This window comes from Aulonocara stuartgranti (assembly GCF_965226115.1).
Source record: "Aulonocara stuartgranti genome assembly, chromosome: 7".
Taxonomy (NCBI): Eukaryota; Metazoa; Chordata; class Actinopteri; order Cichliformes; family Cichlidae; genus Aulonocara; species Aulonocara stuartgranti.
Window position 1 is genome coordinate 48677434 of NC_138945.1, and position 288358 is coordinate 48965791.

The window sequence follows — 288358 nt, forward strand, 5'->3', positions numbered from 1 at the left end:
CTACTCAACACCTATACTGACAGAGCAATCAAGTCTGAACTGTCTACCTAGGGCTTTTAAACACAACACATTTTATGTATCCACATTAACATGTATGTATATTCTTTAAGGTTATCAATGTTGCCAGCTTTTCAGTGAAGGACTTATATTACAATGAAATATGTCATGTTTAACTTGCACTAATATTTTGACAAAATGTCTCAAATCAAACTGATTTAGTCTTTTAACAAAACTGCAAAAATCCAGCAGTCTGTGGTAACAAAGCAAAGGCCAATAAAAAAACATTTATTTAGAATACACACAGTTTAAAACATTTCCTAAGCAATTTCAAATTCAACATTACATCGTAAAAACCCATGTCCCTGTTGCTGATAAGCACTAACTAACAGGATGTGACCAGTCAGCATTACCGCGCCTTCCAAATTGCTGAGTGTTCATTCTGCAGACTCTGTAGCGTTTGCTCAGCTAATGAGCGAACTGCTCCAAAAAATTTCTGCAATAAACCTGCATAAACTGACAACAGTAATGATGAGATGCTTCTTTTGCAAGACCCTGCTCAAGTGAAAAAAAGGGTAGATCACAACCTTCACTGTGCTGCACTTTGGCCATTTATGCCAACACGTTTCTCATTCTATTCTAACTGCAGCTGCAGACGTATGATGTTAGGAATATGCATGTGGTGAAATACTGTGTGAGGAAAGTCTTTTCAAGCTTTGCAATTGGTCAGATCTGCAGAACCATTCAGAAGAAATTCTAAAGAACCATATATGGGCTTTCACCACCATTTAGAATTTGCATCTCGTTAAGCCTCCCACTCAGATCTCCATATATGCTTCTCGTATTGGCGTCTGTTTCAAAGAGTTCAGAGTGTCCTCACTGCCCTGGTTTGGAGTGGACAGGTACTCTAACTCATACCCTCCGCTTCTGTTGACCGGGCGGACTTCACTTGATGTTTTCTTATGTTCCAGGATCTGCTGTAGCTGATGGCTGGCATATTCTGGCTTCTTGGTGAGAGGTCCTGCAGGAACTTCTATACCCAGGATGTCAGTGACCATGTAAGGGCGAAGCCAGCCGACCAGAGGGGTGCTGCCAGGGGTGTAGTGGGTCTGCCGATGGTAGAAGAGGAGACCATCCACCTGCAACCGGAAAACCAGAATTAAGGCAAACATGAAACACTGTTTGCATTTAAAGAATAACTGGAGATAAATAATTCACAGTCTGCTCTTACACTGAAGCTGTACTCTGCTGCCAGGGCTGCCTTTATTGATTCTGCTGTGCAGTCTGTGCTCTGGAGCCCCACAAACCGGAACTGTGGGACCAAACAAAAATCAGAGAACCACACTGCTAGCTCAAAACACAATTTGCCCTCTTGTCACATGTGAGAATTTGCCTTCCAGTGACGAATCTACTCAGTAAGCACTGAACCTGATTTAGCAGATTTGGCAGTTCCACACAAACACTTAAGAATGAATAGATGGACCTTGAACTCAAGCTCTCTCAGGCCTCCACAAACATCCATAACCTTAAAGATGTGTCACTTTAGGGCGCATTTAATACAAAAAATTGGGGGACTGATTTTATTTTTTCTCCTTGGCCTGAGGAGTTCCACATTTAAGTTTGGGATTTTATTAAAACCATATGTGGAAATAATGAGCAAGGCACAACAAACACAATGCAGACAATGTGTGACTGTGTAAACACGTTGCAGTGTCCCAATTAACAAACAATAAACTTGGACTTTAAAAAAATGGAGGCACAAGGAAAAAGGCTTTGATTTGTGTTGCTGGTACACACAGGGTTGCGTTTGGTGATCTCTGATAGGCTGTCGGTCTCCTGGACTTTGGACTGGAGCCAAAAGAAACGGAACTCGGTCTGTTGACGAGAAATCAAGCAGTGAAAACAAAAAACTGCTTTTCACCTTCTGAGCCAATGAACTGGACAACATGGCAACACAACCCCCCCAACATAAGGCACATCTGTGTCCCAGACTCTGCTACTTATGCAATTAGACAAGCATTCCTGGATTGCTGGAAGATTAGAAGACAATCTTACTGGGCAGTCGTAGACCGGGTGGCCTCTCCAGCACATGACGTCCAGAATGTAGTAAGTTCTGTCCACCTCGCTGTAAATGCAGTCCAAGATTGTGTAGTCTGCATGCAGCACATTACAAAAAGAAGCTTTAAACTCTTATTACAACTTCATTCTCAATCAATAAAATCAAATAAGAAGGTATAACTTCATATTACAAAGGATCAGATATTCACTGCTGTGAAAAAGTAGTTACTCTTTTCTTGATTTCTTGTTGATTATTTTGCATATTTGACAGACTTAAATGCTTCAGATCATCAAACTAAATATAATATCAGATAAAGATAACCTGAATAAATACAAAATGCAGCTTTTAAATAATGATTTCATTTATTAAGGGATTTAAGTTATCCAACCTACCTGACCATCTGTGACCCAGTAATTACCTCCTAATCCTATCAGCTTGTGCAACAACTGCAGCCAACTGTTTGCAATAACTCATAATAATAATTTTGTCTCACTCTTCAAAATTGTTTTCATTCAGTCACATTGGGGGTTCATAAGCATGAATGGTCTGTAAAGTCATGCCAAATCCATTCCAGACTTTGTCTAGGCCACTCCAAAACTTTCATTCAGTTTGTTATTCAGCCAGTCAGAGGTGGACTTGCTGGTGTATGGATCATTGTACAGCTGCATAATCCAACGATTTTTTAGACTCCACTAACTACAGCAAGTTGTTCAGGTCCTGAAGCAGCAAAGCAGCCCCAGAAGATCACACTACCACCACCATGTTTGAGTGTTGGTCTGATGTTCTCTTTATGAAATCCAGTGTTAGTTTTACACCAGATGTAACAGGACTCAAACCTTCAACTTTCATTCTGTCAGCCCACTGAATGTTTTCCCAAAGGTCTTGGGGGAATCACAAAGATGTTTTGGTCAGCAGTGGTTTTCTCCTTTGAACTGTTTGCTCTGGCTCTTTGTTACTGCTTTGTCAGGTTTTTAAACTTGTCTCTTTTCTGTAAATGCCCACTTGAAATCAGGTTTTCTCAGTAATTTCCGCTTTGGTAGTTTTAATCTGAGTAAAAATCTCTTCACAAGAAATGCAGTGCTGCCTAAACTAACGGAAATATCTGAAACTCACATTCCATAGTTTTCTTTTCTTAAATGATAACATCGTCTAATCAAATGGAAATCATCTGCACTTGTACTTCATACACAAAACTCCAGCCTGTCAACTACTTGCCTAATCCCATGTAGTGAGCTGTACCGATTGTCCCACTAATATAGGTGGAGTTGAAAAGGATGTGAAAAAGCTTTGTGATTATCACATAAAAAAAGCGCCTGGAAGCTGTTTCAATGTGGCTGAAATGAAATAAACTCACAGGTGAATGGGAGAACCTGCTGTTTGCCGATCACTTCCTCGTGTTGTTAAAATGCCTAAGTGGCCCATTATAGAGATCCAAATACACAGTCGGGCCCACCTACCTTTTCCCATAGCAGAGTTGTGTCTGTTCCCACCAGGCAGCAGGGAGGGGAAACGGTTCACACAATAGCCACTTTTGGTGTACGCTGCAGTGGAACCCTTTAGAAGAAAACCAGAAACAATACAGGAGGGAAGAAACCAGTGTTATCATTTCATTTACATGTCTCCACAATTCTGTCAATGTGAGCATTAAAGAGCAGGAGTTAGAAACGGCTTTAACAATGTTTATGTTCAACTGTTAAAAGGGAGAAAAATAACTAGAATGTATTTTCCCCTCATGGTTGTCCTTATTTTCTCCATACATCAAAGGCAGCTATCAGACAAGTGCAGTGCATTTAGAGCTCCGCATGTAAGGTCAGCTCATTGAAATCTAATCATAGGAGATAATTTACATTCACTGGCCACTTTATTAGGTTTACACTGAGCACAGCTACACTGCTTCAATCTGACTGGAAGGGAACAATAGCTCAAATTATGACTCGCTACAACCAAAATATGCAGAAGAGCATCTCTTCCGGTCAGCAGCCTTGAAGCAGAAGGGCTACAGCAGCAGAAGAAGTGTGATGAATCTCAATTTGTGCTGTCACATTCAGTCGATGGTGTAAGCACGAAAGCACAGATCCATCCTGCCTTGTATCAAGGGCTCAGGCTGCTGATGGTGGTGTAATAGTGTGGGGGATATTTGTGGCATCTGAGCATTGTTTGAGACACCACAGTTGACCCTTTATAACTACAGCGTAAAGGCAGGTCTGGCGGAAGTAGCAAGGTGACGTAAAAAAGCAGCGAGTGTATCATCACTAAATGTGTCACAATATTGCATTTCCTTGCAAAATGCCTATGATCAAATTAACTGCTTGCCTCTGTGCAATAAATGAGGCAAAGCTCTTTACATAAGTGGAGCAAGAACTTTTATGACTCATGTTGTCAGTTTTTAATTGTAATGTAGTTGCAATCAGTCATTTAACCTACAGAGAGGTAATCATATAGAGAAGGAGCTCAGTTTTCACAGCACAGTTTCACCAACAGTATGAGGACCACAGTCTTAATCAAGCGTGAATACTTAGTCTCATTCACTCTTCCTCAGGACATGGAAAACATCTTCATCTTAATCTCGTAACCTTTTTTTTTGTTTGTTTTTGGTGCTGATTCAGGGAATTCATTGACAGCGAGCTCGAGCCGTGATATAATGAACAAGGAACCAGATGACTGTAGATGCACAGTCATTATGATTTCCTCCATGGTTGCATCAGAGGGTGTGTGGTTTCAGTAACACTAGTACAACACCAGCTTCTGGGTGCAGTAAGAGGGAAAATGGGTGCAGTTCAGTTTCCTTGACATGACTACAATTTCAAGGAATCTCATCCAAGCATTTGACAGCCTTGCCATTACTCATGAACATCAACATCATCAGGTAAATTGCATATTTAAGGCTAAATCACATAAACAGCTGAGGAAAAAAAAAACAACCCTCAAGTGCACTTTTTCACAAGAGGCTACGATAGCTGCTTTCACTTCCCTAAATTGATGTCTTGGTGATGATATTGAAATTTCTACAGAGGATATAAGATCTTAAAGGGTTTGTCTGCGGTTGGGTTTTTGACTTTCTCGTTTCTCATGAATCAACAGAAGTCGTCCTGAGGATCACCGCTCCCCCTGCCTCCACGCAACTCGACTCCAATTTTACTCGTCAATTTGGAGTTCTGTCACAGCACGGTTCATTCTCGGAACACCTTCTATTCGACATACTTTTCCTCACTGCTGGTTAATGAACTGCATCTTATTTCAGATGATCTTTGCAAAACAAAATAATAAAGATGAAACACTTAGTGTGCTGTAATCACACTCCTGATTTTTTTCTTTTGTTTTAAAATCCTTTGTTGGTACAGCAGTGCACTCCTGCTCCCTCTTTAAAGCTCAAACTCACTATTTATTTGAGCTCTGACTAAATCATGCTGGTCGTCAACAAGACTTATCTAAAGGAAGAAAGGAGGTGTAAAAAGGCATCCACAGGTGAACCTGCAACCTGCTCTTCTCACTGCTCCTTTTTAGGGTTAAAAAGGCACATTTTAAAGTTCAGTTACCAAGTTTTCTAAACTTATTGAGCAATAGTTTTAATGTATATTGGTGATGCCAATATATACCACACTAATATTGTTTATGACTTCTGCTCTCCTTCTCCAATTTTTTACAGCCTTGGTACAGCCAGGATTATATGCACAGCAGCAAAAGAACACAAGGGAAGAAAGAAGGGACAGAAAGAAAAACTTTGGATATTAATAATGAATATCAGGTATTTTATCTCCTCTGCACCTCTGAAGCTCCCGCTTTCAAACTCGCCCTGCTTTTTTGTTATTGGCAATAAGGATTGGACTTGATAACAACTCAGTGATTCCAATTCTCTTATCGCTTCTCATTGGCTCGGTTCTGGCAGTCCCCACCATCGGTAAGCAGCATAAAAAAATTACATTCATGCAAATTAATTGCATACTGTTGGTCAAATGTTTGTGCATGTTTGTTAAAGATATTTCCCCTCTTTGGTGTGATCAGTGTTGGAGTCATTGCTCAAAAAAGTCATCATTAAACATATAACACAGAACGCCTTTCTTAAAAGTAGTCCAGTACATCATTTAACTACTCCCAGGAAAAACTAATTTATTATACTGCAGGTTGCATTACTTTCATGCTACTCTGTAAAATAGCTGAAACACCGTTTCATGATCATTATTTAACAATATAAACCTGAGGCTACAACCACACACACCAACACAAATCCCTAATGAGGACACATCTCTAAGATCTTTCTCTTAGCACAATACAAAGCTGACCACACAGAGTGAAGATGAAGAAAAAAGACATCGCTACAGTGACTTTGCTTTAGAAATGGGAACAGGTAGCAAGAGAGGCTGCAGCCTGACTGCTCATCTGCTCGTTACTGTTGAAGTTCAGGGTCTGGCTGCTGGGGTCGGCATTCGCTCAGCTTTCACTCTGGGTTCTTGGCTAGCTTAGCGTTAGCATGCTGTCTGTGCAGATGCTTGCAAAGAACCGAAGTTGTGTAAGCAGCATAATGCAGCTGTTTCTATCCTTGGTGCAGTGTGCACCTTTATCTTGTCCTTTTGTGCAATAAAAATAATATGTCTATATCCATGCCATGGACTGCGTTGCTATTTCCCTCTGACACATGAACTGAAATCAGCTGTGAGTGCAAGAACTGATAAGCAGGATCGATATGCAGACAAACAATTCCAAGGAATTGGACTACTGGGAAAGGGTTCTACAAGAATTGGTTCTCGATTCCCATCCCTAGTTGGCAAGTTAAATGAATGGCAATGCAAACACAACACAGTCAGCTCAACTTGGAAATTTGGTGATGATGGATGGATGACCTGTGCCGATGACCTACTTGAGCTCAAAATCAGCACGCTGCCACAAGTTTAAAGAGGAAAACCACCAAAAAACGCTCAAGAAGATCCCATCTGATTATTTTGTAGGTATTTTTTTTTTAGCTTTTAAACCAAATTCTTCGCTTTATTTTTTCACTTTCTAAATGGAGAAAAGTGGTATAAGCATGACACATATTAAAAACCTCCGTGTTGCTTTTTTTAATCATTTCTGGAGCACACAGTCATCTTTCTAATTTAATCTACTGATTCTAATCTATTGACTGTGACTCTTTATCGCAGCTCGAGGAAAATTCTCTCAAACTGTTTGCCACATTATTAAGATATTGGGCAGCGTACCTCTGACAAGGTGGCTCATTTCAAACACAGACACAATCCACATCGTCCTCTGCAATACCACGAAGGCAGCGTTGAAATAAAAAGCAACAGATGCAAAGTACAACAATCCTCTCCAAACACACTCACTTTAGCACTGCACTCAAACTGCAGGAAATACTGACTGCTGTTTTTCAAAGACTGATACGACTTTTGATCAGGACTGCAAGATGACAATCTGATGATTCAAAAATTCAGAAATCAGTAAGCCTTCTGTTTCAGTCATCGCTGTGAATAGTGACTACAAAAAAGGAATGTTTAAAGAGATGACTTTAAAGTTACTCGCTAGATTCTGAAATTCAGAAACAGGCATCAACGTGGAGGCAAAGAAAAGAGGAACGGCTCCTACCTTAGAGGCAACAATCAGAGATCTTTTGCCCACAGGAGAGACCACCATCAGCCAATCAGTGTCCAGCTCTGATGGTATATCCACTAGCCACTCTGATAGCATGAGCTGAGGAGGAAAAGGGACATGTCACCTTCATCAAAACTTTATTTAAGCCTACAAGAATGACAATGACAATGAACACAACAGTGTGAGTTATTACAGAGTTTCATGTTTGGTGACCAGGAGCCCCACTTTATAACAGACTGTCATGCCACATTTTAGCTAGCTTTAGTATTCAGAAGTTAGTACACCAAAAAAGACACTTTTCTTTCAGACTCAGAAACAAAAACTTTCCCACACAAACAAACTCTTTGTTCCATGCTTTGTTTGTTGGGATCTGCCTGCTCTATTCTCCAGACCGGAGTTGTAACTTTAGGACTCAAGCGCCCTCTGCTGGAAAAGACAGGAATTCAACAAAACTTCACACAGCAATGTCCATGCATCAAACACTGACCTGGTTTGCATAATGTTTTGGCAGCTTCCTCCTCTCGATCTCCATCTCCTCCTCTTCTGTGTTGCCATCTTGTGCTCGTTCTCCCTCCTCCTGTTTCTCCATTTCTTCCTCCCCATCACTGTCTGCCCCCGTCCAATCCCCATCAGCCAGACGCCGTGCATGGTTGACATAGTTTAACCTTTTACTAAAATAAGAAATGGAAAAAGAGTCACTGAGATGCTTTTGCATGGCGCAGTGTAAACATATAGTGTTTTACACCTGTTTAAGCTTATCTCCACTGGTTGCCAGTGAGGATTTGAATGGAGTTCAAGAAAAGCCGTTCATGGTTTGGCTCTTTCCTACATCTCTGACCTCTTACAACCCTATTCAGCTTCCAGGTCCCTCTGGTGAGCTGATCAGATGCTTCGAAGTGTCCCACGCTTCACATTTACCAAAACAAGCTTTATAAATAAATCTGAGTTGAGTTGGGGCTGTGATGGTATGGGGGATATTTGTTGACACGCTCCTTCCCCCTTAGTGCCAACTGATGCATGTAAAATGCCACAGCTTGTCTGAGTGTTCTTGATGAATATGTTCATCCCTTTATGGCCACAGTTTACTCATTTTCTGATGACACAGTGCAAGGTAACACATCATGTCATAAAGAATCATCTCAAACTGGTTTCTTGAGCATGACGAGTTCACTGTACTCAAATGACCTTCACAGTGGTGAAGAGGATTTGTCTCCTGGACAAAGCCGACACATCTGGAGCGACTGTGTGACAAAATCATGTTAGTGTAGAGCAAAATCTCCGAGGACTGTTTGCAGTACCGTGTTGAATCTGTGCCATGAGGAATTAAAGCAGTTCGGAATATCAAAGAGGGTCCAGGAAATATGTACCTAATAAACTGTCAGGTAAGACTATGTAGATGTTAAATAATGAGCTGGATGATTACCTTTTTTGCCAATCAAGAAAACGCTGCCGTCGCTCACTCTGCTCCAGCACACTGTACTTGCTTTTGTACTGGGCCAGCCGAGGGTGGGGGCAGGCTGTACTGTTGGGCTCCTTGGACACAGCAAAGCTGGCCGAGAGGGCTTGGGTCAGGTCATCCATGAGGGCACTGAAAATCAACACCCCAGTACTTATTTTATATTACAAGGAAGAGTGGTTAATAGGTCTGAGAAGTAAGACTACAGGCAACCCAGTGGCTTATCTGTTTTTGTGTGCTAGAGCTCTTGTACAGGTTAGCTTGAAAGATTAACAATATGTACTTCAACGTAGTCATTATATTCTAATGCTCAGTGTTTGTTGAGATGCACCAGTGTTTATGTGCTTTTAATTTACTGCAGATATCTTCTGACAGTTTGGTTGCGCATTTAAATTTAAGCCATATTGAATGATTCAGGCCTATCAGCATGTGTTCAAAGATAGTGTGATAAAGAGCGGAAAGAGTTTCGATGTCTCGATTTCCCTTGAAATAGGGACACATCTACCTATCTCTGAATGTTCATTTAAATTACAATGTTGGATTGTAGCAACTTATTAAAACTATATGAAATAATATGACTAGTGTCCCACTTTCGATTTATGGTCATGGTTGTTTTGCATTTGGCACATTATTTGGCCTCAACATAAAAGTAAAGTTAAAGTAAATTAAAACATTTTTCTACAGCACCTTTCAAGGCAAATATCAAAAAGTGCTTCATAACAAAATGCCAAAAATATAACAACATAAAGTTACCCATAAGCAAGTTTGTAAAGACGAATTTGTAGCTGCTTTTTAAAAATATCACCAGACCACAGATCTCAGTCCAACTCCCCACCACACAGTGGCAGATTTAGTTGACTTCACACATAACACTATATTTTTAACGTATTTATAATTAAAGTTTGAGGATTTCGTTTCTAAATTAAACTCTTATTTTTCCAAAGCCCATGGGTAATCGTTTTACATATTCATGATCTTAATAATGACGTGACTACTTATGAATACTTCTTCATAATCTGTACATCCTTAATAATTCATCAGCTAATTTCTACAAATTAAGTATGTCATGGCCGATTATTTGACCTTCATAAACCAGCGTTAGTAGCAATGTTAACATCTAGTCCAATTTGCCCCCCACGATCACCGAGAGCTTAGGATCATCCTGTATGTACTCTAAATCAAATATAGTCTATAGAAAGTGCGGGTACAAGTGACTTTGCTTGTACAACATTTACACACTTAACTAGGACAAACATGTGCTGATTGACGGGATGTTTTTTTAATTTAAGCTTAATATTGCACAGGTAATACCAATATAACCAAGCACCAAACGCCCTGGTCTAGTGGGGCATCTGTCTAGATTGTACTTCGCGGAAAAAGGCCAGAAAAGCCTCCTATTACGGACTACTACAACTGGCCAGTCACATAGCTTAGCTGCTAGCATTGCATCGCGCTAAACCTGCTAGCACGCTCTGGTTGCTAACTATGCAACCAGTTAGGAACTTTGACCCTAGCGCGTTTTGCAACAAAAACGTGCTTTCGTACAAACTATACACAAATACTGGACTCAAACGCAATGCAGTAAACTTTATGAGATGTTAGTTTTCACAAAGCTAGCGTAAACAGATACCTTGGACATTCAGGGAGGGTGCTGCCGAAACGTCACGCTGTCATCATTTTTGCCGGGTGGCGTTTTTCAGTTGGCCGACAAAAAAGCTCAACCTAACCCGGAGTTTGTTTTTTCACACGATAGAAATAATATCGGTCACTTATGTGGAACTATTACAAAAAACAAAACACTCTCAAAGTTATCCTAGCAAATTTGACGGTGCTAAACGTGTTAAATAAATAAAGTAGGGTAAAAACAACAACGTTTAAATGTAGAGGAGTTAAAAAGTATAAAGGAGGCCACATAAACATGTACTGTATATAAATTCAGTTTAAACGCAGCACTTAAATGAGACTATTACGGCTACATTGTTGCTCGGTTGGATAGTCTAACACCTTATGTCTAAGAATTTATTGAAGCTTTGAAATATATATCATATCAACGTTATTGTGGTAGCCAATAGGAAGTAGGTTTCCTAAATTATAAAGACTATATTTAATAGTAGTAAGCATCACTGCAATAACAATAATACACTAAATCGTAATTATCGCCAACATTAAGCTTAACTATAGTGTAAAGTATAATTTATTATTCTTTTTTATACTTTTTAAAATTTAAGTTGACTTTCTGAGTTAATAGTTTTTCTTTCATTATTTTCAGAAACCTGGTATTTATTTTCATTATTCAAGACAAAATATACAAGAATAAACAAAACAAACAAACTAAACTCGAAAATACAAAACTATAATATGCCTGGTAACCCACGACATAAATTGTGCTTGGATGTTGTAATCTTCACTGTATGTAATGCTCCTTCCCTCCTGGAGGGGGCGGCATCGAGCCTGTTCCGCCTCTTCCAAACAATATAAAGGAGCTGATGAAAAAAAAAGGCGAAGTTGCCTTCAATTGTCTGACCGCACGTCATGGAAAGAGTTACTTTGTTGCCGCTCGCAAAGGAATAAACTCCAAGAAATAGCAGCGGCTCGTGGCGTGTGCTGATACTTAGTGGGCGCGGATTGTTTTTGGCCGTTTTCTGCTTTTGCTGAAAAAGGATCGACTGAAGATGCGCAGGAACCTGTTTACAAAGGAACACGCAGCAAGTTTCAGTGTGAGGGAATGCGGCGTTTAAAAATGCACAGGGATACCATTACTCATCCATCTGTTTTTCCTTCACACCGGGCCACTTTATCCTGGAAGTAGTCCCATCACGGATGGTTTTAAAGCTCGGTAATGAGACACAATTGTACAATAAGTTAACAGCGAGGCTGAAGCCCACTTTGAGAGGATTTTAAAACGACCGTCGGCGCTTTTGGAGGAGCTCTTCGGTGAAAACACTTTTGGTTTTGAACCTGTTGTGTTTGTGATGAGAAAGGAGACACGGGGTCCTTCTGTATTGAGAGGCCTATTGTGTTACAGATCTTTTGTAGGTTAAAGTTCTTGTTAGACCTGCTAGTATAATGCAATAATAGATCAACAGCCTCAATGGGCTGAGTATACTAATTGTTACCCTAGGCCTGTTTCAGACTTTTTATTTTTGGCAGATAGAAGTAATAGTTTTATGCAACTTTTGACAAGCTCTGTGTTTATCTAGTGTCAGATCATTAAATTTACATAGGTCATATTGTGCTGTGGCACACACGATCGAACAGCTGCGATGCCATTTGATATGAGTTTAAATATTACAGTGAGCTAGTGTCAAATGTTTCCAATGTGGCATGCACCGAGACAGCAGCATCGATATAATCTAAGCACTATGTGCATGTAGAATTCTCTGGTTTCGCAGCCACGGGAGTAATCAAAGATGTCAGTGAAAGCCAAAGCCCTCTATACTTTTTTAAGCGAAAACAATGGGGAGATTAGCATCCAGGAGAATGAGGAACTGATTATCTTTGACGAGAACTCAGTGGACGGCTGGTTTCAGGGGGAGAACAGCCGAGGAGAGAGGGGTATCTTCCCTGCATCTTATGTGGAAATTATACGCAGTCGCTCCAACTCTAATGTTACCGACTGCTCCATAAGCCCAGCGGGCTCTTTAGGAAAGGACTTCTCCACTCCAAACACCTCGCTCCATTATCCACAGAATGATTATGATGATGACGATTATGACGACTGGGATGACTGGGATGACAGGTCCACTGTTGTGGATGATGCTGATCACACCAGGAATCCTGGAGCCAATGGACATGCCCCTGAGAACCCGATGACCAACAATCCCAATGTGCACTATCGACCCAAGCCGGCATCCAGACAAGATAGCATCACCAGTTCTAGGAAGGGCAGTATGGTGGGCAGGAACTTGAACAGATTTTCCAGCTTTGTCCGCTCAGGGGTAGAGGCATTTGTGTTGGGTGATGTCCCAATGATGGCAAAGATAGCTGAGACTTACTCCATTGACATGGGTCCCCTAGGGCCCCGGTGGAAGGAGAATCCAAAGCCTTTCTCCTGCTCCATTGAGGATCCCACCAAACAGACAAAGTTCAAGGGCATCAAGACCTACATTTCGTACCGGGTGACACCAAGTCATACAGGGCGTCCCGTCTACAGACGTTACAAACACTTTGACTGGCTGTACAACCGCCTGCTTCACAAGTTCACTGTGATCTCTGTGCCTCACCTGCCCGAGAAGCAGGCCACGGGGCGATTCGAGGAAGACTTCATTGAGAAGCGCAAGAGGCGACTGATACTGTGGATGAACCACATGACCAGTCACCCAGTCCTTTCCCAATATGAAGGCTTTGAGCACTTTCTCATGTGTGCTGATGACAAGCAGTGGAAATTGGGCAAGAGAAGGGCGGAGAAGGACGAGATGGTGGGCGCGCATTTCATGCTAACCCTTCAAATCCCCAAAGAGCACCAGGACCTTCAGGACGTCGAGGAACGAGTCGACAACTTCAAGGCCTTTGCCAGGAAGATGGACGACAGCGTTATGCAGCTGACACACGTCGCCTCGGAGCTGGTGCGCAAACACCTGGGTGGATTCAGGAAAGAGTTCCAGCGTCTTGGAAATGCCTTCCAGTCTATCAGCCACGCATTCACGTTGGACCCTCCCTATAGGTCAGATGGACTCAACAATGCCATCTCCCATACTGGCCGCACCTATGAGAACATTGGAGAGTTGTTTGCAGAGCAACCTAAGTATGACCTCTTCCACATGCTGGATAAGTTGTCGCTCTATCAAGGCCTGCTCGCCAACTTCCCCGACATCATTCATCTACAGAAAGGTGAGCCTGAGAAATTTAAACGTGTCAGAGAATTTTCTGATGAATCTGTGCACGAAAAAAAAGCAAAACAAATGCCACAGGAGTCAGAAATCGTAACGATAATTGCATCCATATGCTGGATGCAATTATTAATACGGTTGTTCAAACAAACAAAGCCACACACTGGGCCACATAATCAGCTTTTCTGACATGTCATTTACAATTTGAATTCATCAGAAAGCTGTGCTGAAGGGTAAAGGATTAATTGGTTCAAGATGTCATTTTGTTAACCTAAATTTTGTGACTTATCCATCAGTAATCAGAGAGCCTGCATCAGCTGCAACAAGAAAGCGTTTCATTTTGCTAACTGTTAGGAATAATAAACAAAGTGTCTGCTAATAGGAACATGGTGAGCTGATAGCTCACAATCATGTTTTGTTGCTCAAGCCGTGCAGTTTATTTTGTTATGGATGGCAGACGAGGGCAGGCCTTCCATAGCTCCCCTCCCCTCATGACAGACACAGACACATAGATACACAATACCTGAGCCCAAGATTAAATCATAGTGTTAGCCTGTTATATTTTTCACTTTTTTGACGGATGCAGTAATAAGAATCATTTTAGTAATTTTATGTGGAAAAATGCCAGATATTCTTCAGTTTGTTTCTTAATTGAGATGATTTACTGCTTTTTTTTCATCAGTGAAAAAATAAAAACAGATTCGTGTAATACTTTAATGGTACAACAGTCAGCCATGTTTACTTGGTTGTCATTGACAAGAAGTGGTCTTTGTAGTCAGTGTAGTCACTATAAGAGGCATGTTTATGGTAGGTTGTCAAGCTAGTATTACAGTATTTTGGTTCGTTCTCCAGGTTTTAACTAACAAATTAGTGCTGACACACACACACTTTTTTTTAATCTCTTAGTTAAGACATTGAATTGATATAACGCTTTCCCTAGCCTACCCTAACCATCAAAAATGAACGCCTAACCCTCAACCGTCGTTGTAATTTACCAGTCTTCAGGAATAGTTCTCCAGACTTCTTGAAGCATATTCAAAACAGTTCTTTGCATGTTGCCTACCTTTTGCTCTCAAACTACTTCAGTATAGCTGAGGTGTGTTTAGTGTGTTTGGGATTGTTGACATGCTGAAAAATGAATTAATTGCTAATTAGATGCTTTTAAATGGCGACTCAAACTCTAATGGTCCTTTGGTGTGTTTGCATTTCCTTTGGTTTTGACAAGATACCTAACACCACTGGCTAAAACACGGCTACAAACCATTACAGAGCCTCTGCCGTGTTTTACAGATGGCTCTCTATTATGTCTCTCTCTTTAATCAGAGATTTCAAATCTGGTTTCATCCCTCCATAAAACCTGTTCCCACGGACTTTCAGTTCAGTTCTAATTTGGCATACCTTTGCTTTTTCTCAATGTGTTCCTTCCTTAAAAATGGTTGGTGCACATACTATTTTTTCACAGTACTGTATGCACTAGTATATAGTTTTTAGTATATTATTGCTTCTGTTTGAAAATGTGAAATACACATTACCCTTTGCACAAGTTTTCAAAAACGATGCAGTTGGATATTAGCATAGAAATGTGCAACGAGTACATTTATTGACCTGAAATCATGAAACGCACCATTGTTTTGTAACTGTGCTGCTCCTTATTTGCATATGCAATTTTCTGTTTGAGATGCCCAATTTTTTTAATCCTACATGGAGTTCTGGTAAACTTGGAGCTTGTAAAGTTTTACGCTCGAGCAGAGCACAGATAAATCAGCATTCTGTGTCAGCTCTCAAATAAACAACACATCAACCGATTGGAGTTTGTTCAGGAGGAAGGAAGGGGCTGCTGCCAGTGAGGAAGGAGGAACGCTGTTGGTAAATGTTATTATCTCCCTTCAAACAGCTGGTGCGTATTATCGCAGAGGTCATTCGTGTTACAATACAGCTAGTTACACGAAAGCACTCCACCCAGGAACAAAAGAGAAAATGTGAGCCATCTGAATGAAATTAAAGGGCCAGTCCACCAAGACCCCCCCCCCCCCCAAAAACAAACAAACAAACAAACAAACAAACAAACAAACCACGGGGAATCTTTCAACCTCAGAGTATCAGGTCATGCAGATGGTTTCAGTGTTATGTATCGAGATTGGTCGGACTGATATTGAAATGTATAATCCATTCACCTCCACTATATGACATTATAGTAAACAGAATAAATAGTGTTTACCCCAAAGAATCAAAGTTGTTAGGCCTGGCGTTCATTTGCTCTTTTGATTCTATAAGTTCATGTGTAATACCTGAATGGGGGTGATTGACCATTTCAGGTAAGATGTTTTTGTTTAGCACTCAACATTAAGCCTGGATTATTTAAACCACACTGTTTCCAACAGATTCAGATTTTATTTGTGTTTGTGGCATCCGTGCATACCCATGTGTGTTCATCTACGTATGTACAGCTCCTGCAGGGTGAAGGCTTGCCTAAGTTTTTAAATAATACCTTTTGAAAAGGCAAATAATATCACTAAATGCTACATGACAATAATGAAACAATATAATGCTGCTTCTTTAGTGAGACTCTTGCGGAACAAATGCCAGTGTTACCATCCTGTTCTACAGCTGTAGATGCAGTAGTAAGTAGTACAGTAGTTCCTCTACTCTTTTGCAGGATCATTGAGCTCGTGTAGCAGCACATGTGCCAGTTCCCTAATGGGTAAAGTTCCTCTCCAGCTTTCAGCAGACCTTCGACTACCAGACATCTGAGTATGCACACTCAGGGGATAGGATCCTCTCTGTAGAAGAAGCTAATTTATAACATGACCACTACAACAGAAACCTGGCAACCAGCTTGCCTGTAGGCCGGGGCTAGCTGGTCAGCAGCGACTAACCTTTCAAAATAAAAGCGAGGAGCCTGTCAACTCGCAAATGGATTGTGGGTAGGTGTCGCTGACAAACAAAATTATGTTAAAATTATTTGCCTTGTATCCTTGGGCTGCTGCTGCTGATATAACTGGGCTGCCCACCCCAGTAAAGTCTGCGTGTGAGGAAACACTGATGTAATAAAAGCATGATGTTGGAATCTACATAAAAAATTTGATTTGGCAGCAGTGTCTACAAATAGTTCTCACCCCAACCAGGAGGTGATAAATACTGTAGGAAACTGTATTTTGTTCAGGCAGAGACCCTTTCCCCCCCTCTGCTGAGTCTTCCCTGTCGGTCCACATAACTCCCCTTGATAGGACTTGTGTTCTGCTGAACCAGATACAGCTGTGGCAACAGTCGGAACACAGAGATCTGAGGTCGACCTTTTCCGGTACACTCCTCCTTCATCCCTTATGGCTTTTTCTTTATTCCCTGCCTGCCTTCGCTGAGGTCTACAGGAGCTGATTTTTAACTGTGATCCATGTCAGGATGTGAACTCCAGGAATTTTAACTGGTGGTGGGCAAGCGAGCCACGCAGGTTGTGTGAGGTTTTGGGCAGTGTCAGGAAAATCTGAGGGTGTGCTCCATTTGTGTTTTCATCCAAATTGAACAGACATTCACTTTTGGTTTCTGCCTTGAAATCAGTCTGCAGCCAAAGCTGCCGCACATGCTTCAACTATGTTTCGCTATTCTCTTTACATCTTTTTCTCCTTGTCCCACATCTGCCCATATCAGAACTCTTTGACTGGGAAGTTTCCTTGGCTTAGATACAAGAGAAGGTAAATCTATCCTGGTTTCAAATGCTTGATCTCCTAACGGTGCATACGCTGTGCTTTGAACATCTGCCAAAACAAATCCCTTAGTTAGACCTTGATCTCATTTGAATACAATTGAAAGTCTTGATGTGAAGAGTAAATAACATTGCATTGTTGGACAATAAAGACCTTCTGAGGGTTTTGTGTGAGGCGGATCTAAGCACTCCCAGCTACAGTTGGGATGCCTTTTACAATCACTTGTTTGTTAGTCATCCTGGCCTCTGAAATTCACTTCGCTCCTTCACTTTGAATGATTGGAGTCATTGCGCTCCCTCAGCGTTCATCAGGTCTTAAATATTACATGTGTGATTTATTTATTTATTTTTTTGTCCAGTGTCTGTGAGAATTTGGGTAGAGATCATGTTCTGTAGATTCTGTACCTGGCGACAATCACTGCACTGATCTTACACAAAAGCCAGCTCTTCAGGGGTTGAATACGTATAAAAAGAAAACACAATAGAGTGAAACCAACGCGCTCCACAGCGAGGGTATCGGACCAGATGATCTGGTCACATGTTGTGTAAGATGAGATCAGGGGTGTTGGCTCTGCATGAAATCGGGATCTGCATCATCCGAGAATGACATGTAGAGCAAAGTAAGGCCACGATCACCGTTTAGTTGTAAAACTAAGCTGTTCAGTTTGTATTTTTATTTATTTTTTAAAGGAGTGGACTTTTTGTCTTTTTGCTACTTTAGCAGCTGCTTGTAGTTGGATAAAACCTGTGATCCACACCACATCATTATGCAGTTTGAGAATGAACTAGCTACCCTGGGACACCTTTAGCAGGCCAGACTTTTAATATGGACAAAAGGTTAGTTGTCCTCCATATGGCAACGCATAACAAAACCACATGCAGGCTCTTGCATGTGCATTTTTGAATAAAAAGATATTTTGCTTTCCAGCTCCGGGGAAATGTGTGTGCCAAATGCCCTGTTGATTTGAGCAGATAACACACAGCCATCTAACTTTTAGTTCTAGTACTTATAAGACAACCACACAGCTCTTTGGTTAATTTCCAAAGACTTGACCAGGAGCGCGTATGGCGTTAATATGATCTGACAAATCTGTCGAGGATTAACGTTCCATATGTTGGTGAAAGTCCAAAGCCAAAGGCAGCGTTTTCTGCAGGTGCACAAACAGCAGTCTGTGCAATTATCCTTGCATTTCGTTAGCATAGAGTGGACAAGTTATGGCAGTTGTAATTTGGCCGATTATAGTTCCCTTTTCTGACTGTAGTGACTCTGGAGAGCAAAGGTGTTTTGCTGCTGTTGGCTCACTCATAAATCTTGACAAAGGCTAGCGCCTTGGCTTCACACACAGCTTATCCACATGCTTCTGCATTCCTGTCTGTGCTGGCCCAGTGCAATGTTGTTTCACACTAAAGGAGATCACAGATGTCTCAGAGTCCTCAGTTTTTACCAGTGCCGCCTCCTTTCTTCTCTCAGAGAAGCACAAATTCTGTAGCCTTAGTCTAAAAAAAAAAGAAGGCACGAGTTACAAGTAAAATGAGCTTATATGGAAAAAATTGGCACAGTGTTTAACAGTACACAGCGTGACCGCTAACCGTGAGCGTAATGGCAATAAAGTTTGAGACCTCTCTGTCAAAAAGTGATAATTATGCTTTAAAGATATTCCATAATTCAGAATACCAAAGAGGGTGTGCTAGCGAGGCTGGCTTCTCAAGTTTAAACTTGGCGTGTTAGTGTGTAGCTACAAAGGCTGAGTCTTCTGCTTCGGCACATTGATCAGCATAAGTTTACTGCAAATGTGCCATAATCAAGTTTCAACTTGGCAGGCAGACACTAGTGTTAGAGTTATAAATTTAGAGTAAATGTTAATTACGACTGATCTAGAAATTGCACCAGTCGAATATCCCAGTAAGACTGGCCAGTGTCCCAGCGTGCACTCTACCAAGACACTGAAAAGCTCACCTAGATGCAACCATTTTATTGGCATCTGTACTTTTCCTGCTGTGGCACATGGAAAACGACACAACTGGTCACACTGTGAAGCATGGGTAAGAGCCGATTGAATTGTAGAGCTATAACATATGTGCAGTGTTTTCTGTTTTAATTTATTTATTTATTTTAAAGTCTGGTAAACTGTTGATGGTGCTGGGCAAGTTGCACAGGAACTGTAACAATACTTCCCCCCCCTCCTTAGTCGTAAGTTTTAATATTTGCTTATTGCTCTTTTTATGACCAGTTCCACTTCACTGGAGTAATAATTTACCCCACAAGCGGAGTCAACTTTTAGTCAAACTTCCACCCTTTAGACCTGACAGGCAGAAAAACTTCCTCATGTCTACTTCACTTAATTTTAGTTAAGTGAATTTAGTTCCCGTTGCTTAGCCAGAGTGTGCACATTGGTGGTAGCCTCACTATTAGCCTGTGTTGTTTATAACTTACTGCTGCTCTGCCATATCAGAGAGAGATAAATAAATGTTTTATTATTGCAACAGCTTAAACTTGAAAATAGGATGACAGTGTTCTTTATAGGGTTTCAAACTGGAAACAACCCATATGGAAAAGAAATAGTAAAAACTTATATGATTTACTCATGAAAGTGGCCACTTTCTCATTACTTTCATATATTGTTTTAGTAAGTATCCAAAGTTTCATTATATAATTTTTCAAGGGATCTTATATGTGTTTTCACTCTTGTATGCTTTTCATTCAAGTTTCACACAAGACAGATACAAACTTTATAAGATTTATATATATCTTTTCCATATGGGAAGGGGTGGCCCACTGTTATGTTGGCTAGTGTGAAATTGGCTTACTGTTCCCATTTACTATTTTTAATAAACTAAGAACAAGACAAAGGTTTTTATTTAATACTGGGGCTTTTCCATAGCATATTGTCAAGGATAACTGGTATACATTTTACTGTGATGTCACTGTATAGCTTTTTTTTTTTTAATTAAAAAAATACAAAAAATTATGCAAGCCCAGAAATGTTTGACATTGAGAGCTGTGTGTCATCCTCCAATAATGATTTAGTAAAACTGGAACTACTTCAACAATCTCCAGCACATCGCAATGCTTTCCAAAATATGCAAGAAAACTGTCCCCGCTAAAGGTGGAAATTCCAAACATGTTTAACCGCTTGAGTCATAAACATATTGTAAAGTACAATGAGGCTTTGATGGAAGAGTTGCTAGCAGTTAAGATGTATGACCCAAAAGCACACAAGTAACTCAACCGACATTGGCTGAAAGACTAGCTAGTACTCTAGCTAGTACTGTTGCTAGCAGCTAATGATATATGACCCAAAAGCACACAACCAAGCTTGGCTGAAAGACTAGCTAGAGCACTAGCTAGTTGCTCTCCAAATAGAAGAGCAAATAGAGTATTGTGTGTAATATTGTTTAATATTTAATGTGTAATATTGGGTGTCAGAAATATCATTATCACACATTTCTGTGATATTTTTTTTAGGCTTCTACCCGGTGCTGTTTTTACCTGTTCATCTGATATCACCTATGTCCATAAATCTAGTTAGGCTGAGTCATTGTTTGCACTGCTGTATCTGAAGCAGGCTAAACATGATTCGGTGCTCCCACTGGCAAATATAACCAATACTTTCTCTTCATGCTGGAAGTGCCCAATGACTCTCTGTGTCTCCTTCCTCTCCCTTTCTTTTTGCAGAGTTACCCATTTATGAATTTATCAAGCACTGCTATTCTGTTTGTACCACTGCCTAACCAGTGGTTACATTACAGAGGAGAGAGCACGCTACAACTCGAGTGGAACATGCAACTGTACAAAAATCTAAATTATACTGTATCTTTTTCCAAATTGTAACTTTTTTCCAAAAACTCCTGAAAATTAGAGCTACTTGGTAGCAACGATCCTTTAATCAAAGCCTTGAGTGCTCACTACTCTAAACGAGCATTTAAGGCACTTTTTAATAAAAGTCATTCTCCCAGTCACACACACATTCATACGGTGCTTCATTCTTTGACTTTGTGAACTTCCTAACTGTTATGAACACATTCCACTATGATGGATGTCTCAGAGACATTTTAGGGTTCAGTATCTTGCCCAAGGTCACTTTGACATGGAGACCTTAGGAGCTGGGGATTGAAATGCGGATTAGATGGCCAGCTCTGCCTCTGCCTGCCTGTCCTGGCTGCTTGGGTGGCTCACCTTGCCCTCTAAAAGCTCTGGTCTGTCTGTGTCTCTATCTCGGTATGTAAAATTAATCTGAAATAATAAATGTGATGTTTTAGGGTCTCTATGTGTTCGCAACAAACTCTTACTCAGTGTAGGTTGCATTCTGCTTTCTTGCCTTTATTTTGCTTGCATTGTCATGAATAAATGGAAACTAAAAGCCATTGCCATCTGTATTTGTTCATAGTTTGGCTGTTCTTGGAATAAGATACATCAGTTAGCTTGGAGAATGGTGTTTTTGCCCCGTCTATAAAGCTGCATTACAATATCTACATCCAATCCAGCTAAAGTACAGCTGACGTGCCACTAACTAACATGTAATCCTCTTTTTCTTCTTTATCTTTCTGTCTTTTATACAAGTTTTTAGTTCAAAGGTGTCATTCTTCATATAAGTCTCTTAATTTTCTGCTCCACTAATAGAGATCGGAAATTCCGTCAGCCCAAGTTAACTCGTCTAGATCTAGGTATTGGTTTGCCAATGTATTTTATTAGCCTACTGTTACTGTTTCAGTATACTCCACTTGGGAGAAAAACGAAAGGAAAAATGATTGACAAATGTTATAGCTTTATACTGTTTTACCTGATATCCTTCTACTTATGTGCACTAATTATGGATGACAGTAGGCTTCATTCTTTGATGATTTGGTCATTCTCTTACAGGCTGTCAAGTGGGAGATAAACTCCCTTTGTCTGTCTATTTCTCTGTTGTGGCTCGTTGTGTTTGCAGAGACACACCTAGGCCAACGCACATCTATGGCGCTAACACGTCTTGAGTGCACAGTCTTGCTGTTCGTTACATTTCACAACAGACACCTGCTTTGACCTCATTCTCCAAATATCAGCCAAAGTTCATGTGTGAAATCTACTACTGCATGTATGACAACAAAAGTATACAATCTGTGGCTTATTATATTGATTTCTTTTTCACATTCTGCAACTGATTACAACTTCGGGTGCTGGGGTGGCTGCAGCTCAGGAGGTAGAGCAGGTTGGTGGTTCAGCCTACGTCCACACTAATGCGTTTTTGTTTGAAAACGCATCGTTTTCTCTCCGTTTTGGCCTCCCGTCCACACTGAGATGGCGTTTTTCCCAAGGGAAAACGCAGTGTTTTGAAAACACTCTCGAAAATGCATACATTTCAAAACGGAGCTTTCCCGTCGCAGTGTGGACACTCGAAAACGCAGACTTTCGAAAACGCATTTTAGTCATGTGATGCAGTCATGTGACCAATTAAAGATAGCTGGGGGCATTATACAGCAGTTGTTTTGTTTGCTCTCAATTTTGACAGCCATATTACAGATTAATATCAGTTTTGTACATGCTCCAGATAGCTTTTCTTCAAATTATTTAATTCTCACTTGCTTTTGCAACTTTGTACTTTTGTGTTACTCGCAGCAACAACTCCACCTCATTGTTAGTCCATTTAAAAAAACTCGGTGCTTTTCTTCGACCTTTTGCCGCCGCGTTTCAATGAGTAAAGTAAATAAAGTAAATTTCGGCCGATTCAATGTGGACGTACAACTCTGTGAAAACGACTGAAAACGCTAGTGTGGTGGACGCAGAGGGTTTTCAGACTAAAATGCCGTTTTCAAATCTATCCAGGCTAGTGTGGATGTAGATACATCTATCAGAGTGTGAACATGCGTGAATGTTTGCCATAAATAGGGCTGCCACGATTAGTCGACTAGTCACGATTACGTCGACTATCAAAATCGTTTGAAGCTTTGTAAGATCCCAAAACACACAGGAATAAGTAGTAGGATTTAAGAGTGTAATAACGGACTGAAACAGAAGATGGCAGCACTGCATGTACAAGGATGCCAGCTGCCGTTAAACCCCGAAGAAGAAGGAACAGTGTCCGGTATCGTAGCTGTGTCCAAATTCAGGAAACGCATCCTCCTGTGTCCGCATTTGTAGACTCCGACAAATGCGTCCTTCATTTCCCCAGATTTGAAGGATGGGTCGGGTGTATACTTCGTGGCCCAACCCATCCCAGAATTCATGGCGCAGCTCTGCTCTGTTTCCAACAATGGCGGCAGCTAGTTAGTTTTAATATTACTCTTATTATTCTTTCTGGGTCACAAAATAAACGTTTAACATATTTTCAGGCGAGAATGTTGCTGTGTAAACTTGCTCAATAGCGAGCCGGGGTTCAAGGCTCACTAGAACCCGTGAGAGCACCGGACTCCCGACAAATCGTTTTCAAACCCACCGCCGTCTTTCGCTACTCAGGTTAAACATACATAAGTCACTTAGATAACTTAAAAATGTTATTGTTTGGCTTTTTTCAGTATTTTATTTGTTCCTGAGTAAATCGGTTTGGCTGAGATTAAAGTTATAGTTTTTACACAACTGAATAAACGTCAAGCAGACAACTGATTATCAGAAGTGTGAGATGCTTGAGAATATACTCCAGTGTCCTGTTATATTTTAGATAGCAAGGAGCAGACGGCTCAGTTTATTAAACTCCACCGAAGCAATCTGCAAATTTCATTAAAATTTAATAAACTATCATCTTGTCTTTATTTTTAGTTAGCACATACCTTAAACACCTTAAAGCTGTAAGCTAATGATAGTTATATAAGAGCAGATGCTGCTGGTGCAATAAGCTGTACGTTTTACGTCCAATGGATGCGTGATCTGATTAGTCGACTAATCGCAAAAATAATCGGTGACTAGTCGACTATCAAGATAATCGTTTGTGGCAGCCCTAGCCGGAAACACAGAAAACTTAAGCATAGAAAAAAGTGCTTGTATGACTGGGTGAATGAGGAATGGTGTAAAGCGCAGACAGCTTGTCAGCATGTTGCCGTCAGTCTGAATGAGTCTGTATCAATGTCGAGCAAAACCTGAGGGGGTTTGACTCAACTTGAACAGTATGCTGGTTATAACTCTATAGAGCTGGGGGGTTGATGAGCAGTAATGTGATAATTAAGTATGAATTTATGTTTAAGAGCAACAGATATGTGATTTTTGACCATTTATCACAGTTAATTGCTCAATTATAAGAAACAGATGGCAGATTGCAGACTGACTCCATCTTATCTCATTTTGCAGGAGAATAAATAACTGAAGTAAGATAACTTTGTCTTATTGGATAAAAGGACTGAACAGCTGTTGACAGCTTTTAACTTTGAGCACATAATTTGCTTTTGAGGTGATAAAATGCAATATATGATTTATATGATATTACAATACTCAACATGTCACAAAATGTAAAATTAACAAAAAGTATTGCAATATCATTGTATCGTGGGCTGTCTGATGATTCTCACCCAATAACTACCATAATCTGCTAGTTGATATTTTACTTAGTGTGACCTAAAACTATCAACTGAGCCCCTGAAGTCATCAAGAAAGTGTTCACTAAGGTCCCAAAGATGCCAAAGTTTGAGGGCCATTTGAAGCCTGAGGAGCTGACCCCTACTATCCTTTAAAAAGAATTTAGTTTTAAGACATTTCCAAAGTTAACAATGGACTGTGGTGGTTTCCAGGTTTTTGTTTTGTTACTATGTCTAAGCTTTAATTGGTGCTGACTAAGGTAGGCAGTCCACAAAGCAGGGATGAATTTATTTTGACCACGGGAACAACCTTAAAGTCATACTGGCCAGACATTCTTTATCAGAACTGCATGTCTTACTTTTTCTTTCTTTCTTGTAAATTTCAGCCATTGCAACACTTCCAATTAGACAAAAGTAAACACTCCATTTATTCCACAGAAGAAGAGCTGACACTATTATATATGAATTTGATGTCACAACCAGAAACACAACAGAATGCCTTAAAACCCAGAGGGATTTCAAGGCAACCCGACTCTTGTCTCACAAATCTTAGTAATAAATAGTTATACAAAGGAGCCGTGATGTCACAGTTAATGCTAAATGCTCATTAGTTTTGCATGATATGCGATGACAGCACTGATGCTGTTGTTGTCTGAACTTTTGTGAGGTAGTTTGAACAGCTAAGTTGTAACAAGGCCAGACATTTTGCTCCAGTTGGCAACTGGAAATGCCAAATATTTTCATCCTCGTCCAGTCCAACTTTTGATTTCATGTCGACATACAGATGTCGGAAACCCGACTTGAAAAGAATTGAAATAAATCCCTTTGAAGGGGAGCGTTGTGACTTAACACCCCACCCCCACCCAGCGAGAAGCATAAGTGTACATATCTTTCTTAATAAATGAGTACATCATGCTAGCATAAATGTTTGGCACGAGGGTAAATTTATAACTCTGTCTGTGTAAATATGAAATATATAGTAGTTTAAGATTAGAGTCTCTCTAAACATTAAAAAGAACAACAGCTGTTGAACACATCAGGGCATGGCTTCAATTAAGAGATTCAGTTTGTGCTTTGGAGCTGTTGGAAGTCTTTTGTTGTAGTTCTGCGAGTGTAAGTGTTGTTGTCATGGTTGAAAACTTATTATCCAGGGTGCAGAGGAATTTTGGACTATTACTCATTCTGTTTTATTTTAAAATTGTTCCTCATCCTCAAAGTACTGAAAAATTCGAGACGTTTGCTTTTTGTGTGTGTGTCCATGCATTGCATTGACTTTAAAGATAACATTTCTGAGATGGATAAAAGTTGGTTGTGAGCGCATTCCAGCTCAGGTCATTAACTCCAGCTCCGTTTTATCTGTGTATCTGATTGGCTGCTGTAAACACTATTACATTTTCTGCTAACTCAGCAGAGGTTTTTTTCTTCATGTTTGTCTATCCTCGAGGCTTTTAAGGCCAACTTTAAACGCTGGCAGATATCGCAGAGTCCTTTTGACCCCGTCATACATTCTTGAAGAAATGTCTCTTCTCTTTTTCTTCTCTATTTTCAGCTTTTCTGCACATGATGTTCCCTTCCTTTCCTGTTTTTTTCCCCCTCCCCCTCTGTTCCTGTACTCTCCTCCATTAAGATTAAATGTCAGTGTTTATCTTTGTCTTCAGATTTCTGTGCTTTATTACCTTGTTTGAATAAAAATCATAAGTGCTTCTACAGGCATGTTCTGGACTGAATCAGCTTAAAGGCTTTTAATAGCAACAGACTTGGAGCTGAATAGATAATAGTTGTTTTTTGTGATGTCATTGAAATATAGAGTTATGGTAAAACACATGAGCATAAGTATTCGTAGTAATTTGAGTCTGTATCCAGTTTTCTGTAATGCATCCATGATGAAACAAAATACAGCCCTGATAACAAAGTATTAGGGGTAGGGGGGGAAAAGAAAATGGCACAGTATACAGGAAGTGGCCCTAGCATATTGAAGACTTGCTAGCGCGCTAGGTTTTAGGCTGCTGAGCAGTTAACCAACTAGACACTTTCAGGTGTAACTATAGATGGTATAAAACATGGACGTAGATTCCTGGTTAGAAAGAAAAGCTAATGTGAAAGTGCCTTTTGACCTCCAGATGGCGATAGCTATGGTGACAAAAAGGCTTCCACATATATAGAAGTCTATGGGGAAATAGCTTTCTGTTTTGAACTTTGTAAACACTTAATGGGTTCAGTTTTATTTTATAAACTTTGGTCATATATTTCAAAATGGAGGATTACCTGTGGTATGCTGATTGGTGAAGGCATTTGTTAGCCAATGAATATGTGATTTCACAGTACAGCATTATATTGCGTTTTTGTTGTTGTTGTTGTTTTTTAAAACAAGATGGCGATGGTAAAAATGCTAATCTCTCAAGGCTAACGACTAACTAACAAACAAAGCTAACAAAGAGCAACTGTATTGATAGAGATGGTGGAGGCTAGCATAGCTCGCAGCAACTAGTAGAACACATAAACATTAAAGAAACTAAAACATAGTACACAGTACTACTGGTATATTTTCTTTTTTTCCAGGCAGTATGAAGACGGACATGTGTAGCTTCCAGTTCTGAAAAGTGAGATCAGTGAGGGAACGTCTTAACATCTGCATTCTAGTTAATGGCCACCAGAGGGCTGATCTTTGCGCTTGTAAAGAGACTTCTGGTGTCCTTGGCTCCTGATGACTTTATTGATTTATTGAGTATATTTTTTAAAAAAGGCCAAGAGTCACTTGTCACATGTGGTTTCAAAACCCATGGGTGGCAACCACAACGCAACTTTACAAATGAAAGGTGGCATGATTATATAAAAGAAAGGCCCCATCCTTCTATTCTAACATCTGTGGCCGTTCCTCGTCACAAGCATGTGATGACACTGTTTGTGTAATTACACAAGTTCCACAGTGCACTTTGTTTTTTCTTTTTTTGCCGTTTACATTCTCAAAGCTGAGAGGCCAACAAAGAACAAATATGTCATGAGTTCACTGCGGTGCTTGACACAGACGTCAGCCCTTTTACACACACACACACACACACACACACACACACACACACACACACACACACACACACACACACACACACAGAGCCCATTATTAATGGTCAGTGTTTTGTGGCGACAAGCCTCACTTGTCCTCAGTTTAGAAATATTTCTGTTTACCTCTGTCCAGTATGAATAACACAGACTAATCTTATTCAGGCACGTTAGTCCTTCCGGTGTTTGAAATCTTTGAAACAGTATTTCCAGATTTGTTTGTTTTACTGTTCGCCGAAGATTCATTTTGATTACGCAGACTCAGAATGGCTTTCTTGTTGGTATTTAAACTTTTAAGGCTTATAGACGACTACGCTAGTATCACATACAGTATTATACAAGTCCGTCAGTTCAGCGACTGCAGCACATTTTTATGGATTTTAAAATGTCATGTCGTCACCTGCAAGATATTTTTCCTTTTGCTTTTCAGAGAGAGAGAGTAATTTGCCAATTCTGAGTCCTAAAGGGAAAGTGGGGGTATGTGTTTTGTGGTTTTCATTGCAGTAGTGATGTCATTACATACTGGAGACTGCACATTTCACATATTAGCCCAGTACAGTTTAACTAACACACACGCACACATGCACACAGCTCTAGAGAACTGCAAAGAATTTCTTTAAAAAGGCGAGGTCAAATTAAACCTTACTTTTAATAGTTCTTGAGGAAGTGTTGATTTTGTAATAACAGGGTCATTTTTGTTCAGCTCACTGCCGCTCAACTTAGTGCTGGTAGGGTGGGGGGAAAAAAGCTAATTATTGTTTTAGAAAAGTGTTCACAACTCCATCAATTAGCTGCAAAAGCTGGCTATTCCACTGGTTTTCACACCCCACCTCTTATTCCTCTCCAGTGACTGCATAGTTGTGGTACATCTGTGACTGACAGTTTGTTACTTGGTGACTATTCAAGTGTTTGAAAATCATGGTCATCCAACATATATTCGATATAATGATATATATATCGGATGACGATATAAAAACGTCTATCGGTTCAGTTTACGCTATCGCTTGTTTCGTGGTGTCGCAAAATAAACTGTTTACGACAATATTTTTTCATCGTTTTGATGGTCACTGTAGTGGTTATATTAATTTCTTAAAAGTTCTCTCTTTCTCTTATATTTTATATAACCACACTACGGACGGACAAGCGCCTGTTTTTATGCGTTGTGGTTAGCAACAACGACGGTAAAACCCTTGCGTGACCGCTTGTTTATGTTCCAAATAAACCTTTCACAATAAAGCTCAAGATCCTGTTGAGACTTTTCAAAATAAACTGAATCACGTGAAAGAGCAGATTATTTACGGATGAGAAGTGCAAAAGAGCCGCCAGGTGCTAATAAATAAACCTTAGACTCAAACGTTAGAACAGGCTTTCCCCCGCAGCACGCCGTGTAATAAATACTCACAAAGAAAACGGCAGCCGTTACATTTTTAGACATACAGTAAGTTGTATCGTTTCATACATCGGTTAAAACACTCGACTCCAGCTATGATGCGCAGCTGAAAACACTTCCTGCAAGTCGAGATTCACAGAATTTACAGAAGATGTTACATTTTTGTGATTTATATCGTTATCGGGACGATAGAATTCTTATATTGGGATGTGAGATTTTGGTCATATCGCACAGCCCTAACATGGGTCACACGTTAGTGCACTGCTTAGTATTGGCGACAGGCCAAGTGTCACCTCTGTGTCACTCTGGATTCCTCTCACAGTCCAAAGACATGCATGTCAGGTTACCCAGCTATAGGTTTGAATATAAATGTGAATGGCTGCTTATCTCTATGTGTTATCCCTGTGATATAGCAACGTGTCCAGGGTGCACCCTGCCTTTTGCTCTGTGACATAGGGATGGGCCCCTTTCATCACTATTGTGCAGTCGAATGTTAATAATATAAAGCTTTCTATACTATTCCAAGAGTCACATACCTTTTATATAAAGCTTTTCTACTCAACTTGAGCACTCAAAGCGCTTTATACAACAAGCCTCATTCACCCATTCATGCACACGTTCACACAAACACTTTTTCCTGGTCAAAGTTCTTTCTGTCTGATATTTACATGCATTGACACTCTGGTGAATGCATCGGGAGCAACTTGGGATTCAGTATGTAGTTCAAGAATAGTTTGGTATGGAGACTGGAGCAGCTAGTGATCAAAACACCAGCCTTTCAATTGCTACATGACCTGAGGTACTGAGCTACACCCTAAAGATAACGAATTCTCAGGTCTAGTGTCGGTCCTGTGATGTGTGTTTGTGGCAGTAGTGAGAATGACTTCATTCCTAACTAGGGATACACCAACTCAGCTATTTCCACTTCCAATCCAACACCATTACCCTGGCTGTGGGTAAGTATCTCCCAGTGCTGAGGTTGTTGCTGTGGTGTGGCTAAGTAAACACGGAGCAGCATAGAACTGAACTGAATGAATCAGCTTATTGTCACCGATTGCATCGCTTATTGTGTCTGATCGACCTTTTTGGGTCAGTATTGGAACGATATCTGATCCATTATCAGACTGATGCAGCCCTACTTGTATTTTATCCCAAACCAAAATCTCTTCCCAAATCAAAACAAGTTGTTTTGATGCGTAAACCGAACCCTAACCAAAGAGGGTGTAAGTCGCTGGTTTCTCATGCTTTCTTTAAAATGTGTTTAATGCATCTGTTAGAATTTTATAAAAGCCATTCACATAGTATTTAGAGATCACAGTTACGATTCATGTGCAACAATTTACATAGTATAGTTCTACATTTCTCGCTACCCAGACAAGCTGATTCATTCTATATATGACAACACGTAGTGCAGCTGTGCAGCAAACCAATAAACTTTGTCTTTAGATTTATACACACTATCCATATCTGAAGAGGCTCCACTTCAGTTTAAAGATGACTACACTTCAGGATTTAACAGTAGGGCTGATTTAAATCTAATGTGATCGGAATCCAGATGACACAGAGTTAAAATTAGACACACTTGCCTAAAAAGTGCTGCGTTATAATGTCTGGATCATAAAGAAATCTGCAGTCTCTGGAGAAAAATACCAATGACAGTGCTTAATAAGGACACAGTAATAGTGAAGTATACAATCAAAACATGCTGTAAACACGGACTTTCCGCTCTCAGTGAAGACGTGCGTTTCCCGAATTTGCCCTGCAGTGACCCCAGGCTAAGTGAGAGGCTGTGGGAATGAGGAATGTAGCAATGTCTATTATCTCAACTGTCTTCACTCATTTCCTCTTCATTTTAAACCTCAAATGTATAATTGCATTTATCAAAAACTGTGCGACCTGACCGCACAGGCATTCACGCTATAAAATATTTTCCAAGACAATAGAAGTAGCGTGATGGCAGCAGCAGTGGATCACAGGAGGTTGCATAATCCTTTTTACTTGTGGCGATTCAGTCAAAGCTGTTGGAAGTGCTGCTACAATATGGACTACAAGCATTTAATCGCTTACATGAACGCAAACAAACCAACCATCTTCAGCTAGTTATTCTATTCACCCAAGTCCTTTTGCTAAGGAAGAATGATTTTTATGCTGCTGAATTTAAGTTTTCTTGTTGTCCGCTGCCTCTCGTTTTTGTTTCCTCCTCCTTTCTTTCACTCACTCTGTGTCCAAAGCCTTCTCCAACCTCTTGTAGAGCTCTAATATCTCTCCAACACACGCCCATTAATCTGTCACATGTGAAACACTGTGGTAGCTGGTCTGGTTAGGCAAGATAAACAAATCTAGCAACTTTCCAGACCACTGATTGTGTATCAGTGAGCATATGTAAAACAGGGAAACGGTACGACACTTGGAAACTAATTCAGTTTTACTTCTAGCCTGATGCACTTCTTCTTCATTTTGTTCGTGGATTTCGTGGCTTTAAATATTCTTGTGTTTAGCTGTAAGCAAGATTCTCTTTGTGGCGAGATTGTGCATCAGCTGTGCCAAGAATTTCAAGAGAGGAATTGTTTTTTGTTGCTTTGGAAAGCTAAGCAGCAGCATTTTACTATATAGTTTTGCATGAAGTCAGAGAGGACGTTTAGCTGCATGGAAGAGCACGTCAAGCTGTTGTGGGATTCTTTATGATTTCAGTCTCACTCACACACACAGAGCTATGAGTGCCTTTCCTTTATGTCCCGCAGACATGCTTTCTTGTGCTGCACATTTTCCTCTCATGTGGAAAACAGAATACATAAATGTAGGTCAGAGCTACAGACTGCAGTCCACATGCCTCTTCTGCTGGAACCGGCTCCAGCTGCTATTCATGCTTTCCCACACTTCTGCCAGGAGTTTCGAATGAAATGCCGTGTAGCATGACCTCAGATTTACAGTTAATGGATGAGTGTCAGGCAAGTACTTACAAAGCAGAACACCTAGCTTGTCCAGACTAGTCCTGCTTCCTGATTTTGAGCTCAGGCTTTTTGAGGCTGACGGTCTGATGGGAAATGCAGCAATGGCGACGTGCCATCCGACTGCCATGTTCGGCAATTGGAAAGTTACTTCATAGCAGTCTGGGTGAATGTGGTCCCGACTAGCAGTAGGCACACTGAAAGTAGACGTTTGGTATGCAGTGAAACAAGAAGTGATTGTGTGGTTTCCTCGGTGTGCTACCCTGTAAAGTGTATAGCTTACAGTAGTTAATGTCTGGGGAGAAGGTTCCAATGTTTATCTTGAGATATTAAAATCAGCATAGCGATATAGCATGTTGTACTATAATGGTGAGTAATAAAAGTCTGTGACTGTTTCTGTGCTGTATTTATCTTTTATTACAGCATATGGGGATTTTTTTGGTTTAAAAAAAAAAGACCACAGACAATTTAATTGGGAGGTGAAAGGGGTTGGCATTTAAGGATTAGATTTAGCAAATTAGACAAAAACATGGTGTTTAGCATGCAGTAGTGTTCTTTTATTTGCTTGGTTTATCATTTTAGATTTCTGCATCCTCCCAAAAACAATAGAGGTACTGGGAAATATGTTTCTTGTTTTAAATAAGTCACTCTGTATAATTCTGCTAGCACTTTCACATTTCACCCAGAGCAATAAAGTGATTCCTAAGAAACTATTGAGCTGTTTTCTGCAGACTCTCCAGAGCAGAGTTACTATAATGATTTTAGTGTATATGTGTGTATATATGTCTGCATGTTGTGCACCAAAAATGGTAATTCTTCACCCTCAATATACATAAAGCAATCATTTTGAGTAGAACACAACTAAAATAAAAAACAAAACAAAAGCCAAAAGGTTTATTTTATCCAACTCCTCTGCTTATCCAACTCAAGGTAACATTTTACATTGTACTTGTGCAACAAAATTACAAATTTACATGTAACTAATTCAGTTAAAGTCAGTTTTTTTTCTTTTTTTCAGACATCGTCACACATACAGCAATTATTAATATCTGTGTGTGTGTTTGTGTGGTGGTTTTTTTTCCATTTAAAATAAGATTTATTATAAATCCCCATTTTGATTGATCAGTCATATTGATCATCGCTCTAAATTGAATGTCAAGTTCAGCGTAATGAAAGCTTGTTATGTGGCGGTCACCAAAATTTCTCTCTTTAATGGAGTTTTGTTGGAGACGCTATTAAATACAGAGTAAAAGTGTTGCAAGCCTGGCAAAAAAAATGCCCACAGGGCATCATCTTTGAGGTTTTTGTGTCATTCGCTATTACGTCTGAATAAAAAATGCAGTTCTCAGAAGCTCGGAGAGTAAAATCAAAACAAACGTGCATTGCCCCACATGCCACCGAGTTAATGAGAACCTATTGGCATTTTTTTTTTCTTGACACAGGTGCCTTTGCCAAGGTGAAGGAGAGCCAGCGGATGAGTGATGAAGGGAAAATGGACCAGGATGAGGCTGACGGCATTAGGAAACGCTGCCGGACTGTGGGCTTTGCCCTCCAAGCGGAAATGAGCCACTTCCATCAGCGACGAGAGGTGGACTTCAAAGACATGATGCAGGCCTACCTCAGGGAGCAGATAGCCTTTTACCAGCGTGTTGTCCAGCAACTGGAGCGCACCCTGCGCATGTACGACTGTCTGTAAAGACACCGGACTGCTTTCTGGGTCAGGATGTCAAGAGAGAAAAGGGAATGCGCACACACAGAGTGGAAAAAGGAAAGGGAGATTCAAGTCTTGACTCTTTCATCAATGGTTCAGTTAAAAAAAAACAAAACAAAACATTTGCAGATGAATGACGCGTGGGTTTACTGGAAAGACATGCAAAGCCAGTCACTCTTTCACTTTGATAGATTCAAAGTTTATGTTTTATTATTATTTTTTGTGTGTTTTCTTTTTAAGACCTACTGTATCTTTTATTTCTGAAATACACAGCACACAGCATATTGTTTATTTGACATAATTTAAGGTGTTGGTTACATTAAAGTAAGAGTATAGGTTTCATATTCATAGTGGATCTATAGTAGAAACGGGTTCTGTTTTTAAAGTCGTCCCTTTTCTCTTGAGTGTTGTGTAGCGTGGCCTCCACCGGTGATTGATTGAAGTCACATCCAGTGTAAAATGTTTAAACTTTTAGCTGAACTTTCAACAACTTTCATTAAACTATCCAGAATGTCCTCATCAGTACTTCCTGGCCAAAGAAGTGCACTGTACGCTCAAGAGGAATTAGCCCTGTCGATTGCTCGCGTGGCTCAGGCGTTTCATACTTCACGTTAGTTACTTTAACGAAAAAGACAAATGGCTGTCTAAACTTTGCACCATGTGAAAAATGTACTGATAACGTGTAATTTTGTGAGTCCTTTTTTTGTTTTCTCCGTGACGTTTGTGCCTTTAAGGGGGACCGTTGTCTGTCGTCTGCAGTGTGGCTTGTGTTTTACGGGGCGAATTGTTGGAATGAGCTCAGTTACGAGACGAGTTTGCACATGTTCCTTTTTTTTATTATACTGTTAGGTCATCCTGGGTGTGTATGTGTTGTGTGGGTTAAGGAATGTAACGCTGTGCAGATCAATTCCCTGGTCCTTGATGGACAAAACAATGTTTCTTTATATGTAGCAGCAGGTGTATCTGTAAGTTTCATATGAAAAGTGTTCAGGTAGTTTAAGTGGAGCAACTTGTAATCATATAGTTAAAACGAGACCACATTCCTCCCGTGTATTACCCGAGTTTTGTGTTCATATTAAGCATTTTACAACACTGAATGCTCACAAAATGATACTTAGTCTCTTTCCTAAAGCCATAGCAAAGAAATGCATTAATTCACTTCCTTGGCATTAGTTGGATGAGGAGATTATTAGCACACTGGGCCTTACTGCACTCCCTCAGTTAAGAAATATGCAGTTTTAGCTTCTAAGCAAACTTCCAGCTGATTGGCTGTCCCTAATAAACAAGATTTTACCAGCAAGTGGGCGGGGCTTCTACACTCATAGACGATTAGTAGTGTGATACTTTTTTGGTGTCAATCAAAATACAGGGCCAATATATTTCCGATACCAAATACCTTTAACCCATAAAGGCATGAATTTGCAAATTTTGAATACATTTTAATTACCACTACCACTACTCTGATTACTGTGATTGTAACTACTTTCCACAGTAATTACTTGATACAACAAAACACATCCCTCATCCTTTCATGTATTTTGAAACTTTTTTTTGAGACCTGAAATGTTAATGTTCCTGTCTCTAAAGCGCTTTCGGGTCAACATCTGTTGTTTAAATGTGCTTTAGGCTATAAATAAAATAATCGGGAGCCTGGTAGCCTGGTTCTGTCCCATTGATGATTAAAATGGATGTATACATTCCCATAAATTAAAACTGTTGAAAAACTGATGTGGAAACATTCTAGTTACTGATTTTATTAGTTGTTTTGTTGTTACCTCTTGAACAGGTAGCCCATCAAATTGCCTCCTGTAAAACCAACTTGTCCTTAACCCTTGTTTTTGTACTTATTAAGCAAACCAGATGCAATGTGCTGAATATAGATTATTGCAGTGCTGGCAGATTTTCTTTTCTTTAGTAATAGCTAGGCTAGCTGTTTTCCTTCTTTTCCAGTCTTTGTGCTAAGCTAAACCAGATGCCAGCTAGAGCTTCTCACGTAACTGACTTGACCAGAGAGTGGAACTGATCCTCTCATTCGACCTACAAATCAAATACGTGTTTCTTATTTTCCCAACATAAAACCGTTACTTCAACAGCAAGTGGCTGTGAGGGCTAGAGGTCCACTTACTCATCTGGTTTAACAAGAGAACATTTTCATGGCAACTTGCGGTTTAGACGAGACTATCTTTAGCATTACCTCGAGGGAATGTTTTCTGACTCTGCTTTGGGATTGAACAGGGGTCGATCTAGCGGTGGTGTGTTTGGGTGACAAGTGGAATGAATTCATTTTTCGTGAAAATCTGCTGCAAATTTCAGTCTTTTAGAATCTTATGAGTGTCCTGTAACAAAAACAAAAAAACATGCTGACTCGGCATGCAGGTTTCCCGGCAAACGAATGCTCTGGTGTGTGTGTGTGTGTGTCTGTGTGTGTGTGTGTGACTCAGATACCGGTACTTTTCAGTCCACAACTGCAGCCTTCGACTGCCTGTTGTTGTCTAATTTTGAACAAATTTTTGCGTTTCATACGTAAATTGTATTTTCTTTTCTTTATTATTATTATTTTTTTAATTTCTGTCAGAATCTACACTCATGACAGACCAAAGATGTGTTAGATTTTTCTACTGGGGCACTCGGTTTTGTTGTGAAATGATAAATGCTCTCTGGTTTTCTTATTCAGTCTGTTTCAAATATTTGGAAAGACCAAAAAAAAAAAACAAAAAAAAACAAAGCAAAAGAGAAACATTCCACAAAGAAATGATCGTGGACACCAAAAGGTTGGTGCAGGATTTGGGGGATACAAAGACATGTAAGGCAAAAAAAAAAAGAAGACCTCTTTATGTTCCAAAGCTGCACGATAAGTTAAGTGAAAGACATTTCGCACAGATGACTGTTTCTTAATACGGATGTTTGACTTTGTGAGTTGTAGGAGCTCTGTGCTTTAGCTTCTTCCTCTGAAATACCAGATGGTGATTTTTCAGTAAGGAATGTGTCACTTGATTAAGGGGAAGAGGACGTATAAATCTTAATAAAAAGTCATGATGGTAATTGCTGTCTTGTTTTTGTCGTCCATTCAGAAGTCACGCCCTGCATTAACATTATTCTGCACGTATTTCATCTCCACTATTTAGCTGTTGTGTTTCTATTTATTCACAATGACCTCCTTTTTAAAGAAGCTGATAACTAAAGCCTGCATTGCTTGTCCTGTCTTCCTCCTCTCAGCCCCCAACCGGATGGCCGCCCCTCCCTGAGCCTGGTTCTGCTGGAGGCTTCTTCATGTTAAAAGGGTGTTTTTCTTTCCCACTGTTGCCAAGTGCTTGCTCATAGGGTGTGTTTTGATTGTTGGGATTTTTTCCATATTTTTATAGGCTCTTTTTTTATTGTGTCCACTCTGTGCGTCAGGATATTGGTGATAACAGGATATTATAACACATGCAAACAGTTTTCCCCCCTAAAGTAACCAAAACAAGCACTGCCGGGAGCTGTTATCCCAATTTTCCAGTTTGCGTAAACATACATAGACAGTGAGATGATAACAAAATAAATAAGACTCAAAGAAATGTATGAACATCCTGGCTAACCATGTGAAAAACTGGGGTTGGGGAATCTTTTGATTCAACAGCTGCTGAAGGTCTACTTACGGTGGGGATCCCCTTAACCTTTTGCATTTACACACATTCTGATGAACATTTTATGGAAAGTTTTCTTTAAAGAATGAGGCTGTCCCGTGGAGTTGATTCTCTGAGACATAGTAAATGCCAAACTATCGCCTAAAGAAGTATTACAATATGTTCAAGTGAACCCAGGCTTTTCTCTTTAATGTGTTCCAGATGTTTCGGAAGCGAGCATTTCATTTGGACAGCTCAAATCAACATGTTGGGTTGTTAAAGTGAAGGAGTTGTTGGCATTAATCTTAACAATCGTAAGCGCCCTCTTCTGTTTTAACCCCAACGGCAGGTGTCTTAATAGTGTCTTAATGACACTACTTTGTTAACCTTTAAGTTCCTCCGTGATGACATCCTGCAGAGTGATGCTAACAGATTGCAGATACACCTCTGGCTGTCAAAAGCAGAAAAAAAACATCCAGATGTTAAACCCAGCGCATGGCTTGGAGGCTAGTGTTTCAGGCTTGTGGGATGATGTCACCGTCATGATACGTACCAGGAATAGACATCATCCAGGTTCACTGAGAAACCTAAGACTGACAGAAGGATGAAAACCTAAGCGCGAGGCATTAATCACTGCTCTATAATTCAAGTCGTGAAAGTAAAAGCATCTTCAGAACAGTTGAGTGCATCTTCCACACTCCTGATGGTTACCGCAACGCATTAGCGAAGCAAAAAGGCCTCAATGGCAGTAAAATGACACCGTGGAAAAAGTTCCAAACCCTATTGCCAGAGCAGTGCTAACAGTGCACTTCTCCAACGTGACTCAGTTTATGTGAGTTAGGAAGTGGGGTGAAGGAGAGAGGAGGGGGTGAAAACAAATTCAACTTTGCTCTCTTTGAGGTTTTTTCCGTCAGATGCAGCTGAAGCCTGGATGAAGCCTGGATGAGCTAACCACCTCTTTCCAAGGAGAAGGAAACATTCGAAGTAGATCCAGCTTTTTTTTTTTTATCATAAAAATCTTAAAATGGTTGCAAACATAGCAGTGTTTCATTTTTCACATACCTGTTTCTACAGGTACATGCTTTTGGAATCATCAAGTCACCTTTACATTGCGGCTCATACGTTGTTGTTTTTTTTTCTTCTTTCTCTTAAAAATCCCAAAGCAGCTCGCTTGGCTCATCATTGGGAAAAGATTGGACCTCTTTAAGGTCCAGAGTGGTGCTGCAGGGGCACATGGTAAAAACGTTATGGCTTAAAGTGCCAGCAGATGTCTATTAAAAAAAGGGAAAAAAAAAAAGGGGGGGGGGATGCTGAGTGAAGGAAAGGTTTCAGCGTGCAGAGTCTGGGGAAGAAAACTTCTCCTCCAGCCCCACAGACAGCATACCTCAGAGGACACTGCATGCCCAGAGTTCTCATTTGTTTCCCTAAATGAAAAAATCAGTCAGAGCTGCAGAGCACAGAAGCTAATGTGTTTTATGTCCCAGCAACAGCACAACCAAACGTATATCACACGTTTAATAAAAAATAATACAAAATCCGAGGTCTCACAGTGAGCCGGGAGTGAGTTTCCCTGGAGCTTGCAATCGTGTGCACAGCGCATTTCAAAGGGATACACTGAGGATGCTGCTGCTTTTGTGAATGAGCTGTTTGGCTTCTGCAGCCACTGCGATGACATGGACTTGACCTCTACGGTGCACAAGGATTACAGCGTTCTCCTCCTCCTCGAGCATCTGAAGGAAACAAAGGCAACAGATGGTCGAATCAAAATACATGGTGGGTCTGGTAATCCCTCTTCCGGCTCCTCCCGCTTGCTGCTGGGGCCAACGTCACAACTGGGCCAAGAAAAAAACAGAAGAAGCCAACTTTAAAGGCAGATTTGTGGCTCCATGTATTTTCGTTTTGGGAGGCAAATCCTGGATTACAGATTTAACTTTATAGCCAGATAAGTTTGCTCACATTCAGTTCTGGAATTCAAATATAGAGACTTTTTTTCTGTTCAGACTGATTGATTTTAATGCAAAAATCTTTTTTTAAAAATTAAATATTGACAGTTAAATTGATACCTTGGGATCTCTTTAGGGTTGTCCCAAACCCCTACAGTAGGACCCAGCAGCTTAGCACTGCTGAGGATTTCAGTGTGTTTAACACGGCCACCTTAAATGTGGAATCACATCTTTAACAAGTTGGTTCGAAACGGCTCCAGAAACTATATTTGTAAACTGACACATGTGTGTGGGAGCCACGCTTCTCAGCAAATGATGACTTATGTATCGCGAGACTAAACAGTGTACAGATGTAGTCAGCAAAACTCGCCGTTTAAAGTCCTCCACTGTTTGACGCGTCAGCTAATAGTTTCATTAAGAGATGACGGTGAGATGTGTGCAGAGGCAGGTGTGGGTTGAGGCTGATGAAAATATGGTCACTGTAGTGTTTCTGAAACATATGGGAATTATTTTTGAAGTACTCGTCTTCTGGGAAATTCTCAGGATGCGTCAAAACAAAAGAGGACCTTAAAGGGTCACTCACTGATTTTACACAATCATTTCTGCTACTGTGGAACATAAGAGGGAACTTTATTTGTTCATTAGTGAGCATAAAAGTATCAATTAATGTAACAAAATGTTAATTACCTGCACTGACATATACTCACCGGACACTTTATTAGGTATACCTGTTCAACTGCACATTAACGCTAATATCTAATCAGCCAATCATATGGCAGCAACTGCATTTAAGCATGTAGACAGGGTGGAGATGACCTGCTGAACTGTTCAAAGACAGCATCAAATTGGGGCAGAAAAGTGATCTAACTAATGTGGTTATTGCTGGTGCCAGACTGGCTGGTCTGACTGTTTCAGAAATTGCTGAGATGGAATTTTGAGACGGGATCTGCTGGGAGTTTCTCACACAATCCCATCTCTAGGGTCTGAAAAAGAAAAAAAAATCCAGTGAGTGACAGTTTTCTGGTTGAAAATGCCTTGTTGATGTCAGAGGTCAGAGGAGAATGCAGAGACTGCTTTAAACTAATAGGAAGGCGACAGTAACTCAAATAGCGACTCGTTTCAACCAAGATGTGCAGCAGAGCGTCTCTGGTCACACACTGTGTCAAACCTGTTAAAGCTCTGGCTGGTCTGACGAGCCATGATTTCTGCTATGACCATCTACATGGTGGGTCAGAGTTTGGCATATAATACATGAAAAAAACTACTTTGTATCAAACATTCAGGCCGCTGGTGGTGGTGGATGGTTAACCACCACAGCCTACCTGAGAAGTGTTGCTGACCATGTCCGCCCCTCTATGACCACAGGGTACTTATCATCTGATGCCTGCTTCCAGCAGGACAACACACTGTGTCACAATATTAAAATCATCTCAAACTGGTTTCTTGAGCACCACAATGGACCTCCACTGGGCTCCACAATCTCCAGATCTCAAAGATTTGCATCATGGCAATCGGCAGCAACTGTGCAACACTATCAGGTTAATATGCACCAAAATCTCTGTGGAATTTCAGCATTTTGTTGAATCTATGCAATGAAAGCCTAAATAAAGGGTGTCCAACTTGGTACTGGCAAAGCGTACATAGTAAAGTGTCTGCTGTGTTTAGTTCATAGCATGGCTCTTTCTCAGGCTTAATCTTTACCTCTTTGTGCTAAATCTCTGTTTGCCTTTGGCTGCTGTTCTGTCTAGACCTTTGTCTTGTTATGTCTCTCTGTCTGCCCTCCTTCATCCCTCTGTCTTCTTGCCCTCCACTCAAATACTGATAAGGGGGTGGGGTGACCTAGACTTCAGCCTGACTGGTTCCAGATGCATCACTCAAACTCAAACTCAAAGGCCTACAGGCTGCCTCAATAATGTGTAATTGTTTTGTGTAATTTTAACTTTGTTTGTTCGTATGTATTTGTCTTGAAATGTGCTGCCTCTTGGCCAGGACTCCCTTGAAAAAGAGGTCTTTGATCTCAACGGGACATTCCTGGTTAAATAAAGGTTAAATAAAAAAAAAAAATCACTGTGAGAAATCAAAGTGTTTCTCAGATGGTGAACGCGCTTTCTTCTACCTGGTAAGCCCTGCAGATTAGACGTGTAGCTTTGCCACCTATAACAGATGTCAAGTCTCCTCAAGCCAGTAGAAATCGAAGTCTTTGTCTCTGTTGCTGCACAGAACGTTAGCCTTGAAAACTCCAGTTTGCTCCCCCCCACCCCCGCCTCTCTCTCACACACACATTATAGATACCAACACTGAGATTAGAGGTCACGTCTCCGTTGGCTTCCACATTTACTCTTCTGGTCCTTTTTTAATACTTCTTACTAAAACAGCATAGACTAAAGGCTGGTTGAGAAAGGACATTCCAGTGGGCTGGACTCAAAAAGCTTCTACATTCTTCTGGAAAGTCCCATTAAAATCTTTTGCCTTGGTTTATTTTTTTCTTCTTTTTTTCTATGTGTGTTTTTGGTAAGCCATCTGACCAGTCAACACAGCCTTACCCTCGGTGTGACAGCGGTAATGTCCCAAAAGACGGGGTTTATCATCCAAACCCAGTATCTTTTCTTACTGACAGACATTTTAATATTTGACTTACTTGTTAGTCCACTCAGCAGTGATACACATGAACAGTACGCTGGCAAAAAAATGGAAAACCAGAAATTCAACGAGTCAGACTGACGTACACAAAGAAGAAGTGATTCTGCGAGCCAGCATCATATTTCATCTGTACTAATGGTCTGTAAATGTGTGCTAATGTGACATCAGAATGCAGTTTGTGACTGGGTTTTGGCTTCTGAAAGACACGTGTAGTAAATACTCATTGCCATGTACATCTCAGTACTGTCACATTAAGCTTTATACACTGTGTAACATCTATTTGCTTTCATTTGTAGATGGCAGAAAAAAATGTCATTGACTAATCTTGTTAATCGAAATGTTTAATTGAGCTGTTTGTGTGTGCTGCAGCTTTAAAATGATAAGAACCTTGTTCCTTTCCACAAGCCCAAATAAGTAACACTTGCTTTAATGGCGTCACATGGGAAAGACCTGTTTCTCAAGACATGACAAAAGATCCAAAGATGATTAGATAGCAAGCGAGTCGGGCATGAGGTAGTTCAGGAAACCAGAGGGACTGCTTGGGAAACGACAACTCAGGCTTAGGTCAGACAAATACAGGGCACATAAAATGTTCTGAGATCGGGCAAAAACACGCTGTTGCATCCAGACTGCTCTCTCTCTAATTCAAACAAAATGTAGACACAGGACTGCTGTGTCATCACATGGAAACTGCAGTGATGGTAGTTCTAATTTGGGTACTTCTGTATCTGTTTAAACCTTAACTCGTTATTTTAAATCCAGCACCAGATATTTCCCTGAGCTCTAATTTAGAATTTGGCCTGTTATTCAAGTTCATGTGAAATGTGCAGCAGTTTCTTACTGCCAGAGAGCTAAACTGCTAAACTTCAAGCAACAGTAGTTTGTAATAGTGAAATAAAAACAACAGCAGTTTTTTAGGTATCTTTGACTTGTGACTGTTTTGTCTTGTTGACTCAATCTTGTGTGGTTTCCTAATGCACTCTTTGGTTTTAATGAGTGCTTTAAGTTGAGGTAGGTAGACTATTTTTTTTGGTCAGACTCAACTCCAGGGGCAGGCCTAAAGGGAGGGCCAGGGGTGGCCCTGTCCCACATGAAATTTGATTGGCTCATGTTGCCCCTCCTTTTAGTGATGTTGTCATGACAGTGAGGAGATTAGACATGGGTTCTTGTTCATGCCCCCCTTGATGTAGTGTTTAGTAATGTTACACGTGGTAAAAGCCTTTGTTTAACTGTAGTTGGAAATGAAAGCATTTGTGTGAGACACCCTTTCCTTTTTTGTTTTTACTTTATTTGTTATCTACTCCATCCATCCATTTTTTTCTCATGCTTATCCGACTCAACATTGGCAGAGCTTATACCAGCTGTCACATATAGCTAGGTTGCCAGCCTGTTGCAGGTTTAACACTCAAACACGCTCAAAAGCAAAAGACGTTCCATCAGAGAAAACTGAACAAAGCAACACAATATTGGTGCTCTTTATTTGGTGACTTTGTTGACTTGATTGCTCTCTTGAAACTGCCTGGAGTTCTTTAACTTGAACAATGTGTTTGGACCTTTCCCACACTTTTCGATATCTAGAGTGGGATGCATTTACTGGAGCTATATGGAAGCACATTTGTGTTTGGAGGATTTCATCTTGTGGAAAATTATCCTCATCACCTTCAACCTGAAGGCTTCTGAACAGCTGCAAGAGATTGCCCATCTAACAAGCTGTCAAAGCGATAAAAAGTTTCAGGATCCTGCAGGAGTGCCAGACTGATTTTTAAAATAATATTCAATTCAAAAAGTATGTTTAAAAAATGACTTCTTGTCAGCTTGAAAGTCATAGTTGCCTGATGAGGCCCCAGTGTAGGTGTTTGATCACATGCAACAGGGCAGTGTTTCTTATAGCAGTAATAGCATAGTGGTTTGGTGGTTAGCACTGTCACCTCACAGCAAGAAGGTCCTGGGTTGGAATCCAGGGTGTCATTCGGGTTCTCTTTAAATGATAATAATCCCATATAGAGCTATTCAAAACTATGTTTCTCACTGCCATTGTTTGTATTGACAACACATATCAATAAGGGGAGTGGCATATGGGGATTCCCAAATATCATAATATTTTATGACTTTGTTATGTACATTACACCAGCAGCTGATAACCATTTAAATACATACAGTAACAATAACATATACTGTAGCCAGATAAATACAAAAACAACAAATGTGCAAAGAATTAAAACATTAAAATTGATCCCACTGACAGGCAACAAGCTATAAAGGATTTGGATATTTTAGGCACCATAGTTTGCACCTAATGAGCCTCAGAAAAACTGAAATCAGTGCTGCTCATTAAGAATTATTTTCTATCCACTTATTCTTCTCTGCACTCTATAAGAATGATCTAAAGGGAAAATTGAGTTAACCAGCCGCCGCTTTCTTCTATCCGCAAACCCCCTCTGACTCAACGTCAGGTTAATGAGAATTATGTGTTTCCATCAAACAGGATGAAACACCCAGCCTACAGTTTAGCAATCTATAACTCTGTGTGGGCAGAAAAGCAAATAATCAACTCTTGTTTTCTGTACTTACACAAAACCAAACCTCTCTCTCGTCATACTGAAAAATGGCACAACTCACTGGGCTGTTACCACTCTTTGTTTTCAATTTCAAGGAGAGAAATTAAACGAAATGCCAAGTCACCTAATAATGGGGATGCCATTAAATCTGAGATTGTATTCCTTTTCCTAGGAAACCTTTGAATGTGCCATTAAAGTCTCTCCCTGTCAACCTTTCTCCCTCTGGATTTCCAGTCAGCCGGTAGAAGTTCCCTCTGGAGACAACAGTCATTTCCTCGGAACAGCCTGCATTCCTGAAACACTGCCCAATCCATGTAAACAACATTCCTGTTATGGGAAACAAAAACCACAAAAAAACATTATCTCATTGTCTGAACTAAGACTTCAACCATCCTCTTTTATTCTACAGATTATCTTATACACTAATCAGTTGCACGTGCTTTTGCCAACATTCTCCTGAAGTTGTCAGACAAGTTAGAGTGCAAAGACTGAAGTGATGTGCACACCACGTATAGCACAGATTCTCATAGAACTTCATTTTAAACATTAGATGACTAAACTGACAAAACTCCCACCATGGCAACAGAAATAAGTAGGCTAAAGGACACACTTAGTCTTTCCTGAAACTGTTGCAAGTTATCCTCAGTCTGAGCATTGGTGTTGCCGTTGATGAAAACTGAGTGCATTTTAGCGTAAAATGTTTTGAAATTCAAAAATTTCCTAATGATCTTGTTGCCTGTGATGCTTATCTAGCATTTCTATAAACTAATTTGAAAGTTAGCCGCAGCTTTCCAGAGAATTTGTGATTACACAGTGGACAGATGTGGGCAGACATTAATGTCTGCACCCACTGTATTTACAGGCGAGGGGAAACAAAGAGAGCGGCCTGGAAGAAAATGGAACGATTAGCTGGAATTCATGGCGAGACTGAGCCGACACACACAAATAAGCAAACAGACTTCACACAGGAGACATGTTGAGTGTGTATGAATTGCCGAGTCTGTATTACTGCATGCCTGATGTTTCTGGCATATAAAAGTAATTGCACTAACCTGACAGTGTCAAATTCACCAAAAAGCTTCTTTTTGCATATGAACACATTTGAAACCTGCAGAAACTACTGAAGGTAGGTCCTGAGAGGAATGTCTGTCTCTTCAGCTGCTGAGGGCTCCCAGAATAACTAGTCCCTACAGTTTCACACTAGAAATGAAATATATTTAGAATGGTTGTGATACTTTTGGACCATATGGAGTTAATACACATCATAAATCCTGGTTTAAATGCTTTGACTGTTTGTCCCTGTCCACCTGTGGCTGAGCAGGTACTGTGCAGCAGTTCTTATTTTCCAAAAATGACACAAAGTGAGAGGGAGTGAGAGCGCACACATTTTGATGGAACATGGTGGAAATTATTAAACATAATTTTCTGACTCATTTTGGGCCATTTTATTGCCAGGACAAACAGTTTTATATTACAGACATCCCCTCTCCAAGATATTTGTGCAACAATGGTGTAAAACAAAAGAGAAAATTATTAACTCGTAGATCATTACACAACTGTTAGAAAGCAATACAAATATCAGAAAGTTTTCCAAACATTTTGAAACAAAGAATTGAAAAACACTTGAAACGTATTTCCTTATATGACTTGATACGGACTTAGGTTTGAATTGTCTGATGTCATGTTTTATTTATTCTCATGTTGTAAGACGCTGCTGTCATTCTGTGTAAAACTTTCCAAAACAGTTCTTCTGTGCTGTAAAACAGAGGTACACATGCCCACAGGAACCCTGCATCTTGCCGTGTTCACTTCAATCCAGTTCTACTTATACTGTGCCAAATCAAAACAACAGTTTGCCTTAAGGTGGTCTATATTGTAATGTAATGAACCTAGAACACTACAGAGAATGCCCTTCCTGCTACAGCAGGAAGGAAAAAATCCCCTTTTAACAGGAAGAAAGCTCCGGCAGAACCAGAATCAGGGAGGGGTGGCCATCTGCCACGACTAGCTGAGGTGATGTTGGCCAGAGTGATATATTATATTGTATTGTCCAAGATAAGATTTTGATCTGGAATGCGAGCTGTGGATCTCTGCTTTTTTCTCTTCTTTTCATACTTTTAAGATATCCCACCACTGGCTTGCCCTATCTTCTTGTTTTGTTTTTTGGGATTGCACAGACTTTGTGCAATTTTATATTTAGGACCACATTTCAACTTGCCCCTACACCTGGAAGTGGTGGTTGGACAGAAATGTGATACTTTCCCAAACACTCTGATTGGTTGGCATCATTTAAGTTCACATGTACTGTCTTAAAAAAACTTTCTGTTGCCCTGGGGCAGTGCTGTGCTGTACAGGGTTAAAGTTTAAGGCTATGGCGTAACAATAGCCCTATTTCACAGTATTGAGATTTCCTGCAGTAGGACAAGCCAAGGTGGGGCAAATGTATTAATGATTACTCAAGTCGTCAAAGGAGCTTGCAAAGAAAAGCGTCTGGACTTCTTTAAGTTGCTTGAAGACGTTTCACCTCTCATCCGAGAAGCTTCTTCAGTTCTAAGGTCAAATGGTGGAGAGTCCAGATATAAACCTAGTGGGAGTATCCCCCCAAAGAGGGACAAAAGGACCCCCTGATGTTCCTCTAATCCCCTGAGCCAAGGTGTGAAACTGGGTGTGGGACCCAATCAGCCAGAGTTTCGGGTGTGTTCATTGTGAAACCTGGCCCCACCTTATCATGTGAATTCCTGAGATCAGGTGGCCCAGGATGTGAGTGGGCGTTAAGGCGTCTGGGAAGGGATCTCAAAACTGGGTTATAGATGGCAGAGAGTTGGTGTCGTAAACCCCCGCCTCTGTTCAAAGATGGTCGCTCACAGTGGACATAGATGGCTTCTTTCACTCCTCTTTCAAACCATCTGTCCTCTCTGTCCAAAATGTGAACATTGGCATCCTCGAAAGAGTGTCCTTTATCCTTACGATGCAGATGGACTGCTGAGTCTTGTCCTGTGGAGGTGGCTCTTCTGTGTTGTGCCATGCGCTTGTGAAGTGGCTGTTTGGTCTCTCCAATGTAGAGGTCTGGGCATTCCTCGCTGCACTGTACAGCATACACCACATTGTTAAGTTTGTGTTATGGCGTTTTGTCTTTCGGGTGAACCAGTTTCTGTCTGAGCGTGTTGCTGGGTCTGAAATGCACCGGGATGTCGTGCTTGGAGAAAACTCTCCTGAGTTTCTCTGATACACCGGCTACATAGGGGATGACAATGTTGTTGCGTCTGTCTTTCTTATCCTCCCTCGCTGGTGTCTGGTCTTCTTTTCTGTGCCTCTTTGCTGACTTTAAGAACGCCCATTTAGGATAGCTGCACGTTTTGAGTGCTTCCTTTACATGTGTGTGTTCCTTCTTTTTTCCTTCAGGCTTAGAGGGAACATGTTCTGCCCGGTGGTGTAGGGTCCTAATTACTCCAAGTTTGTGTTCCAGAGGGTGATGGGAGTCGAACAGGAGGTACTCTCCACCATTTGACCTTAGAACTGAAGAAGCTTCTCAGATGAGAGGTGAAACGTCTTCAAGTAACTTAAAGAAGTCCAGACACTTTTCTTTGCAAGCTCCTTTGACTACGATGACCTGGATGACTGAGAACCTTCACAGACAGATTACTCAAGTCCACTCAGCAGCTTTCTCAGTGAATCATAATAATCTAACAGACTCTGCATTACAAAATGGGATAGTCATTTTAATGTTAGCGATTGATCCACAGCTACACTTTTTCTTCTAAGCTAGACATGACTGCAGAAAAATATCAGACCAAGGAAGCTGCAGTTTTTGAATGCAGCTGATGAATTACACATTACTGTATTCAGTTTCATAGATATTGAAACTTCAAAGGCACAGCGTGTAAAATCTCACCGCTACATGTCACAAGATTGTTGATTGCAGTAAACTGAATTCAGTTTTCTTACCTCTCTCAGTTCAAGTGCATAACCCTAGCTACGTTAGCTGCTGTAGGACAAACAAGTCTGGCCACTGTTCTTCTTTGAGTATATTTTTGTTATATGAGTATATTTGATTATTTTTTTGAGTATATCTTGAACGTGTCTGCAGGTAAGTGCTGTGGTTTTCGCCCCTGTTAGCTGCTGTTAGCCTCAATTTGGTGCTTTTAGCTAACATTAAAAAACTTTCTTGGAAGTGGATTTAACATTGTTGTAATCAGAAACTATTTAGAAAGTGTGATTTTTAGGACACTTGAGCCTAACATTAGCTGGTGTAATTTTAACTTATAACCACATGTTGTTGTTGTTTAACTGGCTCACTGTCAGCTGTCCAGAGACAGGTTTGCATGTGTAATCTAGTGACAATAAGTAATTACAATAATATCTGGAATAAATGAGCATGTTTATGCATGTTTTCTCCTGGAGAGACCTATTTGTGGAATACGGTGAGCAGTGCTTTGTGTTTGAGTATCACTAACATTATTCTTGTGTTTTCGACTGTGCATCATTCACTGTAAATAAACTCACCAAACTGAACCTTCAGTGAGTCCACGTACAGTATCTGGTGGTTTCCATGACAGTGAATATTCTACCTTCGCTGTTTTTTGATTTTATCTTATAAAAAAAAAAAAAATAAAGGCATAGACCTCCATGAAAGTAAATGTCACTGCATGTAAATAAATATGAAAATACAATCCCCTCCCAAAAGACAAGCAAACAAGAAGACAGAAGACAGTTGTGTGGCTGTGCAAACACAACTGACTGCTGATAACTACTTCAAGGGAATGAGAGGCAGGTGTGTTTGCAGGTGAGGTTCAAGTGACTGCAGACGAGACCTTCATCGCATAGCAGGGATGGAGGCATGGACTCGTTTTTTTAATGATCTCATATAAGCCTAATGACAACAGGCATTTTTAATGTAGCAACTTCATCTCTGTACAACTAATGGGCTAGTACCAACATATCTGACTGCACTGAATCACAATGGTATGTGCTTGATCGTAACACTGAGTTCTGTAACTTTGAGTATTGTATGTATTTCAAATAGAGTGCAGGAAAGAAAAAATTGTTGACATCTAGAGGTTTAAGAACGGGCCAAAAGAAGAATTCAATTCAATTCAGTTTTATTTATAAAGCACCAAATCTCAACAACAGTCACCTCAAGGTGCTTTATAGAGTAAGGTAGACCTTACAATAATACAACCCCCCCCCCAAAAAAAAAAAAATCATCAAAAATCAAGCACTTTGGCAACAATGGGAAGGAAAAACTCCCTTTTAAAAGGAAGAAATCTCCAGCGGATTCAGGCTCGGGGATGGGTGTCCATCTGCCGAGAATGATAATAACAATAAAAAAAATCTATCCAGTTAATGAATCAGATCCTGCAGATATATTTTTGAGGCCCAAACCACTTAAGAATCTTGCCTTCACTTTCATTTTGAGTGTAAGATGAAAAACAAAACAAAACAAAGAACCACAGGCTTCTTTTAGACAGGCACTGGAATGATGATTTTAACAGTGACAGCCATCTATACACACACTTTAGCAAAGCTATCGCATACCAAACTTGCTCCTCGCTGGTCTCCCTCGGGACAGATAATCTGTTTGAGAAACAGAGCAAACGTCAACACTGAAAAACTAACACTAGGCTGTAGAAATGATACAGCCAAGCGTAACTAAAAGGTTTTATTCCAACAACACAGACGTCCACGCTTTGTGATTCACTGCTCTCTGATGTACAGTACTCATTGCTTGATGTTTCCACTTTAGTGTTATTGACCACACTGTTTTGGGAAGAGTGTTACTCAGTTGCTTGTTTTTAATGGTGAATATGTATTGTTGGAATGAAACACTGGAATGTTTTCATAGTCAACCCCTCCATCATTGAACACAAACTCTGAGAATGAAATACATCCAACTGGGACTGGTTAACTGGTATGAAAAAGTTTTGGGCATGAGTTTTTTCCCCCTGTTTTCTTAAATATTGCCGAGGGACAAGAAACACAATAGAGTGTTAGTATCTGAGATTTAATCTCCACCAAGGAGGTTATTTGTCTGGTTGCCTGTTTGCTAGAAGCAACCCTCAAAAACATTATGGATGAACTGGCATGAACGTTGTTAATGAAGGCGGGACTTTATTTTTAAATGAGCTTTTGATCTGGATCCCAGAATCTTTTAAGGACTCATTCACGCTGTGAGATTTGACATTTTGCAACATAGCTTCACAAATATCCTCTAGATGATATTGAACAGTGTGTGAGGACTTCATCCTTTGGGGTGTGGTGTGTGGTGGTCCCTGTACAAGTGTAGGAAGAGCCTGGCTCACATTCTCAGAAGTAATCCAGACTTATTCTTCTCAGACAGAGGCTACGTCCACACTAGCCCAGATAGATTTGAAAACTGCGTTTTCATCTGAAAATTCTCTGCGTCCACACTAACGTTTTTTTTAGTCGTTTTCACAGAGTTGCGCGTCCACATTGAAATGGCTGAAAACGCTTATGTTCCAGTACTGCGCATGCGTGAAACACAAGAAGATTCGACCTGCCTCATTTAGTCTGCCGCTTATTTACTCCGCTATCTTAGTTTAATTGGTCACATGACTGCATCATATGACTAACATATGTCATCGTTTTAGTCCACACTGCGACGTGACAGCACCATTTTCAAATGTATGCGTTTTCGAGAGCGTTTTGAAAACGCTGCGTTTTCCATGAGCGATTAGTGTGGACGGGAGGCCAAAACGGAGATAAAATGCATTAGTGTGGACGTAGCCAGAGTTTGTAGGGGCTGCCAAGTGCAGAGGGTCTGCTTTTTGCAAATGCTGTGTTTTTGCTGACTTCACCAAGTGATGACCTCCCGCTTGCACACTCTGCAAGTGTGAAACAGCTGGGATGAAAACTTAACACCACCTGAAGTTTTCTCTGCTGGAAAACCCCACTATGGGTTAGGAGTAGTAATGAGTTGTGCCCCAAGTGGAGGAGTTTACATAATTTTAAATCCTTGAAATCCTCACCTTAGGACACAGCTCATTTTTACGTATGAGGAAAGAAGGGAGTGCGAGATTAACAGACAGATTGATGCATAGTTTTAAGTAATGTGGACAGTGTACTATTCTGCTGTTGTGAAGCAAGAGCAAAGCTGTCTGTCTACCCACCTCACCCCTACGGCCATGAGGTCTTAGTAGTGACTGAAAGAAAAATACAGCATGAAAAGCACAGACAGTGACTGCCTGGACAGTGACTGTTATAACTTCGTTCCTCTCCAGGGTGACGAACCAACAAGAACACAACCAAAAGTGCCCCAGAGACCAGTTGTATGACATACTTTGCACTGCTTCCACCTGAAAACAGAGCTTACTGCAGGTAGATGGGCCATCCCCGGACAGCCAGCAGACTGCAAACACACTCTGCATGAATTCTGCTTTAGATTTAGGTTAAGTTAAGGAGCTCTGTCAGTTGGGAGGGGCTCAGAGTAGAGCTGTTCCTTCTTCACATCAAAACAAGTAAATTGAAGTGGCTTGGGCATCTGACTGCCTCCTGGATGTCTCCTAGGTGACATGTTTCGAGCATGTCTGACTGAGGAAGAGACCCTAGAACAGGTTGAGCATACGGTGGACAGATAATGTCTCCTGGTTGGTTTGGGACACCTTGGTGTCCCCCTAGAAGAGCAGGAAGAGGTGCCTCAGGGAAAGGAAGGTCTAGAGGTCTATGTTTAGAGTGCTGACCACATAACCCAGAGCAGGAATAGCGACAGAAAATGGAATAAAATGTTCACAAATAAATATCACATTCCCAAAACATGATCACAGACTTATCCTGATCCTTCTGGATTCACAGACTTAATACTCAATGGTAAACGGGGAAATTTCAGCTTCGGAGAAGACATGTTGCCTTGAACGGTTTATACTAGTGATCCCACTTTGAGTTCTTAAAAAGAATAAAAGTAAGAAAACGAACAAAAAGACCTCAGTAACTGCGACACTATCTAAGGACTTAACAGGACACTTAATAGTCGTTCGTCGTAGACCTCTAGTCCCTCAGTATCCGTTCAGTGTAACAGGCAGACTTTATAAAGTTTCTCAGTTACTCTTAGAGGTGAAATTCAAAGTGGGAAAATACAAATCCCAGAAAGAGTCTACATTAAGAGTGTGACCTACAACACAGGAGTGAATGAGCTGAGCCTGGTTATCTGGTAACCTCACGCTCTGTGCAAATGCTGGAGTTTAAGAATGGACCAAAGGGAAGACGATAAGAGGGGGAAAAAAGAGACAAAAACGCTAAATCTACCCTGGTTGCTCAGCCATGGAGGCATGCCAAGTTTGTTTTCCTGTAATGTTTGCAGCCCGTGATTTTTGTTGTCTTTGTCCTCCTCTGACTCAAGCATTCCTCAATGGTTTGAGACTAAACTGTGAACAGATAGTGCCAGAAATTAGCCACATCCCAGCAAATCTTCCTCACCAGCAATGAAAACACCCACTCACTTTGTAAACAAGTCACATTCCTGGTGTCTAAACTGTCAAGTGAACTCACAGGAGATGTGTTAGTATGATTCAGGCCTGTGCAAAGTGCACATTGTTTTCCTGTGCCAAAACAAAAACAACGCCATGGTAGAAGCGAGGACAGTACTGTTATGTATGCATTCATATTAGAGTGTAGGACACTGCATAGCTGTCATTGACTTTTTCTTGACATAGTCAAACAAGAAAAATGTTTGATCTTCTTTAAATCAAGTAAAGCTGCTGCACATGTACAACACCGCAAAGAAAATGCACTTTTTAAAGCATTTATTCTTCAGTGGATGATGTAAGTGCACCCTTGGTCTCAGAAACCAGGATTGCCCCCTGCAATTGAAATCATTTCACCTTTTCTGTTGCAAGTCGAGGTGACCATGGAATTTCACAAGCTTTCGTTTCTTCTTTTTGAGCCATTACTTTGAGGATTTTGCTACTGCTCACAATATGGCTTGAAGGTCGATGTTTGCTTCAACTGGTTTCACATCACCTTCACATCATCTGACAGAATGGCATTAAAAAAAATTATCCGTAAACGTTTCTCACATTCAAATGGGAAAAAACATGAACTACTAGTAGGGATGGGTATTGATAAGATTTTCATGATTCCAATTCCATTTTCGATTCTGTTTAACGATTCGATTCTTTATCGATTCTCTTATCGATTCTTTTTAAAAAAGGAGAACACTAAGGTCGATTAGCTTAGAACTTTGTTTTATATCTTCTCTTTGAACAAGATAGAAATTTAGGAGTAACATGGCCTTACAAACCCAACAGTGAGATCTTAAGAGATCCAGCCTACGGCTCTTCAATGGGGTGTCACAGGGTCCCCAGGAAAAAAAATTGTAAATGTAAAATAATAAAATAAATATTCTTCTGTAGCAATAACAAAGTATAACATAAATTATTCTGTAGCAATTGCACAAGAATATCCAGTAATGTCCCTGCCTACAATTAAACACATTCACTTACTGAAAATCGGGGCATCTGCTGTGGCAAGCCTTTGACCACAAACTTAGTCACTGCTCGGTGACATTCGTCTATCCTGGCCTGAAAGGAGACGCTACCGGTAGACTGCAGCGAGAACTGCCAGCATCTGAGCCAGCCAGACTCTGTCTCTCTCATCATGGTCACCTAAATGCACAGTAATGGCAGGTTTGTAATAAGCCAGATCGCGCTAACATAATATGCACTGTTAGTTGATTATTTACCTGCCGCATTAACGGGAGAGGACGTGCAAACGTTACCGCTGCTGCTGGGTTGAGATTCACGAGTCCGGAGCTGAATTAAAAACACGACATTCATTTAAGGTCATCGTGTGTTTTGTGAGCAAATGCTTTTGCATATTCGTAGTGTTTCCTCCCTTAAATGAAATATCTACTTTGCAAGTATTGAAAGTTGCCCTGTTGTCATCCGCTCTCGTAAAGTATAACCAAACTTTTGAGCGTTTGAGCCGCCGTGTTTCCTGCCAGGTAAATGACGCTCCGCAACGTGGTGACGTCATTCGGGGCGACTGGAATCGATAAGGGAATCGTTTGCAAAAATGGCAAACAATTCCAAGGAATTGAAACAGTGGGAACTGGTTCTCAACAAGAACCGGCTTTCGATACCCATCCCTAACTACTAGGCTGCACATTTAAAAGTTTGTTAAAGGTTTTTTTTTTCCAAGGCACACCTACAATACTGTCATGATCACTTGATCTGTTCTCAGACTTGTCAAAGCTGGAGCTAAAAAACAACATTTTACAGCTGTTTTCACAGGAGAACTCCCCTTGAAAACCTTTTATATTTTGCACTGGTTGCAAACATAAAGCTCATTGTTTGGCAAACAGATATTCAGTCCACACTCTCGACTGCTTTAGAATTTGATTAAAGAGCAAAGTTTTTCCACCCACTGGATGGTTCACATTGTTACGTGGTGGCCTGCGGAGCGACGCCGGTGATGAACAGCAGTGGAAGCAGACATTGCTGTTGAATTTCCAGAAGGGTTCTTGCTTAAAATAACTTCTCACTTGGGTCCTGCATACCACGTCTGGGCCTCCACCCTGCTCCTGCACCTTCAGGTCCACCTCAGGACCGCACTTCCTCGGGTTGAGTTACAGATTGGTGCGTTTCATTTCCAAAATCGACACAGAGTTTGCACAGTATTTCTCTTCTACAAACCCACCTTTGACTCAGAAGCAAACCGTAAAAATTTGTAGAACAACATCAGGTAAAAAATTTTTTTTTTGTTCTCTGGTGAGGTAAACCCCCCCCCCCCCCCCCAAATTGTTTTCCATTTTATTTTAATGAGTGTGTCTTAAAACTGATGCAATTTGTTTTTCTTGCTCCATGCAGTGACACAATAAACCCTGGAGGGAGAGCTCCACCCCACCCCAACAATCACACAACCCAAATCAGATAACCTGAGTGACTGGGAGCCACCCCGATGACTCCCTGTTGGGGTTTTGGCCTCTGTTCGTGATTTCTGGGGTGGGACGAGGAGGTGAGGTGGACTGAAGATAAAAGGAGGCTTGGTTGGAGCTCTCTAGTCTATCCCACTCCACTGTGGGGTATTACACACACATGTGCACACTCTCACACACAAAACAAAACAGAGATTTCCATGACAATAGTGTTCCAGCCAAAGGGAGTAACAAAGCAGGACGACCACAGTGCCTTTCTCACAGGCCAGGGTACTTGCTCAGTCCTGGCTTGGAGGAATCATCTGTTTTTCTGGTCAGGCCATAAGCCAGAGAAGCCATTTGAGTGACTTCAGAGGGAAGCTGCCCTGCTGGTGGGGCTGTGTAGTCAGCTGAGGAATGAACTGTATGGGATTAGAAAAGACTGGAGGTCAGTTGCTAAAAACATGTTTGCAATATAGAGTAGGTTGTCCTTCCTGTTATTAACTTATTAACTACATTATATCCAATAAGCTAACTGCTAACGTCTTGGAGCTAAAAAGATACTGAGCAACAAAAGGTAGAATTATTCTGTTTACATGGACAGTCAGGGATCATGAATTACAGCGGCTTTGCCAACACAACTGGACAATTCCAATGTGCTGTTCCCAGTTATTCCCAAATTTTGACAGTGAGTCCAAGGATTAATCCTTGGATGAAATTTCTTATAGCGGTCAGGGTGCTGTTGCCTAGCCTGTGGAGGTCTGTGTGGCCCTGCATGGAAAAGCCTCCCCAAACCACCTACTGGTCTTTATGAACAATGTTCCAGGCAACATAATGTTCTCCAGCTTCTCATGACAGATGCAAATCTGTCTCATGTGCTCAGCATGAACCTGCTCTCATCTATGAAAAGCACAGGGCACCAGTGGTGAACTTGCCAGTTATGGTATTCTTTGGGAAATGCCAATGCCAGTGTTCATCCTTGCAAAAAGGAAGAGATCCTGGTCCTGCTGATGGGTTAAAGACCTTCTACAGCCCTGTCCAGCTCTATCGGCATAATTGCCTGTCTCCTGGAATCTCCTGTGCTGTGCTACTGTGCTGGGAGATACAGCAAACCTTCTGGCAATGGCATGTATTGATGTGTCATGCTGGAGGATTTGGACTACCCGTGTAACCTCAGTAGGGTTCAGGTGTTACCTCACGCTACCAGTCGTGACACCGATCCTCGGTAAATGCAAAACCAGTGAAAAAGAGACAGAAAAGATGAGCAGGGAAAAATGTCATTCCTGTTTTGCTGCCCCTCTAGTTCACCCATTCTGAATTTTAACTAACCAGATCGATATCCCAGAAGTTAAAGTGATTTGATGCTTTAATGTGATTAAAAGTGTCCCTTTACTATTTTTGAACACAATATTAAATCTGTTACTATCTCCAAAATCTAACCTTTGCATGTTTTCTTGGGCAGGTCTCTCTTGAAATAGAGATTCTAACCTCAGTGATTTTTATTAAACCTGGATAAATAAACCACAATTAATAAAATAAATAATAAGTATATAATTAACAGACCAGGCTGTAACTAAAACTTTAGGGAATTATCATCATAGCAGAATGAGTGCCAATTTCTAATTGATATCATCCGCACTGTTTATTGTCACACGCTGGGCAGCACTAAGCAACATAAAACTATCATCTGTTATCTACCAGCTGTTTGTGTGTGAATGAAAGGCCTTTCTACTCTCAGGACCAACTGCTACAACAGGGTTGTGTTTCACTCCTCTGGCCCCGGCCCAGCATGTATCGGCCATACACGTGGCCCACGGGGACCACCTCAAAACCTCCTCTGACATCTGTGGGCAAGTGCAGAGTTGCTGTTTGTGTGTTCAGACTGAATCTTAGGCGATACTTTTACAATACGGACACATGTATTAAGTATCATTTATTTTAGTGCCGCATGCATGCAGTTCATTCCTTCCATTTATCATTATCATTCCAGGAGAGATAAATAAGCAATAAATCAAAATATGACACGTTTGGTGTTTACAACTGCATCAGTACTGCAGGAACTCCCAAAGGAATTTGAATCTTTGCAATAACTCAGTGACTTTCAGTTCCATGTGCCAGGGTCTAAATTAGGTTCTAATGACCTTAAACAGTCCCTGCTTGGGGCCAGTATAAGTACAGAACTTGGAGTTTGGCGGGCAGTGCTGAACACTTCTGATTGGTCAGGTACACATCTTTGTGTTTTTTCACCGCTTACTGGATTCAAGGGGAGCAGCTGCCTGTGAAAATGGCGGGTAAAACCAGCACGGACTAATTTTGACTAATCTTTGCAGGTCTTTGGACTTTTGGAAGGGAGGAGGATATGCAGACAATCATAGTTCTGCAGAACCCCTGCTTACAATTTCAGAGCACTGTGGATGGAAACACAGTGCATTTGTTTAATTTCTGTATCTGCAACCCTGAAGGGAACAAAAATGCTAATCTGACTGTTTAATCATGGCAACAGGGTATGAGCTGCAGAGTATTCATTCAGAAGAGGTCAAAACTCCAGCAGCACACCTGCCAACAGGGTTATAGCTAATCACATCCACATTTATACCATATCCTAGTTTAAATCCTGTCTGGGTTTTATGCTGACGCTGATCAAAGCCACAAAGCTAAATGTGTTGGTGGATGAAGCTGTTCTTTGTACTGTACTGGAAGTTTGGCCTCTTCAAAGGCCGACGTGTGTCACAACTTTCAGCACTGGAGTGGGAGATGTCATGGGAAGGTGGGAACAGCACGCCCTGAAAGGCATTCAGTATCAATACTGAATGCTGGTATTGGTATCGGATCTATACTGGTGCAAGAGGGTCGATACCTTACAGTACCTACCGATTAAGTTCAGTACTTAGCCCACTGAACCGTGTTAATTATTGTTATTCTTTTGGAAATAAAAAAAATATCCCTCAAACATGAACTATGAAAAATGTCCGGCCCTTTTTGTGTTGACTGACCCCAAATCAGCTTCTGCACATTTACATTTCAGGCCTCCAAAAAATTAATTAAAAACTGAAAGGTGTGTTTTGTTGTATTAACTAATTATTGTGGAAATTACAATGATTTATTAGTCAGTGAAATGTGTTCAGAATTTTCAAATGAATGAGGATTCATCTCATAAATCATGACACGCTGCTCGCTCCTATATAAGCTGCCTTTATTTGTTAGAAGTATCGGCAACACTGGCTCTGTATTCCTTGGTATCAGATTGATACCAGAATGAGCATTACCACATAGCACTAGCATCCAGTTTAGGTAAGTTCCTTTGTTGTGTGCTCTTTGCTGTGTGTCGACAACTGCTGGAGTCTGTAGATATTGTAACCTGAATAAAATCCAAAGCAAACAAAGTGACTCAGAGCCTGCGTATAAGAACTAAAGCCAATGTCAACACAGTCCAACTCAGTCCCTTATTGAAGGTTAACACACAACGTTATGCTGTTAAACTCAAAGAGGCTGGAAATAATGCTGACTTAACTAGTTGAAGCTTTCATTATGAATTCACTTTATCTACAAGTTTTTAATAAAAGACTGGTCAAGTTTTGGACAGAAAAGGAGAAGATCATTTCTCCTCAAACAAGCAATTTTGCCAAAAATTCAAGTCCATGTCTTTGCGTGTTTTTCAGATTTGGCAACTTTGACTGGAGGAAAAAGGGTGCGTGTGCGTGTGTTTGTTCTCCAACTCTGCATGCACAACAAAAATCTGATGTGTCACTTTTTCTAGCCCCGTGAAATCGCAGTTGAACTTCAAGCATTTCTTTTCTTTTTTTAATGGTATCTCAAGAATGGTAACGCCTTCCTCCCTCCATTCTTGTAGGGCTTTTGGGAGGGAGGAGGAGCCAGCTTGTTCCAAACCAAGCAATTCTTGGCTTACTTTCTTCAACCTGGTCAAAACTTAAAAAAAGGAGTCCTGCTTTAAGAAACATCTTTAGGTTAAGATTGTGAAGCAGGAAGAGGGGATCTTGTGGTTACAGAGAAACAGCCTCTGCTGGGATACAATCAGATCTGTGGGTGGTGTCCACTTAGCATCAGAAGAAGGAAATGATTTCTCCCACAAAGAGGGTTTGCATGTTTTGGCAGCAGTGCTGAGATCTACAACACCGCAACCTTTTTGGTGCCAGAACTAAAATTCCTTCTCCAACAAGTTTGTTATCAACACTACAGGGCAGCACATACCCCAGTTTGAACTTAGGGGTTGGCTCGACACACACACACCAATCCAGATTCCTTTTCATCATTTCCTTTTCAGTTTCTTCAAGTTTGTTTTCTAAACTTCTTTCGGTTTTGGGGAAGTTATTTAGCAGTCCTCATTTTTTTCTGTATTCCTTTAAAAAATACATTTATCTTGCCAGAGCGCGCGACTTGTCATGCGCGGCGCTCCTCTGAGTTATGACCTAAGCACACACATGTGGAGGGACAGCTGTGCCAGGTAGCTTATGAAACCTGCGTGACGTGAGCTCGAATCCGAGCTGCAGCGGACCAATGAGAAGCCGGGAGAAGACAGCAGAGCACATGAAACGTAAGGAGCTCGGAGAAAGCATGAATGCAAAGGCCATTCACTGGAAAGAGTGACGGATGGAGACAGAGCGGGATTTTGAATGTGAGCTCACAAATTCAGGAACACTTCAGCCCTCCACACTGGCCACCTGCACCCTAACGCCACCTGGTGGCCAAAAAGGGAAACATTTCAATTCAATTTTATTTATATGGGCCAAATCACAACAACATAAGGGATCAGTCAAGGAACTTCTCTCTGCGGTAATCTCGTTAAAAAGAAAGTCTCTTTGTAGAAATCACTTTGTTTATGCCTGTAAATATCAAAACAAGCACATGAGCAGCAATGCAGGATGATTTGATTTCACATTTGTAACTGGCAAACTACTTAGTGGGAAAGTGCAGACTTCCTCTATTCCAGCATGCAGCAGAGTCTGGTTGGCCAAAATGAAATTTAAACGGCTCACTTCTGAAATTCAGAAACATCTGTCATAAACATTTATGTTTATAGTTTTGCTTTATGGTTCAGCTTAGAGCCCAGTGATCCAGTAGTGTCCAAGAGTGTAATAAGCACTAACTTAATATTAATGTTAACTAAATATTAACTAAAGCATGGAAGAAGTGGGGTTACTGGTAACTGTATTTTGCAGTCTTGGCACTTATAAAAGTCAGACAGATTAACGAACACAGGTTTTGTTGCGCAAACATTTTATTTCCATTAGTACTGAGAAATAAAGTCCGAGACATACTGAGGCTTTAAAGGACATTTCTACTGTTCCAGAAACAAGTTTTCTCCTAATAGTGCTATTTATTGTTGTGAATGCACCTGCAGTTTACAGATAAGTTTCATCTCTGACAAAATACACATAGCCTGAATATGAATTGATGCGTGGGGAATGACAGAAATAATAAATAATGAATGAGGAGAGGAGGTGGTGATGAAACCTGCAGTAAGCAGGAAACAGAGGAGTGACGGGCACCTGCACAAACACACACACACACACGCACACGTCATATCTATATCATTTCAGTCTAGCTGAATGTAGTTACATGTACATACAGAATACCTTATGATGCAAAACATGATATACACTCTCCCCTTGCCACTTTATTGGTTATATCTGTGAAATCTATCCATGCCACTGCAACAGCTGTGCCTATTTTTTTCAGTGTTTTTTGACCTCAAAGTATTATGAAAGCATGGGACAAATATCACCCCACAGTATGTGTGTGAGAGCTTTGTAAAAGTGTAAAAGAATCAAAGGCTGAAGTCTTTTACTGGACTGGAATAAATCTCACAGTGTAAATAAAGTGGTCCACGGGTTTAGATTTCAAAATGTTAATAGGGCCCAAAACCGTACTCTAAATCACAATATTTACACATAAAACAGGAAAAGATGCTGCAGGAGGGAAACTAACTTTTCATTTACTCAGTACGCTACAAAAATAGACGATCAATAGAAGAAGAATACTCCATTGTATATTCAGTATATGACTAGAAAAACAAAGCTGTCATTGGTAGACAGCATGAGGAAAAATGTACAGCAAATAATCAAACAGTTTTAAGAAAATAAGTTGTTTAAGTCTTTTTTTTCTTCCTTTTTTTAGTGGATCAAAAGTTGTATCCAGTATTTTTATTGTGCACTTTCACTTCCTCTTGCTGTGTTTCATTTACCTTAAAAAAAATAAGCGTCACAGGTCAGAGTGACCAAAAAAATGCACATTAAAAAGAAGTTTCCAGTTTACAGTAGCACTCCTCTTAGTTTTAGCATACATATATATATTTATAGATAAAAGTTGAAAATAACTTCTATGTATTCCACTTACATATGGAATGCTTAAAAGCGAAACTAGCTTCCAAAGACCTCCTGTCAGCTACCTCTTTAATCAGCATAACCTAACAAGTGGATTGTTATATTTATTATTCCCAGTACAGTACCAAATACACACTGTGTTCTGTTGATCTTATGTGCTGCACAATAATGTTTAATATTTAGTATTTACTGTCATATTCCCATATATCATTGTGATGTTGTTTATTCTATTACTCTTGTTCTCTTCTGCTTGTTTTCTTTTTTCTTTCTCAGCAGGTGATCCAGGTGATTGATATATGCTTTTTTTTTTCTGCCCGTTCTGTTGGTTTTTGTCTTTTGCCCTTCTCCCCCGTCCCTCTTCTCAGCTGTTTCTCTTTCCCTCTTTCTTTCTCCCCTTCTTTCCCCCAGTCAAGTCTGTCCCGTATTCAGCAAGTGAAAATAAAATAAACAATAAAAGGTGAATCAAATGGACCATTACGGCAAGGCTGGGATGGTCAGTTTGGTAAAGTAAATCCGTTGGGCATCTTTCTTTGCCTTTAGACAATAATTCTGATGGCAAAAGAGCCAAACGGGACAGGCAGAAAAAAAAAAGAAAAAAAAAAAAAAAAAGTACCAAATATTATTATAGCCAATATTTTATTCATTTCATAATTGCAAACCCAGGAACTGGAAACATCTCATTCTGAGATGACCTCACACCCGCCTGTCGGCCAATGCGGATGTCTTAAAGTCCAGCATCACTGAAATAACGTCCTGCCTGCGGTCTGCAGACTGTGTAGTGTGTATTTATGCGGTCAGTGCTGTGCCAGTCCAGTAAATATTTACAAGTATTTTGGAAGCATTTAGAAACAATAACATATGGCAGATGATGGCGTGACTCAGAGCTAAATCCAGTTCATTTTGTGTGCGCTGTCACAAGGGTTTGATTATAAACGCCTTTTAAATAAGCGTCTTTTCTCTGTAAAATTAAAGTCAAATCAAATCACAATGAGATTAAAGTTCTGCATTTCAGGGAAACACGTGTATTCAGTCACTAGATGGAAAGCTTGGTACAGCTTTTTTATTTGTGTATTCAGTACAGCAAGTAGACCATTAGCTTAGCTTTGCCTAACGTAGCATAAAGACTAAAAATGAGATGAAACTCGAGACTTTAGCTTTAGTTCGTGCTTTGATCATTGACATGCGATGTAGCGAAATGGTATCAGTCTTTTTATCTGTCTTTTTCAGTAAGAAAGTGAATGAAGGCGTGTTGGCCTTTAAACTAGATTTAGCCCTGAGGTGCAAGGACCTTTAAACAATTAAAACAAAGAGGCAGTTTTCCATCTTCTTGAAAATATTACATTTCATTTCATATTCATCACCTAACACGTTTAGCTTTCCTGAACCAAGAAAATAAATCTGACCAAATCCGGGACTTGAAAATTTCTAACCGCTCACTGAATAATGTCAGCTTACGATAAATATGGAATACACAGACAGAGCACAACCTAAATACTTCTTTTCAAACATATGGCATGTTTATGTCTTAACGTGCGACCTGTGACAAAGAGGAATGGTAAAACTAAAATAAATAGACATGGCCCGAGCACCTGTAGATAAGAAACTGCCTGTTTCTTTGCCAATAAGTATTCAGTGTTTCATTGCCTGAGAATCTGTCCAGAGTTATGCTGAGTTGAGTAAAGGGCTTAAACAAAATTAGCCTCGTATAAACTGCTGCTTTTAATACTGAGAGGAATGATTGGAGGAGACTTCCCAATACTCCCTCTGTGTCCGATCTCAGAGTGCTTCAGACCCAGTACTGGTTCTTTTTCAAGGCCGGGTTTGTTGTCCGACAGTGCTGCAACAGCTCAGGGTCTGCGTCTTTGGAGTCCATCTTGGACATTGGGATGTTATTGGCTGGGTCAGTTTTGCGAAAGGTCTCTGTGGTGGCCACCTCGCCGTTTTTGGGCTTGGATGCTGCCGTCTGGACATTGTGCTTACCCGTCTTGTTTTTGCGAATCAGATAGTAGGCCAAGACAGCCGCCAGTAGCAAGAGAATGAGGATTACCATGATAGGGATGATAATAGGCCAGATGTTACTGCGCTTGGCAGCTTGTGGTCTTCCATATGAGCCAGATCCAGAAGCTGTAGTGGCATCTCCGTGGGGCCAGAGAGGGCTAACTGGAGTGACTTGAGGGATCCCAGGAAGATGATCAATGTCTTTGGAGGGAATCCTCAACAGAGTGACAGGGTAAATTCCAGAGGCATTGTAGGGACCGGTTTGGAAGGAAAGCACACATTCTGCAGGAGGGACCCCGTGAGCTTTGAGCAGGAAGCGAGCCTCATCCTGAGTGGCACCACTAGGTGATCCAGAAGAGCCATTTAAGATTTCCATAGCTACACGACCCTCATCCAGGTCCTTTTGGCTAAACGACTTCACTGAGTCACCTGCGTTTGGGCCTCCAGACTTTACAAACCGAGCACCTCTCGGTTGCTGGATGACAGTGAACGTTGGGGTAACTTTAGTCTTGTTGGCGAGGGAAGTTGCATCTAGAAGCTTTTTATCCAGTTGGACAAGCGCACCCTGGGGTAAGAGAGGATCCCTAGCAATGTTGGCCAGAGGTTGCACAGTGATGTTGAGGACAGAGGAAATGTTAGCAGCCCGGCTGCGGGCTGTAAATGAAACACTGTCTCGGGGTGAAGTGGACTTGACAAAGCGGACACTGACTCGGCCTTCCTTAATCAGTTTCTGGGTAAAAGCAGATGTAGGCTGCCGGTCTACCATGACAGCGGCGTACTTGGGAGCACTTGTGATTTTATAAAGGATGTCCTCCTCAATAGGGCCACCAGTGCTGACCTTCAACATCTCTTCAGTCACTAAGGTCTCATCGTTGCCCTGCTTCACCTTGATCTCAGGGGCTATGTCAAGAAGCAGGGTGTGGGCCAGTACGACGATGTGCAGCATGTATGCTTCGGTTTGGTGTTCTCCATCTGATACTACGAATTCCATGACGCTATCTACAAGGCTGTTGTCACTGTAGAAGCCCACCTCTCCACGATTGACCATCTCTTGTGTGAATTCAGAGATTGCCTCCATTGTGCCTGAGTCAACTAGTCGACCATTGCTAGGTGCTTTGGTCACCTTGAAGTGCACCTCATCTGGAGGACTGTCCTCATCATGAGTGTTAAGTTGTCTCTGGGTCAAGAGGGTCATGGAGCCTTGAAGAACCTCAAAGAGTGTTTCTGTAGTGACTAGTTCAGGGGGGTCTGAGCCCCTCCGTTTGATTGAGATGTTAAAGACTTCCTCCAGGACCACAGACTTAGCAGGTGAGGCCAAACTACGGCCCTCAGACTTAAGACGGGCTCTGAAAGCAAAGCTGTCAGACGAGTCTGCCAGATCATCATGGACATACTCCACCTTTCCTTGAATGACATCTTCTTGCATGAAGGACGGGGTATTACGGGGCAGGTCCTGACCATCCAGCATGATACGACCACGACCGGGGAAACGCTTAATTTCAAAAATGACATCCACTTCCCCTCGGTTTTCTTCTGGTAGGCTAGCCAGAAGGTTTGAAGCATCAAGAATTGAATCATCGATGGTTTTTCTGTGACCCTGCACAATATCCAGACCTAAGCAGAAAAAACACAAACGAAGAGAAATGTTAAATTTAATCCAGTTGTTTTTTCCCCCCCAAAGATACCTACTATCTATTTTTGTCTCTCCTGTTGATATTTAATTATGCAGGAGATTGAATCTGGAATACATTTGGAGAGACAGATGGAGCAGGGGGCTTGTTGTTTTGGCAGCAACAGAAGTACGGCTGACAGGTCCCTTTGTGACTTCAGACTCTTAATAGTAAATTACTGTAAAGAATAAGGAAGAGAATCTAAAATGAAGAACAAGCTGCAACTCACCAGCACACTCCCCAGAAATAGAACTTTTTTTCTTCCCTACTCAGTAACAAACGCGTGGTTGCTGGGTGAATTACAGTATGTTTCCAAAATGTCTGAGCACAGTTTTAATTTGAATTTTTTAACCAAAAACAAAACAACATATCCTAGAAATAGCATCTCTTTTTTGAAATGTATCACTAAACATTTATATGTAAAGTGTGAGAATGACAAACTGCATTCAAATCATCACTGATGCACATTATTTGAATCTTTGTGCTCTCTCCAAAGATATCAGCAATTACAGCATTGTGCTGTATTCACCAACATATTCAGTGACTCTTACAACACTTCGCAAAATGCCAGCTCCAGGATACAATAAAAAAGACAAAAACTATTTTAAAGTGCTGCAGGAACGCTCTGCACTCAAACACACAAAGTAACCCTTTTTACTTTTACAGCATACAACAATGTGTGGTAAGGATAAACTCAGCTAACTAACAGAAAAATACTTGAAATGTCTGTTTGAATAATGACTTCGCTGGAGTCTTCTAATGGTGCTTCACAGATGCAGACTCTCATCTCTGCTTCCTAACATCTGTGCACATGTATTCATAATATGTATGCTTTTGGTAAGTACCAGAGTGATCATTTAGGCAGGCTCTCATTTATCAGTGTGGCCTGTGAAAAAAAACATGCAATTTACTTAATTGAAAGTGTTGCATATGTCCCTCATTTCATCATTTACCTTTGTTCCTCCACAGCTGTGAGGAGATGTTGCTGTGAGCAGCATAATAAGACACGGTTATGGGCAGGATGTGATGGACGTCTGATGCTGACTGGGACAAGAGCTCGATGGTGTCCTTCACTGCCCAGAATGGTTTCTCGGGTAGCTGGTGCTCATAGTAGACAATTCCTGACTCCAGCTGTGCATCAGAGGAAGCGAAAACAGATGGTAAGTTGTTTCAAATAAAACCATTTCTTAATTTGGCGATCACTTCAAAGCAAGTTTTATTTTAGCAGATACTTTATTTATTTATTTCATTCCAACTAACTTTTGTAGAATCTGATAGAAATGTCGAGGATTCATTATCTGACATGTGGCTCACTGCAGTCAGTCACTTGTTTGCTTGACTAACTTTATAGGCAAAGACTGGTATTTTAGCTCGGTAAGATATTTTTATTCGGAGCAGTGGTTTGGCTCAGCTCAGCTGGATTGCCTGAAGTCACTGTTGCCTCTTCTCTCTCTCTCTCTCTCGCTCTCTCTCTCTCTCTCTCTCTCTCTCTCTCTCTCTCTCTCAAACAAACACAGAAAGGTGCACATATGAATTTCTGCATGCAGGAAAAAAGCAAACACACGCTGCCGAATAACTCAAATCATCAAATGCTTTCGGCTTGACGACGTGTTAGATTTTCTGTCACAGTCCAAAAGGAGCAGTTTTCGGGGAAAGAATTTGTTCTCATGCTCGTCCAAGCACGGTCAGATGTCAAGAGTGGAAATGAACAGATAGTCTTGATCCGACTGTTGCCAACACAGCTGCACGTGCGGCGCTGCTAAACTATCGACGCCGTGTGCCTCATAGTCCTAAACCAAAGCCATTAAAAGCTAAAATTAGCATCAGTAAAGTTTCAATATCCTTTATTTTTTGTAATCTGAATATTTGGTTATATAATAATAATAATGCTAGACAAATAAACATAAACGTGGTTATGGAACAGCGGAGCTCTTTGGAATCAAGAACCCCACCCTGATGAAGGGTGTTGCCAAATTGGTTTTAGCCACAAAAAGCCACAGAGATTTTATTATACTCAGAAATCCTTACTTTCTGCCCTTTCCATCTCTGCCCATTGCATGTAGACTTAACAGTCATAAAGGTACAGGCAGAGCAAAGCTGCACACACCTACTCTTCAAACAATATTAAAAGGATTAAAAGGATATCAAAGAAACAAAAACTCCTAATACCAGTGAGACATCACTAGCAACGATGCCCCCTGGTGGGAAAGAAATGTTCATGCTTCACACGTTGTCAGTTTGAAAGAAAAATACATTCAGATTCAACAAACTGCAGTTACAGACATGAACGTGGAACAAACAAAAAAGGGAGTTTAGACAGCATTAGACAGTAAAGCTCATCATTCATGACTTTCAGGGCTAATAACTTTTGAGTTGCTTTCCTTATGAAAATACAGTTATTGCTATCATCATGAATATGCTTCCTATTTAAGTAGTAGATTACAATTAATTTTACAAAAAATACATATACATTTACAAATCATTCCTTATCTGGATCTGTGAAGATGCTGATAGGGAACGTAGGAAGGAAAGGAATGTGGATTGCAAAGTTATCTTCATATTCATTCATAAATATCTAAAAAGAGCATTATTAAATGCTACGTCCAGTTGAACAGAATCAACTTTTTGGGAGAGCGTTATTAAATTCTCCCCAAAACAGTCCAAATAAACCTTTGGAGACAAAGTTAGATCGGGAATCCTGAGGTGGAGAAGAGGGATAGTAGATTTACTGGACAAAGGATGTTGAACAGACAGGAGGAAAAGAAGGATACCATTCATGGATGGAGTAAAGGAGGACAGAGGGCTGGTGTGGCAGAAGAGGTGTTCTCAAATCTTGTTTGAACATTTGCTAAAACTGGACAGCATTGTTGCTTGGTTAACAGCAACCGACACCACTAATTTGTTCCTTGGAGCCAAAGTACAAACTGAAACATTTAGTGCCAGCAATCAGAGGGCTGTACAAGAGGCTGGTTTTCAGGAAGCAAAAACAACACCGAAAAATCAGCACTATTGATTGTCTGAGAACATTTAATACAGCAAGAAGACATTTTCTATCATGTCAAAAAGGTATGGGCGTATGCAGAGGAAATAAAACTGTACATAAAACTGCACAAGTTGATCCTGTGCTGCCAGCTTGTGCTGATAGGATTAGCTGTCTTACACGCATGGAAGCAGTTTTATGTCTTATATCTCCCATGTGCGCTTGATGGTCTGTGCAACAGATGAGTGACGTGCCTTTTACAGCTGTCACTTCTTAGACACGCTGACCTGCTATTAATAGTGATGTTAAATCTCAAAGTAAAGAGGATTTACTCTGCAAAAAAGAACAGAAACACATATTTTCACTGAACCCCAAAACTCTAAAAGTAATTATTAAAAGGAGATAACATTAAAGGATCTAACGTACATTTTAGTTTCAATTTCATTTCATGGTTTATTATGTCGATCTATATCTCCCTGCTAACATAAAATCATTTACAACTTCTGATAAACAGAAAGAAATGTCTCCTAAAGGAAACATATGCCAGAAATGCACATTTCGCAGCTCCCGCAGAAAAAGCAATCACCTGTGATTGTGAGAATTGACTAATTTCCTCGTACTGGTTCCTGTCATTGGCCAGGATGAGTCTTCCCAAACGAGGCGGGCGGAAAAGCAAGTAGCTTATCTCATTTCCATCCCCACTGGTTACAGCCCCCACATTGGCGCTTGTGATGGGCTGCCTTGTTCCTGTGAAAAGACAAACACACACACATAGACAAGCGGTCCTCTGATGAGTGCTGATGACTCTACTGAATGTGGCCTCTTTGCAGTCTAGTTCAGCTTGTAAAATTACAGCCCCAAACTTTAGAGGTTACTTTAACTCATGCACAGGGCAGATGAGCTTCCTGATGCGGAGAGCATGAAATGTGTCAGATGGAGCCACGTTTTAAATACACTATTGTCTGATTGTTTCATCTGCTCAGAAGCACAAACAAAGGAGAAAGGTGCCATATTTCTGGATTTTAATGTTCACAAATCATCATGACTACTCCTGTAGCCTCTCTGCTCTGTGTATGTGTGCAGCTCAGTCTGCTGTTGGTTAAAACCAGACCTTATAGAAGGGGTGTCAAACATGAGGCCCGGGGGCCAGAATCGGTTCGACAAAGACTCCAATAAGGCCCACTGGACGAATGTGGAAAATGTGAAAGAGTATACATTTTGGACTCTTAACTGTATTGTCAGATGTTTTTAGAGCCAAGCGATTCATACTACACCAAAGTAATTAAGTAACAAAAAAACAATGCCATGACAGAAATGTTGCTGTTTTTTCAGTCTGCTATTGAACAATCGACAACTTTTTTTCTTACGATTCGAGCACAAATAACCTACTACAGCAGCATTTCTTTGTCATGTATAAAAAGTGTAAACTGTATTGTTGAAACTGCAATGTCTCATGGATTAAATGCACTGATGAACTTCTTTATACTGACAGAAAGGGGTGTTTCACTGGCTCGATCCACTTAAGATCAATCATATGTGGCCCATGATGTAAAATGAATTTAACACAGACAGGAAGGCAAAGGAAATGGAAATAGCATGGACCCAGCAAGCTGTTACTGGCTGAGGGATTCACACACACCCACACACTTCCTAAAGAGTGTAAGCCCAGAAGCATCCCAAACAGCAAAATATGAAAAAAGTAAGAAGATTACACCTCAGAAGTTCATAATTGAAAAATGTTGTTTTTTAGGAACATCCTGTGTATTACACGTTAAATAAGTTTTCCACACACTTTTATTCTGTGTGTTATAAGTCTGACTAACAACCAGTTCTTAAAATAAAGGTTGTCGACGTAACTATACTGTGTGCGTGACTGCGCATTCATCATCATGGTTATCTTTCTATCATTGTCATCTTCAGAAGGTTTTTTTTTTTTTTTTTTTGGCATCTTACCTGGAAATACCATGAGGTTCGCCTGCGTTACCATGGTGATGGTGTGTGGCCTGGCTGTGACGACAAATTTGTAGAGAGGAGACGTGTGCTCGCCGTCTGTCACTGTGAAACTGAAGCTGCCAGAATCCTCACCTGGAGCAGAACAGATTGCACAGTTTTAACGGGTCACTTGTTAAGTTCGAGCTTTGAATCTGCTTTTGTTTGTTTCTGCCCCTTTTTTGTCTCTCTGAAACTTTATTGTCTTTACACTTGAAAAGGCAGAACATTGTTTAAAGCTTGCTACACCTTTATTGCCTTGTTAGAACGTAAAAAAAAAACACCACGTATTTGTCACAATAAGGTACAAATAAATATTACATGTACTACTTATTTAATTATTTTTTTTACAACCTAGCCACAGTATATCTCTGGGGTTTAATTGGCCTATTGATCAATACCAGTGACATTCTGATTACATTACAAGTTTATTGAGATTTCTGCTTGGAGAAACATAAAGACCTGTGTTTCAGCTCGTCGTGTTAGCAACACTCTGAGGTAGACGCAAATAAAGGTCACAGAGTAATCAGCGTGTCAGCGGAGATACAGCGTGATCGAGCACTTAACCTCTAATTCTAATGATCTCACCCTCGTGGACGAAGACGACCTCGCCTTTGTTTACGTGAGCCTGCGTAAAATTTAGGATCTCATCATCAGGCGCCTCTTTCAGTGCAACCCTCCCATTGATCGGCATTTCAACGTTGTAAACCAGTTCCTCTGCGGGAGTGTCAGCGTCCTCAGTGCTCAGCATGCTGGAGGTGATATCAGCTTCCTCACCAGCAAAAACCTGTGAAATACCAAAGACAACAGGAGAGAGAAACACAGTTAAAGACACTTTAGGGGTTGGGGAAAAACATCAATACAGTATCATGATATTTTGTGCAGTATTTTTATTTAATATATGAAAATACATACATAAATAACAAATAAAAATAAGAGATGGATAGATGGATAGATAGATAGATAGATAGATAGACAGACAGACAGACAGACAGACAGACAGACAGACAGACAGACAGACAGACAGACAGATTGATTGATGGTAAGTACAAAAAGAAAACCCAGCCTATCCGTGAAACATAAAGCAGCCAGCTCCAAAGTAAGAATTTAAAAGGTTAATTATTTCTCCATGGCAGTCTGCACACGCCTGTTATCAGAAGATGGAACACAGCAGTGCAGACTGAATGACTCTCCCTAGGTGGAGGGCCCTTAATGGACTTCTAATGGTCGGATGGCTGAAAAGAGCATTAATTGAAAGAAATGGGCCAGATCTCTAGAAAGACATTCCTAAATAGCTGGAATCAGTTGGGAGAGTGTGCTTAGGGTGCCTTGCAGTGAGAAGTAAATATCGATCTAGAAAGCCACTCACCCTTCAATACCACACTCCCTCTTTTTACAGACCCGGGATAAAGACCAGAAAGCCTCTGGGCAGAGGAAAAGAGGACACTTCGGTGGTAGATGTTAATGTGGTAAGTGTCAGTCAGTGGGAGACAGAAAGCGACAGATCCTAACAAAGCACAGACTCAGTGACCAGAAACTGGTAATCGAACTGGGGAGGACACAATTATTGCCCTCTGAGGACAAAACAGAACATGTGATCACTGTTTAATACGTGAGGTCAAACCAGATATGCATTTCCTCCTAAAACGAAAATCATTCAGTAACGCAAGGATCACTTACTTTAACTGATTCAATGCTGTAATTGCAAATTTCAGTGCGCTAAACAGCGTCTCTTAATAAAAAAAATTATCCATAGTAGAAGGAGACTGGGCACATCTGACTGGACCTGGTTTTTCAAATCTGTCTGTCAGTGTCACATAAAGTCTCGGTATGAATTTCTGGGTGGAAGTGCAGATTAAGACACACTGACAAGAACACAGCCAAAGCCTGGAGAGCGTTTTGGTGAAAAAAAAAAAAAAAAAAAGACAAACTATCTCGATGGGATTCTTTTCTAATGAGGATACTACCAAAGGAGAAAAAAAAGAAATAGTTGCTCAGCTTCTGTGACCGATTTCTCTGTACAGATTAATGGTGGCTGTTTATCAGAAACCCTGTTGCTAATGGACGATGTCTAAAGAGAAAACTGATGCTACTCTTTCTGCTATTATCACAGCCATGGTACTAAAATCTTTTAGTAAAGTGTCTACACTGCTTTCACATCTTCTGTTTTTTCATGAGGATTCAAAAACACACCACCAAATATTGTAAGTAAGGCATGGCACACAAACAGTTTCAGGTCTTAAAGTGGGATTTAGTTTTACTCTAATAGCAGGTGAAACTCCTAAATTAATAGTTAAGTTTATGCTGTAGGCAATTCACACATTTAAAACCAATACTGCTTTATGGTAGGAAACACTCTTAATGAAATATAAAGGATTATTTGCAACAAGATGAAGGGCCTGTGAGAGTGTAACTGGGTGCAGTAGTGCTTTTAGCATGCTCACACTGAATGTGGCAGACTACAGATGTTTAGCAGGTCTTCTGGTATAATACTGACTGTGCATGCTTACTAGGTTTGGTCTCAGGGTTTATGTGTTTCTCAATGGAGGGTCCTTTATGGGCTCATTTTAGTTTGGGTAACTGTTTGGATTTGATTCGTTACAGAGTTTGAAAATGTTGATTCCTTTTTTTGACTTAACATACTAATAGTGAGCTGGATTACTATGAATAGTCCTGAGTTTTCATTTATGTCTTTACTTCATCTACATGATTTTTGTAAACAGTTTCTGTTTTATGATGTTTTGGGTCATGATTTTATTGTTATTCTAACATGAAATAGATTTATTTGTACTGTTCAGGTTGGTGTCTCGGTTTCAAAGAGTTACTGATACAAGTTTACAATTTACTCTTGTGGTAAATTTTAGCATATAGGAAAGCTATATGCTAACAATGCCATACCGCTGTATTTAAAACTAGGTTCTTTACTGCTGTTGTTTGTATTGACAACATGTAAGCCTATGGGGAATAATATATAAGGATTCTTTTATTATGACTTTGTTACAGTAACAGGTCATAACCATTTAAATACAGAACAATTTCAGTAGCTGTACAATCTCCCAAAGTGTTTTTCTTTTCTTCTGGAAAACAAAATTAAATTAATATTCCCTTAATATTCGTTACAAAACATTCTAATGAATTCTGCTAAATAAAGAAATGAATTCCATATATGCACTACATAATTATGTCAAGTATATGGGTCTTGTCTCTTTGTCTAATATATGTATTTTGGCAACTTCCTGTTTTTATTTTGAAAGTTTTTTTTTTTTTATCATGTTCTGGGTTAGTTTTGCTTCCTGTCCTCCCATTTGCTGGAATTTACATTAAAGGCTTCTGTTACTGATGTCAAGCTAGCTCATGTGTTCACTGGACAAATTAAAATAATATGACTGTCAATAGAATTTAAGCAGTCACAGGCAGAAAATCATCTTTAGTAAGATGTGTACAAAATAATTTGCCAATTGAATCTATTTTTCTCCATATTCTCCAGAAATGTGGCGCTGCTGCAAATATCAGGGAATAGATGTTGAGGGAAAACCTTAAGACTCATCAAGCAATCAACATCCCCAGGGCCGCATTATCTTCCATTTCCCTATTATAGACGCTTTCAGAGAAAGTTTAATCTTCAGTTCTGAAGCTTTTGTCTTTTTAAGTGCTTTATGTCACTTCTGGTTTTTCACATACCTCCAGAGTTCTGCAATGTAACAAATGTTTTATGAAGTCTATAATTTAGTTGCCTTTCAGTCCAGTGCTTATAACATCCCACTCAATTTGACACTCCATCAAAGCCCTTTCAAAGCCCAGACTGCATCAAGAGTTCAAAGCTGTGATCCATCATTATACACTTACTGCTTTTTCTGTTGCTAGATTTAGTCTTTGTTGCTCTCAAACGATAACGCTTAAAAAATGGTGATGAGCGCAAAGATAAGTAGGCTTTGAGTCAAAGATAAATCAAGAGTCCCATTCATAACAAAAGCCCTATGTCTATAGGTCTAATCTCAGTGTCGAGCGGCAGAAAAGACCAATATTTGTCGCTTGCATAATAAAAAACGCATTTAGAATATGCAGAAGTCTATTATTAACAAAGGAGACATAAGCAAGATATAAAAGAAGACTTATGTTTGCAACAGATAAAAAGGAAATAAGACGGGGGTCATTTCATGTGAAAGTTACCCATGTGTTGCGTATTTCTGCGCTGAAACATGTGCGTGTACAGTCAAACAGAATTAGCACCGACAAGTTCATGTGTAGTTCAAAAGACGTTTCGACACCTCAGTTAAAGAGAACCCAAATTTATTTGAATGGTAATGTTTTTGAAAGTCTAAGTTACACATAGTTATTGCTTCAAAGGCATCTATATGAGTATATGTCTACTCCTTGGAGAGCAGAGTTGGTTGTTTTGAAGCAAATATGTGGCAAAATTTGGAATAATGCCCAAACTGTCAGCTTGAATTTCATGAATTTTGAGCCAAAAAAAAATCTACTAAACATGTATCTCACACTGTGGCACCACTGGCACTGCTGGCTGAAGTCCCTGCTGAGACTAAGATTGTGACTGGACCTGGTGATTTTTTTTGGTCTTTTCACCATAGAGGCTGTGGACTAAGAAAAAGGAGGGACAATAAGCTTACATGTGTCAAGTTCCTTCATGAGCAAAAACATGTGTCGCTAGGTAGGTGCTAGGTAGAATCGACAGCTCTATCACATCAGCCTACAACAACAAACAGGAAAGCGTTTTATCCTCGCTGCTGCAGAAACCTGCAGAGATCTTGTGATATGGGGCTTTAGAGGAGCTCGTTCTCCTTGGGGCAATTTTCTTCTCGCGGCCTGCAAAAAAGCACAGTCTGATAGTTTGTCCAGGGGCACACCGATGGTGGGGGAGTGCAGACTAACCCAAACGTTCCCAGCCAAATCTGGACTCTATCAGAGAGGTTTGCAAGTGGATTGCCTTAAGGCAGAACACCCACTTTTCCTCTTTGCACCATGGATGAGACGGCTGCTCAGTGCATGCCCACCCCTCTATTTTAGCCCTATTCTCGCAGAAGCCTTTGGTGTACAGTATGCAGACATGACTCAGCTGAAAATAGCACCACCCACCTGGACAATTTCTCAGCTTTGAGCAGCACTGCAGACAAATTTGGTGTCCCATCGTTCAAGCTGAGGGGACAAGCTACTGGCAATTATCTGTGGGAATAATCATGTTAATGCTGAAAACTGTTTGCTCGACAGCAGCCTAACACATCCTCAAGAAAAGCTCTCAAGTCATCTAAAGCCCAGGATTTATTCACCTTTACAAAGAGATTGCTGTTAAATGCCAGCTCTTATAGGAACTAGGTTTAACTAAGGTTTTCCAGAGGCTGACATGAGAAGCGTTCCTGTTGGTCTCCAGCAGGATTTAGTACACAAACAGTTTTTTCCCTGTTTCCCATTCAAATGTTTTCTGGTGTTGTCCAAGAGCCATCAGATACTAATTAAATGCTGAAATGTGTACTGTACCTTTTTCACAAAAAGGCATATGTTTGCTAATGGCAAACAGAATTTACACTGTTAGAAGGCTGAGCGATGCTATTACAGAGCAATTCCCGGTCCTTTACACTAGATGGCCACATTAGCCCATTCTCAACCACAGCCAATCTAGGACAGGCAATCTGAAAATGGTCTCGCAAACTGATAGTTTATATAACAATCAATGCATTTAGCACCTAGGAGGACGGGCCGCAAATTCAATCTGATTGGAGATAATGGCTGGCATTTCATTTTGAGGGAGTAATGAAGTAGCTGCCATAGGCAAATGACTTTGTTTGCCAGTGACTCAACATCATCCTCTAAACGTCTGAGACTCTGAGGGGCGCCAGATGTTTGCAGCTGCATCCAAAACTGCCTAGGCATCATGTTTAAGTACAAATCCACCAGTGTGTTCGTAATTCTATACTCGGGAGCTAAAGTTGACAGCGGGAATAATGCTATTTAATTTCGATTTCTCCTCCCCTTGTCCAGCCCATTCCTCTCAGAGATACAGGTTAACTACATGCCCTCGCTCCTACTTTGTGTCGTAATGAGAGATTAAACAAAAGTACTTAGCGAGGGTAATGAGGCTATCACTCAAAGTCAAAGTAATCTTGTAAAATGTGAGAGATGCAAAAGCAAAATAGATTGGCAGGCTGTGTTTCTGCACAGAAACACAGCAAAGTCAGGCGGAAGCAGACAAAGACAGACAGGGTTTAAATTCTAATCAAGACCAGCTGTATCCTGCAACACCAGGCCAAATGTGATCAGACTGAGCAGAACCCGATCACGGTCGTGTTAGTCATCATGTCTACAGAGGTCACTACACACACACAGAACACACACACACTTCCTGCTCTAAATCAATCCAAGTGCCACTGGGCCAGCCCCTTGCTCTGTGCGGGTTAGACATCCACATATTATTATGTTACATTCTGCAGCCGCAGCAGAGGAGTCGCAGGGATTGGATGCTGGCCTCACTCTGCCAGAAAGCCGCGGTCTCATCGACCATCTTGGTTTTCCAAAAATACGGGTTGCCAGGGAGACGAGGAGCCACAGGCAGAGCGGGGAGGGCTGAATGACACAGTTGGTTTCCAGTTCTGTGAGCTGATTACTGTCAACTTTTTCCGACTGCGTGACTACTCCTGCTGTAGAATCTACGTTATTCATCCCCCTAAACGTTTCTTTCATGACTGACGTAAATCAGTTTAAAAGCTTGCCACAAACTCATTATAAGCCTTCAGCAGAGTCATTCAAATATACACCTTTCTTCTTACAACATAAAGTTCTAAGAATTCAGTGCGGAGGTGTTTCGTTCTTTGACAGTCTGCCACTACCAACTTATGAAACATTATCCAAATCGCCGGGGAGAAGCAAATATGCACGTCCATCAAACTTCTGTGTCGTTATGCTGTAATTTCACTTGGAACCCAAGCACAACTTACCCCTCAGAAAAGTGACAGTACAGGATCAAAATGGAAAATCTAGACACATACTCAGAAATGTATACCTGAAATTCCGCCTGATGCTTTATAGTGGGCACAGTGGTGAATCACTGCCCTTCTATTGTAACGTGACTTTGCACAACTTACATTCTGAATTTTCACTTTATTAAAAAAGCAAATACTCTTAGGGAGACGGTGCATGTCTGAGATCTGTATAGTTCAGACTCGATGTACAAATTCCATGCATTCGTTTGCCTTACTGCGTGGAGAACATTTTATATGCAGGTCATACAAGATTCATGATTTTGGACTGTTACTGCGGCTGAAACTATAGTGTATGGATGTGAGAACTGTCAGCAAAGCATACACATTTCATTCAGAGAAGATTAATCTATCAGCTTCTATAGACAGATTGATCTGTCTGTTATTTTGTTGGAAAATCAAACTAAATGAAGACTAAAGCACAAAGCACTATGGGGTAATTCTGCTAAATTGACCGCCTTTCAGCACGCCAGAATCTCATCAACCGTTATAAAGCCATTAATCTGTCATTCTTTCATATTTTGCGCGGCTTGAGCATCAGACCAGTGTTTGAAGCAGGTGGTAATGCCTGTAGCCTGTCAATCACGCATGCACGAGTCAAACTAGGTCTCTCTTCCTGCATACTGCAGCAGAGAGACCAAATACATACACTTTCATCTAATAACTTGCTCCAATAATGTTTGAAATACTGCAATAAACATGTGCTCTTTTCTCTTTCACAGGGAATGAAAGCTGGTGGTCAGCTTGAATTGATATCGGGTAAAATGTACAACACTTTATAAGCATAAGGGAGTTTCAATATGTTAACTTTTCTGGCTTGATGAGCATGTGGGAGAATTGGTCACCTATCACACGTTCATAAGAGCAAAGTATTACCTCTGTTCCGGTGTTGCGCGTCAGTTTCGGGGGCTCGTCGTTGACAGGTATGACAGTAACCGAGATGGTGAAAGGGAGGCTCCTGCGGTCAATGTCATAAGCAGAGAGCGAGAGTGTAAAATTGTCCTCGGTGCTCTCTGTGCTGTCGTGCATGTAGTAGACTTCTCCACGTCTCATCTGCAAGAGACCAAAAGGATGCCAGTTGTTATATAGATCTCATCATGATTCATGAGTGGCAGAACACATAATAAAAGGTTAGATGAACTTCAAAGGTGGGATTCAATTTTACAGTGTGATTGTGTCTCTTAGCATCTGTACACAGTGGAAACCAGGGAGCCGTAACTTCTCTATAAACCTGGTTAAATCTTTTAGGAGGAATTCAAGATCATGACCTGCACACAGCATTATTCAAAAGTCTTGAGCCATTCCTCAAAGTGATCTTGAACAATAGCTTTCTCAAGGTATTTCAAAGACCTTAGCTACTGGCTCCAAACTTTGAACCAAAAATGTATCACTCCATATAATCTATTGCCACTCATTGTCAGACCAGTACTTATAGCTGTGCATTGTCAGAGGAATGCTTTTTCTTCTTTTTTGTTTTTGTTTGTTAAGCCACTTAACACCTATCATTTAATTATAACAAAATGCAGCTAACTCAAGGTGACAGGTCAACATATGACAGACAACAAAGAACCATTCTTAAGGAAGAGACACAGAGAAAAGGACAAGGAATGCAAAATTAGACAAGTACTGGAGTAAAAATCAGTGGCAACAGATTTGATGGAGTGATGAATTCAAATTTTTGGTTCCAATTGCTGGTATTGCTTCAGCAATTATCTCAGTATTTTCCTGACTGAAGTTTGGTCCATTTACAGCATCCTGCCATGCGATTGCATTTGTCCCTAACCACCAGGAACCCTCATGTTAACTTTTATTGAATGGAAAAAAGTTAGCTTTCATCCTCCAGCTTCAATGTGTTTGCATTATGCTAACCATAGCTGCGTAGCTAGCCACCATGTGGCACATCATTATATCAGCTAGCCCAAATTCAGTAACCATACAAACGTCACTGCTGTTTTCTGTCTTCATTTATGTCAGAAGTGATAGCAGAGCTGTACGTTTAAATTTTTCAGAAATCCCTCAATAAGAACATGCTATATTATTTAATCTTAATTTTTGGGGGGAGACTTCCCGCAAACCACTAGAGGGAGCCCACGTACCACCAGTGGTGCGCATACCACAGTTTGAAAATGACTGCGATACAGAAAATGACAGAAAATGTCTGATTGGCAACAACTTCATTCTTCATCATGACAGTGATCCCAAACACACTGGCAATGCAACAAATGATACCTGGAGAGAAAAACAGCAGTGTGGGATCATCTTTTTCAGAGAACAAAATTCAGAAACATCCAAAGAAGAGGTTTGAATGTCCTTCAAGAAATCTGGAGAACTATTCCTGACTACTGGTTAAATAAATTATAAGAAAGCTTGCTTGAGGGAGTTCAGATTGTGAATAATGGTAGTCATATCAAATACTGACTTTCAAGCTTACTGAAAACACTGTTTTTGCTTTGTATACTGCATTTCCATTTGTGTTTGCGCATTTCAACAAAATCGCTGCAGCTATTTCCCATTTTCGTAGAAAAATAAAACAAAATGAGGGTCGGCTCAAGAGTTTTGCGCAGGGCTGTAGTTTGAAACGTGGATGGATTCAACGTGTTCGTCACATATGAAGCACAATATGCTTATTCTTCACAGCAAGTGAGACAGTAAAACTACATCCACAATACTGTATTATTACAGTCAAGTGTAACGAAATCAAGGCACTGATAAGGGTAGTCCACCAAATTGAGCTTGGAACAATTTGCAACTGCACTTTGTTACAATGCTCTTTGTAACTTTTAAAAGCAGTCTACAAATAGGCTCTTTTGCTTTCTTGCCTGGAGTTACTGTAGATGAGAAGATAAATACTATTCTCTGGTCTGGGTCATAAATCAATTGGTTAAATATGCCAAATTTGCCAGGAGACAGTTTCCCCAGCTCAGCATAAAGATCGGTCTTTTGCATTGATTAAATAAACAACTTACCGTATGTAAGCGGGCAGTAGAGTTGCTGGTAAGTGGAGTTTTTGATAGACTTTTTTTTAATGTGAAGCCAGACCCACTGTCTTCTAGATGTAACCTAATATTCATTGGACACATCTTTGCAAAGAAAGTGTTTCAAAGTATAGTTTCAAACATTTTCTTTAAAAGGATTATATTTTAAAAGGATGAGAAGAATATATTGTTTATAGCGCACCCTGTATTATTTTTGTTTTTCTCCAATCAGATAATATGATACCAGCTTTCAAAGTCGAGAAAAGGCTATAATCAGGATTTAAATGTCTGTCTGATAGCAGCTCAGGAGCAAGTGAGCTGACACCTTGAGAGAAACCAGATGTAGAAAAGAGTCAGTCATCCATTGTTAAGGGAACTACATAGAAAACAGCGGCTGTGGCTGGGCCGAACAAAGAGCTTTACCTTTCTGCATTCCTGTTTAAAATCTTTGCCGAATGGCTCGAATAATTTAACTTAAACATCCGTTTTCGCTGATACTTTTTGACACATTTACAGATTCAGAACACTTCTCTGCAAAGAGAACAATTAGATCTTTGTCTAGACAAAAGCCAGAAAGCCACAGAGATGAAGGGACCTGCTTCAGAGAGCAGCAATTGGCGAATGGATTCCATATGACGGGCATCCTTTTGGAATAACAACCTTCATCATCGTTACTGATCAGGGAAAGTCGGAGAGAAAATCAGTCTGCTTGCTGGAACAATAAACAGTTGCTGGTAATTGGACACTTGGCCAACTCAGCAAGGCTGATGTGTATGGTTGTGTTTATTACTAGCTGCAGACTTTATGTTAGTCTAATTTTAGGCCGATGAAAAGTCTCTTGGTCTGGTTGGCTATTGAACTATGGAGTATAAATGGCAAAGGCATGCTTTCAGTGTTCAGAAAACATGCACTGTGTGAAAATATAAAGAAGACAATGCAGACTTTAATAGGTTACTGCAGACCTAATGGAGACCTGATGGAAAGCTGAAACTGATTAAAACAAAGACATATTGGAACAAAGTGTTTCATGTTACTGGATGTTCATATGACAGATTCTGTGCTTATGTCCCATCTGGACCACATGGCACATAAAGTAAATTGAAATTATTGTGGCAGGCGTTCCTGTGAATCTGTATGAGTCACAATTTTTTCTCAAAGTAGACTCTTCTGTGTAACCGTAGGCTTACATAACCTCAGTGCCCAAACTGATGTCTTCATTGCAGCACTACTACTAATAAGTCCAGTGTGCATTCCCAAGTGACATCTGGGGACTTTCCTACTTGAGCTTCAAATAATATTGAACTTAGCAGAAAAAAAACACAGCTTTCCCATGTGGCACCTTTGGGATGGGAAAAATTAAGCCAGTGTACAAAGTCCCCAAAAAAATGCAATTTGTCTAATGGCCACTTGAGGCTGGCTCCAAAAGCTAGTCAGTCCTTGTCGACTGTAAATTTCCTAATTTATGTAGGAATGTTTAAAGTGTAGTACAAAAGCAGATTTGGTCATTAGTGTGTAATAAAAGCACGCCTGCTTAGAGTGAAAGGTGACTGTCGCTGCGAGCTGTCTACTGATCATCACCTCGTCTAATTCAAGTCATTCAGCTGGACTTCTTGACTTTATGTTTTGGATTATTTTACAATTATCTAACGAATAACATGACCTGCTGTGTGGCTAATTGTGCTAACAGATGGCCGAAGAAAACGGCACTAGTTTTTTTCCCCTCTAAGCTGTTTTCATTTATTATTTTATTTATATATTATAATGTTTATATATATATTTAAAATATTTATTTTATATTTATTTTATAATAATTGCGGGTTGACTCAAAAAATATTCAAAATTAGGCTTGAACCTGAATTCCTATTTGGGATAACTAACTGGACTGGATTCTCTGAGTATAACATTTGAAGAAAAATTAAAGAAAAAGTACAAATATGTCAAAAAAAGTATCACGATTTTTTTTTCTCCCAGCGTTCATTGCAGCAGACTCATTGGAGCTGCACATTAGACTCTTAAAGACACAACATGAGTGAGTCTAGTAAAGTGTGGGAGAGCTTGTGTGCACTCACATATTATTATAGGAATTTAGCAAGCCAGTTTATTTTGGCTGCAGGCGCTCCAAAGGCATCGTCAGTTTTTCCACAATGCTTCAGCAAAGTAGAGCAGAGCAGTGGGTTAGATGTAGGAGCTATAAGATATATGTCTAACTAGCTCCACTCAACTATGCGGTCCATTCAGAATGCATGAGGTTTTTCCACCGGTAACTACTCATGCATTTTTCATATTTTCCTAAAGCTGGGGTGTCTGAACCACATGGAGTGAGACGAGCTAGCTGTGCTGCAGAAGCTCCCAGATTTTCTCTCCTCTCTCCATCTGGTGTAGCTACACAAATCCAAACAGCACCGAGTAGTAGCTGAGAAAAGTTCCAAAGTGACGCATTGTTGTGGTAATCCTCTTGAACAACTGCCCTTCCCTACTAGTGTGAGAAAGATGTTACACTGCCCATTGATGGCTTTTTTTTCTTGTGAGAATATTTTTGGACCCAGTGTGACAAAAATATATGAATCTTTGTCCAAATGAAATTCAGGTTCCTTGTATGGACACAAGACACAAAGAAATCTGTTTAATCCTTACAATGTTATACCGAAAATCAAATGTTTTGGGCCACTTGGCACCACATGTGTTGCACATAAGCTAACCATTTGGTGCAAGCAGCCATTTGGTAAATAAAAAGTTTGCACTGCTTCTTCCTGCCAATTTGCAGGGCAACAACAAATGTCAGATTTTTAATAGAACTTCAAAACCCACTTTCCGAGTGGCTACAATAATGATTCTTCTTCCTACACGTGCTCGTTCCTCATGATGCTGGCAGGTTAGACATTTCTGGCAGGTAGTCACAGTTAATGGAAGTGTATCATTGGTGTACGCATGTACTGCAAATAATGAACGTCAAAAATGACATGCATAGAGCAGAAGAGCTCATTAACGATGTGCTTTGTCTGCTTACCTCTTCTAATGAAAAGTAAGAAAGCTCCTGTCCACTCAAGGAGCGGATATCCCCGTGTTTTGGTGGTTCATCCACAGAAATGTCAATGGTTGATGAGTTGTAGAAGGGGTCCAAGATGTTAATAATGTCTGCATTAATTACTCTGCTGAGGCCCTCCTTCACAGTAAAGTTGAGGGCTTGGACAGGGATTATCCGGGGCACGATGTTCACAAACATGCGCAGGTTCTCCACTGTGTTAAAACCATTACTGACATCCAGTGTGAAGACATCATGCCGCTGAAAGAGATAAATGTAGGAAATAATTTATTGATGTTCAGAGAAAAACCTTGTACCTTAAAACTGTCAGAAGCTGTGGTCGCCTTTCGTCTAGTTTTAGTTTCATTGTGAATATGAAAGGGAACGGGATTAAGAAGAAGTAATTGACTAGTTACAACTGAATATGTTTAGTGAAAGAAAGGAAAAAACAAAGCAAAACCTGGGTGGGTGCAGACACGTAGAGAATGTGTCCTTCATCAATATCTTCCTGAGTGAAAGAGTGGATGTAGTCGAGGACAGGTGAGGCCTCAGCGTCTGGACTGGTTGTCAGCTTGACCACATGACCGTGCTGAGGCGGTTCTTTGATTGTGAAGATCATTTCACTGGGCAAAATGTCAGCTTGCTCCACCTAACAAGTCAAAGGTATATCCTGTTAATTTAATATTCAAGATTTATATGTATCCTAAGTGTTTGGTAGCTTGACAATAATGCAGACTGTACATAGCGAGCATTGGAAGAACCCTGTACATTTGTAGCATTGCATGTGTAAGAAAAAATGTTGAAATCTTTTGCTGTTTCTAACTCTTTTGAAGTATGGTTTAGATATACTTTGTTCTGGGCAAAATGTAAAAAATATTGCACAACCTCAAGAGTTAGCAAAACCAAGAAATTAGCTACTTGTCTAAAATTCTGGAAAATCTAGATTGGAAGTGGCAGCACTGAAAAACTGCAGCTATTTTGTTGTTCCCCTGTTTGAACATCCACAATTGCGTACACAAATATACAGTACAGTTGTTCTCTGTAGCATTAAAACAGTTTAGTTGTATTTTTAGTTCACAATATATAATTAATAGCCCTGCTATAGTGTCTAATATAGACTTAAGACACATTGTTAGACAGCATTGTGAACAGAAACTTCAATAGACATTTGTGGCATTTGACAACAGTTAGAGCCGTGCTGCAGATTTACGCGCAGGCAGATTTATGGTCATCTCGCTTTGAGAAGTTTTAATCTCGAGCCTGCGCGGAGCCTTGGAGTCTGTAGGAGCCATGCTCACTTACGGCAATATTTCAAAAGATCATACCGCTTTTCATTTCATTGTACAGACACACACATTGGAAAAACTCCCAGAAATAAAGTCAATATTTTACCTCTTGTAAAGGCCATTCTGTCAAGGCTTTGTTCCATACATATTTCAGTACTGTGTATACTGTGCAGTCAGCACTGTATATTTAATATACATCTCATACTGTAAAACCAGTGTATGTTCAGATTTATTATTTAGACCTTAGTCAAGGTCTTACATATAGCTTGCAATGAATGGATCAGCATTTTAAACTGCATTAATTGCTTCCATGATGAACTGCATGCAGGCTCATCTTATAAATTACAGTGGGATTCAGGAAGCTCCTCGGGGGATACTTAGTGCTCTGTTTTCTGCACTTAATAGAGTGCAATTTAGTACATAAACCAAATTAAAAGCAGCGACTGTAAAGTCATATTTAGCCCTGCTTTCATGTGGTTATAATATAGATTAAAAGCAGGGTCTGCTTGGTGACTCATGGGAAAGATCGTTTTCACAAAGAGAAAATATGTTTCTAAAGACGATATTTCTGTCATATGAAGATCATATCTACTACATAGTCTTTCTTATTTAATAAAAGCAAATATGTGCTGCACAACTTGAATGTCAGCAAAGCAAACTGTTGACTGTAGCTCTCTTAATACAAAAAAGTATTGTAATTACAGAATCAGTAAACAGTACCTTGAGATGATCATTGCTGATTACGGTGTGCTCTCCTTCGTAAGAAATGATGACCGCATTGACGACCACCTCAGGCTCAGACAAGTAACCTTGCTTAAATATTTTAATCCTGAACGTGCCCTCTTCGGAAAGTCCATTTGCCTGCACAGTGAAGCTGAAGGAGTCCTTGGACCTCAGACTCTCATAATTGTGCTCATATGAGACTACACCCTTTTTCAGGTCTTCCTCTGTGAAAACTGATGCCTCAATCCCACTCACAATAATTCTGCCATCCTTGGGTGGGGATGTAATCTGAAACGTAATCTCACTGTCATGTCTGATGTCCATGTTGGATTCTGCACTCAGCAGGGCGGTAGTAAGGGTTTTGGTGCTTCCGTGATCGATGACGATGATTGTGTTGTTCACCACTCGCAGGTAGGGTTCACCTGCCTGGATCTCAAGCACCGCAGTGGTCTTGTGGAAGCCATCTGACACCTGGAGTGAAAAGCGCTCCCGATCTGCTCCGTGGTGAATGAATAAGACTTTCTTATCTTTCAGGTCGGCTTGTGTAAAGCGGAAAAGGGGTTGTGATGGCTGTGATGTTGAGACAATATTGCCCGAAAGGATTCCCTCACGAGCGTAGACGATTTGACTGTCATTGAAACCCGAGTCATTGTCCTTGAACTGAATGACATCTGTTGTTAGCAGGCGCTGACTGTTACGGACCACATTGAAGACTTTATCCACTGTCCTCACAGGAGTATGCTCATTTTTGGGATGGATTGATATTCTGAAAACATCGCTCACAGTTCTCTCTGCATTTTCTTCATTTGCCAAAAAATGGAACTCATCACTGCTTGTCTTGGAGCCATCGTGCTTGTAAACGAGCCTTCCAAACTCAATATCTTCATTACTAAAAACTCTTATCGCCCCCTCAAATCTAGCAACTCCAGGTGGGGAATCCCTTATTAGCCGCCCATGCTTTGGCTCTTGAGTCACCCGATACAGGAAATTAACAGAACTTGAAGACTCCAGCCAAAGGTAGTTTTTGTTAAGACCATGCTCACTGCCCTCCAACACAACCAACTTCTTATTAGTCAAAACAGGGGCATCAGCGCTGGCAATGATATTGATCGGAAAGGTGTACAGAGGAGAGTGCTGATCCTCAGCAAAGACTTTGAACTGGAACTGATCTGTAGTATCCACAGCTCTTCGCACTCGGGCCCTGTAGCTAACGGCATTGTCTAAAATGTCTTTTTGGGTGAACATGTCACCCTCACCCAGCTCTCTGTCTGACAACAGGAGGCTTCCCAGTGTTGGGGGTGTAATGAGGATGTATTTAATTGTCCTGGGGTCTGGGGTTTTGTCAATGAATTCAGCTTGAAGGTCTGTGATTGTTTGCTCTTCACCAGCCTCCATTTCCAGTGGTACCAGCTGAGAAACCTTCACTTGAGCAGGGGCAATCATGACTGCAAAAGTATTGTTCCAGAGGGAGAACCGCCCCAGATGAGCGCTGAATTGGATCTGCTCCAACACAGTATTTTCCTGGTCACTTGAGTCTGTGCTGACATACCTAAGGCGCTTCTGATCTAAATCAGACTGATGAAAAGTTGTGACTTGTTTGTACACTCCGTCATTTGTCAGAATCTGCAGTTCTCCAAACACTAGAGGTTGTGTGATGTTATACACAATATCGCCAATACGAGGATGAGCGAGAGCAGCCAACTTGTGATTGTCTATGGATGCATTGCTTCCTTGTGACAAAAGAAGGCCAGAGTTAGTGACCATAGTTAAATCCGGTTGTATCACGGACAACTTAAAAGTAGTGAAAAGGCTTGATCCTTCAAAAGGCACGTCTAGGGTCATCATACCAGTACTACCACCTCTGTGTACAAAATAAATATTTCCATCTTCCAGGTCCTTACAAGCAAACTCTGAGATGCTTACTCCTGGTTTCTCTCTGTCTTCTAAGTAACCAAAATCCTTGGGAGGCTCTGAAGTAACAGTTATAATTAAGTCATCACAATTCAAGTCGAAATCCAACAACCTCATGATGCTGGTATTCAAATGAGTGCGGCCATTTTCAGCGATGGAGATTTCATTTATATCAAGTTGTGGTGTATCCTTAACTGGAAGAATTTCAATTGGGAGGACATAATTGTGAGGAGTTTTTAAACATTCTGGAAGGTAGAAATCACTTTGAGCAACCACCTGTAAATAGATTTGATCTGCAAGCCTTTCATTTCCATCATGCATATACTTGATTCTCTTATTGACAATATCAAGAAGAGTAAACTTTTGAATGTGTTGTCTGTTAATGTTTATATCGACTAAGCCATATGAGGGAAGACTCTCGAGAGTAAAGGTAATCTGCGACTGTTGCATGTTTGCAGCACTGAGGTCAAATGTAGGGTTTAAGTTGTTGATATCAAGAAAAACCTCTCCACCTTCTGGCACTTGTAATGGGGTGACATCTAGAAGCTTGGTCACATTTCTAAATAACTCTGTCGTGTTTTCTGTTGGGTAGCAGTGCTGTTGTTGATTAAAGTCAATGTAAACATGTGGGGTACTGATTGTAGGGGAAGTTGAGGTTAATTCCCCGTCATAATTTGAGTAGTCATAGTCCTCTCCTTCACATTTAACATGAATATCTTTGGTCACCAGAGCATCCTGCAGGTTTCTGTCTTTCTGATTCACTTTAATTTCTCCCAAGCATCCAATGAAGGATTCGTCTGTCAAATCTTCCTGATAGATGCGACCTAATGAACCATTGCCATGGAAGAATTCCTTCCTTTTTGCCTGGATGCCCCCTAAATACAGGCTTCCGACCAAATCCAGTTTTTGTGATGGGTCAAGGGAAAGGGAGGAAGACTGGCTGTCTACATTAAGAACAAAAGAATCCTGACTGATCTCGATCTTAACTCTGTGCCACTGATCGTCATCCAGCCGCACTTGCATATTCTTCAGGGCCTCCATACCACTACCGAGGTCCAGTAAACCTTTGAGATAGCCTTTCACAACACCAACAGCAATGAAGTCCGAATCTTGGCCAGGATGGAAAACAAGTAAGGCATCTTCAATGGTGGTTTTCATTAGAAATTCCAAGGCCCTTCGAGAACCACTACCTCCACTCCAGGTGGAGAAGGATATAAAAGAATCAGGGGTGCTGAAACTGGTGGTCTCGCCATCTCCAGCCTCAAACTCATTGCTGCAGGCTTCCTTTGTGTCTTGGCATCGTTTAAATGTTGAAGTGAGAATATCAAATTGATGGGATTGAAATTTGACTTCAGTCATACAGCCACGAAAAGGAGTAATGGCATTGCTAAGGTACGAAGTATGCAGGTCTTCAGTTCCTCCAAGCCAAATGCCCTGGTCAATATTGAGCTGCCCCCCGTCATTGCTCACAGGAACATATGTTGAAAAGACATCATTAATTGTCATGGTAAGCCTGCCTTCTTTCAGTGTCAGTGAGACTTTGTGGTCCAGAAGATTGTTCAGGTATGCTCCTTCAGATGAGGACAGCGTGACCTCACCAGCCCCCATGTTCATCCGAGCCTACGTGGAAACAAACATCATTTATTTCATTTGAAAAATTACATTGCATTGCATCTTTTGTATATTGTGGAACACTGGGTATTTCTTTGTGTTCATTTAATTGGAGCTGCTATTATATGAATTTATCTCTGCACTCTTATCTGGACATGATACTTAACATTAATGACTTACTTCACTATGGTTTAACTAAAAAAGGTTATAAAAAACAACCCTACTGTGCAAAGGTTTTCAGTCACCCCTCGTTTTTGGTCTTGAGCAATCATTTTGTAGACTTTCTTTTTTGGCTGCTTTTTTTGGGTCATTTTTAGTCTAGTCCTTGTACCTGACCACTTTCAAAATAATGCTTTTTTATTATTTGTTTCTTGAGCTACTTAACACTAACCTATAACTCATTAAAGCATTAAAAAAAGCATCTAACTTAAGGAATGAGCCAGTACTGTGGCTACACAAAATACAAAAAATCCAGCAATGATCCTACACAGGACTTCAGAAATGCATCTAGTCCATCTACTGTTTGCTGAGGCATCATCAGAAATGGTCTTACTGGAATGTTGGGTGTCCTTAAGGAAAGGAAATGAGGAGAAAAGGTTGAGCTATGCCAAATCACACAAGAAATGGTTTGAAAATCAGTGGGAACAGTTCTTATGGAGGGATGAATCCAAATTTGTACATTTTGGTTTAAATCATCAGCATGGAGAGAGTCATGGCTTGGGGGCTGCATTTCAGTCAGCGGTGTTCGGGATCTTGTCAAAATTGATGAAATTAAGGAAGAAGAAAAGTACAGTCAGATTTGGCAGTTTACACCATGCAGTGACATCTTAAAGCTGTCTGTTTGGCAATGGCTTCGTTTTTCACCATGACTATGATACTGCCAATTCACTAAAAGAATACCAGAACGGAAAAACACACAATGTGACACCGTCAGTCATGTATTGGCCTCCCCAAAGCCCAGACCTCAACGTTCTTTAAGCAGTGTGGGATCATCTTGTCAGAGTGAAAAGCAGTTTTTTTCCTTATATATTGTATTTTCATGTACGTTTGTATTTTCTGGGTTCAATAAGACACTCCACCAATTTCCCATTTTCCAAGAAATATAAAGAAATCAGTGGTTGCCTCAAACGTTTTGTCATAAATGAACTGTGGTCATTATCATTGCCAGATCCTGTCAGTTACAATTGATTGCAGGTTAATTATTTGGCTAATGAAAGACAAATTAAATTTTTTTTACAATATAGAACATTCAAGCAGTGTATGACAAAACCAAAGCAAATGACAAAGAAGTCATAATTAATAAGTAATTAACTCATTTAGAAAATGAATTAATTCCCAGAAGTTTCACTAATAAAATCAGAGATCTGAATGTTCTTTAAAAAAAATGTTGAACTACATGATTCTTTAACATCCCTCACAGAAAAGGCAATTTCATTTTTGTGGCGCCTCGACTCTATTTGTTCAATGTATCTGATATCCCTGAAAAACGTCGACTAGTAATATTTCCTTTTATTACAAATAACCTTTGATTTCTCCTCACTGAAAATGAAGCAATATTGTCCCTTCTGGGAAAAGTCTGTATGTCTCGGTCGCACCGTAACTGATGAGAGTTTTACTGCTTTAATTTATTATTTATTTATTATAGACATAAACAGTTTTCATTTAAGTGAGAGAACTAGAGAAGACAAAACCCCCCAAAAGAATATAATCAATCCACCTGTTTTAGAGGGACTCACGATGAAGTAATCGTAGCTTATTGAATTGAAACAGAGTTCACGACTACTTTAAAGGTCACGTAGTTCATAACCCATTCATAACACATTCTGTTTCTTCTAGTAATTTCACTCGTGATCTCTTTGGGATTTTAATGTGTGACAAATTAAGCAAATTACCCTGATTAAATGACTATTTTGAGGTCATTTCTCCATATAAATCACTTTAGCTGTTTATTATTTCACTATAACAAAACACTCTGAAACAGGACTCTCTGTACTATGCATAGGTGACTTTGACAATAACATATTTCGCACTGTAGCTGAAGTTGAAGTGTGGAACTACACTTCTCTACAAATACAATAAGTTATGCTGATTTCAAGGTGTTTTTGTTCTTTCTGAGTCCTTAGACTTGATTTTCCCGTAGAGCTGCAAATAGAAATGCAGTTGTCTGTTTTAGCCTCTTCTTTTGAACAACTGCTCTGTTTTTGAATTGGTTATCCAATGGGTGCCAACACTGCTTTGTTTAAAAAGAGTTTTAAGGGCTCAGATTATTGCCATTTCTAAATCCGCACCTGTATTTTCCCATTTTGGAGCTCAAGGAACAGGTAGTCCTCGTTCCCAGCAGCCAGGAGTAGCAGCCCACTTCGTCGACTTGTCTTGAACTTTAGTGACAACTGGAAGGTGGAGACATCTTGGAAGGCGTTTAAATGACAGAAGCTGTCCCCAAAGTAGGATTCTGTGAAGAGTGAATGTAGGTTATCTGAAAGTATAATATATGGATCATGTTATCCTATACATCAAAGACATTTCTGTTTTTATACCCCGGATACATACACGGACACTTATTTTCTTTCACTTTGCACCATATGTCTTGTTTGTCATTTCTCTAGGAAAAGGCACCAAAACTTTTGTAGCTAAACATAAAATAGCCTCATTTGCATGATCATTTGCATTGTCTGCACTGTGGAAGCATAACATGGCCTACTACAGTGGCCCACACAAAAAGACACCTGCACAGGATGACACATTATCAACTCATCCTACAGCTGTTGACTGGCAACTCCCTGAATTCTGATGTGGAAGTTTGGCGAAACCAATTAGAGGAGCATTTTTTAATACAGTCTCATTTTACAGTGCAACGTTCTCAGGCACTGATTTCTATATTATCAGGTGTCCTCCAGCTGCTCCTGGCTGAAGAGGAGCTCCTGTGGCCTCAAAGGGATTCTCTCACTGAGACATCAGTCATTACCCCTGCGGAGATTTTTCCGGGCACATAGAGTCATGGGGAGCAGGATTTCCCAGGCTTGAGCTGTCTCATTTTCAATGATATGCTAATTCAGCCACCTGCCCCGGACTGTGCTCTCTCGAGCCCTTGACAAAATGTAAACCGGGGAGGAAGTCAATTATTTTCCAGTGCACATGCTCTGAAATTAAACTGGACCACCTCCAACAACCCGTTTCCTCAGCCATGGGTTTTCCATGGCTTTAGCCAAGAGATATAGAATTAGACACAGAAGCTCACAGTGAAGAAAGCAATGTTCTGATCGGCCAGTGCTAATGCTTTGGAATATTTGGAATAGTCCAGCAACGAGATAGAGACAGTGTTGTGTCAAAGTTCATAAATTCCTGGGAGATCATGAGGGACAAAATGTTCCCTCAAAATCAGCAGCAGCATCAACTAACCTAGCAGGCTTCATGCGATAGGGCATTAAGGAGAGGAGAAGAAAATATGACAGGCTCGAGAATTCACATTCATAACTATAAATGGGAAAAAGTACTTTCTCAGGGCTGAAACAAATGAGTGTGTGTGTGTCTGTAAAGGACAGCCTATGTCTGGGTTGCGTCTACATTAATGTCATGCTGCCAACTTCAAAACACTGAAGGCTAACTTTGTCCTTTTGTCTCTCATCCTGTAAGTGAGCCTTTCCATTGCGGATCTGCAACAAACATTGAAAATGTAAACAAAGACAATCATTTTGATGTCAGCAAGAACGAAAGCAAAGCTTTTATCGTCACGCCCACGGTTCTGCGTTTTAACTAAGAGGCATTTAGTTTTGGGTCCAGGGCTGCTCTGTCATGAACAAAGTCAGTGATGAATGGTCTAAGCACAAGGCCAAGCACACAGAGAGACTTTTTGCAGTCACAGAAACGCCACGGATATCACACGTGGATTTGACATTATCACATGTTAAACTTTGTAATACATACTGTGTGAATAACAACAAAGAAAAGTGAAAGAAATCACAATGACAATGAAACCAGCCCTGACAACTCAACAAGGAAATGTTACAGAACATGGAAATGTCATTTGTACAAGAGAGTTGGACGAAATTGTTGTAGTTACACATCATTCATTTGCAAAATGTCACTTTTTGGAGTCTATTGTCGTTAGCTGTTACTGACTGCGCCAGAGGCTATTATAGTACAGTTCAGAGAGTTTTTGGTAAAGCTAAGGTATTCTAAATGAAATACTAGTGCTAATTGCATAGGACCCTCTAGGCTGAAACTGAAAAATGGGGGAACAGAATCTTTTCTTACAGGCAATTGCATTAACAAAGAAAATCGCAATGAGCTCCATGGTTCTTAAACCCGAGCTTTTGTTGGATTGTTCACTGAGCATGGGGATAAAAAGCTGAAGGAGAGAGCGATGCCAAGACAATTCTGCCTGGGGATTTTCTGGTTCAAATTCAGCTTGCTGCTGTTGCCTTCAGGAAAAAGGAGCACATTTTCTAATGATACACACAAAAGCTTTACTCTCTGCAGTGTACCTGGACCTGGAATTCATTAGTTCTCCATCTAAGCTGTGTAAAGCTCTGTGTAGAATAGGCTTCACGTAGGAAAAGCACATTTTCAACATGCTATCTGTATAAATGTCTCGCTCTGTGGCACTTCTTTTGTCTCTGCACCCTTGGTGAAACCTGTTCAGTGTTAACAGTTCCTAATATGTTTGCAAAGAGATACCTCCAGGATGACAGAAAATGAATTGTACATCACACAAACCTCCTCTCTTCTCTTTTCCTGCAGTGTAAGACTAAGCCACAGTCTCCATCTTCCAGGCACTCAGTGCTGGATGTAGATGGGAACTAGCTGAGGGGATTTTGCTGACAAGGCATCATCATACAGAAAGGAACATCATTGCTCCCAAAGGATGTAAGCTGGAGCTGTGGCTCTTCTGCCACACTTGGTGTCAGTCTGTGTGTTGAAGTTTAACCACCCAAGAGCACAGTCTCTGATAAGCTTCAACTACCACACCTCCCCCTTAACACCACTTTAACACAAACCATTCTGTGTCAAGCAGAATCCTGGTCTCAGGCCAATGCAGATGGCTATAATTTGATGACTGACTGCTCTTGTATTTATAATGCTCGGAGGAAACTGAGTCTTCCTCCCTTTTAAGAATCGCTGGATGAATTACCCTTTTGTCTTCCTCTCCCTTTCCTCCTCCTCTTCTCTATCCTCTTTTGGTCCCAGGCTAGTGACACATGTCCGGAAAAGCTATAGGGAAGAGAGACACGCTGACCACAAGTGCCGGAGACAGTGAGAAGACTTTGTGTCCTGTGACATGTCCGTACTGATCAGTCAGAATCGCTTTAGTCCTACTTTAAGTGAGTGTGAAGATGTGGCAGATACACATGAACTAAGGATTCAGGGTGCTAAATGACTCATTACAGTCACTCAAGGAAATCTTTAAACTATATGCAGAAAATTGTGAAAACTGATATCCTTGAACTTTGTATTAACTGCATAAACAGAATAATGCTATTTTATTTATTGTACTTATTCTGTTTGTTTGAAATATTTAGCAGAAGAAAGGACCTTGTGTGTGGTTCTCTTCTCAAATTTTGTCATGGTAACACTGCTTGGAATCCAAACAAACCACCTACTTGCGTAACCCATGGTTAAGCTATGGTTAGATTGACTATAAATAGAGGTTATGTTTGCCATTTCTTTCCTTTGCTGGGTTTTGCCTACTGCAACAGGGCATGATGGCTCAAGGATATGAAAAATAGAGTCTGCTAACCACAGACAGAACCTGAGAGCTTATAAGTGCAATATTGTTTTTGCCACATGGCAACTCAGTCATTACCACGAAACAATTATAATCCTTTGCAAGGGTCAATAGCACTTAGACCTGTGGTAAACATTTGTTTTCTAATTGTGTCTGCAGACAGCTCAATGTACTGTTAGGGTTTGGAAGAGAACAGGAGAAGTTGCACATTACAACTAATCAGCTGAGTGAACAGCCTTGATAATTTATTGTTATTTATCAAACCAAAATGCCAAGTATCAGCTGTGAGTATTTCAAATATCATAGTGGAAGAGGATGGATGGCGTTTCAACACTGCACTAAAGCTGCAACCTTTCTTTAAATGGATTTCTTTACTATCCTTTACTACAGTTACAGAGCCTGTGTTTCATATGCCCACCATCCACCCCAGCCACCTCCCTCCAATTCTTTGCTTTGACAGATGCTAAATAAAATATGCTGCTGAGCATAATCAAAGCAGCATTAAATAATTAACATAATATTCTTAATATACCATAAGTTTGATATAGGGTGTGCTGTAAGTCATAACTATATGTCAGAACCAACTTGTTGGGAGCATCAAACTCCAGCTGTTGGCCCCACCCAGCCAGGAGGTTCAAATCAAGAATCTTCCTGTTGTAAGACAAGAGTGCTAACCACTGGATGACATTGTCATCCCTCAATAAACATTCAGATTCACTATATTAATACAGATTTCAAAAAAAAAAAAAATTTCCAACAGAAGAAAAATGTTCTTAAAATGTCTCCAAAAGTTCATTCTGTTCATCTGGACGTAACGTTTTCAGTGGGAGAAACGTTTCGTCACTCATCCAAGTAACTTCTTCAGTCTCAGCTGAGTGCAGGTTTCCCCAATCTTATAAACAGTACATTTAGGGACAGGCTTAGGGCGTCGGGGGGTTCCCCGGAGGCATCTTCCTTGGGGGGCTCAACCCGGGGTAGCGGTCACGTCCGGTTGAGGGCTCTGTTGGCTCTCAGGTGACTGTTTCCTCGCGGCTGCGTGCAGCGGGGCTAGGGGAGGGTCTGTGCTGACGGACGTGGGTTACTGACCTGGCAACCTGGCTGCCCCTGGGTGGGTCCGGGATGGGCGTGAGGTTCTGGGGGTGCTCCGTCTCTGGGCGGGGGCCCGGGCCGGGCCTCGGGGGCTCGGGTCCTGGTTGGTGTGTTGCCGGGGTTGTGGGCGGGTGGGTGCATGGGGGCCCGGCCCTGGAGCAGGGTGCCGCCGGTGCATCGAGCCGCCTGGGGGGCTCTTCAACTGGTGGGGGGGATGGTCACATCTGGCAGGAGCTTTCTTCTCTCAGGAACTCTCTGCAGGAGGGGGAGATACAGGAGAGGTGGAGGAAGATCTCAGCCTGGGCGTCTACCGTCTTATGTAGTCTGGAAGATGTGTGGTTGGTGGGGTGGGTGCAGTTTTCTCTGTGGTGGGGTTGGGTGGACTGTCCAGGGCTCTGTGGAGCCGGGGGGCGCTACTGCACTGGGCCCCGGTCTGATGGGCCTGGGCCCCCCTTCCCTGGCGGGTCGCGGAGGGTGGGAGTGCCTACTGGGGTCAGCGGGGGAGCTGGCCCCAGGGAGGGGTTACCTGCCCCTCCCTTCCTTCCCTCCCCATCTCCAGCTGCCTCCCTCTTCCCGCTCCTCCACAACCACCCACACATGCAGGGCCTTGGAGTGGGGGTATGTCACCAGGGTGCAGAGGAGGCTACCCCCCCCCCCTGTCCCCTTCTGGCTGCCTCTGCCTCAATTTTATCCCACAACTTAGACATTCACATTATTCACACTCTCATTACACATACATATAGGATCTTGGGGGTGGGCACAATCACGGAGTCCAAATCACCATCAGGGTGTATACCTCACCCCTGACGTCGTTGCCCACCTCTCAATTTTAAATACACTTAGTCATTGAGGGCTAGCAGGAGGGACCATGCGCTTACCTGCTGCTCCTTGGCAGGTAGCTCCATGCCCTCCTGGGTTTTAATTGCACCTTAGAACACATATGCATCAACACTACAATGAGCGGGTGGAGGGAGGTTTGGAGTCTTCTCCCACCCCCATTCTCTGCGGCCTGCTGGAGCGGGGGGGCTAGTAGGAGGAGTTGGCCGTCCGACTGCGGTCTGGGGTGTGGGGCCTCCCTGCTGCTGCGGAGTCGGGGTGGTCTGCCTCTCCCCACCGCAGGGAAAAGGGTAACACCACCTGGGTCTGGGTGCAATTCCCCCCTCCAGGGGCAAGGGTACCTAGACCCGGTTTGTAGAGTACGCTTGGGGAGTGTGATTGTGTGTACAGCGTCTCTTTATGTCTGTCTCCACGTTGGTTGAGTGTGGAGTGAGTGCATATGAGAGCATGAGGGTGGGAATGGATGTTTGTGTCTGTGTGTGCCTGTATGTCTGTGTCTATATGTCAGGTTGGGTATCAGACGCCACCTCTCTGGGGACACCTCAGGCCCTCCAAGGTTTGGAGGCCTATCTCCACCCACCACCACTTCCCCTGCCGGTGGCGGACTCCCTCAGGTGTCGGTGTGTTGGTGGTTCTTTGTGTCTGGGGGTGGGCGTCCGGGTACACACCGGCTCACTCCTTGGCGGCCGCTTGTCGGGGCCTGGGGCCTGGGGCTCGCTCGGGCCCCTTTGGAGGTGGGGTGCCCCCGGCCTCTCGGCCTAGGGCTCGGTCACTCAGGCGCAGCTGGGGGCCGGCGGAGCTCACGGGCGCGTCACTGCAACCCCCCCTGGCTTCTGCTCCGCGGCTGCTGAGTGAGCCCTCATCTGGGACTCTCCTCAGCTCTTACTGGAACAGTGGCGCGGCTGCCCCTCTGTTGGTCTTCCATGGTCTCTTGTGTTCTGGGGGCCTCTGGATGTCTGGAGTTTTGATCTCCTCCATACCCGCTTCACACCCTGGAGGACGGGGCTGTGGCCCCCCCACACTCCCTAGCAGATCATTACATGGAGAAACCTTTGGAATGCAAGCATGCTGATCCACACAGGTATGCACACATGGGTATTCACAGACGCGGACTAAAGCTTTCTTGGCTGCTGCCTCAAAGCACACTGTGCGCTGTCTATCTTGCGTGCTGCACAATATCGTTTATTACTTAGTAAATACTGATATCTATGACTAGCTAGTTTATTGTGATGGTGCTTTGTTTTCTCTATTATTATGTTGCTCTTTGTTGTTTGCTGTCTCCTTTGTTTGTTTGTTTGTTTGTTTGTTTTTTCTCCATACAGGTGACCCAGGAGTTTTTTTTTTTTTTTTTTTTTTTTTTTTGTCTCTCTTCCCCCCCCTTCTCACCGTCTCTTCTCCCCTTGGGTTTTCTTTCTTTCTCTCCCCCTCTCTCTCTCATTCATTCCCCCTGTCCTATTTATTAAAAAAAAAAAAAAAAAAAAAAATGACAAAGGATGAACTGAAGCTCTGCCATCACGTAATGTCGCATACTGCTGTTTCTGATGTCATTAAAAAAAAAAAAAAAAAAAAAAAAAAAATAAACAGTACATTTGCATAATGACTGAAACCAGCCCACTGAAGGAACAAAACACTACGTCTAGATGAACAGAATCAACTTTTGGAGATTTACTTACCTGGATGATTGAGGATGCATCAAGACGTTCTTAAAATGTTCTCAGGAAGTGAGCATTTTGGCAAAAACATTTAGAGACTCTGAATACAGCACTCTCCATAAGACAATAGTCCTAGCTCCAGTGCTTTTAAACAGCAGAGAGCTGAGCCACAACTCTACATACTTTGACAGTGCTGCTTTATGAGGATCCCTTCCAGACTTTTCAGAAGTCACCAGGGACACACTTTTACAGGCTTTAAGGAGCCATTTCTCAGACCCAGCTATGCTAGCGTGAAAGCAGGCTGCATAATTCTAGCCCCCTCCCTCCCTTTCAAATCCCTATCCACTTCTGCATCCCTCTGAGACACTCCAATCACAGCCAGATTGAAGAGGTACAATACTTAAAAAAAGGCTTGTGGAGGCCACAGCTGGAAGCCTCCTCCCTGGCAATAACCTACAACTTTTCAGGCTGTCTCTCTATAAAACGCACGCTTACAAAACAGACAAGGGGTAGCGGCAGCAACGAAAAATTATGACCTTTCTCTGTGAAAAGAGAATGGAAGTGCAATGTAATTTTAGCTTAGGTAAATGGACTTGTGACAAAGCGTGGAGTGGAGGATGTGAAAGACTCATGCTGTCTGGATTTGTGCTCTGCTCTGAAAAGCTTGGTCTCCATGCAGAATGAAAGGAAAAGCACTCCCTTTGGAATGACATAAAAGTGGTAGTGTCTTTAATTAGTGTAACTGAAGACTTTCCAATATTCCAACAAACAAACAAACAAACAAACAAACAAACAAACAAACAAACAAACAAACAAACAAACAAACAAACAAACAAACAAACAAACAAACAAATAAATAAAAACACATAAAACTGACAGAGATATTTCTATCTGTCTTTTTATACCCATTTGTTTAGTTTAAGAAGGAAAAAAAGCAGGATAACTCAGGGCTTATAGGGGAGTACCCTACCACTGCGTAACATCCAATCCCATGACTGGAAAGCCAAAGAACAGTCTTGTTGTATACTCCAGAAAGTTGCCACGAACGCCTTTTTTACAGCATGTACACTCTCTTGCACAGCTTTCAGGGAAAATATCCCCTCAAAAGTTGGGCTTCATTACCCTGAAATGCTAACTGAACTCTTTCAGGCCACAGCAGACAAAGATATATTATGGTAGTTTAAAAGCACACAATGGGACATTCTCAAATTTTCAAGCTATGCTTTTCCTGAATTTCAATTTTCCAACCACTAAGGTGTTTGATTAATTTGCAGGCTCTTGGCTCCTAAAACTCTGCTAAAAGACTTGTGATCCTAATGACTTCAGTTGATGATCTCACTCACCAAACAGCATTGTAAGACAAACATAGCCATGAACGGATGCATTGTAGTGATTTGGGGCTCTGCTGTAGTTTATGACTGACTAATACAAAGCGTGCCACTGTCAGCCCAGCTGAGCTACGGAAACCATGGTCAAGGTCCCGCACAGTGAGTCCTGTTAAAATAATCTCTCCGTGACATCAGAGGAGTGGACCGCCCCATAGGATTTCAACCTGCAATCCCCCTAACAATAAATGGACCTCACTATGCCTGAGCACACACACTTTCTTTTGTCATGTTTTGAAAGAGATATTCTAATGTGTGATTGTTTATACATGTAGCTATGCCTTTCTCTGTTTTCCCTCAGCTCCTGAAATTCTTTATGGAGCTGAAGGACATTTAATGAAGTCTCACATGTGAGAAGTGACTGCAACAGTGTGTCAAGGGAGCAGACAGGAAGGAAAAAATTGCACACAAACTATCAAATCTAAGACTTTTTTTTACAGTGATATCTTTCGCATCGTTCGGTAAAGAAAGTGTACTGTCCTTCTGTGCTTTCACATCTGAAATCTAATTAGAGGCCAACTGAGGATTTTCATTAACCTACAGTGCTTGATTGAAAAGAAGCTTAAAGGTGAAAAAAACAAACTGAGAGCGCAGCATGTAATGGATGGGTAGCTAGAATGGTTGGGCCTTTTTTCCCCCACAGCATTGATGGACCAAAGAGTAATAGCAGCAGGAAATTAGCACACAGTTAAGTACAGCCTCTTAAGTTTCTAACATTTACAATGTCAACACAAAATGGGAGCGCAAAGACGTTCTGTGTCCTGTTGTTGTGTCGTGATTAGCACGGCTAATTAAACTAAATTATTTTAATGTTGGTTATTTTAAGCCCCTGTTTCAAAGTGTGATACCACATCATACCCAGGTTAAAGTCTGGATTTAATTAATAGACATCATAAACCCCTAATTTTCCCATGACAGAATCCCCCCCCTATCATTATGATTTATCTGATACAGCCTATATCAGTATGCTGATATGAGTCCACATTGAAGTCCATCTCTGGAGGAAACTTTTTCAGTTTTCAGTTACATTTTCCTCAGGTTTAGTCAACAAATTAGCTTAGCAGGTAAGGAAAAAAAATCACGGTTAATATTAAATGGAACCTTTTAGCAACTTTTCATCCACCTCTTGGGGAACTTCTCTTGGCAGAAGCCCTGAAGTGGGGCTTATGCTCGGTTTTGGACATACACAACTGCAGGCTCCATGGACCAGTAGCCATTCCTGTTATATTTCTTTTAAGTCCACTGGAAGACCAGCTGAAGGGTGCATGGGTAGTTGGCACATGGTAGTGCAGTCTCTGTGCAGATGAATCCAAAATTACCCAGTATGTGGCTGTCTGCTTGGAGCCTCCTGCTCATCATCTGGTGATGAAATTTGCATCACTGCACACTTGTTTTTTTACTTTTTATTTTTAATCTCTCTTGGGTTATCCTCAGAAACCAAAAAATCTACTGGAAGTACATGCATAAGCTTATTTCCTGAATGTACTGTGTTTACTTTAATGAGGCACAAGAGGTGTTTAGAAAGTATTTTTTTAAAAATATTTTTTATATACCGCTTTCTTTATTCTTTATCACACTTGCTATATATGTGTTTAAAAACAGTTAAATCGAAGTTTTAAATCTTAAACACACCTATTTGTTTTTTTTTGAGAGAAAGCTAATCTGCCTCTAAGTATGGTGGAGCTGGAGCCAGAGGTTAGTTAGCATAGCTTAGCATAAAAGCATGAAGCTGGAAAAAGTCATTAGTTTTGATAACAGTAAATGCCAACATATCTCTACCTCAGTGCTCCACAAACAAATTTTAGTTTGCATATAAATGCTACAAGTTGAAGGGCATATGGCTAATATATGTAGCAGCATAGCAGGCTAAGCTAAACAGCGCCTGCTCTCAGTTCATTTAGCTTACACAGAATTCAAATAGGCTCTTGCCCCCAATTTTTCACTTATATCAACTGAGTAGAGAGCATCTTGGTGAAAGGAGACATTTTGGCATTCTTTTCAGTTTGCAGGCTTTGTTAGATAAGTAGTCACAAGGGGCCTGTGTTTCTATGTTGCACCTCAACTCTCCCCCTACAGTTAATATTTCTCTTAATATCGCCAAACTATGCTCTTGAGGTTTGTGTCTTCTGTTGTGCCTTGGGTTTTAATGTTTTCACAATACATATGGCTGGTATGCTGTTGCACACTACTGAGAGTGCCTAAGGCACTTTTGGAACTGCCACAATTGAAGTATGAATAAGAAGAGAAGACGTGACAGCACCAGCGTTTGGTCGTGTAATTTCCACAGCCACACTTTTTTTGGGGGTATTGAAAGTACATGTCTGCGTGTTTGCTCTCATCCTAATTCTTTTATCGTTAACAGTCATTTCTGACAGTATCAATAGCTCCATTCAGCTTTCGCACTGAGTACCCTCGTGACTGCAGTTATGAGTACGATTGCATGCATCAGTCACTCCTCCACTAATTATCAGCATGACATTGGCTTTTCAGTGCCTTGGAACGTACTTTGCTGAATAGCAGTTCACTGTCATAAATCATTCCACTTATATGTCAGCACAGGGAATGAGATTTAGCACCTTAAACCAAGAAACCTTGCTCAGCTGGGGTCCAGTGCCTGGGAACACTAGATAGAAATGGCTTTATGTTCCAGACAGATCAGTTAAATTATTTTTATGTCTTTCTCTCATTTGGGTCTCACTGATTCAAAACAGAAAATGACTTGTCAATTTTATGTGGTCCTGGCTGCAACTTCACCTCATGCTATATAGCAGACAAGGTATGTCATTTTACATTGGGAGCCACATACTTTGATCTTAAGTGGGCCGGACCTAGGATGTGCAATTTCAAAAGAATGCCTTGTGTACATTAAAGAAGACGTCTTGGCTTGTTTTTGCCCAGGTTGTCCTGTAATTATAAAATATAAAGTTTTTGTTAATTAAAAAAAAAAGTTCTACAGGAACTTTTCTGTCATTTAATTATTTAATTAATATTTAATTATAATAGTGTGGTTATAAAAAACCATGGAGGAAGTCTTTATGTAAGGAAGAAATACAGTTAAAAGTGCAAAAATGTACAAATTCCTTCACAGGCCTTATGGTTGACACCCCTGTAACAGACAATACAAAATTGGATTTATTTAGTTGTAAGGTGGATAGTATTCAAACTCTTGGTACCTTTTAATTTTATGTCAGTTACCCAAAACGCCACATTTTTCTCTCCTCACAATAGTTAAATGTTGAAAGGAGCCTTTGTCACATCAGTTTCAACCTTCACAGCTACACACTCTTTCCATGACCAAATCTAAAGGTGAGGCTTATCTGTAAATGAGGTCTCTAGTCTCTAAAGAGGGGGAACTTGTGATACAGAGGTTGCAGTGTAGGGGCCTCTCAAAACCCATATCCGGCTTTAAACCAGGTCTGCAGACTCAGTGTGTGTTTGAGATCAGAGTGTCACATTAGCTCCATAATGAGAACCAGCTGAAGGCACACACCACCAGACTGACCCTTTCCAGCTCAGACTGCCCCCACCTTCATTTCCCTACCACCCTCGCAGCCGTACCCCAGATAAATGCTTTATCCAGATGCTTTCTCTGAAACCCTTCCATCAACTGGCGTTACTCTAAACCGTCTTAGTGCACACACCCAAAAACAGAAGTACACGGTGCAAACATAAACACCCATACTCACCCTTGCACCTATTAGTGGCTATGAGCACACGCACACACGCTTTCCCTCCCTTTGCCACGGGTTAAGGATCTCACAAGCTAACAGCCATTCCTTCTGTGCCCGCTGGCTGAGTCAGCCCTCTGTCTCCCGCCATTCAGATAAATGTTTTCCACCAGGCTACCGTTGAAGAGGCCCACCCTGCTCCACCCAGCTCCTTTTCTCCAACTGTCTTTTGGGAAAATGTTACTAGCGCTCCCTACCCCCCAACCCCAAACCTCTCTTTAGCATCCCTCTGTGCAGAACTCACTCTTCCTCAGCCCCACAGCCTTCAGTCCAAAGTAAACAGCATTTAACATGGAAAGCCCGGAAACGCTGCGCAACAACTTAAACAGCAGTCTAATGTCCCAGCTCCAACAAATACATCTATTTCATTTTTCCACAGTTCTGCAGGGTTTGGTTTTATTATTGAAGCACTGGCTTGAAGATGGATAATACTGGTTCTTAGTGGAAAAATTTTAGTAGCAGGCATAATAGACGAGGAGGAACGCACAGGGGATTTGGACTTTATACTCAACTACATACTACAGTACTGCTCAGCTGGTAAATTTGATTTGTAGAAAAAAAAAGAATACATTTTAGGATTTTATGTAATCCTAAGATTTATTGTGTCCTTACAGGATTATTTCAAGCAAATACAAATATGGCTGAAACCAAAATATTCAAAATAGACCAGTGTGAAAAATATATTTATTCAACCCTTTATTAGGGCTCCAGCAATGCTGAGCATAATTAGATACACACACCTAGAGGGTCTCTCTCTCTCACTCTCTCTCTCACACACACACACTTGCCCAGATCTGTCTTTGCGCACAAACCAGCAACCTTCTGATCACCTTCTTTTTCTCAGTGAGAACACTGACATCTGTCCAGTCACAGCACGCCTGCCTACACAAAACAGGGAAGGCTACGCATTAAAGGCAAACACTGGTTTTGCTGGATCTTAACATTCATGCCACATCAGTGGTAATGGTTTAAACATGTGGTGACAAAACTGACCCGGGGGAGGGGAAACAGAACCCGTGAGCTTGCCAAGTCAATCAATGACGGCGGCCACTCCGCGCACCGCAGTTAGCCTGAGGGGACGTCGTGGCAACATGCATCCTCTAACACAAGCCACTGTTTACTGTACATAACTCACACCCTTTGGCAGTTGTGTCGTGCGTGGATGTTGCAACAGTACAAGTCCAACACTATAATCTGTGATGACTATAACAACCCTTCATATTGCCCTTCTCTCATAGAGCCATCTGCCTTTCAAAGCAAAATCTTTAAGACCACTTTTAGTTGAAATATCTGCCGGCCATTTTTCTTCACCTCCAAATATTGTTATTCACATATAGGCTTGCAACATTTGACACTACAGTAAAGGATAAAAGCAGGGTGGCCACTGTGTCTTACCCATAATCCAAATGTGTTATTTGAGCAACAAACCACTACCATCTACTGTGTAACCAACATGCTATTCCTAAAAAGTTTTTATATTTAGACAATATAGAGGGCTGTCACAGAAACCAAAGAGTCTAAGAGAGAAAGACAAGTAGGCCAGTCAAACGATGTTGAGAGATCATGTTCAGGCAGGTGAAACAACCTAAGTTTGAAACAGAAAGACTGGCTTAAGAAAGACAAAAACGATACTAATGTTTAATGGAGTTTTTGATGCCATTCAAGATCCAAGATATTTTGCAGTTGCAAACAAAGTGACAAATTAAGTTTTCCTTTTAGAAATTTGAATGAAAAACCCATGCTACTTTTTTTTTGTTATCAGTTGAATCTGTTTGGTTTCTTGTGTGAAAGGACTAACTTGTGACAAGGGTCATGAGTCAGAATTGACGCCACAGTGCCACGAGTTTGTAAGCAGCATAGCTCACCGCACCTCAGGGATGCCTTGCAGACAGAAAGCAGAAAAAAACAAAACAAAAAAACTTTAGAAAGACAAACGCTTTCAGAGGAAGAATATGATGAAAAAGAAACCGAGTGAATGTTGTATCTGGAAAACAAAACAAAAAGTCTTCAGAAATCCAAAGAGTGAGCACAGAAAGAGATACATCAGAGAGCTTTTTCTGTTTGCTGTTTCTTCAAGTTGGCATGGAACTTCAGCAGATTGACAGAGGTTCTTATTACCTATAATTTGCATTTAGATGACAACAAGAGCAGGGAGTTTGAATTGAGTGTTGTTCCAACAACTACTTCTCAGCTCCAACAGATGTAATTACAAGTAATGCACCTCATTGCATGTGTCTGATTACAATGCTATTTCTTCATTTTATCTGAGGGAAGTTGCTCATAAGCATCCTTTGTGCATCATCCCCCACCTCCCAACCGTGCACGGCTGATTGAGCTAAATGCTTTTCACTCTGTTAGAAACTACCATATGTATTGCAGATGACTGAGGAGAAATCAAACATCCTCCCATACTGTACCACCTACCTCTTGCATGACAGCAGATCACAGCAGTTACTGTTGGAGTTGACTGCTTTTTAACTTCAGAAATGATCTATGGTAGTGTGTGTCCTGAAAGTGAAACTCTTTTAGAGCAGTCAAAGATATGTCTGAATTGCCAGAACCCAGGATACAAAGTCTTACAGACTGTGACAGCTGAATGTAACCACAGGTAAGCTCAGAAGTGATCTTAAAAGAGACAAAAAAGCCTTTGTTGGTGCATGAGAAGTGAACATTTGAACCTTTTTTTATGGAATCATCCTGTGAAAACACTTATTAGAAAACTATTAAACATTAAGATGGCATTTATAAAGCATTTCTCCTCCCTAGTATGTAACTAATAGAATGGATATAAAGTGTTGCTTAATAAGCTTATAGACAAACAAATTATTTAGGCTATGTCAATGGTTCATCATATCTTTAATAACTAAAGTGTGAGATGACAGTTTGTTGGAAGTGTGTCTTGGTGAATTTAGCCCAGTTGAGCTGTGTTGAGCTAACCAGCTAATTAGCCTTGCAGCCCTGTTGTCCATTGTTGTGTTAGCACGGCGGCATCTATTTTCCCAATTTTGATAGGTGAAGTTGACTTTACATTATTGTCTTTAAATCTTTAGTTAATGTTGCATATTTCTGCCTTAATAAATTGAATGGGAATTTTAAATATGAATTGCAACTTTGTTTATTTGATGATTAAATAAAAGATCAAAAAATCATGACTGCTGCACTAAACACAAGTACTGTATCAATGTGTGGATTTACTAATCTATTAGAGTGGTATTTTGAGAGTTGATTTTATATTCCTTATGGCCATTTAATATAGGTAACTATTTATTTCATGCAGTAGTAAAACTGGGGTTTTGATATTCCATGCAAATACCATTTGTTTTGGGATTGTCTTTGACAAAGGAAATAGAAAGCCATACCTGAACTTGATCGATTTCTTACCCCGAGGAGCTGCTCTGATTTTTTATTATGCTGGAGAAGGAGACCATCCATTACTTTTTTACGCTTGAATTCACCTGTTTGAACATGACTGGACAACTTCACTTCTTTGTTTGATTTAGGAGCACTTTGGAACTGAACCATACAGGACACTGACTTGCCTCGCCAAAGCTGTCTACATATCAGAGGAAACTTGATGAATAAACTAATGATATTCCAAACACTTTACAGCACTTTGCATTTAATCAGACCTATTAATCTCTGACTCTCCTCCACAGTCTATATGTGCCCCGTCTTCGTCCCCTCATCCCCAACCGGTTGTGGCAGGTGGTTGTCCCTCCCTGAGCCTGGGTCTGCTGGAGGTTTCTTCTTCTTCTAAAAGGGAGTTTTTTCTTCCCACTGTGGCCAAGTGCTTGCTCACAGAGGGTCATCTGAGTGGGGAGTTTACTCCCATATTATTGTAGGGTCTTTAAGTTACAATGTAAAATACTGTGTATATAAAACAACAGTTGTTGTCATTTGGCACTGTACAAGTAAAACTAAGCTGAATTCAGTTGAGATCCAAGAGATATTTTCCCACACAGTTTATTACACCTACACTTGTGAAGGTCTGTGAAATATTCCCCATTGGTTTGGGATATTCTTATTCATGTTTACTTTAAATGAAGATGCTTCAATATATTTATGTCACGTTACCCTGGAGCTCTCATTGTACCTACAATTTACTATTGCAGCATTTTTGTATGTTCTGCATCACTTTGTACCTTGTCTGGTTCCTTTTTCAATTAGGAAGATAGCTGAGACTTGGCTGAAATTATTCAGATTTATGTATAAAAAGAATTGAAAAAAGAAGCAGTTCATGGTAATAAAATGGGTCAAAATATATAGTTGATGAAAGTTTTAAAAATCCTATGTTTAGTTTAATGAGGCACTCTTTTAGAGGTAAGAGTTCAATAAATAAAAGGATTTCATGTTTGTTTATTGTGCAGCGGAAGAGAGTTTGGTTGATATGAAAAGGTAAAGTTCATTCGTCTTTAAAGGTATAAAACTGGGCATACACTGTGCGATTTTTTTTCAGTCGCGTTATTCAGCTCCTGCTCAAACTGTACAATTGAATCGCAGGGGTGAGAAGTTCTAAGGTCACGATGCAGGGTCTCACACTATACGGCCCGACACTCTGATGTGACCTGAGTGCTCAAACTGTGCGTCCCCAACATGAAGCTTATAACACAAAATCTGTCTCTCGCTCTCCCTCTCTGTTTTTCACTCACACAGACACGCACACCACCACCACCATCAACTTTGCTAAATTGCTAATGAAAAACATTGACCAGGTAGCTGTGATTGAGCAGCAATGTCCATCCAACTCTTTTCACGGTTGTTGTGGTCGTGACAATTTTGTGAGGCCACATCGAAAAGGCTCTGATGAGCTTGCCAAAGTTCTCCAAGTTGTACCTCCATGGCTTGTGTCCAGATCACACGCTGCACTGCCGTGCTGCTCCATCTTTCTACTTCCATTTCTGTTTGCGCATGCGCAGTGTGAGAGGCTGCGTTGACACCCTCACGACGGCCGACAGGATTTCAAACAGGTTTGATTTTCTTAGGACCAAACGACTGATGATCGGGAGCCAGTCGTGAGGTGTATACCTCATGTATACTACATGATACACGACACAAGATTGAGGCGAAACTCGATCCCCAAAACGGTTGCACGACTGAAAAATCGGCTCAAAATGGGCCAATAATCGCACAGTGTATGCCCAGCTTAAGGAAAAGGTTTTGAACCTTAAGAAACCTGGTGTTTTATTTTGAAAATCTTTATTGCTATCCAGTGCATTAATTTTCACATTGGTTTCTTTTATTTTAAATTATTTCATAAGAGAGCGTAACTGTCTAACATTTCATTTGATTTATTTTTCTTTCATCAAACAAATACCTGTTGAGGGACAATTTTTGTGGTCCTCATTAATGTAATCAGAAATATACATAGTAATAATAATAGATACAATGCATGTATCTATATTGTATATTTAATATTGATATGCATCTGCAATTATGGGACATAACATTTTTAGTTGAAAGTTAAAAAACATAATCATTTATACAACCAGCAATTTAAACCAGTTCACATTTGGATTTGGGGTAAATGTGAATGAATTTCCAAGCGATCAATTGATGATTATTCTCATTATCAATCACTCTTGAAATGATTTTCTTGATACATTGTTTGGTCAATACGAAAAAGACAGAAAATTATGATGAATGACGATTATCTTCTCACACGGCCCAATCATTAATCAATTATTAAGATAAATTGTTTTATGTTTTGATGAATGACAAATCAATTAACCAGATTGCTGAAGGTCTTGAATTCCACACCCTGAAAAACTGAAGAAGAAGAACTGATGATTCTTTTAGCACAAAACAATAAGGTACGTGCTTTCGGCTGCTGGAGAGATTTCCGGTTATTATTTCTCGCTGTAGAAACAAGAAGACTTTAATCTACAGGTTTTGGCAAGAGCTTAATTATTTTGTTAGCTGTTCCAGTGCTTTTGCAATGATCCATTAGCAACTCTGAAAGCCTCATGAAACCTACTGTTGAAAGCAACAAATACTATAGCTGTATTTGAAACAAGTAGGTTAATCAATACCCATTTAACTCTTGACTGTAGCCAGAACATAAATTGGGGCAAATAAAAATAACAATGCACAGTGATGAGTTACAGATCAATTTGTTTTCATGTAAGCTGCTTTTAATACTAGAAACTTTTGGCTAGGGATTGTTTTTGTGTTTTCTGTACTTTGAATACACAGTAAAGTATAAAAGCATCCCTAAAAAGAGTCCTTAAAATTAACCAATTACACAGTCTATGTATCAGACTACATGTTCCTTAGACTTGTGTGGAAATGTATCTGCTAATCTAAATCTGGTTCATCTTCTGAGCCTTTCATCCATCATCACGTCGGCAAATATTTAATCTTGGCAGAGTATAATTACGCGTACTGATGAAAGTGCCACACACGGGTGAGTAATTTGATGGCATAAGACATGCCCGGCCACAGATGGCTTGCACAGATTCCGTGCATAGTACCCACATCACTGCATATAGCTTTACATACAATCCTGACAACTCCTCATCCATATTTAGATTTATGACCACATTTGTTCCTCCCGTTGAGGCACAAGATGGCTTTTTTCACAGGATATTGACAAGGCTGTCAGACTTTGATGAATGCAAGGGTTGGAGGAGCGCATTGTTTGAAATAAGTGTCAACGGGAGCGAGTGAGAGCGAGATCATCAGTGGGGCTGTGCGAACGAGCGCAGGCAAAGGAGGAATATGTTTTTTTATTCACCGCTGGAGGCGAAAGCTCCACCGAGACAGAGTCACTGTCTTGACTGAAGACCAAAGCGAAGCCCAGGACTAAAATCAATGCTCGCCTTCACAAAACCCTGCAGCTGTAAACAGAAAGGAACTTGAGAGGGGCAACCATTGTAAACTCTGACGTGGAAGATAAAACAAAACAAAACATAAATGAAAAAACAAAAAAACTAAAGCTCTTAAAAATCGTTCTGGATAGCTGGCGATGCTAAGTATTGATTGTATGAAAGGTTTTACTTGTTGTTTTTGTAATTTAAATCTGAGTATATACTTCAACTGTTGTCCAGCTTCACAGACACCGCTGGTAAGTGGAGATTTTAATTGCGTTGACGGCATGTTGTGGTTAGCACCACAGTAAGACGGTACTGGGTCAAGCCTATCGATTGGTTTGAGAGCCATTGTGTGAAGTTTTCCTGTTCTCCCCATGGGCTCCCAACTGGATACTCTGGGGTTTCCTCCGACAGTACATGCGAAAGACATGGATGTTAGTTTAATTGGTGAGGTGGCATTGCCCATGAGTATGAATAGTTGTCTGCCTCGCTCTTTTAGCCCTGCCAACCTGTGTAGGCTGTCACTCACCTTGTGTTTACACACCACTCTCCATTTAATTATGTGTTATTATTAATGTCTGACTCTCTTCCACAGCATGTCTTTTTTCCTGTCTTCCTCCCCTCACTGCAGATGGTTGCTCCTCCCTGAGCCTGGTTCTGTCTGAGGTTTCTTCCTGTTAAAGGGGAGTTTTTTCTTCCCACTATAGCCAATGTGTGGGCCTACAGGGAGTTGTCTAAATGTTGGGGTTTCTCTGTATTATTGTAGGGTTGTTATCTTGCAATATTGAGGCGACTTTTGTAATTTGGTGCTATATAAATTAAATGCAATTGAATCTAGGGTTGGTGCAGTTAGTGGGGTTAATTGGTATATTGGTAAATCGAAATTGCCCATAGGTGTGAATGGTTGTCTATCTCTATGTGTTAGCCCTGCAGCAGACTGGCGATCTGTCCAGGGTGTACTCCACCTCTCGCCCTAAGACTGTTGGGATAATGTGGTGGCAGATTTCTTTTCTCATGTAGTAATCACATATTTAATCATATCACATTAGTTATAGTAATATCACTTTCTCACTTTACTATAGTAAGAGCACTCTTGTCACTAGTTTACATGCATGTGGAATGTTAACACAGTGAGGCCATTGTAATGGGAGACGTTAAACAGATAGTGGGACTCCCTCTGCTTATCAGGGATGTAAATCCTTAGGTGACAGCCAAGCAGAAAACAAGGTCATAATTCTCTCTATGAGGGAGGAGGTATAGCCCCCTGTGAGAGGGGCCAGCATGTAAGAGTTTGTGGAATGTTCTTTGTCTGTGTCTCTGTATATAAGATGTAAGGGTGGTGGCCACGATTCAGAGATGGTCCTAGGGTTTCACTGGGATGCTCTCTCCACATTGCAATGTGTTTATTAAACCCACTTCAAATCAAGCTCACTGGGTGTGTTGCAGGTTATCGTTAAATTTTCCACAACAATAGGCTCCAGCAGCACCCCCCCGCAACCCTGACAAGGGTAAGCAGAAGAGAATGGATGGATGCGTGTACCCTACCTCTCACTCCAGACTCCAGACCCTCCATGATCCTAAATTTGGATACATTTAAGAAAATGGTGGATGAACATTAAAAAAACAAAAACCCTAGAAAAACTCTTAAAGACCCCAAACTGTGGGTAAAATTTCAAAAAGTGACGAAAAAACGTTTCAGTTTGCACACCAAGTAAAAAAACATACTGTTTAGCATTCAGTATGCTAATAAGAAATGTGCTTTCTTTAAACTGTTTAAAGATTTAAGTTCTCACAAACTTTATTGGCATTGTGTAAGCACAATGCAATTGAAATGAGTTTCATTATAAGTCTGCTCACTCCTCCCTATGCTTGAGTGAAGGTATGCTATGATTATAGCTCCTTGTCGAGCAAGCGCTCTGTCCTTCACTCTTTTTCTGCACATCTTTCCTATTTTAGGTTTTATGAACATGTGCACAACATGCTGTCATCTGGCACACAGTGTTGCTAAACACATGTACTTCATGTTTATGGTTTTGTAGATCAGATATGTCATCCTGCATATATACTGGATCACCTTTATTCTTGCAAAGCAGACTTTCACTTTCTTATTCTTTCTTATTTTCTACTTTATAATTCAAGCTATGTAAACTCTGAAGTTATTATGTAGCCATAAATGGTAACAAGTAGTGCTTTCTACCTTAGATAGAATCAGTAAGCTGATTTCATCTAGTTTCTGTAGTTTCATATCAAAACTCTCATGTGGCCACAATTAGCTTTTCTACACAAACAGAGTGCTATGTTATTAAGACAACAACAGAATTCATTGCGACACACTCAGCAGATCTGGATGATCTGTCACGATGGAAACTAAAGCTTCATCACTAACCAGTAAATGTTGCTTAAAGCCAGTATGCAATTTTTTCTGTAATAGTTTTAATGTTTTACTGAACTCGCACATCAGAGTTAGATGGAAAACTCAGAAAAATTGATGTAGGAAGTTAAAACACAGGCTGCACTATTCAGAGGGTCCTGTAGTTTACCCGCTGCTTGGAAACATCTCTGTTTTTTATCATGTTAGTTATTGTTTTTACCAGTTTCTGAACAGCTCTGAGGAGGATCATGTTGTAGTCTTACAGCCCAAGGGGTGGGGCCAGTATACAGCATAAAAATCATTAACTGTAGTACTACAGCATTGATCCAGTGCTTTATCATACTTAGTGTGCACATTGGTAATGACTTCTTCAAGTTAATGCCTCTAAATTCCTGGCGTTCCAGCTCTGGGTAGGAGTCTTCCATTTCAATGATGTGTCTAATAGGTGCCGGGCTGCCTCAGTGACTGCTACTTTAGGCTAATACAATAGGAGCAAACAGTCTTGGCAGGTATTATGGGCTTCATTTAATAATGAGCGTCTCCAACACCAAAGAGCAGGCCCGTTAAATCGGTGTTGCCTGTGCGCTGCCTCTTGTTTACATAGAAACACACAACTCAACCTTTCCTCTTGTGTGAAGCCTCTGTGCGGTATAGTGCTGACACCTGCATTCAGCCAAGTTTTGGTGAAGCACAGTACGGAGCAGTCTGCAATATCCTGTCAGCTGTTGATAAGCAATTCATCAAGCTTATTAACCAGGGAGGGTGCATAACACAGTAAAGTGCTTGATGTTTCCGTCTTAAAAGCAAAACAAGAGTGCCAGCTCTTTTGCCTCACTTTCTTGGCTGTAAATGGAATTTGGGGCTTATTTTGTGCCAGCTCTGGTATTCATGGATCCAACAACAAAGTCACTTGTAGAAAAGATAGTCACTGGTTGGTAATAGACCATGATGTCTCAGATATGTAGTAGAACCAGGTTTACATATTTGAACAAGCTTTCAGCATAGTCCACAATAACACAACAGACAGACTAAGAAACAAGGAAACATCTTGGTTCTCTAAGACGGTGCTGTGTTGAACACATGCGTTTCTGGGACTGTTTAGCCTGACCAAAAATGTATCGAAACATTTATTTAAAGGTGCAGGGTGTAATATCTCACTGCTAGATGCCAGTAGATTGCAGGCAGCTGAATACTGTTTTTTTAATCCCTCCCAATTCAAGTGCGTAATCCTAGCTATGGTGGCCCCTGAAGGACAAACATGACTTTTTCAGTCAGTTAGCGCTGCTGTTTTTTCCACTGCTAGCTGCTGTTAGCCAGTGTTAGTGAAACTTTCTTTGAAGTAGCCCTAACATAGCTGCACTCTGACACTTAGTGAATAAACTCTCATACAATGTCAGAATATAATCAGAGTATTCATCAGTGGGACACTGTGACTCTTACGATGCTTGAGCCTAACATGAGGCAGGATTAATATTAGCTTTTAACCGGCTATTTTTATTGTTTAGCAGCAGTTGGTTGCAGAGATGGGAGGCTCGTATGTCTAATCTGCCTACAATAAGTAATTGTAAAAATATCTGGAATAATTAAGCATGTCTGTGCACGTTTCTGTGTGTTACAGCCCTGCCTTTAGTTCAGGTGATGAGGAAGACGATGACATTTTATTAAGATGCCATTCATGTTGTCTCTTTCTTGAAGGTGCAGACGCAAACTGAAATTTACCTTCACGACACACGAAAGCCTATGCGTGCTCTTCTCCTCTGCCTTTGGTGTACTATGTGGTCAATCTCTTGCCATGTACATAGAAGTCGATTAGGTTTGAACGGTAAATTTGTTTCTTTGCTGTGCATATAATAATACAAACAAACAAAAAAAACAAACAAACAAACAAACAAACAAAATACTGACTCTACCTTTAAGTGTAAATGGTACAGTCAGTTTACACTGTAACATCACCAAACAAGACAAAATGTGCTTAAAAGCTAACTGCACAATGTTTCATGGAGACAGCATTTTCTAGTTGAAAGCACCCTTGGTGTTTTCACTCAGTTGATGAATCTTTTTGATTTTGACAAACAACCAAAACAACCAGTGTGGCAGTAAACACATTCGATTAATGTATAAATTATTCCTGGTTTGAGACCAGGAGAGGACAAAAGCCGCTGGAGGACTGTGTGACGGAGGGCTTCTGATGCAACAGTCGGCCAAAACCAGTACGCTGATCCATCTGCAGAAGCATTTTTGTCACATTATTTCGATTTACTATTTGTATACACACACTTACAATTGGCCTAATTTACCCTCAAACAATACACATATTTCATATTAACTAACTCTGATCCGTCTCTGCTGACATATGAGTTTCTGAGCTCATTCGAAATCACAATATGCCATTAAATCTCTCTTCCTGGGATACACAGAGGAAAATATCTATGGAGGGATTACAGTCCTAATCAAGCCAAACTTTCAAACTGTCAGAAAGCACAGAGTAAGCCTCTTTTTAAAACTTTTTTGTACTGACAAGGCTTTAGGTAGACTTTTCCTCATAGCCTTGCTCTTCTTCTGACCTCCTGCAGAAGTCCCTGTTGGACACCTGTATTTGGGATGTTCATTGTGATTCATTAATTGTTACCTGAGTTTCGATAATATAATGAAAAGAAACTTTTTTCCAAAAAAGTACATTAACATGCACAGTGGTCTGTCTGGATCATTTGGGAAGGGGGAGAGTTTGTGGTGATTAATATTATTCATTCTGCTTTTGGCTCGGGGAAACTAAAACTGACATTTCTGTTAAACAAAGAGGGAGGCAAAATAAGTCAGGAGGCCTCCTACAGCACAAAATCCAAACTCTAAACAATCTACAGATGTGCTTACCAGTGCTGAGTAAACAAACTCTGAGAATGCGTATATATGCGAATATATGTGAGAAGCGATGCACCACATGGGCTGAGGATGCACACATCTCATACCTCACAGGGAGATTAAATTCCATGTCAGTGGATATGATAATCATAAATCTGAGGATTAGCTTTTTGAGTATTTCACAGATCTGGATGATCTGTCAAGCTGGCAACCAGTTTTCTGTGGCAGCTCTCGCAAAGCTTCTGTTTCACACATCAGACAAACAAGTGATAAAATCACAAAGTTACTTTATCATGAAAAAAACATCTGCCACAACAAATCTAACCTCTGATGAATGGAGGATTTTGATGTTTTCTGAAATTTTATCCCGCGTTTTTTTGTTGTTTTTTTTAAAGTAAAATGAAATATGTGACTCATATCTGTCAAACACAGCTTGAAGACACAGAAATGCGCAGCGGCAGTGTCTCACGAAGACTGAAAACCTGACACAGACACAAGTTCTCGTGATGTGATATGTAGATTTACTCTAAGGCCGACAAATTGCTTTATATTTTTATCTGTTTTTTAAAATTATTAAAATAGTTTTATATCACCTGTGATGCTCTTTTGTACTTAATGTGCACTTTCAAGGAAATCACATGTAAAACCGTTAATTTGCCACCCAAACTAAACAAGCAAACCCAGCTGAAAGCCATCTGAGTGTAATTAAAATTTCTACAGATTTAAATACATTCTCGAGTGCGCATGCTAACAGCCCTTTTGGGAGCTTCTTGGACTAATCGGAGAGAGTGAGAAGTGTGTTCCTTTTACTAATGGGTGAGCACATGATTTCACAGCTCCCAATGCGATTATGCTCTTATTAGGGTCAGACATTCATAAAGGCTCATTAGCAGCTTTTTCCCATCATGCGTGTGGGTGATATCATCTCTATCTCTTTTTGGTGTGTGCAATATTTTTGCTTTGATTTCAGTGACTCAATCCCTTTGAACGCATTTGTAAGCCACTTTGTTCTCACACCCAATCTTAATGCAGACTTAAGACAAAAAGACGAAGAGACACTCAGCTGGTTTGATCTCGCGAATGGCCTGATGGTTTGGCGTTTAGGTGACTTAAATAGAATAGAATAAACAAAACAAAAAAAACACAGATCAATTAACATGCTTGCTCCACTCGGTGGCCGATTTGTTAGGTACTGCTAAGAAAGTGACCTGCGGTAAATCCATGTTGCAAATCTCCTATTAAACCACATCCCAAAGGTGCTCTATTGGATTTGGGCTCTGGTGACTTGGGAGGCCATGTTAGTACACAGAACTCAATGTCATGTTCAAGAGACCAGTTTGAGGTTATCGGAGCCTTGGCAACATTATTCTAGTCTTGTGTTGTCCAATTTTGATGAGTCAGTGTGAACTGTAGTCTCATTTTCCTGTTTTCTACTAATAGGAGTGGCACTTGGTGTGGTCTTCTGCAGCTATAGCTCATCTGCGTCAAAGATGTTTTGTGCATTCAGAGATGCTCTTCTGCATAGCATGGTTAACGAGTGTTCGTACATAGATTATAAATGTTGCCTCCTACAAGCTCAACGCCATCTGGACAGGCTCTTTTGACCTGAACCATATACAGTGGTAACTCGTTTATTGTGGGAGTTACGTTCTAAAAATGACATGCGATATGTGAAATCTGCGAAGTAGCCAACTTTATTTTTTTTTTTTACAATTATTATAGGTGTTTTAAGGCTGTAAAAGCCTTCACTACACACTTTATACACTTTTCTCAGACAGGCATGAAAACTTTTCTGTCTTGTTTAAACACTCTCAAAGTTCAAACCTTTGTAGAAAAATAAGTCCAGTATTACAGAATGAAACCAAAGTTTCAGTAACTAATTACTGATTACTTCCCCCAAAAAGTAATCCCATTACTTTACTGATTACTTATTTTCAAAAGTAATTAATTACTTAGTTACTTTTTAAAAACACAATTTACAACCTGAATAGGTGATAAAGTGATAGATCTTTCAGCCCAATTCTACTTTTTCTACATAATCCATCATACAAAATGTAATCAAATGGAAAAGTCTCTTTTTAAAACTAGTTTTTTATGCATCAAGCAATAATTTAATTATATGCAACATTCTCTGACTGGAAGAAATTTGTTTAATATAAATTTTTTTGTGTGTTTACACTCAGTCTTTCAAATAGATGCAAGTAAAACACAGCAGAAAATAAATAAAGTCAAAGAGTCAGCGGTCCTGTTGCTCTATTTTCACCTGTAAAGCAGGACCGCGGTAGGCGGAGGTTTACCCTGGTGCAGGTGTGCCGCGGTGGTCAGTGGAAGAATCCGTGAGTTTCTCTGTGAGTTTCCCATTACGTCATAGCGCACTCGGTGCTTGCTTGGAAGTTTTCACTATAAAACGAAGTTTTCTTCCCACGCACGATGGACGCTAATGTTTTTGTCACTTTTTATGGAATCAAACTCAAAGTAAGGTCAGTAAGGTCCACGCTTTAAACGCTGCACGCTCATACTCTCTCCCGCACTCGATATATGATCCATTGTTGATCTGCACACAGCTGTTGTCACGACCGGCGCACTCGCTTACGTCACTGTCATGAGACATTCTGCAAAAAAATCACGGTTTTAGTAACGCAGTAACGCAGCGTTCCTACGTTACGTTACAAGTAACGCGTTACTCCCCATCTCTGATCAGGACGCAGAACACAATACGCTGTAAAAAAACAAAACAAAAAAAGCATGCAAAATTGAACAAAAAAAAAATTTGTGAAACAGTGAGGCCGCGGAAGGTGAACCGCGTTATAGCGAAGGACCACTGTATTTTCACCCAGAAAACTGCTTTGTGGGACCATGCTCTATAAACATTAGGATGGTTTTGTGGGAAAATCTCAGTAGATCAGCAGTTTCTGAGAAAACAACCACATCACGTTCAAATTCACTTACATCTTCTTTCTTCCCCGTTCTGATTCTCAGTTTGAACTTCAGCAGTCTTGACCATGTCTACATGCCTAAAAGCACAGAGTTGCTGCCATGTTATTGACTGATTAGATATTTGCGTTAATAAGTAGTTGCACATGTATATCTATAATGAAGCGGCTGGTGAATGTAGTTATTTATGGCAACAGCAACACGTACCCACGTTTTCAAACAGGATTACTGCAGGCAGTGCTCTCCTGCTTTTGCTCTTTTTAAATAGAAAAAACTGCTAAGTATAAGGAGCCAAAGATTTGCAGAAAACTGGAAGCCCACCTGCTAAGATGGTTTACATTCAAGATAATTGAATAATGTGCATCTGCTCAGCAATGGCAGCATAATTAATGGTTAACAAGGCACTGCTGCAAATACTTGGCTGTGTATGTGGCTCCTTCTCAGACAAGTGGGGCTCTGTCGTTTAGACATGTTACGTGCAGCCGGGTCAGTAGTTTTGTAAAAGCTGCATGACATTTTGTTTCCTTTCTTTGAGTCACTTGCAGGGTGTGGTGCTGGGTTTTACCATTAGTTTTATACGTTTTTTTTAGTTCCCCATAAAGGTAATGTGTTCTTTTTGTAACCTTTTATAACCAGCCTTGGTATATGGCAACCATGTTTGTTTTTATTCTAGTAGTACAATGATGGGTAAACTCTTATGCTATGATTTATGAGAAGTTTAAAATAAATGAGTCATCTGTTTGTCTCATGCTACAGATAGACACACACATGAAGAAAAACATAAACACACAAACACACGAGGACTCCCATTTCCTCTTCTCACAGAGTCCGTCCAATGAACCACAGACACACTTAGTTCAATCCTCTCAAGCAAACACACACACATGCACACACATACACAGCTCTTGATACAGAGAAAGGACCACCTGATGTGAAGTGAAAAGCATATGCATGTGCTGATGGCATGAAGGTTATAGAGGAGGTTTTATGACTGCAGGGATGTCAGTTTGAATCTCCAAATGAACTCTGGGTTGAGTAATGCCGTTTCCTCCCACTAAACAGGTTCAATGAGGTGCCCTTGAGCAATACTTGTAAGCTGCAGTTACCAGCGGTGGCTCCCTGGTGCGAATATGCCTAATGATGTGAATATCAGGCACAGTGTTGCTAAAATGTTGAAAAATTCACCCGTCATCCTCGACGCAGCAGCTGCGAAAAAGCAAACTGTTGCGAAGATGCATCCTATAAATCCAGGCGGATTTATGTAATTATCAAATTAGCAGTTGAGGGTGAAGTGACACTAAACGACCGTGCAGCCTTCGCGTGGGGCTGCGGGTGGGCAGAAGCAAGGTGATCTTTGGAGAGCTTGAAAAAACTGTTTAGAAATGAACAACCTTTCGCCTGCACAGCCAACAGGGTTTTCTGTGGCTGATGACATGGAATGTGTTTGATACGTTTTTACTGCATTCGCCCTTTAACTCTGCCAGGCTTTGAGGTGGTTTTGGAGCGAGCAGAAGGAGGCTCTTTTTTTAAACATTTATAAGTTGCAGGGCGACTCGGTTGCAAAAAAGGGAGGAGCTGTCCAACCCGGGCTGTGGAGGAAACTGCCTCCTCCTCCAAAAAAAAGGGAAAACCAAACAAATGGCACAGAAAGTTATTTTTCAGATGGCTACTGTAAAAGGATCCTTTGTGTCCTCAAAAATCTGTTCCAACCGACACTTGACTAAATGCAGCGAGGGAAAGGACAAATGGAAAGAAAGACTCAAAGAGAAAGTACGCAGTGTACCCGATGGGAGGAGGGGATTCTGTTTTTCGGGGGGCAAACGAGCTCGTTCTGGAGGCTTCTGAGCCGCTGTTTCACCAGAAGGCCTTGGCGTAGCATCAGGGTGTTGGTCTTATTTCCAATAACGTCACTCTCTGTGTGACAGCAGCTTCATAAGATCTTAATAATGTGTTTTATTTTTAACTGCTTCAGATATCTGATGTGGCAACAGTCATCCTCGGCAGGAAGCTCTAGTTCAGCCGGAGCATACACACACACAGAAATACAGAGGGTAGTTTTATCTTGACAAAGAACTTGCCAACATCAAGATCAATCACTCCAGCCATTTTTGACAAAATTATACTAATCTTAAAGTTAAGTCTTTAAGACGTTGGTGTTCTGAGCACCTAATAACATGCTTCACTCTTAGAGCTCTCAAGCTTCCCTTCCAACTGTGCCGAACACATGCAGACTGACTGAATTATACATGAAAATGAATACTGCTGACGCTGTAACTCAGTTCATTCACAGGTCTCCCATTTCTTCTTTCCATTATTGTCAAACCTAGACTTATCAGCGTCTCCTATGTTACCACCCTGGATACAATAATGGGTTCGAGGCATGCATGTAACACAACATATGTTGTTGAGAAGTTGTTCAGAATGCATGGCACTGTCCCCATAGATCAAATGTAAATGAGTTCTGAAGTTAGTTATGAATATATTTACAGTTGTTTATAAGAATTTAAATGAGGTTGAAGAATTGAATTCCACAGGCTAAGAGAAGCGGCGCGTGTATTTCTGACTGCTAATGAATGCCGCTCCGTAGTGCACTGATTCTCGTTAATCCCGCCAAAGGCATCCACTACCATCCAGCTGGCATTCAGATGCTGTACAGATGTGCTCGATTCAACCAGAATAAGACCCATGGAAATAAACACATCCAGAACACTGAACTGCAAAGTACAAAACGGGACAATGCTGCTTTTTCATGAACATGCTTAACCGCTGAGCTTCCAAGCCAGCAGTGTGAATGTGAAGCAACACTGTGACGACACAATAGCTCATTTGTTATTGAGCGGGGCTTATTCACTCATTTAATGTTTTTTGCCCATGTGTTTTGATATATATACATCATCCATCCTTTCTGTTATTGCTGCACAAATTTAGATATTTGATTGCATATATTTTGTGATTTTGTTTTAGTCCTGATTTCTCCATTTTAAAAAGCAGAAAGCTAGCATATCGGAGTGAGGAAGGGTGAAGCAAAGCGGTACAGGACTTGCCTTAAAATGTCAAACTATAGTGTCCTCCTCACACAACATGTGTTCCATGTCTTCATATTGATTCCCTAAAATCATACCACATGCCCATATGAAACGATACTCATGAGGTTCTATGGTTTAACATTATTTATCTCTTTTTCACTCAACAAAGCATAGTACCACTTTTTCCCTCCCTTGACAATATACTTGTTGTAACTCAAGACTCACAGGAAAGACGTTTATTATATCGGTAACACTGGACACCTGCTCATAGTTAAAGCCTCATTCATAAATCCAATACAGTGGCCTCATGTGGTATAGCTCCCCTTTTCCCCCCCACACAGACTGACTATTTTGGGGCCACTAAGTTTGTTTCCAAATGACCTCACTCCTGAGTGATGTGATTCAGGAGTCAGCAGTAAGTTCAAATGCGGACCACCATCAATAGTTTATGACTAGCATTTGAAAGAGGCCCGAGGAGGTCTTTTCTGGTCAAGGAAAAAAAAAAACCCACCATTGTCTGTAAATGGATCATGCACTCCATAGTTACATTAAACATAACTGACAGCATAGCCCTTAAAACACATGACTTTGGAAAAAAAGAACTTATTGTCAGGGGGTCGAATGGAATATATGACACCATGTTCTTCATAACTCACAACATGGAGGTAACTGAAAAAAACAAACAACAAACAACAAATAATATATGAGCAGTTATGCATCTGTTCTAGAACTTTACCCATGAAGGGTTTAAAATGTCACTTACGTAACTTTCCCTGAAGAGTGGTGCTGCTCTAAAGAGTAGCACCTTTATGCTAACCCCACACCACCGCCACCAATTTTCTCATTAACACTGCAGCAATCAATGTTGCGCTTGATAAACATAGTACAACCTAGTAGTTATATTAAGGGAAAGACACAGAAAATAAGCCACGAATTTCACCGAATTTCAGCCATTAGAGTCTGAAATAACTTATCTTGACCAAAAATCCATAATAACCTTTCAGCATGTTGTAAATCAAATGGTCTGAGAGGGAACCCGACTTATGCACCTCCTCTGGGCTCTGTTTTCTGCCTTTAAATTAAATCAAGGCCATGATGTGAGACTTTAGCCATTTGCAGCTCTTGCCAGGCCAGATTAGGTGAGTAGTAGTAATGGCAGCAGTATAAAGAGAAAAAAATTCATAATAAGTTGGAAGTAAAAGGCAGTGTGTCAGTGCGCTAAGCCAGAAACTTGAAAACAGAAAGTGTAAGTGGGTTTCGAGCCTTTGTAAAGCCATGATTCTGCATTATAAACTGTTCATAAAGAATGGATGTAATACTGATCTGTGAATTTACAATCTAAAGCCTTAAATTTAGCCTTATGGTCACCACCACTGAGTACCCCCTATATTAAGATCAAGATTAAGAGGGTGGTGCGAAAGGTGTTAAAAAAAGGTTACACAACACAAAGTTAATAAAAGAGAAATGCATTTACCAACATTGGTGGAGACTTTTTGGAAGGGATCTAACAATAATCTGTAGTAGTCATCACATAATTGCAGTATAAATACACTAATATCCCAAACATGACCTAAAGTCTATTTCCAATTGAAAGGAAAGGAACAAAGGAAAGGAAAGCCTAGTCGTAGAGGGAGAGAGGTTGTCTGTCTCCCGAATCCAAATTGGGAGCTGAAGGTTCGGCCTCCCATTTTACTTTTAAATAGGAATCACAATTAAGGTAGTGACGATGTAGCTATAGACTGTAAATTTGGATATATTAACATGGGAGTAACTGACTTACATTTGGACCATTTGAGGCACTGCTGTTTTTGAAACTTAAGTGTTGGCTTCATTTTTCAGCTCCAACTTTCCTACTTGTTCACAGCATTTCCATAGTAGGACTGTCATCTATCATCTAGCTGTCATTTCTTTTTCACCTCTATTACATTTCTTCCGATCGCAGCCGTGTGCTGTGCACGGCAGAAACTCAGAGTTTGCTGATGCTTTAATGCAGCTTTTTTGCATTTGATTTCTAATGGCAGGTCCTGCAAAGGTAAAGCAAGGTTTGCTACATTAGCTCCAAAGTTTTGCGCACACAGCACATACAGAGACTCAGGAATGCTGATCTACATGCACAAAGACAGATGTCAGGTAATAAGTGAACATTCCCTGGCAGTAATTCAGTATTCCAAACTTCAAGAGACAGTACCGAATCATGTTGTTTCCAATCTGGACTGGATTTCACCTTCCAGCACAGAGCTGAGCTATGGATGTAATGTTGAAAACAGCCTCTTCTCCAGGAGCAGAGTGCGCCCGGTATGAAGAGTTGGCTGCTTGGGAGAGGCTTTTTTGCAGAGTTAGTCAATTTTGAGAAGCTGGAGGTTTCCCATTTGAGGTGAAGGGAAAGGTTAGAGCAATGCCAACATGTGTTTAACAAGCACAATCTGTAATATGGTATGGGCTCAAAGCTGCAGTGTTCATTAGTACACCTAATCAATGAGTCAGAATTTGAGTCTATACTTGAGTCTATACTTGAGTCTATACTTGAGTAGGTGCAATTTCAGTAATTATAACCTCAGTTTTTCTATCATGAGATGTTTCACTCACCAGTGCTGCTATCTCTGCTATTTACCATGTAAAACACTAAGAGCCTTTAACATGAAGCCATAGCTTTCCACATAACTGACTGTGTACCTTTACATCTCAAAAGAGATCCACATTGCCTTTGGCAAGACAGTGGGTTGAGTTTATTCCACTTTGAGCTGCCAGGAAAATATTTTTCCTCACAAGTAGCTTGCACGTTAGACGACAGTATGAGTTTGCTGCAGCAACAGCTGCTGAGCAAGTTAGTGTTGAGACCTCCACCAAAATAGACAATATGACAAATTACTGAAAGGAAATCTTCACTCCTGCAGAAAGATAAAAAGGTTTTTTTTTTGTTTTCTTGTTTTTTTCTAACTGTGATTAATTGTATCAAGCTCCATTTTTGTCCAGTCAGTTTTCGAAGATCGTCCCCTGTCAACAAACTGATTTACTGTCTGGGCTGATAATGTCTGGCTGCAAAGTGGAAAACATAAATTTTGTTTAGAGAAAGTTTATTGTGGCTGTGATACTGCTTTTCAGAATCACGGGGGGATATTCTTATTTTGGCCTACACTTTCCAGGGATCAGATATTTCAGTTTTAAACTCTTAAACTCTCCTTCACTGTCTGCTAAAGTATGGTAGTGCTTGTTTGTATGTGTGTGTGTGAAACCCAAGACACACCCTTCCTAATCATGCTTCCCCATCCATAATGTCTCACTTGGCTCATACTACAACTGTAACTCACCTTCACCTACTTATCTCATTTGAGACAGAACTCAGACTAATTACTCAGTAAATGATGATGATTGCTTTTTCACCTACTGATGTAGAAAGCTGATGTAACTGGTTGTATATTACAGATATATAGACATCCACAGATGGAAACCAGTGACCCAAATTATTAGTTCAACATTTAAAAGATCTAATCCTTTTCAAAGTTAGTAGGAACTACAGTCTTAAACTACACTCCAAAGCTTCCCTCCAGCCTGCTTCGACTAAATGGCCATCTGTTTATATAACACAGTTTGTTTACTTGACCATTTTGCCTTTCCATATATGTACAAGATTAGTTTTTACTGGAAGGGCAAAGGGCAAAGAAGTACTGTGAGTTTGGTAATTTAAAAAAACAAAAAACATTTGTGTGCATTAAAAAGCAGGAAGACAGAAAAACAAGTTCAGTTTTCCCCCCATTAGGCTGGCCTTGAGCTAATTGCTATCCAGCAGTTATTGGTTCCCTTATGTGTAGCAAATGTTCTCTCTTTCACTGCAAATTCACTATACAGCCTCTGGGGAGTATTCAGCAAGGATTGGACCACATTTCTAGGAGATTTTCATACTTAAAATGGGTTTTATATATATATATATCATTGGTTAGCTTTATGAAATCAAGTGGAAACATTCTTTTACCTGCATAATTTAAACCTTACGCTTAACCTTCCCCATCAGAAGACCGTAAAAAGAAAGCAGCAATTGTGAGAACACAAGAATTCAGTTCTCTTCAGTCATATTTCTATAGCACCACTTCTCAGGTCACTTTGCATTGTAGCTTGAAGACTGTACAATGTTGCAGAAAGAAACCCAGCAATTTACTACGAGTAAGCACGTGGTGACAATCAAGCTACCCAAATCTAAACCAAACTCAATAACATTTCAGATATCTGAAGTATCTCCTCTGTGGTAAAGTACAATGAAGCGTTGCTCTGAAGAGAAGCTTAGGAATGTGTTTTTGGCTGTTAGAGGACAGGATGCTCTGGGGTCACACATGGTCAGCTTCCCTTTTTCTGTATCTTCACATTCCCATGGGGACTATCCAATGGCCCAGGCCGGACTCAATATAGTACATCAGACTGCATAACTAGCCACAAAAAACAGGTTGTTCTTGGATCACAGTAATCCTTCCTTATCATCTGCATTTTTGGTTTGGCTGATTACTTGTTGACTTCAATGCACCCGCCTGGTGCTGTCAGTTGCTTAGAGTCCCGATTTGTTTTTCTCATTTTCTAATGAGAAGTTAAAGGGCAATATATATTTACTTCTTCTAATTGTTTTTAATAAAGCTTATTGTTGTTTTTGAGCTTGATCTCCCTCCCCTTTGATGACACGTTAATAATGCGTTGAAATGGGAATACATGCTTAGTGATGATAGAGAATTATTGGGTAATGTAATGCAATGGTTCAAAATGATATGTGTTTTATGAGTGTGTTGGTCGTGTTCATGTAGAAAACGCTGCAAAGGCTTTAAGCTACTAAGTGAAGATGCTTCCAAAACAAATACAGCGAACAAACAACCTCTAAAGAGCTTTATAGACATGGGAAAGCCAATATTGTTACCATCAGATCAAGCCCAGCTAAGAACAGAATATTTTCCCATCATCAAGAGGTGTCTTGGCAAATGTGAGATGAGCCTTTGTGTTCTTTTTGGTCAGCAGTGGATGCCTCAACTCTTGCATGGATGCCATTTTTGCCCAGTCTATGTATTATTGTTGATTCATGAACTCTGACCTTAACTGAGACAAGTGAGGCCTGCAGTTCTTTAGATGTTGTTCGGGGTTGTATTGTGAACTCCTGGTTGAGTTGTTGAATTTTGGTTTTCTCCATTTGATAATGACTCTCACTGTATAACTGTGAAGGTTCTCAGTCATCCATGTCATCGTAGTCTAAGGAGCTTGGAAAGAAAAGCGTCTGGACTTCTTTAAGTTGCTTGAAGATGTTTCACCTCTCATCCGAGAAGCTTCTTCAGTTCTAAGGTCAAATGCTGGAGAGAACCAGAGGACTTAAATCTGGAGTCCCAAATCCTTAAAAATGGCTTTGTAACCCTTTCCAGCTGGATATATGTCGATGACTTTGCTTCTCTGTTGTTTCTTTAGATGGTGGCATGATGTGTTGCTTTTAGAAGTCTTTTAGCCTGCTTCACTTTGTCGGACAGGTTGTATTTAAGTGATTTCTCGATGCAGCAGGTCTGTCGGTCATCGGGCCTGGGCATGGCTAGTGAATACGGTTAATCACAGTTAATTCATGATTCATGAAAAACTGAATTTTCCTCAATATCCTGAATCATCTAATTGTGACAAATTTGCAAATAAATAAGTAATCAGGAAGGGAGCAAATACGTTTTTACAGCAGGTTTTGAGGATCTGTTTTGCCATCACTGTGTGAAAGATTCAACACATAATTGCACAAAGAGCTTGTGTAACTTGGCAAAGCAGTGACGTGTGTTTCAGCTCCTCTGTGTAGCTGTTCTCTGCTTCATGCTACTGCAGACAGTCAGTCAAACTAAACTTCATGGGACACATCATTTCCTCTGGTTATTTTAAGCCTTCGTAACCAATGCAATGACGACATTTGCTCTGGTCCCTCAACACTGGGATCTGTGTGAGCCACAATGCATAAAGAAAACACACATAAACACTTTCTCTTACACGCACACATACACACAGCCAAAATCCCCACCCTGGATCCCCTTTCCCTCCCTTCCTCCCTTCCTCCCTTGTCTCTTTCGTCAGCCTAGTGTGAAGCAACATGCTCTTGCTTGGCGCTACTGTCTAGCTATATTTAACTAGGCCATGCTATTCCAGAATGCCAGATCCCAGGGCTGGTGCTATCCCCACCCCCTTTGATTCTGTATGAACCCAGCTTGTAATGAGGCCACCTGGCTTCAAATTGCTCAGGTCCCTCTGTGGTGTTGATCAAGATGTTCAACAGGATGAGATCTGGCGCTGGTCTGCATGCTGTGAAAAGTGTCTGTCCTAACCGCAGCCCCCCGCTGCTGTGTTTTTGGAATAATATAGCAGGAGACTAGCTATTTGATAGCAGGAGACTAGCTATTTGGATAAAAAGGGGAATTTCATCGCTGAAAATCATGCATGTGGAAAAAAACACATCTGTGTTAAATTTTTTGGAGAATTTCCCACGTCACATCTAAGGAGTTTGCAGGAAAAACTCTAAACTCTGTCAGTCACCAAATGCGCCAAGCAGAACTATGCTGTTTGTCCCTGGAGGTTCTCGCACTGCAGCAACTCGTCTTGCCGTCCTGGAGCAAAGGCTTATAACAACTAGGAGTGGACGACTAATTAGAAGCACAAAAAACTATTAGTCTGGAGTCTGATGTCTCATGATTAACCACTGCAGCCTTGTGCTTGTGAGTCATACACCCTCTGGGCTGGAGGGAGTCCCCACAGTTGAAGTGGATTTCTCTATATTTAAAAACAGTGAGTCATATTCATCTGCACACTACCACTGATTCACTTAAAAATAGCATGCTCATTTCTCTAAGGAACAGTGTGAACAAAACAATTATACTTGAGAAATGTGCAGTTCGACATATAATATATTGCCATCTTTTTTCATTTGCTGTACAGCATTTGATGTATTTTGTTTGGCTGACTGTATACAAAACTTCGTTTTCAGGAAGTTGGAGGGCTGCCAGGAGATTAATAATGGCTCCTGATAACAACCCAGTCTGTACATCTGTTTCAAGCAAAAAGCAACAAGCAACCCTGAGAATACTTCAAAACTTGGCTAATTGACATTCTTCCACCACAGATGTTTTGTCTATATTCGGTACGCAAAATCAGTGGGACAGTCTGATTAAAGCCTCCAGCTTTGCCTCGCTCCTAACTGACCAAGCCAGCTCCAGATGTTGCAGTGGAAACCTCAGGCTTTTCCCAACATGTCCTCATATGAATCAGCTCAACACTGGAAACATTTTTCCCATGATTCATGCTGCTTTTCCAGCGCCTGTGCTTGCCTTTTGTTACCCTACTGGCAACATTTGTCTGATTCCAGGACATGTGAGTAACAGGCAGTGCAGTGTTCAACAAAGAAGGCACTGTTCCCCAATAAAAACACAGACATAATTTACGTCATATGATCATTAAAAAGAAAAAAACATCTGATGAGATGATCAACAAGACAAACAAAGAAGAAAGATTTTGAAAACTGATTTAGAGGGAATAAGTGATTCCACAAAAGGTCTTTGGAATGAGAAAAAATTTTGTTAATCCCTTTCCCCTCCTCCTTTTCATGTATTTTCAATTGATAAAGGAAACAATGGCAGCCAGAACAGAATGGATTCTTCTTTATTCAAATGATAAAATAGACTGTCCTCAAAAAAAAAAAAAAAAAACCCAAACAAAACAAGAAAACCCCATAGAGGCGGCTCATATCGAGACATCTGGTCATGCATAATTCCTGCTTATTGAAAACTTGGCCGTTCTGTGATGATGAGAATTTTCTCTAGAGTTCTCATTTTGGGCACTAAACTCCCCAACAGCTCTTATCAAAAATAAACACAGTTCATTTGGTGCAGCCAGTTAAGAATGCAAGTCCATCATTCTCAGGGTCATAACACACTTTGAATGTAAATGTCCCACACAGATTCTGGCCCCATTGCGGTCCTACAGGTATCATAATGTGCATAAAATTATCACATTATTACAGTTTTGTTTTGTGGGCTTTTTGGGGGGGATGGTGGTAGGGGGGGGGGGGGGGGGGGGGAGCAGTACTTTACTGTACAAGGTTGCCTGCTCCTATGCCAAAAATGTATTTTAGGGTGTGTTTAACACGCTGGTTCCTTAACAACGCTCATAAAAAAGTTTCAGTTCCTTTGACAGACTGAACCTTAAGTTTTGCTTTTTACATTCATAGCACCAAAACTGGAGTACACACAAAAAGTATCTTCAGTGACAAGAAGAAAAACAAGTACTTCAGCAGGTGGTTTGGACTCCAAAGAGTCGTGGTCTTAATATTTTTTAATTAGCCTGAGGAGACAGAAGGCACTCTGACAGCTTAAATCCACAAGGACCTGGAGCAATCTACCTGCCGCCACCTTAAAAAGCTGTGTGTAACTATTTTGAGGAGTTTGGCCACAAACTTGGGCATCTTCATATAAATACTTGCCTTGAAAATCTCATCCATTTCAAACAGAAATGAAAATTTACACTGTCAACATGCATCAAATTTGCAGGTGTTTCTCAGTTTCAGTGTCTCAAGGTGTTTCAAATCTGGACCTTACTGTATGCGTGGCTAGATTCCCACACAGATATACAACCTCTAGTAATTTAAGCAAATGACAAAGCATGGCAGCAGGATGTAAATACAACACATTATGTTGCAATGAGTGTAATTAAATATTCCATCAATAACCTTGGACAGATTTAAAAGGAAAATATATGTTTTAGCATGTGATGTTTCATAATTATTGCAATTTTTTTATCCTTTGCCTACACCTCCACCACCAATATCTCTCTCAAGCCATTTAAATAATATTTTTTCTCAGTTATGTCTGCCAGTGGTATTCATTCACTACTTGTTTTTGTCATGGTTTTAGAGAAAAATTATTGGTCACATTTTTTGTACAGTGTGGTGTTTTGATAAATGTCAGCTATTTTCCTCCCTTGCCAGCGCAGCTATAACCCCGTGCTGTTGCTGCTGTAGCTAAGAATTGCCGAAAATTGTATGGCGACGAGGTAATTGTAACAATCTGAAATTCCAAATAATCACCTACAGACCTGAAATCTGGTTACAGAATCTCCATTACTCAGCCATACTACCAACTTATCTGATTGCCTTGAAAGGGGTTAAAACAGCACAGGAAGCCCTGCTGGAATAGCTTCTGAACGTCTAACTAGGGACAAAATCTGGGCCTGTGTTTATGCACAGAAACTCTTTTGTGCACACACCCCAAGCTAAATGACTTCTGTGTGTGGGCTGTCTGCCTGCTCTGAGCAGATCATAACCCTAAAAAATAATCTGAGCCGCCTTCCAATGACAGCCAGCAATCTCAAAGAGAACAATGTTGGAAAGATCATCTGCCAGAGGAGTACAGAGTCTTCAAGGCAAGGGACATGTATGTATGTTTTGTTTTTCAGGGTTCTCGCATCACACTGAGAATAAAGTGATATGTACTTTATCACGTGTGCTTTTGAAGACACTGAATGCCTCAATGTCAGAATTTCTCTCTTACTCTGGCATTGACATCTACAGCTGCATAAAAGACATCTTGATAAACTTGATATCTTCATCCTATGTTATGATTACTCTGTTACTCAGATTTAGTTATGTATGGCTCATTTTTTTTGTCAATGTAGTGATCTTTCCTGTCAAGACCTATGACAGGAACAGAAGGATTTGCATTACACGAGCCGAGCTCAAACTAGGACTATCAAAAATGTAACTCCAGATGCTCTCATGGCCCCTCATCAATTATATTTTTATTATCATATGATATTTTAGAAGCATATGCACTAGACGCTGACCGTCTGGGGCTCCAAGATGGTTGTTCCAAGGTCATCCAAATTCTTGGGATCCCGCTAGCTAATGCAAATGACGGAAACTATGAAAACACCTTGTAAATTGGCTGGGGCTGTGCTGCTGAGGTGAAAGAAAGGATAAGGTGGTCAGCAAGCCCAACTGTTCTAAGGCCTTTTGTATTTTACATTTCTTGCTTGCAGCTGACTTGCTTATCTGACCACAGCAGCACGTTGTGAATGAGCACCAGTGTCTTGCTCAAGGACAAGCTGACAGAAGTTATTGCTTTTACAGCAATCAAACCTCTAAAAAACTCTATTATTGGCCCGCCACTGTAATCACTGAACAGACATGCTGTTCATTCTGTAGCTGCAGGTCAAATATAAAATTATACCTGTAGTAACAAGATGAAGCTATAGAAAGGAAAGGAGCAGGGTAAGGCAGGTTGCCTATACAGCTAATTTTGGATTCTCGCAATGATGTTTGCCTCAGGCCAGAATCCTAAAAAAAAAAAAAAAAAAGCAGTTAATAAACCACGACTCACTGAAACTTTCTCTCTGAAAGTGGCAGGATGAAACATCAGGCAGGCAGAAGTGAGGAAGGTTATATCATACGAGAAACATTATCAATATTGATAGTTGTCCATGCTTCGAGATGAAATAAGGGTCTCATTTTCATGACGCATTAAAGAAGGAGCTTGGCAGTGAGCAGAATGTTGTCTCAAGTACAAGGGCCACTCATATACTGCACTTAAGTTTTTGATGACATGCACTTCGTCTGCAGTGCATAAGCAATCAGAGTTGAGGTTTTTTTTGTTTTCTTTAAGGCAAATGTTAAGATAAAACAACATAACAAAACCCTGCTTTCTCCTCAATGATGGGATTTGTATTATTGTGTTTTGAAGCAGATTATAGCTCATATTTTCTTGGGAAATAAAACATGGCTGTGTCTGAACTGTCCACCAATTCGCTATGTAAGTGCATAAGCCTTCTATATCTTGACTGTGAATTTCCCCTATAGTGCACTACAAAGCAGTGAAGTGACGCTATGAAAGGTAGTGTACAGAAGAAGGAGCGCTACATCCATCGAGACATCATGTGTTGCAGCCTGTTTATCTGTTATGAAACAAACAACCCCCCCCCCCCCCCCCCCCCCCAAAAAAAAAAACCCCAAAAAAACAAAACAAAACAGAGACACCAGATATGGAGCTAATTTGATTTTCTTACTCTTTGAGAGTGCCTGGCAAGCATAATGCTCCTCAGATGTTTCAACCGTGCAGTGGCTCATCTCCTTCTATGCCAGAGCAGCATGACTTTCAAATTACAGATTTTAGCTGGTCAATTTAAACTGTAAATGTGTTAGTGGAAAGTAGCTTGCTTATGAAATGAAAAGCATAATGATAATTCATAAAAGATTTGTAGCACAGTTGCAGTTTCTCTCATCCTTTTGTAAGTGGATACATTTACGGTAAAGTATGCAGAAATGAATAGGTGTGCATAGATTAATATGGTAGTAATGTGTATAGATTGTGCTGTTATCCGTTACAGTGTTTACTTATTCTAACTGTGTCCACTATGTAGCAAACACTATATAGTGGATGGGTGTGTCTGATGTTGGTCCACTAGGATCAACATGAAACTGATAAGTCATGTTGTGATGCCGTTGCCCTGCACTGTGGTGGAAAAGAGGAAAAAAGTCTTTCTTTATACAAAACTCTCTTTTGGAACAAATGGTAAGCATTTCTAAAGTTTTCTTTATGAAGTTATGCAAAACAACAACTATATTACCAACTTAGCTTTGCTTTCAGCCAAATTTAGGTTACTTATGTTGGTTTGCTTGTGATAGCTTTTCACCGCATTAGCTAACTTCTTGGCTAATGCTAACTCTAAGCTTAGAGAACGTGATTGGTCAGCTGCAATGTTGAACCCAGCATTGTTATGACAGTGTACTAACAACACTAACATGGATATAAGACGCTCAGTTTTAATACAAAAGCATTTCACTGTGAGCTACAAGCACCTGGTCCTCCCTTGAGAGAGAAAAGGCAGATGAGGAGCTGCGTGTTCTTCCCTCCTTTTATAAACACAGATTTTCTTGTTTACATTTACTCCAAAAGCTACTTTTCTATCCTATCTTAGCTTTACGTTGTGTTTAGACTAAAAGTTGAGGGAAGGGTCACGAAGCATGTCTGCGGGACCAGTACAACCTGGAATAAAGGCTAATCTCATCAATTTCCCAGCACAAATATTGGATTTATTAATCTTCTGTGCAGACACTTGTAGTCACACCATTTTCCCTGCCAACTCTCAAGGAACATGTGGAGGCCTTGTATACGGACACTTCACAAAGCCGAGGCAAATTCCATATTTATTTTTTTTTCTTGTTACCATAGTAACATTATACCCATGGGGAGATAGCTGGCTCATATGCAGTCTTGGGATGCAAATCCCTTCGTTAAGCTTTGCAATTGAAAATGCAAACACATTCAGCAGAAAGACATCTCTGAAACACTTACAAATGTGCATAAAATATTTGATATTGTTTGTAGTAGATGTTCTCTTAATGTGTGTTATCTGAGCAATTTAGGAAAAGCTTCCTCAATTAGGTATATGGGAATTCAAACGGTGCTTTTGCGATGATAGATGGTATGTATTTCATAACATATTCATTGGCAGCAATTTGCACAGCAGCATTTGTTCTGCCAGCAGGAGCTTGTCTGTTCATATCTGTATTTTAGAAATGCCTACATCTCATAAAGGGATTTTCAGAAAGCAAAACAAGACAACAAACAAGATACCTAATTTAGAAAGATTTGCAAGAAAAAAGGAAATCAGTAAATAAGTAAATAACAGCCAACAGTGGGAGTGGCAGTAGATGTGACTTCCTTAGGAACATCAAACTTTGTGCACTTATCAACAGACAGAAAAATGAGGAAAAACTCTATTACCAGGGCAACCAAACAACGTGTATGCACTGGGGAGCTATTTATGATTTGGAAATAACTACCCATCCAATTTTTTCAAACTTTGTTAAAGGGCAGCTTTAAAGTCTGCTGAACAGATAGAGAGCTGCAGGGTGTTTTAAAGACTCAGAACAGGAACATGTCAAGTCCAATTTCAGACACAACCATGATAAAGCGAGTTTCTCTTGATATGAAAAAAGTGCTCTCATAACGAATGAATACAGAATACTACAGATTTTCTGGCTGTGTGTCCAAAAAATATCGCTTTTGTTGCAGGAATTTGTATTAGAACTGCAGACATTACTTGCCACTGGCCTTACAGATAAGGTCAGAGTTCATGATTCAGAAACAAGAAGGTGACTGGGCAAAAATGGCATATGTGGGAGTGTTTCTAGGCAAAAACAAAACAAAACACTGCTGACCAAAGAGAACACAATTTCCCACATTTTTAGAAAAGCATCTGGTTTTAAACTAACACACCATTTAATAGAAAAAAAGATAATAGTAACAGTCAAATATAGTGGTGGTAATGTGATTGTCTGGGGCTGCTCTGCTGCTTCAGGAGCTGGATGACTTGCTGTAATTGACGGAACCATGAATTCTGCTTTCTATTCACAAATCCTGAAGTAAAGAATATCTGGCCATCAGTTTGTGCCATGAAGCTCAAGCGCACTCTCATTTGGGTTATTCAGCAGGACAATGATCCGAAACACACCAGCAAGTTAGTAGCATGCAATACAAAATGGTTTTGGAGTGGCCTAGTCAAAGTCTGGACTTAAATCCAATCAAGATGTTTTGGCATGACCTTAAACAGGTAGTGGCTGAATTAAAAGTATTCTGCAAAGAAGATTGGGACAGAATTCCTCCAGAGTTATGTGAAAGACTTTTTTTCTGCCTTGATAAATAAAATCATCTTTTAAAAACTGCATTTTTGCATTAATTCACATGTCACGTGAGTACTATGAAAAAATTTGGGGTGATTTTTGGTAAGTGTGACATTAAATAAAAAAATAAAAAAAATCAGAAACAGAGCAAATACTTTTTCACAGCAATTTAAGTGGATGAAAAACAGCAGCATAAGACTCAATTGGAAAATGGGATATTGCACCACAGAAGAAAGCTCATATAAAGTGTTGTGATAGTGGACGTCTCACTGTGCTGCTTGCTTCTGCTGTTGTGGCAGAAGTGATTATATTTCTCTGGACTTGGAGAACTGCAATAAAAGTGACTACAAGTCTACCACTTCAGTATGGGCATCCCCAGTAGAAAGGTGCAAACGACTACAAAAAATACCAAAGCATCTGGACACTGTGCATGCGTGCATGTCCCGTGACAGCTGAAGACTTAAACACTGGGAGGAAATGAAACCCTCTGTAAGCCTTCTAGGATGCCTATGGAAGAATCCCCCAACAGCTTGTGGCAGGCATTTTGTAGAGCAGAGGGGGCCAAAATCTAATCAGTGACTTGGTACATCTGGTCAACATTAGCATTTAGTTCTCTAGGGTCAGTGGGTGAGTGCTGTTCACACTGAGGCACAGAGGATTGTGCCAGCAGAAAATTAGATGAGGAGAAATCGTTCCCCGGTGCAGTTTTTGTGTTATATTCTGCCACATTTTCAATCAAAGGAACATTTCATCTTAAAAATGTAGAGAACTGCAAAGCTACTGTAACTATAACACCAACATGTGAATGTGTACTTTATATCTAAATAAAGACATAAATTACAGTTATGCAAAAGGCTAGCAAATAAATCGCTAGCAAATCATATTTTTCTGTACTCAGACAGCACTGTTTGCTCAGTGTAAAGCTAATTCTTCAGCAGAGGGGTCACTGTCACGCCCGTCAGCGGGGTTTATCTAGAAATGAGCAAACAGAATGGCAGATGACTCTTTTCATGCTTGCCGTGAACAGATCACAGTGCCGAAGAACCGAGTCCAGCTCCCCGGCCGAGCTTTGACTATGTGCCACTAAAACAAAGCAATACTCCTACATGCAGATCAAGGGACACTTTTTCACTTTAGCTGCCAATGGAGACATTTGTCCAGACTTAATTGGAGTGGAATTTTCAGCGAGGGTTTGAAAATCTGACAGCAGGGGGAAAACAATGGGCCCAACAGCTGCTCAAGTCCAAGGCTGAACATGCCAACTTGCCATGTGTACAACTTTGTGGCAATGTGAGTTATTTAAGCTGTTTGAAGACAGGGGGGTTTCATTTCCCATTAAGACACACAGCACTCTGCATCTCACACAAACTGCACTTGCATCCAGCAGGACTAAACTAGCTCATCATAGTGAGAAAGTATATCTGTACCTCTTTACTCTAAGGGATCATTGTATAATCCTTTGGCCATCAAGCGGCTGCTTCCTGTAAACGCACACACACTGCCTCTCTCACTCGTTTACTAGCACCTCTCTCTCTCTCTCTCTCACTGCTACTTTCATCTCTCTTCTCTCTTGTTGGATAAGGAGCGGCTCTGCCTTCCACTGTGCACTTCCCCTCTGAAAGAGCCATTCATTGCTGCCGGCAGCAGGACCTCAGCTAAGAGGGCTTCAACTTCTCTACCTCCTGCCTTTTGGCAACACGCTTTCAATGCAAACATTCCCAAGGTAAATGCGCTCACTCATTCAGCTCACCACAGACTTGAAAGCAAAAAAAAGAAAAAAAAAAAAGAAGAAAAAATGCGATAGAGGAGAAGCCGACAGATGTTGCCCCAGCCTTTGGACAAGTGGTCAGACCATTGCTCATCTTTTCCTCAGTGTATTGAGTTTCATCGAAGAATATAAAAGGTTTTACAACAGTGAGTGACATGTGTCCCGTGAGAATGAATAAACAACAGTAAAAGGGAGACAACTGAAGATCTGATGTGGAGTTACTTAGAAAGTTTGTAGCCCAGTGCAGCATCTGTAAAGGATAACGTTGATACTGGGTTTGTTTTGAGGGATTAACTTGTCAGCCAACCATGGTTGGATTTATGCAGAGGGGAAGCCTCAGACAGAGATGGTGATCTGATCTTTTTCTGTGGATCTCTGACAAATGGGAGCAGAAGGGGAGAGCCAGGACACTAAAAGAGGGATTTGCAGTGGCACTTACCTCCATGACCAGGGCTGGGGAGGCAGAGCAGTACACTCAGGAAGGCACCAACAAAAACCAGATGCAGGGCTCTCATATTTTCGTTGCTGAAGAGTTAAGTCCTCCACTGTTGTGTTAAAGACACTCCATTCAGAAGAGACTGAATGAGTTTCCAGTTTTGGGACCTGCTACAAGATACTTCTCTATGTGAAGGGGCAGGGCTGGGGAGGGACCGCTAGAGGGACGCCTTCTTTCCAACCCCAGCCCCTACCCTTCTCCAGCACACTTGCACGTGCACACGTTACACACACACAGATCTTCAAAGAATGGAAAATCATAACCAGACTCTCTTTGCTGACCCGACACTTACATATTTTTACAAGTACAATACCCGTTTATACATATATTTGTCTCTCATACGCACACACACGCACACAACAAATTTACACGCATCAATTTACATGGCTTTTGTAACACCACACAAATCAAAACTCTGACACGACAAGCTCACTACTCCAGTGGATTTTTTCCCTTTTGTCTCAGTCTGTAATTGGAGTGCCCTTTAGAGACCAGCAGCTCCCGTTTGCAAGGATAAACCCTTTACTTTTAATTAAAGACAACTCAGGTTGCCATTGGTGCTTTATCTTTCGAGCCTTTCCCTTGATCAATGTCTGGCTCTTCATGTTTTTGTTCAACAAACCTGCTCCTGAAGCTAATTAAGCTCACACTTGAGTGTGGAGTAGAGGTTGGTTGCTCTGGATTTGCATTCTCTCTTGTCTCCCTATTGATAGGGCAGGGACAATAGAAAAGTTTTACTGCGCAAATAAAGCACTCGGGGAAAGACTTTATTTGTGGTGAGTGCTGTCGCTGATTGTTCTCCACTTGGCTTATACTTTCATTTCTGGTAATGAACATGCATACACTCATCACAAGGATTAGTATTTTCTGGCTGGATGCTAAGATTAAACCTCAAATTCACTCGCAAAGCTTGAACGTTCAATTTCATCTGTCTCACAGTCAGCAGATTGGCAACTTATTCGTCACTCTTGCTGACAGCTGAAATGGGAATACAATTAGAATATTCTGAACACTTCCTCTCAGGTGTGGAATGACTTTACAATAGCTATTCGCCGTTCACTGCAGCCCGTGCAGATTAATTAGACTTTTGCTTTTCAGCTGAACAAACAATGCCTCTGAAATTACCTTCAAATTAACTGGCATGTGAAATATTACAGATAATTTCAAATGACTTATGACAGTCAGGAGAGCTTTTTGCATTAACTGTGGATTGATTGGACTGCATATTTGTTAGTCTCAGACTTGGTGAACGGACAACCTGAAATGTTTAAAATAAGCACTTTTTGTCTCTCAGTTGTATTTCATACATCTGAGGAGAAAATAACAAGCTTCCTTTCAACCACATGGTCTTGTATGTGTAAAACTTCCCATCCCATAATGTGGATAGTGCATAATCTTAGCTACGGTGGTCGCTGTAGGACAAACATATTTTAGTTAGCCAAGAGAGACCTGTTCCTGTGTTTCTGCTATTGTTTAGACTGGTTCTGGAGCTGCCCCAGAGTTGTCTCCTATCTGTAGGAGTCTACTGTTTACCTCAGCTGTCAGTGTCGGGTTGTTGCTCTCTCTGTCTGACCCTTACTGAATAAACTCTCATATGATGTGAGAATGTAATCAAACTGTTTATCAGTTTATCAGAAAATATTATTTTTAGGATGATTCAGCCTAATATTAGTTGGCAGAATGTAGGCTTATAACATGTCACTGTTGTTGCTTAGGGTCGCATGTCTAATCTGCTGACAATAAGTAACTACAACAATATCGGGAATAAATAACATGTTTATGCACATTTTCATGTGTTAGAGCCCTGGCTTCAGTTCAGGAGATGAGGCCTGAGGTTATGAGAAAGAGGATGACATTTTCGCTTCTTTGGTGTAGAGTACCCCTTCTCTGGCAATATGCTAGTATGTGGCCAGTCTCTAACCACATACCAGCCACTATATTCAAATATGATGCTGGGAACATGGCGGCCTCCACAAACCGCAAACCTGCTCCTGTGTATTTTCAATGTAATAATTCTAAGTTTGAATGCATTGTACACATAAGCACTTTTTATTTAAATAGCATAAAAGCCCAATTCTCCAAAACACGATTGTGTTGAATAAAACAAAGGCGTAGATCCATTTAACATGAAGAAGACCTCATTTCTCCACATTTCAAAAAAGAGCATGAGCCACTGTAACCATTGGAAGACCTGTAAAAACATATCATACTTGTAACACAACACCATTTATTGCTGGCAACCTTTTCTGTCACCAAAGCCTTACTGACTATTTCAACATGACACAAGCTACAATTAAAACGCTCCCTCTGAGCCTTAGCCAACCGTTTGCACCAATGACATGCTCTCACCTCCCTGGGGATGCATAACTCTCCCTGGAGGGATGTCACCCACTGATATGAGTGGGCTCCTGCAGTATGTGAAAGCAAAGGCAGGCTTATGTAACCCACAACACCAGGAACCCCTTTACCATAAGCATGACAGATGATGTAAGTAGATATGTGTGAACTTGTCTATATTAAAGTAAATTGATGCTATTTATGAGACTTTTTTTTGGTAATAATGAATATGGTCATGCAGTGATTAAAGGTGTCCTGTGGAGGCTTTTAAACAATCAGGTTTTTGTTTACATTCAAATATGCTCACAAAGTACATAATACGTATCCTCGAGGTCTACAAGCATGTTGAATGTATTTCCAACCTCGTAAAACATCTGCTTTTTGTTTACATCGCTATGTGTAATTCTTTATGCCTATTTTTACAGCTGTGCTGTGCTGTCTGCAATTGCTGTCTCTTTACATTATGCTGATATTCTGCATGTATGCATTTAATGTGGTGCAGCACAAGACAAAAGCAAATAAAGATTCACTCAAACATTACACTGCAAAAAAAAAAGTGAAAAAAAAACATGATATACCATTAAATCTGTTGTTTTTTTGTTTTTTTTTGCCACCATAGTCCAGCAGGACTACCTTGAAGCACAGTGTCTGTGATAGGGATGCGGTTATTGCTGCGGACTTGTTAGGAATCATTTGCCTGTGAACATTTCAAGGAGCAACATTAGCATTCATTTAGAGTAATGTTTCTGTCCAGAAGGTGAAGATAAGGTTCTCCATTCACATGGATAACATGGTTCAGTTCATTCCACTGGCTGGGCCATAGCTCAAGAGGTAGTTGGTACTCCTTGCAAAGTACTTTTTGAGACATAACTAAACAACTGCATTTTATTTACAATTGCCCATAGTAAGACCCAACCCATCAAAAAATTAGCCCAAAAATTCTGATTTTTTGGAACTGAGATGTTTATTGACCCTTATAACAAAATTCACAATTTTTTTTGCTATATCATTTTGTGTATGATATATTTTTGTATCACATTTGATACATTAGGTGTTTTTGGCAACTGTTTGTTAACAACAACAATGTTAATTTTAGAATAAAAAAGAATTTTGTTCCTAACATTTTGAAATTATGGCAAGTATTGATCATGTTGATGAGATAGAGGTCTCAGAAACTCATGTGTCAAATATGATACAAAGGGCATTATAGAATTAATTACAGTTCTGTCATTAAAACAAGGGAGAATCTGATGGGTTGTAATTCAGCATTCTGGTAAAGAAATGTTTAAATGTACGTGAGACAGTTTAATTTTTTATTTGTTTAGTCACAGCCCTGGTGATGTTTTTCATAGCAAGTAAAGAATCAATGTAAAAACAAAAATAAAACAATCTAATAATTAATCTACTTGTGATATCTACAAGTACATATACACTTTACTGCCAAAAGTATTCGCTCATCTGCCTCCACACTCATATGAACTTGAGTGACATCCCATTCTTCATCCATTAGGTCCTAACCTTTGCACCTATAGCAGCTTCATCTCTTCTTGGAAGGATTTCCACAAGGTTCAGGAGTGTTTATGAGAATTTTTGACTATTCAAGAAATGCATTTGTGAGGTCAGACATTGATATGTGATGAGAAAGCCTGACTCACAGTCCCCACTCCAATTGATCCCAAAGTTGTCCTATCGAGTTGAGGTTGGAAATCTGTACAGGCCAGCCAAGTCCTTTTACACCACATTTTCTCATTAAAACTTGCACAGTCATATTCTAACCAGAACGGGCCATCCCCAAACAAAGTTGGGAGCAAATTGTCCTAAATGTCTTAGTATGCTGAAGCATTTAGATTTATTTCCACTGTAACTAAGGGACTAAGCACAACTCCTGAACATGCAGAAAATATTTTTAAGAAAATCTGAGAGCCATTTTTTTAACCTCCTAGGACCTGGCGTTCACATATGTGGACATCACATTTTGGGTTGTCTAGAGCAAAATATTACATTTTGCTCTACAAGGGCCTGGTATCCACTTACGAGGACATTATACTGCCACTGTGCTATTGAAATTTTAAACAAATATCCTCATATGTGAATCTCATTTTTCTCAGGAACAAAGATTTGGTAAAAAAAAAAAAAAAGAAATCTGGTAATTCTTTGTTTTTACATTCATCAGGTGCCAATCAACCCAAATATTGAAGAGAAATTAAAAATGCATGCCATTGAAGACTTCGGGTCTTAGGAGGTTAAAGAAAGTAGAGATTATTTGCTAACTGGGGAAACAGTGAAAATGTTTTGTTTTCCAACTGTCCTCTCCAATCTTTAAGTCACAGTGGCCACTGATTTCACTCATTGCCATGTAACAGTAACGAACCAATATGAGTGCACCTAGTGATATGCCAGGTAAGTAGCAGGTAAGTAAAAATTGCCACTGAACCAATCTTTTCCTCCCAGCATTTGAATTTCTGTTTAAGCTAAATTAGGGCATTTAGCAGACCTTTCAATGTTGTCTTATTGTACCATCCTTTTACATCTGCAAAGACACATGAAACACAGATTGGAAATACTGAACTAAAATGATTCTTATTTGACTTTGACAGGTTTATGTTAGTCTGATGAAAATTTGATATTGAAACATTTTTAATGTAAAAGATATTTTTATAAATGAACACTGTAGATTGTCTCCCTATCACTTGTATTTGTGTTAGTAGCATTATCACTGTGGGAAGGACAAATGATTAATGTATATCGTAATATGTATCTACCTCAAAGGATATCTACCTATGTATCTAGAAGTGTTTATACTTTTCTGCTACAGTATAACACACATTGCTTTTTCCTGTTATATCTCACTAACTTGCCTGAGGTTAGCGTCAGTTCAGGTGACAACAACAAGTTTTATCAGATGTCATTTGTCTTTGTTAATGCAGTCTTTTCATAGAGCAGAAACTGGACACATATTGCAGAAATATCACCTCTCAATTCATGCTGGAAAGAGAGAGCAAGCTCGACTTTCAACACATAGTCTCAAATATCACCTTCGTGCATTGCTCCAGCCGTCTGGCCAGACCGCCCCGCGCTCTCAAAACTCCAGACTTGATTAAACCACAAAAACTACGTCAATGTTATGTGAAGCCTTTTTTCCAATGTCAAGATAGAGACTTGAGCTTAATGCCAGATAATCGCAGTGGTCTGTTTTGATCACCATGATTTAATGCTTTTAAGACACACTGTAATAATCAAGCACCCCCTGAACAAAGACAGCAGTGAGAACCTTATAGACGAGAAAATAGAAGAGAACTGCATATCCTTAACTTTTTCCAAGAGCTATCACTTCTCCATGCCTTTTTAGCTAATACGAACCCACTCTCTTTTGGTTTTCTTAGTGAGTATAATAGCTCACTTTTTATTCATTAGTTCAATTAATTGACTAATGTTCACTTTTCTGCACATTAATCTTTGTTCTTTGATTCTTTAAGTGCCATTCAAAGTGGAACTACATGAAAATATAAAGCAAAATGAAGCTTCATAACATTAATCTTTTACTACCCAGTCATTTTTTTTCATTGTAATTTCAGTTTAGATTGAACTTAAAGTGCCTGTCTAACATCAATGATCACTATAAGGTGTGCAAGTCTTTTACAAAATACTAGGTTACTTGAAACATGTAGTACAACATGTAATTATATTTTAGAAATTACAAAGGTTAGCTGCTAGAATTGAGTGATTAATAATCTCTGCATCAGAATGTATTTTTTTAAATGACTTTCTAACACTATTCATGACTCAGTGCTTGGATAAGATTTTGTCAATTTTAACTGTTTCTGTTGAGGAGTGAGCACCAGAGCCCAAAGTGGAACTTCTCATATACCGTGTTATGATTAGATTAGCATTTGAGTGTTTTTATATAAATGTTTATACTGCCAGTTTAATAAATATGTCCTGCACGAGAGATGTTAACAAGCTTCCACTGTCTAGATATATACTGGTGGGACATCAGTTGAGATGTATTTATTTTAAGCTATGTCAAGCTATGTCTCCCAAAATCCTTAAAGGTAAAGGTGTTACAGCGTGAATAACACCCTTAACACTGTCAGAAAGGTGTTGATTGGGCTCATATTTTGAAGTTGAGGCCTGGTGTTTATTTGCTATATTTTTCAGATAATGACAAAAGCATGGAGAAATGACTTTTTAGGCTTTTATTTTGCATTGCTGGATTAACAGATGCTAGCTGTCAGAAACACTTTCCTCCCACAATAAACCCATTACTCTCCCTTTTTAGACAATCCATCAGTAGTGTCAATTTAATTTGCTCTTCTCACCAAGCCAGTATATGACAGCACTGGAAAATTTGGAATACACATGTGTCTCATATGTGTAACGTGTCCCAATTTATTGATGATGCTAATCATTTTTGACAATATTTGTGTCATGCCCTTTGTTTTTGTAAATATTATTCTCAGGTTATGGTGACATGCAGTCATTTTTTACAAAAAGAAAAAGATGAATAAAAACAGGAATTTGTATTACCCCATATATCACAGCAGCACATCTTTTTTACCCTTTTGTTTTATCTCCTGTCTGTTATCCAGTCTGGTGTGACCAGCTGGCCTGGTGAAAACAAGGTAAAAGGACATGTGTCACCAAATTCAGTGAGTGTAGTTATCAGCTGTACCTTACGATTTTTATCCAGGAAACATATTCAATTATCATGTGATGATTTAAAATTGATATTTCATTTAATATGAATTTTGTCTGTCCCTAAATATTAGCCTGGGTCACAGGCTATAGCTAGGTTATAGCTAGTCACAGTAATGCTAATAACAGCCACAATAAAGTCCTACCACAAAGGATTTTTCTAAAGAAAAGATGATCTTATATACTGGGAGTATAACACACTTGAATCATACATATACAATAGTCAACAAAGCATTTGCCATGCTTGTAGCTGAAGACAAGCAAAAACTACTCCCGTCAAAAAGTAAAAAGTGATTGACTAGCTGTTTAATACTTGTTTCTATGGTGACATAAATAAGTGACATGGGAAACATTTCTCTGGGAGATAATTTTTCACATTCTTTTAGAATCTGGGCTTGGTAATTTTTACAGAGGTTTTATATACACAAAAAGGTACACAATAAAAGATAATCCAAATCAAAAGAATCGCCCAGCCTCTTTAAGGTGATGATGGTGATGAGTTAAGCTTGCTAGTCAAATCACTCGACATCCTTTACGATTATCTAACTTAATAATAAGTGGCCTGGCATAAACTTTGTTTCAGGCTCCCTAACCTCTATTCGTATCTAGTTTCCTCAGCACAGGGCTCCTCGGCTAAGCCCTCCCTACATCCAGTTTGTTTATCTATTCCCTGCCTGTGGCACAATGTTAGCAGATGGATGGCAATCCTCAGGTTTTAGATGATGCTTCTGAATAATATATTAATAAACTGACCTTAGAGGGAAATGAGGGATAAATAACTAAGCAGAAGTAAAACATTAGTTGCCTGGCCTCACCATCAACATGTTTATCAACCAGGTTAAATTAGCTATATATTCAAAGAGAAACTAAGCATATTTGATAGGATTTAACACTCTGATAAACACACTTGGTTTGCTACAAACCTCCCCCAGTCTTATTTCTGGGCACATGTTTAATACTGTAAAGCATGAAACCACAGCTGATCATGTAAAACTGGATTTTCTCTCCATCAAAGCCGTGTGACAGAGTGGGACAGAAATCTTTCTAACAATCAAGTGTGCGCCAGAGTCAGCACGTAGTCAGAACTAAAATCTGAATTTCATGCACTGTTTCACTTGATAAAGAGGAAGGCTGTTTAGCTGCTCATATATGCACTCGCTAAATGGTAGGAAGGATGGAAGGGTGGCAAACATTGTTTCTGTAACACTGAGTCCCCCTGCTGTGAGTGAAGGGCCTCAGAATATTGCAGAGCTTTAAAGCAGAAAACGTGCAGCGTGAAGTAGACAACGCATATGAAGCTGCCAGTTTTCTTTAGAGAGAAAGTCAGGTAGTGATTGAAATGGAAAAGAAGAAAGGAGTCCAGGCTTATGAGACTGTGAGGCTTTTATATTTGAAGTAATAGAAAACATTCTTTGATTTCTCACCTGAAATCAATAAATAATGCGTTGTGGCATTTTTCTGAAAAAGGGAAAGTGCTGTGAGCTCTGCATGAAACACTTGTTTCTACAAAAGTAGAATTTGCAATATGCAAATTGCTTAAAAAAAACTTCATGGGGATTTTGCCATAAGGGTGGACTCTCACCGAAGAGGAAATTCACATTAAAAGGAATTCTAAAAGCCCCAAAGTCAATGTTAGTATGACCAGCCAACAAAGTCTGCCTTTGTCAATATTAAATGGAGCTTAATAATAAAACATGCTGTAGCTAATAAGAAGAAAAATGCATATATAAATTATACTCACAAAGTTAATTACATACATATGCTGTTGTCACACTAGGCTGCCGACTAATGTGAGCTCTCATTTCCTTAAGCCATGCTTGTACACTTCGAGCCTCCTTTGATTCAGACACTTCACTTCCTGCCCTTAGGTGTTTCCCGCCATTGTGATCTTTGCGCCTTTCCTAATGTGCATCACCTGTATTTAACCATGTTACCAACTTTGTGTACTTGGTCTGTGTCTTCCCCTCTCTGTCTGTGCCAGATGGGCTGGAGTGTCTTAAGCACTGAGACAGCCTTTGTTGTTGTTGTTTTTTTCTTAGTCTCCTAGTGTTTTTCTTTCTTCTTTTTACTCTGCCTGTTTTCCCTGGTTCCTCCCTCTGCTCACTCTATGGCAGACTTGTTTTCCTCCCTCTGATTGATTACCCATATACAAACCCTTTTTTCCAAGTAAAGTCTGGCTTTTTGTGCTTTTCCTCCCGAGTCTGCGTTGCTCTCTTGAGTCCTGTTTCCATTGTTACTAGCTGTTAGAAGTATTGGCGATGCCAAGATGTTATTGCACCCTTTCAAGAAATATCGGTAAAAACTCAAATTTACGCTTGTGTTTTTTTAAATTTGAACTAAATAGACAAAATGTTGTTTCAGTCCAAATCAGTTTAGCTCAATACAATTCATTTATATAGTGTAAATCTCAATAACAGTTGCCTCAAGGTGTTTTATACTGTAAGATAAACAGAGAAAACCTTAACAATCTGAGTACCCTCTATAAGCGAGCAAACATAGAAAAAGCTGGAAGGAAAAAACCCCTTTTACCAAGAAGAAACCTCCAGCCCCTAGCAGCCTCGGCGTATTGCAGGGTAACTAAGGGAGGGTTCAGGGTCACCTGATCCAGCCCTAACTATAAGCTCTATCAAAAAAGAAAGGCTTAAGCCTAATAAAAGTTTGTTTTTATCATTTCTCTTTCCCGTATCCAAACAGGGAATTGGTTCCACAGAAGAGGGGTCTTAAGGCTGAATGCTCTGCCGCCCATTTTATTTTCATATAATCTAGGAAGTCTGAGAGTCTCCAGTCTGAGAGTGCTCTGTTGTACTTTAAGATTAAATACCTTAAAGTACGATGTTGTATGCTAAGATTTAAGATCTTAAAGATAAGATGTATCCTGTATCAGGTGGTCTTTATCCTTCAAGCTCGGGCCTGGGAACATGCGAGTCGTGGGCAGTATCTTTGTTGTTCCTAGGACTGCGCTCTTCTGGACAGAGATCTTGGATGTTGTTACTGGGATCTGATTGAGCCACTCGCCTAGCCTAGGGGTCATTGCACCTAGTGCTCAGATTATCACTGGGACCACTGTTGCCTTCTCTTTGAGTTCTTCTCTCAGCCAGTGGTCTTTCTTGAGCTTCTCGTGTTCCTTCTTGCTGATGCTGCTATCACTCACAATAGCTATATCTATCACTATGGCCATCGTCCTCTCCTTGTCCATCACTACTATATTCTGGTTGGTTAGCCATCACCAGTTTGTCCGTCTTTATCTGGAAGTCCCACAGGATCTTAGCTCAGTTATTCTTGTCCTATTTTGACCATAGGACTTCCAGGCCATACTCGGAACAGATGTTCCTGAATACTATGCCGGCCACTTGGTTATGGCGTTCCATGTATGCCCTGCCTGCTAGCATCTTGCACCTTGCTGTTACAGTGGCTTGCAAAAGTATTTGGCCCCCTTGAACTTTTCCACATTTTGTCACATTACAGCCACAAACATGAATCAATTTATTGGAATTCCACGTGAAAGACCAACACAAAGTGGTGTACACGTGAGAAGTGGAATGAAAATCATACATGATTCCAAACATTTTTTACAAATAAATAACTGCAAAGTGGGGTGTGCGTAATTATTCAGCCCCCTTTGGTCTGAGTGCCCATAGACATTGCCTGATGAGTGCTAATGACTAAATAGAGTGCACCTGTGTGTGATCTAATGTCAGTACAAATACAGCTGCTCTGTGACGGCCTCAGAGGTTGTCTAAGAGAATGTTGGGAGCAACAACACCATGAAGTCCAAAGAATACACCAGACAGGTCAGGGATAAAGTTATTGAGAAATTTAAAGCAGGCTTAGGCTACAAAAAGATTTCCCAAGCCTTGAACATCCCACGGAGCACTGTTCAAGTGATCATTCAGAAATGTAAGGAGTATGGCACAACTGTAAACCTACCAAGACAAGGCCGTCCACCGAAACTCACAGGCCGAACAAGGAGAGCGCTGATCAGAAACGCAGTCAAGAGGCCCATGGTGACTCTGGACGACCTGCAGAGATCTACAGCTCAGGTGGGGGAATCTGTCCATAGGACAACTATTAGTCGTGCACTGCACAAAGTTGGCCTTTATGGAAGAGTGGCAAGAAGAAAGCCATTGTTAACAGAAAACCATAAGAAGTCCTGTTTGCAGTTTGCCACAAGCCATGTGGGGGACACAGCAAACATGTGGAAGAAGGTGCTCTGGTCAGACGAGACCAAAATGGAACTTTTTGGCCAAAATGCAAAACGCTATGTGCGGAGGAAAACTAACACAGCACATCACTCTGAACACACCATCCCCACTGTTGAATATGGTGGTGGCACCATCATGCTCTGGGGGTGCTTCTCTTCAGCAGGTACAGGGAAGCTGGTCAGAGTTGATGGGAAGATGGGTTGAGCCAAATACAGGGCAATCTTGGAAGAAAACCTCTTGGAGTCTGCAAAAGACTTGAGACTGGGGCGGAGGTTCACCTTCCAGCAGGAGAACGGCCCTAAACATAAAGCCAGGGCAACGAGGGAATGGTTTAAAACAAAACATATCCATGTGTTAGAATGGCCCAGTCAAAGTCCAGATCTAAATCCAATCGAGAATCTGTGGCAAGATCTGAAAACTACTGTTCACAGACGCTGTCCATCTAATCTTACTGAGCTGGAACTTTTTTGTAAAGAAGAATGCGCAAAGATTTCAGTCTCTAGATGTGCAAAGCTGGTAGAGACATACCCTAAAAGACTGGCAGCTGTAATTGCAGCAAAAGGTGGTTCTACAAAGTATTGACTCAGGGGGCTGAATAATTACGCACACCCCACTTTGCAGTTATTTATTTGTAAAAAATGTTTGGAATCATGTATGATTTTTGTTCCACTTCTCACGTGAAAAGTTCAAGGGGGTCAAATACTTTTGCAAGCCACTGTATGTGCTGAATTGTCTCAGGGGCATCCTTACACAGCCTGCACCTGGGGTCTTGCTTGGTGTGATAGACCTCAGCCTCTATGGATCTTGTGCTCAGAGCTTGTTCCTGTGCTGCCATGATTAGTGCCTCTGTGCTGTCTTTCAGTCCAGCTTGGTAGGATTTTTAGATATCAGCCACTTCCTCTATCTGCTGGTGGCACATACCATGCAGGGGCCTGTCTTTCCACAATGGTTCCTCCTCTTCTTTCTTGGGTTTCTGCTGCCTGAGGTATTCACTAAGCACGTGGTCAGTTGTGGCCATCTTCCTGATGTACTCGTCGATGTTTGTTGTTTCATTCTGGACAGCTTTTCTGACACTCACCAGTCCTATGCCTCCTTCTTTAGCCCACTTCGCATCGGTGTGTCCTGGCTCCTCAACACCTGATTCCTGTTAATTCGGCCGACGTCCAAGCTGGTATGGCTTTGGCATTACCACTATAGTATCCAGTGTATCCAGTGTGTGTGTGTGTGTGTGTGTGTGTGTGTGTGTGTGTGTGTGTAGGCCAAAGTCTTGCAAGTCTCCTCTCTGGTATATTGTATTTAAGCAAAACATACCATATGTCTCTTAATTTACACCCACTAACGAGGAGATAATATTCGCTTCAGAGTTGAACTTTATTAGTATCTGAATTGAAAACGTACAGAATATTTATATCCAAGAATGTGTTGCGATTGTGCAATCTCAGTGTCAGGCAGTGGGTGTTCAGACACTCGTCTTTCTAGAGGTCACTGCACAGCTTTGCCATACCATTGAATAATCAGCCTTCACATGGTTTAAGAAAAAAAATATAGATCCTACTGACAAATGCGTGGTTTACAGAAATACAAATTATTTATGGAAGTGTCACACAGATGGCTGGCACATTAAAGGAAAAAACACAACACACAGTATCTTAGTAAGGTTCCATCAGAGTTCAAACAGGGTGCTCCCATGAGAATAGGAAGGCTTCATACTATAGGTTTATAGGAATAAAGTGATCACTCATAACAACTTTGCACTGACTTGCTTTAAGGGACCAGATGGACCAAAAGCATACCGACATGCTAAAGCAAGGAGGTCATAGGTTTCAGGTTTTTCCCTGTCATTTGTCACATTCCTGCATGTTTCAGCGCTTTTATTTAAAAAAAGAAAAAAGAAAAAAAAATTAGGCAGCAGAAGCAGAAGCCTGAGCTTGATGGTGCACACTGGAGATTACTTTATTGCCTTCTATTCTGTAATGCTGACTGAGGATGCCATGTGGAGAAGGGGTATTATTCATTTTTAAAACTTTTAAAGAATCCTGCTGGGAGCCTAAAAAATGTTTGAATGCCTTCTGTGTTTGCGTCGAGCTTGTTCAGACACAAAAGATACACTCAAAGCTTACCACAGTGCGACAAGGCGATTATTAAAAAAAGATCCATTTTGGTGTGCTCAGTGATTTTTGTGCATCCTCTGTTCTTACACTCCTTTTGGCAGAGACCAAAGCACATCCGCGTCTTTGCTTTGTGAAACGGAATGATGCATTTTACCGTATGGAGTCAAAGGAAGAAAAGTTTCATCCTACAGTCTGCATGTTCAAGCTACACAAACAGCACAGAAATCTGCTGGACAACATTTGAAATTATTCTGTGTATGTATGTGTATCTGTATATGTGTGTGTCTGTGCTGAGTGCCTCTACACACAGCTCTGAGGTAGAGTGCTGAGATACAAGTATTGCACTACTGGGGAGTTAAGAAGAGCTCTGAGGTCAAGAGAGCACTTCGCAGTGCCCTCTGGTGGAGGATCAGATGAGCTTTGATGGCCACCCATCAGGCCTCTACTCCTGCACATACTTAATCGTGTAATTACAATCACGGTAATGAACAGATTCTTGTGAGGGGCATAAGTTTTTCCTATTAGTTATGTGACTCACCGGGATATCTTCCAAGGGAAAATTCCCACATTCACAGAGTGGGAACTTTTAGTCTTTTTCAGTGACTTTAAGCACTTGATGAGTTTTTGTAAACAAAAACTGTAGATGAAGTGGTCAGAAATGCAGGGTCAATCTCTGGGTGCCTGGGAAAAAGACAGTGCGGGATGTTTGAACAATGAAATCACGCATGTGAATAGGATGTCCGCGGTTAGTTGTGATCAAAGGTTATCATTAAATGGGAGCTGAATAAATGAGCGTGTGCATAAAACTGCATGCAGCCATGCCCAGTGCAATGTTTTTAAGTGATGTTGATTTCTTATCATTTCTAAAGGACAACTGATTATATCCTTCGAACCCCATTTTTATTAATAAGAATGATAAAAAAATGAATCTCATCACAGCTCATAATTTCAGTGACATTTAACAGCGAGTGTTAATTTCATACCCGCAATCAATCTGAAGAAGATTTCCTGTTGTTTTTCTTATTTTATGAGCTGTGTAACAACACACGGCGGTTGATTCTGCATTTCAATGATACACCGCAGAATGATGTGAGGAGGTTCTGGTGAGCTCCATGGCGAGTGCTGCATGAATCGATTCTAAATCACTGTTCTGAAATTAACAAGATGGCCTCCTGTCGGGTGGTGCAGGATCTTGATAACTTGAATAATGCTGAAGTCGTTTGAAAGGAGGTTTTGTTCATATCCCCCCTCAAAAGAAACAAAACTGTCCCATAGACACTATTAGGATATGTCTATGTGTGTAGGCTTCGTGCAAAATTGACACCCACTCTTGTGTCCCACCAGTGTTGCAGCTCAGCTCTATGAATTCAGCAGCACTGGGCCTATTTTTTAGGTGTTTATGTGAGTTACGATGTTTCTCCCCAACAGACCTTGGCTGTCTTTCTCTCTCGATCGGTGCATCTCTGTCTCTTTTGTTTCTCTTCCTTTGTCTCTTCATCTCACTCACTCTGCTTTTCTCTTCCTTTCTTTTTACTCAGTGCACAGGGGCCATTGTAAAACACTGGCCTGAGTCCCAAGCCCTCAGGAGGCTCAGAGGCTCAGGGTTGACTGATCGCTGGATTTCACCACAGGCTCCCAGAATGGGGATTGTTGAAGAAGCTTTTCCTTCCCACTGAGACCCCTGTGGATTAAGGATTCCTGGCTTCTGTTGCAATAATAAGGCCTCACACACTGCCAAAAGAAAAGACTGCAGCAAAGCTCTGCACTGCTTTAACCGAACATTCTGTACATTGTCACATTTTGCACCTTTATAATTTGTTCTTTTTATTTTGCGATCTGCTCACGTTGAAAGAGTGCAGTTAAATCTGTGTTTGCAATTGAATAATCTAATTCCTGACATATTTTCTCCATGAATATGTACTTAAAGATTGAAAAGGTTGTTGCATAGGCTCCTGCCCACATACAGACACCAGTTCAAATAAACACATCGGTGTCTACATACATTACTGTACATATATAGATGCCAGTAGCAGCTTTGTAGCAACTAAGATGCACTGAAAAAAGATGCATATGTTTCCCTTGTTGCTCTTTGCTTGCACTTTATTACTCACTCAGCACTCTCTGCTGTGAGTGCCAATAGGTCGAATCAGAATGTCAGAGTGAGTCAAGCGCAATAAAGCTGAAACAAATCACAGAGCCTATAAAGATACTAAGAGGGAAGATGGAAAAGGAAAAGTTTATAAAAACAACAACTATAATGTCTTTTTAATCATCTAAACAGCAGTGTCTGCAGCTTCAATAAATACATGAAATGCTTTCAAACACAGATAAAAAGATATGAACATATTTGGTGTTGTTTTTTAAAAATATTAGAATTTCTGTAAAAATGACAATAATATGTGAAAATGTTTAAATATCATGTATAATGCATAGATATATAGACTACACATTGTTGTTAGTGTTTGATATTTCATCTTATTATTGATAAGTCATACATTTTTGCAGCCCAACATCACGGCCATATTCACACTAGCAGGAAAAATGTAAATGTTATGGCATAAAACATCCAAGCTAGGTTTGAAAAAGTAATGAAAGGCTGATATTTGCATTCTTAATATTTTTATGACTGAAAAGGAGAAACCAGGTGATCTCAGTTAAACCGGAACAGCTTTAAGCAGTTTCACTGACAGCTGAGCTAGCACTAGCAGCTACACAAATCGCTGTTGGTAGCTGTACCTTTACACAGCTGTACAATAACAACCATATGCAGCAATTTAACATCTATACCATGTGGCATTTTCAGGTAAGCTGAGTGGCATGTTAGATTTTTAGCTCGCAAACTGACATTAGCCGTGCTTGTTCCTGGGTGGATGTTCGTTTGCTAGCTGATTCAGGAGATCAAGAGAAGCAGTAGGCACATTTCCGGCTTGTGGAAGGGGAAGTATGTTTGTGTTCTGCATTTTCATCTTGGTGTAGAAGGCAAACCGTCTGTAAACAGTGTTAAGCATTTTTTAGAAATCATTTCCCAACAAGCAAGTCCCACATCAAAAGTAATTCATCTGTTTTAAAGGATTTATACAATATGCTGATGGACTGTTGCTGTGTTAAAACATAAAAGAATGAACTGAGACTGGAGAAGTCTCAGTTGGATAAGTGATGCAATATCTCTCCCACTGAAAACAAATTTCCTAAGTAATGAAAACGGGGGACTTGGTATCCATCTATCTCTATCTAGCGATGCACTGCACCAATAAATATCCATTAATTTGAGCTCTTTCTATTTTTTTTAAACTAATTGAGTCTATAGGAGAAACTGAGAAACAAAGACACAAGGGACAGGATGGAACAACCAAGATAGAGACTGGGCCTAAGTCCCTGTTAGCCACCTCCACACAGTGGGACGCTTATGTGATGTTGATTGGCTTTGGTACAGTAGCAGTACTCATTGCTAATGACATATCCAGGCAACTGCAATTGAGCTGTAGTTCCAGATGGCTCTCTGCGGTGTTTTTGACGCCACAGCCTTCTCCATGCAAATTAGTAGCAGAGACTGACCACCATTAGCTCTTTATGGAAGTCAGAATCCATTAACACCATTGTGTTAATGGAATCTGACTTCTGAATTTCAATCTGACTTGGCACTGCCTCAAAAAGCCACTGCTCTCTCATCATCATGCTGTCCTTCTAGCCCTGCAATAAAGCGGGGACAAAATGATCTGTGTTTTGGACACAGTTGTGAACAGTCAAACAGAGCCTTCTGGAGCCACAATTTCTACCAGTTAATACAAAGAAATGTAATTTAATGCAGAGAAAGAATGTAGTAAATGAACAGTAATGACAAAGTTGGACTCTAACACAGCAGCACTACTGATGCGACCAGATGCTAAATTCTGCACAGTTTAGAGACTTGACACACTGCCAGTTAATTAATTGTGTCTCTCTAGTGCAAAATACTACCAACACACCAACCGACATCCTCCAGGCTGAGTAGCTCAGAAAGCATCCATCTTAGTGGCCTCCTTCAACTTGAGCAGTATATTTTAAAGTAAGCTGGACAAATGACAAAGGGACAACTTTCCTATTGTACAATAGCAGGGATTACAGAAACCCTCTTTCCTGCTCTCCCTAAGGTGAGGGGAAAAGTAATTGCTGGACTTTTGGACTTGATAAAACCAAGCTAGAGATAAATGGGCAGCCTCCATGGTTGAGTCTCAAAGGAAAACTAGACAATAAGTCTTTTGTTAATCCTTTCCCCTTGCTTTGCGATCTCTGAAAAAGCGGTTGACAGATGTTTAAGAGAAGGAGAAAGTGGTAGATGTGGTGGTGGATCTCAGTGCTGTTAACAGTCAGATACTTGCTTTGAGTTATTCTTTTATTTGGGTTTATATTTTGCTACTGCAAAAATGTGGATCAAACATGATCCTACAAAGGTCTTTCAGTATCTGTCTACAGGCTATGAGCTACTGTGGAGAACTTGTTTGTCTTTCTACTGATATTGATCGGTCAGATTTCATAGTACCACAAAATTGATAGACTGTATCCCTCAAAACATGATGGAGATACATGAGCTGATACATAAGTTATGAATATTAGCTCAAATTCACACAGATATGCAGCAAATCAGCCTTTTCCACTGTTTACAATGTCTGCACACCAGCAGGTGCATTGCAAAGATATACAAAAAGCCAATGCTATTAGGGTTTTTCACTCTGTTATAGCTGCAAAGGCCTGGTTTCAAAGCAAAGAGCTAGAAAATGAACACTTTACACAAATTTATGAGCTGGTTAATTATTTAGACACACCTCCACCAGTTCCTTACTGAGGTAGTACTTGCTGAGAGGCTGGAGTCAGGAAGCATGAGTAAATAGTATGATACTATCCGATGGTAGCAGGTGCTAACCTACCTACAGCTAGCTTGATCGGTTAATAACTTGCTGATAGTCCCTTGAACACCAGCAGAAACTGTGTTGCTGGTGTTTGACGTCAGCCTCCACCGCTATTTTCAAATATCTATGTGGTGATATTTGGAGAATTAGCAAACACTAGTTGATAGAAGTTGCATATTTGTGGAGAGACCGTACCATGCACAAAAACAAAACAATTTAATTTCAGTCCTCATTTTATTGGGTGCACAGGTCATGTGGCACAGTAGGTTTAGTCTAACTCAGACCCAGAGCAAACAATATTGTTTGACTGATGGCCCTTAATATAAAGACTTCGGACTTTACGTTTCCCAATTTTTGCTTTGAGTTATTTTGTTATTTACATAATAATGTAAATAACCTAATAATTATCCTTATTGCTGTTTTAGAGGAGCGGTGCTTCAAAGGATAGTTGCAGATTTCTGTCAGAATCTGCAGATTATACAGTACAAATAAAATGTTCACGTTTCTCCAATGTTGTCTTCCCAACAGTTTCACTAACATCTACACTTATTGGCCAGGAAGCGTTTGCGATGTCTTCTCCGGTGCTGATAATTGGCGTCTGTCTTGTGTCAGTGACGTAAAAGACGGATTTAATGCGACATGACCGTTTAAACAGCAGTCGCTTTCTAAAATATCGGATATGTATCGGATTCAGTGCCACATACGAAAGTGACCCAGATCGGATTTGAAAATATCGGATTTGTGCCGTTCACACTGTCATACTACGATCGGATATGGGTCGCATAGGGTCAAATAAATCTGATTCGATGCGCTTTCACCCGCAGCGTGAACGTAGCCTTTGAATATTTGTTAGTGTAAGCCCACTGTGTCAATACCTCAAACCTCATACATGCACTGTCAGAAATGTCTGACACACATTACCTTTATAGTCTAAACACCTTTAGACTTTAAAAGTTATCGTATTCTGGCTGACTGTATTCAGATTTATGTCTAACAAGCCTTACAAATATCACAATTTATCAGTTATAGCACATCATGTTTTGCATTATTTGTAAATTCTGTTGTTGTAACCAGCTAAAAGACCTTGTAGATTATGATCTGCAAAACTCGAATTAATCGCTGACCCAGGTGTATAACTGATTATACTGCATCTTGTTACAAGTCAGCTTGGGGTAACAGAAATTAGCCAAAATCAGTAGCCAAACAAAAGAATAATCAGAGATGCTCTTTCAGAGGTAATTAATCAAATTCTCGTAAGTGAACGCTGGTTTGTGAGCCTTGCAGAATAGCAAATGAAGCCCCTGCTGTAACCTGCTGAGTCTCTTCAAGGATGAGCTTTCATCTGCAGCATCAGTGAGAACCAGTGCAGTGCTAATAATGGGCAGGGTCTCCCTTTGCTCTCAAACAGCCACAGCGCTTTATGATTTGGATTTTTCAAGATTTTTCATTAATTCCTTTGAGATTCTGCTGACATGATCGGATGACATCAGATAATTGTCAGCTATGTATTCCTGCTATACATTTCCTGTTGCCAGAGAAGTTCTATTTTATTTAAACGGCAGAGACCACTGAAGTCCACTGAGCTCACTATTAGGCTCATATTTCAGACAACTTCTGTTTTTCTGACATGCTGCGTTATCAGACTTCAATTATTCATTAGAGTCTTTAAACAAAGAATGACTGACAATAAGTGGGCCAAGAAAACGATCTCCACACTATCATGCCTTAGCCTCAGATGTACTGCATATACTGTTAAGCAGACACTACTACACACAGCTGCAGCTGAAAGAAAGAGAGAGATGCACCACCTCCCACTTCCAGCATAAAAGAGTAACATAGGCTATAGTAGTCAGTGAGTACCAAATGCTGTTAACCTTCTTTATATTGGTTGAGATAAAAGTAAAATTAGGGTAATGAAAAGGGTAAAAGGTATCAAGGCACCACAAAATCTTGTTATCAGTTAGTTTTCTTGAAGCTTAAACTAACTCTTTTAAAATTTTGTTTAAAAATGGTTAATACTGCCAACAATAGTATAAATTAGCTAACATGACTGTAATAACTTGTTAAATGTTAAACAATGTTAAACTGACTTTTTCTCCTAACACAAGGTTCATTTTATGCTGTTTTACAAAAGCAAATACTTTAACAATGACAAAAACACACCCAATACATGAGCCTTCCTCATGACAGTAAATGTAGTAACTGATGATACTTCGACTGTTTCACTCCTGTTGATGTCTCTGAGCTAACGTCAGCATTTGTTTTATCCAAACCATAGATGTCTCCATTAGATATCTCCATTAGACACAATCCATACAGGGCTGTTTAAAAAAAATCCTACCTTTGATTTTAATTATTATCAGCTCATCATTATTAGTAGGCTACGAACAACAGGCTTTTAAGGCTGCTGTATTCAAACCATTACACAAAGCCCTTACTTTACCCAACTGTCTTAGCTAATTATAGACCAATGTCCAACATTTCATCATCTGAAGAGTTTCAGTCAACATTTGGAGTTCGTAACAGCACAGAGACAGAACTATTCAATTCCATTTTATTCATATAGCGCCAAATCAACAGTTGCCTCAAGGTACATATTGTAAGGTAAGACCCTACAATAAAGAGAGAGAGAAAACAGAAAAGTCAGATGATCCACTATGAGCAAGCACTTTGGTGACAGTGGGAAGGAAAAACTCCCTTTTATCAGGAAGAAACCTCTGGCAGAACCAGGCTCAGGCTCGTTTCTGTTATTTGAGGAATATTGCTTAAAATTAAAACCATCTCAGAGTAACACTGAAAAGCTAGTTCGTGCATTTGTTACTCTGTGTTGGGCTTTTGTAATGCCCTATCACCAGGCTCTCCTCAAAGCTCCCTGAAAAGCCTTCATTTGCTACAAAATGCAGCAGTGAGAGTACATGAGATCATGTTTCTTCCCATATTGGCTTCTCTTCTTTGGCTCCCTGTTATTATGCCAAAAACACACTTCACTCTCAAACTGCTGCTTACTGGTGCTTCCTAGAGTCTCCAAAAGTAGAATGGGAGGCAGAGCCTTTGGATATTAAGCTCCTCTTCTGTAAAACCACCAGCATGGGTTTGGGAAACAGACACCGTCTCTACTTTAAAAATGAGGCTTCAGACTTTCCTTTTTGAAAATGTTTATAAGCAGGGCTGGATCAGGTTACCCCAAAACACGATGGAATGAATATTTCTCTTCCACTCGCTTCTGTTTACTTAACATGCAATTGTCATTAATGTCTGTCTCTCTCTTTCACAGTTTAGCATTTGACTCAATTTGTTGTTGATTGTCTTTGTGCTCTCCTTTTCTCTCTTTACTTTCCCTTTACCTCCAATCAGAAGCACCAACCTGATCCTGATTCGTCACGTTTCTTTCTGTTAAAGACGAGACCTTCCGTCACCAGGTTCTTGGAAGTTGTTGTGAAATTGTGTTATATAAATAAAATTGAGGTGAACAGCATACTCACTGTTTATATGGCTGTTGTTACAGAATCAGAAGCTTATTATTCATACAATAAATAAAAGTTTGCACTTTACACCATTAGTGTATTTATGAAATAGACATCTGTGACAGACAATTTGATTTATTTTACTGAGGACAATTCTTACTTTTATTAAAAGCGAAATAACTCAGACACACTGACAGACCTGTGTAATAGAATTATTCTTGAAACATACCCTGAGACAGACAGAAAGATTTATAAGGAATAAGAGGAGAAATGAAGGCAGACTGAGCATAAGGACCATCTCAGAAAGAGAAAACTCATAAGAATCTGAAGACAACAACAATAAAAAAAAAAAAAAATCCCCAAACAGCCAAAGACTGCAGACTCAGAGTCTGCTTCCAGACTCAGCCTCCTGTCTAACCCATTGTAGTCAGCATAAAGATGTATGAATTCAGTTCTCTATGGATGTCTGCTTTGTTTCTGGAAGGAGAGAAGAAAGTGGAGAGACTCCAAATTTTGCCTCAGGACACATCTGGACTGTGGAGTTCAATGTAACGCTAATTGGCCTTATTTTTTCCTCTTCTATATGACACAAATTTTGGAACTCACCATGCTCAAAGGGGGAGCTGTTGCTTAAAGCTCAGCATATGCTGACTTCCTGATCAGCAGATCATCATGCAGCAGTGTAGGCCAGTTATAGTCTGCTGAGAGACAGCTTGTCACATCACAGCTCATGGGAGCTAAAAGACCTCATTTGCAACCAGTCTGTCAGGAGTTCAAGCACTTAACCTGATGGAGATGGTTCAGCAGCTTGACTTTCCTAACCTCTTTCTCTGTCACCAATTCAAAGCTGCAGGCCTGGCAATTTCATTTGTAGCTGTCTCTTACAATAACAGTAATTGTTTTAATCTCAAGGGCTCACTGTTTCGTCTAGTGATTGTCATTTGCATGGTAATAAAGCAGACCAGCATTCAGCTAAATTATTCAGTTTTTTTCTCAAATGATTGTTAGTATCATATTAAAGGTTCAGGAGTGTCATTGTAATGTAGGACATGAGATCCACGTCATCAGTAAGCCCACATGGGATTTCAGAATATAAATACAAGACCATTACTTCCACAATTGCTAACCTAATCCTTAGACAACTGCAGTATTGTTCAGATTTTTGAAAACACGTATTAAATAAAATAAAGGAAAATATATCAGTAAATGGAGGGTAAGACATAGAAAAGATCATTCAGGCACAGTGGCTAGAGCTGGAGTGATGGTGCCTCTAAAATAATGAATAAAATGCAGTACGGTAAATGTGATATTAGTCACTGAACCATCATAATTAGCAACAATAAAAGCTACATACACATTAAGAGTTCCATCCATTTATAAATATTGTGACAGTATGAAAATTATAAGTGGATCTTGAGAAGAATCTGTGTGTGAGCTGTAAAGCTATAATATGTCCTTTAGCATGTTGTTGGCCACTAGAATAGTAGATACTATGTACCTTTCTGCCCTCTCTACACAAGGCACTATTGCTAGTGCATGTGAAAGGTGTCAGTGGAAACAGGTGGTAAGGTCCGTACAGGATGTCAGAATGGACCTCAGATGAAAGCTGTGGGCCAGTATGGGTAATAGGTGTTAAAACAATATTGTCTCTAAAGGTTTGACATCAAAAACATCCTCCCCTGTCAACTATTGCATCACCTCTGTAACATATGTTGATGAGGAGATTGCAATAACAGCTGTTTGGTCTTTTGTATTATAAAAGTTTGAAAAGCCATGGGAAATGTAGCAGGTCAGTATGGAGTTGGTGAGGTGTTAAAAATGGGGTTGTTGATGGTGCCTGCAAGGTGAGATGGCCTTTAACCTATAATAGAATAATAATAACAAATATTCAAATACAAAGCATTTTAATATTTAATATTTAACTTTCTCTCTGAAACAAAGATCCTTGTTCTAAAGATGAATCACTTGCATGCATTACAGTGGGCTACCGAGGCTATGCTTAATTTAGCCAAAAGCCAAACCAGCTTGTTTTTAATTAAACTATTTGTGCAGCTCATCTCCCCCAAGATGAAAGTTGTGGGGGAAAAGAAGCTGAGCAGTATGGTTGATGAGGTCTTAAAAAAGTCTAAAAAGATGACATCAGAAACACCACCACCTTCTAACTATTGTTTTAGCTCTATAACAAATGTTGATGAGGAAATTGCACCAACAGTTGTTTGGTCTTATCGTGTTATATTGGGACATCGGTGTTTCATCCAGCCCATCAAAAAAAAAGAACCAAATTACAAATACTTATTTATATGGTTTTGAGACCAGATATGAGAATGGTAAGATTAACTTTGTGTGTGCAATGGATTTGCAGGGGAACACGTTTTCTTTCAACAGGTTAAAATGTGGGAGTATATTTGTGGTACGGGCATCCGAAATTCCGTGGGTACACCTACATCGCTAACCATGTATCAAGTTTTGATAACTACATACTTTTGGAGTACTTTGTCAAGCATAGAATAACACCGACTGTCACAGTGAGAGGAAGCAGAGTCATTCTGATGTATGACGAGGGTTTTGACCAGAGATGGATAGCCAAAACGGCTGTTGCACTTGGCTTTGACGACACAGAGAACAGGCTAATGAATATTATGTAGGTTTGTATCCAGACCTGCACTTTTATGACTATGATAGAATGAGTGGTTGGTCACACGGGTATCATTTGAGCCTAATAAGGTTTTTGAGAGGCTACAAAATAGTTTGTAACTATGAAGTGTGGCACTTTCCCAATAAGAAAAACACACTGTTTGAAAATTACGTCAAAACGTTTTTACAGTGTAAGCAGGAGGCATCAGGTTATCCAGAAAATGTGAAACTATTGATGACTATTATGAGAAAGCGGGCATAAGACTAGACCCTGCAAAGAAGTGGTCTGGAGTTGTAACAGACTACTGCTCAACTCAGTGTGGGGATGGGTCAGCATGAGAACCAACAGGCCCTTGTGTGAGTTGACTGACTCATTGACTCAGCCAGATTCACACAGCTAATGTTTAGCGATGAGTATGATGTGAGACTGTTTTGTTTCATTCAGTGCATTAAACTCCAAATCGGTTAACCACGATTAGCGGACAGAGTAAGTACACTCACCTGTAGCCAACCAGAAAACAGACACACATGTGGTTGCTGTATCTGATACCATCAAACATGATAGTGCAGTAGTTATTGTGGAAAGACACACAATAGTCATAATATTGCTTTATATAATCAACTTCTTTAGATAAGAGATATCAACTTTGTAAATGGTATACCTGAATTATTCTACCTCCAGACAAGAACAATTTGCTCATTATAGATGACTAAAGGAATGATGTTGCCTATAATAAGTACAAAATAACTTCACTACATTTGGACATCATTGGAATTTAAATTGTATTTATCTAGCTTGATAATTGTTTATTTAGGAGAAAAACAGCTGAACACTAGCTATATAATTTTGTTTAATAACCCAGGGGTAAATATAAAATCTAACTTTTAAGGAAGACAAATGCTTCCTGGTAACTCCAAATAGTTTATAGAAGCATTGAATCACGATGTAAGCATCCCTTACTGTCTGACATGTTAGGAGTTGTAGTGTGGCATGTATTTCTAAAACCCCTTGCAGATTTAAATGTACCTTTGTCTGCCCTCCCTAACACACAGGTAGATACAGCCAGTTCTTAGCTAATTAAGGGTTGAGGGGGGCTGGAGCCTATCCCAGCTGTCTTAGGGCGAGAGGCGGGGTGCACCCTGGAGAGGCTGCCAGTCTGTCGCAGGGCTAACACATAGAGACAGACAACCATTCGCACTCACATTCACACCTATGGGCATTTAAGAATCGCAAATTAACTTAGCCCTACTAACTGCATGTCTTTTGACTATGGGAGGAAGCAGGAGTGCCCGGAAAGAACCCTCGCCATAAACACAGGGAGAACATGCGAACTCCTTACAGAAAGTCCCTGGCCTGATGGTGGAATTGAACTCAGGACCTTGCTGTGAAGCTAACCAGTGCACCACCCAGCTGCCCAATTCATTATCTCATCACAGTTGTCTTTGTAGAAAAACTCAAGAATCTCAAACACACAGCTGTGTTGCAGTTAGCTTGGATAATTGACTTCACAGCCATAACAGATCACTTTATGATACTTCGTCAAATCCTCCACCAGCAGGCGGAGAGTGACCAGTTTAATGTTGTTTATCATTTCTTCACACAGATCCAGTAGATCTGATGCATCCTGTGAGTCACAGGGGGGTGGTGGAGATAGAGAAGGAGACTGTATCAGCAAAGTCAGTAGGGGAGACTCTGGAGCTCCCTCAATACAAAGTGTGTTGTATGTAAAAAAGAGACCACTGTATTGTTATTGTCTCATCCCCACACTAGCTACCTAACACTCATTTTTATTTTTTTTACTTTTTGTAGACAGATTATCTGGCTACTTTCAGCCTACACACGTCAGAAGGGAGACCAATCGAATCAGACGTGAAATCGTCAAAAACAAGACGTTTTCTAATGCTTTCATAAGCAGCGTTGAACCTGTTTTTCTTGATGCCAACCTCACTCGACAGGCATTGGAGTGATCTCAATTCGCCCACTGTATAAAAAACAAGTCCTTAAACCATGACATGCTTCAAAGATGAGGAGTTACAGGTTTAACCTCCAGTTTTCAGCATCACTTGTCACTATTAAACGTTCCCTGTCTTTGCATACACTGAGAAAGTAGTATCAGTCTCTCCATGTTCCTTTTGCGCGGTGGTCCGCAGAGGTTTGCATCTGTACACATACTTCAGCTTCAGCAGTGGTGGTGAAGTTGTGGAAGGTGGTCATGGCTGGCAATGGCGTCCACTGTAAGTGAGGTTAGAAATGGTGTTCCAGGACAACAGTAAAAACATTGCTCGTCTATATATACCCATCACGAAAAAACCTGCCCACTAGGAGGAGTTGTTAACCCTCAGAAGGTGGTACCATATATGCAGCAGCAAAGGTGCGTTGTACAGAGGATCGTGCACATGTACATGGACGTCCATGCACGTGCACAATTGGTGGGGAGGGGTGGAAAAGTGCTTAGTATCTACTACTCACTGGGAGCAAGAATAAATTATCGAGGCAGTGCTCACATACAGCGCATTATTCAGTCTGAAGCTAATGAGTGAACCAAAATCTGTCTGTTAATTAATTTTTCAAACACAGGGAAACACTGCAGTCCTTCCTGATGTGTACACATGTACGCTCAATGTACCATGGACTTTAAATGTCTTTGTTTTGTTTTTAACAGAAAAAAACCTTCCTGCCGCTCGATAGATGATTCTATTTGTTTGCACAAATTGAGAAGTACGTTTACACAATAACAATAAAAAATGTAATTGTATATTTAAAAAAACAGAACACTAAATATGAAGGCGCAGGCTTTTATCTTAATTTAAACATATTGCAGTGTTCCCGATCACAATCTTTCATTATAAATGACATAGCTGTTTTCTTCCCCTTATTGTAGTTGTGTGGATGCTTTAAGGATCCCCACTATTGAGTTCCTTCTTGGTGTTTCCGTACACTTTTCGCCGTGGACCTACTTCCACAATTTTTGTGCTATTTTCACCGTTCAAATTTTAAACTATTCTGCTATTTCTGCTAATGATGGCTATATCTTTTGGTATTTTTCACTATTATACTTTTTTAAATATTAAGCTTTTTTCCTTTAATTTGAAATGAATGGGAAACTTCTGCAATTCTGCTAAAATTTGCTTGTTTTTGAAACTTAACTCTTTCCTCATATTTTCACGTAGAACAACCATTCAAACTTTAAAATGTTCTCAAATTATTGGGCTATTCAGGTATAAATCAGCTTTTTCAAATCTTTTACCGTTTTACTTTTATCCCTCTTAAAGTTTTGAGTTGCAAAATTGTGATTTTTCACAAAATACATGCGTTGTTATGGTTGCTATGCACTTGGCTTCCAGCGTGCCACTGAAGGTTTTGCAGTCTTCTCTTCATGTCCGAACAACTTCTTGCTACTTGCTCAATTTTCACTCAACTTCCACAAATGATACATCAAAACGTAGGTATTTTTGCTGGCTTTCAGGAAATGTCACTATCATTGTTGTGGGACTTATAGAATTTTTGCAAATCTCCTCAGACCAACACAAAGTCGGAAAACTCTCCATAGAAAGTCAATGGAGAGTTTGTTCAAAATCACAGCTTGATTTCTGTAATGAGAGGCATTTTCGAATCGTCATATCTCCTTAACGAAGCAAAGTTAAGACATGAGGCTTGTCCCAGTATATCTTCAGACACTCCTGACGCTCTCAATTCAAGAATTTCTTTCTCACTTATTACCGTTCTGAAATGAGTTAGACTTGTTTGAGGGTAGGAAATTCGTCCTTTGCTCAGATTTCTTCAGATTTCAAACTCTGGAAATGAACCACTTTTTTCTCTCATCATAACATTTTGTTGGATTTCCACAGAGACCTGAAAATTTCCATGACTGTTCACCAAAGCCTGCTGTCTTTTACGGTGAAAGAATGATATTGATACTCCAAATAGATTTAGAGTTAGAAAGCGTTGTTTGAGGGCAAGTCAAGGCAGTTTTTGCTTTGCCTCTACTCAGTTATGGTGCATTACAAGTCAAATATCTTTAATAATTCATATTTTAATGATAAATTGTCAACACTGGAAGATTCCCCCATCTCTTCTGAACAAAACGATCTAAGAATGACCATTCTAGCCCCTACGGTTAGGAAATTATGGCCATTTGTTTGAGGGGAGTCCTCACTCTGAGAAATAGACTGCAGAAATCCTGTGTCTCTCTGTGCTGCGTGCACCTGTTTTGGCGGGAAAAAGTACACAGCCTCTCTGATTGGTGGATTCAAATTCAGCAGCTCCCAGTCTGCTTGACTGAGCTAGAAACTTACTTCTCTCTCCCTGTGTGTATGTGTGTGTGTGTGTGTGTGTGTGTGTGTGTGTGTGTGTGCGCGTGTGTGACAGAGAGAGAGAGAGAGAGCCTTTTTATGGGATGATCTCATTGTAAGATTTAAATTCAATATATTTAGACTGGTTGACTGAATTGGATCTTGTGAGTGTGTCTCTCTGTGCATGTGTGTTTCCTTATGTGTACATATTTGTGATTGTGTGGCTGTTATATTTTTTTTTTGCTGATTTTTTTCATTTAACAAGTATATTTGAGGGACCCTCAGCATGTTCAGCATTTTTTCAGCTGTCCATTTTGCTTTTCCAATTTTTCTTTTTAAGTTATTGCTATTGTGCTAAATAATACTATTTCTGCTATTTTATAAGATTTGTGCTAAATATAGTATTTCTGATTAATTATAGTTTTTCTACCAAATCATAGTACAGTATTTTTGCTTTTTATAGGATTTTTATAGGATATTTATATTGCTTAATATAGTATTTCTGCTTTTTATAGGATTTGTGCTTAATATAGTATTTCTGCTAAATGTAGTATTTATGCTTAATCATACTATTTCTATATATTTCTGCCAGGTCCCCAGGCAGCCAATCCTCTGTGAGGACTCAGACATTCAAATTTACATATCAGGGCCTGCACGGCTTCCCAGCCAGCCAATCATATCTGAGGTCTGCCATTTCCTCTCTCGTCATATCTCAGCGACGGTTGCTCAAAGAGCAATGAAAATCGCAGTCAAAGTACACCAGTCCGCTGATTCACCCAGTACAAGAATTATGCTTCTAGTCCACCTAGTTTTTGAGTTACACAACGTTTAGTAACTCCAAAAAACGGCGTTTTTCGCCTCTCACCGCGATCTAATTCTGACTGCTCATCACCCTGTTTTTCAAGGCGCCCGCTCTCTTTCCCAGTGGCGCAGCTGGTCTGCAAGACAAAGGTCGTGGGTTCGATTCCACCTTGGTCAAAATGTTTTTTTCCCTACAAATTAATACACTATCACAGACCAGTAATTCATATTCATCATTTATTACAATTCTGCAAACTTTTATGGTTTTACCAGCTTTTCTAATATGGACCTCAGATTCTTGTTAACACCCCATGGCACAAATATTGTTCCCTTTAGGCTCTGTGTATGTGTGAGTGTATATCAATATTTCTCCCATTTTAAAGTATTACTCCTCCATAATTGTATTTCTGTTAAATCAAAGTACTTTTACTACATCTTAGTACTTCTGCTCAATCATAGTATTTCTGCTAAATCATAGTATTTTTGCCAAATCATGATTTTTGTGCCAAATCATAACATTTGTGTTATGTTAAAGTATTACTACTAAGTGGAGGAATTTCTGTCATGTTACAGTATATGTGCTGATTACAGTATTTCTGCTAAATCATAGTATTTCTACTATATTATATTTTTCTTTCTAAATATAGCATTTCTGCTATATAATTGTATTTCTGCTATGTTATAATATTTGTGCTAAACCAGAGTATTTGTGCTGAAACATAGTATTTCTGCAGAATGATAGTATTTCTGTCAAATTATAGTATTTGTGCTAAAACATAGTATTAATTTAAAATTACAATATTCATAGTTCATCACAGTGTCTCTGGTAAATCACAGTATTTGCTATGTTGTACTATTTTTCTAAATCATAGTGTTTCCGTAATGTTTAAGTATTTCTGGCTAAATATATTCTTTCTGTTATCTTATACTATTTCTCCTAAATTCTTGTATTTTTGAGAAGTTATCATGTATCTGGTAAGTTACAATATTTCTGCTAAGTTCTGCTATGCTATTGCATTTCTGCCAAGTATTATGTTTCCTCTAAGATATTGCAGTTCTGCTAAGTTATTACATTTTAGCAAAGTTCCTTTGCTTATGCAGAGTTTTTACAATTTCTGCAACTTTTCAGCTTTTTCAGCTAGTTTTTGCATACTGCTTCAGCTTTAAAGCATCCACACTGCATTTTCGCAGGAAATGCTAATTTTTCTAGTTTTTTTTTTCTTTTCAGTTTTTCATAGCAACTTTCACACCAAACTTTTTTAAAATCTTGAACCTCAGTGAGTGCCACAGTGAAAACAGTATTCACCCCCCCGATTGCCACTTTTTATTTTTCACTAATTTTCAAACAAAACTCTTGTGAAAATACTTTGGAAAGCTGCCTCTTTACTGGCACCCTTATCAGATCTCGGACTCTATTATTATGGTTTCACCAGTTGGACTTAGTGCAAACTTCTTCTCTCTCTCTCCACTACTCTCTTCACTTCACATCCTGGTAAATATATTTCCTTATATAACTGAAGGTGTAGCTGTGTATCGGTGGTTTACAGGCAGGAATCGATGGATTTAGAATAAGATTTACAGAAATGCAAGGTAGTAAGAATAAAGTTTGCTGTTTCTTATAATACAACTTTTAATTAGTACTAGTATTCATTTTAAAGACGTATGTTTAAATATTACAAGACAGCAAGGCCTTCATTTATTCTTATGGATGGCCAGAGGGACTTCTAAATGTATTCATGAAGTTTGAAAATATTGATAAATCCCTGATTGTGCATGAAATATTCCGCTGCAAGATTTAGGTACAGATATGTGCACAGGCACTATTAATGAATGAGGGCCCTTGTCATGTCATTGTCAGGGTTGGAGTTTCTGGAATGCAACATTCTAATTAATTTACTACATTGGTTTCAATGTAGTTCTGTGGCAGGCAGAGTTAAGACCCAAACACAAGACTTAGACACAAAATGGATAAACTAAAGGAGGCAGCTTTATTAGCTGTACCATTCTTTACCACAATACAAGAATACAAAAACCAAGAAACTGGAAACTAGGATATAATTAGGAAGGAAATGAGGAGTAAAAGGAAATAGAGCAAACAGGGATGATGCAACGAGTAGAGGAAGAGAGAGGACTTGAATATGCACAGGATATGGAGAGGATGGGAAACAGGAGGGAACACAGTTGGAACGATACGGACTAACGTGAAAGGGAAAGAAAAACTGACAATGAGAGACTGTCAAAATAAAGCAAACAGAAAGCGAACACCGAGACAAGAGTTAAACAAACCTGAAGACAAGGCTGAAGACCCGATAACAAAACTAAGACCAGAAGCACAAAGCAACCCCCCCCCCCCCCCCCAAAAAAACAACAACAACTAAAGAACCAGAACCAAGAACATATACACTAAATCTTAGAATATAAAAAAAAACCCAGTACCAGGACAAGTTCTGTCTTCTTATTTTTGTCTCACTCTCTAGTAACTTCTCTCCTGTTCATTCATTCATGGTCCTGCATTTCTGTGTTTCAGGTGTGACGTTGTTCTTTCTGTTTTTATTGTGATACTTATGGTCAAGGACACTCCTGGGTCATGTACTATGAAGTGAGTTTAACATACCTAGGGCATTTACCCTAACACTGGTGATCAGGTTAAGCGGTCACATGAAGCTAAGTTAACCCGGGATTTTCACATGAAAGCGGTGGCAATGAAAACAACTATTGTACCGGCAGCTGAGCGGCTCATTTTACAAAAGAAGATAAAAGTATAACATTATAAAAACACAGCAGCTGCAGATAAGTCAGTGGTGTGAAAGGAAAAGCTCTGTTCAACAGTTTAGTGTAAATGTGTGTGTTTTAAAAACATTTTGGTCAGTGAGACTAGAAAATAATTTAATTAAATTAATGTTTAAATTTGCATAAGACAATTTTAGTTTTTATTCTTTCAGCTTCAGCCTCGATTGTGTTTAATGGTCCGAGAGCAAGTAAAGGATAAATGCAAAAACAGAATTCAAATGTTTGCTTGTTCTACTTGCGATTGAGACAAAGTCCACACGTACAGTGCAATCGTCCTATTTTAGGATCATTAGTTCTCATAGAACAATTAAATTGCTTTAAAAATGTTGTCAGAGAACTGAAAAAATTACATTGGAGAATAATTATTATTATTACTGATGCTCATCAGGGAAACATAAAAACAGACACTACTGAAAATCTTTAGACTCTTCTTCTCTCTGCGTATAGGTGCAAAGGATCTTGCAGGAATAGTGACACTATAGTCAGTGGGCAGAGATCTCATGCCTGTTGATCTTTAATCTAGAACAGGTTCAAGATATAAAGCGATGTACTGCAGTAAGAGGTGAAGCACCTTCAAAAAACCCAGAATTAACCCTGAAGTTAGCTGTGTAAGAAGCAACAATGCTTTGTTATATAGGCCTCTGTTTTTCAGGTGTGAACCCACTTTCTCTTTGTCTCCTTGATGAGCTGTGAGTGTATGGGTTGAATAACTCTGAAGAGAGTGTGGCTGTCATGACTTTAGATGATGAACCTCATTACACTTAAGAGTCCCTCATTGAGGAGAAGAAAGTGGCATCATCAGTGGAGATATGCTCCAGAATTGGGCAGGCGGTGGCAGTGTTCGCTTCCCTGTGCTGGTGCGTTTGGAAGAAGAACAACATCTCATTGCCGACAAAGATCCGCCTTTACCGAACCATGATCCTGCCCATTCTACTTTACGGCGTGGAGACGTGGACAATGCTCAAACACGACCTGAGCAAGCTCAAAGTTTTCCAAATGCGTTGCCTTAGATGCGTTCTCGGCGTTTCCCTTCGTGACCGTCATTCGAATGACACCATCCTCACCAGCTGCGGCAGCCAACCAACGATCGGTGACCTAATCCAGCGCCGCCGACTCCGTTGGTTTGGCCACATTTGTCGAATGGACCAGAGCCGCTACCCCCATGGCCTACTCTGGTTGACCCGCCCCACCGATTGGAGGGTGCATCGAAATGCACCAAAAAAGACAGGGATGAGACAAATCCAGGATGATTTGAAGGCCCTTCAACTTGACCTCGAGCAGGCAAGAACCATCGCCTTAGACTGAAAAGCGTGGAAGATAATCGTTGGTCAAGCAAGATGGCAACTACAGCAGCGTACTGGTTGCGCGGCCGACCACCGCCGCTGGTCGCCCACTAAAGGACAAGAAGAGACACTTACAGTAAGAGAAAACACTCACTGATGGCTGGTTGAACTATTCATTCGGTTGTTTGCTCAGGCCACTTGGTGTCTTGCATTTGTTTAACTTTTTCGTGTTGTGTCATGTCTTCATTGCCACCTGTTTCTTGATACCCCACTGCTTCCACTCCCCTACCTGGTTAAATCCCTCACCATCTTCACTAACTTAGTATAGTATATGTGTTGAAAACAGCTGTTCTGTCGAAAAGCTACAACAACTACACATTTGTAAATTGATTTTATGCTACAATTTCTATACAAATGAGAAATTACTCTGATGTAGAGAATATTTACATACTGGAATACTGTTAAGTACACTGGCGATATGTCAAGACAAGCAAGGTGAAAGTACTGATGAAATACACAAAAGTAAATCTATTTTTCTCTTCTTTCATCTCAGACAGCACTGTCATAAAGCGCCTCGCCTGTTTTCAACCATTCTTTATTGCCATCTGAGAATTTGTCCCCATTCAGAAGATAACCTGAAGCTGAATGTCCTTCAAACAAAAGAACTCATAATGGACTTTAGGAGGCAGAGACAGGTCACTCCTTTCTCATTATAAATGGAGAATGGGTGGAATCTGTCTCCACTTTCAGTTTTCTGGGCACTCACATCTCCGCCCCCTCACCTGGACCCACAACACCAACACCCTGGAAAAGAAGGCCCAGCATAACCTGGACCTGCTAGGACAGCTACTGCTGGCCTTCAACCGCTCCTCAGTGGAGATCGTGCCTGAGTGTTTGGTACGCAGAGGCTACTACTAAGAACAGGAAGGCTGCGCAAATGGTAATTAACAACCCCTAAAAAAATAATTGGCTGCCCTCACAAACAGCTTCTAGACCCAGGCCATTCGGACTGTCAATAAACACTATCCCCCCACACCCCAGCCATTCAGAACAAGTCTTTATTCTTTGCACTACTTCTTGAACATGCAAGCTGAGAGGCCCTCAGTGTTTTTCTGGTGGTTTGCGCATGCACATTGCACATATGGACGGCAGCTCTGATCATCTCAAATAAAACAGACAAGCTGACCAGATGCAGGCTCAGCAGCTTTCAACTTTAGTAATATTTTTATATATAGCTACTCATAAATATTTTTACTTTTGAAACTTGCACAATTTCCTAATAATACAATGATAACAGGGTGTTTTCATGGTGTTTTATGTTTGTGTGTATGTTGGTATTCTTTAAAAGTCACCACACCACCGTTCAGTACTATACTGCGGCTTTTAATTTTGACACTGAAAAGAATTTCAAAGTGTTTAAATGGTAGAATGAAAATTAAACTGGTTAAGAGAAGTGAGACTGCACCAAAAGTGAGCGAATGATGAGACAGTTTCTTCTGCAAAAGTCCTGTTTCAACAGGCAGTGACATTCACATTTAACAATGTATGCAGAGACACCAGAGACCCTGCTGCCTAACAAAATCACCCAGGAACAGATCTACTGTGACATGCAAATGAATATGTAAATGGAAAATTTTCGAGCCTCTCATCCACTCAGCTGAATTAAATATCTAGTCCCAGAGAATGATGAGTGACTTTTCTGACACGGACCTAGGACCTTCTCTGAAGAAATGCAACAGCGAAAAAAGCTTTGTTCCTGAAGAATTATATGCTTTGTTTGCTTAAGGTTTAATACATCAGATCTGGTCACTAATCAAGGTTTTGTTGGGGTGGGAGATGCAAATGAAATATTAATAGCTGAAATAGCATGAACACAGTTAAACTTGCAGGATGTCATGAAGTGTTTGAACAGGAGGCTGTCAAAATCCAGGGAACTGATTATCAATATAAATTCATGTTATGGTAAGTTTGCCATTTCATTGACACAACAGAGGGTGTGACACTTATTTAAAGGCCCGTAAGATATCTCATTCCTGCAACTCATGTAAACATTATTGGACTGTTTCATGGTGAGACTTTAGTTATTATGCAACTTTATGTACTGTAACAGACAAAAAGTCCTGTCACATAGAATACCTGAGCTGACACAGAAATGTCTTTTTTTTTTTGTTTAAAGATGCCACAAGACACCACCTGCACTAAAGGATTCAGTGGTTTCTTGTGAAGCAGCCAGTGATCACTAAAACAGATTGCACTTTTCTTTTACAGCACAAAAGGACAGAGAGGACAAGAGAAAAAGGGGAGCTGCCATCTTCCAATCTCAGTCACATTGTTCTCCTGAGTCATAGCCTGACTCTAGTTAGAGTAGAACTGCGGTAACAACAGGAACAGACTACAGCTTTATATTAAGAAAAGAAAAGAAAATGTTGAGACACATTTCCATCATACTGCTTTTGCAGTAAAGGAAGTATATATGGATTTAAATAGACTTGTTGTAAAACCTCAGAAAACATGAAACGTATTTGCAACAATGATGAGTAAAATATTTAAATGTGAAGGATAACAATCATATTACTATTTGGTTCACTTTGACAAAGCTGTAAGCACCTCAGCACCTAACATTCTCTAGATTAAATCCTCTTATGGTGAAGTGATGTAGCAAGATGGTTCCAATGGTTAGCCTTCACCAAAACCAAGGTGCTGAGCCCTACTTCTGAAAAACAACCCATGTCATAATGCCTCTTCAATGAAACTTGGTACAATGCAGTCAGAGAAGTGCCATTCTCCTGGCCACCACCAGACCCGGAATCATCCATTGCATTGTGAGATGGAGATAGAAGTGGGACAAACCTCAGTGATTTTACATGGCCTACCACTTTGTGGCTTAGTTGCTCTCATTCCCAATTGCTTTGACTTTGTTATAATACCAGCATTCTATCTTGGTACCAGATGGGTGAGGAAATACATTTGACATATTTGTCACACTTAAACCATTAAACAGATTTTCTCAGATGAGAAATAAAGTTATTCTTTCAGAGTCCAGTTTATGAGTCTGGAAAGGCTTGGGGACTTCAGGAAACCGAGAGAAAATAATTATCCACATATGAAGAAAACTTGGAACAGTAGTGAACCTTCCCAGGAATGGTTGGCCTACCAGAATTCCACCAAGAGTACATTGAACCATGAACAACATTGAAAAAACCACAGGCTTCAATTGTCTCAGTTGAGGCCAGAGTTCATGATCCAACAATAAGAAAGATTTTGTAAAAATGGCATCCATGAGAGTGTTCCAAGGCAAAAACCACTGCTGACCAAAAAGAACACAAAGGTTTATCTCACTTTTTCTCCAAAAACACCTTCATGATCCTGGGAAAATATTCTGTGGGCTGACGAAACAAAAATTAAACTTTTTGGAAATTTTGAGTCCCATTACATCTGGCATAAAACTAACACCACGTTTCATAAAAAGACAATCATACCAACAGTCAAACATGGTGTTGGTAGTGTGATGGTCTGGGGCTGTTTCAGGACCTGGATAACTTGGCATAATTGATGGAACCATGAATTCTGCTCTCCGACACAAAATCCTGAAGGAGAATATCAGGCCATCAATTTCTGCCCTGAAGGTCAAAAGCAATGAATGGAAACACGCCAGCAAATCTAACTCTGAGTGATTAAAACGGCATACCTTACCATGACGTTTGTTGGGTGGGTTGTTATACAGTCATAGCTGCATACAGTAGGGGTCTGAGAACGCAGCTCTGGGGGCATCTGGTGCTGAGTGACAGTCTTCGCTCCAGAAGCAGATGGCAGGGGGGATCTGAAGGTGGTCCAGTTTGGTGGTGAGGATGTCTGGAATTATAATGTTGAACGCTGGAGCTGTAGTCCACAAAGAGCATCATCACATAGCTCTTCCTGTTCTCCAGATGGCTCAGCAGTCTGTGAACAGTGATGGAAAACCTCGGTGGACCGATTTTCTCTGTAAGCAAACTGATAGTTGTCGAGATTCTCTGCTGAGAAACTATCCACTCAAAACACTTACTGATTACAGACGTGAGGGCTACAGGTCTATAGTCAGTGAAGCTGTCTATTCCAGTCTATATGGGGATAGGAATGATGGTGGAGGCCTTCAGACAGGTGGGAACAGTGGCATGAGTAAGGGAGACATTGAACAGCACTGGCGAAGATTCCTGCCAGTTGGTCTGGCTTTGACCACAACCCCTGGAATGCCGTTGGGAGGTGTGGTCAACAAAAAAATAAAAAATAAATTAAAGTTTTGGTGTGGCCTAGTCAAAGTCCGAAGATAAATTGGATTGAGATGCTTTGACATGACCTTAAACAGACCATCATGCCCCCGAACCCTCCAATGTGACTACATTAAAACAATTCTGCAAAGTGGGCCAAAAATCCTCCAGAGCAATGTAAAACACTCATAGCCAGATACAGTACATTATTGTAAGGACTTATATTCGAAAGCAGTGTTTTGCTACAGGTTTCAGGTTGGCTTAGATGTTTCAGAAGAATGATGTGCAACCACAAGACACTGCGATAGATTTACTCTTGACCGGGATAGCGGTCATGTCCGGTTAGGGGCTCTGTTGGCTCTCAGGTGACTGTTTCCTCGCGGCTGCGTGCAGCGGGGCTAGGGGAGGGTCTGTGCTGACGGACGTGGGTTACTGACCTGGTAGCCTGGCTGCCCCTGGGTGGGTCCGGGATGGGCGTGAGGTTCTGGGGGTGCTCCGTCTCTGGGCTGGGGCCTGGGCCGGGCCTCGGGGGCTTGGGTCCTGGTTGGTGTGTTGCCGGGGTTGTGGGCAGGTGGGTGCATGGGGGCCCAGCCCTGGAGCAGGGTGCCGCCGGTGCATCGAGCCACCTGGGGGGCTCTTCAACTGGTGGGGAAGATTGTCACATCTTGCAGGAGCTTTCCTCTCCTCAGGGGCTCTGTCTGCAGGAGGGGGAGATACAGGAGAGGTGGAGGAAGATCTCAGCCTGGGTGTTTATTGTCTTATGTAGTCTGGAAGATGAGTGGATGGTGGGGTGGGTGCAGTTTTCTCTGTGGTGGGGTTGGGTGGACTGTCCCGGGCTCTGTGGGGCCGGGCGGCGCTGCTGCACTGGGCCCGGTCTGGATGGGCCTGGGCCCCCTTTCCCTGGCGGGTCGCGGAGTATGGGGGTGCCTACTGGGGTCAGCGGGGGAGCTGGCCCCAGGGAGGGGTCACCTGCCCCTCCCTTCCTTCCCTCCCCATCTCCAGCTGCCTCCCTCTTCCCGCTCCACCACAACCACCCACACATGCAGGGCCTTGGAGTAGGGGTATGTCACCAGGGTGCAGAGGAGGCTACCCCCCCCCCCCCCCCCCCCCCTGTCCCCTTCTGGCTGCCTCTGCCTCAATTTTATCCCACAACTTAGACATTCACATTACTCACACTCTCATTACACATACATATAGGATCTTGGGGGTGGGCACGATACACGGAGTCCAAAGTACCATCAGGGTGTACACCCCACCCCTGGCATCGTTGCCCACCTCTCAATTTTAAATACACGTAGACATTGAGGGCTAGCAGGAGGGACCATGCGCTTACCTGCTGCTCTCTGGCAGGTAGCTCCAAGCCCTCCTGGGTTTTAAATGCACCTTAGAACACACATGCATCAACACCACAATGAGCGGATGGAGGGAGGTTTGGAGTCTTCTCTCACCCCCATTCTCTGCAGCCTGCTGGAGCGGGGGGGCTAGGAGGAGGAGTTGGCCGTCCGACTGCGGTCTGGAGTGTGGGGCCTCCCTGCTGCTGCGGAGTCGGGGCGGTCTGCCTCCCCCCACCGCAGGGAAAAGGGTAACACCACCTGGGTCTGGGTGCAGCTCCCCCCTCCAGGGGCAAGGGTACCTAGACCCGGTTTGTAGAGTACGCTTGGGGAGTGTGATCGTGTGTACAGCGTCTCTTTATGTCTGTCTCCACGTTGGTTGAGTGTGGAGTAAGTGCATATGAGAGCATGAGGGTGGGAATGGATGTTTGTATCTGTGTGTGCCTGTATTTCTGTGTCTATATGTCAGGTTGGGTGTCAGGCGCCACCTCTCTGGGGACATCTTAGGCCCTCCAAGGTTTGGAGGCCTATCTCCCCCTACCACCACTTCCCCTGCCAGTGGCGGACTCCCTCAGACATCGGTGCGTTGGTGGTTATTTGTGTCCGGGGATGGGCGTCCAGGTACACACCAGCTCACTCCTTGGCGGCCGCTTATCGGGGCCTGGAGCCTGGGGCTCGCTCGGGCCACTTCAGAGGTGGGGTGCCCCCGGCCTCTCGGCCTGGGGCTCGGTCACTCAGGCACGGCTGGCTGCCAGCGGAGCTCACGGGCGCGTCACTGCAACTCCCCCTGGCTTCTGCTCCGCGGCTGCTGTGTGAGCCCTCATCTGGGACTCTCCTCAGCTCTTTCTGGGACAGTGGCGTGGCTGCCCCTCTGTTGGTCTTCCTTGGTCTCTTGTGTTCTGGGGGCCTCTGGATGTCTGGAGTTTTGATCTCCTCCATACCTGCTTCATGCCCTGGAGGACGGGGCTGTGGCCCCCCCACACCCTCTAGCAGATCATTACATGAAGGAACCTTTTAAAAAAAAAAACAACAAGCGCGTCCATGCTCACAGGTGTACACACGGGTGATCACACCCACAAACTACACCCTTTTTGGCTCCTACCTCAAAGCACACTGTGTTCTGTTGATCTTATGTGCTGCACAATAATGTTTAATATTTAGTATTTACTGTCATATTTCCATATATCATTGTGATGTTGTTTATTCTATTACTCTTGTTCTCTTCTGCTTGTTTTCTTTTTTCTTTCTCAGCAGGTGATCCAGGTGATTGATATATGCATTTTTTTCCTTTTTTTTCCTGCTCATTCTGTTGGTTTTTGTCTTTTGCCCTTCTCCCCCGTCCCTGTTCTCAGCTGTTTCTCTTTCCCTCTTTCTTTCTCCCCTTCTTTCCCCCAGTCAAGTCGGTCCCGTATTCAGTAAGTGAAAATAAAATAAACAATAAAAGGTGAATCAAATGGACCATTACGGCAAGGCTGGGATGGTCAGTTTGGTAAAGTAAATCCGTTGGGCATCTTTCTTTGCCTTTAGACAACAATTCTGATGGCAAAAGAGCCAAACAGGACAGGCAAAGAAAAAAAAAAAGATTTACTCTTGATTAGTGGAAGCTACCAATCAGGAGTAATATGCAAAGAAAAAAAATATCAGTGTTTGGGTTATATTATAGCATGTTGCGTCTATCTATCTGTATGTGTGCGTGTGTGTGCATACACCTTTCCACAGTGAAGTAGTAGTAGAAGTAGATCTCAGCAGTAGGTATGTCAAAACTATCCACCTATCTCTCCTTATGTTCCTGTACTAATTTTATGGCTTGTAGTGCTAATTATAGTGTATCGTGTGTGAATGTAATTTTGAGTAGCTATGGTGTCTGTACTGGGGAAATTAAATCTGTCTCTCATAATCCATCTACAAAAGCTGTAAATGAAAGAATCTCATGAATGTCATGCCATGCATGGAAATGATGATATGAGTGGTCACAATTTGTATTTCTGCGGAGGTATGACAGTGCATTGTGAATTGGATCAGCTTTCACTGGTATCATTTCCAGACTTTGCAAATTTACACAATCTATATATGCAGGTGATAAAGATGGAAAATGTGTCTGTGTTAGACCTACACTGGTGTGTCTACCGTATGCCCTGTGAATCTGATAGCATAGTAACCATATATATATATGCTCCTCTTTACATAACCACAGTCAAAACAATCAATACGTCCTTGAAATGCAGACTTACATCTCTGATTCCAGGGATTTGGAAAAAACAAACTATTGCATCATTTAGGAATTATAGACATTTTTGCACATACTATAGTCCTCCATTTCCAGAGCCTCAAAAGTAATTGTACTGAAAAGTACAATTGAGTATATATGCTGACAAATAATAAATTAAGCAGATAAAAGTTCAAAATTCAAAAATCTTAAACTTGCATTTGTTAGCTTCTCACTGAACGTTTCAACTTAAGGTCCAAGGATACTGTATGTCAATGCAAGTGAAAGAGGCGATCGTTAGGCTGATAAATACAAATCAACTCAAAATAAAGTGAGATAGCAAATACAGAACACAGAGGGATAGCAAATATAAAATAAAGAGAGACAGCAAAAGGTTTATGAGTTGCCAAATATACAACTTGGAATATTCTTAAAAAGAAGGAATGCAAAGGCCAGGCAAAGAAAGTAAAGTTAACAATTGCAAAATCTTTTCTTGGTTAAAAAAAACAAAAAAAAACCCTCCCCAAACAAACAAGCTCCTTTACAGAACCCTAGTCACGTCAAGAAAACTCAAAAGGAGAAATATTTATCTTTGTCAGAATCTGCAATCAGAATATGCTTTCATGAATTTAAAATCAGACGGTTTCCTAGTTGTGCTCAAAAACAAAAAGGTCAGTTGATCTAACTGGAAAACATCTAAAAGAGTATGGCCAGTCCAGGACAAAAATATCTTTGGATACATGAAAGAAAAATGTACTGTGTAGAGAAGGAAAGAAACCACTCGTGATCAGATACCACATGTCAAAAAACATGGTGATGGAAATGCTATCACATAAGTGTTTATGTATTCCAGTGGAACCAGACCATTTAGATTTATTGATGTGATGGCTGATAGAAGTAGCAGCAGGAATTCTGAAGTGTACAGATTCAGCTAAATGCCACAAAACTGAGACACAGTGCTTCACAGTGCAAATGTATCAATGACTCAAGCATACTTTAAAGCATCCCAAGAGTTTCTAAGGCAAAAAAGAGATATTCTTCATTGGCCAAGTTAGTCATCTGATCTCACCTCAGTAGAGTATCCTTTTCAGTTACTGAAGAGAAAAATGAAGGCAGAAAGATGCACAGAAAGGCATCTGCAATAAAGAATGTGCAGAGCATTTGAAAGGAGGAAACACAGCTTTTGATGATGTCTATGGGTTCTAGACTTCAGGCAGAATTTATGGCAAAAACAAAATCAGTTATTATATTTATAAATATATATTTTTGTCCAAATAGTCACAAGCTGCTAAAAATGTGTGTACTTTATATAAAAAACAAAACAAAGAATAGTAATATCTAAGCAGTTAATACCATCATTTAGTTAAACCTCTTGAACTAAAGCTTAAAGTCTGCACTTCAATTCCATATTGGTTGTTGGATTTGAAATCTTTTCTGGTTGTGGACAGAGAGAAAATTACAAAACAAGTTTAATTGTCCAAAAACATAAAAACCTAAGTGTACCTGCACTGCTGCACTCCCATCTCCTCGCCTAACTTTTCTGACATACATATATCTGCATAAGACATTTCAGTCTCCTGAATGTTCTTCTTGCACGAGTAAATGTGGTCTCATAAGATTTCCACAACAGATGTCTCTCACATTTAATTTCTACAATCTGGCTTCAGTTCACCATCTTACCATCTGCATCATCAATTTCCCCAGTCTCCATAATGTTCACATGCATGGGTCAGAATGTCAGTACAGGTGAGCACATTCTGACATTTAAAAAGAAGATCCCAATCTTTTTCTTCAAGTTTACATGTACCTCTTTATTGTTACAGTTTATGGTTATGTAGTTAATAATAAATGCCTCATTTATAACATATAGTTATAAACTAAGCCTTTTGTTGTTTTTGGTTAGGTTTTGTTTTTAACTGCGTATAGTTTAGTGGTAAAAAGGTTTTGCCTTTTATTTTGAATACTAGGGAATACAAAATAACAGTTGAAGTGTTTTATCGCTGAACATTTTGAAAAACTGAGTGATTAAATTTAGGAATAAAAACTGCACATCAACTTCGTAACAGTTGAGACTGAACATAGAAACAATAAATAAACATAAAAACAATAAATGTCTCACGTTTTGTTGTTGCCGCAAAATGTTGTACTGCTTGAAATTCCGTCTCCACCGTTGCTCGACGCTGCGTGTATAGAGCAGGTAGTGCAAATAGTTGCGGGACGGCACTGTGTAGCGTTTGTCTAGGGTGTTGATCATTTTCCTAAATCCCTCGTTTTGCACAGTGTTGATGGGAGCCATATCTTTGGTCAGGTGATAAGTGATAGCCTCCGTAATTTCTTTGTGCCTGCGGGAGTTCGACGCGTATAGGGAAGCGCTGTATAAGGTTCCCGTTATTGATGTTTGGGTGGTTAACCGGGACGGATTTTCTCCTGTCACTTTCTCGTCATTCCCGACGTGCTCTAGGTTGTTTTTTCCCTGCTAATTTTAGCATCACACGGCACAGCTTCTGTATCACGTGGTATAAGGCTCCGCCCTTGTCATTTGTTGAGCAGGAAGAGTGAGCGCTTGTTTTCATGCAGATTACGTCCCGGATCAAAATGCGGTACAATCGTCGTCGTCTTTTTTTTTTTTTTAATTTTTTTTTTTAATCGTTGTCATTTGGAAACGAGATCGCACATAAGTATGAATCGAGATCGCGATTTTCTAACGATTAATCGTGCAGCCCTAACTTAGACACAGCACATGTGTACTTATTTTTCTTCTTGTGTTCACACCCATTGTCCTTTTAGACGATTGCCCAGTTGGCAGTCCAGACAACCCCAAAGAAACTAAAAGTAGATGCAGCAAAGTGTATCAAATTGACCGACATGTTAGCAGAAGCACCATCAACACTAGTACCTGCAACAACTAAAAATCCCTCGCAGTTACAGGAAGCTGCTGCTGCTAGCATTAGCTGTGAATGAGTGCAGGAGGAGGGTCAGCAGTCTCAACAACAGAGCGAGGAATAAACAGCTTCAAAGTGTAAGTAAGGTGGGAAGAAGAATTATGTAGAAACATAAGTAGAAAGGAAAGGGAGAGATCAATGTAAAATAAATAGCTACTTTGATTATGACCACTCCTTATAGCTAAAGTGTAGCTTTTAATTATCACATGCTACACTGCAATAAAACTAAGATGTTCGAAGTACAGGGCTCCAGTCAGGGCTAGGTTAAAAACAAATAAGTGCTTATAGCTCTCCAATGGTTGATTCAGTGATTAGTAGTGATGTGCGATACCACTGATTTCCCTTCCGATTCGATACCAAGTAAAATTCAGGGTGGTATCGACGATACTGATTCGATATCGATACTTTGTACAAAAACTTATTTAATTTATTGTATCTCAAATTATAGCGTCATAATGATTACAGGACATCAGATTACTTGTTCTTATCACTTAATAATGCAGAGTCATCATATAGAAATAAAAAAACTGAAGTTGTGCGCTATTTGAACACCTTGCCTGCTCGCAGCACTAAAGGACTCCGTGAGAGACGTCTCTCTCCCCCTTGCAGCACCTGTACCTGTCCTCCTCTTCAGTTCGCCTCAACATATCATGTTATTCTGTGATATGATTTACTCTGAGGTGTTTGACAAGGTTAGTGGTGTTGCCACAACACCTCACTTTTTTGTATCCCAAACCACATCTCAGCTGTTTGTGGAGGTAAAATACGTCTGCACATGACTCCAATTACGCTCAGCCATTGTTGTGAGTGCGCACGCCAAGGGGCTGCGAGACTTTTATACAGCCGTATTTCGCACATGACTATGAAAGGCAGAAGAGGAAGTAGTTCCTTCGAATGTAGACAATCCGAATGTTATGGTTTCTTTCCACTGTGTTCCTGTTAATGATAAACTACAAATTTACCCTAAATTACTAAAATATCGATATTTTAATGTGAGAACTGATTCTAGAACATAAATGACTCGTATTGGAGGAATCGATATTTCAGGATCAATCCGCACATCACTAGTGATTAGCTTTCAAGAGCTTCAGTCATCTTTACATTCAAAGTTTATTCACTTTGTGTCCTTCAACATGATTGTCAAGAGATGTAACAGCAGCCATATATCGTATAAAGACCCTAATGCAGACTGGATGCTGTGGCCCAGCAGTACCAGTGCATTTTAGAATTTATTTTAAAATCTTAGTACTGACTTTTAAAGCTTTGAATCATGTTGCTCCTGTGTATATTTCTGATCTTTTAGAGCCTCACACTCCGTCTCGCAGCCTGAGAGCATCTAATCAAAGGCTGTTGGTAGTTCCCCAAACACGTTTTAAAACCAGAGGTGATAGATGTTTTAGAGCGGTGGCCCCCAGGTTGTGGAATTCTCTCCCTCCATCTTTACATTGCCTGGATTGTATTTATTCTTTTAAACATAATCTCAGGACTCATTTATTTAGACTAGCTTTTAATTAGCTTTGTGCTGTATGTTTGATTGTACTGTTGTATGTTTATCTATGTTTATCTCCAACATATTCTGTAGGTCATGGTTTCATTTGCATTTTACCATGCATTTTCCCCCCTCTTCTCCCTATTTACTATATTCAAAAACTATTACTACTATAACTAATGTGAAGTTTGTGGCAGGCTGCTGCTGTCCTCATTTTCTCTGGCATTTCCTGCATATGTTTATCTGGATGTAGCAGAGCTTGTTTTGCTCCATTACCTGCCATTTATTTGTGTACAGTCTGAACAGTAACAAAAACAAGTTCCACTGGAGTGAAATAATCCACCACGGCAAACCCCGAGCCTAAATTTAGGTTCGACACTGTTGGTGTGTGTTATGTTATTGTGCTCAAGCGTTTCTACATTAGTGCACGCATTACATTACGCTCTACTTCCTGTCAATCACCTGATTCCACAGGAGAAAATAGAAGTCTTTGCAGGCATGTGACCATAATATACTTTAATAAGAAGAATTTCTCATTTTCTTAACTGGGACACCACATCAGTTGTAGCAGCAGTTAATTTTAAACTAGGTTCAATAATACGTTTGTGGTTTGAATTGTGCATGACTGACAAAGTGTTAAAATAGGAATCAAATAAAACGTTTATATCTGCTTCTATATTATCCATACCAATGAAATTAAAAAAAGAGTACAATCTTCTGCTTTACTCCCACAATGAGCAAATTCATCAGCATCATAAATAAATACTCATTCCATTAAACTCTCTGTTTTAACACATTAAGACCACCCACATTTTACCACACACTGAACCCCTGTTACAACACCTTCCAGTTCATTAGGCTGCAAATGAACGCAAGTAAGGGAAGAAATGCCACAGCTGGACCCCTCGGGGTATCAACCGCTACAAAAATGGGAAAACTCAATAATAGTTAATAAGTGAAAGTTAACATTTACAAATGAGCCCCTACTTACACTGAGTGAGTCTGCTGTTGTTATTTCTCCAAAGCCTGCAGCTGCTCTACTGAAAACGAAGGGCAGGCCTACTTTCGGGGCACAGAAGGTTTATTTGAGCTTTGTGCTCGAATGGGCATTACTTCCTGTGCCATGTTCCCTCAGTGCACACAGTGGTGACACAGTGATGTCTACTGCCCATTGTTTTACTCGTCAGCTGTGTGAACGGGCCAGGTGGTCCTTTAGTATGTAATACAGGTGTTTTATAAATATATATGCAAAATGTGACCCTGTCTCTTATTTTGAGGCAATAGAAATGTCATGGCATAAAAAATACATATATTTTACATATATATATATATATATATATATATATATATATATATATATATATATATATATATATAATACATATGTATATAGCCAATGAATGTTATTTAACTATTAAAATTTGTGCTTTTCAATAAAATCCAGTGTAATTCAATTCAATTTTATTTATATAGCACCAAATCACAACAGCAGTTGCTTGAAGGTGCTTTGTATTGTAAGGTAAAGACCATAAAGTAATGCAAAGAAAACAGAGAAAACAACAACAATTACATGACCCACTATGAGCAGGTGCTTTAGTGACAGTGGGAAGGAAAAACTCTCTTTTAACAGGAAGAAACCTCCAGCTTTCAGCAGGCATGAAAGCTCTGCCTCTCATTCTACTTTAAACACCATAGGAACCACAAGTAAGCCTGCAGTCTGAGAGAATATATACAATATAACAGTATACCCAGAAATTATCACACAAGCAGGAGTCAGAGCACCTTTGCTTCTAAAACATAAGAATAACATAATATAAAATTATATTGTCTATCAATTTCATAAATGTGAATAGTAGGTTAGGTGTCATACTGAAAAAAAGAGGATAATTTTGGTGATGGTAGCACATCAAAGTTTACTGTGAACCAGAGCTGGCAAAAGTGCAGTACTTAAGTAGAAGTACAAATACTAATATTAAAAAAAGTACTTTAGTAAAAGTCAAAGTACTAATTCAACATCTTTAGTCAAGTAAAAGCAAAGAAGTACAGGCTCTGAAATGTCTGACCATGAAACCACAGCCACTGTGCACCAGCCACACACTGTTCTTTACTTTAAACTCATCACAGTACAGCAAAAAGACCTGTTTATCCTGCACTAACCTGTAGAGTATCTTCATGCAGCCTTTGAATAACACAGTTAGTCCGCCTCAGTTTGATTTGCAGCACGTTTCACAACAGGAAAAAACATGTCACATGTACAGACCCAATATCTAACTTAAAAACATGAGGACTTGTGTGTAAGCTTTAAATGAGCAGTCCTTACCTTTAAATATGAGCTTTCTTCTTCCTCTCCTGTCTTTTCTTTCTTATCTTTCTCCATCTCTGAGTGAAGTTAGCTCTCATTCTCTCCCTGTAAACGCAGCAGCATTAGCTAGCAACACACTGTCCCACAAACTGCAAGCAAACAGTTTGTGTGTTTGCTGATGTTTGTTGAGCTGCTAGAAACATTACATTTGAGATGACCTCATATTTTTTTAAAAACACACTCACTCCCTTTATGCTAGCTCCTCTTTTGTAGCGCTAGCTAGATGCTGAAGTGCCACAACCGCAACTTACAGACACCTGCAGTTCCGGCGTTTGGCAAAAATAAAAACAAAACAAACAAAAACACACCATCCCATTTTAAACCCCTGACTTTGGCGCACGTCATCTCTTTTTATTCAACATCCTCCGATGATTAATACATGAACCCAACTGCTTTACATGTGTTACTGTTTAGGCTCAAGTCAGTTTGATGCTCGGAGACTTGAAGTGACAAAATAATAACTCGACCCAAATGCGTTAAACCAAAAGTAACTAGCACGTTTTAAACATGTAAGGAGTAGAAAGTACAAATGTTTGTTCTAAAATGTAGGGAGTAAAGGTAAAAAGTAGTCAGAAAAAAACTAGCCAAGTAAAGTAGCCTTAAGATACCTGAAAATTGTACTTAAGTACAGTAACAAACATTTGTACTTTGTTACTTCCCACCTCTGCTGTTTACTCTGTAAAGCCTGAATCTTGAAGTAATTGCCAGAAAATTCTGTTTTGCCCCCAAACTAGAGTATTTATTGGATCTTCTGACAAATAAAATACCATTTTTACATATAGGAGTTTTAATGATCATTTTATAATTATTGTATAATTTTTGCTGCATCCAGCATTTTTGTGTAATGTATTGCTTAAAAATGAATTGTGCAATTTATTTACTTATTTATTTAAAAACAAAATTATAACAATGATGTAGCTCTCTCAAAAACTCACAAAGACTCATGTATTGAATATGATACACGCGGCGTTACAGGGTTAAGTACAATATTACATTTTTCGTGAAAGCACTACTTCCCTTGGACGTCAACGACCGGTAATGAAACCAGGGCGTGTTCATGAATGGTTTGCTTAAGGCTTGTCTGCATTCAAAACTGGAAGAGAGAGGGCTGATCAATGTAAGAGCTAGCTCAAATTTAATACATCGCTGTAGATGGAGGGCAAACGAGGAATTTGCCTGATGCCTCAGGAAGAAAGACAGAGAGAGAGATGGTCAGAATGTAAGAGAGGGCCTGAGAAAGCAGAGTAGACATGGAGCCAGAGGAAACCAATTAGGACAGTGATGGGCACTTAAATCAGGCTGTTATTCAATACTGCACAGTCTGTGTGGGAGTATTACAATTCCCTGAAGCTGGATGGAGTATTTCTTGTCTGTAGTTGACAACGGCTTAAAAGGGGGATAATACTGATTTTTAGCTTTGTGTGTTGCTCTTGTGCTTCAGGAAAACTGTCTGTCTGAACATTTTCTGAAGCTTCTTATAGCCAGAAAGAACAAAGCACGCCCAGCATTTTAAGCTGTGCTGTAGCACCTTTCGATTACATCCCCTCTGTGCAACACACATTTTTTTGTCTTAAAGATTAGCTGTACAACAAAACCTTTCTTCAGTTATAAATGGCTTCTGTTTAGCACTATTTACACATAAAACACAATCCTGGTCATTTTATGAGAATGTGAGCACAAAATGCTTTTTTGTCATATTTATCCCAGAATTTTTTATTTATTTATTTATTTTATTTTACCAGCCCTCCAGTATTTCAAAGAGTATTAAGTCTTTTGTTCCAATTTGGGAGAGTGGAACAAGCTAAAAAAAGACATCTGACGTCTAAATATCCTATAGAAATATTATCTCCCCAAACAACTCTCCATTTACTCACCCAGCACACACATCAATGGTGTTTGGTGGCTGAAACCAAAATAATGAACTGGAACTAGTTTTGTAACACTGGTGGGAAAAGCAGACTCCAAGCTCCGAACTGCAAATCCACCAGTGAGAACACTCTTCTACGTGTACATAGTTATTTGGTCTGCTGTTAAAATGGGAAAAAAATCTATTACTATAGATTTAAAATAATCCATTCACTGGGATTTTTATATTTAGGCACTATTCGGGGGATTTCAGTCGTTTCTATTTCTTTAATAACTCAGCCACACTGTAAAGCTTATTTTGAGGTACCTAAACTACAGTTCTGTGCAATAACTATAAGAAAATTAGTGACTGCTTTAACCCTTAGATGCATGAGTAACTGGACCCTACACTCGTCGATTAGTGGGTCAAAAATGACCCATGTTAAAATCATTGTTAAAATTAGGCATACAGTAAGTGCCAACCATTTGGTTCGTTCTACATACACTTCCTTTGTGATCAGTTGTGTTTTTTCCCCTTTCTGGCATTTTCATCCACCATTTGTTGTGATACATCGACCTCAGGAGTACAACAGTCATTCTTTTCTTGCTGACATAGCTGACCATGGTAAGGCAGAGGAAGGATGTCTGCCTTTTGCTTATTGTGGTATCCCCACAATAGTGTCTCCAGGAGTCACTGTGCTAATTGAGCACTGGAGAAAAAGTGATCTGTGGTGATGTTGCGTCTCGTGTTTCTGAATCTTGTGCATAACTGCTGGAAAATTTCCCCTCACTTCTTCCCCTGTTTGTCTCCCTGTGGAAACCATTCCAAATATAGGGGATGCATGCATCACAAACCCAGAAGAGCTTTAATCCATACTTGATGGGCTTGTTTGGCATCTATTGCGGAAATTTGAACCTACATCTAAAGTGAATGAGGATGGACGTCTCTCTAAATGCCGTTGCTGTGTCTTTTTAAGGTGTGACACTCTTAAATGAAATGTTAACAACTTTTCTAAATTAGATATTGCAAGAAAGCAACCTCACCTGGTCATTTTTGACCCACTTATGCACCTAAGGGGTAAAATGGTGCTTGGAGTCAGTGCAATAAGCTGTTACCGTTTCACTGACATGATTACCTTTTTTGGGCTATGTTTAATTCACATGGAGAATTATTTCTAGCTTCTATTTTTATCTTCTTCTTTGGTGTGCTCTTCATTATGCTAACATGTCTCCTTGTTCTTCACTTAAATTGTGTGTGTGAGAGAGAGAATGAGGGAGGGACAGAAAGACGACGTGAGGAAGACGCACAATGGGACAATGATGGAGGAGCCAAAGCCGCCAAATGAGAAATTGGTGCCACAGAGTCAGTCTTTACTAGTGTCTGTTAGTTATGATCTCCTGCAAGCAGGAAAACCTGGCAATCTGACAGGTACAAATGTGCAGAGAACGTATAATCCTGTAGGCCTTTAGAATAATGTATATTCATTTTTTAGACAAAAACAAACAAACACTATTCCTATTGTTGATTTTCTACAACTTCACAGCAATATATAGTTAGTTTCTTTTGCAGTAAAGGGGGGTTTCTTTTGCCAGCAAGAAGAGAGAACATGTAATGAACAAAGAGTAGATTAATTTAGCTTGTTATAGCGACCTTTATTTTCTGTTAGATTCAGATATAATTTTCTATTCATTCAGGTGAAAAAAAATATTGATCCCTGTGGGAAAAATTGCCTCATACTGTCAAATTTGAAAAATAATGGCAGCCTCACACACCAAGAACCAAAAACTGCAGATAATTTCATAATAATATATTAGGTCCCAGTGCACATTGTGCATTTATAATACGATGTCAGTGAAGGACTTTAAAGCTGTACTCTTAAACTTTCCTGTTTTCCTTTCCAATCTTAAGGGGAACCTTTGTCCATGCTTGCAAAGCTTAATGAGACTCTGTGATCTGAAAGAGATTAATTTACAGCCACCTTTTCCAATAAAAGTTTCAAAAGTGTGTGAAATATAAATAAAAACAGAATGGAATGATTTGCAAATAATTTAAACCCTTAATTTGTTTTCAGATAGTACGAAGGCATATCCAATGTTAAAGATGAGAATGAGAAACTGTCAGTGATATTATTTCAATGATGTTATTTACTCTGACAAAAGCTATTCTTAATTTACAGAACTCTTTGCCCACACAGTCTTTCACAGACGGGCGAAACCACACCCCTCTTTCTTGAATTGGCACCTGTTGATCAAATTGATAATAAACCAATATGTTGAAAAGTTTTCTGTTATAGCATATGATACGTTGTATTTTACTTTTTAAGTTTCCCTAAAAGGTGTCTTACAAAAGTCACATATGGTATAAAATTAATGAGACAGGAGACAAACAGTAAAATGGTATACGACCTGCCAGCTGTAAAATTCTCTCAGCAAACAAAGTAATCATGTATTGATATGATGATATGTTCCATCTGTAATTACCCCCAAAACTGATTTTACTATTGATTACCACGATGCATCTTCTCATTATAGGTCTAATCCAACTTCAAACTGATGTCAGCTTTAATAGTTACTGCCATTAAAACTGATACCCTTAATCAAACATGTGCAGCTTTCAGTCCTTTGTTTAACTAGTGGACTTAAATCCCTTCACAAACACACACCCAGCACACACAAAAGCCTCCTTTCTTCCTCGGATCTTCGTATGATCTAATAGAATTACTGAGTGTAAATAACAAGGCATAAAGAAGAAAGGCTTTATATCCCATCACCTAAAATCTGTGAGGGAGTGTGCTATTAAGTGAACAAATATCAGGGATGGAAACACGGGCAGCATCAGTTTTATGCTTAAATGACTTGCGTTTGCGGCCCCACCTCACGCATGACCTGTCAGATTGATCCGTTAGGGGAGTCTGCATAAAAGAAGCAGGGGCTCATTGCCCTATTTCAAAAAGACATCTTCATTTGTATTGATTTGACCTGAGTGTGTGCCAGGAGTTCTTTGTATCACCAGTCATGCGTCCTCAGTCTTGTTCTCCACAGACCTGTGTTTGAACACTTGGCACTTTACTGCATGCTAAGTGTATGCTTCCAATCAGCAGTTAGGAAACGGCAGAAGCCAAAGCAGACATTTTATCCAGTTCGCCAAGCGATGAGAAGTAGTAAATTTATTGCCTGTTTCTATGTGTCAGAGACACACACATGTACTGTGCACACACATGAAAATCCTCAGCTGCAGTTTCCATGATCCAAATAAAATATAAACCATTAGTCAAGTAGCTCAAACTAGATAAAGCATGAACACATTAAGCATAAAGTGGTAATGTTGAGCTAAATGCAAATAACATTCAGTGTTGTTCGCTCCGAAAGGCCAAACCTGTTGTTGTTGTTCAAATGGAAGGCTGTAACGATGGCTATAACCATAAAGTTAATGATTAGAACTAACTGGATTAACACAACCATTTATTAAATGAATGTTTATTTATCCGTTATTACAAAAAAAAATACAGAAATGCATATTCCTTTACAGCCGCTACATATTTATCAGCATTTATTAAAATCACGTTGCTTTTTGTTAAATAAATGAGGGAATTGTATCGACTGTGAAGATGCGTACACTAGCAGCAAAGTAGGCAACACCTATTGGTCACAGACAAGTGAGCTGACCCAGTTAAGAAGAACTATTATTAATTACATAGTGAATGAAAAATATTGCAGTGAGTCAAATATAGCTGCCATGCAGACAAACCAGCTTGTCACTACAATCAGCAGCAATTCTGTGCGTCGCATTGGGCTGTAATGTGGGTTCAGATATTCCCTTGTGTCTTACCTTTGTTGAAACTTAATATCACACTCTGTAAACTATGTTTACGAGGTAATCAATCACAGACTGTGCTTGTGTTATGATCACACAGTAATAGGGTTTGTGATGCCAGCCACTTGTGACTGCAACATTGGTGCATAGACAAATCAGACAGGGTAATCCCAGTGGGCAAAGTCATCTTTTTTTCTTTTCTATTTTAATAGGCATTATTGTCATTGTCAAGGTTACAGCTGCCTCTATGCTTGCCGACATTTTGTGTTTGCGAGGTTTAGATGATGCATATTCTTCCTTCGCTGCACATGGTTATTGGATTCCCCCACCATATTTATGTTTTTAATCCACTTTGACAAAAGCCACCAGAGGGAACATGCACAAATAACCAGTCATATCTGCTACTAACAATCAGGTCCAGTGAGAATCTCTATCATTATAGTCTGATATATGAAGCATTACAGCTTGAGGTCCTGAGACTTATTATTATTTGTCCATAGCCCTGTGTACTTTTTGCATCAGAAAAAAATGGATCGATGTAAAAAAAACAAAAACAAAAAAAACAAAACACTCAAAAAAGCCACTGCTACTGTGTTTAAATGTTCATTTTTAAAATGATCTTATCTGTTGTTCCAGAAATCAGAAATGTTACCCTTTAGTGTTTCACTTGTTACTTACCTGCACTTATTTACCTGCTCTTTGTCTTGATGTGCTCTAAAAATGTTAAAGAAAAAAAAAAGCTAATATTCGAAGCACTTTGTTTTAACTTCCTGAGCACAAGTTTTGATTGTTGAGCTGATGACTTGCAGTTTTTATACAGCGGTTTGGAAAGCACATCCATCTGTATTATTAATTTGTAACCATGTGTTCATAAACTCAGGTGAGCAGTAATTTAGATTTTTACAACTTCAACACATTTGTGCTTATAAGATGGATTTTTTTGTTTCAAGATATGAATACTTTTCCAAGAAGAGCTTATAAACCAGAAGGTCGTGAGTTATTGACTGGTGGATTAATGATGTGGGAGCCTGCCCCTCTAACAATCTGTTAGGATATATAGAGATATGTTATGGATGATCAATCACTGATTTCACGAGTCATCAAGTTTATTGAATCATTATAGTTAGGGGCAACAACACATTTGAGTGACACTACACTAACACCTTCAGATCATTGCTCATATGCACTTGTATCCTGCCCTAAGAAAAGTTTATTTACAAAGCATCATTTTTTTTTGTCCTTAACTGCAGTCTTTGCGGTACGGTATGTAAAGTCATGCTGTCATATGTTGAGGTTTTAACAGTGTATCTGTGGCTTTCAGCCAGTGGGCATCTGGCAGCTAAAGGAGATGTGTAGTTGATGAGGTCGATGCAGGGACAAAACAGATGGCAAATGAAGTACCATAATTCAAACCAGCAAAATTTTAAACGTATGTGATAAAGATTCTTATTAAAAAGAGCATATGTCATTCTCTACTGGGAATACAAATGCCAGGGAAATTCAGGGTTTTTTTTTAAAGTATTTAAAATGCAAGATAAGTAAAGACCATCTAAGCATATAAATTTACAACGTCTGCACTCGTTAAAGGCAAAAACAGATGTTTTTCCTTTTACCATCCAGCAGGTCAGTAATGGCTGTAATAACCTCTGATGCCTGATTAAAGGTGCACACAATCAATACAATAACTTTACTTAGTATGTTGCCAAAAATGCTGCTTCTTGTGTCTTTCTGCAATTCTCCTTGCACTTGTTTAATTCCACAAGCAAAAAAAAGCACAACCCCTCCGAAGTGCTGTATTAAACTCTGCTAGAAAAAATGAAAGTAAAGCTACTTTCTTTGATCTAAATGTTGAGGCCTGTGATCTTACGTGGACTAATTATTAACATTCACAGCCTTTCAGTCATCTCTCTGGCAGGTTTATTTAGAGCCAAACCATATTTGCAGGCTAATGATCAGCGACTCTCTAGATGTTGCTTGACAGTGCAGGTCTGGCATCTCTCCTTTTCTTTCATTCTCACTGTACCTTGCTTGCTTTGCCTTGCATTGTGATGACTGTTAAAGCTCCACCGAATGTCCCGATGTTGTGCACATTCTAGAAAACTGATTACACTTCCGTCAGAATAAATATATGTCATCCTTGCAAGCTCCCATGCCTAGTTTTCTGGAAGAGATTTTGGAGAAAAAGGCAGGGCAGCTGATTTTGACTGGGTGAACGAGACCTAGTTTTGATGTGTCTCTACTGTCAGATCTGCTGGGTACAGAGATGGACTCTTACCCAGCAGAAGTGGCATCCTGCAGGGGTGACGAGGTGGAGTGGATAGCAGACTGACAGCTGTCATCAATCACTTGCCCTGCTAGCCTGATGCAGGTTGACAGAAAGTGGCACGTTTGCTAGAATGGCGATTTGTACACAGTTTACCGGTGATGTCTTTTTGCCAGGCAGTCTCAGGTGGAATGCTGTCTGTCATTAAACCATCCGACCACATATCAATCAATTACTTTTCCAGGGTCAGACCTGTATGCGACACGCTCCATTTCCCTGAGGTGGTACGGAGCTCTGCCTCTGTTTCTTTGATACTTTCTCATCCAATCGGCTGTCTTTCCCCACAGGAAAAAAAGCTACTAGGCTGACAAACATCACATTAGTTTTCTTCCAAAACCAAGCCTGCTAATCACGGCTTACCAGACAATGCAACAAATGGATAAAAAGTTGTGGAAAAGTTTCGTTTTGTTTTTTCAAACTATTTCTGCCTCACAGATTTAAAGACAAGGCTGGAGAAATGTGAAAAAATATAATATAAGGCTAGAGTCAAGACGGTATAGACCAAGATGACCAGAAGCTAAATAATGCCAGTCAGGGGTAGTTAGATAGACAGCGGAGAGATACTGCTTTGTCTCTGAGGACTTTCCATTGGTTGAAGCTCACTGATGCTGAACACTCCAGACAGCTTGAACTAACTCTGAGCAAATCTCGTTTTTGCAGCCCCCTATACTGATTTTCCCCAGACAACATGTTCATGTACACTGGAGTCTGGCAATGAGAACAATGAAATGAATGCATCCAGTGCATGAAAATGTTATGTGTGCAGGCTTGTGGAGTGCACCGTGATACAAAGATGCTCAACGATTTTGAAATCACCAACCAATCTTTAATAATTAATCATATAGTTTGGACCAAATTAACAGCATGCATATCACATCAAAGCCTAGCTCCCTTGTGGACTGTCTCTACTCTTGTTTTTTTTTTAAACTTACACAATAAACAAGTTGTTATCTTATGGCGGTCAGACTAACCAGCATGGTCACAAGCAAACTTTGGACTGGAAAACTTTTAAACATATCTGGGAGAGCAGCTGTAATGTCATCACCAAAAAATCTGTTAATACTGTGGCCTACATTAGCTTTCCTGCTATCGGAAGCAGACCCCCTGCCAATTGCGCTCGGCTTGTGAGATTTCTAATGAACAGAAATTTAAGCTGTTTGAAATCTTTGTCTGCATATTGCTTGTTTCAGACAGATTAATACCAAAGCTTTTATTGCATTTACAGTTCTGAAACGAGTCGTTGCCAACTTTGAAGCCCAACATTATGTCCACTTCACCTTTCAGTCATCTGCTTTAGGCATTTTGTGAGACCACAAGAAGTGTATAAAGGAAATGGGCATTTGCATTTTAAAGCTCTCTGCTTATGTTTGGACAAGAGGCCGGACACTCACTAGAGACACACATTAGGAAAAATGCATTTCTAGTGTATTATCATATTCCATCTCAAAACTGTATCCATTAAAAGCAAACATTTCAGTTGTTTGTGCCAAATCTTCTTCTTTGGGTGTCTCAGGCGCTTACAACAGAAGTCTGCATTGGCAGTCTGACCCTGGGGAAGAATTCACGGCTCACAGCATGCTATTGATCGTGCTTCTCACCTGAAAGGTGCCTTCAGGCTTGAACTCTGCAGATTTCTTCACTGAAAGCCTGTTGTTTGGTGTCTGAGTCATAGCCAGAGACCTGGCCCTATGATCCTCTTCATGAAAGTTGGCTCATTCTGACACTGAAGTTGTTTGGTTGTGCACAAGTCTGAGGTTAGCGTGAAACTGAGGATACAGCAGGCACATGAAAGTCATGTGAACAGGACTTCCATGGAGGCATTCAAACATACAGTAGCAGGATCACCAGCACACTCAGTGTTTCACAAAGAGAGGACCTTTGAGGTCATAGTGGCCATATTCTAAAAAATATGTTGTAATATCATTGGGCAAGTCAAAAAACCTTTGATTAAACTGATAATTCATTGAATTGTTTTCACTGAATCCACCTGCACAGATGACTCATAGTAAAAATATGACTTCCATACTATTTCAAAAATATTAATTTTCTTATTTTATTGGAATCAGAGTGTGTTCAGAGACCTGGAGGCTTGACCGTGTGAAACTATCCATCCATCCATTCGCTTCCGCTTCTCCTTTTCAGGGTCACGGTGGGCGCTGGAGCCTATCCCAGCTGTCATAGGGCGACAGGTGGGGTACACCCTGGACAGGTCAGTCTGTTGCAGGACGAACACTCAGAGACAGACAACCATTCGCACTCACATTCACACCTATGAGCAATTTGGATTAATCAATTAACCTATCCCCACAAACTGCATGTCTTTGGACTGTGGGAGGAAGCCGGAGTACCCGGAGAGAACCCACGCAAACACGGGGAGAACATGCAAACTCCACACAGAAAGACCCCGGCCTGATGGTGGCATTGAACTCAGGACCTTCTTGCTGTGCGGCAACAGTGCTAACCACCGCGCCGTGTGAAACTAGTTAGTCCTTAAATGAAAGCAAGAATTGCCCTCCCACTGACTTTGGGACAGAAAAAACATATATTTGCTTATATTGAGTGATTCTTCCTATTTAGAATTTGTGTGAAGTCAGGAAGTGCAAAACAAATTGAATGGACCTTTCTCATCCTCTCAAAGCTGTGAATATGCGTACTATTATGCAAAGTTTTTGTATTTCGTGTGTGGAGTGAAACTGTGGAACAAGTGGAGTTGAAGCAGCGTTCAAAGATAAAGCAGTTTAAAACGAGTTGTAAAGATATGACTTTCATGAGATATAAAGAAAGGGAAAATTATGAATTTCAGTGAATGTCTCTGTTTAGAAAGTTATTATTTCGTGCTTATTTGGATTGTACGATTGTAACGTTTCAAAACTAGAGGTAGTGGCCTTGTTGTGTGGAAGCAACCTTTGGTGGCTGACAGTATGTCTAATCCTGACTGTTCTGCTGCCTTACATCAATTTGAATTAATTTCACTTCCCACTCTGAAGCGTATAACTGAGAAACTAAACAATACTAATTGTGTACATGATGTTCTTCCATCTCGTATAGTCAAGGATTGTTTTAATGTAATTGGACCCTGTCTATTGTCTATATTGAACCTCTCCTTGCTTTCTGGTTATGTACCTTCAGTTCTTAAACATGCTTTTATTCAACCCGTTTTAAAGAAAAATAACCTGGATCATAGTGATTTTGCCAACTATAGACCGATTTCCAAGCTTCCTTTCTTGGCTAAAATCCTTGAGAAGGTGGTTCTACTTCAACTGCAGACCTACCTGGACGAGAATAATATAAATGATAAATTCCAATCAGCCTTTAAACAACATCATAGCACTGAATCAGCGCTGCTTCGTGTTTTTAATGATCTTTTACTTATGGCTGATAATGGTCGTCCTTCTGTTTTAGTTCTATTGGATCTTTCATCTGCATTTGATATGGTTGACCATAACATCCTAGTCGCAAGATTAGAGCACTCTGTTGGCATTAAGGGCACTGCCTTGGACTGGTTCAAATCTTACCTCTCCAATCGGCTTTCTTCGGTACATCTGGCCTCATCTTCCTCTTCCCCTGTACCTGTTTGCTGTGGTGTCCCCCAGGGTTCTGTGTTAGGCCCGACCCTTTTCTCACTGTATATGCTTCCTTTAAGCGCTATCTTTGAGAAATACCACATTGCTTTTCACTATTATGCGGATGACATCCAGATTTATTTTGAGTTACATGATGATCTCGCTTTATCTTTAAATAACTTTCGTGAGTGCATGAGTGAGGTCAAGAAATGGCTGTTGGCAAATACTCTTATTCTCAATGAAAAAAAGACTGAAATCATGATTTTTGGCAGTAATGCCCTTCGCGCCAAACTTCAAGATGCCTTTGGCTTTCTTACTAGTTCTTTCTCTGATACTGTCAGGAATCTGGGTGTCTTGTTTGACAGCTCCTTTAAACTTGATAAACAGGTGTCTGCTGTTGTCAGATCTAGTTTTTATCAGCTTCGTCTCATCTCCAGGGCCAGACACTATATCCCGTATAATGACTTAGAAAAGCTCATTCATGCTTTTGTAACGTCAAGACTAGATTACTGTAACTCACTCTATTCTGGTCTCCATGTTACCCTTCTACATAGATTACAGACAGTTCAGAATGCTGCGGCACGTATTCTAACTAAAACCAAGAAGTTTGACCATATTACTCCGGTTCTTGCTGAGCTGCATTGGCTGCCTATCAAATACCGTATTCAATTTAAAATTTTGCTGCTTACTTTTAAAATTATCAATAATACTGCACCAACCTATCTTAAGGAACTTTTAAACCCTTATGTCCCTGCCAGGGCTTTAAGGTCATCCTCGCAGTTATTGTTAGTTCAGCCCAGATCTCGGTTGAAATCTAGAGGCGATCGATCGTTTGCCTTTGCTGCACCTGAGTTATGGAACAGCCTCCCGATTGGCATTCGGGAGTCTGATTCTATTTTTTCTTTTAAAGCACGCCTTAAAACTTATCTTTTTGAACTTGCCTTTTCTACCCGTTAAATGCTGACTGTTAACTGCGACCTATTGCATTAACTTTTTACTATTCCTTCATTCTTGGTGTTCTCTATCATGCGGCACTGGGTCTGCTATAATCTATGTGCTGCAGTCCATTTTATTAGTGGCTTTCTACTGTGAACATTGTCTGCTGTTCTTATTATATTTGATATTAATGCTCTTAACTGTATTATTTTATTCTTTTTTGTAAAGCACTTTGGTATGCCTAGGCTTTTAATGTGCTCTATAAATAAAGGTTGTTGTTGTAAAGGTTGTTGTAAGCAAGTTATGGAGTTACAAAAACAAAATGATGTGATAAGAATTTGTACTTTATGTGGTGTATATATTATGTTAGAAATATGTTCCTTATAATTACCGCACTTTATATGGTTAAGGAAGCTAAATAAATATTAACTGGTAACTTAAAGGGAAGGGGTGGGTTTAATAAGTGTGCACTTCTTCCCACTCCTTTTTGATATGTAACTGAATCAGAACAGGTGAAGCAGTATTGAAATGTACTTTGCTTTATTTTAAATAGCATTTTTTTCTTTTCTTTGCTAAACTCCTTAATATTGTTTAGATAATTTAAATAAACTGAACAAAAACAAACAAACCAATATTGAGGTTATATTTACTTCACCAAGCAAGGTTGTGGGCGTTTTGTTCAGTGGGTTAGAGGTATAATGCGCGGCATTAACAGGCAACCCATGATGCTGGCATAAAACATCTCATTCAAAGGGCACTGGAGCCTGCTTTTAACCAAAGGAGAACGAGGTCAGCTTCCATTTTACAAGTCGGGGAATGTATATATTGAGTTTAAGTGTCACAAAACACTGAGGTGACAAGCTCTTTGGGATGTGATCAAGTGTGAGTATGATTGGAGTGCAGCAGAGCAGTGACAGTGCTGCCTCTGGGGTGGGGTTTGATTATGCCGGTAGCTGGCTGCTAAATCAATAGAGCCTGGCGCTATTGGAGACCGCACAACAAACACCCAAGCTTTAATGTACCTGTCTTGTCTGAAAGCAGGGGCCCAAACTGACTTACAGTTCTTAGAAAATGAAACGTCTAGATATTTGTCACATCAAATTTTCTCTTTTTCACGAGTTTGGATTCACGTTGGACAATCAGCCAGAGCCTTTCACCAAGTAGATTTCATCTTAAATATTGGATCTATTCAAGTGGAGGATGCACAAATGAAGAAAGCGCACCATTAATGTAATGTGGTTCTTCACAGGCATTCAGCCATAACCAGGTTCATCAATTGCCCTGGAGTGTTGAGCAAAATTTTAATAACACATTCTGTTCGCTGCTGAAAGATGACTTCAAAAGCCTTTGGGCCTACCAGTGCACAACAGAGAATGATAACAGAGCGCAGATCTTTATTATTTTGTCCCAAGGGTACAAAACTGTGCTTTTAGAAGACAAAGACATAGGGCAACCTGAAGTAATCTGGAAAAAGTCATGAAAAGCTGTTGTGCAGAAATGTTTAGTGTGATTTCTTCACAGGAAAAATCTGTTCTAGCACACTGGTGAAAAAATGTATGACATTTATTAGTACTACACATAGCTTTTTTAAATTGTCATTTCATCTGGTAAAAGTAACAGTCAGCATTGCCTAAAATAGTAGTTTGTAAGCAGATTGCAAAAGACTGCTACTTATATAGCACCTTTCTACTCAATTTGAGCCTCATTCACAAATTCACATGCACTTGCCAATAGATGGGATTTACTTTGATATATAGACCAAGGAAGACGGGGATCAAACCACCACCCTTGTGACTAGCAGACAGCCCTTTCTTCCTCCTGAGCCTGTGGCGAAAAGCTCGTCTGTGATAAATGAGACAATTACTGCAGCACCAATGGATACAGGTATATAGGTGTATCAAAAAGAAACATTCAAACAGTCAAAAGGCAATATATTTTAAAGTATTGGACATAGAAGCTTGCAGTAAATTTTAAAATGCCTGGTTAAATAAATAGAGTTTTTAATACAAAATTTACAGTGATCACAAGTGAGATATGCTGTGCCCACCCAGACGTAAGTCATATGTCCATACAATAGTCAAACCAGTCCCATATTTTTGCAAGCATGGCTGGAGTCACTGCAGCCTCTGCTGTTGCTATGCTACCTACCAGCAACCATGTGAAACTCACGAGTCCGCTCTTTCTAACATTACGTGTTTCGATCAACACTGAACGGCTGCAGAATTAAAGCACTTCAGCTCAATGTATAACAAGTTACTGGTTTAATTATTGCAATAAAAATACATAATAAATAATATATAATAGTAAGATTTTAATACATAATAATATAATAACAATACAAAACAGCTTAGTATACAAGTTTCTGACATGTATACTCATCTCAGTATAACAGTTTTGCTCTGCAGACATCTTACACAGACACAGATCAGTGCAGAAGTAGAGGAAGTGCTTGTTATTTCCCAGTAGGTGAAAAAACAAAATAAGCAGAAATCAATTAAAAGAAAAAACAAGGAGAAGAGAAATTTCAGTGTTTCTGAGTCTGGTGTTGCTGTTTTCTCTTTCCACCTTCTCTGTTCGTCTTTCACTGACAAATGGAGTTCAGCAATTCAATTTTACCTTCAGTCTCTTCAATTTCAGCTGTGCTTCCTCTGTATTAAATGTAGCGTGCATATTTGTGTGTGAGTGTGTCTGTGTTAGATTTCTGCAGTATACCTAGTGCTTCCTGAGATCCTTTTACAGTCCACAGAGCACAAAGATTAACCGTAGTAGCAAACATTTGAACCTGATACTCCTGGATATCCCAGTTGCCTTTAGAGTTGGGAGATTTTGAGAAAGCTGCGTTGCTTGTTCACACAGTTGAATCCTGTGAAAGCACTGCATAGTGTTGTAAACTAGGGCTGGAGTTTTATGCTATTTCTTCAAATCTTAATTCAGCTCACCTATTGAATCAGAGTCCTTTCAGATCTTTAACTGATGCACAGATAATTTGTCCATTAAAAAAGGCAACAAACCTAGCATATAACTTTATTCCCTGATGTATAGTTGATTTGGTCATTTTAATTGTGAGTTATAGACCGATTACCATGGTCTACCAGTCTTCCGCAAGTTAAAAAAACACATTTTAAAGAGTTGAACATTTCTTTTACTTGCTTAGGCCTGCTGTTAAACAGAAAGAGGAGCAGAAACGGCATATGCCAGGTTCAGCCTGCACAACAGCAGCCCGATTATGCCTTTAAAATGGCGACGCGCATGTCAGCTGACAACTTCTTCTCACACGATGCACCATAAAGCTGGCACCATAAACCAAAGCTGCTTCTGCATGAGCTGACTCTCCTCTCCACTTCTGCCCCTCCCGTGAGGCTGACCTTCCTGCTCTTACTCATAAAAATGTCCATTCGGACACAGGATTGTAATGGACAGAATATTGGGTAGCCTGAGCCTCCAATTAATACTAATAAAAAAATAATATGATAAAAAATAAAAAGGGGATTTGGTGTTCAATGACCCCCAAATTATAAGAATATTACATTAGCGCAATAAAGGAATCCACCTCTAGCTGAAAGTTACTCCTAATCTTCAGCTGATGTATGTCATGGTGATGTTTTCATAAATTTTCTAGGAGCAGCTAACAGTGCCGGCCGCGTACCCGTGGTAGTGGTGATGAATGTCTGACTGTCTACTTAGTTGATTTTAGGCTACATCTGCTGTGTGTAGGTATTTGTGGGCAGATTCATCATCGTGCTCAGTTGTGGAACTCTTAGTCATAAAACTGCAGGCACAGTGTCTGAGAACTTTGAATAACGAGTTGTCACTTCTACGCTTTTTACCGGCAATATCTCCTCTCCTTCATGGCGCTGTTTTATAGAACGAGTGGCTCCACTGTGTTTAACGCATCATTTCCCTCCTTATTGTGAGCAGGGAGGGAAGAGCAGAATGATGGGTGAGTGGTGGTAGCGGCGGTGGTGGGTAGGGGCTCAGTGTCCTTGCATTTTATTGCCCTGCTTGTCCTTCCAGCATGGCTGGTCAGAGTGGTGCCCTGGGTATTACAAATAAGCAAATGTCCTTTTCGTACTAACACTCTACTGGAATGATTTTTTTTTTCCCTCTATGCAACCAAGTGATAGACAGCGATCCACTTCGTTTAGAGGGATTTTAATATTTCATCATGAAGAAATGGCTCCGAGGAATAAGCAGTCAGTGATTCTTGAGAAACAAGAATTTGTGAAATTAAGAGTGCAGGATTAGATGTAGTTACTACAGAGCTTTAAAGGAATTAAACACAGCTTCATGCTTTTTAGAGAGAAAATCATGAAGCTGCTTGGCCAGGTCTGCAACAAGATTACAGCAAATCATTTTCACTTAGCCTGATCAAAAACCGGTGTCCTCTCCAGTGCCTATATTTAACATTTAAACACTAGCATCTCTGCTGAACTCCTGAACGCTCCTTGAGCTAAGGTTTCATGTGGGTTTCTTGCTTTTAATGAGCCGTAACTAACAAATTTTACATTTCACTTTAATTATACATCGCTAATACACAACCGCCTGAAATTGTTCATAGCTGGGTAATTTTAATTTTGCCTTCCTAAATTGATTTATTTAAGCTTAATGAAAGTTTTATCTTTTAAATGCACCATCATCACTATGGCATCTAATTATGGCAACGCAGTGCCGGGTGGTAAATATACTTAGTAATGAGGAAGACCAGCATGTGCTGAAAGATACTGGAGAAAAAAAAAATCAGATGTTCATATGTTTAGATTAGAACACTGTAAACATAAGCTTTGCCCGTTAATTTGACCACAAATCAATTCTTAACTACATCATTAATTACACGATGAACAAACATAAGATTAAACGTTCTTTGCAAAGGTGAAGATTAATGCGCCAGTTTAATTGCACAAAGTTCTATTAAGTCACGTGATTTTAATCTACTGACGCCGATAAAAATAAGCCTCTCTTTGCATTACCTCCTTTGCTTTTTCAATTAGTGAAAAAATGGCGTGCATTTTATATTTGCATGAATCTCCTCAAAAACAGAGCACTGATTAAACCCTATGTCATAACACTACATATGCAGTACAGTGAAATCTTCTGTAGTTTAAAATCCATATCAAATGATTTCCTGTTATGAGCTTTTGTACTGCACAGACAGTGAAAAGTATTTGATAACAATGGGTCCAGAACAACTATATTTGTCACACAGTGTGAAAGAATTGCAGACATTGTCTGCCTTAGTCTCGTCCTTCTTTAAAAAAAATGACAGTGCTGAAGTGGAGACCGGGCCTCTACGTCTTAATCTGAGTTAATCAATGCCACTTCATCACGGCGCAGACAGCTAAGTCATCTCGAACACTCCCATCAGCTTTTCATTTCCCTTCTCCCTCTCTGTCTCCTATATGACGGACAACTGTGACCTAGTACATAAGGCAGTTTAATGGTCTTCAGTGAGATTAGACTGAACGACATAGGCCATATGTTTTGGGTTTTTTTATGTGAGACAAGAGCTCTTAAGCATAAACTTGACTGAAGGACTTTCTGTGTATTTGTAGGATATGTACACACCTGTGTAGTTTACACATGCATCACATAAAGACTGCATGATTCATTAAATCCAAACTCAAGGTTAATCCTTACCACTTTTAAACATATTACTAACTGATGTTTTTTAATTAAATAAATTGATTTCGTTTTGTGCGATTTCGTTTCCCTAATAGTTAGTTTTTTTACACGGAGAATGCTTTTTCAAGTTAAAATAAACTAAAGAAAAAAACATCTTTTGCTGTTGTTAATATTAATATCAATTAAGAATATGCTGATTAAATCAGACCGAGTGCATTAAAGCAACTCTTTCAATGCATTTGCCTAATAAAAATAAATAAAATCCTTTTGGGGCCTGTTAAACTGTAAATGTTTGGTAAAAATACCTTGTCTAACAAGTCCTTTGGAAAATACCACCATTAGGAATCCAAGGGCTTTTGTCAAGAGCTGAATTGACACATTTGAAACAGAACAGCTCAGCCTTGTTGACATCATCGTGGAACTGCTTTTAGTGGATCTGAGATTTTGAAGGCTATGTCATACTGAGATGTTTTTCCTTTCCCTTCGGTCTTATCTTCTCTGACAGTATACACAGTGACAAAGACAGGCCAACAGAGAGACAGATGTGCAGAGCAAAGATAGGAGGGTGCAGTTCGTGGCTAGGAAGTAATAACATTCTTCTGCAGGAGGATACATCAAAATATCCTCAACTTAAATGAATTCTGACAGTCTGCGTACAGCCCATCAGCACCCTCCACTGCTATTATATCAATATCCCAAAAAGAACTGTGCATGATACCTGCTCATAAAGCCATGGTCCCATGACAACGGATTGTGAAACGGATGAGAAGGCAGGTAACGGATGCACAAATCCTGAAACAAATTGAGCAGATTCTCTAATTAAAGGGCAGCTTTTTTTTAAGAATTGTGCTTAAACAGGGCACCTTTTAGATGGACAGACAGAGAGGCAGACAAAAATGGTATGATTGCCACAGTTGTACCAATTAAAAGATTACAAAGTAAACATCTAAAGGATCTGACAGACTCGACTGTGCTTAAGGACTTCACTGCCCTTATCATCCAGTCCCTGCACCACAAATTCAAATGTTGAGATGACAGAAAATAACTTTGAACTTTGAAGTCTTAATTCTTAAGACAACAGAAAAAATGTTTTCATAGCGTTTCGTTAATCATTGTTGGACGAGTTTATCTGTAAAAGATGTCATCGCCAAGGTTTCATTTTATAATTGATGAAGTTTTGCCAACTAATAACATAATAAACAAATGACAAATTAAGCCATGGAGCCATGTAGCACTGCCATCCTCTTAAAACTTTAGGAGAACTCAGATTTGTGCCCTTGTGCAGAGAAGAGGGGCACATGGCAGAATCAGTCACACAGACAGCCTATGCAGGTCCAAGTCTGTAATGTAGAGCTATGATGCTGGAGAGGGTCAGTGGAGGCAGTGGAGTGTGTTTTAATGCACCATAACCCTAGACAAATGGGCAAAATGGGGTGGTGCGAGAGAGAGAGAGAGCTGTGTATGACTCTCCATTGGAGATGAGTATTCCTGCTAAAGTGGAAGGATTTTTAGTTGCCGCTGTCAATTTCATGTAAAACCTGAATATTCGATGAAATTATATATTTTTTTAGAAACTATCAGTAACAATATTATCACTTGTAGGTCAGAATACTTACACAGGTTCTAACTGTTTGCATGTTGTCGCTCAGTTTTATTTTCTTGTACTTTGTCCATTCAGTGTAATTTGGTTTGCAGCTTATCATGTAGACTTCTTACAGCGAAAGGGAGAATTTAAACTCTCCAATATCCAACTCTCCAATAAAGGCCTCATGCCTGCAAGCGTATCATTTAGATTGACAACAGGGGCAGAAGCAATTGAAGTGAACTTAAGTCTACCCCCTGCCCTATAAATAATATTTAATCCCTCTTTGGAATGGAGAATTGGTAATGATTCCCAGAGCTTTTTTGATTCATCACATTGCCTTCAGCTACCGCTGACACCAATAGGATATAAACCAGACAGTTTTCTGTGGCCTACAATGGTGAGATGGGAAAGTCTTTTTAAGATCAGATCAATCAAATAATGTCAGGTTGAATCAGGATGTTGAGGAGCACAGATCTGAAAGAATGTGAAGAAAGGGAAACTACAAAGCAAGTGAATTTGATGCAAAGCAAGTGAAGCACAATGATGTTCAGTCCATTTTAGCCATTTGTAGAGCCAATGTTTTTATGCCTGTTTATATTATTCAACTTTATGCTTTTACAGACACAATTCTGCCTGTCGGGTAAGTTTTTTCATTAGGTTTTAGTAATAGATAACACTGTTCATATTAGGTGAAACCATTTTTTATGATTTCAGATATGTTCCTGTGGGTAGCTAAATACTTTTCTGACTTAAAAATGTAAAACTCTTCATAAAACATCCCATCTGTCCATATATTAGGAATATGGTGCATTATTATGTACCAGAAGAAAATCAGTAATGTGCAATGTGTCAAATTGTTCGCTGTATTTAACATTTTAGTGAAGTTTTTTAATCATCTAGCCTCCAGCTATGTGCAAGCTAGTCTCTTCAGCACACTAACATGCTTATTTGTTATCCGGCTATTAAAGCATGTTGCTGCGTTTTTTAATCTATCCTGCTGCTTCACACTGATACAAAGTGCGTGCGACATTCCCTACTGTAAATGGTGAGTAAATAGATTTGATTGGGAATAATAATGGTGAGCAGTTTGATCCAATAAAGAAAGATGAATGTGGATCTCCAACTTCCTTATTAAAGGGTACTTATGCCATGTCAGCAGCAAAATAGAGAAATAGCTATACGGGACCTGACCCGAGCAGGGGCTTTGTGCTATTGTGACCTACATTGAATTTTTACCTGGATGTCAGCAGATAAATTTCATCTGAGCTGTCATTAATTCAGCTCAGAGCAAGATCGAATGCAAGTTAATTTACAAGCAGAAAACTGTGAATTTTCAGTGTTGTAAAATAAAAAAAAAAACGTTAAAATAACCAATAACCACCTCCATCAATTTAAATTGATCATTAAGGAAAAAGACCCATGAAAATGCAATTATTCTATTCTCGTGTGATTCACTTTTAGGTGACCATATCTGGTACCTAAGAACATGCGCTATGATGCTAAAAGGAAAGAAAAATGTTGAGGATTTTTGATATGAGGTAAGATTACAAAACAAAAACAAAAAAGTGTCACGGCGGGGTGCGCCGATGTGTGCGGAAACAGGACCCAAAAGCAGATGATGACGAGGAATAGTAATGATTAACAGAAAAGTGAACCTTTATTGCGATGACGGCAGGAAATGAACCAAGAGACCAAAGCAAACAGGCAAAACACTAGGAAACAAAACACTGAGCTGGCAAAACACTAAGAAACAAAACACTAAAGGTACTAAGACCAAAAACTATAACTATGACCGAGGTGGAAAATAAACAGGCTATGACTATGACTGTAACTCTGGTGAGAATAAACAGACGAACTGACAATGGCATGAAGAAAACAAAAGGCTTAAATACAGACATGAGGTGATCAGGGGAAGTGGCGACACATGGGGGAAAACAGCTGACAAACATAAACCTAATGACAGGACCAGGAGAGGAAAGCTAAATACAATGAACAAAGAACACATGACATTGTCAGAATAAAACAGGAAATGACAACACAACTTAACAGACCTAATACGTGATGAAATAAATAGAAAACCCCAAAACATAGAAAACCCAGGAACAATAACTGCCTAAACTAAAGGCAAATAGGAAATAACACAAACTAATAACATATCAAAAAATACAAAGAAAACTCAGAGTGCTGGGTCGGAGACCCAGCCTGTGACAAAAAGGAAGTTTTGTTGTTTTGTATGCAGGATTATAGCAATATAAAGGAAAGTATTGGAGTATTGACGCAGACTGGGGCATGTTCAGAAACAGCTCCGACGATGACGTCAACGTGTTTACGGAAGCGGTTGTGGGATTCATCGGGAAAGACTATCACAACGTTTCCCAACCAGAAGCCGTGGGTGGATAAAACCATCCGCGACGCTCTGAGATCCCGCACCGCTGCCTACAACACGGGACTCATGACGGGGGACATGGACCCGTACAAAGCCGCGTCATATAACGTGCGGAGGGCGGTGAAAGAGGCGAAGCAGCGCTACGGGAGGAAACTAGAGTCACAACTCCAACAGAGTGACTCTAGGAGCCTGTGGCGGGGACTAAGGACAATAACGGACTATAAAGCACCAACAACCGGTATGACGAACGCGGCCGTGACTCTGGCAGACGAGCTGAACACTTTCTATGCTCGCTTCGAGGCTGCAGCTAAGGTCTCCAACAATGCTAGTGTTAGCGGCGCTAACGGCTGCAGACAGGAAGATACTGCCAGCACCGGAAACGTGCTCGTCATCTCCGAGCATGAAGTAAGGAGAGCCTTCAAGAGAGTGAACACCAGGAAAGCAGCAGGACCAGACGGCATCCCAGGTCGTATCCTAAGAGACTGCGCATACCAGCTAGCTCCTGTGTTCACTGAGATATTCAACATCTCTTTATCTCAGTCGGTGATCCCCACATGCTTCAAAGAGTCCATCATTGTTCCTGTCCCGAAGAAACCCCACCCTGCTTCTCTCAATGACTATCGCCCTGTAGCCCTCACCTCAGTAGTGATGAAGTGCTTTGAACGCCTGGTCAGAGACTTCATCATTTCTTCACTACCAGACACACTGGACCCACTACAGTTCGCTTACCGTCCAAATCGTTCCACAGACGATGCCATCTCTCATCTCCTCCACACATCACTCACTCACTTGGACACTAGAAGGGGGAATTATGTTAAAATGCTCTTCATAGACTACAGCTCTGCATTTAACACCATAATTCCCTCCACACTCACCACCAAGCTGGAGCATCTGGGACTCAGCTCATCTATGTGTCAGTGGATCTCCAACTTCCTAACTGGCAGACCACAGGCAGTAAGGATGGGCGGACATGTCTCAGCCTCCACCACTCTCAGCACTGGAGCCCCCCAGGGGTGTGTTCTGAGCCCCCTGCTGTACTCTTTGTACACATATGACTGTGTGGCCACTACCAGCTCCACCACCATCATCAAGTTTGCTGACGACACCGTCGTGGTGGGCCTGATCTCTGATAACAACGAGACGGCCTACCTGAAGGAGATTAGGAATCTGGAGAACTGGTGCCAGAGGAACAACCTCCTTCTAAACGTCAGTAAGACAAAGGAGCTGATAGTGGACTTCAGCACTAAGCAGGAGAGGAACTACCAGACCCCCGTCATCAACGAGTGCCCAGTGGAGAGAGTGGACAGCTTCAAATACCTCGGAGTTCACATCACGCAGGACCTGTCATGGTCCTGTCACATCAACACCGTGGTGAAAAAGGCCCGACAGCGTCTCTACCACCTCAGACGCTTGAGAGACTTCCAACTGCCCTCCAAGGTGCTCAGGAACTTTTACTCGTGCACCATAGAGAGCATCCTGACGGGAAACATCTTAACCTGGTTCGGGAACAGCACCATGCAGGACAGACGAGCTCTACAGAGGGTTGTGCGGTCAGCTGAGCGCACCATCCGCTCCGAGCTCCCTGACCTGCACTCAATCTACAGCAGGCGGTGCTGGACCAAGGCCAGGAAGATCGTGAAGGACCTCAGCCATCCCAACAACAGACTGTTCTCTCTGTTGAGGTCAGGAAAGCGATTCCGCTCCCTGAAGACCAACACAGAGAGACTGAGGAGGAGCTTCTTCCCGCAGGCGATACGGTCTCTCAATCACACCACCACACAGTACTGACCCACACATATGGTTCTTACACACACACTGGACTTTCTGGACTTTGGTTTTGCACAACACTGGTCACTATATTCTTCATTTCCGGTTAATACTTTTACAGCTGCTGTTATTGTGTATATATTTATTTATATTTAGATTTCTTCATACATTCTTATATAGTTCTATATTGTGTATTGTGTATTTTGTTGTACAGTTATTTTATTTTCAACTTTAATTTATATATTTATCTTTATCTTATTCTTCCCAGTTAAATTTACCCTTCATTCTAATTTGTGTTGTACAGTTATTTCATTTTTAACCTTAATTTATATTTTATTCCTTCCTAGTTAAATTTACCCTTTTTAATTTTTCATATTTATTTCCTATCTTATTCATAGCCTTTTCCTTTTTTGTTCTCTTTAGGTCACGAGCAGTTGTCCAAGCATTTCACTACATATCGTACTGTGTATGACTGTGTACGTGACAAATAAAATTTGAATTTGAATTTATTACAATAAGTCATGTTACACAAACCTAGACTGACCTGAATAATTATAATTGCAGATTGAATTCACAAGTTTAGATGAAGGAAGAATTGGTTGACTGCATTCCTTAGTTATTATACTTGTTACCAACCTGTACAGATCACAACTATGTGGTAAGCTAACTGTGACAGTAGATCTTTTTCTTAGTATTTCTGCTGTTTTCACTGCATTTTCTTTTTTTTTTACCACTAATTGTTCAAAAAATTGCATAACTTACAATACATTAGAAAATAGAGGATTGTAAATTATATTTTTGGTTCAAACTCTATGTCCCTTTATTTCGTTTTTGCTGTTTTGCTGCTTTTACTTTACACATACACTTTTTCTACACATTTGACAATCAATTCTTCTGAGGCTATTTTGAGTATTTGCAACGATGGGTTCTGTAAAAGAAAAAGTTGCATATACCATGAAATATATAAATAAATACACCTTGTTAATATCCAGTGAACTAGAATGCAAAGAAGCCACAAGAGACATTACATTTTGTGCAAGGCTTTCACCCAAGTGCAAGAGCATTTGCTCTCTTGCTTTTTTTTCTCAATGCAATTTCTATCAGCCTTTATCCACCTACATGCGTAGCTCACTGCTGAATTCAATATGTTCCAGCCTGTTCTCTGGGGATTTCCAAGCCGTTCTGAGCAATGTGGGAAATCGCTTACTGAAGTAGAAGTGGAACAGGGAGGTTGAGGGAAAATGCATGCAACAAAGAAAGTAAATGATACCATTTCCTGTGGATATAACACCTGGAACACTTTGAACGTCCAAGTCTGATGTGTAATAATGGAACTGTACTTTAAGGCAGATGTTTCTTGAAAATGCTTTTCCCAGAAGAGGCTCTGTGTTGGAGATGGGTGTCTATCTTCTTCTACTTTTTTATAAATGTACCTCCAGTTTAAACACAGTCTGGAGAACTGACTGCTACATTAATAAAGTCACATCTCCATATGATAGATTGACTGATAGATCTCCACTCTGATCTATTCTGTGTTTTCCTATTAGGTAGGTACATTGTTCAGAAGAATTCCCTGCCATGTCTCTCATGCTTTAGATCTCACTAGTGATGTTAACCTCTGAAACACAAACTATCTTCTGTTTTGTAAAGAGCAGGGGTGTTTAGTTTTTCAGTTGCCAGGAAATTCACGCTGTGAAGGAATTTAGCCTGGCTATATGCAAATTCACATGAGGGAAAAAAAGCCAGTTTAGTCAGAATGCCTCTCTCATCTAAACAGTGTGTTGTGGGTGGCAGGAAATGGTAGTGGTTCTTTGAATTTAGTTGGCAAGCTCCTGTGATGCCTGCTAGCAGACATGCAGAGTGTCCAGGTGCGCAGTGTGCAGACACCCCTCTGAGAAATCAGACCTTCATTATTTATTAGGCTACAAAGTGAAGCTGCGAGAAGGGGTCAGTCAGCCGTGAACCTGGCAGGAGGGGATGTTGCCTCCTTCTTTGCCAGGGACGCAGGCTGGAGCACTGGGCATTTGCTGCTAGTAGCTGCACGAGCGGAAGATGAGAGAGATGTGGGATTCAATTCCACCTACTGTGTGTGGCCAGCCAAATATAGACCATCAGATGGAGTTGTTAATTTCAAGATGGCACGCCATTCTTTATCCCCACCTCCCCAGAATCGACCGATTCAGGTCCCAGATAATCTTTAACTGTGCCCACTCATTTTCTCGCCCTACATTCTTTCTCTTCCCTCTGCCTGTACACTATTGTAATGGCTTAGAGCTGGATCCAGCCTTTATTTTTTTTTTCTTCTATTCAAGGCATTTTCTTTGCTTTTATGGACAATTTTCCATTATCCCTGGCCCTGCCATAAATGCCATTTGACTTCTTTTCCTTTGAATAGTGAAAAATGGGGATAATAGTAAGCTGTTTTCAATAATCCTGCCAATATGAGGATTCATTTCTTTCTCATCCTGTTATACTTACCACTATACCACCCCCCAACTCTTAACTATCCATCTAGTAATGAAAACTAGGGACTTTAATAGGAATGCTGAATCAGTACTTAATCTGTGTCTCCATAAGGTCATTAGGATATACAACACCCATAACAACATAGCAGACATTTCTAAAGCACTGTAAACAATTACGTCCCAGTCCTTTGGAGCTAAGGTGTCATCTTACTGGCTTGTCTGGCAAGGAAAAAGTCAGTGTCAGCATTTATTTGTTTTTTTGCTGATGTACACAGAAGCCATTTTTTTAAGTTAAAATATCATCAAACTTCTATGAGGTTCACAAGTTTTGAAAGTTTATTTTGTGTGTGTTTCTGCTTTTAGTTGGCAGATTAAGTAAAACAATGGAAAAAGGGTTTTGGAAAAGAGAGCAGAGGAATGACATGTGTTGGACTGCCAAGGGATTTTTTCCCCTACATACTTAATACCTACACACTTAGCCAATAGGTCACTCCATTCATGAGGTTATTTAATAACATGTTAGATGAAACTTTGTTTCTGAAATAGTCAGACCACGGGGTGAAATTATAATATATATAATCTAAATTAATATCTGATGCTACATAATACAGTAGATCACAACACCTACTCTGGGCCCAGGCTCAATTCAAATGGAAATTTAAACATTCTTATGTGAATGATGTTGTTTGATGAACTACCATTGTGGTAGCTGTCTAAACATAATCCTAAATGTAATGACATTTTTTCTAACTTTATGCATCCATTAGGTAATTAAACTGGATGAACTGAAAACTGTAAAGCAATGTGAAAAGTGGAAAGAAAAGGGTGAGCATTTTTTGTGGTGCAAAGATATATCTCTTTCACCAGCTCATCAAAAAAAAAACCCAAATTTCTATTTTACACAGTTGTATTGTCAAAAATCTGAAGAGTGAAATGCTCATGGATGTGAACAGAAGGCACACAGAAATACCCAGAAACACCAGCAGCAGATTGGACTGCATAATTGAGAGTAAAAGCAGGGGAGCTGGGCAAGAAAAACTTCACAGATAGCTTCAAAAATTGGTGAAAATCACCAGAGGCACATCAGTTTGCTGGCTATTTAAAACAGGATAAACAAGTGTGGGTACAGGGGAAGAGTAATAAGACCAAAACAATTTAGAAGCTCAAAAATAAATAGTATATAAAGAATTAATTGGCAAAAGAACCTGTAGTGAAAGAAAGCAGCTTTGTGTTGTTTTTAGATGAGCTCAAATTCAGCCTGCTCGAATTTGTTTTTAAAAACATGTGTGTGAAGTCCAAAGGGAATAACTTTAACCAGGCTGGGTATGGCAAATCTCACAGGTGGAAAAAGTTGGAAGCAGTTTTTTGAAGTGTTGCAGCTCAGCTGCAACGTTCTTTGGCTTCATTACGGTCCGCATTTGAACGCACGATGTTAACCAATTAACAAAATGCTAATAAAAAAAGATGAATAAAGTATAGACCACAACACTGTTCCTGGAAAAGGAAATAATGATGTCATAATACAAAACTATATAAACACCAATCAAACCAGGATTGTGGAATAATCTTGTTTACAGATTTTAAGCCGTGCACAAAATGAACAAAGAGAGAGAGAGAGACGGAGGTGCGGTGGATTCATTTTATGCTGGTGACGTCATAGGTCTCAGCATCACCATCAACACAGGAGCACCTCAGGGATGTGTCCTCTCACCACTGCTCTACTCCCTCTACACTTCAGACTGTGTGGCCACCCATGGCTCCAACACCATTGTGAAGTTTGCTGACGACACAGTGGTGTTGGGTGCCATCTCCAACAACGATGAGGCGGCCTACATGGATGAAGTGAAGAATCTGGCATCGTGGTGCCAGGACAACCACCTCCAGCTGAACGTCAGCAAGACCAAGGAGCTGGTGGTGGACTTCAGAAGGGGTCAGCACAGAGACTACAAGCCCATCATCATCAATGGAGCTCCAGTGGAGCGGGTGCAGTCCTTCAAGTATCTTGGTGTCCACATCTCCTCAGACCTGACATGGGCTGCCCACATTCAGGTCCAGACCAAAAAGGCTAGGCAGCGCCTGTATCACCTACGACAACTGAGGAAGTTCAGGGTCTCTCCAAAGATCCTCAGGATTTTCTATACAGGCGCTGTGGAGAGCATCCTCACACAGAACATGACATCGTGGTTTGGGAACAGCTGTGTGAAGGACCAAAAAGCTCTCCAGAGAGTAATCCGTACAGCAGAATGCTGCTGCAGGATTGCTCTCCCCCCGCTTCAGGACACCTACACCAGGAGATGCCGGACTAGAGCAGCGCAGATACTGAAGGACCCGTCCCATCCTGGCAACAAACTGTTCCAACTTCTGCAATCTGGTAGAAGGTTCCGCATCTTCCGGGCAAGGACAGAGAGACTCAAGAGGAGCTTCTATCCCCAAGCCATCCGTGCCCTAAACACACACACCCGCCCTCTCACATCATCTATAATTGACTGAGACAGGACTCTCTTCCAGACACTCTAAACCAAGGCACAATGTACATTTCAATTCCTTTAATTTTAAATATGTTTATATTGTCTATCCTGTAAAATAGTCAGATATTAATATTAATGTACAGAATTCACCTGCTTGCTGCTACTACTGCACATTCACCCAGTGTATATACTACATATATATACATATATATATAATGTTCTTCCTCTACACCCCCCCCCCAATTTTTGCACATGTCGAGGAGCGTGTCAGGCTACATTTCACTGTGTGTTATACTTGTATAACTATGCATGTGACAAATAAAGAACCTTGAACCTTGAAATTAGTCAAGTCACAGGTGATAAAAGGAAGATTTATTTTTAAAGTGAAGAAGCGATTGCATGATTTGTACATCCAGTCTGTGAAGACAATGATTATGGATGTGGAATGATTTTGCAGACTAAAACCCCCCTCCCTCTTCAGCTCATCTGCAATTCCCTAAAAAATAATCCCAAACTAACAGTATTTTTGAACAGTATCAGAACAAAAGCCTTTGCTGTGCATGAAGCTCTTTTATTATAGCATAACTTTTATTTCTGGTCAGTATCATTTAAATCAGTGGTAAATTCATATATGTATACACACACACACACACACGCATATATATATATGCGTGTGTGTGTGTGTATATACATATATATATATATATACATATATATATATATACATATATATATATATATATATATATATATATATATATATATATATATATGAAATATAAAAAACTATATGAAAAATTACTTGCCCACCTTGTTAATACAAGAATTAACTAATTAACTGTGTTTAAACACATTATTTGGAAGGTGAGTTCAATTTCATGAGCTACACTCATTCCTGATTACTGCTAGATCTGTTGAATCAAGACATCACTTAAATAGAGCCTGAACAAAGTAAAGTAGGCTAGAAGATCTCAAAAAGCAACACATTGTGCCATGATCTAAAAAAAAAACAACCCTAAAGAACAGAGGAGAAACTAACTAATTTACATCAATCAGTCTGGAAATGATTAAAAAGCCATTTCTAAGGCTTTGGGACTCCAGTGAACCACAGTGAGAGCCATTATCCACAAATGACCTCACTTGGCTGAGTTAAGGTTAGTGTTTCAACAATATGATAGAGACTGGGCAAAAATGGCCTTGATGGGAGAGATCCAAGATAAAAACCACTCCTGGCCAAAAAGAGCATAAAGACTCAACTCACATTTGCCAAAAACCATCTTGATGATCCCCAAGAGTTTTGGGAAAATGTTTTCTGGACTGATGAGACAAAAATGTAACTTTTTGAAAGATTTTGTCCTGTTACATCTGGCGTAAAAGTAACACAGCATGTCGTAAAAATAACTTCGTACCAACAGTTAGACATGGTGGTGGTAGCGTGATGGTCTGGAGCTGCTTTGCTGCTTCAGGACCTGGAACACTTGCTGTAACTGACGGAACCATGAATTCTGCTTTCTACAGAAAGTCCTGAAGGAAATTGTGTGACCGTGGCTTCATACCCTGAAGTTGCCTTTTTCAACACATTCCTTTTAGCATAATTTTTCAAACTGATAGAAGCACAGGTATTCATGATGACCAAGAATGCATAATGTGGAAACACAGGAAATGACAGACAAGATTGTTGCATATAAGAGAAACTTGATTTTCAAGATGTACTTAATATTTAGTATTTTAAGTTCATTTTAACTTAAAATGTTTTTCACTAAACCTAACCAGTTAGTTTTGACTGCCTAATAGTTACTCAGGGATAGAAAAGTGTTGTTTAAGCTGCAGTCTATTTACCATTTAGCAGTTGTGGTGCTTAACAAAAACCAAATGGCTGTTTTAATAAGTGTGAACCAAAGTGAGACTAGCAGTGATCAAGCTAGTTAATGGGGGAAAAACAATATTTTCAGACTGTTACATTGTAAAAGATCCCCACTTCCTTACAAGAAGGTGCTGCATTGCGAGAATTTGTGTACAACCTAACCAAGAGGATGTTTTATCCTGTCCAGCATAACAGCGACTGTGAGCCCATCAGACACACAGACAACTCTGACACAGAGAGCAGAGAAGACAGATGGAGATGGATTTCTTAACCTTTGCGAGCCTTTAGTCTACAGTGAAAATGCAGACAAATAAAGGTCTGTTTCATGAGGGGGGAAAAAATCACATGACTAAAAGTTTGTTGTACTTTGGACGGAAATTCACCAGAGGTCTTCTGTTGGTCTTTAAGAAGAACATGCTTGTTTCTGAAAGTCTTAGAAGTTCAAGCTGAAGAGACCATTAAATAGCATTGGAAAAACCCAGTAGCCTTTAAGGGTAACTGCATTCTTAGTGATGGCCTGCTGTTAGAGCGCCATCATGGCAGTACTTCTGGGTTTTACAGAAGCTGAAGTTGACCTGCCAAACTCTCATGTGCTCACATCCTTACCTTTTCAGTGTCTGTGTCCTGATGTTCACTTTTCTCACTCTCCCACACATGCTGACGCAGTCGCCTGCCTGTATGCTTCCCCTGATCCTCCCTCACAGCCACTGACTTCATTTCTCACCTCCCTCTCATGCTCTCATCCCATTTCTCTCTCATTCAGTCTCTTCTTCTGTCTCTCTCTCTTTTCTGTCATCAGTGGTGGGAGTAAAACGGATTAGTTGTACCGAGAGAGAGCAAAGCACTAAATGATGGTACTGAATTCTGGCAAAATAAATTTGAGCTTCTCACGCTAAGTGAGTAGTTAAGTAGCAGACAGTGCTGTTTCTAGCACATCTAACATGATAACAGTGCATAATGAACTCATTTCAGAATGACATTTACATTATCAAAAGCCTGTGTGGACTTAAACATTCAATCAAAACAAAACTGGGGATAAAAACCTAGACTCTGTCCAGTATGAGAATCATTTATGTTCTAATATTACATCATTACATTGTTGCTTGTTGCTGATCCACTTGCTGTATTTCAGACTTACACAATAGTGTGGGCATGAACATTATTAAAGTAACAGCTATTACTGATCTTAACTCTAACCATCAAAAATGAATGCCTGTCCCAAACCTCACCATAACCTAATTGTAACCATGACACTAAAACCACATTTCGAGCCTCAAAAATGCCTTCAAGTTCAAACCCATTGGGACGGGCATTTTCCCCCCACAGAGAGACTGTTGGTTCCCACAAGTATAGTGACATACAGTCACTATACTTGTGGGACAGTATGTTTTGACTATATATATACCATATACTGTACCAGCCGCACTTTTGTAAAAACCATAAATAGCTGACCATATTAAGCCCCAAAAGAAACATCCATGGACATCTGGTGCTTGGTGGATTTTTTAGCCAGTTTAAAATGTGGAAATTCCCTGTGAATTCCCTCAAAAATAAAGAGTCTGCCTGCAAAATATAGAGGTAAGCGGCCAGATCCAAATAAATCTTAGATAAACACGGCATCAACAGAACCTTATTGAACTGGCTTCAACATCCTTCACAGTTACTTTTAATTTGACAGTCGAGGCCACCTCTCTCAGTAATATTGGTGTGTTGGGGTGAATGACAGTAAAGAGCCTGAATTCACAGCTGTCGGTCTGTGTGAGGTTGTGTGCCTATAGGCGTCCAATCAAATTCTACTTTTTTTCCCCTCATACATTGATGTGCGTGTTCTTATAGCATTGCATTGTAGGTCTATGACAGTCCAGTGTCTAATGACAGCTTTGCTGCCACTATAGTATTAAAACTATGGATAGTTATGTTAGTATTGACCTAATTTTCTGTAACTGAACAGAGTGTAAGAATACATTTCTAATGAATGAAAGAAATGTTTTCTTCTTTAAAATCTTTGCAGTCTTGTTCTAATCAAAGTTATTTGCATAAAGCATCTTAAGACACTTGCATGTATAGGTTTGCTCTTTATGACACTACAACACTGTTAGTTTTTTTTTTCTTTTTAAATGGGGACAGGAGAAAGGCAGATTAACCTACACCATCATGTAACCAGCTTTTAACTTCATATTCTTTGCTTGTTGACAAAATCAATACCTCTGCAGTCATTTCTGGACACATTTTTAACCTTTATTTTAATGGGAAAGGAAAGGCAGGATACTCTCTTAAACGATGGTCTGATTAAAATATATATTCCAAAAAAAGACACACATAACAGAAACTAATATATGAATACAACAAAACAATCAAAGCAAATGCAACAAAAAAGGCTTTGATGTAAGAAATAAAGTAAATTCAAATGAAACAAGCACACCCACACTGCACAGTGCCTTGTACAATACACAACACAATACAATACAAGAACACTTTTTTTCACTTGTATAAACTAAAGGAAATGAAAGCAATTAATATGATGATTTCCTCATATAGTCTGAAGTACACCTATAAATGGAAATACAATATAATACATAACCATGAAGTTTGCTAATCTTCAACCACTTGATGAATAAAGGTCTAATATTCACTCTGTTTTTAACTGTGTTTTTCATCTTCACCTCCTTAGAGAAGATAAGAAGTATCTTTAGCTGCTAAATGCTGCCCTACATTCACCAGCTAGTTGATGATATTGTCTGCTTTTCCCATCTGGGAATGCAGTGTGCAGTGTATTTCTGAAATACTAGTAATTATGATTTAGGATTACAATGGAATTGTAACCCCCCCCCCCCCCCCCCCCCCAACAAAAGAAATAAATAAAAACAAAAACAACACAAAAACAACACAACGAAAACCAAATTTCCATGAGCCAAATCACCTACGCGTGTAATATCACTTAGGATTTCCTACAAACTGTTGAACACTTAACTTGTTTTACAAAGGATATCGCCTTAGCAAAAATAGCCTCATTCTGAATCAGTGTCGGGCTCCGTGGAATGGCAGATGGTGGACCCGCTAAAGGAGCTCTCTCCAAACAGCTGGAACCCATTCAACAAAATGTAAAAGTGGAGGAGGCAAACTAACTGAAAGAAGCAGTGACAGTTTAAGTGACCTCCAGAGCAATTACTGCAGGCAGTAGTGTATAATACTTTGTTCTTTCCCTAAAATGTACATCAGTGGGTGTTTTTTTTTTTTTTTTGCATGTCTTATCAAGTTAACAGATACCAGTCTGAGCCAGCCAGTCTGTACTTTGTCCACTGTGGGTCTTATTCTGCCTTTTTACTTGTGAGATGTTTACTGACTCACTAAACAGAGAAATCACTTACTACCTAACATTCTGTTTTTTCGTCTCTGGCATCTCCACAGTTTTGGCTTCACCTATGACAGAATATTCAAAGTTGATATATATTTAAAGTGAATTAACTCAGATGTAAATTTGTTGAAAATAACATGTAAAGAGGGTCTTCATTAGCTTTATTTCAGGGAAATTCAAAACACCTCTGAGATGCTCCCTCGATGCTTCAACTCTCCCATCTGCAGCGCGCTCGTGGCAACGTTAGAAACAGCTCTCGATATGCTGCATGTCATATTCAGCCTTAATGAGTTTTGGCCTTATGTCAGACCCCCCGATTTAAAGTCATACAGTATGTTCCTCTAAAGACATCATTTACAAACAATTAAAAGAAAACATCCTGCGGGATGGAACAGATGGGTTACATAACCCAGAGTTTGCAAGGGCAAGCTTTTTAGTAGTCTCTGTTTAGTTCCACCATTTATGATCAATGGCATCCTTTTAAATGGTAATTTAAGGCCCTCAATAATACTGGCGTGCAAAAAGTATTTCACGCAATACGTTCAGCCCGTATGAACTGAACTCAAACCACGGCGAGAATGAAGCATTTAGACTGTGAGCTGTTCATTGTCGTGACTATTTAAATATTTAAAGCCATCTGAGTGTCTTGTAAGATTCCCAGGACACACAAACTAAAATGTGCTTCCATGTATGTTTCTGTTTTTGTTAAACTGACTCATTTAACACGCCTCACTGTGTGACTATACTGCAGGGGACGCTATAGAAACTCGTGCCACATGGCCCACATGGTAAAGGTGCAAACCTTGTGAAAGCTGTCGGGGATGACGTGTGGGGTGTGAGCGAGGGTGGATCCTGGGTGTTATGGTCATGGGGGTTATAAATGCAGGCTGAAGTGGTTCCCCTCAGGTTCCCCTCATTGCCAGAAAAATGCAAAGTTAAGCAGCAGCCAGCTGATCTTCCTTATAACTTATTGATCATCACATTTTTACTTGAAGCTGAAAAATTGCAATTACTTTTTATTTATCATCCAGCTTTAATAACTTTAATTATTCTGTGTACACTATTCACCAAGTGTTATTTGTTATGCAGTGCTGTTGCATATGTGGCAGATGTTATTGAATCAATGGGGAGTGATTTGTTTTCACCTTAAAGACACATTGGATTTAATGATATTTATTAAGGACACGGATGACAAGGAAGGCTCTCCTCTATCTCCTTATTATGGCATTACAGAGACTTTCCTGCATTTACTGCTGCAGCGTGTGGCTTTGTGTATATGCCCTTATGCTTCTCTGTGTGCCTACAATTACCTCTTGCTCGTTAATGCTCTGTGTGATATCTGACTAATGACATGCCTTGCACTCTCGCGTCTCTCTCATACTGTCAGCTCTCCGAGATTAGATCTCATATTGACAGAAAACCTGCTATTCAGCTTCAGCATCTGAGGAAGAAGGAAAACAACACATGGAAATAGCACAGGCAGTGTCAACATGTCTGCCTGACTGCCTCTGTAGATGTATTGTTTTCATTATACCGCTGCGGCTTAAAATGCAATCTGGAATTTATTTGGCTATTTAAGCTGTAGCTGTATTCAAATTTGACTTTGGCTGAATAATAGGCTTGTATGGATTTTTATTTAAAACCATAATAGGATGGCACCAGAAAATGTCAGCAAGCTGTAAAACACCTGACACTTGTCCTATCAGTCCTGTTTATGTGTTACGTAGCTATAGAAGTGAAAAAGTTAGACTCCACATTTAGCCATGTGAAACTGACCTTTAAAGCCATTTGTTGAAAAGCACTGCAGATGAAGTAATGTATACACGAATCTACAGCAATAAATCACTGGGACATTCAGTCCACTTGCAAAATCAAACTAATTTTGTAGAATAACAAAATGTTGTTTGAAAATGTTAGCTATATGGATGAAATATGAGAATGAATGTGAAAATATAGCAGAATGGCTATACTGTATTTACTATTTTATGTCATGTTATATCCTATATATACTATAATGTCCTATTATATGACTCCAATCAGAACTTGCAATGCAAATGAGAGGATGAGATGGAAGTTCAAGTCCTAAAAAGAGAGAAAAAAATATACAAGCAAAGACCTCTATTCTGTGACCGAAGAGAGTGAAATGCAACTATATGTTACTGTATGTTGGATAACCACCATTTGTCAACACTGTTTAGAACACAGCTCGGTGCAGACAACTGGGCAACAAAAGACATTTGCAGACCTTTGTTAAAATATGAGTGGATGCTACACAGTGATTAATGTGTCTTTGGCCAAGTTTTTTTTTAAGCTGCTCTTCTGCCTCAAACATATTTTTCTTAAAACAGTACATTTTTCCACTTTAAACATCTGTTTGTTTGTTCTGTGTTCTACTGTCATTCGAATATGGGGCAATGAGATTTGCACATCATTGCATGTTTTTATTTAGATTTTACACAGCGTCACTGTTATCTTCTTTTGAAATTCGGATTGCATAATTTACATTTTATGGCTTTTTTTCATATTAATTGCTTAAGAATTTGTGTATAAATATCATATTTAGCAGATTTTGTTTATACCCCATTCTGTTCTATATAGGCGTATTTATAGCACTGGGCTTCTATTGTCTTTTGTACGTGTTTTGGAGTTTGTACGTGCTTTGTCTGTAGGGTCCACCGTAAATATGCTTTTATTTATTCACTCCATATAAAATGTAATAAATAAATCATATAATACAAAAACCAACTATTCACATTTCAACTTTTAACTATTTAAATTTTCAGCTTTTTCCTTTTACAAATTTAAAGTGAAACAACACAAAACACTGCAAACCACAACACAATTAAATATAAATTAAAATATGAAAACATAAAGAAGATGCATATTCTCTGTCATATGGACCTGCATGAATAAACTTTCTGAATCCTTTATCATCTGCAACTGAAAATAGTTGTGGATGATTACTATACCTTTCTAATGTGACGTTGTTGTCCCTGGCTCTCTTTCTCCGTCTCTCCCTCCTGCTCTGTTCCTGTGCTACTGTGAGTGTAACTACCGCCTCTCTACCGTGCAAGAGAGAGGGTGAGAAAAAGAAAAAAAAACCCACGGCTCGCGATAAGGAGCCGGCTCGCGTCGTTCACATCAAAGATCCGGCTCTAAGAGCCATTTCGTTCACGACCGACACATCACTAGGCACAACACCTGAAGCTAGGGGGCAAAACAATCGCATGTGTGCTGCTGTTTGACTGAGGAAGAATAAAGTAGTCGTGGTAAGCCAATCCCATGAGCACTTCAAGATGACAAAGCAACAAGGTGATATATACCAGTTTTTAAATTGTGTTGATAGGCCACGTAAAACCAGAGTCATGATAAACAATATATACGTGTGTTTTTCAACAATAGTTTCGTAACGTTTACTGTCTAAGGACAGCGCTAGCAAGCACTCTCTGCTTAAGACCAAAAAAATAAAATAACAAAACAGAAAACAGACCTTTAGAGTTGGTGAGAAAATGTACCATGTCGACCAATCAAAAATGATATAACAATATGACATTTCGTTGTTTAGGAAGAGGGGGAAGTTTTAGGAATGACGGAGAGAGAGAGAGAGAGAGAGAGAGAAAAAGAGAGGGAGAGACTTTTGAGATGTGAGAGATTTGTAACGTTTTGCGTGTTTGGAGTGTGTAGTTAATGTGTTGTCTTGTGTAGTTAGTGTGTAGTGTTGTGGATAGTTTTGTGTTGTGTGTCAGAACAATGAGGCGACTGCTGTCTCCAGGTAAAAAACAGAAGCGGTGATACACCTGCTGCTGTCAGACCTGCAGGTATCAGGCTGTGATGTTCTCCTTTATAGTGCCAGAAATTATTTTTTGGAGTGGCACAAATAATTTGTGTGGCATCTTATTGAATGTAGAACAGCTGATTGTTATGTAAACAGTTTGAAATGGTTATTTTTAAAAGGGTAAAAGGTAAATGGCTTCAAATAACTTTGTTGTTTGCTAAACTTGTGCATATGATTTTAAAATTGACAATTTATAATTGCATTTAAAGTTATGAAATATGATTCAATAAACATGTTTGTGTACAGTAAAAAATATAACCTTTTTTACTCGGATTTTATGTTTTTTGTCTGATTTTAGATCAATTGTGTTAATACACTATGTCAAAATGAAAACTGAAAATGAAAATTCAGACACGTGAGGTTGTGCTGAAAAGGATGATACCAAACAAGGCAAAGTAAATAGTTTTTAAAGGTAAAATGTGGAGGGAAAATCAAAGTGGTTAAAATGGCCAATTATAGCCTGGACCCCAGAGGGTTAAACTTTTTTTTTTTAAAAGCAACGCAATAGTTACTTTTCAAGTAATTAATTACTTTTAGAATATTGTAACTCAGTCACTAACTCAGTTAATGTTTTGAAGAAGTAACTAGTAACTATAATTAATTACTTTTTCAAAGTAACTTTCCCAACACTGCTTGTGTGTGACGTCTTCTTTTGCGCATGCGGGCCGCTTTGAGGGCCATGAACCTTTATCCATCCATCCATCCATTCGCTTCCGCTTATCCTTTTCAGGGTCGCGGGGGGCGCTGGAGCCTATCCCAGCTGTCATAGGGCGAAAGGCTGGGTACACCCTGGACAGGTCGCCAGTCTGTCACAGGGATAACACACAGGGACAGACAACCATTCACACTCAGATTCACACCTAGTGACAATTTGGATTAATCAATTAACCTATCCCCACAAGCTGCATGTCTTTGGACGGTGGGAGGAAGCCGGAGTACCCGGAGGGAACCCACGCAAACACGGGGAGAACATGCAAACTCCACACAGAAAGACCCCGGCCTGATGGTGGAATTGAACTCAGGACCTTCTTGCTGTGCGGCAACAGTGCTAACCACCGTGCCACCGTGCTGCCCATGAACCTTTATCTTACTATATAAAGAGCATTAAGTCACTTCAATGCTGTTATAATGAGCCCAAACAAATTAAACTTAATTGAGTATATTGTTATGAGTTTAGTGCCTCCCCACTTTTGTTGTAATGCCATGATCGGGTTCATATTTCATTTTTGCCAATACTGATTTTTTTATGAACAAATAAAAGGTTCTAGATTTCTTGCACTTGTTTACCTATGAAGATGGTGACACCCCTCATAGTTATTAACTAAAATCAGCATGTCATTGCAAGCAATTTAGCATTCTTACAGTGTTTTGCTTAAAGCACTGCTGTGCCTAAGTATAATCTCACAGCTTAATTGGAAAAGAGACAGCACACAGATATTTCAAAACACGGCCAAATGAAACTAAACCAAACCTGCATGGCTTGCTAACACCAGAGGTGAGTTAGAAATCGAGACAGTTTTACTGTGTAATTTGTGGGAATTAGAGCCCAGCTTTTCAGCCCCGCTGTCTCTGTTGCGCTACGCAGAACCACAAAGTAACGATTGGGATTGAGACTATTAAAACCATAAACATGTTGCAAATGTTTTACCCGCTGAGAGATTAGGCTTCCTAACATGGTAAACCATCTGCCTTTCCAAATAGAACTTGTTGTGCAGTATCTTCCTTAAATCAGCTGCAGATTTGACAGTGAACACCCAGACAGTGTGTGAACAGAATGAAAGCACACAAGTGGGCAGCAAGAGCGACAGATGAAAAAAAAAAAAAACTGCAGAGAATCTGCATTACCTCTGGCTATCACTAGGGGGCCACATTGCGCTTCAGGATGCCCCCCACCACCCCCCAACTCCCCCCGGTTTCCCTCCCCTTCCCATAAGTCAGATAAACACACCATGAAAACAAGGCTCACCTCCCATCGACTGCTCTGTAAATGTATAGCTTTGTAAGTGGCGCTGAGAGCGTGTGATGAGAAGTGCGTGGGGTGGAATAGATTTGGATGTAAAGAGGAGTCTCAGATTTAGCTGGCCTCTTTGCAGATGGAGAGACACACGCCTCTGCTGTCTCAAAACACTCTTTTCTCCAACGTGGCATCTCTGGTAATGGGAGATTAGTGTAGAGAAAGGGAAACAGAAAGAGAGAGGAGGCGAATGACAGGAGGAGTGAGTGGAAGAGTGGAAGACAGATGGAAACAAGCAGCTGGAGGTTATGGGGGGGGGGGGGGGGGGGGGGGGGGGTTGATAGTAGAAGAAACAGGAGACTGATAGGTTCAAGGGACTCAGTTATGACCTGCTATTGTAGTCTAATTATAGCAGGTGTCATGTGGTCAAAAGTATATTTTTGCTTTTATTCTGGGGCTGTCAAAGGACGAGGCATTTAATAGTGGCACGAGGGCCAAAAATCATGATCACGGTGCACCATGACATCTCAGAAGCATGATAAAATGTTATTAATATGCTGATTTTTGCAAACAAATTAGAGAGTGAAAGGTGAGGAGGACGGGGGCACTCTGAGTATTCAGGCATTGCGGTGCACCAGAGAAGTGCACAGTTATCTGATTCCACTTAGCTTGGTGCTCCCCGTGCCAGTCAAATGCCAACAAATGCCAGCCCTTGCTCCCCTCCCTCTAACCTTCTCCTCCACTCCTCCTCTCTGCCCTTGCCCTGGTGCCGCAGGGATGCAAAATCTTTGGGACATCTTGTCTGTGACGAGATGAGTGTTGGAAGAGAAAGGTGGAAAAGGAAAATGCACGCAGAAAGGAGAATAAGATAAAATGAAGCAGGAATTAGCTGTGGTTAAAAAAAAAAAGAGGAATGGATGGAGGAGAGGAAAAGGGAAAACATTTTTTTTTCGTAGTCTTTGTGGTAATGAGACATTGCAAAAGGCAGAATGACAGACAGTGCAAGAGAGCAAAAGAGGACAGCTGCTGGGAGAGAAACAAGAATGACAAAGGCTGAGAGAAAGCGACGGAAAGACAATAGCAGACAGAAAGATCTACAGGAGCGAGACAGCTGTTGTTCAACACCCAGAATGAAAAAAAAAATGCACAAGCAGGTCGGCTGCACAGCTCCAGCAGAACTTCTGTTTATACAAATAATGCCTGGAGGGCTGTTTGAATGTCTGCGCCTATGTGTGTTTTGGTGCGTACATGCTTCTGCATACATTTTTGTTGTGTGGAAGCACACGAGCGTACTTTTTGCTTGTGTTTGCATGTGCGTTTGCATGTGTGTGCACGGCGAACATTAGAATAATTGTCAAATGCATATAGCTAAGGGTGGGTGGGTTGTGTTAGGGGGAGCAGCTGTGCATCTGGAAGCTGACCCCTGTTGTTGCAATCATGAAAGCCAGATGACTGTATTTAAGTGCTTCTTTCGAGGCCTAAGGCAAGGAAATGTGGAGCTCAGCAGATCAGCGTCAGCTTGTGTGTCTGTATTTGCACATCATGCACAAAGCGAGTGTTTGTGTGATTCGAGGGGATACTGCTGCTCTTTTCTGGATGCATCAGAGCTGTGGTTAAGCATTGCTTCCTCTTGTGCATGCCATGGGCGATGTTTTGTCCATGGAAAAGAATCCCAGCCAACTTTGCTGATGCAAGGTCAAACATGCAGGCACGAGCCCCGGGTTGCTTTGTAACAGATGTTACCCCCACACACTGCCAGCCTGCCCCCTTCTACCTTACACCCAAACTCCACGCGAATCTCCTGCTATTATGACAGCATGCATCGCTTTTGGTCTGATCAAATTCAGATGACAGACTACACCGATTTCACTCCCTGACCAGAGAGCATGCCTTCGGGTATAAAACAATCCCTCACATGCTCTCCTCTTGTCCATCAGAGTAAGTATAAACAAGTATAGACATTTTTTGTTTTAACCGTTTAACACATATTTCTTTTTGATGTCTGAACAGGAGAACGATCTTATTCTCTTTCTTGTGTTAGTTCTGCATGTGAGGGAACCTTTTTAAGTTGTGTTTTTGTGTTCCAACATGTCAGGCTAGATGAATAAAAATTCAATAAAGGAGAGCTGTGCACATACAGGTTTGTAATGAGGACAAATATATATATATTAAAAAGAAATTTCTTTCAAGACATTGTGCTGCTCATCAAAATCGGAACAAAGACCAAGGACACATTAAACAGCACTACCAATTAAGTGGTGCAACTAACAAGACTAGCAGAGGGCTGATTTAGTTTGCACGTTTTTTTACCTGCTATTTGTCTCCTGGCTGAATTCAGCTTTGAGTGCATTATGCCTTAGAGGTTTTAGTTGTCACAGATTGTTAATTTAGTTCTGCAGTCAGTCATTTTAAAGATAATACACATTGAATTTGACTTGAGTAGGTGAAATGCACTTATAGCAGGGTGACTAAATTTATATGCGCAGATATATTATGTCATTGTTTTTGTGAAGGTTTTGTATTCGCTCAGTCAATAGTGCAGTTGTCTTTCATGGTCCTTCAGCCACAGAACACGCAGGTCCAGAGCTCAAGTATTCAATTGCCACAGCAGCAAAGTGCCTATTTAATGTGCCTGTGTTAATATACCTGTGTATTTCGTTCTGCAAGACATTAACCTTGTACTCCCATGGTCATTACTGGAGCAAGATTGTTTTTTTTTTTCTTTTCTTTTTCTTCAAGAAATCTACAAATACAAACTATACACTATTTCCCAGAACCTGATTGTCAAGACAACTTTCTTGCATTTCACCTTCTTTTTTTAACCTTCCTGTCATGTTCGGGTCAAATCTGACCGGTTTACAAATGAAAAAACTCATAGATATCGTGTTTTACATCCGATTGTCTCGAGTCTTTATGACATCCTCCACTCTATGCACTTGAACATATAAAAGTGATGAGCACCTCTTTCGTTGAATTTTGACCGCCATAGCAAATGAATGGGAATCCATCCCCCCCTTTGGCCTCTGACCCACTGAACTGAATTTTGTGGTGAAAAATGTTTCTTATGTTAATTTAAGAGCTGTTAAAACTGACTGATCAATTTTGACAGGGACCACTAAAGTAAGGGGGAGATCAGTGGCACGATTGGTAGTGAAATGGATCTTCAGCCCAAAAGTCTTGGGTTCGATTCCACCTTGTCCATCTTATTTCTATGGTTCTTGCACACACACTGAACATTCTGGACATTGTTTTCACTTCATCACTTAAATCACTTTATGCAAAAGAAACATACAAATGTGGATTGCACAACACTGGACATTATATTTCTTCATTTCCATTTAATACTTGTACAGCTGCTGTTATTGTGTATATATATATATATATATATATATATATATATATATATATATATTTATATTTCTTCATACATTCTTTTATATTTCTATACTGTGTATTATGTATTTTGTTGTACAGTTATTTTATTTTCAACTTTAATTTATATATTTTATCTTATTCTTTCCCAGTTAAATTTACCCTTCATTCTAATTTGTGTTGTACAGTTATTTCATTTTTAACTTTAATTTTTATATTTTATTTTATTTTATTTTATTTTATTCCTTCCTAGTTAAATTGACCCTTTTTAATTTTCGTATTTATTTCCTATCTTATTCATAGCCTTTTCTTTTTTCTTTAGGTCACGAGCAGTTGTGTAAGCATTTCACTGCATATCGTACTGTGTATGGCTGTGTATGTGACAAATAAAATTTGATTTGAAAAATGACAATGATTTCAATGATTGTCTGGAAAATGCAGTAGCTGAGACATACAACATTTACCAGTTTTTCCTGTAACATGTTCTTACTGGTTAACATTGGCCAGTAAGAAGAGTAGTTTGCCAAAAGACAACTTTGGCAAACTACTCAGGCAAGAAATGCCAGATTTTAATTAGAGAAATTCAGCTCACTGCATGTCTGCTCCCTGTTGGATAAAAATGGCACCTTTGCCACTGAATTGAATTTACATTTCAACCTCTGCAGCTAACATTAAGTCATAAAATATAAGAAATACAAGAGTTAGAATTCTAGGCCATCCTCTCAACTTACCAAAAGCCTTCATTTCATGACTCTTAAAATCAATACTTCAAGATCAATATAGGGTGAAGTGAATGAGGGTGGAAGAGAGCTGGGCTTTGAGAGTCAAAAATGAAATGAGGTTCTGTTTCAGTCCCATAACGAAAATAACAATTGATGGATAAAATCGCCACCAAAAGCCAGAAATTCGAACCAAATTCATTACAGTCTAATCACCAGCTGCCATTTGCTGATTATGATTATGAATGAAGGCTCTCCACATGGAAAAAAAAGGAGAAAAGAATAGTTAACAGCTGCATATTTATACACATTTCTACACCCCCATGTTAAAACTTTCTTCTCAAGACAGCATTGATTTACTTTGCAAGTCATGAAGAGAGTGAAGTTCATCTGCTGTTCAACAAAATGTTAGCATAGTGAAGACATTTGATCTAAGTCACACTGAATGTACAGGGTGGGCCATTTATATGGATACACTGTAATAAAATGGGAATGGTTGGTTATATTAAAGTCCTGTTTGTGGCACATTAGTATATGTGAGGGGGTAAACTCCTCAAGATGGGTGGTGACCATGGTGGCCATTTAGAAGTCGGCCATCTTGGATACAACTTTTGTTTTATCAATAGGAAGAGGGCCATGTGACACATCAAACTTATTGATAATGTCACAAGAAAAACAATGGTGTGCTTGGTTTCAACGTAACTTTATTCTGTCATGAGTTATTTACAAGTTTCTGACCACTTATAAAATGTGTTTAGTGTGCTGCCCATTGTGTTGGATTGTCAATGCAACCCTCTTCTCCCACTCTTCACACACTGATAGCAACACCGCAGGAGAAATGCCAGCACAGGCATCCAGTATCCGTAGTTTCAGGTGCTGCACGTCTCGTATCTTCACACCATAGACAATTGCCTTCAGATGACCCCAAAGATAAAAGTCTAAGGGGGTCAGATCGGGAGACCTTGGGGGCCATTCAACTGGCCCACGATGACCAATCCACTTTCTAGGAAACTGTTCATCTAGGAATGCTCGGACCTGGCACCCATAATGTGGTGGTGCATCATCTTGCTGGAAAAACTCAGGGAACGTGCCAGCTTCAGTGCATAAAGAGGGAAACACATCATCATGTAGCAATTTCAAATATCCAGTGGCCTTGAGGTTTCCATTGATGAAGAATGGACCCACTATCGTTGTACCCCATATACCACACCAAACCATCACTTTTGTTGTTCCAACAGTCTTGGAGGAATCCATCCAATGTGGGTTAGTGTCAGACCAATAGCGGTGGTTTTGTTTGTTAACTTCACCATTCACATAAAAGTTTGCCTCATCACTGAACACAATCTTCTGCGTGAACTGAGGGTCCTGTTCCAATTTTTGTTTTGCCCATTCTGCAAATTCTGTGCGCCGATCTGGGTCATCCTCGTTGAGATGCTGCAGTAGCTGGAGTTTGTAAGGGTGCCATTTGTGAGTAGCTAATATCCACCGAAAGGATGTTCGACTAATGCCACTCTCCAGTGACATGCGGCAAGTGCTACGCTGTGGGCTCTTGCTGAATGAAGCAAGGACAGCCACTGATGTTTCTTCATTAGTGACAGTTTTATTGCATCCACATTTTGGCAAATCCAACACTGAACCAGTTTCACGAAACTTAGCAAGCAGTTTGCTAACTGTAGCATGGGAGATGGGTGGTCTCGTAGGGTGTCTTGCATTGAAATCTGCTGCAATGACCCGGTTACTGCGTTCACCAGATATCAACACAATTTCGATCCGCTCCTCACGTGTTAACCTTTTCGACATGTCAATGGCTGTGAACAAAGAGAAACTTGTAAATAACTCATGAAAGAATAAAGTTACATTGAAACCAAGCACACCATTGTTTTTCTTGTGACATTACCAATAAGTTTGATGTGTCACATGGCCCTCTTCCTATTGAAAAAACAAAAGATGTATCCAAGATGGCCGACTTCTAAATGGCCACCATGGTCACCACCCATCTTGAGGAGTTTGCCCCCTCACATATACTAATGTGCCACAAACAGGACTTTAATATCACCAACCATTCCCATGTTATTACAGTGTATCCATATAAATGGCCCACCCTGTAGTGTTGTCACCGGTGGCCGGTGTGTTTGAGGAGCGGACCCAAAAGCAGGAAACACGAGGGAGAGAACTGAAGTTAAACAAAAAGTGACCCTTTTATTCTGGCTGTAAGAAAAACATAGAAAAAAAAATGGTAATGGTGAAAACTAAATTATAACCTAAGCTGGGAAAACTAAAGCTAGAGATGGAAAACTCTACATACAAACGTTATGAATCTAAGAAGACCGAGACCTGAAATGACATGAATTTCAGGAACATGAGCTGAGCTAAACAGATGACCTGACAATGAACAGAAGGACAAAGAGGTCTTAAATACACAGAAGGGTCATGAGAGAAGTGGAAACACCTGGGAGAACACAGCTGACACAAATGAACATGACGCCACAGGGGAAGCAAAACTAAACACACAAGGACATGGAACACAAGACTCTTCAAAATAAAACAGGAAACATAATGGGACGTAGACATGAATACATGAGCTTGACAACATGGAACACACCTAACCAAAAGTTAGGTGTGTTCCAACATAGAAAGTTAGACAAGACAGACTACACAGAGAACAGACAAAGACTCAAAACTAAAGGGACCTTGATCATAAGATAGACTATACTAAACCCAATTAAAAATAACACGAGAACCTAACATATTCAAATATAACCTAAGAAATCAAAAATACAAAATAAATTCAAAATGCTGGGTCACCCAGCATTAGGGATGGGTATCGAAAACCGGTTCTTGTTGAGAACCGGTTCCCACTGTTTCAATTCCTTGGAATCGTTTGCCACTTTTAAAAACGATTCCCTTATCGATTCCAGTCGCCCCGAATGACGTCATCACGTTGAGTAGCGTCTTTTACCCAGTAGGAAACACGGCGCCTGAGCGGCACAAACGCTCAAAAGTTTGGTTACACTTTATGAGAAAGGATGACAACAGGGCAACGTGCAATACTTGCAAAGTAGAGATTTCATCAAAGGGAGGAAACACTACGAATATGCAAAAGCATTTGCTCAAAAAACACGCGATTGCTTTCAACGAATGTCGTGTTTTTGATCCGCTCCGGACTAGCGAAGCTCAACCCAGCAGCAGCGGTAGCGTTTCCACGTCCTCTCCCGTTAATACTGCAGGTAACTAATCAATTAGCATTGCATATTATGTTAGCGCGATTTACCTTATTACAAAACCTGCTATTACTGTGCGTTGCATTTAGATAACCATGATGAGAGAGACAGAGTCTGGCTGGCTCAGATGCTGGCAGTTCTCGCTGCAGTCTACCGGTAGCGTCTCCTTTCAGGCCAGGATAGACGAATGTCACCGAGCAGTGTCTAAGTTTGTGGTCAAAGGCTTGCACCCATTTGCCACAGCAGATGCCCCCGATTTCACTTTGGTAAGTGAATGTGTTTAATTGTAGGCAGGGACATTACTGGATATTCTTGTGTAATTGCTACAGAATAATTTATGTTAAACTTTGTTATTGCTACAGGAGAATATTTATTTTATTATTTTACATATACATTTTTTTCCTGGGGACCCTGTGACACCCCATTGAAGAGCCGTAGGCTGGATCTCTTAAGATCTCACTGTTGGGTTTGTAAGGCCATGTTACTCCTAAATTTCTATCTTGTTCAAAGAGAAGATATAAAACACAGTTCTAAGCTAATCGACTTTAGTGTTCTCCTTTTTAAAAAAAAAGAATCGATAAGAGAATCGATAAGGAATCGAATCGTTAAACAGAATCGAAAATGGAATCGGAATCGTTAAAATCTTATCAATACCCATCCCTACCCAGCATGCTGACAAATTTGATCATTGGTGCCAGAAACGTTTGGCACCTTCATCAAAAATCAGCCAGCCTCTGGGTGCTTACATGCAAAGTCTTTAGTGAATTTTTAGAATGACCAAAGGTGTGTAATATTACTGGCCCAAGATCTCTTCAAGACCTGACTGAATGTAAACCCCAGAGAACTGAGAAGGATGTAAAACCATAAATGGGCTCTTCCATGTGACTAATTATCTGGGCCTGTATCTGAAAGCCCTTGATGAGAAAGTACAAGAACATTCATTGAGATGACTGTTTAATTTGGTACAACTTACAGGTTAAAGAAAGAGGATAGATTTACAATTTTTCCAAATATGAAAGTGTTCAGTGTCCAGCGGATATATTATGAAACTGTGTAGCAAAGGAGCAGGTATAAAGGTCATTGATCTTGGCCTCCTGTATAGAGTTAGGGATACCCAGAAGGCAGAGAGGATTTGAAGGGATAGCACACACCCTCTGTGTTCAGAGTACCAGCTGCTGCCCTCGGGAAGGAGGCATTGTTTGGCTTGTTGAAGAACAAATAGATTTAAATTCTCATTCGTCCCTGCCGCTACTACCTTCTTGAATTCTATTATGTGATTCTGTGTTCTTTGGTGTATGTGTTTTGTAGGTTATCTTGCTGCGAGCTGCAAACAAACTGCTCCCTCGGGAATAATATCTCGATCTTGATCTCTAAATCCTGATCTCCATCATATTTCTTTTTCATTTTTTGTGTTAATAACAACTTTTAAATGATCCTGTTCTGCTCATAATGTATTGGGTTTTTTTGTTTCCTCAGATCAAATTCAAGTGGGAAGTGTTTGTCTTGCCAAGTTGCTAAGTACACAATTCTCAGAATGGCTTTAACTTGAATTTAAACATCCCTGTGCCAGTTTTTTTTAATCTCTAAGATTGCTGCAGTTTTTATGAAATATTCTCCCAATTGTGCTATATCTGATGAAGCATTCCTTGGCTCTTTCTTACAAAGTCAAGTAAATTGGTACTGTGACAGTAGTCACAGAACACTGTCTCCTCTTCCCATATAATTAGTATGAAACAGCACAGTCCTTTCCAGGAGGTTTCCTGGGAAATTATGCTAAAATTAGAGGAAAGATTAAATCAAACACACAAGTGAACCAAATGTATAACCATAGATGGTATTTTGACTGTGAAACAACTTTCCTCTGCAAAAACAAAACTCAAAACCAGGATTATAGTCCCAATTAAATATACTGTATCAGTTTTGTTCTTAAATGAAGCACTGCTATCTATCATAATGTTTGAATAAAAAAAGACAGAACAAAGGATGAAAGAAAGGGTGAGAGTTTGAAGAAAAAAAAAGAACAAATGAATCAAACTTTGATTATTTCCAGGAAGGGTTCTCCTATTTCTCCTATAAGCTAGAGCGCTGTGCTCTGTGTTCTCTTGAAAAGAAAACAGCTTTTGTAGTCACTGAACCACACTCCACCTCATAAACGAACAGGAAGAGTGAAATAGAGGCACATTTGTAAAGACTCTTGAGTCATTGTGCTTTATTAGTTCTAAGTTAGAAAAGGCAAGGAAATGTGTAAAATTGAGACCTGACTTCAAGATGAATAGAGCCCATTGAAATCTTGGCTGAGGTTGGAGTTTCTCAAGTACATATCTTGCCTTACAAATAAAGCAAGTGAAATTTCTCATCATCCCAAGACTACACGTTTTCCTGTGACATTTCTCTGGCTGAAACTAAATATGCTTCTGTTTGTCTTTTTTGTTGTTTGTCAGACAATGAATTCACATAAAGTCTGAATTCAAATGAGGAGACACTTGTGTTTTTTAATGTTTTGCCTTCATATACACCTAGCTACTGTGTTCTGTTTAATCCTACAGTACATCATTGCAAAGCAAACTGCCATGAGAATAAAAGTAATAGATTACTGCAGAGACTGTAGCGCGCTTAGTTTAAAGACCATATTAGTTATAAATAGCTTGCACTCTGCAAAATCACTGAAAACATTCAAAAATAAGTGCATGGTAGTAAATACAGTTTAATTAGTCATCATTAGCCATGATATTGTGATGTGTTAATTAAATAAACTCTGTTTAAATCTTTAACTATAAAGTTTTTTCATGGTCGTTGTAAGAATGCACAGTGAACCATGCACAGCAGCGGGATTGCCTCTAAGCGAAATGCAGCCATCATAAATGCACTTGTGCTTTCCCTGCTGTGACAAGCAGGATACAAAATTAACACCCACCAAGCACTAAATGATTTTCCATTTAGCGCCTAAATCTCAGAAAACCATCTGAGAGTTACCTGATTTACCAAAATAGCCCCGTAATAAAAGCCTATGCTGACTGTCTGCACTGTAATCAGTAGCCCTTATGTATTTCAGTCTGTGTCTGTCCTCCATTGTTTGTGATGGAGCGTAGCACAAATACACATGAAATCCTTTCATAATATTAAATAATATTAAATTCTGGCCCTTAAGTTGTTTTTTCTTTAATTAAACTTTCATTAATAATAATAATAATAATAATAATAATGATGATGATAATAATAATAATAATAATAATAATAATAATAATAATAATGAACACACCTATGTGACACAAGGATGTAATTATTTTTTGGGGTCTGGAATGAAAAACAACCAACCAAACAAACGATTCATCTAAAAGAGATGAGTGTCAACCACTATTACTTTAGGGTGTTGAGTCAAAAAATGTAATTTCAGACAATGGTGGCAAGTCAAGGCATCTGCTGTCAAAAGTGTGTTATGGCTGTTTCTGATGATAAATTATGAGGCCAGCTAATGCAGTGATGCATTCTGAAACTCAATAAAGAAGGAGACAGTTAAGCTAGCAAGCTCAGACTGAAGCATTTCCCGTCAGTTTCTTTTTCTTCAAAATGACTCTGGAAATGTTTTGGGAGATGAAAATGTGTTCAACATATTTGACTTGCAGATGTCCCTGATGTGGGATCCAGGGACATATCTGAACACCATGTCAAGAACATGCACTCGAAATGCTAGAATCAAACGGGTTTTTTGCTCATTTAGTCAAGGAAAACATCACATGGCAAAAACGAAAATACAGCATAAAATAAATGACAAAACACGATGATTTTGTTTGTCAAAAAGGTGAAGGATTTTTTTTTCTTAGTCTTCTAACAAGTTCACACCTCCATGCTAGAATGTGCAATAATTTGAAAATGTTTTATTCTTTTTTTCTTTCTTCCTTTCTTTCTTTTTTAAACCAAACCCCACACAAGTTAAGAGAAGAGCAGACAATATGATTCATAAAGGGAATGACTCACATCCCAGGTGTGTTTGCTTGTTGTGAGACGTTGGTGTGTTTGAAGCACACAGAGAAACATCTTTATATTAGAGTGAAACCTTAATCGTGTTTCCACATTTTGGAGACACGAAGGGAGCAGCCATGCCTGTCTCTTTGCTTCTCACTACAACTAACCTGAGCCTCGGTTAGTGAGGGACCCTAAAATGCACTGTAGCCTCATTATGTCACTTCTCGTCTCAGTATAATGTATTCATGCTACACAGTGTTTTCTCTTTCCGAGCGCCTATCTGATGTTCTGCACAACACCTACAGTACTCGTCTTTCTCATAGCTTCCTTGAGATGTCGCGTAAATAAAAGCATGTGTTAAACAGGGACATGTCTGAATCACATGTCCAGTTAATGCTTGTTAGTGTCACAGATGTGATTGTGCTGTCACTTTTGGTTCTTGTGTCTCTTTGTCTTTTTCCGTGGTGGAACAGCGTGACTCCGTCATGTCACTTTATGCAAAGTGACATCAGAAATAAAAACCTACCAACAGGAGCAGGAGGAATACTGGTATTGTCAACATGGTCTAAATCTCTTTCTATTGCTTAGTTCAAACCAACAACAGTTTAGTCTGTATTGGGCTTGCAGGAGACTCGAGTCTGTATTTTCATCTTTTGTGCACAGCTTTATTTGTGTTGCATGTAATTCAAAATGCTGACTCCATATGTGCTTTTCCCTTGTGCGATTCTCACTGTGAAACTGTTTTGATTTTGTTTGGCTTTGATGTTCTTAATACTAACATTTCATGTTTTTGGCATTGCTCTTTAAAACTGAACACTTTTATTCCTGTCTGCCATTGCCTATGCTCATGTGGATTTATGTTGATCACCACTGTGGGGATCGCTGATAAGTGTCCGTTGGACAGGGATAAACAGGATTTTTATTTGAAAATGCTGAATTAAAGTGATACTTGAAAACCACTAAAATATCAGTTTGGTGCAGGACAGCACGTTGTTGCAAAAACTCTTCATCATTTCATCTCATTCAAAAATCCAAACAGAGGAATCCAACGAGATTACAATTCAGCTTTGTGAATAAATTGGCTGACGCTACTAAAAGTAGCGTATGGAGAGAAATAAAGCAAGCATGAGCAAAAGCACTGAAGCACACTCCCACCATCATTGTATTGAATGCTGTGGATACTGTAAGTACTTGCAAGCATTGCTAACTAAGAGTGCTTTTTAAAATCACTGCTCAAAACTGAAACTGTCAGGACCACGTTAGCTGAGATAGGATTCCAATTCCAGTTTGCCCCCCAAATTTTATAGTCCATAATTTGAACATATATATAATGATTACTGTGAAATTTTCAGTTTGGTTCGTTCAAGATATATTTTCTGTCAACCCACTTTGTCTAGTTTTTCACACTCTGAAATCTGAACATGAATATCTCCAAAACTATTAAATAAGAACCTAAAATTTTCCTTTCTTTCTTCTTTTTAAACAAGATTGTAGTGCAGCAGAAATCCGATATGGGTGCCATGACAGATGCTTACTTTGACTAGACAAACATTATGTTTAAGTTTCTAATAAATCAACAGCAGTTGGCTGTCCCACAGGGGCCAAACATTAACACCACTGTGGATCGAATTGCACCTTTGTGGACATTTTTAGAATAACTCCCGAGATACATAACTGTCTTGTGTAGTCTTTATCCATTGTGTGATATAATTACATTCTTTTTAACCCAAATCTCACTATCTTATTATTTTACAGTGGAATATATAATTATTCTTTCTAATTTTGTACAGTTTCTTGTATTTTTCTGCTGCGTATCTGCAAAACATGAAGTGAGGTGCGCATCTAGGGGGCGTGTCCACTCACACAGCATGCCCGTCTGTGCAGGGCGGTGTGCTTGCTGTTGCTGCACATAAAGAGTGTAATCCATGAATTGGCACTCTGTGTGAAACAAGAATCAAATTAATATGTAACAACATGACCTAATTGTAAGTTTGAAACTCTCTTAGGTTAATAACTACTTTATCAAAACTAAAATGACAAAAAGTTTTGACTGGAAAATTAGTTGACTTCATGCTGGATATTAGAGGCATGTTCAAACTTTGTGCAAGACTTTTACATTAAATATTAATGGACTTTATTTTACGTGTTTAGCTGAAATAATTTATTTAAAATAAATTATTAATATTCAGAAATGCAAAAGAATGCAAATATGCAATTGTTGAATAAATTTAGTCCAGTTTCCATGTTATTGGTATGTCTAGAGTATAAATTGTAACTCTAAAAACATATTGAGAACGCTCTTAATGTATGTTAAAATAGATAAATGGAGCAAAATAAAGGAAAATAAATATATAAATAAAAAAGTTGTACACTGTTACTTTTTACATTAGTGATTATTATTGCAACAACATGTAGATTGTAGGAATCCTGGTAAAGTTGGCCCTCTTGCTCTCTTGTGTGTGTGTGCATGTGTGTGTGTACATTATAATGCTATGTTAGAATTGTCATTATATTATGAAAAAGTAATATGGCTAGAAATATGCTCTTAACAGGAAGCTGATTAGACTATTGCGCACCTATATATTTGTGTCCACCTCACTGTTATTTTCAAAGTAATACTGCATTTTTACCATATTGATTTCTGAAGAAAAGCTTGTGGCCTGACAGCAACCTGCCTGTCACCGAGTGTGGCCCATTTTCAGTCTTGATTGACGAGTCTATTGACAAGAGAGATGACACGCAGCTTGGTGCTCTTATTCAAGGTTTTAAGGAGCAGAGAGCAGCGAGTTGTTTATACTGATCTGTTACACGGTGACAAGCGGGGGCATCTTTGTAACAGGCGATGTTTCACTGCAGTAAACTGACTGCTCGTGAGTGGCATTCAAATTAGACTGAGGGTTTGTGTGTGTGTGTGTGTGTGTGTGTGGGGGGGGGGGTTGTATCACTATGGATGTATGTTGTTGTGGCAAAAGCAGCTAGAGCTGTTTTGGTTTGCATTAAGTAAAGTGAGAGTGGAACTCTCACTGGCCAGGAAAATACACAGCGATCAGAGTGAAAGCATACAGACTGACACTCTCGCTGCACTGCTGAAATGTAAATTGAATACTGACAGCTAATGCTACCATTTAATGGTTGCTTCAGAGATGCTGTAGAGTGGAAAGCAGGCTGCCTGCTCCTGCAGCACAGTGCTGAGGGTTAATTGAGCCCAAAATATATAACGCACACACTTAAATTCCTAACATGAGACTGTTACAATTTGAAACACCAAATTTAAAACATTTAGAGGCAAAAAAGTTGCATCAGATTTGCATCATGCAAAGTATTTTAAACATTGAAACCACTGGTATGAATTGAGAAATGTACAAACGAGCACAGTGCAAACTACTTAGCCAGAGCTATTAACCGCAATCTTCCAAAACGAAACTGTGTATTCAGCAAAGAAATATAATGTCACAACCCCTTTGGTGCTATTAGTTCATCTGCCATTAACTGGCAGTTACAGAAAAACAAGTAAACAATGACAGATGTGTAATATTTCACCTAAAACATGATCTAAAAGTAAGATGAAGTCAATATCAGCTGTATTGTTTTTGTGTAACCTACAACATCAGTAAATCTCTACTATGAAACCTAACCATGAGGAGAGCCGAAGGAGTCAACTTTCTTAGCATAACCTATTGTACTGACATTTTCCCCCCTTTAGACTGGAGCAATTTGTGTATAGCAATAGTTTGCAAAGTGGTACTTATATTAGATACTGGTGTGATACTCACTCAAAGGTGGATGGATTTGAATCTGTGACATCTGGCTGTTTTATGGGATTTAAATCCAATTCTATGTTTAGTATGTCGCCTGTCAGCTTCATTTATAAGTAGAACAGTACATTTTGGTAGAAAACCTAACAAAGCATGAAGGACGCTAATGACAAAAGACCACCAATTTGGAAGAATTTCCGTTCCATTTCTTTCTCTGTGTGTACGCGTCTCTGTATAACACATGCAGTTAGACCCATATACATTTGTACACTCACATAAGTTTTGTTTTTTTACCCGTTTACTGAAATATATTCCACTTTTACTGACACAATGTCTAGACCCATGGCTCTCATTCAGATTGGATGAAGGGTTTAGGAGTTTCAGCTCCTTAACATGCACTACCCTCTTTTTAAAGAGACTGAAAGTAATTGGACGCACTCACTCACTTACAGGCTATTCTATGGGCAGGTGTGAGCAGTTCCTTCATTATGTCATGATTAATTAAACAGATAAAAGGCCTGGAGTTGATTTGAGGTGTGGTGCTTGCATTTGGAAGATTTTGCTGTAAACAGACAACATGTGATCAAAGGAGCTCTCCATGCAGGTGAAACAAGACACACTTAAGCTGAGAAAACCGAAAAAAAAAAAAACATATTAGGAGTGGCAAAATCTACAGTTTGGTACATCCTGAGAAAGAAATAGTGAACTAGTAAAGGAAAATTACCTGGACATCCACGAAAGACAACAGTGGTGGATGATCGCGGAATTTCCATGGTGATAAGAAACCTGCTCACAACAGCCAACCAAGTGAACAACACTCTCTAGAACGCAGGCGCATCAATATCCAAGTCTACCATAAACAGAAGACTGCAAGAAAGTAAATACAGAGGGTTCACTGCAAGATACAAGCCACTCCTAAGCCCCAAGAATAGAAATGCCAGCACAGTTCTAGAAAAACATTCTAGAACTTGGACAGATGAAACCAAGATTTATCTCTATGAGAATGATGGTAAGAAAAAAGTATGGAGAAGGGCATAAAAATGCTAATGAGCCAAAGCAAACCACACCAGCTGCTAAACACGGCAGAGGCAGTGTGATAGCTTGGGAGTGCATGGGACAGTAGTGTTGTTCCACAGCCACATAATACAACACCAAACATAAGTAAAGTGCTCCTCCATTAGCCCACTCAAAATCCTGCTGATGTTGCTATCATTCGACACAACTACATCTATCACTATAGCCATATTCCTCTGCTTGTCCATCAGTACTATCTCCAGTTGTTTAGCCATTAACAGGTTGTCTGTCTGTATTTGGAAGTCCGACAGCATCTTAGCCCAGTCATTCTCGACCACGCTAGGGGGTGTATCCCAATTTGACTTCTGGAATTCCAAGCCACAGTTGGCACAGATGTTCCTGTATACTATGTTGTTCCGTTTATGCCGTGCCATTCAGTCAATCTTTATCCGGCCACTGGTAGGATGTCTCAATATTAGCCACTTCTTTTATCTGTTCTTCTAATTTATATGTTCACACATATAAATTTTTGTCTCTCCTCATTTATATAATTAAAAACTATTTTTAATGGCATTTGTCAACTGAAATGTGTTGACTGTAACTACACAGAAAGCATTTTTTTTGGTTATTATTTTCTGTATTTTGCTGTGTTTTTTGTAGTTACTTCTTTAATGTTTAGCCTTTTTTCTTCTTCTCCGTGATTCACTTTTTGTTCCCTCTGCAGACTACTTTGCTGATTGACATTGACTTCGCTTGCCCTTAATTTGCTTTGATAGCTGGGCTAAGCTGCAGCCCTGGACATGCACGAGGATCAATGCCAGCCATAACTTTGTACGCCCGGGACAACAGAACAAATGACTTATCCATCTTATCAACACTTTAAGCTAAACTTGCTCTCTGGATTTTTTTTCCATTCAGGATTCGTAGCAGATATTTTTAAGCTGTACTCCTGTGACAGAACAGACAGGAGTAATTAAGAGTGGTTGCTCTGTCTAGCCAAAATTGACCGATGCTTTATCTAACCAGCACTAAGAGGGGCACCACTCTGGTGGGTGATATAACAATTTCAGCTTGAGGCATGTGTACATTTTAACATTGAGGCAGTGCGGCACATATGAAATCTACTTTGTATTCCAGTGAAATCGTGTTTTTTTGTGTTAATGTACTAGATGCTTTAAATTAGACGGAGCCAGATACAAACAATTTCTTATCCAATTTATCATTGTTTCATGGTAATGTTGTTTCCCAATTTGCACCTATTTTTGTACAAGTCACTCATAATCAAGTCGAAGCCAAGGGCATAAATAATTGGTTAATATGCAGTGCCAGAATCATTCTAAAGGCAATATTTTTCTCCTGAGTAGGCAAAGAAAAAAAAAACCTCACTTGTCTTTTCTTAAATGATTACAACCTGTTTTTTAGTATGCAAAGCAAACACTGAATCTAAAAAACAGTGAGTCACTGCTCAACTTGCCACATGAAAAAACAAACAAACAACTGAGCTGGGATGATGATTGTGATAGCGTCACAAGGCAAGCTTTGTCAACTGATGTGGCTTTGACTGTGAATGGACTGAGGACGGCATGTGAGTGCGTATGGATCACATTCAAGGTCATATTGATTAGGAAATGAAACCACAAAGCACCCTCGGTAGCCACTACAGGGAAATAATAGACAATATATTAGACGTCTTCTGTTCTGGTTTGTAAAATGTCAAAGGTAAGAGAGTTTCTTATATGTACTGTGATTTAACACTACATTATTTCTCACATTTGGCCTGCTGTACTGAGTGTGTCACTATCAGCTGTTAGTGAATCATCTGCATTTGGCTTTGCAGAACCTGACATGCCTTCTCAAGAGTTTACTCTTGGCCCAAATCAGGGCGTGACATTTAAAGCAGGGCATCCACTTACAGATTGGATATGTCTACTGCTCTTGGCTGCGCCTTTCTTTGGCCATGTTGCCAGGATCCTCTTTTCTTGATGCCATTGAATTCATGATAACAGTGTATGGACTCTAATCTTGCCATTTTGTCTTAAATGGATTAAGAATTAGCCCTGCTGTCTTTAAGAACTCCATAAGATTGAAGGCAGTAGTAATGGTCTCAGTGGCATGGGGGCATGGGGCAGACTGCACACACTGGCCTTTTCATTTATGGTAGCAGCGCTGACTTGTTCTTGCACTGTCAGTGCAGATAACTTCATTGTCATTGTCATGCAGAACTGCTCATCTGTGTTGGCTTCCTATTTAGTCTGACACTGGTGACAGGGAGAGGTTTCGTTTTTTTTGGTCTTGTAAGGTCACTAAAATGCTGACTTTTTGCTTGTTTTGCAGTTTCTGCTATGAAAGAAGAATAAAACAAAATACTGTGTTTCCTTATAATATAACTTATAACTGAATACAGACTAATCTCAGGCCTTCAGGGCAGAAGGAGAAAAAGCCCCCTTCAAGGAAATTTGCTGAAATACAGCAGCACAACAGGAACTTCCGCCGCTTCCGCAGGTGCCATTTGGCTCTCTGGCCAAGCTTAATCTGATTTAGCTCTGCCTGCTCCTTACATTCTGTGTGTCTGCCACCGGTGCCTGTCGAGAACATGTATCACACTGAGCAAGAAGCAAGTTGAGCCAGTGACACGACACCATCTGCACATGCAGGTAGCAATCTGTGCTTCCCCTTTCCTGTCCTGGCCTGCAATCAGTGTCTCCGGCACACTTCTTATTGATTCAAATGTCCTGTGATTTCTTAAGATGGCCACTCACAGTGGAATGGCAGGATCTTGTTCCGTGTTTCAATAAATTGCCGAGCGGTACCAGGAAAAAGAAGACAGCAAGAAGATAAGCTTGACATAGATGTTGTTTTGCTGTTGATGTACAGTTCTTTACTAGAAGTACCAAAATGTAGAAAAAGGTACTGAAAATCACATAAATAATAGAGGTGATTTGTTTTTATTGTAGTGTCCAAGTAAACTGCCAATTTTACCAAAGTTAAATTGGTTTGTCAAACCACAAAAAAATATTTAGTGAAGTATTGTTTTCAAGAAAAAAAGAGAACATACGGCACCGTATGCAAAACACACACACTTTCTTTAATGCGGATAAAGCTATTTGGCGCTTTTTGATGCGGACATCAATTGATGTCAGTAGAGTGAAACAGCTTTTCTTGCTGGTATCACACACAACACATGAAGCCTAAGAAGGAGACTATCTGAAAGGCGAGTGACTCGCATGCATTACACGGTCCGAGACACACTCCCAGGAGACAAGGTCCAAATGGCCTCACTGAGCAAGTCCTGCACGACTGCTCCGCACAGCACAGCCAGAGTGCATGAAAGACATGGAACTTAATATCTTTCGCTCTGGCGGGCTGCTTTAATAGAAGCTGTCCATCCTGAACAGCATAAGAAAATAACAAAATATTCTGTTTGGTCTAATTTTACTATTGTCACAGTGTTTTTATTTACACATTCATGTAAACAAAAGTGGGACATGTATGGAGTTTTTTTTTTTGGAGCAGGGTCAGCAAACCAAGTCATGTCATCACACAAGAGTAAATGAATGTAATGTTTTTTGAATCAAATTTCCACATCAGCAAGAATTGCTTTGGTAATGGAAGGAGTTTTACTGTGCATAGTAACTGTGCACTTCCCTCTCAAATGTATTCATCTTATAGAAACACTGAGAAAAATCATTCTCTTCAGCTAAGTCAGTTCTTTTGACCTTCATACCAATAAATTAAATATTGCGGTTGGGTGCGAGATAAACACTGACGTCACAGCACATCATCCACCTTGGCTCTGTCACTCCATCCTTAGCTGATTTACCGGAGATCAAAGGCATGGCATGCATTCAGTGTTTGTCTTGGCAACTGCAAGTGTGTGGCAAAGACAGGATATTTTCTCAGTTTTGTACTGTGTTATTATATTATACAGCACATACTTTGCAAGTCATATGCAACAGTTACAGACATTAAGTAATAATTGCAGAGAAAAGTAAAAGAGTGTTCAATGACAGGTCATTAAAGATTACCCAAGTCCCAAAACACAGATGGTGTACGTTTGGCTGAGCTGTCACGTTTCAGCCCTGTCTCCACGATCCATATTCCAATGCTTGTAGCTTTAACTGCAGACTGATGGTTGGGACATTCCGGTGCTATGAACACATAATTATAGCTTGTAAGCTGCACATTTAAATAAGCCTTCAACATGCATGCTAGTATAATTTTACCTGAAATAAGCTATTGGAAAGTTTTGACAGGGATCAGAAAAGTCTTTAATGATGTAAAGTCTTTGCAATTTCTAGTTTAGTAAGCATCCACATATCCATATTGATACGTCTATGCTTATGCTATGGTAGGGTATTGTAGGGTCTTTGCCTTACAATATAAAGCGCTTTGTTCTTGTGTTGTGGTGCTACATTAATAAAGCTGAATTGAATTGTCATATTTGTGTTGTTTTCGTAGTTTTCTGAGTGTTTGATATGATCTAGAGTTTTTACATATGGGCAAGTTAAAGGCCATAAATAAATTGATTTAATTGATTATTAAATCTGAATTAAGTCATGATTTTTTTCATAATGAAGCCATCATTATTATTATTTTTATTACTTACTAGTATGCAAATGTTCCAAATTTGCTAAATGCTGTAAAGCTTTGGGAAACTACAGCGACAGATGTGATACAGATACATGTCCCAATTTTTATTTATTTATTTTAAATCGAGTAGTTCAAGAAAAAAGAGTCAATTTATGTTTCAAAGGACATTGCTGGCTGCATCATGTGCAAATTGAACATTTTCAGTACAGCAGCAGAACTTTTCTCCACAAACAAATTTCATACAGGAATCACATGTGGAAACTTTGAAATCCTTCAGACTGATACAATTTAAATTTAAACAACAAAAACAAACAAACAACTTGACTTACATGACCTAAAGGCAGGTTAACTGAAAAAGCTAATTTTGTCATGGATAACTGATAGATCATTTTGGTGTAAATGTTGGTCCATGTTTTGTTATATGTGACGATTTTATCTTCTAGACTCATGTTATTTTAAGCCATTTTAAGCCTGTTAGCGATTTGAAGTTGCTTGTCACTGTTCTCTTTCTGATTTACCTTGTAGCCAATCTCTTTTCCTGTTGGTTGCTAGTGTTCCTACAGATTGTCACACCGGTCAGCTTTGAAACTGCCTCTTTAGGACAGCTGAGGTGAGTCTAATTCATTGTGTGCCATTTGAGATTGTATCTATGCCAAAGGCTTTAAGCATACTATCCTGTTTCTCTCTTCAAAAAAAGTGCAAAGTCATGAGGATGAGAGTCAGGAAGAGAGAGCGACGGGCTGTACAGATGCAGAGGGGTTGCTGCCATGGTTCACTTGGATTTATTTAGAGTATTTTGAAGTGACAGATGCCTCATCTCATACAGACAGAGCAGTGTTCAGACTGGCTGTACGCACAAAGACAGGTTGCAGTGCCAAGCAGTCTTTTATTAAAGACAACTGGACATGGCCTGTGTGGTTATGTGAGTGCACTTAAATGACCTGATGACAGTCCTTACAAGACTATGCAATATGCCAGTAGAATTTGCACCATAAATAACAAAGTCCAGAGGACTTTAAAGTCGTATTTCATTTTCCATTTTATATTTCATATTTTACATAGTGCACACGCAGAAGTTCATGTTAAGCTAACCTCAAACATAAGTTTCCTTCCCTCTTTTATTACCTCTGACTCTCAGACACTGCTCTCAGCTCTTAAAACTGGTATGTGTCAAAGAGTGAAATTACTTATTGAACAGCTAAGATTCACGGCACTGAATTAAATGGTATTGACTGCATTTACTTTTTGTACTGACTATAAGTGTTCAGAATGTTCTGGTTTTAAACACCCAATTTCTGGATATTGACTTAGCTTTGTCGAAATATGGACAAGCATACAAACTCACCACAGTGAAACTGGGAGTCTGGAAATGAATATGTATAAACTGCTGTGATCTCACTCTTCTTTCAGCTGGTCCTTTTAGGGGTCATCTGTCTCCATCTCACCCCAGCATCCTCCTTTATCATCACACCAACCCTCTGCATGTATTCTGTCACTACATCCATGACCCTCTTCTGAGGTCTTCCTCTTTTTCTCCTGCCTGGAAACTCCAGCTTCAACATCTACTATATCCTTTTTCCAGTATATCCACTATCCCTCCTCTGCACTCCAAAATATCTCAGCTTTGCCTCTCTTTGTCTCTTAAACTGCTTGAGCTGTTCTCTTATACACTGCAGTTGCTTTAAATGGTTAACACTAGATATTTAAACTACTCCACCTTCACTTCCTCGGCTCCTTGCATGTTCATCTTTCCACCAGCCATGTATTTTGTCTTTCTTCTACTGACTTTCATTCCTCTTCTTTCCAGTACGTACCTCTCTCCCCCACCTGCTCCTTACTCTCACTACAGATAACAATATTGTCTGGAAACATCATAGTCCACAGAGACTCCTGCCTGACCTCATCTGTCAGCCTGTCCATCACCACTGCAAAAAAGAAGGGGCTCAGAGCCGATCTGTGATGAAATCTCCCACCCCACCTTGAACCCATATGTCACTCCTACCACACACCTCACCACTGTCTCACTGTCCTCACACACGTAGAAATTCTAATAAGAGGATTTTTCAGAGGAAATGCAAGTCTTGTTGGAATATGTTTAAGATATTCCATAGAGAGTGTATTTTCTTCATGCATGATGAGTGCTTCTCAAGAGATGATGGGAGTGTGTAGGGTGTGGGTGTCATAGCGCAACCACAGAACAGTTTTAGCATGTTTTAGTTGCTAAAAGCAGATATTGCATTGCATGTGCCAGGTGCTGCTTTGAAAACACAATTTTTCAATCATTATTTTACACTTCTTTGCAAAAACATGAAAACATAATATTATTTTTAATGAGTTTTCAGGAACCAGGGGTTTTTCCTGTTATGCGAATTCCAAGTATTGTAAGACAGCCTACACTAGTAAGGGATCACAGTTTAGATCTGTGGAAAAACAAGTAATACCAAGCCACTGTATGGTACAAAACAGAATGATGGATGGCCCATGAGATAGCAGCCTGTAAATGAGCAGATAGGTCCTAGTAAATGGAATGAGAAAGTGCATAAGACCAAAGTGAAAAAAGATGGCAGCGCAGAATATTTGGGTCATCCAGCCTGCAGTGAGTTGTCCCTCAGGCATCAACTGTCATAGAGGACTTTGAAGAACTTAAAAGATGGATGTTGCAATGAACACAGCAGACTTGGCTCACACAGAATATAGACAGATGTATTTCAGATTGTTCAGAGTATTTTAAGATGGATGTGGGGAGGTCCTGTCTAGACGCTTAAGACACTGTTGATGCAAGATTATTGGTCTGGTCTGTCTAACACCCCATTTAAAATGATCCAAAAGTCAAAACCTGATTTTCAATAAAGTAAATGTTTTTCCAGCTTTTGATTCAGGGGAATGTCGTAACTGTAGTAACTTAAAAAAAGCGAATGGTTTGGTCAAGAATGACTAGCAATGTCGTACCCATGAAAAATGTTTCTACAATAACTGAGCTCTTGAAAATTTTGAAAGTTAAAGCGTGTGTAATGCAGTAGTTAGCACTAATGTCTCACAACAAGATGGTCCTGGTCAGCTGGAGCCTTTTCATGGGGAGTTTGCATGTTCACCTTGTGCCTGTACACACATAAAGGTAAAAAAGAAAAGGTGGTAGCCATAACTGCTTTGTAATTCAGGATATGTCAACATCTCCAGATTGTGGCAGCTTGTGAAAGGTACAACTTGTCATAGAGCTGAACAAAAAGCCAAATTCAGAATTCATGACCTGCTCACTGAAATTGATAAGGTGTTTGGCTCGATTACAAAATCCTAATGGAACGTCATGCCTGTCAACTTGCAGATGGTGAATGTGTTACAGCTGTCCCTTTTCCATATTAACTACTATTGTTGAGCAGAGCAGCAGAACTGCTTCTACTACTATGACTTGGGTTAAGATACTTTCTAAAGTTTTAAAATGGAACCAATTTTTTTAAACATACATGGTTTACACTATTTTTTATTTCTTTACTTAAATGAATTTTTTTTAAAAGCCTCTAAAGCCATTAAAGAAGACTTTTTTAAACATAGGCATAACCGGTCAAAGGTAGTAGATTGTTGGCCACATAGTTTTGATGAAAGAATACAAACTATAATAACACAAAATCACAAGGACTTTTCCTATTTGTATTAATTTCAAGGTATCCGAGGTACATGGCCATCTAATTAAAGAATCCCTGAAGCAGTTTTTGAGTGACCTCCTCTCTAGAGACTGAGGTAACCTCGAGAAAACTGTCCCTATTATAATCTCTATACATTTCACGGGCATTTCATGATGATACTGCCATTAATAGCTTAAGATTAATTAATCATCATATTTATGCTCCCAAGAGAACCTTGAGGGCTTTTTATAATTATGACGATATCACCATAGCATATAATTTAGGCCATATTTTTGGCATATAAATATCGTGAGATTAGGATCTGCAGTTAATTACAGAAAGTTAAGCAGAGTGGGTTATTAATGTACACATACTTGTTATATTCTTTCATTTTCACTTTTTAATTTGGGATTTTTTTGTAATTTTTAGTGTGCATGTTAAAGAAATAAGATTTCAAGCAAAGCTTGTTTTGAGAATTAGTCGAAGAGAAGACAGGAGAAGGGTCGACTTCATCATATCTGATTTTAAACTCCTCTGTTATGGCTTATAAACAAGTCATAGATTCTGTTATTGGGTTAAAATATTTGACTCTTTTTTTCATTTTCCAGGAAGGCCCTTCGGAAAAGCACTTTATAGTTGATAGCACATTAAGCTTCAATGTGAAGAAAAACTGCAAAGATATATAAAAAATATATAAAAGCCTTCGCTTTACCCCTTCAAGGAAACCAACTTATGTAACACACTTTATGGTCAGCACTTGAATGGCATGCGAGTTTGGCTTCAGATGATCACTGAATGCAAAGTTATTTTAGTCAAGAAAATTAAATCTTTCTTTATGTCACTTAGCTATTAAGTGGATCCCAGTGTTTACATGGTTATATATTATATGTGGGTGAGGCAACCTGTATGACACGATGCGAGGCACCTATGGTGAATGAAGTTTAAAAGGAACTGACCGCATAGCCTGGTCTCTGCAGAACTTTTGAACCTTTTCTAAAATGAAGGTCTAGTTCTTATAACTCTTCCCATCTTGTCTTATTTGTTTACTTGCTCAATCCCTGGAGGCCGGTTTAAATGTCACAGACAGGACTGCAAGATGAGGTCTGTGTTGGAGGTCGCTGTCATCGCCTCAAGAAAAAGCTGTGATGTCTTTGGCTTGGAAAATGAGAGCTGATTGTGAGCACAGGCAGAGATCGTCAACGTTCGACAGATGAAGTATTTAGAGGCTGCAGAAATGTCAAAATATTTGTGATAGATAACTTAAATTATTAGGGAAGACAAGATAATGTGTCTGAACAATAGTCTGACATTCTTTTATTTAGTGTCCATTTTTTATAGCTGCGCAATTAAATGCATTAAAAAAATGACTTCAAGAGCATTTTGCCAAATAAATGCCTTTTAATTCAATTTCTTTTTGTTTTAATGAATATCAGAACAAACCAGTCATGTTTCAAGTTGTACTTCATAAGAAATTGGATAAGAACAGAACATAGAGGGTAAATCCAGTAGGGTTGCGGCTATAGATTATTTTAGTAATCAATTAATCGAGTAATTGGAAAAGAAATATTTTTGTTATTATTAATGAATAATAAATATTCAAAAGAGAAAAAACACAGGTCTTTCAAAATGAACTGCTCACTGGTTTCCATTTTAGAAATTGCAATGTTTTTGTTTGTCAAAAAAAAAAATCATATTCAATTTTATTTTTTTAATTGCAAAAATATATAAACACTCTAACTAGAGTCAGAGTCTAATAAAGTAAGATTAATATACAATCTAAATGAAGGCAATAAAAACCTTTACTCTGTAATCTTTAAAGGCTTTTATACATGTGTTTCTGCGTGTTTAAGTGTGCAAGTGAATGAGTGTGTTTGTGTCGTTAAGCCTTTAAAGCAGAATGTGGTGGCTGCTGCGAGGAAGAGTGAACATATCAGCATTCTGAAGTTTGCCCTGTGCGTTGAAGCAAAGTTAATTAATATTAAAAATAATTTAGACTCACCACTGTTCCATTTCATGTAAACTAAGAGCCTGCCTTCATTAAGCTGTATAATTTAAACACAGTATCAGACTAAGTTAACAGTTCATCTGCTTTTAATACAAATTCTGGAGCTTTACTGCGGATTTTTCGCTGTGTAAAACAGCTGGAGCAGCTACAAGGTTTGCTTTTCTTCATGTTGATAAAGGACTTCCGCTCGTTTTTTCCCAGTAAGTGTTTCAATGGTGATCACAGCCTCTTTGCTGTTCGCGGTGTGTAAACAGACTCCACATTAAACTGTGCCAGCGTCATCATCACTGCTGCCGTTGTGTTATCAGTGTTTCTGTTTAAAACTGGAGGCTGCGAGCTTAATGTTGTCAAACTTTTCATTCACACGCTGCTCCTAAATACGTTCGTATTGCAGGTCTGTTTTTAGTCGCGAATATGCGTTTCCATGGTGACAATGGGAGGGAAGCGAAGCATTTGCGTCGCGAATTTTTTTTATAATCGAATTATTAGAAATACACATTGTAGCACTAAATTCCAGTGCTCTGTAGCTGTGTTATAACCAGCTCTCATTTGATTCTGAGGTCTAATAGATGACTCTGTCTAAGCAAATAGCAAGTTTCTAGTCAAAAAAGTGTGCCAGAGAAAAAGAAACAGAAAGCATTGTTCTTAAAGCAATTAATTAGCATCCAGTATGTTTTTTCAGTTTGGTGTCAGCACTGTTGGATAGACTTTTTGTTGGCAAAAACAAAAAAGAAACTGACAAATGGCCAAACAACTGTGAAAAGAAAAAAACTCCAAAACAGTTTGATAAGAAACACCCACAAATCTGTAGCTAATGTTCATTCTTCCCTACTGGCTGCTGGAGGCCCATACAGTGCAGAAATGACATTCACTGTGCTATCCTGCAAACAGATCCAAAGAAGCACGCTAATGAGGCCAGCTTCTCCTTTAACGGTGTAAATATTGTAGTCAATTTTTAAATCAATGTCGTGCGGGTTGTAACTGATACAGCATGTTAAACCAAAAGAAATCTTTAACAAAAACTAAAAGCTGAAACTTTATAATATGTGCCACTGTAGTTGTTATTATAATTATTTTTATTATTGTTATTATAACCTGCTACAGCCACATTTTGGGCTAAACATACTGGTGTTTTCTCAAAATCATTTCCATGAATCATCAAATAATAATGAAAGCAATCTGTTTTAATTGGATAAGAGCATCATGAGACAGAGCTGACATTGTCCATACTGTTCATCCTATGTATATGTGTCAGTGATCGAGTTAACAAAGTGCTCTGAAAGATGGCTTTTGCTTTATCTATGCTTTATCATCATAACCATGTCCCAAACTGTTACTTACATACAATACATAGGTATTTGATTGTACTCTGGTGCTGTGAAAGGGCATGTCAAGGTATTCAGAAGCAGACTCATTTGAAATTATGCTAAGCAACAGTTCAAGTAATTTAATATAAGCAGTTTTGAAATGCAACAAGAACTCGATTACACTAGACATTAAAAGGCATAGAGGAGGGTTTAAATGGAAAGTCATCCATAAGAACTGCAGAGGTTTGTAGAGGTTTGACCTTTAAGAAGTCTTAGGATGAATCTATTTTTTTTCTCACACACACACACACACACACACACACACACACACACACACACACACACACACACACACACACACACACGGCAGCTGTCTACTGGTTTGTCAGCCAGCAACTGTGAGGAGACAGATAGCTGCTGGTTTCCAACAAAAATGAGGAAAAAAGCAGCAGGAGATGATCGTGCTGTACAATATGTCTTGCCCTTACGACCTTGCTGGCCCCTGCTGATGGATTTGACTATTATCAGAGGTAAAAGGTCCGCTGAGAGGTCTCTTAAACGAGGGATGGATTGGAGAGATTGGGGTTTGACCAATAAAATGAAAGCAGATCAGCCACGCCCAGATAATCTTATTCCAATAATTGGATTGCCTGGAGACCTCTTAGTGGTTTTACATCTGAAAAAACAGAAAAGACTAGACAAAAATCTATAAAGCTTTGCTGGTGTATTTTTCTACACTAATCATCACTAAACAAGACATCACTTTGGACATTTTTTGCTTCTTCTTCTATTTGTCTGTGATTGACAAATTAACTCATCTGACCTCACTGGATTACAAGTTCCAGGTTTTTAAAGACACATTTCTCTGGTGAAATATCTGTTTACCTCCCATGTTGTATCTTTTCTTCTCTGCTTGTATCCAATCCCACAAAAGTTGGGACACTGTGTAAAACAACAGAGCATAGAAAGCATATCAAATGTTTAAACTGAGGCATTTTCCAATTTCATGAAAAATATTATCTTACTTTAATTTTGACTGCAGCAACACACTTCAGAAGCAAACTTCACACTTGCAGAAATCATTGTGCGTGAATGCAGGTCACTGCACCATCCTCAAAATACAGGTTAAAGCCATATGGCCAAAAGAAAAAAAATAGCTATATGTGAACGTGACCTAGAAATGCAGCTGTGTTCTCTCGACCAGAGGTCTGAGGCAAAGTGGAAAACTGTGGTCAGACAAACTGAAGTTTGAAATTCTTTTTTGAAAGCATGGATGCCATTCCCTCTAGAGGAGAGGGACCATCTGGCTTGTTATCAGCCTGCATCTCTGATGGTATACCTCTAATTTTCTAAAGCTCAATGAGGATAAAACTGAGATCCTCCTTATTGGCACCAAATCCAACCTTTTGAAGGCAAACCATTTCTCACTCACCATCGATAACTCCACAGTTTTCCCTTCTCCTCAGGTTAAGAGCCTTGGTGTCATCCTAGACAGTTCACTTTCCTATAAATCTCACATCAATAATCTCACACGTTCTGCCTACTTCCATCTACGTAACATTAACAGATTGCTTCCTTCTCTTTCCACCCAGTCTACGTCCATTCTTGTACATAGTCTTGTTACCTCCCGTATTGACTACTGCAATTCTCTTCTGCATGGTCTCCCCCAAAAATCCCTCCATAAGCTTCAACTGGTTCAGAACTCTGCTGCTCGCATTATCACCAGAACCCCCTCCTACCAGCACATCACCCCTGTTCTTCAGGAACTTCACTGGCTCCCTGTGAAATTCCGGATAATTTTCAAACTTCTTCTGCTCACCTTCAACAACAACAACAACCTTTATTTATAGAGCACATTAAAAGCCTAGGCATACCAAAGTGCTTTACAAAAAAACAATAAAATAATACAGTTAAGAGCATTAATATCAAATATAATAAGAACAGCAGACAATGTTCACAGTAGAAAGCCACTAATAAAATGGACTGCAGCACATAGATTATAGCAGACCCAGTGCCGCATGATAGAGAACACCAAGAATGAAGGAATAGTAAAAAGTTAATGCAATAGGTCGCAGTTAACAGTCAGCATTTAACGGGTAGAAAAGGCAAGTTCAAAAAGATAAGTTTTAAGGCGTGCTTTAAAAGAAAAAATAGAATCAGACTCCCGAATGCCAATCGGGAGGCTGTTCCATAACTCAGGTGCAGCAAAGGCAAACGATCGATCGCAAGGCCATTCATAACCTCGCTCCTTCTTACCTTTCTGACCTGTTAACCACCACTTGTTCTGCCCGTTCACTTCGTTCTTCTTCTTCTATCCAGCTTACTGTATCTTCCTTCCGCCTCACCACCATGGGAAGCAGAGCTTTCAGCTGCTCTGCTCCCAGGCTGTGGAACTCTCTGCCCCCTGAAATAAGAAATATTGGTTCTCTCCCCCAGTTTAAATCCCAACTCAAAACTCATCTGTTCAAATCTGCATATTCACTGTGAATCCACTGTTTGTTCATTTTATCTTGTGCTTTTATTTATTGTTCTTATTCTGCCATTGTTTTACTAAGTGTTTTATCCTATTGTAAAGTGTCCTTGGGTGACTTGAAAGGTGCTCATAAATAAAATTTATTATTATTATTATTATTATTATTATTATTATTATTATTATATGGGTAGTAGCTAAAGAAATGGGAGCTTGCACACCTTGAAAGGAGCCATCAATGCTCAGAGGTATATACAACTTTTAGACAAACCTACACTCTCATTGCAACAATGTCTTGTCAGGAAGAGCCATGCATATTTCACTCAAGACAATGCTAAACTGCACACTCCATTTATAACAACAGTATATCGAGTCTGACTTCTCCGTAGACCAGATTTTCAATAACTGAAAACATTTGGGGCATCAGGAAACAAAAGTCCCAGAACTGTTGAGGAACAAGAATCTTATATCGTATAAGAATGGGACGAAGTTCTTCTCCTAAAAGCCAACAACTCTATCCTCACTTCCCAGATATTTACAGACTGTTGTTCATAGAACAGTATATGGCTGCATAGTTATGGGCAAAATGATTATTATGATAAGTTTGATCAATAATGAACACAGTCCACCTTATTCACCTACAATCAGTGCATCTCTTAGAAGAAAAATAAAGAAAGGTAACATTAATTAAAAAATTTTTTTACCAAAGCTTAACACAAATTAAATTGACAGAGTAAAGAAAAATAATTGCATGAGGCAATATCATATCTTTTACTGTTATGTCTTTTTTACTCACCTTGTTTATCTAATGGAATTCGATTGCGTTGGTGATTTCAGTAAGTCTTTTTTTTTTAGCTTGATGGTGATGCTGATGTGTCACTTTTATCGATGTCTGAGTTGGTATTCTTGGCCTTCATGCATTAATTATACTGCAATTTGGGGTGTGTTTTCAGCCAGTCGAATAAGTTAGTTGTGTTGTTTTGCGATACGAACAAAACTCTGCGCATATTATTTCGTCTAGGTTACCATCACTTGACCCTAAAAAGTATTTCCAACCAACGGATGATGGTCCAAAGGACAAGCGCTTCATCATCTGCAGGGCCAGATACTTGAATTGTGTTGCATGTCTGTCTTTTACGATATTGCTACTCATCCAGACTAGTCTAGATTAGAAACTTCAGACTGCATGATGCAGAGAACCCCTGTGATTGTCTCATGCAGACATGTGGTCAGATGCCTATTTAGGAAACATTTGATCTGCTTTTGCTTCTACTGGCAGGCGATGCATTTTCTGTATCACTCAATCATATTCATTTAATAGTGGGAAGCCAAAATCCTGATTAGGATCAAAGTTTGATGAATTGTGCATTCCTAGAAGAGAGAATGCTACAGAGTGGTAAACATAAACCTGACCCAACTTTTTTTTAAACACGTTGGTACCATCAAATTTAAAATTACCTTATTTTTTCCTTAAATGGTCATAAAACGTAACATGTCACAAGAGAGACTTCAGTTGAATCCTTAACAAAACGAACAAACAAACCAAAATCTGGGTGATTTTAAAAGGAACCAACTTAAGCTTATCAAATGAGCCTGACTGTTAATCGTCTGTGGTCATCTGTGCTATACTTTGTGCATTTTCTTTTTCTACAGATGCAAATGCTTTTTAATAACTATTTTTCATTAGTGGTTCTACTGCTACATACACGGTTTTAACTTAATTAACAGTCGGTTATTGGCTGAAGAGAAAAAAAATCATTAACTTTCCCACGCATGGGAATGTACTCATCGTTACATGGGTGCTAACACAGACATTAACCACTCCCTCCCCACAGAAAGATCTGAGTAAATCCTTCCCACGCCTACATAGGTGATGCCACAGCTTGCTCACTTAATCCTACCAAAGATATGGGCTGCTAATCAGTATGGGTATTTTTGTGTGCATGCGAATGTGCGTTTCATCAAATCAGCACTTATTATTGTCCATGGTGGGTGGTTGATCTGCCTTTGCTGTTGTAATTCACGTCAATAAGATACAGGGGATAGCTTCTCTACTGCTGCAGGTTGGTCTATAAAGATTTGTATGGGGACTGGGGGCTGGGTGATCTACTGTTCATTCTTCAACTCGTAATGTAAAACTTCTCTATGCATTTTCTCCTTCTGTTTTTATTGTATTTTGTTGTTGTTGTTGAATTGTTCACGGGGGTGTGGGTGGTGCAGTGGGGGTGGTGCTGAAATCAGGATAGGGAGATGAAGCATGACTCACAGGTCATGGCAGGGCCTGTCTTTCCTGTCATTTTTTCATAAACTTTGCAGGTGATTTAGACTCTGTCCTACGCATGTTGTTGTGGTGCAGTGTTTCTATTTAAATAGCTAAACTTCTCAGATAAAAACCTATTACCTTTGGTATTTGTCATTTGGTATTAATGCAAAATGGTCAGGGCCTTTCTTGCCGTGTTTGCGTGGGTTCTCTGCAGGTACTCTGACTTCTTCACACAGTCTGACGTGTAAGAAAGACATGCAGTTAGTGGGCTTAAGTCATTTGGTCATTCTAAATTGCCCATAGGTGTGAATGGTTCTCTTTCTCCTGTCCTGCGGCAGGCTGGTGACCTGTCCAAGGTCCACCCTGCCTTTCGTACGGGATAGACTTGTTTTCTGCCAAAAATCAACAGAACCTAGTGAGTTTTCAATCAAAAATACTGATATTTCAAACTATGAAATTGTAATCCATTGCGATCATCTGAGAATTGTTGCATGTCTGTCAGCTCATTGGTTCCCTGTAGTGGTTAATTCTATTGCCAAAGCTTAGAGCTGGAGGTAGTTGCACAACTCTGCAAAGTGGCAGCTTACAACATCCAATACTGGCAGGTATTAGAACAATCACAGAGTAAAACTTTAATGATTTGGATGAATAAAGGATAATTTATTTGACTGTTAGCAGATCCACATTGTTTACATGACAAGGCAAAGAATGTGAAATCAACAGCCAGTGCAGCACACGTGTAAAAAAACGGATCCTCTCAGATAATTTATTCACAAGAAGTCAAAGCAAACTAATTCTGTATGTGACATTTATAGCATGCTGTTGTCCAAACATCAGCATCCCAGGGAATTTGCTAAACTCCCACCCAACCCTTTCAGCATGAAAGCAAATGCTTGAGTTCTAATGCTTACAACAGACATGCCAGACCTTATTATTTATCCTGGGGCATGAAGTCAAGGAAGCTGTTGCTGCTTTTAATTATCACATGTTGATTTAATTAAAGTGCTAACATACTGAGGTGGTAAATGGCGTGTATTTATATAGCGCTTTACTAGTCCTTAAGGACCCCAAAGCGCTTTACACATCCAGTCATCCACCCATTCACACACACATTCACACACTGGTGATGGCAAGCTACATTGAGATGCAAATTGCATTAAGCACAGCACATAAATGGAAGCCACACACATACAAAAAATTTAGTCTCTTACATTTGAGTAGCTTTGTTTAACAAAGTGAGTTTACATGTCACACTTATAAACAGGTAAAGCAGTACATACGTGACTGAGCCTCGTCCAGTAAAGCGGACTTGGTGGAAAATGAGTGCTTATGATCATCTGTTGCTAGGCTTGACTTTCACCCATATTTCAGTCTCTGTTATCTTTAGGATGTGATTACCTTGATGAAGGAAGGAAGATCTCAGCTTGACAGTTGTCTTCAAAGCATCAATATCACAACAATAGAAATAATGGGAGAAAATAAACTTCCCTGCTTGACATTCCTTGAAATCATCTCCTTCAGACTACTACTACTCCTACTTCTAGGCAAGAGCTCCTTTGGTTGCTGCCAACAGCCCATTTCTAATGCTAACAAGAGAATTCTACACAAGAGAATCCAAAGCCACGGTTCAATATTTTAGCATCCCCTTCCAAGACAGATGCCAGCTTTTTACACAGGTATCCCAAAGGTGCAATTCAAAACACACTCTTAAAACGTGGGGGTTATCCGACCCACAACTTTTCAGACCCAGTAAAGACCCATTAGTTGCTCAGCTGTGGCACAGAAACTAGGTTGACTGTTCAGCATGCTTGGATGAAGAAGGTTATTTTACAGGCAACCAGGCAGATAGTGGCTAGGAAAAGCATCAAAAATCCTTTTAGAGTAATCTGTGGACTTCTCAGTGCTGGTATCCATAAAAGTGTGGTGTAAACATGACCTCAATGGCATCCACATCCAAAGTCTTTCAGACAGTGAGCAGTGGCTGTAACTTCCATGTAAATATGTGTGCAGACTGAATTCTTCTGAATGTGTGCAGCTCTGTGCCGTTGCCTTTGGAGTACAAGATTGCTCAGTCCTTTGGCTTGCTTTATGTTTATGGCGACCATAAAAAATACAGTAAACAAAACCATACATGAACTGTATGTGGACTGAGTTATCCAAATGACATACATCTCCAATATCAGAAAACAGAAGATATCCTGAAGAAGCAGCAACTTCTAGGTATCATTGTTCAGTCGTTATGATATTGATGGTAGTGGATTATCAGAGTTTTCTATATCACTTGCTTCATCTTTCTTACCATTTAAGTTTTTGTACAACTGTGTGTAGGCATAGCAGCCTCCTGCTGGCAGTTTGTAAAAACAAATTATACTCACATCCCATCAGAAGTGCTTAGTTATCAGAAAAACGATTTCTATGTCTGCAGTTTAAAAATATCTGGGCAGCTTGAACTTTAACATTACAGAAAGTTGCTAGTAGATTCCGGACCTTGGCGTTGGTTACACGATTACCTCAGAGAATACCTTTCACAGACAGCTGATAGCTACAATCTAAAGTATTATTCACAACTGTCATCTGCACTATAAACACATCACAGCGATGGGAAGGAAAAAGGGATGTTTTGGCAGTGTAAGTGGATTGTGAGAAGTCATTATTTTCTTATTACTGAGCAAGTATCTCTATGCCATCAGTTAGAGGTTGACACAAAAAAGAAAGGCCTAATTTGGCAGTATTATGCATTAACCTGCCTACTTGAGTTAACTGCTCATTAAGTGAAGGTGCTGGAATGCCATTCAAGAGCGTTCCGGCCCACTTTAAGTTGTGCTTTTGGGACTAAGAGCGTCAAGAGTCTTTTTTATGACTTACTGTGAACTTGTATATGTGACTACAAATTAAACCTCCTTCTGTGTGAGACACAGTCTATACTCTGGTGTCCTCTCTAGGTCCATGTGCAATGAATTAATCCTTATGTACAGTTCAGGTCAAACTGGACCTGTTTTAATATTTGACAGCAGTAAAAAACAAAACAAAAAAACCCCTAAATGTTATTCTTTTATCCTTAAATTTGATGACCTTCCCTAAGCTGTCCTAAGATGCATAAAATGAAAATGTTTTAAAACGTTATATTGTTGTACAAGTGCTACATTTTTTTTGGACATTGAGACTATTCTGGGTCAGATTTTTGCAACTATTGTAACTGATTTTAGATCCACCAGTGTGGGTCAAATCAAGCAAAATGATTCTTTTGGGGAATCTTGAAATTGTTCATGCCATGCCTCTGTGTAATTTTGATGTAATAGTGGTTACAGAGTTTGCGGTGCATGTTGATCTGTTAATGAGAACTAACCAGGTTTCTGCAGGTTCCTGCAGAGACAGCCACCTGCTGCTCTTTAAAGGATCATGGGGGAATGCCAAAATATACAGAGTGTAAGAGTTGAATAATTAAACAGCAGAGGAGTGATCATATCCATACATATAGAACACATGACAGAGGGTTTCTGGACACAGGCAGTGGGCAGTATAGTGACAGAGTGGCTCAAAGACAGATGGCCGAAAGATCTAGAGAGGTGATTGGTGATTCCAGATTGGTCATGGATGAGAGGTAGATAAAGTCCTTGGATTGTATAGAATAAAGTGTTGCCAAACATTGCTAACACTCACTTGTATAGGTAAGATAATTGTGTGGTTATGGCAGCATTTTGATCAGGAGACCGGAGAGTGTGGTTATGAGCTGTGTAGAATAAAATGACACTTGGCAGTACATCAGAAACATACTTAGAACAAGCACCCGCTAACCAGCTAAAACCAAATCAATATGATGTATTTGTAATTCTGAGCACAATGTAAATTGCCACACATCAAAAGCATGTGGATGTGATTAGTGATTACTGACTGAAGAATGTTTTTAGCTCTTAGTTTCAAATGTTTCCTCGCTTCTGTCAGTCTGCCCCAGGGCAGCTGTGGCTACAACCGTAGCTGCCTCCACCAGTGTGTGAATGCGAGAGTGAATGAATAGTGGTATTGTAAAGCGCTTTGGGTGCCTTGAAAAGCGTTATATAAATCCAATCCATTATTATTATTATTATTATTATTAGTTTCAAATGGCTCCTAATTCACTTAAAATTTTAAATTAAATTGTTCTAAAATTTAGCAGCTTCTTTTCCCTACTTTCACACAACTTTATTAGTCATTTTTCATGTTAAATTGACTAACAATTTTGCCGCCAGTCAGTCCTTCAGCATTACAGTTCCTGGCATACTTGCCAGTCAACACAGGCATACAGTCTACAAGTCTACAAATATCCAGTATTTTTTTCTTTTTTAATCTCATCATCCATTGTTAATGCATTTAGCTTTAAAGTAAATCAAATAAGTCTTATTTGCAACAAGTATTTTCATTTCCGTTTGCAGGAATAGCACAGGTGTGACTAATAATATTAATGATGGCTCAGTCTCATTTAAGGTATGCCAGGAAGCACTACCAGTGAGTCAATGTGCACAATGCAACACCTGACACTGGAAAACCAGAATGACTGTTTATTAATCTTATTAGTTACACCTGTGCTTGACAAGTTAACATATCCTCTCCGGAAAAATGCCTGTATATGCATCAGGGAATTTATGCCATGAAATATATTTCATATCTAGAAGTAACCTCCTCTTAATTCAATGCTGTCATTGACAGTAAAGCTCTTTTGTTATTTGCTGGGGATTAATTTAACGTGTTTTGCAAACGTAATATTCTAAGTGTTCCTTGTGTCCTTTATAGCTATATAATAGAATATATAGTGAGATGTTTGGAAAGTTGTCATAAATTGTCATTGCTTTTAGCCACTCAAAGTTGAAAGTAGTTGATCTTAGTATTGCCTTTGGTGCGGTTTTAGTGCTTTGATAGCGTGAAATGATTTCTATCATAATCTTCTTCTTCTTCTTTCAGCTGCTCCACCCTCCATCTCACCCTTTTATTAGCACCCTCTTCAGCCACACTGATCCTCTGCATGTCCTCTTTGACTACATCCATGCATCTTCTCTGTGATGTTTCTCTTTTCCTCCTGCATGGCAGCTCCACCCATATGGAAAAGATATATATAAATCCTATAAAATTTATATCTGTCTTGTGTGAAACTTGTATGAAAAGCATACAAGAGTGAAAACAGATATAAGATCCCTTGAAAAATTATATAAATGAAACTTATATGTTTTGGATACTTACTAAAACAATATATGAAAGTGGCCACTTTCATGAGTAAATCATATAAGCCTTATATGATTCACTATATGAAGTAGGCCACATCTTATGCAAGTCTTTTTAGTTTTTACTATTACTTTTCCATTACTTTTCCACCATCTCAGGTTTTCATCTCTAAGTTTGTCTCCAAACCGGTTGAGCTGAGCTCTCTGATATACTCCTTTCTAATCTTCTCCATCCTCGTCACTCCCAGTGAAAATCTTAACATCTTCAGCTTCTGTCTTTTTGTTAATCCCACTGTCTCCAAACCATACATCACAGCAGATATCACTGCCACCTTGTCAATTTTCCCTTTTACTCTCGCTACTATCCTTGTCATTTCCACCTACTCCACTCCTCCTACACTCAGTTTTTCACCTCTCTTGTCCGCTGTCCATTGCTTTAGATTTTTGGCTCCAGGTATTTAAGCTCCTTGAATGTTCACCATTTCATCTGTCTCCTCCTCCTGTCTCATTCACACACGTATTCTATCGTTCTTCTACCATCTTTTATTCCTCTTCACTCCAGAGCATACCTCCACCTCGCCAGGCTCTCTTCCAACTGCTCCTTACTCTCACTGCAAGTCACAATGTTATGTGTGAATATCATAATCCATGAAGACTCCTGCCTGAGCTCATCAGTTAGTCTGGGCATCATGACTGCAAACAAGAAGGGTGTCAAAGCAGATCTTTAATGTAATCCCACTCTAACCTTGAATCCATCTGCCGCTCCCTCTGCACACCTCACCACTCTGTTACCGTCATGCATGTCATTTCTCTCATAATGATGAAGAGTATTGTGGGTCCTTTTTTCCCCAGGAATGGGAAATGCCTTTCAAAGTGTGTGCAATACATTGTAACTTCATTATTGGATTCTGGACACACTACTCATTTCACATTTTTATTCATGACTTATCATGACTTACCTGTTTTATAAATAGATAGCTTGATCAAGAAAAATTGAAATAATAACAAATCCCCATTTTATATTGTCTCACGTATACACACCTGGGCATTCAACCACTATGTGTTTAATCTCTGCACATTGTTTTGTAAGACTAGAATCTTTGAAAGAGGAGGAAAACTTTATGAATGTCATATAGCAAATTGTATCATTCATATTAGCATGAGCTAACTGTCTCATCGCTGACTGTGGTTGACAAACTGAAACCTTCCAAACTCTTTCTTGGCATTAATGCTCATTTAATCATTTAACAGGCCAATGCGAATGCTCAATTCTGCCACATAGTTTATTTGTGAGGTCATTCAAAACTGAAAGACAAACTTCACTTCACTTCACACTGTAACATGGCGATTTAGGCATGGTAATGTGTGCTATGATCACTAACTGGTGTTTCTTTATTTACCTATGCAAACACAAGGGCTGTGTTCAGCAGTTAGCACACCCCTGTGCTCAATTAATGAAACAATTTGCATTTTAATAGGCAATTGAAATGTACTTAGTTAAGCAAAGAGCTGAAGGAAAATAGCTATTATCCATTCAACCCCCAATACTAAATCAACAAATATAACAAAGAAAAGCTTCATTCAGCTGAGGATGCAAGTGATATGTGTACAGCCATTTGTCGTTATTGACTTCATTCCTCTCTGAGATTGGAGTCTATTCAATTATATGAGGTTGCAAGAAATGCATTTGACTTTTTGTAATTATCTTAAATATTAGATCACATCTCTTTTCTTGCTAATTTAAAGTAAAACACAGTATGTTCAGATTTACAAAAGCAGATGTCTGGCGAAGTGGACATAGCATTGAAAGCGCCCGCGAGCAAGACAGCAATCATCCAGCTAACCAACTATGCATGGTTGTAATTAATTTATTGACCAAAGTCTAGAGAGACTGAGAGATGGACAAAATGACAGACAAAATCAAGGTAAAGCCTTTTGACAACCTGTTTATGAGATGTCACTTTGGATTTGGATCAAAGCTTGTAGGGCTCTGCAAGGGCAAGTGTTGGCCAGTGTTTAGCGGCTCCTGCTGGTCGCATGCTGTCCTGATGAAGAGGCTGGGAGGGGGGAAGAAAAAAGAAAGAAAACCAAAAACCTTTGGGAATTATTTATCTATGTGTCTATCATTTGTCTTTCACCTGGTTAAAGTAGCATTAAAATATCAGATGTATGTTGTAACAAAAAAAACCCGACAGTACAATATCAACGGTGGGTCAGCATTGTCCAATTAGAGCTAATTATGCTTAAATTAGAGCTAATTTGCTTCAGGGTAATAAGAGGAAAGAGAGCCTTTTAATGAATGAATGAAAAAAACATAGGAGTCAAACAATTTATTCATAGTTTGAAGAATCAGTGGTGTTTCTTGTATCTATCTGAACCAACATACTTGTGCAATCTGCAGACAACTAGGATACCATCTGCAAACCACCACACCTCCTTCTCTGTATAAGAAAATATGGTTATCTACAGGTGAAGCACAGAATGTAGTAACAATGTTGTAAGAGAGAAGCCTGCACCGCTAAGGCAGGAAAGCAGAATGGTTTCGCCTGACTGTGTCAAGGAACAGTGGCGTGTCTAGAAAATTTTTGTTGGGGGGGCCAGGTAGGGGCACAGATTTGGAGAAGGGTGGCAGATTTAACCCTTAACCATAATTCAATAATCCTATAAACCTAATAACCAAATGCACTTTTAACTCTTATTAGAATGAGATTTTAACCACTACGGTGCAAAGTTTTTAGATACTGCGTTGATAAAGTACAAGAGATACAATCAGTGCTTTGTCAGTGTTTACTCAGCATTCAAGGACAGCAATATTTGCATAGTATTTTTACTGACATGTAGTGCACATATGTTTTGGGCAAAAACATTTTTGAAAATTAAAATACGAACATTTGTAACAAACAATTGACAAATTAGCCAATGCCAATGTAAAACTTTATCTGCCTGTTAAAAAAAGAAGATAATCTTCTCACAAACTGGTGTTTGATTTTGAAACAGGAAAAAAGTGGAGAAACAAATGAAAAGACTAACATTTGAATAAAACCTGAAAGCAAGTAAATACTTTCTATGCTGCCTTATCGTAAACTTTGGTAATATTGATAAAGAACAACACTGGCTGATGATAAAATACAGTCAGCTGGCATGGTGACACTGCCAGTATTAACCTGCAGGGCTGGACTGGGACAAAAAAATTGGGCATTTTTACTACAGACCGGCCCACCAGGTAGTAAAGCCATAAAGACTTTGACTGAAAACAAACCCTGTTGTGACAGTGATGTACAGTCTTGTTGGTATATGTATGATTTCTATACATTTTACATCAGATAAAAACTTTGGTTGTAAGATTTAGATAATTATTTAATAAAAACTAGGTATTTTAAATGAGAATAAGAAAGAAAAGTATTTCTTTGTGCCCACCTTTCCCTGTTAATGCCCTACCTGGCCCCCTGGCAAAACTTTGCTAGACCCGCCCCTGCACAGTTACCAGCTGTCAGCTACATAAAAAAGGATCCTGGTGTTATTTATCTCTCAGAAACAGTTCATAACTTCAACTCATTCATGTCACCTAAAAGGTAAACCTGTTTCTCCATCACCTGTTCAGCTCTGATGGTTCAGTAAGGACATCTCCTGGTTTCATCTTCATGTTTCCCTCTCACCACATATCTAAACCGACATCATGACCAGCAGCTTTACAGCTGTGGCTCCAGCAAACATCAGCTGATACTAGAAATTAATATTAAATACATTCTAACAACAGCTGATCAAGCTTAAACGTGCTGCTGTTGTTTAGCGCAATATCTGCTGGTTTCCTCTTTCTGGCGCAAAGTGGGCGATAAACAAACAAGAGAGAAAAGCCGATCAGCTGATCATTGATCAGTTTCATGATTGAAGTAGCAACAGGAGAGGGAGGGGGAGAGAATGAGAGAAGAGGCAGCTGTGCAGCATAAAGACAGAATAAATCCAGCTTTGTGTCTTTTTTCCATTCTAGCTAAAGTCCGGGACAAACTGCGTCTCTTCTCAGCTCAATACGAAACGCGTAATATTTTCTCTGAATGAGGGACCATTCCATTTTTTTAAGGAGCCGTTGGCAACTCTACTAACCTTATGAATAAAATAAAGTTCACTATCAGTAACATCATAGCACCCACCCAGCTGTATAAAAACTCCGTCAAACTGGCTAGCACGCAGTATGAGTTATTGCAACTGACAGTAAAAAGTCAGCAACATGAAAATAAACTCCACCTAAACTTGGTTTATATCTGACCCAGATAGACTGCAGGTCATAACTTCTTACCTGAAGTTCAGTTCACCTGACACTCGGACTGGTGGCTGCTTCGGGTCTCTCCTCCTGCCTCCCCTTCCCTCATCCACCTGTTGCCTCTGTAGAAGCCCCGTCATAGCCACCACCAAACAACGGAGTTATTTCTACACATCGACCTGCATCTGGCCAATCCACCACCTCTCATTGTTCATGCCATTACAAAAAAAATAAAAAATAAGTCACTGGGGATATGCCCGATGGCCAGTCCAGCTATGTTAACCTGCAACCAAATTTGCAGCTCCATACAGCAATGTTACCACTTAGATTATATCTTATAACTCATAACTCTTATGTTAGCTGCCCTCAGTAGCATACTGTCTGAAATATTCCACAGCTGCAATAATTCTTTAAGTGTTATTTTTTTCCTTGGTATTCTAATTTCAACGAAGTTTACTAAACTCAACAAACTTAATATTACTTACCGGGACATTTATTCTGTCCTCATTTTCTTTCACCGAAAAATTGTTTCCTGCAGTGCCTTCGCGCTTGGCTCTCCTACCTTTGCTAACGTGATGCGCATAGCGCAGAAGCGATGCTGCATTCACTTACACTCGGATATCTGAGCGTCACCGTGAAAACATAATCGGACATTTGATATTTGATTGAATTTTATTGTTTTGCCTTTGGGGTGGCACCTGGGGTGGCCAGTCTGGTTTGGGGGGTGGCCTGTGCCCCCCCAGGCCACCCCGCTGGACACGCCATTGTCAAGGAAAAGACAAGTTTGGACATCAAAGATAATGCGAAAAAAGATTAACCAAAAAGTAGAAGACAGGAGGAGAAAAAGGAGCATGTGAAAGATAAACAAAAATCCAAAAGAAAGAACCAAAAGAAATAAGAGTGAGAGGACATGATTTTCCAGCATCAGTGCCAAGAACTGAAAGTAACAACATCCAGTGTTTTTAATGAGTTCATGAGTTCATTTAATGAGTCCAGTTCTTTCTATGTGTACACATAGTTGTTCTGATAAAGTCTATGGCTGCATCTACAGGTTGTATGTGTGGTTGATCCATAAACTGCATGGTGAGCAAGGTGCACCCACTAACTGTAGTAAGGCACATTCATAGACTGTGCATCTGTTCTCCAAGCTTGGTTAGGTTAGCTGACAACTTAGCGTTTGAACCTTTTACCCCTTACATGGTCACTTCTGGTTCAAAAGACAACATGCAGTAGCTGTGGTGAAAACTTTAACAACACTTCACACACATGGGTACATCACAGTTGTTATGCCCACATTTTATATAGTTTATATAGTTTTATATAGTTTATACAAGTTTTCTTAGCATTCACATTTCTGCAGTCACATTTGCCTCTATGCAAATCAGCTGTGACAGTAGCTATCTGTATGGGCCATGAAGGCATTTTAAAACATAAAGTAACAAATTTGCATCTGTTTCCTGAACAATGCACTGTATAGCAAAAGTAGTTTGACAGTTTGGGTACTGAAGCCAGAAGTCATGACCAACAGCACCAAATGTTCTGTTGCTGTCAGGACAGATTAATACCATTTAAAAAAACGGCTTTCACTCATAATTCCCTGGAAGAAAATTCTCTCAACGGTCCTTTTCATCCTTATGACTCTTGTGTGACTCAGAAGGAGACGATGGCGGCACACATGAATATTCTAGTGTTTCGTCTGCGCCATTCTTATATTGTGTTTGTCTCTGTACCTCCTTCTTTCTCTCTTTCATTTCCCTTTTCCTCTCCCATCTTTGTTTCTCTCTTTTTTTAGTTACAAATGCTAAGTCAGCTGGATTATTTGCACAGCCCTTTTAAACGAAAGCCTGTTTCATTCCTTGTGACACGTCATTTGTTTTGTTTTTGTGGGGCTGCACAAATGCTGATGCTCTACTTCTGGGCCCAACCATCCAAAGCTGTAGTATTCCAAAGAGCCTGTACATAATACCCCATTTGTAGACTTAATTAAGGTTTTCATTAATTCTCCATTTAGGTCATGTGTAAGTTAAAGCAATGCGCAGATTGAGCTGTGGCTAGAGGCCTACAGGCCAACATACTCATGTCGTAATATGGTAAAATGTTGGCTTTGTCTCTATCCTGTGTGTTTGGGGAGGGGGCCTCAGCTGAAATAAAAGAAGAATGTTGTGATTTGCCATAAATAAAGAGAACACCTGCACAATCAGCTAGTCTTGAGTAGGAGAGTCAATCGCGTTTCACCTGTCCCATCTCATCCATAATTCCCAAACTGATAGCAACAACTGTAGCAGACTGCAAAGGCTATCTGGACTGCTTATCAGTCCTTGAGATGTTTGGTATTCTCACGGTTCAGAGCATTCCCTCAGGCTGTTTTTGGAACTCAAATTAACCCCTCCAAAATTCTGCTTTCCGTTCTGTCCTCCCACAAGTAGGACAGAGGTTGCATATGACTACAGATCTGCTTCTCTGGAGCTTGTTGGGATTCTGAATTTTGCTCATGGACACTTCAGTAGAGCAGAGGACTGTAGCTACAGGATCCTGGGGAATTTTGCTCAATAGTTTCACTTCCCCCCTTCAGTATAAAATGACTGGCACTGTCTATGTCAGAAGTGACTTGTTTTGTGAAAAGCAAACTGGGTGCTAGTCTTGATTCTATGCAAAATACCATGCATAGTGTGTTAAATAAATAGCATTCAGTATTATAAATAGATATTTAGTGACAGTCATGACAGGTTGATAGCAGTGAGTAGTAATTTAATTGCAAAGTTGTCTGAAAGCCTTGTGCTGCTGTTTTCTATGTCATCAGGTTATTTCAGTTATTTTCCATTTGTTACTTTGTAAAACCCCTACCCTCATCTTTAATGGCTCTAAAGAATAAACGTTTCACTGCACCTGGTTTAAGGTACAGTGCCGTAAAAAGGTATTTGTTCCCGTCATTTTCCTCCCATTTCAGACATTAAATAGGTTGAATATTAGATGTATATATTTTTAAAAATTATCCAAACCTATCTGGAACTGTATGAAAAAGTAATTGTTCTTAAATCTCTTTGGTTGTGCCACCAGTAGCAGCAGAAACTGTATGTAAATGTTTGCAACTGGCAACAAGTCTTTCACATCACTACACAGAACACAGAACATTTTCCCAAAAATCTTGAGAAACATCAAGATTTTTTTTTCAGGACATGGTTGGCTTTTTTTGGCAAATGTTAGACCAGCTTCTGTGATGTTTTTGGTCAGCAGTCGTTTGTTGCATGAACCTTTTCCATGTGTGCCATTTTTGCCAAGTCTCTTTCTTATTGAATCATTAACTTTGACGTCAGCTGAAGTAGTGAGGCCTGCAGCTCATTTGATGTTGTTGTGGGGTCTTTTGTGACCTCCTGGATGAGTTGTCCGTGCACTCTTGGAGCAATTTTGATAGGCTGGCCACTCCTGGAAACGGTCACCACTGTTCCAAGTTTTTGCCATTTGTGGATAATGTCTTTCACCGTGGTTCACTGGAGTTCCCAATTTCTTAGAAATGGCTATATAATCCTTTCTAGAGTGATAGATGTCAATGACCTTATTTCTTATGTGTCACGGCTGCCGGCGTGAGCCGTGTGGTGTAGGAGGAAAAGGACCCAAAATGCAGGCAGTTGACTGGTGATGAGAATGAAGTTTTATTTGCAGAAGTGGAGCGACTGAACAGGTAGTGAGACAAGACGAATGACTGAAAAAACCTAGACTGGGAAAACTAAATAACAAACCTAAGCATGAAACGGGGAGCGGAGAATGCAGAGAGACGTAGTTACACCGAGAAACACAGACGATCCGACGATGAACAGAAGCCAACACACACTATAAATACACACTAGGTAATGAGGAGATGACATGCAGGGGTGGACACAGCTGACACTAATGGACATGATGAGAGGCAGACCTACAAAGTAAAACCGGAAACACCCAGACTGTTTTGCAACAAAAACACAGGGACCTGAACGGAGCACAGAGGGGAGACACAGGTAGGGATAATAAACACGACAACCAACCCAAAGAATTAATACAGAATCAGAATAAACACCAAACACAAGATGAACCCAAAAAGAAACACAAAACGCTGGGTCAACGACCCAGGATCACGACATTATGTGTTCTTGAGTTTCTTTAGGTTATAAGTTCTTGATTCAGCAGTTCTGGCAGTAATGTGGCTTGTGGAAATTAAGGGCCAGTTAGGTTTGGATTGTTAATTTTTTTCACCTTAATAAATGAAATAATGAATATCTTTGTGTAATGTTTTAGACTGAAACAAATAAAAAAAAACTTAAGTGAGACAAATATGCAAACAAACATTAAAAAAAATCCGGGACTGGAGAAATAGTTTGCTCGTCAAAATTATTAAAGTAGACCCCTTTTGGGAAAAAAAAGAGTAATGCCATCATGTTATGTCAATAGAAGTTGTTGTTGTGCCATTACATAGAATCTGAATACGTTGATTTGATAACGTATAACATTTAAAGCCCAAAGTCAAGCTTAGCAATGAACGTTTGCTGTTTTTACCAACACCCCACACTGTTCATATGAGATAGTGAGTGGTGACACGAAATCATTCCCGTATTGATTCTCCTAATTTTGCAAAGTCACTTAGCTGCATTTGAACAAAATCAAATATATTACTCTAAAATTTCATAGTTAAAGAAAAAAAAGAGAGAAACACAAAGGGTACTATAAACTGCTTGTAGCAGAACCATCAGTTATTGGGAATGTTTCCCTGAGTAATTCCATTAACACTTATCTCTGGTTTGATTCATTGTGTGTCATTTGGAGACATTTCATCACGCTTTTCTTTAATATCACCAAGGTTGGCTCTGGAGTAAAATAACAGTGGATGGCTGAGATCCACAGCTATAAATCTATCCTTAATTCTCTTCCTCTCTCACTCCGGTCTTCTTCCTGTGCAGCTGAGATGATAGTTGACAATTTAATTGAAGAATTGCTAAGGGAAGAGAATATGAATTAGATTTGCCTGCTTTTGTGCTTTGTTTTTCCACTAAATGTCGCATGCACACCCCCAGACAACCTTTGTGTTTTATGGACCTCTGATTGGATGACTATCAGATTGTCCTTTTAGAGTCCCACCTACACGCAAGCGGGGAATTGGTAGTGACAAGTTATCAGGCGTCAAATGATGTCTGTAATAGTGGATTAACCATTGACATGGCCTTTCATGAACAGCCAAGAGGGGACTGACATTGTATTTAATGAAAGATTCTATCTGCTTCTGCCGTGACTTACTCTGACTTAACGCTAACTTTAAGAGGTGGCCATTAAGCTGTCATAAATATCTTATTACTGCTTGTGATTTTCTATTTTGATGGGCAAGGTGCATCAAAGGTGCATGTTTCATAGACTTCATCTGAGCAGTCTCATTTTACAGTAATCCTAACACTACAGATTTAAAAATTTTATGTAAATTAAACAAAGACTGATTTAAATGCTTTCATATCAAGCATGTGCAGATATACCAGCGTGCTGTCCAAACAACTACGTTACAGTTGTTATGGCTGAGATTTTTTTTTTTTTGTCAACAGCATTCAGCACCCATTTTACAGTCCACCTTCTGCAGTGCAATAGCCTGTAATTTAGGAGAGGCAGTAGCTGACAGCAAGGGCTTCTGCAGACCATTATTTATTCAAGATGGAAGAAAAACATCTGCAAAAATTAGACAAAAAATGACTGAAGGCAAAGTCATTCTGCGCTCAACGAAATCAAGGACAAATCTCATGAAGAAGAGGATATGGTCACATTATATTCAACATTGTTCCTTCACTGCTGGGCAGCATTAAGTTTTAATACCTCGCTGAAAGGAATAATTTGACATTTTTGAAAATCCACATGTTCACTGCAAGGAAACCTTGTAGTGAAATGACCAAATGTAGTCATTGTTGGCAGGTGTAATGTGACCTGAAGCTTCAGTCAGCTTGCAGATTTGATATATTGTCTTTTTAATATTCACTTGCAGCTTAGGGTAGTCATTTGAGTGATCTTAGAAAAAATGAAAACTGTATTGTCTGCTGTTCATATCATGCAAATATCTGTTCCAACCATAGTTAGCAAATGCAGTTTCCTAGCTGTGGACTAGACATGAAGCGTATCTAACCAGTGTTGCAACAACAAGAATCATCTTAAAGATGGTCAGTTCACTTCAGTGGGTTTTACTCGCAAGCTAGTAGAAATAAATGGCCAAACAATCAGCTGTCTTAACAATCGTTATTTATTTTTTACTACACTAACAAAAGTTATTCATGATACCATTCCTGAACTCAGGAATCCAAACACTTTACCGAAGTACCGAAAGCAGTTCAGTCAAAATCAATGCACATCGATGCTAACAGCTCTCATATCTTAACAACTTTAAAGTAAAAGAATATAATAAAAATAAGTATGCGGCAGTTCTTTTATTGCAGTAGGGACAGAAAATGTTTCAGACTGTAGGCTCAGCTGTTTTTAACACAACCTGGCCAAGTCATTTTTATCTATAAAAAGTGTAAAACCCTTTTGTTTTAGCTATTCTGAGTTACTCTGATGTGTTTAGATTTGAATATCAACTTTGATTAATGCGATTTATTCTTTTTAATTTCATTCAGACATTTTCACTCACATGTTGTTGTGACCACTTTTAAAACTCTTGAAACATTTCAGCTTTCACTACTGTGGGAAATTCTCTAAAAAGCATCTTTATACCAGTTCTGTCTGTAGCAGTCAATAGCATTATTCATATATAGTAGGTACCTCTGGGTAATACATTAGTATTTCTTAACATTATGTGATTTACTGCATAAAAATACATGCAGTCAGTAGGGGTGCATTAACTGATTCAGTTTTCAGTTTACAAGAAAAACATGTGTCAACTCTAAATTTGAAAGTATTATTATTTTTATGTAAAACTGCAGGAATAAAAGTGCTTGTAATGCATTATAGTGCAAAATTAACTCTTGAATGAAAGCCCTGCTTTGGTCAGTGAATCACATAAAGCCACAAACAAAAAGCTAGCAGGCATACACATGTTTTCCTTAGCTCATTTTATTCCAATATCCACTGTTCCCCTGAATGCAATTTACAGACGGCATGCTCATCGTTGTCTAGGGAAGATTCCATTTGACACCAGATATTGTGCTTAGGTTGCAATGGGACAGAGCTTGACATTTTATTTTCCTTATACAATCCCCCCCTTCCAGAAAACACGTTGACTGGAAAACTGTCTCTGCAGGCACCCAGGTCCTCCATGAAGATTTTTCTTTTCATTTCTTTCTTTCTTTCTTTCTTTCTTTCTTTCTTTCTTTCTTTCTTTCTTTCTTTCTTTCTTCAAGAAGGTTGTAGGAACTTTTCAATCATTGCTGGCAAAGAACTTCAATTACCTGTAGATTCTGACTTGTGAAGGCCGTGCACGGATTTCTTGACGTCTGAAATGTATTTCAGTGGGGAACATGAAGGTAGCACAACATCAGTAAGCAGCTACTCTCACAGCAAAGGGAATATGAGTTTAACGTAATTTCATTCCACTTCTTACCCTAGATATGTAGTAATTACTACCAAATATTCTACACAAAACAGTTGAAGCAATAATACAAGTTACATTTCACACTTAATTGCGCTCACATTACGCTCCAGGACATCCTCGTTTCTGCGGTAGTTAAATGCAATGTCAGTGCCACATCTCACGGTGATATCCTTAGGTCTAAGTGGCAACATTGATATTTTGCATTAAACTATATTACAAATGATACATACCACCCCCAACACACACACACACACACTCACTTCACTGCGTTCTTCCTGGTTCTTCCTGCTCTTTTTGAGGCATACTCATGATCCTGTTTTTCAGTATGTGATAGAAATATGGCAACATTAGACAGCATCACTTTCTCTGGGACCTAATCCCTGCCTCGCTGAAAGCTGTTTATATAATTACCCATTCTCTCTAAAAGATGGGATGAGGGAGCCCTGTGCCTATGTGCATAAAAGAGGGGTAGAGTCTGTGTGCATGTGACAGAGCGAATGAGAGACAGGGGGGTGACTTGGCTTAAACAGAGGAGTTAAATATATGGAATCAAACAAATAGACAGTCAGCACTGGGACCAAAGTTAATGGTATTTTGTACCACTGGGTATCTCAGATTGCAGTGAGAGTAAAAAAGGAAAAGAAAACAAAGCCATTACTGCTGAACATAATTTAATAATGTAGTATAATAAATATTTGAGGAGACTTATTCTGTCACCATTCAAACTGTGTAGGGAACATCATTACGCTATCAGTGATGAATATGCTTTAGTGAATAGATGGGAAAATGATGATTGAAATTCATGTTAAATCCCAAAATGCAATTTCAGAAACTATCTGGTGGAAAATCTACTGCGTGATATATAAATCAATAGTCATATTAAGCAAACATTTTTACTATGATTTACAGTTTTAGATGCTCCCTGCTGTGGCTCAAAATAGCACCACCTTCATTTTTTGGAATGTGAATGCTTATTCAAGATATGCATCTGTGCTTTGACCTCAAATTAGATTTGTAGCTTATGGATTATGATATTTTATTTAATACGTTCTGTGAAAATGTTGCATGGGTGTTTCTGGAGGGCTCAGTTTATAAGTAGGGACCTGATAACAAGGACATTGGGAAAATGTTTGCTAAAGGTAGAAAGATGTGCTCATAATGTCTCTCTTAGTTAATGGTAAATCATGACATTTGTATGATGACAAAACATTTCTTCAAATGTATTTATAAAATTCATAATCTAGCAATCATTTAAAAAATGAAATATTTTAGTACTGTAAATCCCTGTGTCACTAAAAATAAGTACTAATCTAATGGTATGACATTAGACTACGCATTCTTCTGCTGTTGTAAGGGATACAGAACGACTCTGGAGCAGCGATTCACCGTAGCAGTGCTGCTGTAGATATGTAAAGTAACATTTCTGCAGGTTGCACCAGATCAAACCGGCATGTCAAATTTTGACTTGTTCACGATAACTGGATCAAAAAGAGAAAACATCTCAAAAACTAACAGTGCTGGCAACACACCACGATCACGGCAGGCTGCTAAAAATCACACTGTTCAGACTGATGACAATAGAAACCCTCAGCAGCAATAAGATGTCAGAGAGCTGCCAGCATGGCCTTTTCCCTACTGCTATCCTACATCCAATCGTGTTTTCCGGTAATAATAATTAGCCCTCATAAATAGACCTTAAACTTGCTTTTACTTCACTTCAGAATACCTTGTCACTCCTCTGTGCCTTAGAACAGAATTTCATCTTTTTGTTGGTCTTCTTGGACTGCTATCCACACTGCTTATTGCAGCTGTGTGCCTTCATACATTGCCAAAAACTGAGTAATAAGATATAAAAACTGTCCTCTGCAGACAGTCTGTGTTTCACATCGTGCTTTTCTTGTGATATATTTATTTCCTACACTTCTTCCTATTCATGAACCCTGCTGTCACCTCCCAAAGCCAACTTTTCAATCAACCTACCTACTCATAGCATAATTACTGTCTATCACACAAGCATGTCTACGTGGGTTGCATACCCAAAATTCTTCACTCCGTGTAGCCAAATACCCACACAAATGTTGTACCACGAATTCCACTTAAGAGTTTTTTTTAACTGGCCACATAAATTCAAGGCATTCCATAATAATGAAGAACATCATCCATATTTGAAAACAGAGTTAAACAACAATATTATCTAACATGAGCGGAGAACTATCCACCGTGTAGAGGTCACAGAATACAATATGAAACTATAGACAGTTCAAGCAGATGCAGATGTTGTTTGTAGCAGAATGGATATGTAGACTGCAAACGCGATCTTTCAGTGAAGCAAAGAAATGTCAGGATCACACGAAATAAAACACTGATCACATGAGGTGTTGATATGGACCTAATCAAAGTGACTGAAAGTGGCCAAGCACACAAACATGGTCCTTTGATCTAAGGCAGGCTTTCTTTCTGCCCCTACTATTGAGATTAAGGAAAATTAGATTGCTTTCATGCCTTTGCAAATATCTTCATGTTAGGAATTAATTTTCCCTTGGCCCAAGATGCAATGAATAATAAATTGGCTGAAAAGTTCCCCATCTGTGAAGAAGGGTAGGAGCATGAATCTCTTGAGGGGAAACTTTAAGACTATAAACTCTTTCTGACTGGGTGTCTAAAAACTGTTTATTTCAGACTTTTCAAAAGTCTAGACTGACTAGTGCTGCTATTACCTGTTGAAAGTATCAAAAAAGGAACATTGCATGACTTACTTATTCTGGTCGACATAATGTTTGCACATAGTAGTCGAAGTGGAAAGCCTCGTGGAAAAATTACTTTGTAAATATGCCTTTAATTGTGTTTTATTTTTCCTCAGGATGATGCAAATTATCCAGTGAATCACTCATCCTATATGCAGGCTGGATTACACAGGCCTTTGTTAGCTTGTTAAGTGGGCCTGGTGGTCAAAATGGATTTCACATTTTAATGGGCTTATAGAACCACTGGGCAGTTTGTTTTCCCACTGTAACCCACCCGTTGTATGTGCTAACTGGGATGCTTCTTAACGCAGTGCTTTTTATGATGGGGTGTAATTACTGTTAATTTGCCCCAAATAAGAGTGACCTCTTGTGTTTGTTGCACTCCCTTCCTAATAGGCTCTATTCCAGAACAATGAAAGAGTCCGACTACTGCGAAACAGATGGGGTGGATAGCATTGCATATAACAGAAGCCAAGAAGATAACAGTGAAATATTACTGTTATTGAACTTCATCTAGCATTTTGTTCTGCACTATCAATAATGATGATATAAAAATTACTGATGCCTTTGTTACCTCTACCAACAGAACTTCTCATACAGCAGCTTGGCGAGCTTTAAATGGCAGACCATTGATTTTCCATTGTGTACAGATGGAGATGACAGTCAACCAGGTAAACAAACGCACAGCCATGACAGCAGCTATGGGAAATACCAGTTTTCTTTCCTTCTTCTTTACGTTTCCTTTTTTTTATCTTCTTGAAGCAGACAAATTGTCTAAATATTATTCAATATTACCTCTGTTGCTCCATACACTTTCTCCTTTCTCTACTTTCTCTGACACAAATGTAAAGTTTTGCAATGTCAGCACACTGAGCTAAACTGTTAATTTTATGGTTTTTTGCTTTCTCTAAGAGCGACCCCTCATTTTACTCGTTTGCTTTGTTGTCACATACTCACCTTCCGTTGAATATGTGTCTAGTGCCTATTTGCAGCAAGAGTCACCTCGTACTTGGGTCCATCTGTCATGTAGACTTTTTCATAACTTCAGTGTATTAATGTATTTAAGCAGCATTTAAACAATGCAAACACACTACCTGAGACACACGCATGTGTTCATGATCATTTAAACTTTGTATTTTCTCTCAGAAATTCAGATGTTTTAACAATTAAACATATACAAGAAAACATGTCGGGTGAGGATGCAGTCTTAATGGGAAATTGTATTGTCACACATATTCATGTTGGAAACCCATCTGTAAATGTGCGTCTTTTGCAAATAAGAAATGTTAGATTCATTTTGTGCCTTATTGACAGATTACAAGTCTCAAGTAAACCATCTATAATTGATTTAATAAGGATGCCTTCTAACTTTGAACATTTTGAAGAGAAATGCATTGCAGAGTTTCTATGAATTTGATCTTCAGTGAGTGTAATCTCAGTTTGTGTGTCACTGCTCTGCAGCGTGTGACTTGACAGAGTGAAACATCTGTGGCTTCCATCGGTGCTCCTGACATGACTTTGTGTCTGTGTGGTTTAATCATTGCAATCTCCTACCCCCCATCCTGTGGTGACTCATCCTGTCTGACTGAGAACTTCTCCTCACCCAAATTGCAGCACTACACTAGCACGTAATTCCCTCTTGGAAAAAGCAGATCAAAATGTTTTCTGCTGTATGATATTTTTATCCACCATCCAGCCAGAGTTGCAATTATAGCAAATATTCATACAATCAATTAAAGCCTCCTGTTAACCGTCAGATTGCAGCAGGAGGCACTCTTTTGACATAGCGCAATGTTTAAACCGTGGCAGTGACTGCTGACCACTACAAACTAGAATAATCATGTCACAGGGTGTTAAGCACAGAGGAGCTTCATGTTTCAGGCTGTATTTAAAATAAATATAATCAAGAGGGGAAAAAAATCAGAAAAGAAGAAATAAAGAGGTGTGGTTATGATAACTAACTGGGTGACTGGCTGTTCAGTTGTTTGGCTGGGTGACTCATTAAGATGATTTCATTACAATGTTCAAGTGGTGAAGCTGAAACTAGGAACAATGTTTGATGTGGAAAATGCTGTTTTTTATGAAAAGCATCATCTCTATTTGGCATCACCTTGTAACCACCCTTCGTAAAAAAATTAACTGAAAACCAAAACAGAGACGTGCGAGCTGCTTAAAATTTGAGATCACAATGATGGTGTTTTGCTTTTATGGGGGGAATTTTTTAGATGGAGCAGAATAGATAATTTAGGGAACAATTATGGAAAAAGAAATGTTCAAGACATACTGTAGAATTACTTGCATACAGTAAATTATAAATTCTGCTTGGTATTTGGTAATCAAGCATGGATGCTCAAATACACTTACAACATCTTTGGGTATATGAGGGTGTGAGTGATGTAAATGTCATTATCAGAGGATGTATACGATACTCTGTGGGAAAAAAAATATGTCGCAAGCTCTCATGCTTAAGATGACTTCAGTTAGCTAATTTTACTATGTTAGTTAATGAACATGCTACAATAAATACTTTATTAATAGGCATAATGTAGTATAGTATACTAATATAGTAGGTACTATTACCACTTCCACTACTACTACTACAGTCGATCCCATTTGTAACCAATGTAACATGGCATTGGCTGAAAAAATATAAAAAACACAATACATACATAATATTAAAAAAACAACGGCACAGAAACCAAAAAGGTGAATAAAGTAAAGTATTATTATTATTATTATTATTATATTGGCTCTAAACATAAAATGAAAAAGAGTCCGAGAATACCTCATAACTTCAAAGTGGAAAGGATTAGAAATACTGTACAGTGAAAATGCCTGACGTCTGTCTGCTGTGCAAAAGCAATTTTTCAGTTCTAGGCTAACAAAGTCTAATTGCAGTTGAAAATGACCCAGGCACTGTCAGACTGTTTATTGAGCAACTAATCTGTGCTGCTGCTTCTTGCCTGAGGCCACAGAAATTAGTGGGACTTGATCAATGTCCCATCACTAGCTTGAGTCTCTGAACCACACATACAGTATGCAAAGCCCTCCACTGAAAACATGCTGAAAAGGGTCTTCATTAATCAATCCCATTAATGCAAGAGTGGGCTGGAGTGGGGATACACTGAAACAACCCAGGATATGGTAGTCACAGTGTGAGGTACTTAAAGCAATTCTCTTTGAAGTTCTGTGCTTGGTGTAAGTTTCAGTCTTATCTGTGAATGAAATATTAACCTCCAGACTGTTGGCTAAGTGTTTCATAAATATTGCATAGTGTAGAAGAAGTAATTGGCTCCCCCATCTATAATGGTTGTCACCCTGGCCCACAGAAAAGTGAATGGCTATGCGGAAGATGGTGGCAAAGCTCATAATAGAATTTCACAGATCTCACTTGAATTATGTCCTGAGAAAGTCACTTACTGGCTGCTTGTTTGTAACTGTACAATTATTTTTTCATATCGTGTCTGGGAAAAATCATTACATGTATTTATGACAGCTCAATAATGTATCTATCATCCAAATTTTCCAAACTATTTAGAGCTTATATTGAAGTTTTGTTTTCAGTCAATTCGTGGGAAGAAGTGTCAGCATTTTAAAATGTTGATAATACATTTAGGAACCAAACAGATTCTATTAGCCTGGCACAGCACACATGGTAAATGTGTTCTTGCCTCCCTTTCAATAGCTCAGTTACTCTGACTTGTTTATCTAACAGTGGGGATCAATATTTCTAATGAAAGGGGTATTTCAGTCATGTCAAAGCTTGAGGAGGTTCTTTCTTCATATAAATCACACCTTTACTGGCCCACATTTAAGAGATGAGGTCTTGAGAGATTAGCAAGCTTGGTGAAAATATCAGACAGAATTCTCAATATATGTTCTGATCTTGTCGGTTTACATTGTAGCAAGATTTTCAGAGCTTAGCTGAAAACCTTGCTACAGTGTCTGGAGAGATACCCATTACTTGTCAACTGAATAACAAAAAATCAATCTGAAACTATTTTTTTAATAAGTCAACGACATATGAAATAAGTTTTTAACAAAAATATTAAATTTTATAGAGTATTCTTCTCAACCAAATTTATTTTCTGAGTTAAAATATGAAAATCCTGAGGTATTGTTATGTATTCTGCTTCGGCTCTGCGATCTCTTTTATGAAAAAGGCATCAGCACAGCAGTGCTGTGTTGACATGTACAAACTCTGCATGACTACGCAGTATTGTAACCAAGGGGCGATGGTCTGAACTTTGGATGGAGGGGATTATGGAGCTGGGCTCAAATTTCAGTCGTAAGAAAGGCTCATCAGTGTCAAGCTGTCCGCTGTTGAGAGCGGGAGTAAGAGCTCATCCTTCTGTGGAGAATTTTGGATGCCACATTCAGCTCTGTCTTTTATCTTGCCGCTTGCAGATGCCTCAGTCCACGTGAGGATGGCTATCTGGGATTTGGGTCTAATACAATTTGTCTTCACACATTCAGACTTTATATGTGTTTCTGTGTGTTTTATCATGGATGTAACACATGTTTGTAAAAACCTTTTCTGATGCCATTAATTTTCTTGAAGGCCAAGCTAATTGCCTACAAATTCAAAATGAATAACTAATAATAATCAATAATAATAATGTTTATTTACATTTTTTAAAACTTAATTGCAAAACGGCTTAAAAAGGCTTTCTGAAATCCGGATAAGAGTACACACAGTAAACTTAGTCCCTGCAGAGAGTGAATTGGATTCGATGCGATCAACAGACTGTGATATAGGGAAGATGTGGTATCAACTGATCTCTCGCTAAATGCTATGAAAAATCCTGTCTGTGTGAATGACCTGCAGGACACACATCTAGTAAACAACTTTGTGCCTTTGTCCTCACAGACACAGACTTGTCTGTCCAGTCTGCACCACGCCATTTCTGTTCTGTTAAATCTTGCAGTACATCTTTTATATTTGCAGCATGATGTCAGCTCAGATTAACCTCGAGTGGAATCAGTCAGTGCAATTACTTCACTGTGTTCCTGACAGAATGTGAATACATTCATAAGCAGAGAGGCATCCCATTTGATAGTTGCCATCATGGGTATTGACCAGTCTACTCTACTGTACCTCAAAGAAAATCTGAGAAGTCTCTTATTTTGTGCTTAAGTGGAATCTGTTATTTGTTTTGGAGTGCATCTTGAAACACTTAATCCCTTTCCCCACAAGTTGAGTTCTACAGGGCACGAATGAGAAGCTGTGGTGAAAGCATCTTCCCACTCCGCTATTCCAGCATGCTCCAGGGCAAACTCCAAGCTTCCCCACATGACAAAAAAAATCTTGAAAGATATAAAGACATCACCACTTAACGGTTTCCAAGAATTCACTCCAGCTTCCTAACCGGAAAGAATAATGGATAATAATGTGTAAAGAAACATCTTTTATTCCATTTGAAATTGAATTGATTTTGAATATTTTTTTTTGTCACAGTTGATGCTATCTGCTACCACAGATTTACTCCAGTAAAAGATAATGATTGAGTTCATGTTCAAATCTAGTATTTCTGTTTCAGATCTTGATTTAATATTCTTTGATGATTGTTATTCCTGGTTTTGGTTATCTTTCGTTTCCTGGTTTCCTTCCTTGGTATTTTTCTTAACTTGTGTTTAATGTCACCCTTGTCTCTATGATCCCTCTGTTCCTGAGTCAGTCATGTCTAGGTGTGAAGCTCGTGTCTCCGAGTCTGTATCTTTGCGCATGTGTCGTGCTTCCTGTTTTACTTTGACAGTCCTTGTCCTATGCAGTGTTGGGGAGTAACGGAATACATGTAACGCCGTCATGTATTTAAAATACAAAATATGAGTAACTGTATTCTGTTACAGTTACCGTTTAAAAAGGTGGTATTTGGAATACAGTTACTTTGTTGAAATAAATGGATTACACGGCGGTATTTTCCTGTTTCATATTGTGGCGGGTCAGGCCTGTTTGGGTTTTGTTTGACAGCTACGTTCTGTTGTTCCAGGCGTTACGGTTGCCATGGTGACGGGCTCTCTCTGCGGCTGTGTGTTTCCTGGGTGAGAGAGCGCTTTTTTGATGTTGTTGTTGTTGTGCTAAGCTAATAGGCCTAAAGAATGTAGCCTTATGGGCAGTGTAGTCCGTGCTGCAGGGAGAATGGACTGCCAGACCCGTTATGTGTCTGTGAGCGCGAAGAGGGAGAAAAATGTGAGTGGAAAAGTATGAGCTGTCATCGAGCAAAAGCGGGAGCTGGAAGCATGTAAATATAATAATAACCACTGCAGCCAAGAAGAGTGCCTGACGAGCCCAGTTGTAAGTAAGCTATTAAGACTCGACTGTACGCTGTGTTCATGTTTTCCTCCGAAAGAATAAGTTCAGTTGGAGCAGCCTTTCAACGCCTCTCTCTGTCTCTATTTTTCGGCTATGAGCCCGACACGGAACCTGACGTATTAGCCAGAGGTCCCTTTACTATGGTTCGGAGCCGCGGGCCTTCAGTAATAATAATAAATCACACAGCAATAGTACATTCATGTAGTTGTAAAGAGCATGATAATAATCCAAAGTATTCAGAATACGTTACTCTCATTGAGTAACGTAACGGAATACGTTACAAAATACATTTTGGGGCATGTATTCTGTAATACATTTTAAAAGTAACCTTCCCAACACTGGTCCTATGTCAGTGTATTCTGCTTTGCTTCCTTTGTCTCGTTATGTCTGATTTGTCCAGCTGTGTTACCACCTGTTCCCCGTCCTCTCTTTGTCCTGCTTGTGTATTTAAGCCCTGTGTTTTTCTCTGTCTGTTGTTGTGTTGTACCAGTCCTGTGCTATGGTTTTCCTAGGTGCTTCTGGTATTGTTTAGTTAGCTTACTTGTATTTTGTGTTCAAGTTTTCTCCAGCAATAAAGCTGCCACTTTTAGTTAATCACCCTGTCTCCGAGCATTTTGGGCCTATTCTGCCTGCCACAGCATACACCTTGACATAAACTTAAAACCGTTATAATAAAATGAAGCATTAGATTTCTTGGAGTTGGCAGGTGTGCTGAAGACAAAGAAAGGAAGAATTATAAGTAATAAGAATTATAGCACAAGGAGCATACTCATAAACATAATCTTAGTTTTTTTTTTAAAGTTTGCATTAGCTCCCCTTTTAAAAGACTCACTCTTTACTTAAAACTGTTAGGTGTGGCTGTGTGCAGACAGGAATAGGACCCAAGGTGCAGACTCCAGAGACAGATGTGAACTCAAAACAACTTTAATGTTAAACTCAAATATAACATAACTGGAAAAATCAAAATAAACTTACACCGGGAGGAATGACAGAAAACACAGCTAGGAAAACGGTAGATCGCGACACGGACACAGAGAAACACAGGGCTTAAATACACAGAGGGAGCAATCAGGGAATGAGTAACAGGAGGGAAACACAGCTGGGACAAATCAGAACTGACGAGACCAAAGAAGCGTAAACTGAACACACTGAGAAAAGACAGAGACCTTCAAAGTAAAACAGGAAACACATAGCACAGACTGAACAAAGACACAGCCTCACATGTAGGCACTACAGAGGGAACAGAGACGTGGGACCAGGGCAGACACAAACACTGAGTGGACACGGGGATATAGGAACTAAGGATACACATAGACGCGAACTAGACAAGGGAATGCAGGTGATAGGGGAGACAGAGCAACTAAAGAAGACAGAGACATAAACCATAAGACAGAACTCAAAGAAACCAAAAAACTAGAAAATATAAATAATATCATAAACTCAAAAACCCTGGGTCAACGACCCAGGCATCCTAACAGTACCCCCCCCTTAAGGGCTGGCTTCCAGACAGCCCAAACCAAAACATCAAAACAAAAAAAAACAAAACAACCGAACCAGGGTGGGCGGCGGGGGAAACAGGATGGAGGGCTCGAAACAAAACCAAACAAGGAGCCAGAAACAAAAAAAAGAACAAACAACGGAGCCCGGAAAGCAACAGAACAAAAAACAGGCTCACGACAGGCGCAGATGGCCAGGAAAAACAGTTCACAAAAAGTTCAGGGGGCCGACCCGGAGGCTGACAGCACAACAGTCCAAACCCGGGCAGTTCAGGGGGGCGGCCCGGAGGCTGATGGTCCAAGAGCCCAGAAAACAGTTCAGGAGGCCGGCCAGGCGGAAGGCACCGGTGGCGACGGAGCAGATCAGGAGGCTGGCCGGGCGGGAGGAACCGACGGCGGCGGAGCAGGTCAGGAGGCCGGCCGGGCAGGAGGAACCGACGGCGGCGGAGCAGGTCAGGAGGCCGGCCGGGCAGGAGGAACCGACGGCGGCGTAGTTCAGGGGGCTGTCCATGACGGCAACGACGTCCAGTCATCGGCCGGACAGAACGTGCAGGACGAGCAGGCCGGACAGGATGTGCAGGCCGGACAGGACGTGCAGGCCGGACAGGACGAGCAGGCCGGGCAGGACGAGCAGGCCGGGCAGGACGTGCAGGAACAGACAGCATGGAGACCTCAGGAGCAGACGAAGCTGAACACTCGGAGACTGGACCAGGCGGAGCTGCAGAGGCTGAGGCCGGACCAGGCGAAGCCCAGGCTGAGGCCGAGGCCGGACCAGGCGAAGCCCAGGCTGAGGCCGAAGCTGGACCAGGCGGAGCTGCAGAGGCTGGGGCCGGACCAGGCGGAGCTGCAGAGGCTGGGGCCGGACCAGGCGGAGCTGCAGACTCGGAGGCCGGACCAGGCGGAACTGCAGAAGCTGAGGCCGAAGCCGGACCAGGCGGAACTGCAGAAGCTGAGGCCGAAGCCGGACCAGGCGTAGCAGAAGCAGGACCAGGCGTAGCAGAGGCAGAGGCTGGACCAGGCGTAGCAGAGGCAGAGGCTAATGGCGGCTGAACAGGCTCCTCGGGCCCTCCAGCTGACGTGGCAGAAGGCTGAACAGGCTCCTCGGGCCCTCCCGCTGACGAGGCGTGAGGCTGAACGGGCTCCTCGGGCCCTCCAGCTGACGAGGCGTGAGGCTGAACGGGCTCCTCGGGCCCTCCAGCAGGAAGAGACGGCTGAAGCGATTCCTCGGACCCTCCAGCGGAGACGGGTGGCTGAAGCGGTTCCTCGGACCCTCCAGCGGAGACGGGTGGCTGAAGCGGTTCCTCGGACCCTCCAGCGGAGACGGGTGGCTGAAGCGGTTCCTCGGACCCTCCAGCGGAGACGGGTGGCTGAAGCGGTTCCTCGGACCCTCCAGCGGAGACAGGTGGCTGAAGCGGTTCCTCGGACCCTCCAGCGGAGACGGGTGGCTGAAGCGGTTCCTCGGACCCTCCAGCGGAGACGGGTGGCTGAAGCGGTTCCTCGGACCCTCCAGCAGAGACGGGTGGCTGAAGCGGTTCCTCGGACCGTCCAGCGGAGACAGGTGGCTGAAGCGGTTCCTCGGACCCTCCAGCGGAGACAGGTGGCTGAAGCGGTTCCTCGGACCCTCCAGCGGAGACAGGAAGCTGAACGGGCCCCTCGGGCCCTCCACCGGATACAGGAAGCTGAACGGATGACCGAGGAGAGGAGCGACGGTGGCATCGCTTCCTTTTAGATGAGGGAACAGGAACCGGTGGAGAAACGGAGACCTCCTCCTCATCCTCCGACCACACAGCTGCCAGGAAAAAGGCAGGCGAACGGACAGGCGAACAAGGTCCCAGCTGGCGTGAGGAAGGGGAGGAAGCCTGCAGTGGCGATGAAGCAGAGTGTGCGTTGTCCTGCGGCAGCGGTGGGGAAGATGTAGTGAGGGAGAGAGCAAGCTCACTAGCCCTGACTTGCTCTCTCCAGGCAGTAATGGTGTTCCCCAACTCAGTGTCTTTAGGAGCGAAGCCGGGGATTATGCCGGGGATTATGCCGAATGATGGCCTCCACCGCGCTCAGCCCCACTGCCATGGTCCTTAAATCCGGGGACTGGGCGATGCTGTCGAGCAGGCGCACCAGCCGCTCCATCTCGCCGTTGAACTCAAAGGAAAAAGAGTCTGCAGGGTCCATGTTCTGGTCGCGATCTTCTGTTAGGTGTGGCTGTGTGCAGACAGGAATAGGACCCAAGGTGCAGACTCCGGAGACAGATGTGAACTCAAAACAACTTTAATGTTAAACTCAAATATAACATAACTGGAAAAATCAAAATAAACTTACACCGGGAGGAATGACAGAACACACAGCTAGGAAAACGGTAGATCGCGACACGGACACAGAGAAACACAGGGCTTAAATACACAGAGGGAGCAATCAGGGAATGAGTAACAGGAGGGAAACACAGCTGGGACAAATCAGAACTGACGAGACCAAAGAAGCGTAAACTGAACACACTGAGAAAAGACAGAGACCTTCAAAGTAAAACAGGAAACACATAACACAGACTGAACAAAGACACAGCCTCACATGTAGGCACTACAGAGGGAACAGAGACGTGGGACCAGGGCAGACACAAACACTGAGTGGACACGGGGATATAGGAACTAAGGATACACATAGACGCGAACTAGACAAGGGGATGCAGGTGATAGGGGAGACAGAGCAACTAAAGAAGACAGAGACATAAACCATAAGACAGAACTCAAAGAAACCAAAAAACTAGAAAATATAAATAATATCATAAACTCAAAAACCCTGGGTCAACGACCCAGGCATCCTAACAAAAACACGATATAGCTTATTAGGAAAGAAATTAAGGTATAACATTAAATTGAAATATAAGGGACCCTTGCTCCATTATCTAATATTTCTAAATGTTCCAGGGTTTTTGATCATTTTTATTCCATAAACAGTTTTTCAGATGTAAATGCAATGCACTCAGATGCAACTATTAGTCTGAACAAGTTATAGTATGGTGGACAAAAGTGTAGGCT

The 288358-nt window shown here is 40.0% G+C and overlaps 3 protein-coding genes and 3 long non-coding RNA genes across 6 annotated transcripts; 2 read left to right on the top strand and 4 right to left on the bottom strand.

The window, feature by feature from the left end:
• Nucleotides 1-269: 269 nt before the first annotated feature.
• snupn (snurportin 1) lies at nucleotides 270-10835 on the bottom strand. The gene is made up of 9 exons (XM_082540408.1): nucleotides 10726-10835; nucleotides 9063-9227; nucleotides 8127-8310; nucleotides 7634-7738; nucleotides 3514-3610; nucleotides 2053-2150; nucleotides 1795-1872; nucleotides 1229-1309; nucleotides 270-1136 (listed from the first exon to the last, which is right to left on the bottom strand). Exons 2-9 carry the CDS (start codon nucleotides 9218-9220, stop codon nucleotides 816-818), a joined length of 1122 nt encoding a protein of 373 aa, XP_082396534.1. The 5' UTR covers nucleotides 9221-9227; nucleotides 10726-10835; the 3' UTR covers nucleotides 270-815.
• A 718-nt stretch (nucleotides 10836-11553) lies between these two features.
• Nucleotides 11554-37254, top strand: snx33 (sorting nexin 33). The gene is made up of 2 exons (XM_082541728.1): nucleotides 11554-13925; nucleotides 33944-37254. The coding sequence occupies exons 1-2, from the start codon at nucleotides 12506-12508 to the stop codon at nucleotides 34195-34197; spliced, it is 1674 nt and encodes a 557-aa protein (XP_082397854.1). The 5' UTR covers nucleotides 11554-12505; the 3' UTR covers nucleotides 34198-37254.
• A 12747-nt stretch (nucleotides 37255-50001) lies between these two features.
• Nucleotides 50002-55119, bottom strand: LOC309711423. Its single transcript, XR_014277973.1, has 3 exons — nucleotides 54650-55119; nucleotides 54411-54572; nucleotides 50002-50529 (listed from the first exon to the last, which is right to left on the bottom strand). It is a non-coding gene; the product is annotated as an uncharacterized lncRNA (long non-coding RNA).
• Nucleotides 55120-61040: 5921 nt separating this feature from the next.
• cspg4 (chondroitin sulfate proteoglycan 4) lies at nucleotides 61041-137750 on the bottom strand. The gene is made up of 11 exons (XM_082541727.1): nucleotides 137597-137750; nucleotides 91606-91769; nucleotides 85793-89326; nucleotides 84247-84435; nucleotides 83772-84047; nucleotides 78666-78842; nucleotides 71389-71587; nucleotides 70765-70896; nucleotides 69398-69558; nucleotides 66785-66962; nucleotides 61041-65775 (listed from the first exon to the last, which is right to left on the bottom strand). The coding sequence occupies exons 1-11, from the start codon at nucleotides 137670-137672 to the stop codon at nucleotides 63950-63952; spliced, it is 6912 nt and encodes a 2303-aa protein (XP_082397853.1). The 5' UTR covers nucleotides 137673-137750; the 3' UTR covers nucleotides 61041-63949.
• A 94661-nt stretch (nucleotides 137751-232411) lies between these two features.
• On the top strand, nucleotides 232412-233388 carry LOC309711421. Its single transcript, XR_014277971.1, has 2 exons — nucleotides 232412-232820; nucleotides 232904-233388. It is a non-coding gene; the product is annotated as an uncharacterized lncRNA (long non-coding RNA).
• Nucleotides 233389-253227: 19839 nt separating this feature from the next.
• On the bottom strand, nucleotides 253228-255353 carry LOC309711422. The gene is made up of 3 exons (XR_014277972.1): nucleotides 255325-255353; nucleotides 253954-254010; nucleotides 253228-253744 (listed from the first exon to the last, which is right to left on the bottom strand). It is a non-coding gene; the product is annotated as an uncharacterized lncRNA (long non-coding RNA).
• Nucleotides 255354-288358: the final 33005 nt, after the last annotated feature.

What these genes read in the sequence shown, in the direction of transcription:
- snupn (XM_082540408.1), bottom strand. Translation starts at nt 9,220, where the DNA reads ATGGATGACCTGACCCAAGCCCTCTCGGCCAGCTTTGCTGTGTCCAAG. An exon ending in TTTCTTGATTGGCAAAAAAG is followed by an intron (nt 8,311 to 9,062) that starts GTAATCATCCAG and finishes TTCTTATTTTAG; the next exon opens with TAAAAGGTTAAACTATGTCA. An exon ending in CAAAACATTATGCAAACCAG is followed by an intron (nt 7,739 to 8,126) that starts GTCAGTGTTTGA and finishes TTTCCTCCTCAG; the next exon opens with CTCATGCTATCAGAGTGGCT.
- snx33 (XM_082541728.1), top strand. Translation starts at nt 12,506, where the DNA reads ATGTCAGTGAAAGCCAAAGCCCTCTATACTTTTTTAAGCGAAAACAAT. An exon ending in CATCATTCATCTACAGAAAG is followed by an intron (nt 13,926 to 33,943) that starts GTGAGCCTGAGA and finishes TTCTTGACACAG; the next exon opens with GTGCCTTTGCCAAGGTGAAG.
- cspg4 (XM_082541727.1), bottom strand. Translation starts at nt 137,672, where the DNA reads ATGAGAGCCCTGCATCTGGTTTTTGTTGGTGCCTTCCTGAGTGTACTG. An exon ending in ACGTGTCTGCACCCACCCAG is followed by an intron (nt 84,048 to 84,246) that starts GTTTTGCTTTGT and finishes TATCTCTTTCAG; the next exon opens with CGGCATGATGTCTTCACACT. An exon ending in CGCGCAACACCGGAACAGAG is followed by an intron (nt 71,588 to 78,665) that starts GTAATACTTTGC and finishes GGTATTTCACAG; the next exon opens with GTTTTTGCTGGTGAGGAAGC.